Raw genomic sequence first — 282,290 nt, forward strand, 5'->3', positions numbered from 1 at the left:
GTCACAGTTTTCTCCTTGTCACAGATTTTTTTTTTTAAATTATATTTTTATTGCAGAGTTATAAACAGCAGGAAAAAAGTAAACAGCCAGTGCACTTGTGGGCCCCCCCCGTCCAATAACAGTTCATAGTTGTACACAGCCATTCAGCCCGCATCCCGGAGGCCGGGCGGCATATCAGATCGCTCTAGAGGAGCACAACACAGTGTACGTCCCATTGGGACCCTGGCGTAAGATCGTTTTACGTATCTGCTTTCACCCCCCCACCCGCAACAACAGTCCCGTCAGCCATCCCCAAGGTATCAACGTAATTGCCCCCGTTGAGGCCTGCTTTAGGCTATTCGGGCCTCCGTGCCAGGCCGTCCCACCCAATCAGTCCGCCCGCCACTCAATACCCCCTGTCCCAGTGGGTCTAGGCCTCCAACAGCAACCCTCCAATGGCTTCCGGCCCCCCCCAGCCCCCCTACAACTAACCCCCCAACGCCCCCCCCCCCTGGCAACTGCTAAGGTGTGTACTTCGCTCTACCGAACTGGATGGTTCCATTACAGTGCGTAATGACATGACATACTTCTGTGTTCGCCCCGCGGTGTCCAGCGGCTTAGTCCTCGCCGTCCTCGTCCTCAACCAAAGCATCACGCAGAGCCTGTACCACTAACTCCCATGCACGCGCCGCATCCAGAGCCTTCTCATTCCCCAACTTCACTGCTAGCTTCATCCGGAGCACGCTCTCGCAGTCAGACCATCGCAGCAACTCACTCTTCCATCTACGCAATGAGGGACCCCCCCTGGCCTTCCAGTGCCACGATATTTCCCTTTGAGCCAATATCAGACCCAGATCTATGAATTTACTGGTCACCTTGGTGTGCTTAGTATGCGGGAACCAGAGCAATAGACACGTCGCCATGTCGAATTCTACCTCCCTGTCAGTCACTTCATTCAGGAGTTCCCCTACCTCCGCCCAATAAGTTCCCAGTTGTGGACACCCCCAAAACAAGTGGTCCATGTCCGCCCCTAGGGACGAGCACCGGGGGCAACAGGCATCCGGCACCCGAAAGTGCCGCTGTAGTTTCTCCGGAGTTAGATAGGCCCTATGGAGCACATAAAAATGGACCTGCTGAAAGCGCGCGTTCCTGGTGCCCTTCCACGTGCGGCGCAGGATATGGCCCCATGCCGTGTCCGGTATGGGCCGGCCAACGCTCCCCTCCCATTTAGCTTTGAGCCCATGGAGTGGTTCTAGCCCGTCGTTCAGCATCCTATTATGGAGGCACGTCACAGCTTTAAATGTACCAGCCGCCATTACCACATATTGGCATGCCATAGTCGTCGCAGGTTCCAGGAGCCCCTCTTTCCAGTGCTTTTGTATGGCAGCCACTACAGCCGCGTGTAGTAGGAAGCCCCCCTCAGGCAGTCCGAACTGGTCCCGGAGCACGTCGAACGGTGCCAACGCCCCATCAATATACAAGTCACCCACCACCTGCAACCCCGCGTCCTCCCAATCCATCAACGGGGACCAATCCCCTCCGTGCGGCAAAGCCGTCAACATCCCGATCGGAATCTCCGGGGCATAAGGCCGTGATGCCCTCGCTCTCCGGAGGCTCCTCTGCCAGCACAGCCGGAGCGTCCGCTCCTCCATGGTGAGGGCCCGTAATTCGAGCCGTTGCTGCATAATGATGTACGACAGCACGTGGCGCTGTATCCCCCGACCCCGGTCTTCCTCCGGCCCCCGGAACACCCTGGCTACGTTCTGCGTAAGGACCTGCAACTGCGCCGCTAAATAATACAGCTCCAGGTCGGGTACGGCCATGCCCCCCTCCAGCTTGGGGCGAAGTAGCGTGCTCAAGGCTATCCTGCGACGGCCATGCCCCCACAGGAAGCCAATAATCATTGACCGCAGTTCCTTAAACACCCCCTGGGGAATCCAGACAGGTAGCGTTCGGAAATAATAAAGGAAGCGGGGGAGCGCCACCATTTTCAACAACGCTATCCTGCCCAGAACTGTCAGCGGGAGGGTCGACCAGAAAGACAAGCTACCCCGCAGTGACCGGACACAACGGCCAATGTTACCCTCCAAAAGGTCAGTAGCCGAGTGGTAGATGCGGACACCCAAGTAGGTGACGCAAGAGGGTTCCCACACCACACCCAGGTCGCTGCTAGGGGCTGGCGACCCCGCTCTCAGCGGAAACACGCAGGTCTTCGCCCAATTAACCTTAAGGCCCGACAGTCGGCCGAACTCGGACAGCAGATCCATCGCTCCAACCAGTGCCCCCGAAGTGTCAGCTAGGTACAGGAGCAGGTCATCCGCATAGAGCGATATATAATGCCATTGCCCATCACTCACCATTCCCGCGTATCGTTCGCCTGACCTCGCATGGACCGCCAAGGGTTCCATCGCCAGGGCAAACAGCAGAGGGGAGAGAGAGCATCCCTGTCGTGTTCCCCTGCCCACCGGATACGCGGCAGATACCAGACCGCCCAGCCGAACTCTCGCCGTCGCCGAATTATACAAGACCCTCGTCCACCTCCGAAACCCATCGCCCATGCCAAACCGCTCCAGCACCCCATCCAAGAAAGGCCATTCCAAACTATCGAAGGCCTTCTCGATATCCACGGACAGAACCGCCGGCGACCCCTCTCCATCCAAGATGGCGTCCATTATTCCCACCAGGCGGCGGATATTCATCGCCGTGCTCCTCGTGGGTATAAACCCGGCCTGATCCCTGTGCACCAGGCCCGTCATGTGCGGGGCTAGTCTAGAGGCTAGAATGCGACTCAGGATCTTATAGTCCACCGTTAGCATGGACAGCGGGCGATAAGATCTCACGTCCGCGGCATCCCGGCCGGGCTTGAGGAGTGGCACTATCAAGGCCTCCCGCATGGAGGCAGGCAACGCCCCCTTCTCGAAGGCCTCCGTATACACCACCAGCAGCCTGGGCGCCAGAGCGTCTACATAGTGCTGATAAAACTCGATTGGGAGTCCGTCCACCCCGGGCGTCTTATTACGGGCCATCTGTTTGATAGCCACTCGAATTTCCGTTAGCGTGATCGGGCTACCCAGGTCCTTCGCGTCGTCCTCGTCCAAGACCGGAAGCGGCCTCTCCCCCAGGTACTCCACGATGTCCTGGACCCCCACTCCCAGCTGGCTCCGGTACAATTCCTCATAGTAACCCCTAAAGCGGTCCAATACAGCTGCCTGGGAGTACACCATCTCTCCCCGCGCGTCAATAATGCTGAGGATCGGGCAACCCCTAAGTTCCGGGCTAGCTAATCTGGCTAAGAGGGTACCCACCTTGTCCCTTTCTGCGTGTGCCCTGATAATGTACTGCCTATAATCATAGCATCGCAAACGTTCCGTCTCCGCGGCTACCGCTTCCTTCGCTTCCAATAACTGGGCCTGTAGATCTGGCCTAGTGGGCCTGCGGCACTCCAGGTCCCTCAAAGCTTCCTCCGCTTTCATTAAGTCATTCAGCACAGTCGTTCGAGCATTCGAGAACCTGCCCAAGCACACCCCTCTCACCACCACTTTCATTGCATCCCATTCAACAGACCTGCTCGTCGCCGTTCCTTCGTTCACACCGAAATAACTATCAATGCCCTGCCGGACCGCATCGTCGAACACAGAATCCTCTAGCGTCTCCGGACGAAGCCGCCATGTTGGTATTGCTGAGCGCTCCCTCTGCCATTGGATATGTACCAACAGGGGGTTATGATCGGATATCGTCCTAGCAAGGTACTCAGCATGGGTAATCAATGGGGCTAGGGAGCTCCCGCAAAGCACCGAATCAATCCTGACATGTAAATCATGCAGAGCGGAATAAAAGGAGTAATCCCTGGTTCCCCTGTGCCTCTCCCTCCAGACATCCAGCAACCCCCATCGTTCTTGCCAGTCCTTCCTGTGCGCGGCCAGCCTGCGCACAGGAGAGTCCACTAGGGGGGGATGGGACCTATCCAGAGCCACATCCGTAATCGAATTGAAGTCCCCCCCTAGCACTATCGGGCCCGCCAGGAAAGAGGCCAAGGACCCCGAGAGGCTATCAAAGTATCGGCCCTGGTCAGAGTTCGGTGCATAAACACAACATAAAACCACATCCCGTCCATACAATCTCCCTTCCACCGCTACAAACCTGCCATCCGAATCTATAACCTGATTCAGCACCTGAAAGGGTATCCCCGCCCTCACCCAGATCAAGACCCCCCTGGCATACGCTGAATAAGTGGTGCCAAAAACCTGGCCCCGCCACCTTTTCTGCAAGGCAGCGCACTCTTTTTTGGTGAGGTGAGTCTCCTGGAGCATAGCTATCTGAACCCCCCTGCGTACCAGGTATGCATGTACTTTGTGGCGTTTCACCATAGTCCGCAGCCCCCGGACATTCCACGTCAGGCATTTCAAATTAGGTAATGTCCCCATACCAAGTCCGTACAGTCCGAATTAAACTCCAACGGTCCATGACCCCCCCAATGCAGTTGCCCCCCCCCAAACAACCCCAAAACTGAAACATTCCCCAAACCCCACTCCCCAGGACAGAGCACACGAACCCAATGGCCGCCCCCATCCAAACCTTGATGCAACTTCTCGCACATTTACCCTGTGGTCTCCACCACAGTCGGCCTTAAGGGCCTAGGGGGGGTGAGTCGCCGCCGACCCCAGCTAGCGGAGCCCGCGTCCCGCCCTTCATCCCTCTGATACCCTCAGCTCCCCCACCCGGCAACCCGCCCTCCAGCAACAGGATATCACCCTACCATGAAGTCCCGGTCTAGGCCAAAGTCTATCTTAGCCGCAGCAAATATTATCCGAGGTCTGTGGGGTCACTGTCGGCCCCTTCTGGCTCTCTGCCTCCGAAAGTTCCTCTCCTGTTCTGCTGCCTTCTCCTCCCGAGTCCGTTTCGGCCCGTTCACTGTTCTGTTGCGACCCTGTAATGGCCGCCGTCGCTGCGAGTGCATCCCTCTTCTCCGCCGCCATTTGAGCCTCCCGCTTCTCCCGCTGGCGCCTGTTGCGGGACCTGATGCGTTGTGACTGCCGCACCCGGGGCTGCTTGGGCTGGTCTCGCCTACTTTGGTGTGTCCTGTCCGTCCCCGCTCTGTACGATTCAAGCCAGTGCCAAACTTCGTCCGGAGTGAGGAAAAAGTGTGTGGTGCCATCCATGATAATCCGCAGCTTGGCCGGGTAGAGCAAGGAGTACTGAATGCCTTCCTCCCTGAGCTCCTTCTTCACAGCCAGGAACGATGCCCTGTCCTTCTGGACCGCCTGCGTATAGTCCGGAAAGATCGTTACCTTGCTGTTCTCCACCCCATAAGGGCCCGACATCCTGGCCCGCTGGATGAGGAGGTCTCGGTCTTTGTAGTGGAGGAGCCGCACCACCATTGGTCGGGGGGGGCGGCCCAGCCCCGGCGGGCGAGCGGGCACCCGGTGAGCTCGCTCCAGAGTGAAGAAAGGAGTAAGCCCCTCCGGCGCCACCACAGTGCGGAACCAGTTCTCCATGTAGGCCACCGCATCCTCCCCCTCAATCCGTTCCGGCAGGCCTACGACCCGCACGTTGTTCCGCCTATTGCGGCCTTCGGCATCCTCCGCCCTCCGCTCTAGAGTGTCCAGTCGGGCCAAAATGTCTGTAATCCTGTGCTCCGCGGTCACCACCGAGGGCTTCAGGTCCAGCAACAGTTGGTCATGATCCTTGACCCGATCCGCCAGCTTCGCGTGGTCCGCGCGTAGTAGCCCCAGGCCCGTGGCCACTTGGGCAATGTCGTTGTGCAACGCCTCCTTGGTGGAAGTGATCGCCTCAAGGATGGCATCCAAGCGCCGGTTCAGCCGCTGTTCCTGGTCAAGCTCCGGGGAGGGACTCTCACCCAGCCGGGTCGATGTCGCCGAGTCCCCCTCGCGGCTCCCGGGCATCGGCCCTCCGATCGCCGCCATGTCAGGGCGCTGCGTCACAAGTCCGGCCACCCGTACTGTGGGTACTCCCGTGGGTCCGTGCCGATTACCGGGCACCGGGCAATGCAACGCCACCGCCAATGGTCTCAGGAGCAATGATCAGGCGGATGAGCTCCGTTCCGTCACCCCCACTGGACCTGTGGGGGGAGGATGAGCCGTGGGACGGTGGCCAACTAGAACCCCCGATCTCCTGGGTGAATCGGGCAGCGTCCCCCGGTCTCAGGGCTTCGCGCCGCCAATCCCAGTGCGTCGGGCAGCCGGGTGCAAGGTCCCTCTCTGCTTGGCGACAGTCGGACTCAGGGCTGAAGTTCGGGACCGTCCGACCTCCACGCCGCCATTTTCTTCACACCCCGGTCTACACCTCGGCCGCCTCTTCCTCGATCTCCTCGGGGCCAGCAGTCCCCCAGCGATTCACCGATTACGTCCAGCTGTCCCCTCGCCCTTCAGAGGGCAGGAACGTTGTCTCCGGGTCGCCTAGGGTTCCGAAAAACAGGAGAATTAGCGGGATTCCGCGCGGAGCTGCGAGCTCACGCCGCCATCCCGATCGGCGTCCAAGCCACGCCCCTCCTCCTTGTCACAGATAACAATTATGCAAGTAAATCGCATTGAAAAATAAACTATCTTATTTTTTTATTACATGTTCTCCAGTCTCTGAAGAGACTGTCAAAAATTGTCATTTCAACTATATTTCAAGTCTCCATGACGGGGTATTGGGTAAAGTTTTCAATAAGCAATAATCGCCCCTCGGTTAAACCTCATTGGCTACGATACTGCCACTGCGCAAAGCTAACCAATTATAGTGTGAATTTCATGCCCACTCGCCCTAGTACCTCATGTTACAAAGAACATGAACCCTTTTCAAAAGATTTTATCTATTTATGCATAACTACACCTCCACTGCTTCTGACAGGCAATGTAAGACATATGTTGGCGTTGTTTTACTAATTTCCATCAGCTCTCTGCCCCAAACCGTCGCTAGCCACACGCAGAGAATTCTGGGAAATTGTATGCTAAATAGCTCTTCAGGTAAGCAGCACCCTCCCTAGGTATGGATTTGATGCTCAGACAGATATCCCTTCACACAAAGATGAGATCTAGGCTGCTAGCCATGGGTTGTGGAAAATATAAGAAGCACAAATTCATAATAGCATCCTCATAGGGCCCACTGTCTTCAAATGTTTACTAGAGGAGGAACAGCAATAATTTAAAGGAAAATAAATCATAGCTACATTTTTCCATTTTCCATACTGCAAGTCTGCCATTTCATTGCACTACATAGTTGCATTTGCTGCATTTCATTTTTAGCTTTAGGGGGTACAATATACTGGTTTCCTGGTTTTCAAAACATTCTAGGGGAAGATTCACAAGGATCTGACGCATCTGCATAGATGCATATTTTTCCTTGCGTCAGTGCTGAATGTCCTTGTGCCACTATGGATGTGCTGTATTTACAATACAGTGCTCCATGGTGCAAGGATTAACAGATGCATCAGAAATTCTGACACATGTGTTGGCACAAAAGTGACGCATTGCTGAAGTTGATCATGAAAGTGAAGCAAAAAGCCATGAGTCATTCCAAACGCTTGGTCTGTGCAGGCGTAGGGATTTTGCCGCAGTGAAGGCGTAAAGTGACGCAGTGAAATCTTGTAGATTTCAGTGCGTGAGTTCTACAAGGCTTTTTTTCGTGGAAACGCCCACTCTGCATACATTATGCCTGACGCAGGTATAATGTGATGCAGGGCTTTATAATGTGACGCATCTCCCTAGATGTGTCACATTGTAAAAGGGCCGCAACATTTACGCCGCAGCTGCGCCACAATACAGATTTTTATATGTGCCCTGTAAATGGCTGTGTGTACGTTGTGTGTCTCCGTCGGCATGCAGCATACAAATTTTCCCGGATCATGTAGCCCAGTTGGGCTGATGCAGCCACGCAAGAGCTCTTTGCGTGACCTCATTGTCACCGATTCAAATCAGGGAGGATCCACGCAGCCTTTCATGGCTCTCAGGTGAAAAAACTGGGCCCTAGGGCAAGGAAGGAAATAGGACCCCTTATTCATGTTTGAAATATAAAATACCGCAATAATCGGGGTTCAGTGGGTCCCGCAGGTCTGTGGGCGCCAGTGCCACTGCACCTGCTGCAACAATGGAAGCTACGCCCCTGTCATACAGCTGGGTAACATCAATTACTCAGTGACAAAAAGAGCATTAAAAATACACTTTACATAATGTTAAATGACAAAAACAACAGCTTTGTCAGTTCTTGTTCTGTTTCAAGCACTCCATACAATCTGTATGAACCCTCTCCGCATTTTCCTACTGATAACAAACGCCTTTGCTCCCAGAAATAAACTTTCTAGGTGGTTTGTGTACATTTGAATGGGAGATGAGACCTCGAAAGAGCCCAGCTCTGCAACGGACTGCGAGTCAACTGAGAGAGCGGAAACAAAGCCCGTACTCTGGCCATCAACTACCCGAGCGAATCCGGGGATCGAAGGTGAGAACAAAGAGGAAGAAATACAAGAATTATGAAAACTGATCAAGGAGTAAAAATCCCTACGTTACTGCCGTATTTAAAAAGCTGAGAAAACAAAAAGAACGTAAAGAGTAAACTGAAGCCAAATAAAGTCACAGTTTTCTCCTTGTCACAGATAACAATTATGCAAGTAAATCGCATTGAAAAATAAACTATCTTATTTTTTTATTACATATTCTCCAGTCTCCGAAGAGACTGTCAAAAATTGTCATTTCAACTATATTTCAAGTCTCCATGACGGGGTATTGGGTAAAGTTTACAATAAGCAATAATCGCGCCTCAGTTAAACCTCATTGGCTACGATACTGCCACTGCGCAAAGATAACAAAGTATAGTGTGAATTTCATGCCCACTCGCCCTAGTACCTCATGTTACAAAGAACATGAACCCTTTTCAAAAGATTTTATCTATTTATGCATAACTACACCTCCACTGCTTCTGACAGGCAATGTAAGACATATGTTGGCGTTGTTTTACTAATTTCCATCAGCTCTCTGCCCCAAACCGTCGCTAGCCACACGCAGAGAATTCTGGGAAATTGTATGCTAAATAGCTCTTCAGGTAAGCAGCACCCTCCCTAGGTATGGATTTGATGCTCAGACAGATATCCCTTCACACAAATATGAGATCTAGGCTGCTAGCCATGGGTTGTGGAAAATATAAGAAGCACAAATTCATAATAGCATCCTCATAGGGCCCACTGTCTTCAAATGTTTACTAGAGGAGGAACAGCAATAATTTAAAGGAAAATAAATCATAGCTACATTTTTCCATTTTCCATACTGAAAGTCTGCCATTTCATTGCACTACATAGTTGCATTTGCTGCATTTCATTTTTAGCTTTAGGGGGTACAATATACTGGTTTCCTGGTTTTCAAAACATTCTAGGGGAAGATTCACAAGGATCTGACGCATCTGCATAGATGCATATTTTTCCTTGCCTCAGTGCTGAATGTCCTTGTGCCACTATGGATGTGCTGTATTTACAATACAGTGCTCCATGGTGCAAGGATTAACAGATGCATCAAAAATTCTGACACATGTGTTGGCACAAAAGTGACGCATTGCTGAAGTTGATCATGAAAGTGAAGCAAAAAGCCATGAGTCATTCCAAACGCTTGGTCTGTGCAGGCGTAGGGATTTTGCCGCAGTGAAGGCGTAAAGTGACGCAGTGAAATCTTGTAGATTTCAGTGCGTGAGTTCTACAAGGCTTTTTTTCGTGGAAACGCCCACCCTGCATACATTATGCCTGACGCAGGTATAATGTGATGTAGGGCTTTATAATGTGACGCATCTCCCTAGATGCGTCACATTGTAAAAGGGCCGCAACATTTACGCCGCAGCTGCGCCACAATACAGATTTTTATATGTGCCCTGTAAATGGCTGTGTGTACGTTGTGTGTCTCCGTCGGCATGCAGCATACAAATTTTCCCGGATCATGTAGCCCAGTTGGGCAGATGCAGCCACGCAAGAGCTCTTTGCGTGACCTCATTGTCACCGATTCAAATCAGGGAGGATCCACGCAGCCTTTCATGGCTCTCAGGTGAAAAAATGGGCCCTAGGGCACGGAAGGAAATAGGACCCCTTATTCATGTTTGAAATATAAAATACCGCAATAATCGGGGTTCAGTGGGTCCCACAGGTCTGTGGGCGCCAGTGCCACTGCACCTGCTGCAACAATGGAAGCTACGCCCCTGTCATACAGCTGGGTAACATCAATTACTCAGTGACACAAAGAACATTAAAAAATACACTTTACATAATGTTAAATGACAAAAACAACAGCTTTGTCAGTTCTTGTTCTGTTTCAAGCACTCCATACAATCTGTATGAACCCTCTCCGCATTTTCCTACTGATAACAAACGCCTTTGCTCCCAGAAATAACCTTTCTAGGTGGTTTGTGTACATTTGAATGGGAGATGAGACCTCGAAAGAGCCCAGCCCTGCAACGGACTGCGAGTCAACTCAGAGAGCGGAAACAAAGCCCGTACTCTGGCCATCAACTACCCGAGCGAATCCGGGGATCGAAGGTGAGAATAAAGAGGAAGAAATACAAGAATTATGAAAACTGATCAAGGAGAAAAAAACCATAAGTTACTGCCGTATTTAAAAAGCCGAGAAAACAAAAAGAACGTAAAGGGTAAACTGAAGCCAAATAAAGTCACAGTTTTCTCCTTGTCACAGATAACAATTATGCAAGTAAATCGCATTGAAAAATAAACTATCTTATTTTTTTATTACATATTCTCCAGTCTCCGAAGAGACTGTCAAAAATTGTCATTTCAACTATATTTCAAGTCTCCATGACGGGGTATTGGGTAAAGTTTTCAATAAGCAATAATCGCGCCTCGGTTAAACCTCATTGGCTACGATACTGCCTCTGCGCAAAGCTAACCAATTATAGTGTGAATTTCATGCCCACTCGCCCTAGTACCTCATGTTACAAAGAACATGAACCCTTTTCAAAAGATTTTATCTATTTCTGCATAACTACACCTCCACTGCTTCTGACAGGCAATGTAAGACATATGTTGGCGTTGTTTTACTAATTTCCATCAGCTCTCTGCCCCAAACCGTCGCTAGCCACACGCAGAGAATTCTGGGAAATTGTATGCTAAATAGCTCTTCAGGTAAGCAGCACCCTCCCTAGGTATGGATTTGATGCTCAGACAGATATCCCTTCACACAAATATGAGATCTAGGCTGCTAGCCATGGGTTGTGGAAAATATAAGAAGCACAAATTCATAATAGCATCCTCATAGGGCCCACTGTCTTCAAATGTTTACTAGAGGAGGAACAGCAATAATTTAAAGGAAAATAAATCATAGCTACATTTTTCCATTTTCCATACTGCAAGTCTGCCATTTCATTGCACTACATAGTTGCATTTGCTGCATTTCATTTTTAGCTTTAGGGGGTACAATATACTGGTTTCCTGGTTTTCAAAACATTCTAGGGGAAGATTCACAAGGATCTGACGCATCTGCATAGATGCATACTTTTCCTTGCGTCAGTGCTGAATGTCCTTGTGCCACTATGGATGTGCTGTATTTACAATACAGTGCTCCATGGTGCAAGGATTAACAGATGCATCCAAAATTCTGACACATGTGTTGGCACGAAATTGACGCATTGCTGAAGTTGATCACGAAAGTGAAGCAAAAAGCCATGAGTCATTCCAAACGCTTGGTCTGTGCAGGCGTAGGGATTTTGCCGCAGTGAAGGCGTAAAGTGACGCAGTGAAATCTTGTAGATTTCAGTGCGTGAGTTCTACAAGGCTTTTTTTCGTGGAAACGCCCACCCTGCATACAATATGCCTGACGCAGGTATAATGTGATGCAGGGCTTTATAATGTGACGCATCTCCCTAGATGCGTCACATTGTAAAAGGGCCGCAACATTTACGCCGCAGCTGCGCCACAATACAGATTTTTATATGTGCCCTGTAAATGGCTGTGTGTACGTTGTGTGTCTCCGTCGGCATGCAGCATACAAATTTTCCCGGATCATGTAGCCCAGTTGGGCTGATGCAGCCACGCAAGAGCTCTTTGCGTGACCTCATTGTCACCGATTCAAATCAGGGAGGATCCACGCAGCCTTTCATGGCTCTCAGGTGAAAAAATGGGCCCTAGGGCAAGGAAGGAAATAGGACCCCTTATTCATGTTTGAAATATAAAATACCGCAATAATCGGGGTTCAGTGGGTCCCGCAGGTCTGTGGGCGCCAGTGCCACTGCACCTGCTGCAACAATGGAAGCTACGCCCCTGTCATACAGCTGGGTAACATCAATTACTCAGTGACAAAAAGAGCATTAAAAATACACTTTACATAATGTTAAATGACAAAAACAACAGCTTTGTCAGTTCTTGTTCTGTTTCAAGCACTCCATACAATCTGTATGAACCCTCTCCGCATTTTCCTACTGATAACAAACGCCTTTGCTCCCAGAAATAAACTTTCTAGGTGGTTTGTGTACATTTGAATGGGAGATGAGACCTCGGAAGAGCCCAGCTCTGCAACGGACTGCGATTCAACTCAGAGAGCGGAAACAAAGCCCGTACTCTGGCCATCAACTACCCGCGCGAATCCGGGGATAGAAGGTAAGAACAAAGAGGAAGAAATACAAGAATTATGAAAACTGATCAAGGAGAAAAAATCCCTAAGTTACTGCCGTATTTAAAAAGCTGAGAAAACAAAAAGAACGTAAAGAGTAAACTGAAGCCAAATAAAGTCACAGTTTTCTCCTTGTCACAGATAACAAGTATGCAAGTAAATCGCATTGAAAAATAAACTATCTTATGTTTTTATTACATATTCTCCAGTCTCCGAAGAGACTGTCTAAAATTGTCATTTCAACTATATTTCAAGTCTCCATGACAGGGTATTGGGTAAAGATTTCAATAAGCAATAATCACGCCTCGTTTAAACCTCATTGGCTACGATACTGCCACTGCGCAAAGCTAACCAATTATAGTGTGAATTTCATGCCCACTCGCCCTAGTACCTCATGTTACAAAGAACATGAACCCTTTTCAAAAGATTTTATCTATTTATGCATAACTACACCTCCACTGCTTCTGACAGGCAATGTAAGACATATGTTGGCGTTGTTTTACTAATTTCCATCAGCTCTCTGCCCCAAACCGTCGCTAGCCACACGCAGAGAATTCTGGGAAATTGTATGCTAAATAGCTCTTCAGGTAAGCAGCACCCTCCCTAGGTATGGATTTGATGCTCAGACAGATATCCCTTCACACAAAGATGAGATCTAGGCTGCTAGCCATGGGTTGTGGAAAATATAGGAAGCACAAATTCATAGTAGCATCCTCATAGGGCCCACTGTCTTCAAATGTATACTAGAGGAGGAACAGCAATAATTTAAAGGAAAATAAATCATAGCTACATTTTTCCATTTTCCATACTGCAAGTCTGCCATTTCATTGCACTACATAGTTGCATTTGCTGCATTTCATTTTTAGCTTTAGGGGGTACAATATACTGGTTTCCTGGTTTTCAAAACATCCTAGGGGAAGATTCACAAGGATCTGACGCATCTGCATTGATGCATATTTTTCCTTGCGTCAGTGCTGAATGTCCTTGTGCCACTATGGATGTGCTGTATTTACAATACAGTGCTCCATGGTGCAAGGATTAACAGATGCATCAGAAATTCTGACACATGTGTTGGCACAAAAGTGACGCATTGCTGAAGTTGATCATGAAAGTGAAGCAAAAAGCCATGAGTCATTCCAAACGCTTGGTCTGTGCAGGCGTAGGGATTTTGCCGCAGTGAAGGCGTAAAGTGACGCAGTGAAATCTTGTAGATTTCAGTGCGTGAGTTCTACAAGGCTTTTTTTCGTGGAAACGCCCACCCTGCATACATTATGCCTGACGCAGGTATAATGTGATGCAGGGCTTTATAATGTGACGCATCTCCCTAGATGCGTCACATTGTAAAAGGGCCGCAACATTTACGCCGCAGCTGCGCCACAATACAGATTTTTATATGTGCCCTGTAAATGGCTGTGTGTACGTTGTGTGTCTCCGTCGGCATGCAGCATACAAATTTTCCCGGATCATGTAGCCCAGTTGGGCTGATGCAGCCACGCAAGAGCTCTTTGCGTGACCTCATTGTCACCGATTCAAATCAGTGAGGATCCACGCAGCCTTTCATGGCTCTCAGGTGAAAAAATGGGCCCTAGGGCAAGGAAGGAAATAGGACCCCTTATTCATGTTTGAAATATAAAATACCGCAATAATCGGGGTTCAGTGGGTCCCGCAGGTCTGTGGGCGCCAGTGCCACTGCACCTGCTGCAACAATGGAAGCTACGCCCCTGTCATACAGCTGGGTAACATCAATTACTCAGTGACAAAAAGAGCATTAAAAATACACTTTACATAATGTTAAATGACAAAAACAACAGCTTTGTCAGTTCTTGTTCTGTTTCAAGCACTCCATACAATCTGTATGAACCCTCTCCGCATTTTCCTACTGATAACAAACGCCTTTGCTCCCAGAAATAAACTTTCTAGGTGGTTTGTGTACATTTGAATGGGAGATGAGACCTCGAAAGAGCCCAGCTTTGCAACGGACTGCGAGTCAACTCAGAGAGCGGAAACAAAGCCCGTACTCTGGCCATCAACTACCCGAGCGAATCCGGGGATCGAAGGTGAGAACAAAGAGGAAGAAATACAAGAATTATGAAAACTGATCAAGGAGAAAAAATCCCTAAGTTACTGCCGTATTTAAAAAGCTGAGAAAACAAAAAGAACGTAAAGAGTAAACTGAAGCCAAATAAAGTCACAGTTTTCTCCTTGTCACAAATAACAATTATGCAAGTAAATCGCATTGAAAAATAAACTATCTTATTTTTTTATTACATATTCTCCAGTCTCCGAAGAGACTGTCAAAAATCGTCATTTCAACTATATTTCAAGTCTCCATGACGGGGTATTGGGTAAAGTTTTCAATAAGCAATAATCGCGCCTCGGTTAAACCTCATTGGCTACGATACTGCCACTGCGCAAAGCTAACCAAGTATAGTGTGAATTTCATGCCCACTCGCCCTAGTACCTCATGTTACAAAGAACATGAACCCTTTTCAAAAGATTTTATCTATTTATGCATAACTATACCTCCACTGCTTCTGACAGGCAATGTAAGACATATGTTGGCGTTGTTTTACTAATTTCCATCAGCTCTCTGCCCCAAACCGTCGCTAGCCACACGCAGAGAATTCAGGGAAATTGTATGCTAAATAGCTCTTCAGGTAAGCAGCACCCTCCCTAGGTATGGATTTGATGCTCAGACAGATATCCCTTCACACAAAGATGAGATCTAGGCTGCTAGCCATGGGTTGTGGAAAATATAAGAAGCACAAATTCATAATAGCATCCTCATAGGGCCCACTGTCTTCAAATGTTTACTAGAGGAGGAACAGCAATAATTTAAAGGAAAATAAATCATAGCTACATTTTTCCATTTTCCATACTGCAAGTCTGCCATTTAATTGCACTACATAGTTGCATTTGCTGCATTTCATTTTTAGCTTTAGGGGGTACAATATACTGGTTTCCTGGTTTTCAAAACATTCTAGGGGAAGATTCACAAGGATCTGACGCATCTGCATAGATGCATATTTTTCCTTGCGTCAGTGCTGAATGTCCTTGTGCCACTATGGATGTGCTGTATTTACAATACAGTGCTCCATGGTGCAAGGATTAACAGATGCATCAAAAATTCTGACACATGTGTTGGCACAAAAGTGACGCATTGCTGAAGTTGATCATGAAAGTGAAGCAAAAAGCCATGAGTCATTCCAAACGCTTGGTCTGTGCAGGCGTACGGATTTTGCCGCAGTGAAGGCGTAAAGTGACGCAGTGAAATCTTGTAGATTTCAGTGCGTGAGTTCTACAAGGCTTTTTTTCGTGGAAACGCCCACCCTGCATACATTATGCCTGACGCAGGTATAATGTGATGCAGGGCTTTATAATGTGACGCATCTCCCTAGATGCGTCACATTGTAAAAGGGCCGCAACATTTACGCCGCAGCTGCGCCACAATACAGATTTTTATATGTGCCCTGTAAATGGCTGTGTGTACGTTGTGTGTCTCCGTCGGCATGCAGCATACAAATTTTCCCGGATCATGTAGCCCAGTTGGGCAGATGCAGCCACGCAAGAGCTCTTTGCGTGACCTCATTGTCACCGATTCAAATCAGGGAGGATCCACGCAGCCTTTCATGGCTCTCAGGTGAAAAAATGGGCCCTAGGGCATGGAAGGAAATAGGACCCCTTATTCATGTTTGAAATATAAAATACCGCAATAATCGGGGTTCAGTGGGTCCCACAGGTCTGTGGGCGCCAGTGCCACTGCACCTGCTGCAACAATGGAAGCTACGCCCCTGTCATACAGCTGGGTAACATCAATTACTCAGTGACACAAAGAGCATTAAAAAATACACTTTACATAATGTTAAATGACAAAAACAACAGCTTTGTCAGTTCTTGTTCTGTTTCAAGCACTCCATACAATCTGTATGAACCCTCTCCGCATTTTCCTACTGATAACAAACGCCTTTGCTCCCAGAAATAAACTTTCTAGGTGGTTTGTGTACATTTGAATGGGAGATGAGACCTCGAAAGAGCCCAGCCCTGCAACGGACTGCGAGTCAACTCAGAGAGCGGAAACAAAGCCCGCACTCTGGCCATCAACTACCCGAGCGAATCCGGGGATCGAAGGTGAGAACAAAGAGGAAGAAATACAAGAATTATGAAAACTGATCAAGGAGAAAAAATCCATAAGTTACTGCCGTATTTAAAAAGCCGAGAAAACAAAAATAACGTAAAGGGTAAACTGAAGCCAAATAAAGTCACAGTTTTCTCCTTGTCACAGATAACAATTATGCAAGTAAATCGCATTGAAAAATAAACTATCTTATTTTTTTAATACATATTCTCCAGTCGCCGAAGAGACTGTCAAAAATTGTCATTTCAACTATATTTCAAGTCTCCATGACGGGGTATTGGGTAAAGTTTTCAATAAGCAATAATCGCGCCTCGGTTAAACCTCATTGGCTACGATACTGCCACTGCGCAAAGCTAACCAATTATAGTGTGAATTTCATGCCCACTCGCCCTAGTACCTCATGTTACAAAGAACATGAACCCTTTTCAAAAGATTTTATCTATTTATGCATAACTACACCTCCACTGCTTCTGACAGGCAATGTAAGACATATGTTGGCGTTGTTTTACTAATTTCCATCAGCTCTCTGCCTCAAACCGTCGCTAGCCACACGCAGAGAATTCTGGGAAATTGTATGCTAAATAGCTCTTCAGGTAAGCAGCACCCTCCCTAGGTATGGATTTGATGCTCAGACAGATATCCCTTCACACAAAGATGAGATCTAGGCTGCTAGCCATGGGTTGTGGAAAATATAAGAAGCACAAATTCATAATAGCATCCTCATAGGGCCCACTGTCTTCAAATGTTTACTAGAGGAGGAACAGCAATAATTTAAAGGAAAATAAATCATAGCTACATTTTTCCATTTTCCATACTGCAAGTCTGCCATTTCATTGCACTACATAGTTGCATTTGCTGCATTTCATTTTTAGCTTTAGGGGGTACAATATACTGGTTTCCTGGTTTTCAAAACATTCTAGGGGAAGATTCACAAGGATCTGACGCATCTGCATAGATGCATATTTTTCCTTGCGTCAGTGCTGAATGTCCTTGTGCCACTATGGATGTGCTGTATTTACAATACAGTGCTCCATGGTGCAAGGATTAACAGATGCATCAGAAATTCTGACACATGTGTTGGCACAAAAGTGACGCATTGCTGAAGTTGATCATGAAAGTGAAGCAAAAAGCCATGAGTCATTCCAAACGCTTGGTCTGTGCAGGCGTAGGGATTTTGCCGCAGTGAAGGCGTAAAGTGACGCAGTGAAATCTTGTAGATTTCAGTGCGTGATTTCTACAAGGCTTTTTTTCGTGGAAACGCCCACCCTGCATACATTATGCCTGACGCAGGTATAATGTGATGCAGTGCTTCATAATGTGATGCATCTCCCTAGATGCGTCACATTGTAAAAGGGCCGCAACATTTACGCCGCAGCTGCGCCACAATACAGATTTTTATATGTGCCCTGTAAATGGCTGTGTGTACGTTGTGTGTCTCCGTCGGCATGCAGCATACAAATTTTCCCGGATCATGTAGCCCAGTTGGGCTGATGCAGCCACGCAAGAGCTCTTTGCGTGACCTCATTGTCACCGATTCAAATCAGGGAGGATCCACGCAGCCTTTCATGGCTCTCAGGTGAAAAAATGGGCCCTAGGGCAAGGAAGGAAATAGGACCCCTTATTCATGTTTGAAATATAAAATACCGCAATAATCGGGGTTCAGTGGGTCCCGCAGGTCTGTGGGCACCAGTGCCACTGCACCTGCTGCAACAATGGAAGCTACGCCCCTGTCATACAGCTGGGTAACATCAATTACTCAGTGACAAAAAGAGCATTAAAAATACACTTTACATAATGTTAAATGACAGAAACAACAGCTTTGTCAGTTCTTGTTCTGTTTCAAGTACTCCATACAATCTGTATGAACCCTCTCCGCATTTTCCTACTGATAACAAACGCCTTTGCTCCCAGAAATAAACTTTCTAGGTGGTTTGTGTACATTTGAATGGGAGATGAGACCACGAAAGAGCCCAGCTCTGCAACGGACTGCGAGTCAACTCAGAGAGCGGAAACAAAGCCCGTACTCTGGCCATCAACTACCCGAGCGAATCCGGGGATCGAAGGTGAGAACAAAGAGGAAGAAATACAAGAATTATGAAAACTGATCAAGGAGAAAAAATCCCTAAGTTACTGCCGTATTTAAAAAGCTGAGAAAACAAAAAGAACGTAAAGAGTAAACTGAAGCCAAATAAAGTCACAGTTTTCTCCTTGTCACAGATAACAATTATGCAAGTAAATCGCATTGAAAAATAAACTATCTTATTTTTTTATTACATATTCTCCAGTCTCCGAAGAGACTGTCAAAAATTGTCATTTCAACTATATTTCAAGTCTCCATGACGGGGTATTGGGTAAAGTTTTCAATAAGCAATAATCGCGCCATGGTTAAACCTCATTGGCTACGATACTGCCACTGCGCAAAGCTAACCAATTATAGTGTGAATTTCATGCCCACTCGCCCTAGTACCTCATGTTACAAAGAACGTGAACCCTTTTCAAAAGATTCTATCTGTTTATGCATAACTACACCTCCACTGCTTCTGACAGGCAATGTAAGACATATGTTGGCGTTGTTTTACTAATTTCCATCAGCTCTCTGCCCCACACCGTCGCTAGCCGCACGCAGAGAATTCTGGTAAATTGTATGCTGAATAGCTCTTCAGGTAAGCAGCACCCTCCCTAGGTATGGATTTGATGCTCAGACAGATATCCCTTCACACAAAGATGAGATCTAGGCTGCTAGCCATGGGTTGTGGAAAATATAAGAAGCACAAATTCATAATAGCATCCTCATAGGGCCCACTGTCTTCAAATGTTTACTAGAGGAGGAACAGCAATAATTTAAAGGAAAATAAATCATAGCTACATTTTTCCATTTTCCATACTGCAAGTCTGCCATTTCATTGCACTACATAGTTGCATTTGCTGCATTTCATTTTTAGCTTTAGGGGGTACAATATACTGGTTTCCTGGTTTTCAAAACATTCTAGGGGAAGATTCACAAGGATCTGACGCATCTGCATAGATGCATATTTTTCCTTGCGTCAGTGCTGAATGTCCTTGTGCCACTATGGATGTGCTGTATTTACAATACAGTGCTCCATGGTGCAAGGATTAACAGATGCATCAGAAATTCTGACACATGTGTTGGCACAAAAGTGACGCATTGCTGAAGTTGATCATGAAAGTGAAGCAAAAAGCCATGAGTCATTCCAAACGCTTGGTCTGTGCAGGCGTAGGGATTTTGCCGCAGTGAAGGCGTAAAGTGACGCAGTGAAATCTTGTAGATTTCAGTGCGTGAGTTCTACAAGGCTTTTTTTCGTGGAAACGCCCACCCTGCATACATTATGCCTGACGCAGGTCTAATGTGATGCAGGGCTTTATAATGTGACGCATCTCCCTAGATGCGTCACATTGTAAAAGGGCCGCAACATTTACGCCGCAGCTGCGCCACAATACAGATTTTTATATGTGCCCTGTAAATGGCTGTGTGTACGTTGTGTGTCTCCGTCGGCATGCAGCATACAAATTTTCCCGGATCATGTAGCCCAGTTGGGCTGATGCAGCCACGCAAGAGCTCTTTGCGTGACCTCATTGTCACCGATTCAAATCAGGGAGGATCCACGCAGCCTTTCATGGCTCTCAGGTGAAAAAACTGGGCCCTAGGGCAAGGAAGGAAATAGGACCCCTTATTCATGTTTGAAATATAAAATACCGCAATAATCGGGGTTCAGTGGGTCCCGCAGGTCTGTGGGCGCCAGTGCCACTGCACCTGCTGCAACAATGGAAGCTACGCCCCTGTCATACAGCTGGGTAACATCAATTACTCAGTGACAAAAAGAGCATTAAAAATACACTTTACATAATGTTAAATGACAAAAACAACAGCTTTGTCAGTTCTTGTTCTGTTTCAAGCACTCCATACAATCTGTATGAACCCTCTCCGCATTTTCCTACTGATAACAAACGCCTTTGCTCCCAGAAATAAACTTTCTAGGTGGTTTGTGTACATTTGAATGGGAGATGAGACCTCGAAAGAGCCCAGCTCTGCAACGGACTGCGAGTCAACTCAGAGAGCGGAAACAAAGCCCGTACTCTGGCCATCAACTACCCGAGCGAATCCGGGGATCGAAGGTGAGAACAAAGAGGAAGGAATACAAGAATTATGAAAACTGATCAAGGAGAAAAAATCCCTACGTTACTGCCGTATTTAAAAAGCTGAGAAAACAAAAAGAACGTAAAGAGTAAACTGAAGCCAAATAAAGTCACAGTTTTCTCCTTGTCACAGATAACAATTATGCAAGTAAATCGCATTGAAAAATAAACTATCTTATTTTTTTATTACATATTCTCCAGTCTCCGAAGAGACTGTCAAAAATTGTCATTTCAACTATATTTCAAGTCTCCATGACGGGGTATTGGGTAAAGTTTTCAATAAACAATAATCGCGCCTCGGTTAAACCTCATTGGCTACAATACTGCCACTGCGCAAAGCTAACCAATTATAGTGTGAATTTCATGCCCACTCGCCCTAGTACCTCATGTTACAAAGAACATGAACCCTTTTCAAAAGATTTTATCTATTTATGCATAACTACACCTCCACTGCTTCTGACAGGCAATGTAAGACATATGTTGGCGTTGTTTTACTAATTTCCATCAGCTCTCTGCCCCAAACCGTCGCTAGCCACACGCAGAGAATTCTGGGAAATTGTATGCTAAATAGCTCTTCAGGTAAGCAGCACCCTCCCTAGGTATGGATTTGATGCTCAGACAGATATCCCTTCACACAAATATAAGATCTAGGCTGCTAGCCATGGGTTGTGGAAAATATAAGAAGCACAAATTCATAATAGCATCCTCATAGGGCCCACTGTCTTCAAATGTTTACTAGAGGAGGAACAGCAATAATTTAAAGGAAAATAAATCATAGCTACATTTTTCCATTTTCCATACTGCAAGTCTGCCATTTCATTGCACTACATAGTTGCATTTGCTGCATTTCATTTTTAGCTTTAGGGGGTACAATATACTGGTTTCCTGGTTTTCAAAACATTCTAGGGGAAGATTCACAAGGATCTGACGCATCTGCATGGATGCATATTTTTCCTTGCGTCAGTGCTGAATGTCCTTGTGCCACTATGGATGTGCTGTATTTACAATACAGTGCTCCATGGTGCAAGGATTAACAGATGCATCAAAAATTCTGACACATGTGTTGGCACAAAAGTGACGCATTGCTGAAGTTGATCATGAAAGTGAAGCAAAAAGCCATGAGTCATTCTAAACGCTTGGTCTGTGCAGGCGTAGGGATTTTGCCGCAGTGAAGGCGTAAAGTGACGCAGTGAAATCTTGTAGATTTCAGTGCGTGATTTCTACAAGGCTTTTTTTCGTGGAAACGCCCACCCTGCATACATTATGCCTGACGCAGGTATAATGTGATGCAGGGCTTTATAATGTGACGCATCTCCCTAGATGCGTCACATTGTAAAAGGGCCGCAACATTTACGCCGCAGCTGCGCCACAATACAGATTTTTATATGTGCCCTGTAAATGGCTGTGTGTACGTTGTGTGTCTCCGTCGGCATGCAGCATACAAATTTTCCCGGATCATGTAGCCCAGTTGGGCTGATGCAGCCACGCAAGAGCTCTTTGCGTGACCTCATTGTCACCGATTCAAATCAGGGAGGATCCACGCAGCCTTTCATGGCTCTCAGGTGAAAAAATGGGCCCTAGGGCAAGGAAGGAAATAGGACCCCTTATTCATGTTTGAAATATAAAATACCGCAATAATCGGGGTTCAGTGGGTCCCGCAGGTCTGTGGGCGCCAGTGCCACTGCACCTGCTGCAACAATGGAAGCTACGCCCCTGTCATACAGCTGGGTAACATCAATTACTCAGTGACAAAAAGAGCATTAAAAATACACTTTACATAATGTTAAATGACAAAAACAACAGCTTTGTCAGTTCTTGTTCTGTTTCAAGCACTCCATACAATCTGTATGAACCCTCTCCGCATTTTCCTACTGATAACAAACGCCTTTGCTCCCAGAAATAAACTTTCTAGGTGGTTTGTGTACATTTGAATGGGAGATGAGACCTCGAAAGAGCCCAGCTCTGTAACGGACTGCGAGTCAACTCAGAGAGCGGAAACAAAGCCTGTACTCTGGCCATCAACTACCCGAGCGAATCCGGGGATCGAAGGTGAGAACAAAGAGGAAGAAATACAAGAATTATGAAAACTGATCAAGGAGAAAAAATCCATAAGTTACTGCCGTATTTAAAAAGCTGAGAAAACAAAAAGAACGTAAAGAGTAAACTGAAGCCAAATAAAGTCACAGTTTTCTCCTTGTCACAGATAACAATTATGCAAGTAAATCGCATTGAAAAATAAACTATCTTATTTTTTTATTACATATTCTCCAGTCTCCGAAGAGACTGTCAAAAATTGTCATTTCAACTATATTTCAAGTCTCCATGACGGGGTATTGGGTAAAGTTTTCAATAAGCAATAATCGCGCCTCGGTTAAACCTCATTGGCTACAATACTGCCACTGCGCAAAGCTAACCAATTATAGTGTGAATTTCATGCCCACTCGCCCTAGTACCTCATGTTACAAAGAACATGAACCCTTTTCAAAAGATTTTATCTATTTATGCATAACTACACCTCCACTGCTTCTGACAGGCAATGTAAGACATATGTTGGCGTTGTTTTACTAATTTCCATCAGCTCTCTGCCCCAAACCGTCGCTAGCCACACGCAGAGAATTCTGGGAAATTGTATGCTAAATAGCTCTTCAGGTAAGCAGCACCCTCCCTAGGTATGGATTTGATGCTCAGACAGATATCCCTTCACACAAAGATGAGATCTAGGCTGCTAGCCATGGGTTGTGGAAAATATAAGAAGCACAAATTCATAATAGCATCCTCATAGGGCCCACTGTCTTCAAATGTTTACTAGAGGAGGAACAGCAATAATTTAAAGGAAAATAAATCATAGCTACATTTTTCCATTTTCCATACTGCAAGTCTGCCATTTCATTGCACTACATAGTTGCATTTGCTGCATTTCATTTTTAGCTTTAGGGGGTACAATATACTGGTTTCCTGGTTTTCAAAACATTCTAGGGGAAGATTCACAAGGATCTGACGCATCTGCATAGATGCATATTTTTCCTTGCGTCAGTGCTGAATGTCCTTGTGCCACTATGGATGTGCTGTATTTACAATACAGTGCTCCATGGTGCAAGGATTAACAGATGCATCAGAAATTCTGACACATGTGTTGGCACAAAAGTGACGCATTGCTGAAGTTGATCATGAAAGTGAAGCAAAAAGCCATGAGTCATTCCAAATGCTTGGTCTGTGCAGGCGTAGGGATTTTGCCGCAGTGGAGGCGTAAAGTGACGCAGTGAAATCTTGTAGATTTCAGTGCGTGATTTCTACAAGGCTTTTTTTCGTGGAAACGCCCACCCTGCATACATTATGCCTGACGCAGGTATAATGTGATGCAGGGCTTTATAATGTGACGCATCTCCCTAGATGCGTCACATTGTAAAAGGGCCGCAACATTTACGCCGCAGCTGCGCCACAATACAGATTTTTATATGTGCCCTGTAAATGGCTGTGTGTACGTTGTGTGTCTCCGTCGGCATGCAGCATACAAATTTTCCCGGATCATGTAGCCCAGTTGGGCTGATGCAGCCACGCAAGAGCTCTTTGCGTGACCTCATTGTCACCGATTCAAATCAGGGAGGATCCACGCAGCCTTTCATGGCTCTCAGGTGAAAAAATGGGCCCTAGGGCAAGGAAGGAAATAGGACCCCTTATTCATGTTTGAAATATAAAATACCGCAATAATCGGGGTTCAGTGGGTCCCGCAGGTCTGTGGGCGCCAGTGCCACTGCACCTGCTGCAACAATGGAAGCTACGCCCCTGTCATACAGCTGGGTAACATCAATTACTCAGTGACAAAAAGAGCATTAAAAATACACTTTACATAATGTTAAATGACAAAAACAACAGCTTTGTCAGTTCTTGTTCTGTTTCAAGCACTCCATACAATCTGTATGAACCCTCTCCGCATTTTCCTACTGATAACAAACGCCTTTGCTCCCAGAAATAAACTTTCTAGGTGGTTTGTGTACATTTGAATGGGAGATGAGACCTCGAAAGAGCCCAGCTCTGCAACGGACTGCGAGTCAACTCAGAGAGCGGAAACAAAGCCCGTACTCTGGCCATCAACTACCCGAGCGAATCCGGGGATCGAAGGTGAGAACAAAGAGGAAGAAATACAAGAATTATGAAAACTGATCAAGGAGAAAAAATCCCTAAGTTACTGCCGTATTTAAAAAGCTGAGAAAACAAAAAGAACGTAAAGAGTAAACTGAAGCCAAATAAAGTCACAGTTTTCTCCTTGTCACAGATAACAATTATGCAAGTAAATCACATTGAAAAATAAACTATCTTATTTTTTTATTACATATTCTCCAGTCTCCGAAGAGACTGTCAAAAATTGTCATTTCAACTATATTTCAAGTCTCCATGACGGGGTATTGCGTAAAGTTTTCAATAAGCAATAATCGCGCCTCGGTTAAACTTCATTGGCTACGATACTGCCACTGCGCAAAGCTAACCAAGTATAGTGTGAATTTCATGCCCACTCGCCCTAGTACCTCATGTTACAAAGAACATGAACCCTTTTCAAAAGATTTTATCTGTTTATGCATAACTACACCTCCACTGCTTCTGACAGGCAATGTAAGACATATGTTGGCGTTGTTTTACTAATTTCCATCAGCTCTCTGCCCCAAACTGTCGCTAGCCACACGCAGAGAATTCTGGGAAATTGTATGCTAAATAGCTCTTCAGGTAAGCAGCACCCTCCCTAGTTATGGATTTGATGCTCAGACAGATATCCCTTCACACAAAGATGAGATCTAGGCTGCTAGCCATGGGTTGTGGAAAATATAAGAAGCACAAATTCATAATAGCATCCTCATAGGGCCCACTGTCTTCAATTGTATACTAGAGGAGGAACAGCAATAATTTAAAGGAAAATAAATCATAGCTACATTTTTCCATTTTCTATACTGCAAGTCTGCCATTTCATTGCACTATATAGTTGCATTTGCTGCATTTCATTTTTAGCTTTAGGGGGTACAATATACTGGTTCCCTGGTTTTCAAAACATTCTAGGGGAAGATTCACAAGGATCTAACGCATCTGCATAGATGCATACTTTTCCTTGCGTCAGTGCTGAATGTCCTTGTGCCACTATGGATGTGCTGTATTTACAATACAGTGCTCCATGGTGCAAGGATTAACAGATGCATCCAAAATTCTGACACATGTGTTGGCACAAAAGTGACGCATTGCTGAAGTTGATCATAAAAGTGAAGCAAAAAGCCATGAGTCATTCCAAACGCTTGGTCTGTGCAGGCGTAGGGATTTTGCCGCAGTGAAGGCGTAAAGTGACGCTGTGAAATCTTGTAGATTTCAGTGCGTGAGTTCTACAAGGCTTTTTTTCGTGGAAACGCCCACCCTGCATACATTATGCCTGACGCAGGTATAATGTGATGCAGGGCTTTATAATGTGACGCATCTCCCTAGATGCGTCACATTGTAAAAGGGCCGCAACATTTACGCCGCAGCTGCGCCACAATACAGATTTTTATATGTGCCCTGTAAATGGCTGTGTGTACGTTGTGTGTCTCCGTCGGCATGCAGCATACAAATTTTCCCGGATCATGTAGCCCAGTTGGGCTGATGCAGCCACGCAAGAGCTCTTTGCGTGACCTCATTGTCACCGATTCAAATCAGGGAGGATCCACGCAGCCTTTCATGGCTCTCAGGTGAAAAAATGGGCCCTAGGGCAAGGAAGGAAATAGGACCCCTTATTCATGTTTGAAATATAAAATACCGCAATAATCGGGGTTCAGTGGGTCCGGCAGGTCTGTGGGCGCCAGTGCCACTGCACCTGCTGCAACAATGGAAGCTACGCCCCTGTCATACAGCTGGGTAACATCAATTACTCAGTGACACAAAGAGCATTAAAAAATACACTTTACATAATGTTAAATGACAAAAACAACAGCTTTGTCAGTTCTTGTTCTGTTTCAAGCACTCCATACAATCTGTATGAACCCTCTCCGCATTTTCCTACTGATAACAAACGCCTTTGCTCCCAGAAATAAACTTTCTAGGTGGTTTGTGTACATTTGAATGGGAGATGAGACCTCGAAAGAGCCCAGCCCTGCAACGGACTGCGAGTCAACTCAGAGAGCGGAAACAAAGCCCGTACTCTGGCCATCAACTACCCGAGCGAATCCGGGGATCGAAGGTGAGAATAAAGAGGAAGAAATACAAGAATTATGAAAACTGATCAAGGAGAAAAAATCCATAAGTTACTGCCGTATTTAAAAAGCCGAGAAAACAAAAAGAACGTAAAGAGTAAACTGAAGCCAAATAAAGTCACAGTTTTCTCCTTGTCACAGATAACAATTATGCAAGTAAATCGCATTGAAAAATAAACTATCTTATTTTTTTATTACATATTCTCCAGTCTCTGAAGAGACTGTCAAAAATTGTCATTTCAACTATATTTCAAGTCTCCATGACGGGGTATTGGGTAAAGTTTTCAATAAGCAATAATCGCGCCTCGGTTAAACCTCATTGGCTACGATACTGTCACTGCGCAAAGCTAACCAATTATAGTGTGAATTTCATGCCCACTCGCCCTAGTACCTCATGTTACAAAGAACATGAACCCTTTTCAAAAGATTTTATCTATTTATGCATAACTACACCTCCACTGCTTCTGACAGGCAATGTAAGACATATGTTGGCGTTGTTTTACTAATTTCCATCAGCTCTCTGCCCCAAACCGTCGCTAGCCACACGCAGAGAATTCTGGGAAATTGTATGCTAAATAGCTCTTCAGGTAAGCGGCACCCTCCCTAGGTATGGATTTGATGCTCAGACAGATATCCCTTCACACAAAGATGAGATCTAAGCTGCTAGCCATGGGTTGTGGAAAATATAAGAAGTACAAATTCATAATAGCATCCTCATAGGGCCCACTGTCTTCAAATGTTTACTAGAGGAGGAACAGCAATAATTTAAAGGAAAATAAATCATAGCTACATTTTTCCATTTTCCATACTGGAAGTCTGCCATTTCATTGCACAACATAGTTGCATTTGCTGCATTTCATTTTTAGCTTTAGGGGGTACAATATACTGGTTTCCTGGTTTTCAAAACATTCTAGGGGAAGATTCACAAGGATCTGACACATCTGCATAGATGCATACTTTTCCTTGCGTCAGTGCTGAATGTCCTTGTGCCACTATGGATGTGCTGTATTTACAATACAGTGCTCCATGGTGCAAGGATTAACAGATGCATCAGAAATTCTGACACATGTGTTGGCACAAAAGTGACGCATTGCTGAAGTTGATCATGAAAGTGAAGCAAAAAGCCATGAGTCATTCCAAACGCTTGGTCTGTGCAGGCGTAGGGATTTTGCCGCAGTGAAGGCGTAAAGTGACGCAGTGAAATCTTGTAGATTTCAGTGCGGGAGTTCTACAAGGCTTTTTTTCGTGGAAACGCCCACCCTGCATACATTATGCCTGACGCAGGTATAATGTGATGCAGGGCTTTATAATGTGACGCATCTCCCTAGATGCGTCACATTGTAAAAGGGCCGTAACATTTACGCCGCAGCTGCGCCACAATACAGATTTTTATATGTGCCCTGTAAATGGCTGTGTGTACGTTGTGTGTCTCAGTCGGCATGCAGCATACAAATTTTCCCGGATCATGTAGCCCAGTTGGGCTGATGCAGCCACGCAAGAGCTCTTTGCGTGACCTCATTGTCACCGATTCAAATCAGGGAGGATCCACGCAGCCTTTCATGGCTCTCAGGTGAAAAAATGGGCCCTAGGGCAAGCAAGGAAATAGGACCCCTTATTCATGTTTGAAATATAAAATACCGCAATAATCGGGGTTCAGTGGGTCCCGCAGGTCTGTGGGCGCCAGTGCCACTGCACCTGCTGCAACAATGGAAGCTACGCCCCTGTCATACAGCTGGGTAACATCAATTACTCAGTGACACAAAGAGCATTAAAAAATACACTTTACATAATGTTAAATGACAAAAACAACAGCTTTGTCAGTTCTTGTTCTGTTTCAAGTACTCCATACAATCTGTATGAACCCTCTCCGCATTTTCCTACTGATAACAAACGCCTTTGCTCCCAGAAATAAACTTTCTAGGTGGTTTGTGTACATTTGAATGGGAGATGAGACCTCGAAAGAGCCCAGCCCTGCAACGGACTGCTAGTCAACTCAGAGAGCGGAAGCAAAGCCCGTGCTCTGGCCATCAACTACCCGAGCGAATCCGGGGATCGAAGGTGAGAACAAAGAGGAAGAAATACAAGAATTATGAAAACTGATCAAGGAGAAAAAATCCCTAAGTTACTGCCGTATTTAAAAAGCTGAGAAAACAAAAAGAACGTAAAGAGTAAACTGAAGCCAAATAAAGTCACAGTTTTCTCCTTGTCACAGATAACAATTATGCAAGTAAATCGCATTGAAAAATAAACTATCTTATTTTTTTATTACATGTTCTCCAGTCTCTGAAGAGACTGTCAAAAATTGTCATTTCAACTATATTTCAAGTCTCCATGACGGGGTATTGGGTAAAGTTTTCAATAAGCAATAATCGCCCCTCGGTTAAACCTCATTGGCTACGATACTGCCACTGCGCAAAGCTAACCAATTATAGTGTGAATTTCATGCCCACTCGCCCTAGTACCTCATGTTACAAAGAACATGAACCCTTTTCAAAAGATTTTATCTATTTATGCATAACTACACCTCCACTGCTTCTGACAGGCAATGTAAGACATATGTTGGCGTTGTTTTACTAATTTCCATCAGCTCTCTGCCCCAAACCGTCGCTAGCCACACGCAGAGAATTCTGGGAAATTGTATGCTAAATAGCTCTTCAGGTAAGCAGCACCCTCCCTAGGTATGGATTTGATGCTCAGACAGATATCCCTTCACACAAAGATGAGATCTAGGCTGCTAGCCATGGGTTGTGGAAAATATAAGAAGCACAAATTCATAATAGCATCCTCATAGGGCCCACTGTCTTCAAATGTTTACTAGAGGAGGAACAGCAATAATTTAAAGGAAAATAAATCATAGCTACATTTTTCCATTTTCCATACTGGAAGTCTGCCATTTCATTGCACAACATAGTTGCATTTGCTGCATTTCATTTTTAGCTTTAGGGGGTACAATATACTGGTTTCCTGGTTTTCAAAACATTCTAGGGGAAGATTCACAAGGATCTGACACATCTGCATAGATGCATACTTTTCCTTGCGTCAGTGCTGAATGTCCTTGTGCCACTATGGATGTGCTGTATTTACAATACAGTGCTCCATGGTGCAAGGATTAACAGATGCATCAGAAATTCTGACACATGTGTTGGCACAAAAGTGACGCATTGCTGAAGTTGATCATGAAAGTGAAGCAAAAAGCCATGAGTCATTCCAAACGCTTGGTCTGTGCAGGCGTAGGGATTTTGCCGCAGTGAAGGCGTAAAGTGACGCAGTGAAATCTTGTAGATTTCAGTGCGGGAGTTCTACAAGGCTTTTTTTCGTGGAAACGCCCACCCTGCATACATTATGCCTGACGCAGGTATAATGTGATGCAGGGCTTTATAATGTGACGCATCTCCCTAGATGCGTCACATTGTAAAAGGGCCGTAACATTTACGCCGCAGCTGCGCCACAATACAGATTTTTATATGTGCCCTGTAAATGGCTGTGTGTACGTTGTGTGTCTCAGTCGGCATGCAGCATACAAATTTTCCCGGATCATGTAGCCCAGTTGGGCTGATGCAGCCACGCAAGAGCTCTTTGCGTGACCTCATTGTCACCGATTCAAATCAGGGAGGATCCACGCAGCCTTTCATGGCTCTCAGGTGAAAAAATGGGCCCTAGGGCAAGCAAGGAAATAGGACCCCTTATTCATGTTTGAAATATAAAATACCGCAATAATCGGGGTTCAGTGGGTCCCGCAGGTCTGTGGGCGCCAGTGCCACTGCACCTGCTGCAACAATGGAAGCTACGCCCCTGTCATACAGCTGGGTAACATCAATTACTCAGTGACACAAAGAGCATTAAAAAATACACTTTACATAATGTTAAATGACAAAAACAACAGCTTTGTCAGTTCTTGTTCTGTTTCAAGTACTCCATACAATCTGTATGAACCCTCTCCGCATTTTCCTACTGATAACAAACGCCTTTGCTCCCAGAAATAAACTTTCTAGGTGGTTTGTGTACATTTGAATGGGAGATGAGACCTCGAAAGAGCCCAGCCCTGCAACGGACTGCTAGTCAACTCAGAGAGCGGAAGCAAAGCCCGTGCTCTGGCCATCAACTACCCGAGCGAATCCGGGGATCGAAGGTGAGAACAAAGAGGAAGAAATACAAGAATTATGAAAACTGATCAAGGAGAAAAAATCCCTAAGTTACTGCCGTATTTAAAAAGCTGAGAAAACAAAAAGAACGTAAAGAGTAAACTGAAGCCAAATAAAGTCACAGTTTTCTCCTTGTCACAGATAACAATTATGCAAGTAAATCGCATTGAAAAATAAACTATCTTATTTTTTTATTACATGTTCTCCAGTCTCTGAAGAGACTGTCAAAAATTGTCATTTCAACTATATTTCAAGTCTCCATGACGGGGTATTGGGTAAAGTTTTCAATAAGCAATAATCGCCCCTCGGTTAAACCTCATTGGCTACGATACTGCCACTGCGCAAAGCTAACCAATTATAGTGTGAATTTCATGCCCACTCGCCCTAGTACCTCATGTTACAAAGAACATGAACCCTTTTCAAAAGATTTTATCTATTTATGCATAACTACACCTCCACTGCTTCTGACAGGCAATGTAAGACATATGTTGGCGTTGTTTTACTAATTTCCATCAGCTCTCTGCCCCAAACCGTCGCTAGCCACACGCAGAGAATTCTGGGAAATTGTATGCTAAATAGCTCTTCAGGTAAGCAGCACCCTCCCTAGGTATGGATTTGATGCTCAGACAGATATCCCTTCACACAAAGATGAGATCTAGGCTGCTAGCCATGGGTTGTGGAAAATATAAGAAGCACAAATTCATAATAGCATCCTCATAGGGCCCACTGTCTTCAAATGTTTACTAGAGGAGGAACAGCAATAATTTAAAGGAAAATAAATCATAGCTACATTTTTCCATTTTCCATACTGCAAGTCTGCCATTTCATTGCACTACATAGTTGCATTTGCTGCATTTCATTTTTAGCTTTAGGGGGTACAATATACTAGTTTCCTGGTTTTCAAAACATTCTAGGGGAAGATTCACAAGGATCTGACGCATCTGCATAGATGCATATTTTTCCTTGCGTCAGTGCTGAATGTCCTTGTGCCACTATGGATGTGCTGTATTTACAATACAGTGCTCCATGGTGCAAGGATTAACAGATGCATCAGAAATTCTGACACATGTGTTGGCACAAACGTGACGCATTGCTGAAGTTGATCATGAAAGTGAAGCAAAAAGCCATGAGTCATTCCAAACGCTTGGTCTGTGCAGGCGTATGGATTTTGCCGCAGTGAAGGCATAAAGTGACGCAGTGAAATCTTGTAGATTTTAGTGCGTGAGTTCTACAAGGCTTTTTTTCGTGGAAACGCCCACCCTGCATACATTATGCCTGACGCAGGTATAATGTGATGCAGGGCTTTATAATGTGACGCATCTCCCTAGATGCGTCACATTGTAAAAGGGCCGCAACATTTACGCCGCAGCTGCGCCACAATACAGATTTTTATATGTGCCCTGTAAATGGCTGTGTGTACGTTGTGTGTCTCCGTCGGCATGCAGCATACAAATTTTCCCGGATCATGTAGCCCAGTTGGGCTGATGCAGCCACGCAAGAGATCTTTGCGTGACCTCATTGTCACCGATTCAAATCATGGAGGATCCACGCAGCCTTTCATGGCTCTCAGGTGAAAAAATTGGCCCTAGGGCAAGGAAGGAAATAGGACCCCTTGTTCATGTTTGAAATATAAAATACCGCAATAATCGGGGTTCAGTGAGTCCCGCAGGTCTGTGGGCGCCAGTGCCACTGCACCTGCTGCAACAATGGAAGCTACGCCCCTGTCATACAGCTGGGTAACATCAATTACTCAGTGACACAAAGAGCATTAAAAATACACTTTACATAATGTTAAATGACAAAAACAACAGCTTTGTCAGTTCTTGTTCTGTTTCAAGCACTCCATACAATCTGTATGAACCCTCTCCGCATTTTCCTACTGATAACAAACACCTTTGCTCCCAGAAATAAACTTTCTAGGTGGTTTGTGTACATTTGAATGGGAGATGGTACCTCGAAAGAGCCCAGCCCTGCAACAGACTGCGAGTCAACTCAGAGAGCAGAAACAAAGCCCGTACTCTGGCCATCAACTACCCGAGCGAATCCGGGGATCGAAGGTGAGAACAAAGAGGAAGAAATACAAGAATTATGATAACTGATCAAGGAGAAAAAATCCATAAGTTACTGCCGTATTTAAAAAGCCAAGAAACCAAAAAGAACGTAAAGAGTAAACTGAAGCCAAATAAAGTCACAGTTTTCTCCTTGTCACAGTTAACAATTAAGCAAATAAATCGCATTGAAAAATAAACTATCTTATTTTTTTATTACATATTCTCCAGTCTCCGAAGAGACTGTCAAAAATTGTCATTTCAACTATATTTCAAGTCTCCATGACGGGGTATTGGGTAAAGTTTTCAATAAGCAATAATCGCGCCTCGGTTAAACCTCATTGGCTACGATACTGCCACTGCGCAAAGCTAACCAATTATAGTGTGAATTTCATGCCCACTCGCCCTAGTACCTCATGTTACGAAGAACATGAACCCTTTTCAAAAGATTTTATCTATTTATGAATAACTACACCCCCACTGCTTCTGACAGGCAATGTAAGACATATGTTGGCGTTGTTTTACTAATTTCCATCAGCTCTCTGCCCCAAACCGTCGCTAGCCACACGCAGAGAATTCTGGGAAATTGTATGCTAAATAGCTCTTCAGGTAAGCAGCCCCCTCCCTAGGCATGGATTTGATGCTCAGACAGATATCCCTTCACACAAAGATAAGATCTAGGCTGCTAGCCATGGGTTGTGGAAAATATAAGAAGCACAAATTCATAATAGCATCCTCATAGGGCCCACTGTCTTCAAATGTTTACTAGAGGAGGAACAGCAATAATTTAAAGGAAAATAAATCATAGCTACATTTTTCCATTTTCCATAATGCAAGTCTGCCATTTCATTGCACTACATAGTTGCATTTGCTGCATTTCATTTTTAGCTTTAGGGGGTACAATATACTGGTTTCCTGGTTTTCAAAACATTCTAGGGGAAGATTCACAAGGATCTGACGCATCTGCATAGATGCATATTTTTCCTTGCGTCAGTGCTGAATGTCCTTGTGCCACTATGGATGTGCTGTATTTACAATACAGTGCTCCATGGTGCAAGGATTAACAGATGCATCAGAAATTCTGACACATGTGTTGGCACAAAAGTGACGCATTGCTGAAGTTGATCATGAAAGTGAAGCAAAAAGCCATGAATCATTCCAAACGCTTGGTCTGTGCAGGCGTAGGGATTTTGCCGCAGTGAAGGCGTAAAGTGACGCAGTGAAATCTTGCAGATTTCAGTGCATGAGTTCTACAAGGCTTTTTTTCGTGGAAACGCCCACCCTGCATACATTATGCCTGACGCAGGTATAATGTGATGCAGGGCTTTATAATGTGACGCATCTCCCTAGATGCGTCACATTGTAAAAGGGCCGCAACATTTACGCCGCAGCTGTGCCACAATACAGATTTTTATATGTGCCCTGTAAATGGATGTGTGTACGTTGTGTGTCTCCGTCGGCATGCAGCATACAAATTTTCCCGGATCATGTAGCCCAGTTGGGCTGATGCAGCCACGCAAGAGCTCTTTGGTGACCTCATTGTCACCGATTCAAATCAGGGAGGATCCACGCAGCCTTTCATGGCTCTCAGGTGAAAAAATGGGCCCTAGGGCAAGGAAGGAAATAGGACCCCTTATTCATGTTTGAAATATAAAATACCGCAATAATCGGGGTTCAGTGAGTCCCGCAGGTCTGTGGGCGCCAGTGCCACTGCACCTGCTGCAACAATGGAAGCTACGCCCCTGTCATACAGCTGGGTAACATCAATTACTCAGTGACACAAAGAGCATTAAAAATACACTTTACATAATGTTAAATGACAAAAACAACAGCTTTGTCAGTTCTTGTTCTGTTTCAAGCACTCCATACAATCTGTATGAACCCTCTCCGCATTTTCCTACTGATAACAAACGCCTTTGCTCCCAGAAATAAACTTTCTAGGTGGTTTGTGTACATTTGAATGGGAGATGAGACCTCGAAAGAGCCCAGCCCTGCAACGGACTGCGAGTCAACTCAGAGAGCAGAAACAAAGCCCGTACTCTGGCCATCAACTACCCGAGCGAATCCGGGGATCGAAGGTGAGAACAAAGAGGAAGAAATACAAGAATTATGAAAACTGATCAAGGAGAAAAAATGCATAAGTTACTGCCGTATTTAAAAAGCAGAGAAAACAAAAAGAACGTAAAGAGTAAACTGAAGCCAAATAAAGTCACAGTTTTCTCCTTGTCACAGATAACAATTATGCAAGTAAATCGCATTGAAAAATAAACTATCTTATTTTTTTATTACATATTCTCCAGTCTCTGAAGAGACTGTCAAAAATTGTCATTTCAACTATATTTCAAGTCTCCATGACAGGGTATTGGGTAAAGTTTTCAATAAGCAATAATCGCGCCTCGGTTAAACCTCATTGGCTACGATACTGCCACTGCGCAAAGCTAACCAATTATAGTGTGAATTTCATGCCCACTCGCCCTAGAACCTCATGTTACAAAGAACATGAACCCTTTTCAAAAGATTTTATCTATTTATGCATAACTACACCTCCACTGCTTCTGACAGGCAATGTAAGACATATGTTGGCGTTGTTTTACTAATTTCCATCAGCTCTCTGCCCCAAACCGTCGCTAGCCACACGCAGAGAATTCTGGGAAATTGTATGCTAAATTGCTCTTCAGGTAAGCTGCACCCTCCCTAGGTATGGATTTGATGCTCAGACAGATATCCCTTCACACAAAGATGAGATCTAGGCTGCTAGCCATGGGTTGTGGAAAATATAAGAAGCACAAATTCATAATAGCATCCTCATAGGGCCCACTGTCTTCAAATGTTTACTAGAGGAGGAACAGCAATAATTTAAAGGAAAATAAATCATAGCTACATTTTTCCATTTTCCATACTGCAAGTCTGCCATTTCATTGCACTACATAGTTGCATTTGCTGCATTTCATTTTTAGCTTTAGGGGGTACAATATACTGGTTTCCTGGTTTTCAAAACATTCTAGGGGAAGATTCACAAGGATATGACACATCTGCATAGATGCATACTTTTCCTTGCGTCAGTGCTGAATGTCCTTGTGCCACTATGGATGTGCTGTATTTACAATACAGTGCTCCATGGTGCAAGGATTAACAGATGCATCAGAAATTCTGACACATGTGTTGGCACAAAAGTGACGCATTGCTGAAGTTGATCATGAAAGTGAAGCAAAAAGCCATGAGTCATTCCAAACGCTTGGTCTGTGCAGGCGTAGGGATTTTGCCGCAGTGAAGGCGTAAAGTGACGCAGTGAAATCTTGTAGATTTCAGTGCGGGAGTTCTACAAGGCTTTTTTTCGTGGAAACGCCCACCCTGCATACATTATGCCTGACGCAGGTATAATGTGATGCAGGGCTTTATAATGTGACGCATCTCCCTAGATGCGTCATATTGTAAAAGGGCCGCAACATTTACGCCGCAGCTGCGCCACAATACAGATTTTTATATGTGCCCTGTAAATGGCTGTGTGTACGTTGTGTGTCTCAGTCGGCATGCAGCATACAAATTTTCCCGGATCATGTAGCCCAGTTGGGCTGATGCAGCCACGCAAGAGCTCTTTGCGTGACCTCATTGTCACCGATTCAAATCAGGGAGGATCCACGCAGCCTTTCATGGCTCTCAGGTGAAAAAATGGGCCCTAGGGCATGGAAGGAAATAGGACCCCTTATTCATGTTTGAAATATAAAATACCGCAATAATCGGGGTTCAGTGGGTCCCGCAGGTCTGTGGGCGCCAGTGCCACTGCACCTGCTACAACAATGGAAGCTACGCCCCTGTCATACAGCTGGGTAACATCAATTACTCAGTGACACAAAGAGCATTAAAAAATACACTTTACATAATGTTAAATGACAAAAACAACAGCTTTGTCAGTTCTTGTTCTGTTTCAAGCACTCCATACAATCTGTATGAACCCTCTCCGCATTTTCCTACTGATAACAAACGCCTTTGCTCCCAGAAATAAACTTTCTAGGTGGTTTGTGTACATTTGAATGGGAGATGAGACCTCGAAAGAGCCCAGCCCTGCAACGGACTGCTAGTCAACTCAGAGAGCGGAAACAAAGCCCGTACTCTGGCCATCAACTACCCGAGCGAATCCGGGGATCGAAGGTGAGAACAAAGAGGAAGAAATACAAGAATTATGAAAACTGATCAAGGAGAAAAAATCCCTAACTTACTGCCGTATTTAAAAAGCTGAGAAAACAAAAAGAACGTAAAGTGTAAACTGAAGCCAAATAAAGTCACAGTTTTCTCCTTGTCACAGATAACAATTATGCAAGTAAATCGCATTGAAAAATAAACTATCTTATTTTTTTATTACATATTCTCCAGTCTCCGAAGAGACTATCAAAAATTGTCATTTCAACTATATTTCAAGTCTCCATGTCGGGGTATTGGGTAAAGTTTTCAATAAGCAATAATCGTGCCTCGGTCAAACCTCATTGGCTACGATACTGCCACTGCGCAAAGCTAACCAATTATAGTGTGAATTTCATGCCCACTCACCCTAGTACCTCATGTTACAAAGAACATGAACCCTTTTCAAAAGATTTTATCTATTTATGCATAACTACACCTCCACTGCTTCTGACAGGCAATGTAAGACATATGTTGGCGTTGTTTTACTAATTTCCATCAGCTCTCTGCCCCAAACCGTCGCTAGCCACACGCAGAGAATTCTGGGAAATTTTATGCTAAATAGCTCTTCAGGTAAGCAGCACCCTCCCTAGGTATGGATATACAGCCTGATTCATGTAGGCAATAGCGCTCGCAAAAGGGCCAGATTCTGAGAATCTGGCCCTTTGCGAGTGCGATTTTTGCATTTGGTATTCATGATACCAAATGCAAAAATCGCTATTTAAGAAGTCGCAAATATGCGAGGAATAGCATTTAAGGAATCTCTATTAGAGATTCCTCAAATGCTATTCATGACACATCCTGAAATTGCGATTTAGCACTTTTGGGGCCGCTATTTACCGAGAGGTCAGACCTGTCGGTAAATAGCAGAAACTCAGAAAAATGCTTTTAAAAGCATTTTTCTAAGTTGCATGTTGCACACACACATGTCCTTTGGACATGTGTGTGCGCAACACCTGTCCAAATGTGCATTTTAGGGGTGCTACAGGGCGTCCTTTGGACACCCCTGGCACCCTTTCTGTCGCTATCTCATTTGCGAGTAGCAAATTGCTACTCGCAAATAAGGGATACTCCCCATTCATTCCTATGGGCCTCTTGGCCCATAGGAATGAATGGGGAGTATTTGCGAGTAGCAAATTGCTACTCGCAAATAATGAACATGTAGGAATCGCTATTTTATTAGCAATTCCTACATGAATGCCGTTTTGCGTGTCCTCAATAGCGAGTCGCTATGATTCGCTATTAGGGACACGCAAAACGGATTGTACATGAATCAGGCTGTTGATGCTCAGACAGATATCCCTTCACACAAAGATGAGATCTAGGCTGCTAGCCATGGGTTGTGGAAAATATAAGAAGCACGAATTCATAATAGCATCCTCATAGGGCCCACTGTCTTCAAATGTTTACTAGAGGAGGAACAGCAATAATTTAAAGGAAAATAAATCATAGCTACATTTTTCCATTTTCCATACTGCAAGTCTGCCATTTCATTGCACTACATAGTTGCATTTGCTGCATTTCATTTTTAGCTTTAGGGGGTACAATATACTGGTTTCCTGGTTTTCAAAACATTCTAGGGGAAGATTCACAAGGATCTGACACATCTGCATAGATGCATACTTTTCCTTGCGTCAGTGCTGAATGTCCTTATGCCACTATGGATGTGCTGTATTTACAATACAGTGCTCCATGGTGCAAGGATTAACAGATGCATCAGAAATTCTGACACATGTGTTGGCACAAAAGTGACGCATTGCTGAAGTTGATCATGAAAGTGAAGCAAAAAGCCATGAGTCATTCCAAACGCTTGGTCTGTGCAGGCGTAGGGATTTTGCCGCAGTGAAGGCGTAAAGTGACGCAGTGAAATCTTGTAGATTTCAGTGCATGAGTTCTACAAGGCTTTTTTTCGTGGAAACGCCTACCCTGCATACATTATGCCTGACGCAGGTATAATGTGATGCAGGGCTTTATAATGTGACGCATCTCCCTAGATGCGTCACATTGTAAAAGGGCCGCAACATTTACGCCGCATCTGTGCCACAATACAGATTTTTATATGTGCCCTGTAAATGGATGTGTGTACGTTGTGTGTCTCCGTCGGCATGCAGCATACAAATTTTCCCGGATCATGTAGCCCAGTTGGGCTGATGCAGCCACGCAAGAGCTCTTTGGTGACCTCATTGTCACCGATTCAAATCAGGGAGGATCCACGCAGCCTTTCATGGCTCTCAGGTGAAAAAATGGGCCCTAGGGCAAGGAAGGAAATAGGACCCCTTATTCATGTTTGAAATATAAAATACCGCAATAATCGGGGTTCAGTGGGTCCCGCAGGTCTGTGGGCGCCAGTGCCACTGCACCTGCTGCAACAATGGAAGCTACGCCCCTGTCATACAGCTGGGTAACATCAATTACTCAGTGACACAAAGAGCATTAAAAATACACTTTACATAATGTTAAATGACAAAAACAACAGCTTTGTCAGTTCTTGTTCTGTTTCAAGCACTCCATACAATCTGTATGAACCCTCTCCGCATTTTCCTACTGATAACAAACGCCTTTGCTCCCAGAAATAAACTTTCTAGGTGGTTTGTGTACATTTGAATGGGAGATGAGACCTCGAAAGAGCCCAGCCCTGCAACGGACTGCGAGTCAACTCAGAGAGCAGAAACAAAGCCCGTACTCTGGCCATCAACTACCCGAGCGAATCCGGGGATCGAAGGTGAGAACAAAGAGGAAGAAATACAAGAATTATGAAAACTGATCAAGGAGAAAAAATCCCTCAGTTACTGCCGTATTTAAAAAGCTGAGAAAACAAAAAGAACGTAAAGAGTAAACTGAAGCCAAATAAAATCACAGTTTTCTCCTTGTCACAGATAACAATTATGCAAGTAAATCGCATTGAAAAATAAACTATCTTATTTTTTTATTACATATTCTCCAGTCTCCGAAGAGACTGTCAAAAATTGTCATTTCAACTATATTTCAAGTCTCCATGACGGGGTATTGGGTAAAGTTTTCAATAAGCAATAATCGCGCCTCGGTTAAACCTCATTGGCTACCATACTGCCACTGCGCAAAGCTAACCAATTATAGTGTGAATTTCATGCCCACTCGCCCTAGTACCTCATGTTACAAAGAACATGAACCCTTTTCAAAAGATTTTATCTATTTATGCATAACTACACCTCCACTGCTTCTGACAGGCAATGTAAGACATATGTTGGCGTTGTTTTACTAATTTCCATCAGCTCTCTGCCCTAAACCGTCGCTAGCCACACGCAGAGAATTCTGGGAAATTGTATGCTAAATAGCTCTTCAGGTAAGCAGCACCCTCCCTAGGTATGGATTTGATGCTCAGACAGATATCCCTTCACACAAAGATGAGATCTAGGCTGCTAGCCATGGGTTGTAGAAAATATAAGAAGCACAAATTCATAATAGCATCCTCATAGGGCCCACTGTCTTCAAATGTTTACTAGAGGAGGAACAGCAATAATTTAAAGGAAAATAAATCATAGCTACATTTTTCCATTTTCCATACTGCAAGTCTGCCATTTCATTGCACTACATAGTTGCATTTGCTGCATTTCATTTTTAGCTTTAGGGGGTACAATATACTGGTTTCCTGGTTTTCAAAACATTCTAGGGGAAGATTCACAAGGATCTGACACATCTGCATAGATGCATACTTTTCCTTGCGTCAGTGCTGAATGTCCTTGTGCCACTATGGATGTGCTGTATTTACAATACAGTGCTCCATGGTGCAAGGATTAACAGATGCATCAAAAATTCTGACACATGTGTTGGCACAAAAGTGACGCATTGCTGAAGTTGATCATGAAAGTGAAGCAAAAAGCCATGAGTCATTCCAAACGCTTGGTCTGTGCAGGCGTAGGGATTTTGCCGCAGTGAAGGCGTAAAGTGACGCAGTGAAATCTTGTAGATTTCAGTGCGTGAGTTCTACAAGGCTTTTTTTCGTGGAAACGCCCACCCTGCATACATTATGCCTGACGCAGGTATAATGTGATGCAGGGCTTTATAATGTGACGCATCTCCCTAGATGCGTCACATTGTAAAAGGGCCGCAACATTTACGCCGCAGCTGCGCCACAATACAGACTTTTATATGTCCCCTGTAAATGGCTGTGTGTACATTGTGTGTCTCAGTCGGCATGCAGCATACAAATTTTCCCGGATCATGTAGCCCAGTTGGGCTGATGCAGCCACGCAAGAGCTCTTTGCGTGACCTCATTGTCACCGATTCAAATCAGGGAGGATCCACGCAGCCTTTCATGGCTCTCAGGTGAAAAAATGGGCCCTAGGGCATGGAAGGAAATAGGACCCCTTATTCATGTTTGAAATATAAAATACCGCAATAATCGGGGTTCAGTGGGTCCCGCAGGTCTGTGGGCGCCAGTGCCACTGCACCTGCTGCAACAATGGAAGCTACGCCCCTGTCATACAGCTGGGTAACATCAATTACTCAGTGACACAAAGAGCATTAAAAAATACACTTTACATAATGTTAAATGACAAAAACAACAGCTTTGTCAGTTCTTGTTCTGTTTCAAGCACTCCATACAATCTGTATGAACCCTCTCCGCATTTTCCTACTGATAACAAATGCCTTTGCTCCCAGAAATAAACTTTCTAGGTGGTTTGTGTACATTTGAATGGGAGATGAGACCTCTAAAGAGCCCAGCCCTGCAACGGACTGCTAGTCAACTCAGAGAGCGGAAACAAAGCCCGTACTCTGGCCATCAACTACCCGAGCGAATCCGGGGATCGAAGGTGAGAACAAAGAGGAAGAAATACAAGAATTATGAAAACTGACCAAGGAGAAAAAATCCCTAAGTTACTGCCGTATTTAAAAAGCTGAGAAAACAAAAAGAACGTAAAGTGTAAACTGAAGCCAAATAAAGTCACAGTTTTCTCCTTGTCACAGATAACAATTATGCAAGTAAATCGCATTGAAAAATAAACTATCTTATTTTTTTATTACATATTCTCCAGTCTCCGAAGAGACTATCAAAAATTGTCATTTCAACTATATTTCAAGTCTCCATGACGGGGTATTGGGTAAAGTTTTCAATAAGCAATAATCGCGCCTCGGTTAAACCTCATTGGCTACGATACTGCCACTGCGCAAAGCTAACCAATTATAGTGTGAATGTCATGCCCACTCGCCCTAGTAACTCATGTTACAAAGAACATGAACCCTTTTCAAAAGATTTTATCTATTTATGCATAACTACACCTCCACTGCTTCTGACAGGCAATGTAAGACATATGTTGGCGTTGTTTTACTAATTTCCATCAGCTCTCTGCCCCAAACCGTCGCTAGCCACACGCAGAGAATTCTGGGAAATTGTATGCTAAATAGCTCTTCAGGTAAGCAGCACCCTCCCTAGGTATGGATTTGATGCTCAGACAGATATCCCTTCACACAAAGATGAGATCTAGGCTGCTAGCCATGGGTTGTGGAAAATATAAGAAGCACAAATTCATAATAGCATCCTCATAGGGCCCACTGTCTTCAAATGTTTACTAGAGGAGGAACAGCAATAATTTAAAGGAAAATAAATCATAGCTACATTTTTCCATTTTCCATACTGCAAGTCTGCCATTTCATTGCACTACATAGTTGCATTTGCTGCATTTCATTTTTAGCTTTAGGGGGTACAATATACTGGTTTCCTGGTTTTCAAAACATTCTAGGGGAAGATTCACAAGGATCTGACGCATCTGCATAGATGCATATTTTTCCTTGCGTCAGTGCTGAATGTCCTTGTGCCACTATGGATGTGCTGTATTTACAATACAGTGCTCCATGGTGCAAGGATTAACAGATGCATCAGAAATTCTGACACATGTGTTGGCACAAAAGTGACGCATTGCTGAAGTTGATCATGAAAGTGAAGCAAAAAGCCATGAGTCATTCCAAACGCTTGGTCTGTGCAGGCGTATGGATTTTGCCGCAGTGAAGGCGTAAAGTGACGCAGTGAAATCTTGTAGATTTTAGTGCGTGAGTTCTACAAGGCTTTTTTTCGTGGAAACGCCCACCCTGCATACATTATGCCTGACGCAGGTATAATGTGATGCAGGGCTTTATAATGTGACGCATCTCCATAGATGCGTCACATTGTAAAAGGGCCGCAACATGTTATGTTATGTTATGTTATTGAGCTTTTGTATAGCGTGCAGCTACTCACAGGGAGTGTCCCGACGCTTTCCACCCTCAACTCATAATGAAATAACACAACACAGCTAAAAACAGGCAACAAAATGGAACAAAAAAAGACAATGGGCAGTAAAAACAGACTAGGAGTTAAAAAGCCAGGTCTTCAGGCCCCTCCTAAACTGGAGCAAATTAACAGTACTCCGCAGAGAAAATGGAAGCAGATTCCAAAGCTGAGGGGCTCTGTAGCCAAAAGACCGCCCTCCCGCACGGGCCTTCCTCACCCGTGGAACCACCGCTCTGCAAAGAGCTTCCGAACGGAGGGAACGAGCTGGACGATAAAAAGTCAGTCTCCTCTGCAGATATCCCGCTCCTGAACCATGCAGAGCTTTGTGCATCAGGGTCAAGGATTTTAACTGGATCCTCTTCCTAATGGGGAGCCAATGGAGCGACTGGAGCAACCCAGACGCTCGAGCTCGTCTCCCTAGACCAAACATCGCCCGGGCAGCAGAGTTCTGCACCACCTGAAGCCGCTGGACCAGATAATCAGGGAGGCCAAGAAAAAGAGCATTGGCATAATCTAGCCTCGAACCGACTAGAGCCTGCACTGTAATCCTCCTATGCTCCTCAGATAGCAAAGGCAAAAATTTGCGGAGCATTTTCAATAATCCGTAGCAGGTGCCGGCCAGGCCAAGGATGTGAGTGCGGAGCGACAGCTGATTGTCTAGCTTGACGCCCAGGTTTTTGGCCACCACTGAGGACTGTACAGGAGGACTCATGTCGGACGGCCACCAATGCTGCCACTCAGGATCGGCAACGCAACCAAAAAATAAAATCTCAGACTTTCCTGAGTTGGCCCTCAGACCGTTCCGCTGGAACCAGTCGAAGACCAGCGCAAGGCAGTCCCGGATTCTCTCTCCCACAAACTCTTGATCTTTCCCGCATGTGAAGAGGAGTTGCGTGTCGTCGGCATAGGAGACGATCTGGGCCCCATACGCCTCTACCAAGGCCGCCAGAGGGGACATAAAGATGTTAAATAATGTGGGGCTCAACACAGAACCCTGTGGAACCCCAACTCCCAATGGCGGCATCTCGGCGGAGCTCTGGGAAACCCAGACCGTCTGGCGGCGGCCTTCCAGGAAAGAAGTAAACCACCTCAGCACCGTCCCCCTCAGGCCGATGTCATAAAGCCTGGTTAGAAGCGTCTTGTGGGGGACGGTGTCGAAAGCCGCCGAGAGATCTAACATGACCAGCATGGCCCTGCCGCCGGCATCAAGAGTCTCCCTGATAATCTCAGTCACCTCTATCAGAGCTGTTTCCGTACTAAAATTAGGTCGGAAGCCCGATTGAGATGGATGGAGCAGATTATTGGCTTCCAAAAAACTAGAAAGAGCGCCATGAGCATGTTTTTCCGTAAGCTTCGCTAGTGCTGGTAACAACGAGATAGGCCTGTAATTCGCCAGGACTTCGGTGTCAAGGCCCGGTTTTTTTAGGAGGGGGATCACCATTGCTCTTTTCCAAGAGCTAGGGACCCGCCCCTCCCTCAGGGAGGCATTGAGGATAGGGTTGACTAAAGGGTTCACCACTGCCGCCATCCCAGCCAAAAATTTGGTGGGGCAGGGGTCGAGTGGCGAGCCAGATTTGAGGTTGGCCAACAGCATAAGAGAGGCCTCGCTGGTAACAGTGGGGAAGTCGGACAGCACTGCCACCGAAGTCTGCGGCAGTCCAAAGTCCAGCCTCACACCACTCCCTCCATCCGGTTCCTCCACGAAGGTGGCCTGAATGGCCTTGATCTTATTTGTGAAGAAACCAGCGAGATCGCAGGCCCAAGCATCCGCCGAAGCTGGAGGGGGCGGATGGGAGCTGGGGATCGTAAACTCCTTCACAATATTAAAGATCTCCTTACAGGAGTTCGCAGATGCCTCTATCCTCCTAGCCAGATAAACCCTCTTGGCACCGAGAATGTCCCGATGGTAAGCCTTCAACACCGCCTTGTAGGCAAGTTTAGCCTCCCCATCGTACGCAAGGCGCCAGGCCCTCTCGGCCACCTTGCACTGCCTACGAGCCACACGGAGCGCCTCCGTAAACCACGGGGCAGAATGCCGAGCCACCGTGGACCGAGGGACAACCTTGGGAGCGAGATCTTCCAACCGATCGGTAAGCCAACACTGCAGGGTCTCTGTGTCACTATCCAGGTCACCCGAGAGAGGACAGGGGTGTTTCAGCAGTGCCTGCTCGAGCAAGTCAGGAGTTACTCTATGAAGCGCTCTCGAGGCCGGTTTAAGCAAGGTAGGCGCTCTGTAATCCGGACGCGCGCATTCCAGCACCACAAAGCTGATCAACCAGTGATCGGTCCAGAGCATCTGCAGGGTAGCAACCTCCACGAGCGGAACAGATGAAAACACCTGATCCAGGGTATGCCCCTTCTCATGTGTTGGCCCTGATACGTAGGGAATGAGACCAAGCGGAGAAGTAACATCCATCAATTTGGCCGCATCAGGGTCATCCGCCAAATCCAGATGGTAATTGAAGTCGCCGGCCACAATGCAGTGCTGAGTGGTTTACGCCGCAGCTGCGCCACAATACAGATTTTTATATGTGCCCTGTAAATGGCTGTGTGTACGTTGTGTGTCTCCGTCGGCATGCAGCATACAAATTTTCCCGGATCATGTAGCCCAGTTGGGCTGATGCAGCCACGCAAGAGCTCTTTGCGTGACCTCATTGTCACCGATTCAAATCAGGGAGGATCCACGCAGCCTTTCATGGCTCTCAGGTGAAAAAATGGGCCCTAGGGCAAGGAAGGAAATAGGACCCCTTATTCATGTTTGAAATATAAAATACCGCAATAATCGGGGTTCAGTGGGTCCCGCAGGTCTGTGGGCGCCAGTGCCACTGCACCTGCTGCAACAATGGAAGCTACGCCCCTGTCATACAGCTGGGTAACATCAATTACTCAGTGACACAAAGAGCATTAAAAATACACTTTACATAATGTTAAATGACAAAAACAACAGCTTTGTCAGTTCTTGTTCTGTTTCAAGCACTCCATACATTCTGTATGAACCCTCTCCGCATTTTCCTACTGATAACAAACGCCTTTGCTCCCAGAAATAAACTTTCTAGGTGGTTTGTGTACATTTGAATGGGAGATGGTACCTCGAAAGAGCCCAGCCCTGCAACGGACTGCGACTCAGAGAGCAGAAACAAAGCCCGTACTCTGGCCATCAACTACCCGAGCGAATCCGGGGATCGAAGGTGAGAACAAAGAGGAAGAAATACAAGAATTATGATAACTGATCAAGGAGAAAAAATCCATAAGTTACTGCCGTATTTAAAAAGCCGAGAAACCAAAAAGAACGTAAGAGTAAACTGAAGCCAAATAAAGTCACAGTTTTCCTACGCTGACGGCCTCGCTGAGGTGATGCACTCCGACGGATGGCACAGAATCAAATGGCTGAAGAACATCAAACACCTTCTAGGGGATCTAGGCTTGGACTTTTGTTGGGATAGCCACTCCGCTCCCCCGAAGGAGACCCTAAAAAGACTGTTCTGGGAGTGGGTCCGCATGAAGCGCAACAGTAATCAGCACCACTGCAAAGCCACCGCAGCTTTTCTGATGATAAAAGATGTTGTTGCCTACGAGCCATACATGGACCTAATAACAATTGCCATGGATCGGTCCCTGTATATCAAATTTCGGCTGGGGCTGCTACCCTTGGCTGATCTCTGTTCCAGGTGGAATAACTCCCAGCCCTCTTCACGATACTGTGCTCTCTGTCCTGACAAACCAGAGACTGTGCCACATTTTCTCTTTGAATGCCCTGATTACGGCCGACCAAGAACACGCTGGCTCGGCCCTATCTGCAGAGAATTGGGTACTCGCCAGCACTCTGTTGCCCTTCGGATTCTTTTAACTGACACAGCCCCCCCGATTGTTTGTGCCGTTGCCAAGTTTTTAAAATGGGCCTGGTTGATTAGACTTAGAAGACTGTCCGTATCAATTTAATCTTCTTTTAACTAATTTATGATGGTCTAACGTGTTTTAATGTTTTTACTTATTGTACAGTCATACTCTTTTCGACATGCTGTTTTAACTTTTTTGTATCGCTTTTATGATATATGCATATCGAAATAAAGCAATCAACCAACCAACCAATTTCATGCCCACTCGCCCTAGTACCTCATGTTACAAAGAACATGAACCCTTTTCAAAAGATTTTATCTATTTATGCATAACTACACCTCCACTGCTTCTGACAGGCAATGTAAGACATATGTTGGCGTTGTTTTACTAATTTCCATCAGCTCTCTGCCCCAAACCGTCGCTAGCCACACGCAGAGAATTCTGGGAAATTGTATGCTAAATAGCTCTTCAGGTAAGCAGCACCCTCCCTAGGTATGGATTTGATGCTCAGACAGATATCCCTTCACACAAAGATGAGATCTAGGCTGCTAGCCATGGGTTGTGGAAAATATAAGAAGCACAAATTCATAATAGCATCCTCATAGGGCCCACTGTCTTCAAATGTTTACTAGAGGAGGAACAGCAATAATTTAAAGGAAAATAAATCATAGCTACATTTTTCCATTTTCCATACTGCAAGTCTGCCATTTCATTGCACTACATAGTTGCATTTGCTGCATTTCATTTTTAGCTTTAGGGGGTACAATATACTGGTTTCCTGGTTTTCAAAACATTCTAGGGGAAGATTCACAAGGATCTGACGCATCTGCATAGATGCATATTTTTCCTTGCGTCAGTGCTGAATGTCCTTGTGCCACTATGGATGTGCTGTATTTACAATACAGTGCTCCATGGTGCAAGGATTAACAGATGCATCAGAAATTCTGACACATGTGTTGGCACAAAAGTGACGCATTGCTGAAGTTGATCATGAAAGTGAAGCAAAAAGCCATGAGTCATTCCAAACGCTTGGTCTGTGCAGGCGTATGGATTTTGCCGCAGTGAAGGCGTAAAGTGACGCAGTGAAATCTTGTAGATTTTAGTGCGTGAGTTCTACAAGGCTTTTTTTCGTGGAAACGCCCACCCTGCATACATTATGCCTGACGCAGGTATAATGTGATGCAGGGCTTTATAATGTGACGCATCTCCATAGATGCGTCACATTGTAAAAGGGCCGCAACATGTTATGTTATGTTATGTTATTGAGCTTTTGTATAGCGTGCAGCTACTCACAGGGAGTGTCCCGACGCTTTCCACCCTCAACTCATAATGAAATAACACAACACAGCTAAAAACAGGCAACAAAATGGAACAAAAAAAGACAATGGGCAGTAAAAACAGACTAGGAGTTAAAAAGCCAGGTCTTCAGGCCCCTCCTAAACTGGAGCAAATTAACAGTACTCCGCAGAGAAAATGGAAGCAGATTCCAAAGCTGAGGGGCTCTGTAGCCAAAAGACCGCCCTCCCGCACGGGCCTTCCTCACCCGTGGAACCACCGCTCTGCAAAGAGCTTCCGAACGGAGGGAACGAGCTGGACGATAAAAAGTCAGTCTCCTCTGCAGATATCCCGCTCCTGAACCATGCAGAGCTTTGTGCATCAGGGTCAAGGATTTAAACTGGATCCTCTTCCTAATGGGGAGCCAATGGAGCGACTGGAGCAACCCAGACGCTCGAGCTCGTCTCCCTAGACCAAACATCGCCCGGGCAGCAGAGTTCTGCACCACCTGAAGGCGCTGGACCAGATAATCAGGGAGGCCAAGAAAAAGAGCATTGGCATAATCTAGCCTCGAACCGACTAGAGCCTGCACTGTAATCCTCCTATGCTCCTCAGATAGCAAAGGCAAAAATTTGCGGAGCATTTTCAATAATCCGTAGCAGGTGCCGGCCAGGCCAAGGATGTGAGTGCGGAGCGACAGCTGATTGTCTAGCTTGACGCCCAGGTTTTTGGCCACCACTGAGGACTGTACAGGAGGACTCATGTCGGACGGCCACCAATGCTGCCACTCAGGATCGGCAACGCAACCAAAAAATAAAATCTCAGACTTTCCTGAGTTGGCCCTCAGACCGTTCCACTGGAACCAGTCGAAGACCAGCGCAAGGCAGTCCCGGATTCTCTCTCCCACAAACTCTTGATCTTTCCCGCATGTGAAGAGGAGTTGCGTGTCGTCGGCATAGGAGACGATCTGGGCCCCATACGCCTCTACCAAGGCCGCCAGAGGGGACATAAAGATGTTAAATAATGTGGGGCTCAACACAGAACCCTGTGGAACCCCAACTCCCAATGGCGGCATCTCGGCGGAGCTCTGGGAAACCCAGACCGTCTGGCGGCGGCCTTCCAGGAAAGAAGTAAACCACCTCAGCACCGTCCCCCTCAGGCCGATGTCATAAAGCCTGGTTAGAAGCGTCTTGTGGGGGACGGTGTCGAAAGCCGCCGAGAGATCTAACATGACCAGCATGGCCCTGCCGCCGGCATCAAGAGTCTCCCTGATAATCTCAGTCACCTCTATCAGAGCTGTTTCCGTACTAAAATTAGGTCGGAAGCCCGATTGAGATGGATGGAGCAGATTATTGGCTTCCAAAAAACTAGAAAGAGCGCCATGAGCATGTTTTTCCGTAAGCTTCGCTAGTGCTGGTAACAACGAGATAGGCCTGTAATTCGCCAGGACTTCGGTGTCAAGGCCCGGTTTTTTTAGGAGGGGGATCACCATCGCTCTTTTCCAAGAGCTAGGGACCCGCCCCTCCCTCAGGGAGGCATTGAGGATAGGGTTGACTAAAGGGTTCACCACTGCCGCCATCCCAGCCAAAAATTTGGTGGGGCAGGGGTCGAGTGGCGAGCCAGATTTGAGGTTGGCCAACAGCATAAGAGAGGCCTCGCTGGTAACAGTGGGGAAGTCGGACAGCACTGCCACCGAAGTCTGCGGCAGTCCAAAGTCCAGCCTCACACCACTCCCTCCATCCGGTTCCTCCACGAAGGTGGCCTGAATGGCCTTGATCTTATTTGTGAAGAAACCAGCGAGATCGCAGGCCCAAGCATCCGCCGAAGCTGGAGGGGGCGGATGGGAGCTGGGGATCGTAAACTCCTTCACAATATTAAAGATCTCCTTACAGGAGTTCGCAGATGCCTCTATCCTCCTAGCCAGATAAACCCTCTTGGCACCGAGAATGTCCCGATGGTAAGCCTTCAACACCGCCTTGTAGGCAAGTTTAGCCTCCCCATCGTACGCAAGGCGCCAGGCCCTCTCGGCCACCTTGCACTGCCTACGAGCCACACGGAGCGCCTCCGTAAACCACGGGGCAGAATGCCGAGCCACCGTGGACCGAGGGACAACCTTGGGAGCGAGATCTTCCAACCGATCGGTAAGCCAACACTGCAGGGTCTCTGTGTCACTATCCAGGTCACCCGAGAGAGGACAGGGGTGTTTCAGCAGTGCCTGCTCGAGCAAGTCAGGAGTTACTCTATGAAGCGCTCTCGAGGCCGGTTTAAGCAAGGTAGGCGCTCTGTAATCCGGACGCGCGCATTCCAGCACCACAAAGCTGATCAACCAGTGATCGGTCCAGAGCATCTGCAGGGTAGCAACCTCCACGAGCGGAACAGATGAAAACACCTGATCCAGGGTATGCCCCTTCTCATGTGTTGGCCCTGATACGTAGGGAATGAGACCAAGCGGAGAAGTAACATCCATCAATTTGGCCGCATCAGGGTCATCCGCCACATCCAGATGGTAATTGAAGTCGCCGGCCACAATGCAGTGCTGAGTGGTTTACGCCGCAGCTGCGCCACAATACAGATTTTTATATGTGCCCTGTAAATGGCTGTGTGTACGTTGTGTGTCTCCGTCGGCATGCAGCATACAAATTTTCCCGGATCATGTAGCCCAGTTGGGCTGATGCAGCCACGCAAGAGCTCTTTGCGTGACCTCATTGTCACCGATTCAAATCAGGGAGGATCCACGCAGCCTTTCATGGCTCTCAGGTGAAAAAATGGGCCCTAGGGCAAGGAAGGAAATAGGACCCCTTATTCATGTTTGAAATATAAAATACCGCAATAATCGGGGTTCAGTGGGTCCCGCAGGTCTGTGGGCGCCAGTGCCACTGCACCTGCTGCAACAATGGAAGCTACGCCCCTGTCATACAGCTGGGTAACATCAATTACTCAGTGACACAAAGAGCATTAAAAATACACTTTACATAATGTTAAATGACAAAAACAACAGCTTTGTCAGTTCTTGTTCTGTTTCAAGCACTCCATACATTCTGTATGAACCCTCTCCGCATTTTCCTACTGATAACAAACGCCTTTGCTCCCAGAAATAAACTTTCTAGGTGGTTTGTGTACATTTGAATGGGAGATGGTACCTCGAAAGAGCCCAGCCCTGCAACGGACTGCGAGTCAACTCAGAGAGCAGAAACAAAGCCCGTACTCTGGCCATCAACTACCCGAGCGAATCCGGGGATCGAAGGTGAGAACAAAGAGGAAGAAATACAAGAATTATGATAACTGATCAAGGAGAAAAAATCCATAAGTTACTGCCGTATTTAAAAAGCCGAGAAACCAAAAAGAACGTAAGAGTAAACTGAAGCCAAATAAAGTCACAGTTTTCCTACGCTGACGGCCTCGCTGAGGTGATGCACTCCGACGGATGGCACAGAATCAAATGGCTGAAGAACATCAAACACCTTCTAGGGGATCTAGGCTTGGACTTTTGTTGGGATAGCCACTCCGCTCCCCCGAAGGAGACCCTAAAAAGACTGTTCTGGGAGTGGGTCCGCATGAAGCGCAACAGTAATCAGCACCACTGCAAAGCCACCGCAGCTTTTCTGATGATAAAAGATGTTGTTGCCTACGAGCCATACATGGACCTAATAACAATTGCCATGGATCGGTCCCTGTATATCAAATTTCGGCTGGGGCTGCTACCCTTGGCTGATCTCTGTTCCAGGTGGAATAACTCCCAGCCCTCTTCACGATACTGTGCTCTCTGTCCTGACAAACCAGAGACTGTGCCACATTTTCTCTTTGAATGCCCTGATTACGGCCGACCAAGAACACGCTGGCTCGGCCCTATCTGCAGAGAATTGGGTACTCGCCAGCACTCTGTTGCCCTTCGGATTCTTTTAACTGACACAGCCCCCCCGATTGTTTGTGCCGTTGCCAAGTTTTTGAAATGGGCCTGGTTGATTAGACTTAGAAGACTGTCCGTATCAATTTAATCTTCTTTTAACTAATTTATGATGGTCTAACGTGTTTTAATGTTTTTACTTATTGTACAGTCATACTCTTTTCGACATGCTGTTTTACCTTTTTTGTATCGCTTTTATGATATATGCATATCGAAATAAAGCAATCAACCAACCAACCAATTTCATGCCCACTCGCCCTAGTACCTCATGTTACAAAGAACATGAACCCTTTTCAAAAGATTTTATCTATTTATGCATAACTACACCTCCACTGCTTCTGACAGGCAATGTAAGACATATGTTGGCGTTGTTTTACTAATTTCCATCAGCTCTCTGCCCCAAACCGTCGCTAGCCACATGCAGAGAATTCTGGGATATTGTATGCTAAATAGCTCTTCAGGTAAGCAGCACCCTCCCTAGGTATGGATTTGATGCTCAGACAGATATCCCTTCACACAAAGATGAGATCTAGGCTGCTAGCCATGGGTTGTGGAAAATATAAGAAGCACAAATTCATAATAGCATCCTCATAGGGCCCACTGTCTTCAAATGTTTACTAGAGGAGGAACAGCAATAATTTAAAGGAAAATAAATCATAGCTACATTTTTCCATTTTCCATACTGCAAGTCTGCCATTTCATTGCACTACATAGTTGCATTTGCTGCATTTCATTTTTAGCTTTAGGGGGTACAATATACTGGTTTCCTGGTTTTCAAAACATTCTAGGGGAAGATTCACAAGGATCTGACGCATCTGCATAGATGCATACTTTTCCTTGCGTCAGTGCTGAATGTCCTTATGCCACTATGGATGTGCTGTATTTACAATACAGTGCTCCATGGTGCAAGGATTAACAGATGCATCAGAAATTCTGACACATGTATTGGCACAAAAGTGACGCATTGCTGAAGTTGATCATGAAAGTGAAGCAAAAAGCCATGAGTCATTCCAAACGCTTGGTCTGTGCAGGCGTAGGGATTTTGCCGCAGTGAAGGCGTAAAGTGACGCAGTGAAATCTTGTAGATTTCAGTGCATGAGTTCTACAAGGCTTTTTTTCGTGGAAACGCCCACCCTGCATACATTATGCCTGACGCAGGTATAATGTGATGCAGGGCTTTATAATGTGACGCATCTCCCTAGATGCGTCACATTGTAAAAGGGCCGCAACATTTACGCCGCAGCTGTGCCACAATACAGATTTTTATATGTGCCCTGTAAATGGCTGTGTGTACGTTGTGTGTCTCCGTCGGCATGCAGCATACAAATTTTCCCGGATCATGTAGCCCAGTTGGGCTGATGCAGCCACGCAAGAGCTCTTTGCGTGACCTCATTGTCACCGATTCAAATCAGGGAGGATCCACGCAGCCTTTCATGGCTCTCAGGTGAAAAAATGGGCCCTAGGGCAAGGAAGGAAATAGGACCCCTTATTCATGTTTGAAATATAAAATACCGCAATAATCGGGGTTCAGTGGGTCCCGCAGGTCTGTGGGCGCCAGTGCCACTGCACCTGCTGCAACAATGGAAGCTACGCCCCTGTCATACAGCTGGGTAACATCAATTACTCAGTGACACAAAGAGCATTAAAAATACACTTTACATAATGTTAAATGACAAAAACAACAGCTTTGTCAGTTCTTGTTCTGTTTCAAGCACTCCATACAATCTGTATGAACCCTCTCCGCATTTTCCTACTGATAACAAACGCCTTTGCTCCCAGAAATAAACTTTCTAGGTGGTTTGTGTACATTTGAATGGGAGATGAGACCTCGAAAGAGCCCAGCCCTGCAACGGACTGCGAGTCAACTCAGAGAGCAGAAACAAAGCCCGTACTCTGGCCATCAACTACCCGAGCGAATCCGGGGATCGAAGGTGAGAACAAAGAGGAAGGAATACAAGAATTATGGAAAGGGGCGACCATTCGGTCCCCCCGAACGTATGGTGGAGGACCCCGATCCCCCCGGGAGGCCATCTTGGGCGGGAGGCGAGTCTCGGCTGGTATGCCCAAAGCGGCGTAGCCGGGGCGCGCCTTTTTCCCGCCCTGGAGTGGGTTGTCCTAGGCACTGACGCGGACAGCCACGCCCTCGGAGGCAGGCGGAGGCGGGTTTACGCCCGCCCGAAGACGGATAAAAGGAGCAGCAAGTCAAGAAAGCATCCTCTTGTTCCTGTGCTCTGAAGCTGCACCTCCCCGCTGCACGTGAGCTCGAGACGGAACGAAGAGCCAATTTTGAGCGTTGTAATCTTTCTCTTTGTTTTACAGATATCTTCGCTTGAGAATGCCGGGCAAGAAGGTCGGAAAGCGGGTCGGGACCGATCAGATGCTCCGCATGCTCATAAAGGAGGTAGCCGATTTGAAGAAGCAGATGGCGGCTAAGAATGGGGAGGGAGGACCGAAGTGAGTCATCGGACCAGCTTTGCCAGGAGTAGTCCCTGGCGGGAGAGGCAAGAGGTCCAAAAGGGGGGCACTTGGGGGGGAAACCCCGGTTCCCGATACTCCACTTGAGGAGACAACCCCGGTTCCGAAGGAGGGGCATCCGATCCCCGTGGTGGTCACCTCCGTGAACGGGGAAGATATGCCTCCCGAGTTGGCGGCGCAATTAGCAGCGTGGTTGGGAAAAGATAGTGAGGGCACCACGGCTGACGACGCCCGGGCAGTATTGAGACAACTGCGGGAATCTAGAGAGGCTGTGAAGGCACCATCTTCTGTTCCCCCGCAGGTTCCGGCGGCTGAAGATGCAGCAGGCCCAAGCTCGGCAGCAAATGCAGCATCTAGTTCAGGTAAGCGGCCATTGCCGATTGCGGGGGAGGGGTCTGTACCTTCACGAAGGGAGAAAGTGGCCCAGCATGTTCCACTGGAAATTAAGGAAAAGATTTGAGCGAATAAGTATGTGAACATATTTTCTTTGCTTACCGACCATTACGAGATGGAGCATGTGAAGAGCCAAAAGGAGCTCATGCATCCGAGTGTTTGGCGCGCAAAAATGGCCGCCTTTAAGGTTGACGAAAGCATAGGTACTTGGGGCAGAGCGTGGGGCATTTTTACCTCCATCATGGGTGAGCGCAGGCCCGAATTGTTGACCGAGTTGCCTATTTACCAGTCACGTATCATGGAGTATTCTCTGACGTACGAGGGCAATCAGTGGTTCTGTTATGACAATATTTTTAGAAAAGCTAAAGAGCATGACACAGCTCTAACATGGGATTGTTTCGACTCCATCTCGTGGCAGAAAATGGAGAGTTCAGGAATGTTAAAAGTGCCTTTGTCAGGGAGTAACGGGGGTGAATCGTCCCGCCAATCCTCTGGGACACCCTTTCGGACGGGTGCAGGTAACGAGCACCACTCGAAGTCGAGTGGCAACACAGGTAAAAAGGGGATTTGTTGGAATTTTAACAGGGGAAAATGTACGAGGCCCCAGGGGTCATGCAAGTTCAGACATGAATGTGGAGGGTGTGGGCAGTCTTCCCATCCTGAGTCCATGTGCAGAGCCAAGACGGGTGATAACGGTGGTAGGGGAAGCGCCAAACAGGTCTGAAATAGTCCGAGGGGCGCCTCTACCTACCCCGATTGATACCATGGCAATGATTCCTTGGCTCAACGAATACCCGGATCATGCTTCCGCTGGGGTGTTGCGGGACGGGTTTTCATATGGTTTCCGCATCCCAGTGGGGGATTTTCAGGGTGTAGCACACTGTAACAACCAACTGTCGGTCTTTCAGCATACGGCGGTGGTACAGGTAAAGATTGGGAAAGAGGTGACTCGGGGTCGTGTCGGCCGTCCATTTGATTTGCCACCGGTTGCTAACTTTGTTTGTTCCCCTCTAGGGGTGGTCCCCAAGAAGGACCCGGGTGAGTTTAGGCTAATACATAACTTGTCAGCCCCACGTGGTCTTTCCGTGAATGATGCGATAGACCCGGAAGTGTGTTCGGTGCGGTACGCATCTTTCGATGAGGCCGTCGCCATGCTGAATCGCCTGGGGCCCGGGGCGCTGATGGCAAAATCAGACATCGAGTCAGCGTTCCGGTTGCTCCCGGTGCACCCAGACGATCAGCGTCTCCTTGGTTTTATGTTTCAGGGTCGTTATTACATGGGTAGATGTATGCCGATGGGGTGCTCTATATCCTGTGCCTATTTTGAAAAATTCAGTTGTTTTCTGCAATGGGTATTCACAAGGAAGACGGGTTTTCAGCATGTTATGCATTATCTCGATGACTTTCTGTTCTTGGGGGCAGCCGGGGATCCCGAATGTGGACAGTCCTTACATGAATTCTGTGTCTTAATGAACCATTTTGGTGTGCCATTGGCGCCAGGTAAGACTGTGGGTCCCTCAACTTTGCTCGAGTTTCTCGGGATCGAGCTCGACTCGGAAGAAGGTTGTTTTAGATTACCCAGAGAAAAAGTGTTAAAATTCAGGACATCCCTTGAAACATGTATTCGTGCGACGAAAGTAAATTTACATCAATTGCAACAAGTGGTGGGCCAGTTGAATTTTGCCCTGAGAGTAATGCCAATGGCCCGCCCCTTTTCCCGCTCGATTGCACAAGCCATGGTCGGCCTGAAGGAAGGACATCACCGCACGAGGCTCTCGGCAGAGGTTCGCCAGGACATGCGCATTTGGTTGGCATTTCTGGCGGATTTCAATGGTCGAATTGTCTGGAACAAACCGGCGGTGTCCTCCGAGGAGCTGGGGCTTTGGACAGATTCGGCGGGGAGTATAGGTTTTGGTGCCATATTTGGTACACAATGGTCGGCTCAAAAGTGGCCGTCATGGTGGCACGAGTGCGGGCTGACGAGTAACATTGCTTTTCTTGAACTCTTCCCTATTTTGTTGGCCTTGAAAACATGGCCGGAGGGGTTTCGGGATCACTCTGTGGTGTTCTGGTCTGATAACATGACTGTGGTTGAGTGTATCAATAGTCAGGCAGCACGTTGCAAATGGATTCTGAGACTGCTCAAAGAAATTGTGTTATGGTGTATGCAGTTGAATGTGCTCTTTAGGGCAAGACATGTCCCGGGGGTACTGAACCAGGCGGCTGATGCGCTTTCTCGTTTCTGTATGCAGGCCTTCTGGGGTTTTCTGCCCACAGCGGACCCGGTGGCGGCACCCTTTCCCGAAGCTCTCTGGTCTCTCGGTGCCCCGAACTACAAAACCTCGTGGGAGAGAGTTTAGCACCCAGGACAAGGAAGGCATATGAAGGGGCGTTCCGTTCCTATTGGTCCTTTTTGGGTTCTGCTGGGGGGGAGCTTTGGGGACAGGAAGAGCCTGTCGTAAAAATTTTTTGCTGTCGTTACATCAGGCAGGCAAATCAGTAGCTACGGCCCAGAGGCATCGGGCCGCCATTTCCTTTATGGCAAAGGCTCATGGGATCCAGGACCCGACAGCGTCTTTCGTGGTGCAGAAAGCGCTACGTGGGTGGCAACGCCTTGAGGGTCGCAGAGTAGATGAGAGGCACCCGATAGGTTTGGATAGGCTGGCCCTGTTATTGTCCGTACTCCCTGCAACGTGTTCATCCCAGTATGAAACAGTGTTATTCCGAGCCGCATTTGCGCTGGCATTCCATGGGGCTATGCGGATAAGCAAACTAGTGGCGAAGAACAAGCAGGATACGATGGGGGGACTGTGCCGGGAGCACGTTCAGGTCAAGGTGGAGACGATGACTGTCTCGTTTGTCAGGTCCAAAACCGATCAGGGCGCGGTTGGGGACTGCATAATCATTCAGGGGATTCCCGGGTCTTCCATGTGCCCTGTTGTTTGCGTAGAGGAATATTTAGCGCAGAGGGTGGCATCATGGGGGGGGACCTTGTTGAGACACGCTGACGCCACCCCACTGACAAGGTTTCAGTTCCAGCGGGTGCTTGCGATGTCAATTTCGGCCGCGGGCTTGAACCCCAGCGAGTTCGGGACCCATTCCTTTCGGATAGGGGCTGCTACTGAGGCTACAGCCAGGGGTCTGAGTGTTGAGAAAGTAAAACGTTTGGGGCGTTGGTCCTCGAACTGTTACAAAAGGTATGTGCGGTTGCACATGTTGTGAAGCTGTAATGATGTACTCACGCTTCCTGTTTTTGTTTGGTTTTCAGTTGCGCAAGCTTACGAGGCGGGGCGGACTGTGCAGTCGACCCGACACCTGGGGACCAGCGGTCAGACATCACCGGCTGCGAAAAAGGAGGTGTGGGTCGTGGGCCACTCATACGTGAGGCGGGCCGCGGACGTATTCAAAGCAGGTGACATGATTCACATGGCTGGGGAATACGGGTACAGGGTGACCTTCTACGGAAGGGGCGGGCTTTGTATTGACCAGTTTCAATCCTTTTTCGAGGGTTTGTTAGGGCGGACAAGCTCACCGCCGTCTATAATCATAGTCCATCTTGGGGGCAACGATTTGGTGGCCACTGGTAGACGACTTCTTCTCGAGGCAGTGCTCTCCACAGTAAGTTGGTTGGCAAGAAGAGTTCCAGGGTGCACAATTGCATGGTCCCATATGATTCCACGGAAAGTGTGGCGGGGGGCTATTTCGGTTTCTGCTCTGAATCATTCAGTAAAGAAAGTAAATAACAAATTGAGTAGATTGTTTCGTTCAAGTACACTGCATTCTGTTCCGCATGGTTGTATCAAAGGGGACAGTATGTATTTGGGGGATGGGGTTAATTTGTCCCGGGTGGGCAATGAGTTACTCATAGGTGACCTCATAGCTTGGCTAAAGAGTTTAAACCATGACCTTTAGGCAGGATTTGTTGTGGGGGGTCCGGATAGCCGGTCAACTATCTGGCCTGTGGCGGTAAGGTCATGATCGGTGAGCAGTAATTGGAAGATCCCTATGGGGGGGCGTCACCCATTACGGATGGGAGCGCTCGGGGAGGTGGCCATTGGCCCCTCAACGGGGAGGCGGTCCCTTCTAAGGATGGGCCGCCGGAAGGAAAGGAAAGGCGGTCAAGGCCCCTTCCTGGATAGGAGGGGCTACGGGCCCTCCTGGGGAATTTCCCGGGGCCAGGACATCTGCGACGGCAGATGGGGTAAGTTGTGTGGGGTTTGGGAGGGGGTTTACGCTACCTTTTAGACACCTCACACGAGTCCTCGGACGACCGTTAAATGGCGTCGAGTTCATTGGGGCCCCCGTCAAGTCAAAGGGAAATTGGTAGATGCACTTGAGGTACGCCTCTGTGCGGTCGCTCCCCTCACAAGTGAGGGGGGTATTTCTGGTTTAGGGATCTGACACCGGTTACGACCTTGCCGTTGGCCCTTAACGTTAGGATGTACAATTTCAAGTCAAATGTTTTGTAGGATGTTAGTTCGGCTAGGAGAACCTTTGTATTAGAGATCTGTTAAGGTTAGCCAAACATCGTAATGTGGAAATGAAATTGTACATAATATGAAACTGTTATTTTAATGTTTTAATTTTGTTTCATATTTTAATAAATACGGCCGGGAGGGTCACTCCCTCCCGCCTTCCAAAAGTTCAGAACCGTTTCCGGTTTCCCATCCTTGGGGTTTGTGTCGAGAGGGGGTGGCGGGTATCTCAGCCATATGGAAAGGGGCGACCATTCGGTCCCCCCGAACGTATGGTGGAGGACCCCGATCCCCCCGGGAGGCCATCTTGGGCGGGAGGCGAGTCTCGGCTGGTATGCCCAAAGCGGCGTAGCCGGGGCGCGCCTTTTTCCCGCCCTGGAGTGGGTTGTCCTAGGCACTGACGCGGACGGCCACGCCCTCGGAGGCAGGCGGAGGCGGGTTTACGCCCGCCCGAAGACGGATAAAAGGAGCAGCAAGTCAAGAAAGCATCCTCTTGTTCCTGTGCTCTGAAGCTGCACCTCCCCGCTGCACGTGAGCTCGAGACGGAACGAAGAGCCAATTTTGACCCACCCACCAGCCCCTGAAGACAGCAAGTTGTTTCTAAATAAAGTTTGAACGTGTTAACCGTATTTCTTACAGGTTGGGATGAGTGTTGTGTTATTTCGAGTATACAATAAAGGAGAATGCTCAATTTACAGTATGTTTGTTTTAAATAAAGTAATGTTGCACTAGTGTTGATCAGTAATCATACGTAACTAGTTATGATCGCCTTCTTTGTTTTTCATTAGTAATTTTAGCCATTTGTCGTATTTATTTTGGTCGGGCGGTAAGGTCATGATCGGTGAGCAGTAATTGGAAGATCCCTATGGGGGGGCGTCACCCATTACGGATGGGAGCGCTCGGGGGAGGTGGCCATTGGCCCCTCAACGGGGAGGCGGTCCCTTCTAAGGATGGGCCGCCGGAAGGAAAGGAAAGGCGGTCAAGGCCCCTTCCTGGATAGGAGGGGCTACGGGCCCTCCTGGGGAATTTCCCGGGGCCAGGACATCTGCGACGGCAGATGGGGTAAGTTGTGTGGGGTTTGGGAGGGGGTTTACGCTACCTTTTAGACACCTCACACGAGTCCTCGGACGACCGTTAAATGGCGTCGAGTTCATTGGGGCCCCCGTCAAGTCAAAGGGAAATTGGTAGATGCACTTGAGGTACGCCTCTGTGCGGTCGCTCCCCTCACAAGTGAGGGGGGTATTTCTGGTTTAGGGATCTGACACCGGTTACGACCTTGCCGTTGGCCCTTAACGTTAGGATGTACAATTTCAAGTCAAATGTTTTGTAGGATGTTAGTTCGGCTAGGAGAACCTTTGTATTAGAGATCTGTTAAGGTTAGCCAAACATCGTAATGTGGAAATGAAATTGTACATAATATGAAACTGTTATTTTAATGTTTTAATTTTGTTTAATATTTTAATAAATACGGCCGGGAGGGTCACTCCCTCCCGCCTTCCAAAAGTTCAGAACCGTTTCCGGTTTCCCATCCTTGGGGTTTGTGTCGAGAGGGGGTGGCGGGTATCTCAGCCATATGAAAACTGATCAAGGAGAAAAAATCCCTAAGTTACTGCCGTATTTAAAAAGCTGAGAAAACAAAAAGAACGTAAAGAGTAAACTGAAGCCAAATAAAATTACAGTTTTCTCCTTGTCACAGATAACAATTATGCAAGTAAATCGCATTGAAAAATAAACTATCTTATTTTTTTATTACATATTCTCCAGTCTCCGAAGAGACTGTCAAAAATTGTCACTTCAACTATATTTCAAGTCTCCATGACGGGGTATTGGGTAAAGTTTTCAATAAGCAATAATCGCGCCTCGGTTAAACCTCATTGGCTACGATACTGTCACTGCGCAAAGCTAACCAATTATAGTGTGAATTTCATGCCCACTGGCCCTAGTACCTCATGTTACAAAGAACATGAACCCTTTTCAAAAGATTTTATCTATTTATGCATAACTACACCTCCACTGCTTCTGACAGGCAATGTAAGACATATGTTGGCGTTGTTTTACTAATTTCCATCAGCTCTCTGCCCCAAACCGTCGCTAGCCACACGCAGAGAATTCTGGGAAATTGTATGCTAAATAGCTCTTCAGGTAAGCAGCACCCTCCCTAGGTATGGATGTGATGCTCAGACAGATATCCCTTCACACAAAGATGAGATCTAGGCTGCTAGCCATGGGTTGTGGAAAATATAAGAAGCACAAATTCATAATAGCATCCTCATAGGGCCCACTGTCTTCAAATGTTTACTAGAGGAGGAACAGCAATAATTTAAAGGAAAATAAATCATAGCTACATTTTTCCATTTTCCATACTGCAAGTCTGCCATTTCATTGCACTACATAGTTGCATTTGCTGCATTTCATTTTTAGCTTTAGGGGGTACAATATACTGGTTTCCTGGTTTTCAAAACATTCTAGGGGAAGATTCACAAGGATCTGACGCATCTGCATAGATGCATATTTTTCCTTGCGTCAGTGCTGAATGTCCTTGTGCCACTATGGATGTGCTGTATTTACAATACAGTGCTCCATGGTGCAAGGATTAACAGATGCATCAGAAATTCTGACACATGTGTTGGCACAAAAGTGACGCATTGCTGAAGTTGATCATGAAAGTGAAGCAAAAAGCCATGAGTCATTCCAAACGCTTGGTCTGTGCAGGCGTAGGGATTTTGCCGCAGTGAAGGCGTAAAGTGACGCAGTGAAATCTTGTAGATTTCAGTGCGGGAGTTCTACAAGGCTTTTTTTCGTGGAAACGCCCACCCTGCATACATTATGCCTGACGCAGGTATAATGTGATGCAGGGCTTTATAATGTGACGCATCTCCCTAGATGCGTCACATTGTAAAAGGGCCGCAACATTTACGCCGCAGCTGCGCCACAATACAGATTTTTATATGTGCCCTGTAAATGGCTGTGTGTACGTTGTGTGTCTCCGTCGGCATGCAGCATACAAATTTTCCCGGATCATGTAGCCCAGTTGGGCTGATGCAGCCACGCAAGAGCTCTTTGCGTGACCTCATTGTCACCGATTCAAATCAGGGAGCATCCACGCAGCCTTTCATGGCTCTCAGGTGAAAAAATTGGCCCTAGGGCAAGGAAGGAAATAGGACCCCTTGTTCATGTTTGAAATATAAAATACCGCAATAATCGGGGTTCAGTGGGTCCCGCAGGTCTGTGGGCGCCAGTGCCACTGCACCTGCTGCAACAATGGAAGCTACGCCCCTGTCATACAGCTGGGTAACATCAATTACTCAGTGACACAAAGAGCATTAAAAATACACTTTACATAATGTTAAATGACAAAAACAACAGCTTTGTCAGTTCTTGTTCTGTTTCAAGCACTCCATACAATCTGTATGAACCCTCTCCGCATTTTCCTACTGATAACAAACACCTTTGCTCCCAGAAATAAACTTTCTAGGTGGTTTGTGTACATTTGAATGGGAGATGGTACCTCGAAAGAGCTAAGCCCTGCAACGGACTGCGAGTCAACTCAGAGAGCAGAAACAAAGCCCGTACTCTGGCCATCAACTACCCGAGCGAATCCGGGGATCGAAGGTGAGAACAAAGAGGAAGAAATACAAGAATTATGATAACTGATCAAGGAGAAAAAATCCATAAGTTACTGCCGTATTTAAAAAGCCGAGAAACCAAAAAGAACGTAAAGAGTAAACTGAAGCCAAATAAAGTCACAGTTTTCTCCTTGTCACAGTTAACAATTAAGCAAGTAAATCGCATTGAAAAATAAACTATCTTATTTTTTTATTACATATTCTCCAGTCTCCGAAGAGACTGTCAAAAATTGTCATTTCAACTATATTTCAAGTCTCCATGACGGGGTATTGGGTAAAGTTTTCAATAAGCAATAATCGCGCCTCGGTTAAACCTCATTGGCTACGATACTGCCACTGTGCAAAGCTAACCAATTTTAGTGTGAATTTCATGCCCACTCGCCCTAGTACCTCATGTTACGAAGAACATGAACCCTTTTCAAAAGATTTTATCTATTTATGGGTAGTAACCTTACCACTGCGGTATCATCCTTCAATGAATGGATGGCGGCAGGGATTTCAGTCTCGACCAAAGGGAGGGGAGGCAGACTGCGTTCTTCCCCCTCGCAACCGTGGTTCTCTCCGGAGCTACGTTCCCTTAAATTGGTCTGTAAAAAACTTGAGCGGGTTTGGCGGCGATCTTATTGCCCTTTGGCCAAGGAAACCTTGCGAAAAGAACAGAGAACCTATTACGCCAGTATTAAAAAGGCAAAGGGCATCTACTACGCCAAACGGATCGCCAAGGCCAATAATAACAGCCGAGAGATCTTCTCAATTGTTAACAGCTTTCTGTCCCCTTGCGCGGAGGAGCGGACAGTACCAGCTTCCAGGGATTGGTGTGAGAGTTTGTCCGGGTTTTTTGAGGATAAGATCGCGGCTATTCAGTCCAACTTCGCCGCTATTATTCCCTCAAATGCCTTAATACACCTGATTCCTCCGAGGGCCCCAGCGGCTAGGTTGACGGAGTTTGCCCCTCCTTCAACTACCGACACTCTTGCTGTGATTAAATCTTTGAAATCCGGGTCACCATCGGACCCTTGTCCAGCAAGAGTGTTAGCGGCGGTCGCCGACGTTGTTGTTCAGGAGGTATCTCACTTGGTCGGCCTTTCATTTAAATCTGCCAGCCTGCCCTCGGAGTGGAAACAAGCCAAACTTCTGCCCCTCCTTAAAAAGGCTGGTGCTGATCCGGCGGTTCTGACTAACTACCGTCCGATATCGCTGCTCCCTGCTTTGGCAAAAATCGGTGAGAAACTGGCCTTCCAGCAGCTTAACAAGTTTGTGGAAAGCTCCGGAGCTCTGCATGAGGCACAGTCCGGGTTCCGTGCTGCTTACAGCACTGAATCGGCTCTTGTGGAAATCTCGGAGGCGGTCAGAGAGTGTTTGGATGGTGGCGGCAGGGCGGCTCTAATTTTATTGGACCTCTCTGCCGCGTTTGACACGGTTCCCCACCAACGCCTCCTGACCAGGCTTGCCGACATTGGCATTGGAGGTCTTGCATTAGATTGGCTGAGCTCATTTCTGTCGGCCAGATCCCAACAGATTTGGCTCCCCCCTTACTCCTCTTCAGCGAGACCTCTCGTGACAGGAGTCCCACAGGGCTCGACTTTGAGCCCTTTGCTCTTTAATATATATTTGACACCTCTGATTGAACTAGCAGAACATCTGGGTGCCAAAGTTATAGCCTACGCGGACGACACGCAGCTGTTGTTTACCTGGCCTGGAGAGGCGCTTGACACTGAGCAGATTCAGAACTGTCTGTCCTCAGTCTTCAATTGGTTAGCGTCTGCTCATTTGAAGTGTAATGAGGACAAGACCGAAATTCTGCTCTACGGCCAGTTCCCTCCTGATTTTCGATCCCTACTGTGGCCGGTTGGCTTTCCTGCACCATGTGCCTCTAACACCTTGGCTAAAAACCTTGGGGTCTGGTTTGGGGAAGACCTCCGCTTCGAGGGGCACATCAAGAGGCTCACTGGTGGCTGCTTTGGGACTCTGAAGTCTCTTAGAAAATTTTTCCCTTATCTGCCTGCCCCGGCCTGCGAGTCAGTCGCGAGAGCTTTAATTCTCTCGCGTCTGGACTACGCCAATGCCCTGTTCTGTGGTTCACCGGCCTATCTGATCGGGCGGCTCCAGATTATTCAAAACGCCACCGCCAGACTTTTGGGGAATATCTCCAGGCGGATCAGTGTTAGAAGTTATCTGGAGAGCCTGCATTGGCTGCCGGTTCAGCATCGTATTACCTTCAAAATTCTGACTCTGGCCCATAAAGCCATCAATGGGTGTGGCCCTGCCTATCTGATGAAACGTTTCACGCGGTACTTCCCTAACAGAGATTTACGCTCAGCAGCTCAACATCTGCTGCTGGTCCCGCGCTTCCAGCGTGTTCGGCTGGGAGGCCACTCTGTGACTGTAAAGGCCGCACGTGCATGGAACGCCCTCCCTGCGGCTCTTCGCTGCATTGACGAATTCACTGCTTTCAAAAAAGCGCTGAAGACTCACCTGTTTAGAATAGCTGTCTAGAATGTTTACTGATCTATGTTCTGTGTCTACTGTTCCCCTCTTTCCGCGCCAGGATACTCCGGAGTAATTGTGCGCGCTATAAAACAGCTTAATAATAATAATAATAATAATAATAATAATAACTACACCCCCACTGCTTCTGACAGGCAATGTAAGACATATGTTGGCGTTGTTTTACTAATTTCCATCAGCTCTCTGCCCCAAACCGTCGCTAGCCACACGCAGAGAATTCTGGGAAATTGTATGCTAAATAGCTCTTCAGGTAAGCAGCCCCCTCCCTAGGCATGGATTTGATGCTCAGACAGATATCCCTTCACACAAAGATAAGATCTAGGCTGCTAGCCATGGGTTGTGGAAAATATAAGAAGCACAAATTCATAATAGCATCCTCATAGGGCCCACTGTCTTCAAATGTTTACTAGAGGAGGAACAGCAATAATTTAAAGGAAAATAAATCATAGCTACATTTTTCCATTTTCCATAATGCAAGTCTGCCATTTCATTGCACTACATAGTTGCATTTGCTGCATTTCATTTTTAGCTTTAGGGGGTACAATATACTGGTTTCCTGGTTTTCAAAACATTCTAGGGGAAGATTCACAAGGATCTGACGCATCTGCATAGATGCATATTTTTCCTTGCGTCAGTGCTGAATGTCCTTGTGCCACTATGGATGTGCTGTATTTACAATACAGTGCTCCATGGTGCAAGGATTAACAGATGCATCAGAAATTCTGACACATGTGTTGGCACAAAAGTGACGCATTGCTGAAGTTGATCATGAAAGTGAAGCAAAAAGCCATGAGTCATTCCAAACGCTTGGTCTGTGCAGGCGTAGGGATTTTGCCGCAGTGAAGGCGTAAAGTGACGCAGTGAAATCTTGTAGATTTCAGTGCATGAGTTCTACAAGGCTTTTTTTCGTGGAAACGCCCACCCTGCATACATTATGCCTGACGCAGGTATAATGTGATGCAGGGCTTTATAATGTGACGCATCTCCCTAGATGCGTCACATTGTAAAAGGGCCGCAACATTTACGCCGCAGCTGTGCCACAATACAGATTTTTATATGTGCCCTGTAAATGGATGTGTGTACGTTGTGTGTCTCCGTCGGCATGCAGCATACAAATTTTCCCGGATCATGTAGCCCAGTTGGGCTGATGCAGCCACGCAAGAGCTCTTTGGTGACCTCATTGTCACCGATTCAAATCAGGGAGGATCCACGCAGCCTTTCATGGCTCTCAGGTGAAAAAATGGGCCCTAGGGCAAGGAAGGAAATAGGACCCCTTATTCATGTTTGAAATATAAAATACCGCAATAATCGGGGTTCAGTGGGTCCCGCAGGTCTGTGGGCGCCAGTGCCACTGCACCTGCTGCAACAATGGAAGCTACGCCCCTGTCATACAGCTGGGTAACATCAATTACTCAGTGACACAAAGAGCATTAAAAATACACTTTACATAATGTTAAATGACAAAAACAACAGCTTTGTCAGTTCTTGTTCTGTTTCAAGCACTCCATACAATCTGTATGAACCCTCTCCGCATTTTCCTACTGATAACAAACGCCTTTGCTCCCAGAAATAAACTTTCTAGGTGGTTTGTGTACATTTGAATGGGAGATGAGACCTCGAAAGAGCCCAGCCCTGCAACGGACTGCGAGTCAACTCAGAGAGCAGAAACAAAGCCCGTACTCTGGCCATCAACTACCCGAGCGAATCCGGGGATCGAAGGTGAGAACAAAGAGGAAGAAATACAAGAATTATGAAAACTGATCAAGGAGAAAAAATCCATAAGTTACTGCCGTATTTAAAAAGCAGAGAAAACAAAAAGAACGTAAAGAGTAAACTGAAGCCAAATAAAGTCACAGTTTTCTCCTTGTCACAGATAACAATTATGCAAGTAAATCGCATTGAAAAATAAACTATCTTATTTTTTTATTACATATTCTCCAGTCTCTGAAGAGACTGTCAAAAATTGTCATTTCAACTATATTTCAAGTCTCCATGACGGGGTATTGGGTAAAGTTTTCAATAAGCAATAATCGCGCCTAGGTTAAACCTCATTGGCTACGATACTGCCACTGCGCAAAGCTAACCAATTATAGTGTGAATTTCATGCCCACTCGCCCTAGTACCTCATGTTACAAAGAACATGAACCCTTTTCAAAAGATTTTATCTATTTATGCATAACTACACCTCCACTGCTTCTGACAGGCAATGTAAGACATATGTTGGCGTTGTTTTACTAATTTCCATCAGCTCTCTGCCCCAAACCGTCGCTAGCCACACGCAGAGAATTCTGGGAAATTGTATGCTAAATTGCTCTTCAGGTAAGCTGCACCCTCCCTAGGTATGGATTTGATGCTCAGACAGATATCCCTTCACACAAAGATGAGATCTAGGCTGCTAGCCATGGGTTGTGGAAAATATAAGAAGCACAAATTCATAATAGCATCCTCATAGGGCCCACTGTCTTCAAATGTTTACTAGAGGAGGAACAGCAATAATTTAAAGGAAAATAAATCATAGCTACATTTTTCCATTTTCCATACTGCAAGTCTGCCATTTCATTGCACTACATAGTTGCATTTGCTGCATTTCATTTTTAGCTTTAGGGGGTACAATATACTGGTTTCCTGGTTTTCAAAACATTCTAGGGGAAGATTCACAAGGATCTGACACATCTGCATAGATGCATACTTTTCCTTGCGTCAGTGCTGAATGTCCTTGTGCCACTATGGATGTGCTGTATTTACAATACAGTGCTCCATGGTGCAAGGATTAACAGATGCATCAGAAATTCTGACACATGTGTTGGCACAAAAGTGACGCATTGCTGAAGTTGATCATGAAAGTGAAGCAAAAAGCCATGAGTCATTCCAAACGCTTGGTCTGTGCAGGCGTAGGGATTTTGCCGCAGTGAAGGCGTAAAGTGACGCAGTGAAATCTTGTAGATTTCAGTGCGGGAGTTCTACAAGGCTTTTTTTCGTGGAAACGCCCACCCTGCATACATTATGCCTGACGCAGGTATAATGTGATGCAGGGCTTTATAATGTGACGCATCTCCCTAGATGCGTCACATTGTAAAAGGGCCGCAACATTTACGCCGCAGCTGCGCCACAATACAGATTTTTATATGTGCCCTGTAAATGGCTGTGTGTACGTTGTGTGTCTCAGTCGGCATGCAGCATACAAATTTTCCCGGATCATGTAGCCCAGTTGGGCTGATGCAGCCACGCAAGAGCTCTTTGCGTGACCTCATTGTCACCGATTCAAATCAGGGAGGATCCACGCAGCCTTTCATGGCTCTCAGGTGAAAAAATGGGCCCTAGGGCATGGAAGGAAATAGGACCCCTTATTCATGTTTAAAATATAAAATACCGCAATAATCGGGGTTCAGTGGGTCCCGCAGGTCTGTGGGCGCCAGTGCCACTGCACCTGCTGCAACAATGGAAGCTACGCCCCTGTCATACAGCTGGGTAACATCAATTACTCAGTGACACAAAGAGCATTAAAAATACACTTTACATAATGTTAAATGACAAAAACAACAGCTTTGTCAGTTCTTGTTCTGTTTCAAGCACTCCATACAATCTGTATGAACCCTCTCCGCATTTTCCTACTGATAACAAACGCCTTTGCTCCCAGAAATAAACTTTCTAGGTGGTTTGTGTACATTTGAATGGGAGATGAGACCTCGAAAGAGCCCAGCCCTGCAACGGACTGCGAGTCAACTCAGAGAGCAGAAACAAAGCCCGTACTCTGGCCATCAACTACCCGAGCGAATCCGGGGATCGAAGGTGAGAACAAAGAGGAAGAAATACAAGAATTATGAAAACTGATCAAGGAGAAAAAATCCCTAAGTTACTGCCGTATTTAAAAAGCTGAGAAAACAAAAAGAACGTAAAGAGTAAACTGAAGCCAAATAAAATCACAGTTTTCTCCTTGTCACAGATAACAATTATGCAAGTAAATCGCATTGAAAAATAAACTATCTTATTTTTTTATTACATATTCTCCAGTCTCCGAAGAGACTGTCAAAAATTGTAATTTCAACTATATTTCAAGTCTCCATGACGGGGTATTGGGTAAAGTTTTCAATAAGCAATAATCGCGCCTCGGTTAAACCTCATTGGCTACCATACTGCCACTGCGCAAAGCTAACCAATTATAGTGTGAATTTCATGCCCACTCGCCCTAGTACCTCATGTTACAAAGAACATGAACCCTTTTCAAAAGATTTTATCTATTTATGCATAACTACACCTCCACTGCTTCTGACAGGCAATGTAAGACATATGTTGGCGTTGTTTTACTAATTTCCATCAGCTCTCTGCCCTAAACCGTCGCTAGCCACACGCAGAGAATTCTGGGAAATTGTATGCTAAATAGCTCTTCAGGTAAGCATCACCCTCCCTAGGTATGGATTTGATGCTCAGACAGATATCCCTTCACACAAAGATGAGATCTAGGCTGCTAGCCATGGGTTGTAGAAAATATAAGAAGCACAAATTCATAATAGCATCCTCATAGGGCCCACTGTCTTCAAATGTTTACTAGAGGAGGAACAGCAATAATTTAAAGGAAAATAAATCATAGCTACATTTTTCCATTTTCCATACTGCAAGTCTGCCATTTCATTGCACTACATAGTTGCATTTGCTGCATTTCATTTTTAGCTTTAGGGGGTACAATATACTGGTTTCCTGGTTTTCAAAACATTCTAGGGGAAGATTCACAAGGATCTGACACATCTGCATAGATGCATACTTTTCCTTGCGTCAGTGCTGAATGTCCTTGTGCCACTATGGATGTGCTGTATTTACAATACAGTGCTCCATGGTGCAAGGATTAACAGATGCATCAGAAATTCTGACACATGTGTTGGCACAAAAGTGACGCATTGCTGAAGTTGATCATGAAAGTGAAGCAAAAAGCCATGAGTCATTCCAAACGCTTGGTCTGTGCAGGCGTAGGGATTTTGCCGCAGTGAAGGCGTAAAGTGACGCAGTGAAATCTTGTAGATTTCAGTGCGGGAGTTCTACAAGGCTTTTTTTCGTGGAAACGCCCACCCTGCATACATTATGCCTGACGCAGGTATAATGTGATGCAGGGCTTTATAATGTGACGCATCTCCCTAGATGCGTCACATTGTAAAAGGGCCGCAACATTTACGCCGCAGCTGCGCCACAATACAGATTTTTATATGTGCCCTGTAAATGGCTGTGTGTACGTTGTGTGTCTCAGTCGGCATGCAGCATACAAATTTTCCCGGATCATGTAGCCCAGTTGGGCTGATGCAGCCACGCAAGAGCTCTTTGCGTGACCTCATTGTCACCGATTCAAATCAGGGAGGATCCACGCAGCCTTTCATGGCTCTCAGGTGAAAAAATGGGCCCTAGGGCATGGAAGGAAATAGGACCCCTTATTCATGTTTGAAATATAAAATACCGCAATAATCGGGGTTCAGTGGGTCCCGCAGGTCTGTGGGCGCCAGTGCCACTGCACCTGCTGCAACAATGGAAGCTACGCCCCTGTCATACAGCTGGGTAACATCAATTACTCAGTGACACAAAGAGCATTAAAAAATACACTTTACATAATGTTAAATGACAAAAACAACAGCTTTGTCAGTTCTTGTTCTGTTTCAAGCACTCCATACAATCTGTATGAACCCTCTCCGCATTTTCCTACTGATAACAAACGCCTTTGCTCCAAGAAATAAACTTTCTAGGTGGTTTGTGTACATTTGAATGGGAGATGAGACCTCGAAAGAGCCCAGCCCTGCAACGGACTGCTAGTCAACTCAGAGAGCGGAAACAAAGCCCGTACTCTGGCCATCAACTACCCGAGCGAATCCGGGGATCGAAGGTGAGAACAAAGAGGAAGAAATACAAGAATTATGAAAACTGATCAAGGAGAAAAAATCCCTAAGTTACTGCCGTATTTAAAAAGCTGAGAAAACAAAAAGAACGTAAAGAGTAAACTGAAGCCAAATAAAATCACAGTTTTCTCCTTGTCACAGATAACAATTATGCAAGTAAATCGCATTGAAAAATAAACTATCTTATTTTTTTATTACATATTCTCCAGTCTCCGAAGAGACTGTCAAAAATTGTCATTTCAACTATATTTCAAGTCTCCATGTCGGGGTATTGGGTAAAGTTTTCAATAAGCAATAATCGCGCCTCGGTCAAACCTCATTGGCTACGATACTGCCACTGCGCAAAGCTAACCAATTATAGTGTGAATTTCATGCCCACTCACCCTAGTACCTCATGTTACAAAGAACATGAACCCTTTTCAAAAGATTTTATCTATTTATGCATAACTACACCTCCACTGCTTCTGACAGGCAATGTAAGACATATGTTGGCGTTGTTTTACTAATTTCCATCAGCTCTCTGCCCCAAACCGTCGCTAGCCACACGCAGAGAATTCTGGGAAATTTTATGCTAAATAGCTCTTCAGGTAAGCAGCACCCTCCCTAGGTATGGATTTGATGCTCAGACAGATATCCCTTCACACAAAGATGAGATCTAGGCTGCTAGCCATGGGTTGTGGAAAATATAAGAAGCACAAATTCATAATAGCATCCTCATAGGGCCCACTGTCTTCAAATGTTTACTAGAGGAGGAACAGCAATAATTTAAAGGAAAATAAATCATAGCTACATTTTTCCATTTTCCATACTGCAAGTCTGCCATTTCATTGCACTACATAGTTGCATTTGCTGCATTTCATTTTTAGCTTTAGGGGGTACAATATACTGGTTTCCTGGTTTTCAAAACATTCTAGGGGAAGATTCACAAGGATCTGACACATCTGCATAGATGCATACTTTTCCTTGCGTCAGTGCTGAATGTCCTTATGCCACTATGGATGTGCTGTATTTACAATACAGTGCTCCATGGTGCAAGGATTAACAGATGCATCAGAAATTCTGACACATGTGTTGGCACAAAAGTGACGCATTGCTGAAGTTGATCATGAAAGTGAAGCAAAAAGCCATGAGTCATTCCAAACGCTTGGTCTGTGCAGGCGTAGGGATTTTGCCGCAGTGAAGGCGTAAAGTGACGCAGTGAAATCTTGTAGATTTCAGTGCATGAGTTCTACAAGGCTTTTTTTCGTGGAAACGCCCACCCTGCATACATTATGCCTGACGCAGGTATAATGTGATGCAGGGCTTTATAATGTGACGCATCTCCCTAGATGCGTCACATTGTGAAAGGGCCGCCACATTTACGCCGCAGCTGTGCCACAATACAGATTTTTATATGTGCCCTGTAAATGGATGTGTGTACGTTGTGTGTCTCCGTCGGCATGCAGCATACAAATTTTCCCGGATCATGTAGCCCAGTTGGGCTGATGCAGCCACGCAAGAGCTCTTTGGTGACCTCATTGTCACCGATTCAAATCAGGGAGGATCCACGCAGCCTTTCATGGCTCTCAGGTGAAAAAATGGGCCCTAGGGCAAGGAAGGAAATAGGACCCCTTATTCATGTTTGAAATATAAAATACCGCAATAATCGGGGTTCAGTGGGTCCCGCAGGTCTGTGGGCGCCAGTGCCACTGCACCTGCTGCAACAATGGAAGCTACGCCCCTGTCATACAGCTGGGTAACATCAATTACTCAGTGACACAAAGAGCATTAAAAATACACTTTACATAATGTTAAATGACAAAAACAACAGCTTTGTCAGTTCTTGTTCTGTTTCAAGCACTCCATACAATCTGTATGAACCCTCTCCGCATTTTCCTACTGATAACAAACGCCTTTGCTCCCAGAAATAAACTTTCTAGGTGGTTTGTGTACATTTGAATGGGAGATGAGACCTCGAAAGAGCCCAGCCCTGCAACGGACTGCGAGTCAACTCAGAGAGCAGAAACAAAGCCCGTACTCTGGCCATCAACTACCCGAGCGAATCCGGGGATCGAAGGTGAGAACAAAGAGGAAGAAATACAAGAATTATGAAAACTGATCAAGGAGAAAAAATCCCTAAGTTACTGCCGTATTTAAAAAGCTGAGAAAACAAAAAGAACGTAAAGAGTAAACTGAAGCCAAATAAAATCACAGTTTTCTCCTTGTCACAGATAACAATTATGCAAGTAAATCGCATTGAAAAATAAACTATCTTATTTTTTTATTACATATTCTCCAGTCTCCGAAGAGACTGTCAAAAATTGTCATTTCAACTATATTTCAAGTCTCCATGACGGGGTATTGGGTAAAGTTTTCAATAAGCAATAATCGCGCCTCGGTTAAACCTCATTGGCTACCATACTGCCACTGCGCAAAGCTAACCAATTATAGTGTGAATTTCATGCCCACTCGCCCTAGTACCTCATGTTACAAAGAACATGAACCCTTTTCAAAAGATTTTATCTATTTATGCATAACTACACCTCCACTGCTTCTGACAGGCAATGTAAGACATATGTTGGCGTTGTTTTACTAATTTCTATCAGCTCTCTGCCCTAAACCGTCGCTAGCCACACGCAGAGAATTCTGGGAAATTGTATGCTAAATAGCTCTTCAGGTAAGCAGCACCCTCCCTAGGTATGGATTTGATGCTCAGACAGATATCCCTTCACACAAAGATGAGATCTAGGCTGCTAGCCATGGGTTGTAGAAAATATAAGAAGCACAAATTCATAATAGCATCCTCATAGGGCCCACTGTCTTCAAATGTTTACTAGAGGAGGAACAGCAATAATTTAAAGGAAAATAAATCATAGCTACATTTTTCCATTTTCCATACTGCAAGTCTGCCATTTCATTGCACTACATAGTTGCATTTGCTGCATTTCATTTTTAGCTTTAGGGGGTACAATATACTGGTTTCCTGGTTTTCAAAACATTCTAGGGGAAGATTCACAAGGATCTGACACATCTGCATAGATGCATACTTTTCCTTGCGTCAGTGCTGAATGTCCTTGTGCCACTATGGATGTGCTGTATTTACAATACAGTGCTCCATGGTGCAAGGATTAACAGATGCATCAGAAATTCTGACACATGTGTTGGCACAAAAGTGACGCATTGCTGAAGTTGATCATGAAAGTGAAGCAAAAAGCCATGAGTCATTCCAAACGCTTGGTCTGTGCAGGCGTAGGGATTTTGCCGCAGTGAAGGCGTAAAGTGACGCAGTGAAATCTTGTAGATTTCAGTGCGGGAGTTCTACAAGGCTTTTTTTCGTGGAAACGCCCACCCTGCATACATTATGCCTGACGCAGGTATAATGTGATGCAGGGCTTTATAATGTGACGCATCTCCCTAGATGCGTCACATTGTAAAAGGGCCGCAACATTTACGCCGCAGCTGCGCCACAATACAGATTTTTATATGTGCCCTGTAAATGGCTGTGTGTACGTTGTGTGTCTCAGTCGGCATGCAGCATACAAATTTTCCCGGATCATGTAGCCCAGTTGGGCTGATGCAGCCACGCAAGAGCTCTTTGCGTGACCTCATTGTCACCGATTCAAATCAGGGAGGATCCACGCAGCCTTTCATGGCTCTCAGGTGAAAAAATGGGCCCTAGGGCATGGAAGGAAATAGGACCCCTTATTCATGTTTGAAATATAAAATACCGCAATAATCGGGGTTCAGTGGGTCCCGCAGGTCTGTGGGCGCCAGTGCCACTGCACCTGCTGCAACAATGGAAGCTACGCCCCTGTCATACAGCTGGGTAACATCAATTACTCAGTGACACAAAGAGCATTAAAAAATACACTTTACATAATGTTAAATGACAAAAACAACAGCTTTGTCAGTTCTTGTTCTGTTTCAAGCACTCCATACAATCTGTATGAACCCTCTCCGCATTTTCCTACTGATAACAAACGCCTTTGCTCCAAGAAATAAACTTTCTAGGTGGTTTGTGTACATTTGAATGGGAGATGAGACCTCGAAAGAGCCCAGCCCTGCAACGGACTGCTAGTCAACTCAGAGAGCGGAAACAAAGCCCGTACTCTGGCCATCAACTACCCGAGCGAATCCGGGGATCGAAGGTGAGAACAAAGAGGAAGAAATACAAGAATTATGAAAACTGATCAAGGAGAAAAAATCCCTAAGTTACTGCCGTATTTAAAAAGCTGAGAAAACAAAAAGAACGTAAAGAGTAAACTGAAGCCAAATAAAATCACAGTTTTCTCCTTGTCACAGATAACAATTATGCAAGTAAATCGCATTGAAAAATAAACTATCTTATTTTTTTATTACATATTCTCCAGTCTCCGAAGAGACTGTCAAAAATTGTCATTTCAACTATATTTCAAGTCTCCATGTCGGGATATTGGGTAAAGTTTTCAATAAGAATCGCGCCTCGGTTAAACCTCATTGGCTACGATACTGCCACTGCGCAAAGCTAACCAATTATAGTGTGAATTTCATGCCCACTCGCCCTAGTACCTCATGTTACAAAGAACATGAACCCTTTTCAAAAGATTTTATCTATTTATGCATAACTACACCTCCACTGCTTCTGACAGGCAATGTAAGACATATGTTGGCGTTGTTTTACTAATTTCCATCAGCTCTCTGCCCCAAACCGTCGCTAGCCACACGCAGAGAATTCTGGGAAATTGTATGCTAAATAGCTCTTCAGGTAAGCAGCACCCTCCCTAGGTATGGATTTGATGCTCAGACAGATATCCCTTCACACAAAGATGAGATCTAGGCTGCTAGCCATGGGTTGTGGAAAATATAAGAAGCACAAATTCATAATAGCATCCTCATAGGACCCACTGTCTTCAAATGTTTACTAGAGGAGGAACAACAATAATTTAAAGGAAAATAAATCATAGCTACAAATTTTCAATTTTCCATACTGCAAGTCTGCCATTTCATTGCACTACATAGTTGCATTTGCTGCATTTCATTTTTAGCTTTAGGGGGTACAATATACTGGTTTCCTGGTTTTCAAAACATTCTAGGGGAAGATTCACAAGGATCTGACGCATCTGCATAGATGCATATTTTTCCTTGCGTCAGTGCTGAATGTCCTTGTGCCACTATGGATGTGCTGTATTTACAATACAGTGCTCCATGGTGCAAGGATTAACAGATGCATCAGAAATTCTGACACATGTGTTGGCACAAAAGTGACGCATTGCTGAAGTTGATCATGAAAGTGAAGCAAAAAGCCATGAGTCATTCCAAACGCTTGGTCTGTGCAGGCGTAGGGATTTTGCCGCAGTGAAGGCATAAAGTGACGCAGTGAAATCTTGTAGATTTCAGTGCGTGAGTTCTACAAGGCTTTTTTTCGTGGAAACGCCCACCCTGCATACATTATGCCTGACGCAGGTATAATGTGATGCAGGGCTTTATAATGTGACGCATCTCCCTAGATGCGTCACATTGTAAAAGGGCCGCAACATTTACGCCGCAGCTGCGCCACAATACAGATTTTTATATGTGCCCTGTAAATGGCTGTGTGTACGTTGTGTGTCTCCGTCGGCATGCAGCATACAAATTTTCCCGGATCATGTAGCCCAGTTGGCCTGATGCAGCCACGCAAGAGCTCTTTGCGTGACCTCATTGTCACCGATTCAAATCAGGGAGGATCCACGCAGCCTTTCATGGCTCTCAGGTGAAAAAATGGGCCCTAGGGCAAGGAAGGAAATAGGACCCCTTATTCATGTTTGAAATATAAAATACTGCAATAATCGGGGTTCAGTGGGTCCCGCAGGTCTGTGGGCGCCAGTGCCACTGCACCTGCTGCAACAATGGAAGCTACGCCCCTGTCATACAGCTGGGTAACATCAATTACTCAGTGACACAAAGAGCATTAAAAATACACTTTACATAATGTTAAATGACAAAGACAACAGCTTTGTCAGTTCTTGTTCTGTTTCAAGCACTCCATACAATCTGTATGAACCCTCCCTGCATTTTCCTACTGATAACAAACGCCTTTGCTCCCAGATATAAACTTTCTAGGTGGTTTGTGTACATTTGAATGGGAGATGAGACCTCAAAAGAGCCCAGCTCTGCAACGGACTGCGAGTCAAATCAGAGAGCGGAAAAAAAGCCCGTACTCTGGCCATCAACTACCCGAGCGAATCCGGGGATCGAAGGTGAGAACAAAGAGGAAGAAATACAAGAATTATGAAAACTGATCAAGGAGAAAAAATCCCTAAGTTACTGCCGTATTTAAAAAGCTGAGAAAACAAAAAGAACGTAAAGAGTAAACTGAAGCCAAATAAAATCACAGTTTTCTCCTTGTCACAGATAACAATTATGCAAGTAAATCGCATTGAAAAATAAACTATCTTATTTTTTTATTACATATTCTCCAGTCTCCGAAGAGACTGTCAAAAATTGTCATTTCAACTATATTTCAAGTCTCCATGACGGGGTATTGGGTAAAGTTTTCAATAAGCAATAATCGCGCCTCGGTTAAACCTCATTGGCTACGATACTGCCACTGCGCAAAGCTAACCAATTATAGTGTGAATTTCATGCCCACTCGCCCTAGTACCTCATGTTACAAAGAACATGAACCCTTTTCAAAAGATTTTATCTATTTATGCATAACTACACCTCCACTGCTTCTGACAGGCAATGTAAGACATATGTTGGCGTTGTTTTACTAATTTCCATCAGCTCTCTGCCCCAAACCGTCGCTAGCCACACGCAGAGAATTCTGGGAAATTGTATGCTAAATAGCTCTTCAGGTAAGCAGCACCCTCCCTAGGTATGGATTTGATGCTCAGACAGATATCCCTTCACACAAAGATGAGATCTAGGCTGCTAGCCATGGGTTGTGGAAAATATAAGAAGCACAAATTCATAATAGCATCCTCATAGGGCCCACTGTCTTCAAATGTTTACTAGAGGAGGAACAGCAATAATTTAAAGGAAAATAAATCATAGCTACATTTTTCCATTTTCCATACTGCAAGTCTGCCATTTCATTGCACTACATAGTTGCATTTGCTGCATTTCATTTTCAGCTTTAGGGGGTACAATATACTGGTTTCCTGGTTTTCAAAACATTCTAGGGGAAGATTCACAAGGATCTGACGCATCTGCATAGATGCATATTTTTCCTTGCGTCAGTGCTGAATGTCCTTGTGCCACTATGGATGTGCTGTATTTACAATACAGTGCTCCATGGTGCAAGGATTAACAGATGCATCAGAAATTCTGACACATGTGTTGGCACAAAAGTGACGCATTGCTGAAGTTGATCATGAAAGTGAAGCAAAAAGCCATGAGTCATTCCAAACGCTTGGTCTGTGCAGGCGTAGGGATTTTGCCGCAGTGAAGGCATAAAGTGACGCAGTGAAATCTTGTAGATTTCAGTGCGTGAGTTCTACAAGGCTTTTTTTCGTGGAAACGCCCACCCTGCATACATTATGCCTGACGCAGGTATAATGTGATGCAGGGCTGTATAATGTGACGCATCTCCCTACATGCGTCACATTGTAAAAGGGCCGCAACATTTACGCCGCAGCTGCGCCACAATACAGATTTTTATATGTGCCCTGTAAATGGCTGTGTGTACGTTGTGTGTCTCCGTCGGCATGCAGCATACAAATTTTCCCGGATCATGTAGCCCAGTTGGCCTGATGCAGCCACGCAAGAGCTCTTTGCGTGACCTCATTGTCACCGATTCAAATCAGGGAGGATCCACGCAGCCTTTCATGGCTCTCAGGTGAAAAAATGGGCCCTAGGGCAAGGAAGGAAATAGGACCCCTTATTCATGTTTGAAATATAAAATACTGCAATAATCGGGGTTCAGTGGGTCCCGCAGGTCTGTGGGCGCCAGTGCCACTGCACCTGCTGCAACAATGGAAGCTACGCCCCTGTCATACAGCTGGGTAACATCAATTACTCAGTGACACAAAGAGCATTAAAAATACACTTTACATAATGTTAAATGACAAAGACAACAGCTTTGTCAGTTCTTGTTCTGTTTCAAGCACTCCATACAATCTGTATGAACCCTCCCTGCATTTTCCTACTGATAACAAACGCCTTTGCTCCCAGATATAAACTTTCTAGGTGGTTTGTGTACATTTGAATGGGAGATGAGACCTCAAAAGAGCCCAGCTCTGCAACGGACTGCGAGTCAAATCAGAGAGCGGAAAAAAAGCCCGTACTCTGGCCATCAACTACCCGAGCGAATCCGGGGATCGAAGGTGAGAACAAAGAGGAAGAAATACAAGAATTATGAAAACTGATCAAGGAGAAAAAATCCCTAAGTTACTGCCGTATTTAAAAAGCTGAGAAAACAAAAAGAACGTAAAGAGTAAACTGAAGCCAAATAAAATCACAGTTTTCTCCTTGTCACAGATAACAATTATGCAAGTAAATCGCATTGAAAAATAAACTATCTTATTTTTTTATTACATATTCTCCAGTCTCCGAAGAGACTGTCAAAAATTGTCATTTCAACTATATTTCAAGTCTCCATGACGGGGTATTGGGTAAAGTTTTCAATAAGCAATAATCGCGCCTCGGTTAAACCTCATTGGCTACGATACTGCCACTGCGCAAAGCTAACCAATTATAGTGTGAATTTCATGCCCACTCGCCCTAGTACCTCATGTTACAAAGAACATGAACCCTTTTCAAAAGATTTTATCTATTTATGCATAACTACACCTCCACTGCTTCTGACAGGCAATGTAAGACATATGTTGGCGTTGTTTTACTAATTTCCATCAGCTCTCTGCCCCAAACCGTCGCTAGCCACACGCAGAGAATTCTGGGAAATTGTATGCTAAATAGCTCTTCAGGTAAGCAGCACCCTCCCTAGGTATGGATTTGATGCTCAGACAGATATCCCTTCACACAAAGATGAGATCTAGGCTGCTAGCCATGGGTTGTGGAAAATATAAGAAGCACAAATTCATAATAGCATCCTCATAGGGCCCACTGTCTTCAAATGTTTACTAGAGGAGGAACAGCAATAATTTAAAGGAAAATAAATCATAGCTACATTTTTCCATTTTCCATACTGCAAGTCTGCCATTTCATTGCACTACATAGTTGCATTTGCTGCATTTCATTTTCAGCTTTAGGGGGTACAATATACTGGTTTCCTGGTTTTCAAAACATTCTAGGGGAAGATTCACAAGGATCTGACGCATCTGCATAGATGCATATTTTTCCTTGCGTCAGTGCTGAATGTCCTTGTGCCACTATGGATGTGCTGTATTTACAATACAGTGCTCCATGGTGCAAGGATTAACAGATGCATCAGAAATTCTGACACATGTGTTGGCACAAAAGTGACGCATTGCTGAAGTTGATCATGAAAGTGAAGCAAAAAGCCATGAGTCATTCCAAACGCTTGGTCTGTGCAGGCGTAGGGATTTTGCCGCAGTGAAGGCATAAAGTGACGCAGTGAAATCTTGTAGATTTCAGTGCGTGAGTTCTACAAGGCTTTTTTTCGTGGAAACGCCCACCCTGCATACATTATGCCTGACGCAGGTATAATGTGATGCAGGGCTGTATAATGTGACGCATCTCCCTACATGCGTCACATTGTAAAAGGGCCGCAACATTTACGCCGCAGCTGCGCCACAATACAGATTTTTATATGTGCCCTGTAAATGGCTGTGTGTACGTTGTGTGTCTCCGTCGGCATGCAGCATACAAATTTTCCCGGATCATGTAGCCCAGTTGGCCTGATGCAGCCACGCAAGAGCTCTTTGCGTGACCTCATTGTCACCGATTCAAATCAGGGAGGATCCACGCAGCCTTTCATGGCTCTCAGGTGAAAAAATGGGCCCTAGGGCAAGGAAGGAAATAGGACCCCTTATTCATGTTTGAAATATAAAATACCGCAATAATCGGGGTTCAGTGGGTCCCGCAGGTCTGTGGGCGCCAGTGCCACTGCACCTGCTGCAACAATGGAAGCTACGCCCCTGACATACAGCTGGGTAACATCAATTACTCAGTGACACAAAGAGCATTAAAAATACACTTTACATAATGTTAAATGACAAAGACAACAGCTTTGTCAGTTCTTGTTCTGTTTCAAGCACTCCATACAATCTGTATGAACCCTCTCCGCATTTTCCTACTGATAACAAACGCCTTTGCTCCCAGATATAAACTTTCTAGGTGGTTTGTGTACATTTGAATGGGAGATGAGACCTCGAAAGAGCCCAGCTCTGCAACGGACTGCGAGTCAAATCAGAGAGCGGAAAAAAAGCCCGTACTCTGGCCATCAACTACCCGAGCGAATCCGGGGATCGAAGGTGAGAACAAAGAGGAAGAAATACAAGAATTATGAAAACTGATCAAGGAGAAAAAATCCCTAAGTTACTGCCGTATTTAAAAAGCTGAGAAAACAAAAAGAACGTAAAGAGTAAACTGAAGCCAAATAAAATCACAGTTTTCTCCTTGTCACAGTTAACAATTATGCAAGTAAATCGCATTGAAAAATAAACTATCTTATTTTTTTATTACATATTCTCCAGTCTCCGAAGAGACTGTCAAAAATTGTCATTTCAACTATATTTCAAGTCTCCATGACGGGGTATTGGGTAAAGTTTTCAATAAGCAATAATCGCGCCTCGGTTAAACCTCATTGGCTACGATACTGCCACTGCGCAAAGCTAACCAATTATAGTGTGAATTTCATGCCCACTCGCCCTAGTACCTCATGTTACAAAGAACATGAACCCTTTTCAAAAGATTTTATCTATTTATGCATAACTACACCTCCACTGCTTCTGACAGGCAATGTAAGACATATGTTGGCGTTGTTTTACTAATTTCCATCAGCTCTCTGCCCCAAACCGTCGCTAGCCACACGCAGAGAATTCTGGGAAATTGTATGCTAAATAGCTCTTCAGGTAAGCAGCACCCTCCCTAGGTATGGATTTGATGCTCAGACAGATATCCCTTCACACAAAGATGAGATCTAGGCTGCTAGCCATGGGTTGTGGAAAATATAAGAAGCACAAATTCATAATAGCATCCTCATAGGGCCCACTGTCTTCAAATGTTTACTAGAGGAGGAACAGCAATAATTTAAAGGAAAATAAATCATAGCTACATTTTTCCATTTTCCATACTGCAAGTCTGCCATTTCATTGCACTACATAGTTGCATTTGCTGCATTTCATTTTCAGCTTTAGGGGGTACAATATACTGGTTTCCTGGTTTTCAAAACATTCTAGGGGAAGATTCACAAGGATCTGACGCATCTGCGTAGATGCATATTTTTCCTTGCGTCAGTGCTGAATGTCCTTGTGCCACTATGGATGTGCTGTATTTACAATACAGTGCTCCATGGTACAAGGATTAACAGATGCATCAGAAATTCTGACACATGTGTTGGCACAAAAGTGACGCATTGCTGAAGTTGATCATGAAAGTGAAGCAAAAAGCCATGAGTCATTCCAAACGCTTGGTCTGTGCAGGCGTAGGGATTTTGCCGCAGTGAAGGCGTAAAGTGACGCAGTGAAATCTTGTAGATTTCAGTGCGTGAGTTCTACAAGGCTTTTTTTCGTGGAAACGCCCACCCTGCATACATTATGCCTGACGCAGGTATAATGTGATGCAGGGCTTTATAATGTGACGCATCTCCCTAGATGCGTCACATTGTAAAAGGGCCGCAACATTTACGCCGCAGCTGCGCCGCAATACAGATTTTTATATGTGCCCTGTAAATGGCTGTGTGTACGTTGTGTGTCTCCGTCGGCATGCAGCATACAAATTTTCCCGGATCATGTAGCCCAGTTGGGCTGATGCAGCCACGCAAGAGCTCTTTGCGTGACCTCATTGTCACCGATTCAAATCAGGGAGGATCCACGCAGCCTTTCATGGCTCTCAGGTCAAAAAATGGGCCCTAGGGCAAGGAAGGAAATAGGACCCCTTATTCATGTTTGAAATATAAAATACCGCAATAATCGGGGTTCAGTGGGTCCCGCAGGTCTGTGGGCGCCAGTGCCACTGCACCTGCTGCAACAATGGAAGCTACGCCCCTGTCATACAGCTGGGTAACATCAATTACTCAGTGACACAAAGAGCATTAAAAATACACTTTACATAATGTTAAATGACAAAAACAACAGCTTTGTCAGTTCTTGTTCTGTTTCAAGCACTCCATACAATCTGTATGAACCCTCTCCGCATTTTCCTACTGATAACAAACGCCTTTGCTCCCAGAAATAAACTTTCTAGGTGGTTTGTGTACATTTGAATGGGAGATGAGACCTCGAAAGAGCCCAGCTCTGCAACGGACTGCGACTCAACTCAGAGAGCGGAAACAAAGCCCGTACTCTGGCCATCAACTACCCGAGCGAATCCGGGGATCGAAGGTGAGAACAAAGAGGAAGAAATACAAGAATTATGAAAACTGATCAAGGAGAAAAAATCCATAAGTTACTGCCGTATTTAAAAAGCTGAGAAAACAAAAAGAACGTAAAGAGTAAACTGAAGCCAAAAAAAGTCACAGTTTTCTCCTTGTCACAGATAACAATTATGCAAGTAAATCGCATTGAAAAATAAACTAACTTATTTTTTTATTAGATATTCTCCAGTCTCCGAAGAGACTGTCAAAAATTGTCATTTCAACTATATTTCAAGTCTCCATGACGGGGTATTTGGTAAAGTTTTCAATAAGCAATAATCACGCCTCGGTTAAACCTCATTGGCTACGATACTGCCACTGCGCAAAGCTAACCAATTATAGTGTGAATTTCATGCCCACTCGCCCTAGTACCTCATGTTACAAAGAACATGAACCCTTTTCAAAAGATTTTATCTATTTATGCATAACTACACCTCCACTGCTTCTGACAGGCAATGTAAGACATATGTTGGCGTTGTTTTACTAATTTCCATCAGCTCTCTGCCCCAAACCGTCGCTAGCCACACGCAGAGAATTCTGGGAAATTGTATGCTAAATAGCTCTTCAGGTAAGCAGCACCCTCCCTAGGTATGGATTTGATGCTCAGACAGATATCCCTTCACACAAAGATGAGATCTAGGCTGCTAGCCATGGGTTGTGGAAAATATAAGAAGCACAAATTCATAATAGCATCCTCATAGGGCCCACTGTCTTCAAATGTTTACTAGAGGAGGAACAGCAATAATTTAAAGGAAAATAAATCATAGCTACATTTTTCCATTTTCCATACTGCAAGTCTGCCATTTCATTGCACTACATAGTTGCATTTGCTGCATTTCATTTTCAGCTTTAGGGGGTACAATATACTGGTTTCCTGGTTTTCAAAACATTCTAGGGGAAGATTCACAAGGATCTGACGCATCTGCATAGATGCATATTTTTTCTTGCGTCAGTGCTGAATGTCCTTGTGCCACTATGGATGTGCTGTATTTACAATACAGTGCTCCATGGTGCAAGGATTAACAGATGCATCAGAAATTCTGACACATGTGTTGGCACAAAAGAGACGCATTGCTGAAGTTGATCATGAAAGTGAAGCAAAAAGCCATGAGTCATTCCAAACGCTTGGTCTGTGCAGGCGTAGGGATTTTGCCGCAGTGAAGGCGTAAAGTGACGCAGTGAAATCTTGTAGATTTCAGTGCGTGAGTTCTACAAGGCTTTTTTTCGTGGAAACGCCCACCCTGCATACATTATGCCTGACGCAGGTATAATGTGATGCAGGGCTTTATAATGTGACGCATCTCCCTAGATGCGTCACATTGTAAAAGGGCCGCAACATTTACGCCGCAGCTGCGCCACAATACAGATTTTTATATGTGCCCTGTAAATGGCTGTGTGTACGTTGTGTGTCTCCGTCGGCATGCAGCATACAAATTTTCCCGGATCATGTAGCCCAGTTGGACTGATGCAGCCACGCAAGAGCTCTTTGCGTGACCTCATTGTCACCGATTCAAATCAGGGAGGATCCACGCAGCCTTTCATGGCTCTCAGGTGAAAAAATGGGCCCTAGGGCAAGGAAGGAAATAGGACCCCTTATTCATGTTTGAAATATAAAATACCGCAATAATCGGTGTTCAGTGGGTCCCGCAGGTCTGTGGGCGCCAGTGCCACTGCACCTGCTGCAACAATGGAAGCTACGCCCCTGTCATACAGCTGGGTAACATCAATTACTCAGTGACACAAAGAGCATTAAAAATACACTTTACATAATGTTAAATGACAAAGACAACAGCTTTGTCAGTTCTTGTTCTGTTTCAAGCACTCCATACAATCTGTATGAACCCTCTCCGCATTTTCCTACTGATAACAAACGCCTTTGCTCCCAGATATAAACTTTCTAGGTGGTTTGTGTACATTTGAATGGGAGATGAGACCTCGAAAGAGCCCAGCTCTGCAACGGACTGCGAGTCAACTCAGAGAGCGGAAAAAAAGCCCGTACTCTGGCCATCAACTACCCGAGCGAATCCGGGGATCGAAGGTGAGAACAAAGAGGAAGAAATACAAGAATTATGAAAACTGATCAAGGAGAAAAAATCCCTAAGTTACTGCCGCATTTAAAAAGCTGAGAAAACAAAAAGAACGTAAAGAGTAAACTGAAGCCATATAAAATCACAGTTTTCTCCTTGTCACAGATAACAATTATGCAAGTAAATCGCATTGAAAAATAAACTATCTTATTTTTTTATTAGATATTCTCCAGTCTCCGAAGAGACTGTCAAAAATTGTCATTTCAACTATATTTCAAGTCTCCATGACGGGGTATTGGGTAAAGTTTTCAATAAGCAATAATCGCGACTCGGTTAAACCTCATTGGCTACGATACTGCCACTGCGCAAAGCTAACCAATTATAGTGTGAATTTCATGCCCACTCGCCCTAGTACCTCATGTTACAAAGAACATGAACCCTTTTCAAAAGATTTTATCTATTTATGCATAACTACACCTCCACTGCTTCTGACAGGCAATGTAAGACATATGTTGGCGTTGTTTTACTAATTTCCATCAGCTCTCTGCCCCAAACCGTCGCTAGCCACACGCAGAGAATTCTGGGAAATTGTATGCTAAATAGCTCTTCAGGTAAGCAGCACCCTCCCTAGGTATGGATTTGATGCTCAGACAGATATCCCTTTACACAAAGATGAGATCTAGGCTGCTAGCCATGGGTTGTGGAAAATATAAGAAGCACAAATTCATAATAGCATCCTCATAGGGCCCACTGTCTTCAAATGTTCACTAGAGGAGGAACAGCAATAATTTAAAGGAAAATAAATCATAGCTACATTTTTCCATTTTCCATACTGCAAGTCTGCCATTTCATTGCACTACATAGTTGCATTTGCTGCATTTCATTTTCAGCTTTAGGGGGTACAATATACTGGTTTCCTGGTTTTCAAAACATTCTAGGGGAAGATTGACAAGGATCTGACGCATCTGCATAGATGCATATTTTTCCTTGCGTCAGTGCTGAATGTCCTTGTGCCACTATGGATGTGCTGTATTTACAATACAGTGCTCCATGGTACAAGGATTAACAGATGCATCAGAAATTCTGACACATGTGTTGGCACAAAAGTGACGCATTGCTGAAGTTGATCATGAAAGTGAAGCAAAAAGCCATGAGTCATTCCAAACGCTTGGTCTGTGCAGGCGTAGGGATTTTGCCGCAGTGAAGGCGTAAAGTGACGCAGTGAAATCTTGTAGATTTCAGTGCGTGAGTTCTACAAGGCTTTTTTTCGTGGAAACGCCCACCCTGCATACATTATGCCTGACGCAGGTATAATGTGATGCAGGGCTTTATAATGTGACGCATCTCCCTAGATGCGTCACATTGTAAAAGGGCCGCAACATTTACTCCGCAGCTGCGCCACAATACAGATTTTTATATGTGCCCTGTAAATGGCTGTGTGTACGTTGTGTGTCTCCGTCGGCATGCAGCATACAAATTTTCCCGGATCATGTAGCCCAGTTGGGCTGATGCAGCCACGCAAGAGCTCTTTGCGTGACCTCATTGTCACCGATTCAAATCAGGGAGGATCCACGCAGCCTTTCATGGCTCTCAGGTCAAAAAATGGGCCCTAGGGCAAGGAAGGAAATAGGACCCCTTATTCATGTTTGAAATATAAAATACCGCAATAATCGGGGTTCAGTGGGTCCCGCAGGTCTGTGGGCGCCAGTGCCACTGCACCTGCTGCAACAATGGAAGCTACGCCCCTGTCATACAGCTGGGTAACATCAATTACTCAGTGACACAAAGAGCATTAAAAATACACTTTACATAATGTTAAATGACAAAAACAACAGCTTTGTCAGTTCTTGTTCTGTTTCAAGCACTCCATACAATCTGTATGAACCCTCTCCGCATTTTCCTACTGATAACAAACGCCTTTGCTCCCAGAAATAAACTTTCTAGGTGGTTTGTGTACATTTGAATGGGAGATGAGACCTCGAAAGAGCCCAGCTCTGCAACGGACTGCGAGTCAACTCAGAGAGCGGAAACAAAGCCCGTACTCTGGCCATCAACTACCCGAGCGAATCCGGGGATCGAAGGTGAGAACAAAGAGGAAGAAATACAAGAATTATGAAAACTGATCAAGGAGAAAAAATCCATAAGTTACTGCCGTATTTAAAAAGCTGAGAAAACAAAAAGATCGTAAAGAGTAAACTGAAGCCAAAAAAAGTCACAGTTTTCTCCTTGTCACAGATAACAATTATGCAAGTAAATCGCATTGAAAAATAAACTATCTTATTTTTTTATTAGATATTCTCCAGTCTCCGAAGAGACTGTCAAAAATTGTCATTTCAACTATATTTCAAGTCTCCATGACGGGGTATTGGGTAAAGTTTTCAATAAGCAATAATCGCGCCTCGGTTAAACCTCATTGGCTACGATACTGCCACTGCGCAAAGCAAACCAATTATAGTGTGAATTTCATGCCCACTCGCCCTAGTACCTCATGTTACAAAGAACATGAACCCTTTTCAAAAGATTTTATCTATTTATGCATAACTACACCTCCACTGCTTCTGACAGGCAATGTAAGACATATGTTGGCGTTGTTTTACTAATTTCCATCAGCTCTCTGCCCCAAACCATCGCTAGCCACACGCAGAGAATTCTGGGAAATTGTATGCTAAATAGCTCTTCAGGTAAGCAGCACCCTCCCTAGATATGGATTTGATGCTCAGACAGATATCCCTTCACACAAAGATGAGATCTAGGCTGCTAGCCATGGGTTGTGGAAAATATAAGAAGCACAAATTCATAATAGCATCCTCATAGGGCCCACTGTCTTCAAATGTTTACTAGAGGAGGAACAGCAATAATTTAAAGGAAAATAAATCATAGCTACATTTTTCCATTTTCCATACTGCAAGTCTGCCATTTCATTGCACTACATAGTTGCATTTGCTGCATTTCATTTTCAGCTTTAGGGGGTACAATATACTGGTTTCCTGGTTTTCAAAACATTCTAGGGGAAGATTCACAAGGATCTGACGCATCTGCATAGATGCATATTTTTCCTTGCGTCAGTGCTGAATGTCCTTGTGCCACTATGGATGTGCTGTATTTACAATACAGTGCTCCATGGTGCAAGGATTAACAGATGCATCAGAAATTCTGACACATGTGTTGGCACAAAAGTGACGCATTGCTGAAGTTGATCATGAAAGTGAAGCAAAAAGCCATGAGTCATTCCAAACGCCTGGTCTGTGCAGGCGTAGGGATTTTGCCGCAGTGAAGGCGTAAAGTGACGCAGTGAAATCTTGTAGATTTCAGTGCGTGAGTTCTACAAGGCTTTTTTTCGTGGAAACGCCCACCCTGCATACATTATGCCTGACGCAGGTATAATGTGATGCAGGGCTTTATAATGTGACGCATCTCCCTAGATGCGTCACATTGTAAAAGGGCCGCAACATTTACGCCGCAGCTGCGCCACAATACAGATTTTTATATGTGCCCTGTAAATGGCTGTGTGTACGTTGTGTGTCTCCGTCGGCATGCAGCATACAAATTTTCCCGGATCATGTAGCCCAGTTGGGCTGATGCAGCCACGCAAGAGCTCTTTGCGTGACCTCATTGTCACCGATTCAAATCAGGGAGGATCCACGCAGCCTTTCATGGCTCTCAGGTGAAAAAATGGGCCCTAGGGCAAGGAAGGAAATAGGACCCCTTATTCATGTTTGAAATATAAAATACCGCAATAATCGGGGTTCAGTGGGTCCCGCAGGTCTGTGGGCGCCAGTGCCACTGCACCTGCTGCAACAATGGAAGCTACGCCCCTGTCATACAGCTGGGTAACATCAATTACTCAGTGACACAAAGAGCATTAAAAATACACTTTACATAATGTTAAATGACAAAGACAACAGCTTTGTCAGTTCTTGTTCTGTTTCAAGCACTCCACACAATCTGTATGAACCCTCTCCGCATTTTCCTACTGATTACAAACGCCTTTGCTCCCAGATATAAACTTTCTAGGTGGTTTGTGTACATTTGAATGGGAGATGAGACCTCGAAAGAGCCCAGCTCTGCAACGGACTGCGAGTCAACTCAGAGAGCGGAAAAAAGCCCGTACTCTGGCCATCAACTACCCGAGCGAATCCGGGGATCGAAGGTGAGAACAAAGAGGAAGAAATACAAGAATTATGAAAACTGATCAAAGAGAAAAAATCCCTAAGTTACTGCCGTATTTAAAAAGCTGAGAAAACAAAAAGAACGTAAAGAGTAAACTGAAGCCAAATAAAGTCACAGTTTTCTCCTTGTCACAGATAACAATTATGCAAGTAAATCGCATTGAATAATAAACTATCTTATTTTTTTATTACATATTCTCCAGTCTCCGAAGAGACTGTCAAAAATTGTCATTTCAACTATATTTCAAGTCTCCATGACGGGGTATAAGGTAAAGTTTTCAATAAGCAATAATCACGCCTCGGTTAAACCTCATTGGCTACGATACTGCCACTGCGCAAAGCTAACCAAGTATAGTGTGAATTTCATGCCCACTCGCCCTAGTACCTCATGTTACAAAGAACATGAACCCTTTTCAAAAGATTTTATCTATTTATGCATAACTACACCTCCACTGCTTCTGACAGGCAATGTAAGACATATGTTGGCGTTGTTTTACTAATTTCCATCAGCTCTCTGCCCCAAACCGTCGCTAGCCACACGCAGAGAATTCTGGGAAATTGTATGCTAAATAGCTCTTTAGGTAAGCAGCACCCTCCCTAGGTATGGATTTGATGCTCAGACAGATATCCCTTCACACAAAGATGAGATCTAGGCTGCTAGCCATGGGTTGTGGAAAATATAAGAAGCACAAATTCATAATAGCATCCTCATAGGGCCCACTGTCTTCAAATGTTTACTAGAGGAGGAACAGCAATAATTTAAAGGAAAATAAATCATAGCTACATTTTTCCATTTTCCATACTGCAAGTCTGCCATTTCATTGCACTACATAGTTGCATTTGCTGCATTTCATTTTTAGCTTTAGGGGGTACAATATACTGGTTTCCTGGTTTTCAAAACATTCTAGGGGAAGATTCACAAGGATCTGACGCATCTGCATAGATGCATGCTTTTCCTTGCGTCAGTGCTGAATGTCCTTGTGCCACTATGGATGTGCTGTATTTACAATACAGTGCTCCATGGTGCAAGGATTAACAGATGCATCAAAAATTCGGACACATGTGTTGGCACAAAAGTGACGCATTGCTGAAGTTGATCATGAAAGTGAAGCAAAAAGCCATGAGTCATTCCAAACGCTTGGTCTGTGCAGGCGTAGGGATTTTGCCGCAGTGAAGGCGTAAAGTGACGCATTGAAATCTTGTAGATTTCAGTGCGTGAGTTCTACAAGGCTTTTTTTCATGGAAACGCCCACCCTGCATACATTATGCCTGACGCAGGTATAATGTGATGCAGGGCTTTATAATGTGACGCATCTCTCTAGATGCGTCACATTGTAAAAGGGCCGCAACATTTACGCCGCAGCTGCGCCACAATACAGATTTTTATATGTGCCCTGTAAATGGCTGTGTGTACGTTGTGTGTCTCCGTCGGCATGCAGCATACAAATTTTCCCGGATCATGTAGCCCAGTTGGGCTGATGCAGCCACGCATGAGCTCTTTGCGTGACCTCATTGTCACCGATTCAAATCAGGGAGGATCCACGCAGCCTTTCATGGCTCTCAGGTGAAAAAATGGGCCCTAGGGCAAGGAAGGAAATAGGACCCCTTATTCATGTTTGAAATATAAAATACCGCAATAATCGGGGTTCAGTGGGTCCCGCAGGTCTGTATGGCTGAGATACCCGCCACCCCCTCTCAACACAATCCCCAAGGATGGGACACCGGAAACGGTTCTGAACTTTTTGGAAGACGGGAGGGAGTGACCCTCCCGGCCGTATTTATTAAAATATGAAACAAAAATTAAAACATTAAAATAACAGTTTCATATTAATGTACAATTTCATTTCCACATTGCGATGTTTGGCTAACCTTAACATATTCTCTAATACAAAGGTTCTCCTAGCCGAACTAACATCCTACAAAACATTTAACTTGAAATTGTACATCCTAACGTTTAAGGGCCAACGGCAAGGTCGTAACCGGTGTCAGGATCCCTAAACCAGACATATCCCCCTCACTTGTGAGGGGCGACCGCACAGAGGTGTACCTCAAGTGCATTTACCAATTTCCCTTGACTTGACGGGGGCCCCAATAAACTCGACGCCATTTAAAGGTCGTCCGAGGACACGTGTGAGGTATCTAGAAGGTAGCGTAGACCCCCTCCCAAACCCCACACAACTTACCACATCTGCCGTCGCAGATGTCCTGGCCCCGGGAAATTCCCCAGGAGGGGGCTGTAGCCCCTCCTACCCAGGAAGGGGCCTTGACCGCCTTTCCTTTTCTTTCGGCGGCCCATCCTTAGAAGGTACCACCTCCCCGTTGAGGGGCCAATGGCCACCTCCCTTGAGCGCTCCCATCCGTAATGGGTGACGCCCACCCATAGGGATCCTCCAATTACTGCTCACCGATCATGACCTTACCGCCCGACCAAAATAAATACGACAATTCTAACTAAACTACTAAATTACTAAATTACTAAAAGACAGTAACAATTACCACTTATTAAAAGGCATGATTACTGATCAACACTAGTGCATCATTACTTTATTTGCAAAAACAAACTACAATTTGACAATTCTTTATTGCATATTCAAAGTTATCACGACAATCATCACAACCTGCAAAAAATTAGCGTTACCACATCAAACTTTATTCAAAACCACTTGCTGTCCTCAGGGGCTGGTGGGTGGGTCAAAATTGGCTCTTCGTTCCGTCTCGAGCTCACGTGCAGCAAGGAGGTGCAGCTTTAGAGCACAGGAACAAGAGGATGCTTTCTTGGCTTGTTGCTCCTTTTATCCGTCTTCAGGGCGGGCGTAAACCCGCCCCTGCCTGCCCCCAAGGGCGTGGCCGGCCGCGTCAGTGTCTAGGCCAGCCCACTCCAGGGCGGGAAAAGAGCGCGCCCCGGCTACGCCGCTTCGGGCATACCAGCCGAGACGCGCCTTCCGCCCAAGATGGCTTCCCGGGGGGATCGTGGTACTCCGCCATACGTTCGGGGGGACCGAATGGTCGCCCCTTTCCATATGGCTGAGATACCCGCCACCCCCTCTCAACACAATCCCCAAGGATGGGACACCGGAAACGGTTCTGAACTTTTTGGAAGACGGGAGGGAGTGACCCTCCCGGCCGTATTTATTAAAATATGAAACAAAAATTAAAACATTAAAATAACAGTTTCATATTAATGTACAATTTCATTTCCACATTGCGATGTTTGGCTAACCTTAACATATTCTCTAATACAAAGGTTCTCCTAGCCGAACTAACATCCTACAAAACATTTAACTTGAAATTGTACATCCTAACGTTTAAGGGCCAACGGCAAGGTCGTAACCGGTGTCAGGATCCCTAAACCAGACATATCCCCCTCACTTGTGAGGGGCGACCGCACAGACGTGTACCTCAAGTGCATTTACCAATTTCCCTTGACTTGACGGGGGCCCCAATAAACTCGACGCCATTTAAAGGTCGTCCGAGAACACGTGTGAGGTATCTTAAAGGTAGCGTAGACCCCCTCCCAAACCCCACACAACTTACCACATCTGCCGTCGCAGATGTCCTGGCCCCGGGAAATTCCCCAGGAGGGGGCTGTAGCCCCTCCTACCCAGGAAGGGGCCTTGACCGCCTTTCCTTTTCTTTCGGCGGCCCATCCTTAGAAGGTACCGCCTCCCCGTTGAGGGGCCAATGGCCACCTCCCTTGAGCGCTCCCATCCGTAATGGGTGACGCCCACCCATAGGGATCCTCCAATTACTGCTCACCGATCATGACCTTACCGCCACAGGCCGGATAGTTGACCGGCTATCCGGACCCCCCACAACACTCCTGCCTAAAGGTCATGTATTAAAGTTTTCAACCAAGCTATCAGGTCTCCTATGAGTAACTCATCCCCCATTCGAGACAAATTAACACCATCCCCCAAATACATACTGTCCCCTTTAATACAACCATGCGAAATAGAATGCAGTGTACTTGAACGGAACAGTCTACTCACTTTATTATTAATTTTCCTTACTGAATGATTCAGAGCAGAGACCGAAAGAGCCCCCCGCCACACTTTCCATGGGATCATATGGGACCATGCAATTGTGCACCCTGGAACTCTTCTCGCTAACCAACTTACCGTGGAAAGCATCGCCTCAAGAAGAAGTCGTCTACCAGTGGTCACCAAATCATTGCCCCCAAGATGTACTATGACTACAGACGGCGGTGACCTTGTCCGCCCTAACAAACCCTCGAAAAAAGATCGAAACTGGTCAATACAGAGCCCGCCCTTTCCGTAGAAGGACACACTGTACCCGTATTCCCCAGCCACGTGAATCATGTCACCTGCTTTGAATACGTCCGCGGCACGCCTCACGTATGAGTGGCCCACGACCCACACCTCCTTTTTCGCAGCCGGTGATGTCTGACCGCTGACCCGGTGTTGGGTTGACTGCACAGTCCGCCCCGCCTCGTAGGCTCGCGTAACTGAAACCAAACAAAAACAAGAAGCGTGAGTACATCATTACAGCTTCACAACATGTGCAACCGCACATACCTTTTATAACAATTCGAGGACCAACGCCCCACACGTTTTACTTGATCGACATTCAGACCCCTGGCTGTAGCCTCGGTAGCAGCCCCTATCCGAAAGGAATGGGTCCCAAACTCGCCGGGGTTCATGCCCGCGGCAGAAATCGACATCGCAAGCACCCGCTGAAACTGAAACCTCGTCAGTGGGGTGGCGTCAGCGTGTCTCAACAAGGTCCCCCCCATGATGCCACCCTTTGCGCTAAATATTCCTCAACGCAACCCACCGGGCACATGGACGACCCGGGAATCCTTCGTATCATTATGCAGTCCCCCATCGAACCCTGATCGGTCTTGGACTTGACAAATGAGACCGTCATTGTCTCCCCCCTGACTTGGACGTGCTATCGGCACAGTCCCCCTATGGTATCCTGCTTGTTCCTTGCCACTAGTTCGCTCACCCGCATAGCCCCATGGAATGCTAGCACAAAAGCGGCTCGGAATAACACTGCTTCATACCGGGATGAACAGGTTGCAGGAAGTACAGATAACAACAAAGCCAACCTATCCAGACCTATCGGGTGCCTTTCATCTACTCTGCGACCCTCAAGGCGTTGCCACCCACGTAGCGCTTTTTGCACAACGAAAGACGCAGTCGGGTCCTGGATCCCATGAGCCCTTGCCATAAAGGAAATGGCGGCCCGATGCCTCTGGGCCGTAGCCACTGATTTGCCTGCCTGATGTAAGGACAGCAGAAAATCCACTACCACTTCCTCCTGGCCCCAAAGCTCCCTCCTAGCATCCCCCACAAAGGCCCAGTAGGATCGGAACGCCCCTTGGTATGCTTTCCTCGTCCTGGGTGCTAAACTCTCTCCCACGAGGTTCTGTAATTCGGGGCACCGAGAGACCAGAGAGCTTCGGGGAAGGGTGCCGCCACCGGGTCCGCTGTGGGCAGAAAACCCCAGAAGGCCTGCATACGAAAACGAGAAAGCGCATCAGCCGCTTTATTCATTACCCCTGGCACATGTCTTGCTTTGAATAGTACATTCAACTGCATACACAATAACACAATTTCTTTGAGCAATCTCAGAATCCATTTGCATCGTGCTGCCTGGCTGTTGATACACTCCACCACGGTCATGTTATCAGACCAAAACACCACAGAGTGATCTCTGAACCCTTCGGGCCAAGTTTTCAGGGCCACTAGAATGGGAAAAAGTTCCAAAAAGGCAATGTTACTAGTCAGTCCACACTCATGCCACCATAACGGCCATTTTTGAGCCGACCATCGTGTGCCGAATATGGCACCAAAACCAGTGCTCCCTGCCGAATCTGTCCACAGCCCCAGCTCCTCGGAGGACACCTCCGGTTTGTTCCAGACAATTCGACCATTGAAATCCGCCAGAAATGCCAACCAAATGCGCATGTCCTGACGAACCTCTGCCGATAACCGTGTGCGATGATGACCCTCCTTCAGGCCGACCATGGCTTGAGCGATCGAGCGGGAAAAGGGGCGAGCCATCGGCATGACTCTCAGGGCAAAATTCAGCTGTCCCACCAATTGTTGCAACTGATGCAGCCTGACCTTGGACTCGCTAATACAAGCTTCCAGGGCAGCCCTGAATCTTATCACCTTCTCTTTAGGTAATCTAAAACAACCTTCCACAGAGTCGAGTTCGATCCCCAGGAACTCGAGGCAAGTCGAGGGACCCACAGTCTTACCTGGTGCCAATGGCACACCGAAATGCTTCATCAAAATACAAAATTCATTCAAAGCCTGTCCACATTCGGGACCCCCGGCCGCCCCCAGAAACAAGAAATCATCGAGGTAATGCATGACATGCTGTAAACCCGTCTTCCTTGTGAAGACCCATTGCAGAAAACAACTGAACTGTTCAAAATATGCACAAGAAATAGAGCAACCCATTGGCATACATCTATCCATGTAATACTGACCCTGAAACATGAAACCAAGGAGACGCTGATCGTCTGGATGTACCGGGAGCAACCGGAACGCTGACTCAATATCTGACTTTGCCATCAGCGCCCCGGGCCCTAGGCGATTCAACATGGCCACGGCCTCATCGAAAGATGCGTACCGCACCGAACATACATCCGGGTCTATTGCTTCATTTACGGACAGACCGCGTGGGGCTGATAAGTTATGTATCAGTCGGAACTCACCCGGGTCCTTCTTAGGGACCACCCCCAAAGGAGAACAAACAAAGTTAGCACATGGTGGCTCGTCAAATGGACCGGCGACTCGACCTCGAGTAACCTCTTTCCCAATCTTTTCCTGTACCACGGTCGTATGTTGCAAGACCGATATTTGATTTTTACATTTACTTACACCCCGAAACCCCCCCACTGGGATGCGGAAACCATATGAAAACCCGTTCCTCAACACCCCAGCGGAAGAGTGATCCGGGTATTCGCTGAGCCAAGGAATCATTGCCATGGTATCAACCGGAGTAGGTAAAGGCGCCCCTCGGACTATTTTAGACCTGTTTGGCGCCTCCTCTCCCCCCGTTATCACCCGTTTTGGCTCTGCACATGGACTCCGGATGGGATGGCTGCCCACACCCCCCACATTCATGACGGAATTTACATGTCCCCTGGAGCCTCGTACATTTACCTCTGTTGAAGTTCCAACAAATCCCCCTTTTACCTGTGTTGCCGTTCGGCCTCGAGTTGTACTCGTTACCTGTACCTGATCGAAAGGGGGTCCCGGCATATTGGCGGGAGGATTCACCCCCGCTACTCCCTACTAATGGTACTTTTAACATACCAGTACTCTCCATTTTTGACCATGAAACAGAATCGTAACAATCCCAAGTTAAGTTTTTATCGTGTTCCTTTGCTTTTCTAAAAATATTATCGTAACAGAACCACTGATTGCCCCCATATGATACGGAATATTCCATGATCCGTGTCTGGTATATCGGCAATTCGGACAACAACTCAGGTCTACGTTCGCCCACGATGGAGGTAAAAATTCCCCACGCCTTCCCCCAAGTGCCAATGTTTTCATCAACTTTAAAGGCGGCCATCTTTGCGCGCCAAACACTCGGATGCATGAGCTCTTTTTGGCTCTTAACATGCTCCATCTCATAATGATCGCTAAGCAACGAGAAGATGTTTACATATTCATCTGCCCATATCTTCTCCTTAATAGCCAGAGGGACATGTTGACCCAACTTTTCCCTTCGTGAAGGTGCAGACTCGTCCCTCGCAATCGGCAATGGCCGCTTACCTGAACCGGAAGCTGTATCTGCGGCTGGACCTGTTCCTGGTGGTTTTTCTACTGCTGCAGCCGGCGTGATAAATGGCGATGATGCCTTCGCCGCCTCCCTCGTTTCACGCAGTTGCTTCATCAACACCCGTGCGTCGTCAGCCGTGGCGCCCTCGCTTTCTTTTCCCAACCACGCTGCTAATTGTGCAGCCAGCTCGGGCGGCATATCCCCCCCGGACGCGGGGGTGATCACCACGGGAATCGGATTCCCCTCTGCTGGCACCGGAGTTGGCTCTTCGAGTGGGGCACAGGGAACCGGGATGTCCCCCCCAGCTGCTCCCCTTCTGGGCCTCTTGCCTTTTCCTCCCGGAGCAGTTCCTGCCAAGGGTCTTTTCGGTCCCCCTTCCCCGTCTCTATCCGCCATCCGTTTCTTCAGATCGGTCACTTCTTTCATGAGTACACGCAGCATCTGGTCGGTAGTCATTCGCTTTCCGACTTTCTTAGGCATTCTCCGACAGAGTATCTGTAAGACAAAAAGAAAGATTACCACGCTCAAAATTGGCTCTTCGTTCCGTCTCGAGCTCACGTGCAGCGAGGAGGTGCAGCTTTAGAGCACAGGAACAAGAGGATGCTTTCTTGGCTTGTTGCTCCTTTTATCCGTCTTCAGGGCGGGCGTAAACCCGCCCCTGCCTGCCCCCAAGGGCGTGGCCGGCCGCGTCAGTGTCTAGGCCAGCCCACTCCAGGGCGGGAAAAGAGCGCGCCCCGGCTACGCCGCTTCGGGCATACCAGCCGAGACGCGCCTCCCGCCCAAGATGGCTTCCCGGGGGGATCGTGGTACTCCGCCATACGTTCGGGGGGACCGAATGGTCGCCCCTTTCCATGGGCGCCAGTGCCACTGCACCTGCTGCAACAATGGAAGCTACGCCCCTGTCATACAGCTGGGTGACATTAATTACTCAGTGACACAAAGAGCATTAAAAAATACACTTTACATAATGTTAAATGACAAAAACAACAGCTTTGTCAGTTCTTGTTCTGTTTCAAGCACTCCATACAATCTGTATGAACCCTCTCCGCATTTTCCTTTTTTTCTTTTTTCTTTTTTTTTTTATTGAGATTTTACAACAGTTTTCCCCCCCCCACCCCGCACCAGACAAAAAAAAAATTCATAATTTCTCATTGCTCATTTACAGATGATGCATATTACAATAATAACATTTCTTACAAAATACGATATAAAATAACAGAATCGAAAAAGAAATCCTGATTTGAAACTACCAACTAAAACTTTAAGGGCCAGATGTAGGTAGGCGTTTACCGGGTGGTAACGGCCGAATTCGGCCGTTACCGATCCGGTAAGAGCAATTTGACATGTAGGTCCCTGTATTTTACAGACTCGGTAAATTTACCGATAAGAAAATTTACCGAGTATGTAAAATACCGAGTCGGTATCATTACGGATTCCGGTAAATTGGTATGTAGGTGGGACTCTTCTGAGTCCCACAAGCAGTACAAAATCGGTATTTTACCATCAAATACTACTTGATGGTAAAATACCGTTTCTGGTGTGCATGCACATGTGTGCATGCACACCTATGCCATATGACAGGCAGACCTGCCCTTAGGGCAGGTATGCCTGCCACATGGCACCCGAGCCTCTTTTGGGGGTGCCAGAGGGTGTCAAAGTGACACCCCCTGCACCCTTGTGACAGTCGGTATTTTCTGATGTGGTAAATACCGACCGGTAAATGCCCAATCAATCCTATGGGCTTCAAAGCCCATAGGAATGAATGGGCATTAACTGGTCGGTATTTCCCGCATCGGAAAATACCGACTGTTTCCGAATCGGTAATTGCACATCTGCATTTACCTACATCTCGGTACTTTTATTTTCCGACCTCTGAAATACCGAGTCGGTATGACTCGGTATTTAAGAGGTCGGAAAATAAAATTTACCTACATCTGGCCCTAAGTATTTAAAGTAGAAGGGAAATAAGAAAAAACTTATCATTCGCTTCTTCAGGACCTACTACCTTGTATTGCCCCCTTATACATTTAACATCCTGTCTTTCCAATCGGCAATCGGCTTCCACAACTGTAACCCAAGTGCTCTTCCTTTTTTCCCCTTTCTGGCGTAAATAGCCCTCTCAAGGTTGTGCATATACAATAGCTTAGCCAGCCACTGCTGGAAAGAGGGAGCCAATTTATCTTTCCATACAGACGCTATGCAAAGACGTAGTACGGCCATTGCCACAAATATGAAACCACCTGCACTATGTTGTTGTATATTAGGTGCCTCGAGGCCTAGTATTATTACATCAGGTGTCAATTTCACTTTGAAGGCCAATGATCTATCGCAGAACATTTCAATACTATTTATGAGTGGTGAGAGGATTGGGCACCCTGCGAACATATGAATTATGTCTGCCTCTGAGCTGTCGCATCGCGGGCACCTCACCCCCTGTGTTCCTCCCCACTGAGCGATCGTAGCTGGGGTATAGTAAAGTCTAAACAAAGTTTTGTAATGTTGTGCTTGTAGTGATGCCAGACATAATACCTCATGCCCCATGGTTAATGATTTTGTAAATATCCCTTCAGAAATTCCTAGTGCCTCCATCCATTTGGTCTCATGCTTCCCTAAGTCGTCCCCTCTATGTTCTATTAATGCTGCATACAGCCGTTTAATTGTACATGGCCGCTCTGCTTCAATCATCTGTAGTATTGGGTTCTCCTTAAATCCCGCCTGACCGCCACGTTTATTACCTAAAAAACTTCTTATCTGTAAGTACTTGAAAAAAGACCTATTACTAACCCCGAATTCCTGTTGAAGCTCTGCAAATTGCCGTATCCCTGATTCCCCCATTAAGTCTCCCATGTTGCTAATACCTTGTCTAACCCATTCTTTAAAGATTACATCCGAGAAGATATCCAAGGGTTATGTTGTATCTCCTGCTAGTCTTGTATATCCATGAAATCTACCCAGACCAAAACTCTTCTTAAATGCCTTCCAGATCTTATTGGCGGCTTCCAATGTCTTAAACCTAGTTCGCTTGAAGTAGCTTGGCTCCGTATATCTCAGGAAAGCATTATTAGCTTCATCTCCCAGAATTAAGCCATACACTTCTAAAGACCCTATATGTAATTCCTCCTCTCCTTCGATCCCTCCCAATAAACAGGTCATTTGTTGCAGAGCCGCTGCCCAATAATACATCCTGAGGTCTGGTAGAGTCAATCCTCCCTTATCATAAGGTAGTGACATGTATTTCAGTGCCCTCCTTGTCTTCCCTTGTGCCCATACAAAACGATTTATCATATTCTCTAATTTCTTAAACCATATCAAATTAAAAAACAGCGGGATTGTTCTAAACAAGTATAGCACTTTGGGTAGCAAGTTCATTTTCACATAATTAACCCTTCCAACGAGTGTCATATGCAGATTGTGAATCCTATCCAGGTCTTTTTTCGTTTTTGTAAGAATAGGAGTGATATTGATTTCCACTAATTTTCCTAAATCTGATGTGATAATAATACCCAAGTATTTACCTTCATTAACCACCCGCGAATCTGTGCAATCTGTGTGTGTGTGTTTTTAATAATTTGTGTCTTATTTTTGTTCAATGCATAACCCGCTATTCGCCCAAACTGCTCTGCCTCTGATTCTATTTCCCTTATCGCGTCCATTGGGTTAGGTGTTATAACCGCTATGTCGTCTGCATACGCAAGAACCTTTATATCTCCCCTTTTAGAAAGTAGTGGTTCAATTCTTGCGTTTTGTTCTAATTTATATATTAGAGGGTCTATATACATTGCAAACAATAAAGGTGAACAGGGGCACCCCTGTCTTGTGCCCCTGGTAATATTAAAGGGTTTCGTACGACCTGCATTTATCCTGACACATGCTGTTGGATTTGAGTAGAGTGCTTGTATTACTTTGATAAATGTTTCGCCCACTCCCCCTCTTCTCAAAACAGCCCATAAGTACTCCCATGCCACCCTGTCAAATGCTTTCTCAGCGTCGAGTAACAAAGTGGCCATTGGGTTCCCTTCCCCTTCCTGAATATCAAACAGTGTTATCATTTTCCTTACATGTGTTGTGGTATCTCTGTGAGGTATGAACCCGTGTTGATTGACACTCACCAGTTGAGTAATTACCCTGGCGAATGTAGCTGCCTGTATCTTTGAGAATATTTTGGTATCTGCATTAATTAATGTAATGGGTCGATATGATCCAGGTTCTGTCGGGTCCTTCCCTTTTTTTAGTAAGATTACAATGTCTGCTCCCGCCCAACTGCCTGGGGTTGCCTGCCCTTGCTGAATTCCTTTGAAAGTTCTCGCTAATTCTTTAAATATTGAGGGTAAGAATATTTTGTAAAATTCTCCTGGAATTAGATCGGGTCCAGCTGCTTTCCCATTTGGTAGGCCCAGTATCGCATCATTTATCTCCTCTTTGCTTATGTCGTTATCCAGATATTCTCTATCCTCTTCGCTAAGTACTTTACCCGGGATGTTCTCTAGATACTGCTCTATTTCACCCCTATCCCGGACTAACTCCTCCTTATATAGCCTGCTATAGTATGTCCTAAATACCTCAGCGATTCCCTTATCATCAGTGATTATCTGACCTGTTTCGTCTTTAATTTCTTTGATTTCGCTTTTAGCTGCTCTTTGTCTTGTTCGTGTAGCTAGCGTGCGTCCTATTCTTTCACTGAATTCGTAACTCCTCTCTCTCTGCGTGTCATACAATCTGGCGGCCTTAGTCGCCACCTCTTCAAGAGCTGCTGCCCTAGCTGCTGTTACTTCTAAAAGTCGTTCAGTGAGTCCCCGCTGTTCTATGGTAGCTAACTCAAGGCGTGCTTCTGCCAAAATCAGAGCATTGTTCAACCGATCTCTTTCTATTTTTTCCCTCTTTTGTTTAGCAATGGAATAGCTAAGTGTCTACCCTCTAATACAGGCCTTGAATGTATCCCAAGCATTCCCAACATTGGTGCTCCCTCTATTGATATCCCAGAATTGTTTAATCCATGCATGCATGTATGTGACATAATCATCGTCTTTCAACAAACCCCTTTCAAACGTCTATGATCCCACCACCTTCTTAAAACCTACTCCTTCAATTGTTAATTTTAGAGGGTTGTGATCTGACAATATACGTGGTAATCTCTCAATTGTTGCATTATTTAATAATACCCGGGATATAAAAAAATAGTCTAACCTAACTCATTTGTGGTGAGGTGCTGAATAAAATGTATATCCAGGATCTGACTGTTTCTTGACCCCCCATACATCATACATTCCATTGTTTCTTGCTAAACTCTGTATTGCTCTACAGACTCTTTTCTTTCTTCCCTTGTATTGCCCTATTGTATCTATATCTAGCCCCTTGGCCCCGTCAATATTAAAGTCTCCTGCCAAGATCACCCGTGGCGCCCAAGATGGCAACTCAGTATCCAAAAAGAGGAACAACTCTGGGTCGTCCTCGGTTGATCCGTAAACAGAGCCTATGGTAACCCACTCCTCTCCTATAAAACACTCAATCAGAGCACATCTCCCCCACTCATCCTCGAACCTCTTCCTTGTTTTAATGTCTGTATGTTTGGTTAGTATAGCCACTCCTCTAATTCTCGCCCCTTGTTTTGAATGTGCTAGTACCCTTAATCCCAGTTGTTCCAGTAAAAATAACCTGTTCCCTTCAACGTGTGTCTCTTGTAGGCATATAAAATCAGCCCCAGTGTTCTTTAACAACAGTGCCAAACGCTGTCTTTTTAGTCTATCATTCATCCCGCACACGTTCATAGTAATAATTTTAATACTCCCACTCATGGAGGGTTGTGTACGCTTTCCCTACGACCTCGTAATCCCATTGTATTTTCTTTACAAATGCTATAGTCGATATGCATTTCTGTTTGTTTCAACTCTTCCCACTTTTTATGATATGTGTTTACTCCTTCTACTCCTTCTACCTGTGCTACGTCAACTTGCAGTACTGCTTGAGCTTGCTGTACTAATTGTATCATCTGTGTTACATATTTTGTCTTTTCTTGTTTCGTCGCTATCTCTCCCTTGTTGGCGCTCCCCTTCCCCCTCCCCTCCCCCCTCCTTTGTCCACAGGCAACTAGGTCAATCCTGACCTATGTATGACTGGTTCCCGATCCCCTTGAGTGAAGCCGCCCCTCCCCTCTCTCCGCATTTTCCTACTGATAACAAACGCCTTTGCTCCCAGAAATAAACTTTCTAGGTGGTTTGTGTACATTTGAATGGGAGATGAGACCTCGAAAGAGCCCAGCCCTGCAACGGACTGCGAGTCAACTCAGAGAGCGGAAACAAAGCTCGTACTCTGGCCATCAACTACCCGAGCGAATCCGGGGATCGAAGGTGAGAACAAAGAGGAAGAAATACAAGAATTATGAAAACTGATCAAGGTTAAAAAATCCATAAGTTACTGCCGTATTTAAAAAGCCGAGAAAACAAAAAGAACGTAAAGAGTAAACTGAAGCTAAATAAAGTCACAGTTTTCGCCTTATCACAGATAACAATTATGCAAGTAAATCGCATTGAAAAATAAACTATCTTTTTTTTTTATTACATATTCTCCAGTCTCCGAAGATACTGTCAAAAATTGTCATTTCAACTATATTTCAAGTCTCCATGACGGGGTATTGGGTAAAGTTTTCAATAAGCAATAATCGCGCCTCGGTTAAACCTAATTGGCTACGATACTGCCACTGCGCAAAGCTAACCAATTATAGTGTGAATTTCATGCCCACTCGCCCTAGTACCTCATGTTACAAAGAACATGAACCCTTTTCAAAAGATTTTATCTATTTATGCATAACTACACCTCCACTGCTTCTGACAGGCAATGTAAGACATATGTTGGCTTTGTTTTACTAATTTCCATCAGCTCTCTGCCCCAAACCGTCGCTAGCCACACGCAGAGAATTCTGGGAAATTGTATGCTAAATAGCTCTTCAGGTAAGCAGCACCCTCCCTAGGTATGGATTTGATGCTCAGACAGATATCCCTTCACACAAAGATGAGATCTAGGCTGCTAGCCATGGGTTGTGGAAAATATAAGAAGCACAAATTCATAATAGCATCCTCATAGGGCCCACTGTCTTCAAATGTTTACTAGAGGAGGAACAGCAATAATTTAAAGGAAAATAAATCATAGCTACATTTTTCCATTTTCCATACTGCAAGTCTGCCATTTCATTGCACTACATAGTTGCATTTGCTGCATTTCATTTTTAGCTTTAGGGGGTACAATATACTGGTTTCCTGGTTTTCAAAACATTCTAGGGGAAGATTCACAAGGATCTGACGCATCTGCATAGATGCATATTTTTCCTTGCGTCAGTGCTGAATGTCCTTGTGCCACTATGGATGTGCTGTATTTACAATACAGTGCTCCATGGTGCAAGGATAAACAGATGCATCACAAATTCTGACACATGTGTTGGCACAAAAGTGACGCATTGCTGAAGTTGATCATGAAAGTGAAGCAAAAAGCCATGAGTCATTCCAAACGCTTGGTCTGTGCAGGCGTAGGGATTTTGCCGCAGTGAAGGCGTAAAGTGACGCAGTGAAATCTTGTAGATTTCAGTGCGTGAGTTCTACAAGGCTTTTTTCGTGGAAACGCCCACCCTGCATACATTATGCCTGACGCAGGTATAATGTGATGCAGGGCTTTATAATGTGACGCATCTCCCTAGATGCGTCACATTGTAAAAGGGCCGCAACATTTACGCCGCAGCTGCGCCACAATACAGATTTTTATATGTGCCCTGTAAATGGCTGTGTGTACGTTGTGTGTCTCCGTCGGCATGCAGCATACAAATTTTCCCGGATCATGTAGCCCAGTTGGGCTGATGCAGCCACGCAAGAGCTCTTTGCGTGACCTCATTGTCACCGATTCAAATCAGGGAGGATCCACGCAGCCTTTCATGGCTCTCAGGTGAAAAAATGGGCCCTAGGGCAAGGAAGGAAATAGGACCCCTTATTCATGTTTGAAATATAAAATACCGCAATAATCGGGGTTCAGTGGGTCCCGCAGGTCTGTGGGCGCCAGTGCCACTGCACCTGCTGCAACAATGGAAGCTACGCCCCTGTCATACAGCTGGGTAACATCAATTACTCAGTGACAAAAAGAGCATTAAAAATACACTTTACATAATGTTAAATGACAAAAACAACAGCTTTGTCAGTTCTTGTTCTGTTTCAAGCACTCCATACAATCTGTATGAACCCTCTCCGCATTTTCCTACTGATAACAAACGCCTTTGCTCCCAGAAATAAACTTTCTAGGTGGTTTGTGTACATTTGAATGGGAGATGAGACCTCGAAAGAGCCCAGCTCTGCAACGGACTGCGAGTCAACTCAGAGAGCGGAAACAAAGCCCGTACTCTGGCCATCAACTACCCGAGCGAATCCGGGGATCGAAGGTGAGAACAAAGAGGAAGAAATACAGGAATTATGAAAACTGATCACGGAGAAAAAATCCCTAAGTTACTGCCGTATTTAAAAAGCTGAGAAAACAAAAAGAACGTAAAGAGTAAACTGAAGCCAAATAAAGTCACAGTTTTCTCCTTGTCACAGATAACAATTAAGCAAGTAAATCGCATTGAAAAATAAACTATCTTATTATTTTATTACATATTCTCCAGTCTCCGAAGAGACTGTCAAAAATTGTCATTTCAACTATATTTCAAGTCTCCATGATGGGGTATTGGGTAAAGTTTTCAATAAGCAATAATCGCGCCTCAGTTAAACCTCATTGGCTACGATACTGCCACTGCGCAAAGCTAACCAAGTATAGTGTGAATTTCATGCCCACTCGCCCTAGTACCTCATGTTACAAAGAACATGAACCCTTTTCAAAAGATTTTATCTGTTTATGCATAACTACACCTCCACTGCTTCTGACAGGCAATGTAAGACATATGTTGGCGTTGTTTTACTAACTTCCATCAGCTCTCTGCCCCAAACCGTCGCTAGCCACACGCAGAGAATTCTGGGAAATTGTATGCTAAATAGCTCTTCAGGTAAGCAGCACCCTCCCTAGGTATGGATTTGATGCTCAGACAGATATCCCTTCACACAAAGATGAGATCTAGGCTGCTAGCCATGGGTTGTGGAAAATATAAGAAGCACAAATTCATAATAGCATCCTCATAGGGCCCACTGTCTTCAAATGTTTACTAGAGGAGGAACAGCAATAATTTAAAGGAAAATAAATCATAGCTACATTTTTCCATTTTCCATACTGCAAGTCTGCCATTTCATTGCACTACATAGTTGCATTTGCTGCATTTCATTTTTAGCTTTAGGGGGTACAATATACTGGTTTCCTGGTTTTCAAAACATTCTAGGGGAAGATTCACAAGGATCTGACGCATCTGCATAGATGCATATTTTTCCTTGCGTCAGTGCTGAATGTCCTTGTGCCACTATGGATGTGCTGTATTTACAATACAGTGCTCCATGGTGCAAGGATTAACAGATGCATCACAAATTCTGACACATGTGTTGGCACAAAAGTGACGCATTGCTGAAGTTGATCATGAAAGTGAAGCAAAAAGCCATGAGTCATTCCAAACGCTTGGTCTGTGCAGGCGTAGGGATTTTGCCGCAGTGAAGGCGTAAAGTGACGCAGTGAAATCTTGTAGATTTCAGTGCGTGAGTTCTACAAGGCTTTTTTCGTGGAAACGCCCACCCTGCATACATTATGCCTGACGCAGGTATAATGTGATGCAGGGCTTTATAATGTGACGCATCTCCCTAGATGCGTCACATTGTAAAAGGGCCGCAACATTTACGCCGCAGCTGCGCCACAATACAGATTTTTATATGTGCCCTGTAAATGGCTGTGTGTACGTTGTGTGTCTCCGTCGGCATGCAGCATACAAATTTTCCCGGATCATGTAGCCCAGTTGGGCTGATGCAGCCACGCAAGAGCTCTTTGCGTGACCTCATTGTCACCGATTCAAATCAGGGAGGATCCACGCAGCCTTTCATGGCTCTCAGGTGAAAAAATGGGCCCTAGGGCAAGGAAGGAAATAGGACCCCTTATTCATGTTTGAAATATAAAATACCGCAATAATCGGGGTTCAGTGGGTCCCGCAGGTCTGTGGGCGCCAGTGCCACTGCACCTGCTGCAACAATGGAAGCTACGCCCCTGTCATACAGCTGGGTAACATCAATTACTCAGTGACAAAAAGAGCATTAAAAATACACTTTACATAATGTTAAATGACAAAAACAACAGCTTTGTCAGTTCTTGTTCTGTTTCAAGCACTCCATACAATCTGTATGAACCCTCTCCGCATTTTCCTACTGATAACAAACGCCTTTGCTCCCAGAAATAAACTTTCTAGGTGGTTTGTGTACATTTGAATGGGAGATGAGACCTCGAAAGAGCCCAGCTCTGCAACGGACTGCGAGTCAACTCAGAGAGCGGAAACAAAGCCCGTACTCTGGCCATCAACTACCCGAGCGAATCCGGGGATCGAAGGTGAGAACAAAGAGGAAGAAATACAAGAATTATGAAAACTGATCACGGAGAAAAAATCCCTAAGTTACTGCCGTATTTAAAAAGCTGAGAAAACAAAAAGAACGTAAAGAGTAAACTGAAGCCAAATAAAGTCACAGTTTTCTCCTTGTCACAGATAACAATTAAGCAAGTAAATCGCATTGAAAAATAGACTATCTTATTATTTTATTACATATTCTCCAGTCTCCGAAGAGACTGTCAAAAATTGTCATTTCAACTATATTTCAAGTCTCCATGATGGGGTATTGGGTAAAGTTTTCAATAAGCGCGCCTCAGTTAAACCTCATTGGCTACGATACTGCCACTGCGCAAAGCTAACCAAGTATAGTGTGAATTTCATGCCCACTCGCCCTAGTACCTCATGTTACAAAGAACATGAACCCTTTTCAAAAGATTTTATCTGTTTATGCATAACCAAACCTCCACTGCTTCTGACAGGCAATGTAAGACATATGTTGGCGTTGTTTTACTAATTTCCATCAGCTCTCTGCCCCAAACTGTCGCTAGCCACACGCAGAGAATTCTGGGAAATTGTATGCTAAATAGCTCTTCAGGTAAGCAGCACCCTCCCTAGTTATGGATTTGATGCTCAGACAGATATCCCTTCACACAAAGATGAGATCTAGGCTGCTAGCCATGGGTTGTGAAAAATATAAGAAGCACAAATTCATAATAGCATCCTCATAGGGCCCACTGTCTTCAAATGTATACTAGAGGAGGAACAGCAATAATTTAAAGGAAAATAAATCATAGCTACATTTTTCCATTTTCTATACTGCAAGTCTGCCATTTCATTGCACTACATAGTTGCATTTGCTGCATTTCATTTTTAGCTTTAGGGGGTACAATATACTGGTTCCCTGGTTTTCAAAACATTCTAGGGGAAGATTCACAAGGATCTGACGCATCTGCATAGATGCATACTTTTCCTTGCGTCAGTGCTGAATGTCCTTGTGCCACTATGGATGTGCTGTATTTACAATACAGTGCTCCATGGTGCAAGGATTAACAGATGCATCAAAAATTCTGACACATGTGTTGGCACAAAAGTGACGCATTGCTGAAGTTGATCATGAAAGTGAAGCAAAAAGCCATGAGTCATTCCAAACGCTTGGTCTGTGCAGGCGTAGGGATTTTGCCGCAGTGAAGGCGTAAAGTGACGCAGTGAAATCTTGTAGATTTCAGTGCGTGAGTTCTACAAGGCTTTTTTTCGTGGAAACGCCCACCCTGCATACATTATGTCTGACGCAGGTATAATGTGATGCAGGGCTTTATAATGTGACGCATCTCCCTAGATGCGTCACATTGTAAAAGGGCCGCAACATTTACGCCGCAGCTGCGCCACAATACAGATTTTTATATGTGCCCTGTAAATGGTTGTGTGTACGTTGTGTGTCTCTGTCGGCATGCAGCATACAAATTTTCCCGGATCATGTAGCCCAGTTGGGCAGATGCAGCCACGCAAGAGCTCTTTGCGTGACCTCATTGTCACCGATTCAAATCAGGGAGGATCCACGCAGCCTTTCATGGCTCTCAGGTGAAAAAATGGGCCCTAGGGCAAGGAAGGAAATAGGACCCCTTATTCATGTTTGAAATATAAAATACCGCAATAATCGGGGTTCAGTGGGTCCCACAGGTCTGTGGGCGCCAGTGCCACTGCACCTGCTGCAACAATGGAAGCTACGCCCCTGTCATACAGCTGGGTAACATCAATTACTCAGTGACACAAAGAGCATTAAAAAATACACTTTACATAATGTTAAATGACAAAAACAACAGCTTTGTCAGTTCTTGTTCTGTTTCAAGCACTCCATACAATCTGTATGAACCCTCTCCGCATTTTCCTACTGATAACAAACGCCTTTGCTCCCAGAAATAAACTTTCTAGGTGGTTTGTGTACATTTGAATGGGAGATGAGACCTCGAAAGAGCCCAGCCCTGCAACGGACTGCGAGTCAACTCAGAGAGCGGAAACAAAGCCCGTACTCTGGCCATCAACTACCCGAGCGAATCCGGGGATCGAAGGTGAGAACAAAGAGGAAGAAATACAAGAATTATGAAAACTGATCAAGGAGAAAAAATCCATAAGTTACTGCCGTATTTAAAAAGCCGAGAAAACAAAAAGAACGTAAAGAGTAAACTGAAGCCAAATAAAGTCACAGTTTTCTCCTTGTCACAGATAACAATTATGCAAGTAAATCACATTGAAAAATAAACTATCTTATTTTTTTATTACATATTCTCCAGTCTCCGAAGAGACTGTCAAAAATTGTCATTTCAACTATATTTCAAGTCTCCATGACGGGGTATTGGGTAAAGTTTTCAATAAGCAATAATCGCGCCTCGGTTAAACCTCATTGGCTACGATACTGCGACTGCGCAAAGCTAACCAATTATAGTGTGAATTTCATGCCCACTCGCCCTAGTACCTCATGTTACAAAGAACATGAACCCTTTTCAAAAGATTTTATCTATTTATGCATAACTACACCTCCACTGCTTCTGACAGGCAATGTAAGACATATGTTGGCGTTGTTTTACTAATTTCCATCAGCTCTCTGCCCCAAACCGTCGCTAGCCACACGCAGAGAATTCTGGGAAATTGTATGCTAAATAGCTCTTCAGGTAAGCAGCACCCTCCCTAGGTATGGATTTGATGCTCAGACAGATATCCCTTCACACAAAGATGAGATCTAGGCTGCTAGCCATGGGTTGTGGAAAATATAAGAAGCACAAATTCATAATAGCATCCTCATAGGGCCCACTGTCTTCAAATGTATACTAGAGGAGGAACAGCAATAATTTAAAGGAAAATAAATCATAGCTACATTTTTCCATTTTCCATACTGCAAGTCTGCCATTTCATTGCACTACATAGTTGCATTTGCTGCATTTCATTTTTAGCTTTAGGGGGTACAATATACTGGTTTCCTGGTTTTCAAAACATTCTAGGGGAAGATTCACAAGGATCTGACGCATCTGCATAGATGCATATTTTTCCTTGCGTCAGTGCTGAATGTCCTTGTGCCACTATGGATGTGCTGTATTTACAATACAGTGCTCAATGGTGCAAGGATTAACAGATGCATCAGAAATTCTGACACATGTGTTGGCACAAAAGTGACGCATTGCTGAAGTTGATCATGAAAGTGAAGCAAAAAGCCATGAGTCATTCTAAACGCTTGGTCTGTGCAGGCGTAGGAATTTTGCCGCAGTGAAGGCGTAAAGTGACGCAGTGAAATCTTGTAGATTTCAGTGCGTTAGTTCTACAAGGCTTTTTTCGTGGAAACGCCCACCCTGCATACATTAAGCCTGACGCAGGTATAATGTGATGCAGGGCTTTATAATGTGACGCATCTCCCTAGATGCGTCACATTGTAAAAGGGCCGCAACATTTAAGCCGCAGCTGCGCCACAATACAGATTTTTATATGTGCCCTGTAAATGGCTGTGTGTACGTTGTGTGTCTCCGTCGGCATGCAGCATACAAATTTTCCCGGATCATGTAGCCCAGTTCGGCTGATGCAGCCACGCAAGAGCTCTTTGCGTGACCTCATTGTCACCGATTCAAATCAGGGAGGATCCACGCAGCCTTTCATGGCTCTCAGGTGAAAAAATGGGCCCTAGGGCAAGGAAGGAAATAGGACCCCTTATTCATGTTTGAAATATAAAATACCGCAATAATCGGGGTTCAGTGGGTCCCGCAGGTCTGTGGGCGCCAGTGCCACTGCACCTGCTGCAACAATGGAAGCTACGCCCCTGTCATACAGCTGGGTAACATCAATTACTCAGTGACAAAAAGAGCATTAAAAATACACTTTACATAATGTTAAATGACAAAAACAACAGCTTTGTCAGTTCTTGTTCTGTTTCAAGCACTCCATACAATCTGTATGAACCCGCTACGCATTTTACTACTGATAACAAACGCCTTTGCTCCCAGAAATAAACTTTCTAGGTGGTTTGTGTACATTTGAATGGGAGATGAGACCTCGAAAGAGCCCAGCTCTGCAACGGACTGCGAGTCAACTCAGAGAGCGGAAACAAAGCCCGTACTCTGGCCATCAACTACCCGAGCGAATCCGGGGATCGAAGGTGAGAACAAAGAGAAAGAAATACAAGAATTATGAAAACTGATCAAGGAGAAAAAATCCATAAGTTACTGCCGTATTTAAAAAGCCGAGAAAACAAAAAGAACGTAAAGAGTAAACTGAAGCCAAATAAAGTCACAGTTTTCTCCTTGTCACAGATAACAATTAAGCAAGTAAATCGCATTGAAAAATAAACTATCTTATTTTTTTATTACATATTCTCCAGTCTCCGAAGAGACTGTCAAAAATTGTCATTTCAACTATATTTCAAGTCTCCATGACGGGGTATTGGGTAAAGTTTTCAATATGCAATAATCGCGCCGCGGTTAAACCTCATTGGCTACGATACTGCCACTGCGCAAAGCTAACCAAATATAGTGTGAATTTCATGCCCACTCGCCCTAATACCTCATGTTACAAAGAACATGAACCCTTTTCAAAAGATTTTATCTATTTATGCATAACTACACCTCCACTGCTTCTGACAGGCAATGTAAGACATATGTTGGCGTTGTATTACTAACTTCCATCAGCTCTCTGCCCCAAACCGTCGCTAGCCACACGCAGAGAATTCTGGGAAATTGTATGCTAAATAGCTCTTCAGGTAAGCAGCACCCTCCCTAGGTATGGATTTGATGCTCAGACAGATATCCCTTCACACAAAGATGAGATCTAGGCTGCTAGCCATGGGTTGTGGAAAATATAAGAAGCACAAATTCATAATAGCATCCTCATAGGGCCCACTGTCTTCAAATGTTTACTAGAGGAGGAACAGCAATAATTTAAAGGAAAATAAATCATAGCTACATTTTTCCATTTTCCATACTGCAAGTCTGCCATTTCATTGCACTACATAGTTGCATTTGCTGCATTTCATTTTTAGCTTTAGGGGGTACAATATACTGGTTTCCTGGTTTTCAAAACATTCTAGGGGAAGATTCACAAGGATCTGACGCATCTGCATAGATGCATATTTTTCCTTGCGTCAGTGCTGAATGTCCTTGTGCCACTATGGATGTGCTGTATTTACAATACAGTGCTCCATGGTGCAAGGATTAACAGATGCATCAGAAATTCTGACACATGTGTTGCCACAAAAGTGACGCATTGCTGAAGTTGATCATGAAAGTGAAGCAAAAAGCCATGAGTCATTCCAAACGCTTGGTCTGTGCAGGCGTAGGGATTTTGCCGCAGTGAAGGCGTAAAGGGACGCAGTGAAATCTTGTAGATTTCAGTGCGTGAGTTCTACAAGGCTTTTTTCGTGGAAACGCCCACCCTGCATACATTATGCCTGACGCAGGTATAATGTGATGCAGGGCTTTATAATGTGACGCATCTCCCTAGATGCGTCACATTGTAAAAGGGCCGCAACATTTACGCCGCAGCTGCGCCACAATACAGATTTTTATATGTGCCCTGTAAATGGCTGTGTGTACGTAGTGTGTCTCCGTCGGCATGCAGCATACAAATTTTCCCGGATCATGTAGCCCAGTTGGGCTGATGCAGCCACGCAAGAGCTCTTTGCGTGACCTCATTGTCACCGATTCAAATCAGGAAGGATCCACGCAGCCTTTCATGGCTCTCAGGTGAAAAAATGGGCCCTAGGGCAAGGAAGGAAATAGGACCCCTTATTCATGTTTGAAATATAAAATACCGCAATAATCGGGGTTCAGTGGGTCCCGCAGGTCTGTGGGCGCCAGTGCCACTGCACCTGCTGCAACAATGGAAGCTACGCCCCTGTCATACAGCTGGGTAACATCAATTACTCAGTGACAAAAAGAGCATTAAAAATACACTTTACATAATGTTAAATGACAAAAACAACAGCTTTGTCAGTTCTTGTTATGTTTCAAGCACTCCATACAATCTGTATGAACCCTCTCCGCATTTTCCTACTGATAACAAACGCCTTTGCTCCCAGAAATAAACTTTCTAGGTGGTTTGTGTACATTTGAATGGGAGATGAGACCTCGAAAGAGCCCAGCCCTGCAACAGACTGCGAGTCAACTCAGAGAGCGGAAACAAAGCCCGTACTCTGGCCATCAACTACCCGAGCGAATCCGGGGATCGAACGTGAGAACAAAGAGGAAGAAATACAAGAATTATGAAAACTGATCAAGGAGAAAAAATCCATAAGTTACTGCCGTATTTAAAAAGCCGAGAAAACAAAAAGAACGTAAAGAGTAAACTGAAGCCAAATAAAGTCACAGTTTTCTCCTTGTCACAGATAACAATTATGCAAGTAAATCGCATTGAAAAATAAACTATCTTATTTTTTTATTACATATTCTCCAGTCTCCGAAGACACTGCCAAAAATTGTCATTTCAACTATATTTCAAGTCTTCATGACGGGGTATTGGGTAAAGTTTTCAATAAGCAATAATCGCGCCTCGGTTAAACCTCATTGGCTACGATACTGCCACTGCGCAAAGCTAACCAATTATAGTGTGAATTTCATGCCCACTCGCCCTAGTACCTCATGTTACAAAGAACATGAACCCTTTTCAAAAGATTTTATCTGTTTATGCATAACTACACCTCCACTGCTTCTGACAGGCAATGTAAGACATATGTTGGCGTTGTTTTACTAATTTCCATCAGCTCTCTGCCCCAAATCGTCGCTAGCCACACGCAGAGAATTCTGGGAAATTGTATGCTAAATAGCTCTTCAGGTGAGCAGCACCCTCCCTAGTTATGGATTTGATGCTCAGACAGATATCCCTTCACACAAAGATGAGATCTAGGCTGCTAGCCATGGGTTGTGGAAAATATAAGAAGCACAAATTCATAATAGCATCCTAATAGGGCCCACTGTCTTCAAATGTTTACTAGAGAAGGAACAGCAATAATTTAAAGGAAAATAAATCATAGCTACATTTTTCCATTTTCCATACTGCAAGTCTGCCATTTCATTGCACTACATAGTTGCATTTGCTGCATTTCATTTTTAGCTTTAGGGGGTACATTATACTGGTTTCCTGGTTTTCAAAACATTCTAGGGGAAGATTCACAAGGATCTGACGCATCTGCATAGATGCATACTTTTCCATGCGTCAGTGCTGAATGTCCTTGTGCCACTATGGATGTGCTGTATTTACAATACAGTGCTCCATGGTGCAAGGATTAAAAGATGCATCAAAAATTCTGACACATGTGTTGGCACAAAAGTGACGCATTGCTGAAGTTGATCATGAAAGTGAAGCAAAAAGCCATGAGTCATTCCAAACGCTTGGTCTGTGCAGGCGTAGGGATTTTGCCGCAGTGAAGGCATAAAGTGACGCAGTGAAATCTTGTAGATTTCAGTGCGTGAGTTCTACAAGGCTTTTTTTCGTGGAAACGCCCACCCTGCATACATTATGCCTGACGCAGGTATAATGTGATGCAGGGCTTTATAATGTGACGCATCTCCCTAGATGCGTCACATTGTAAAAGGGCCGCAACATTTACGCCGCAACTGCGCCACAATACAGATTTTTATATGTGCCCTGTAAATGGCTGTGTGTACGTTGTGTGTCTCCGTCGGCATGCAGCATACAAATTTTCCCGGATCATGTAGCCCAGTTGGGCTGATGCAGCCACGCAAGAGCTCTTTGCGTGACCTCATTGTCAACGATTCAAATCAGGGAGGATCCACGCAGCCTTTCATGGCTCTCAGGTGAAAAAATGGGCCCTAGGGCAAGGAAGGAAATAGGACCCCTTATTCATGTTTGAAATATAAAATACCGCAATAATCGGGGTTCAGTGGGTCCCGCAGGTCTGTGGGCGCCAGTGCCACTGCACCTGCTGCAACAATGGAAGCTACGCCCCTGTCATACAGCTGGGTAACATCAATTACTCAGTGACAAAAAGAGCATTAAAAATACACTTTACATAATGTTAAATGACAAAAACAACAGCTTTGTCAGTTCTTGTTCTGTTTCAAGCACTCCATACAATCTGTATGAACCCTCTCCGCATTTTCCTACTGATAACAAACGCCTTTGCTCCCAGAAATAAACTTTCTAGGTGGTTTGTGTACATTTGAATGGGAGATGAGACCTCGAAAGAGCCCAGCTCTGCAACGGACTGCGAGTCAACTCAGAGAGCGGAAACAAAGCCCGTACTCTGGCCATCAACTACCCGAGCGAATCCGGGGATCGAAGGTGAGAACAAAGAGGAAGAAATACAAGAATTATGAAAACTGATCACGGAGAAAAAATCCCTAAGTTACTGCCGTATTTAAAAAGCTGAGAAAACAAAAAGAACGTAAAGAGTAAACTGAAGCCAAATAAAGTCACAGTTTTCTCCTTGTCACAGATAACAATTAAGCAAGTAAATCGCATTGAAAAATAAACTATCTTATTATTTTATTACATATTCTCCAGTCTCCGAAGAGACTGTCAAAAATTGTCATTTCAACTATATTTCAAGTCTCCATGATGGGGTATTGGGTAAAGTTTTCAATAAGCAATAATCGCGCCTCAGTTAAACCTCATTGGCTACGATACTGCCACTGCGCAAAGCTAACCAAGTATAGTGTGAATTTCATGCCCACTCGCCCTAGTACCTCATGTTACAAAGAACATGAACCCTTTTCAAAAGATTTTATCTGTTTATGCATAACCAAACCTCCACTGCTTCTGACAGGCAATGTAAGACATATGTTGGCGTTGTTTTACTAATTTCCATCAGCTCTCTGCCCCAAACTGTCGCTAGCCACACGCAGAGAATTCTGGGAAATTGTATGCTAAATAGCTCTTCAGGTAAGCAGCACCCTCCCTAGTTATGGATTTGATGCTCAGACAGATATCCCTTCACACAAAGATGAGATCTAGGCTGCTAGCCATGGGTTGTGAAAAATATAAGAAGCACAAATTCATAATAGCATCCTCATAGGGCCCACTGTCTTCAAATGTATACTAGAGGAGGAACAGCAATAATTTAAAGGAAAATAAATCATAGCTACATTTTTCCATTTTCTATACTGCAAGTCTGCCATTTCATTGCACTACATAGTTGCATTTGCTGCATTTCATTTTTAGCTTTAGGGGGTACAATATACTGGTTCCCTGGTTTTCAAAACATTCTAGGGGAAGATTCACAAGGATCTGACGCATCTGCATAGATGCATACTTTTCCTTGCGTCAGTGCTGAATGTCCTTGTGCCACTATGGATGTGCTGTATTTACAATACAGTGCTCCATGGTGCAAGGATTAACAGATGCATCAAAAATTCTGACACATGTGTTGGCACAAAAGTGACGCATTGCTGAAGTTGATCATGAAAGTGAAGCAAAAAGCCATGAGTCATTCCAAACGCTTGGTCTGTGCAGGCGTAGGGATTTTGCCGCAGTGAAGGCGTAAAGTGACGCAGTGAAATCTTGTAGATTTCAGTGCGTGAGTTCTACAAGGCTTTTTTTCGTGGAAACGCCCACCCTGCATACATTATGTCTGACGCAGGTATAATGTGATGCAGGGCTTTATAATGTGACGCATCTCCCTAGATGCGTCACATTGTAAAAGGGCCGCAACATTTACGCCGCAGCTGCGCCACAATACAGATTTTTATATGTGCCCTGTAAATGGTTGTGTGTACGTTGTGTGTCTCTGTCGGCATGCAGCATACAAATTTTCCCGGATCATGTAGCCCAGTTGGGCAGATGCAGCCACGCAAGAGCTCTTTGCGTGACCTCATTGTCACCGATTCAAATCAGGGAGGATCCACGCAGCCTTTCATGGCTCTCAGGTGAAAAAATGGGCCCTAGGGCAAGGAAGGAAATAGGACCCCTTATTCATGTTTGAAATATAAAATACCGCAATAATCGGGGTTCAGTGGGTCCCACAGGTCTGTGGGCGCCAGTGCCACTGCACCTGCTGCAACAATGGAAGCTACGCCCCTGTCATACAGCTGGGTAACATCAATTACTCAGTGACACAAAGAGCATTAAAAAATACACTTTACATAATGTTAAATGACAAAAACAACAGCTTTGTCAGTTCTTGTTCTGTTTCAAGCACTCCATACAATCTGTATGAACCCTCTCCGCATTTTCCTACTGATAACAAACGCCTTTGCTCCCAGAAATAAACTTTCTAGGTGGTTTGTGTACATTTGAATGGGAGATGAGACCTCGAAAGAGCCCAGCCCTGCAACGGACTGCGAGTCAACTCAGAGAGCGGAAACAAAGCCCGTACTCTGGCCATCAACTACCCGAGCGAATCCGGGGATCGAAGGTGAGAACAAAGAGGAAGAAATACAAGAATTATGAAAACTGATCAAGGAGAAAAAATCCATAAGTTACTGCCGTATTTAAAAAGCCGAGAAAACAAAAAGAACGTAAAGAGTAAACTGAAGCCAAATAAAGTCACAGTTTTCTCCTTGTCACAGATAACAATTATGCAAGTAAATCACATTGAAAAATAAACTATCTTATTTTTTTATTACATATTCTCCAGTCTCCGAAGAGACTGTCAAAAATTGTCATTTCAACTATATTTCAAGTCTCCATGACGGGGTATTGGGTAAAGTTTTCAATAAGCAATAATCGCGCCTCGGTTAAACCTCATTGGCTACGATACTGCGACTGCGCAAAGCTAACCAATTATAGTGTGAATTTCATGCCCACTCGCCCTAGTACCTCATGTTACAAAGAACATGAACCCTTTTCAAAAGATTTTATCTATTTATGCATAACTACACCTCCACTGCTTCTGACAGGCAATGTAAGACATATGTTGGCGTTGTTTTACTAATTTCCATCAGCTCTCTGCCCCAAACCGTCGCTAGCCACACGCAGAGAATTCTGGGAAATTGTATGCTAAATAGCTCTTCAGGTAAGCAGCACCCTCCCTAGGTATGGATTTGATGCTCAGACAGATATCCCTTCACACAAAGATGAGATCTAGGCTGCTAGCCATGGGTTGTGGAAAATATAAGAAGCACAAATTCATAATAGCATCCTCATAGGGCCCACTGTCTTCAAATGTATACTAGAGGAGGAACAGCAATAATTTAAAGGAAAATAAATCATAGCTACATTTTTCCATTTTCCATACTGCAAGTCTGCCATTTCATTGCACTACATAGTTGCATTTGCTGCATTTCATTTTTAGCTTTAGGGGGTACAATATACTGGTTTCCTGGTTTTCAAAACATTCTAGGGGAAGATTCACAAGGATCTGACGCATCTGCATAGATGCATATTTTTCCTTGCGTCAGTGCTGAATGTCCTTGTGCCACTATGGATGTGCTGTATTTACAATACAGTGCTCCATGGTGCAAGGATTAACAGACGCATCAGAAATTCTGACACATGTGTTGGCACAAAAGTGACGCATTGCTGAAGTTGATCATGAAAGTGAAGCAAAAAGCCATGAGTCATTCCAAACGCTTGGTCTGTGCAGGCGTAGGGATTTTGCCGCAGTGAAGGCGTAAAGGGACGCAGTGAAATCTTGTAGATTTCAGTGCGTGAGTTCTACAAGGCTTTTTTCGTGGAAACGCCCACCCTGCATACATTATGCCTGACGCAGGTATAATGTGATGCAGGGCTTTATAATGTGACGCATCTCCCTAGATGCGTCACATTGTAAAAGGGCCGCAACATTTACGCCGCAGCTGCGCCACAATACAGATTTTTATATGTGCCCTGTAAATGGCTGTGTGTACGTAGTGTGTCTCCGTCGGCATGCAGCATACAAATTTTCCCGGATCATGTAGCCCAGTTGGGCTGATGCAGCCACGCAAGAGCTCTTTGCGTGACCTCATTGTCACCGATTCAAATCAGGAAGGATCCACGCAGCCTTTCATGGCTCTCAGGTGAAAAAATGGGCCCTAGGGCAAGGAAGGAAATAGGACCCCTTATTCATGTTTGAAATATAAAATACCGCAATAATCGGGGTTCAGTGGGTCCCGCAGGTCTGTGGGCGCCAGTGCCACTGCACCTGCTGCAACAATGGAAGCTACGCCCCTGTCATACAGCTGGGTAACATCAATTACTCAGTGACAAAAAGAGCATTAAAAATACACTTTACATAATGTTAAATGACAAAAACAACAGCTTTGTCAGTTCTTGTTATGTTTCAAGCACTCCATACAATCTGTATGAACCCTCTCCGCATTTTCCTACTGATAACAAACGCCTTTGCTCCCAGAAATAAACTTTCTAGGTGGTTTGTGTACATTTGAATGGGAGATGAGACCTCGAAAGAGCCCAGCCCTGCAACGGACTGCGAGTCAACTCAGAGAGCGGAAACAAAGCCCGTACTCTGGCCATCAACTACCCGAGCGAATCCGGGGATCGAACGTGAGAACAAAGAGGAAGAAATACAAGAATTATGAAAACTGATCAAGGAGAAAAAATCCATAAGTTACTGCCGTATTTAAAAAGCCGAGAAAACAAAAAGAACGTAAAGAGTAAACTGAAGCCAAATAAAGTCACAGTTTTCTCCTTGTCACAGATAACAATTATGCAAGTAAATCGCATTGAAAAATAAACTATCTTATTTTTTTATTACATATTCTCCAGTCTCCGAAGACACTGCCAAAAATTGTCATTTCAACTATATTTCAAGTCTTCATGACGGGGTATTGGGTAAAGTTTTCAATAAGCAATAATCGCGCCTCGGTTAAACCTCATTGGCTACGATACTGCCACTGCGCAAAGCTAACCAATTATAGTGTGAATTTCATGCCCACTCGCCCTAGTACCTCATGTTACAAAGAACATGAACCCTTTTCAAAAGATTTTATCTGTTTATGCATAACTACACCTCCACTGCTTCTGACAGGCAATGTAAGACATATGTTGGCGTTGTTTTACTAATTTCCATCAGCTCTCTGCCCCAAATCGTCGCTAGCCACACGCAGAGAATTCTGGGAAATTGTATGCTAAATAGCTCTTCAGGTGAGCAGCACCCTCCCTAGTTATGGATTTGATGCTCAGACAGATATCCCTTCACACAAAGATGAGATCTAGGCTGCTAGCCATGGGTTGTGGAAAATATAAGAAGCACAAATTCATAATAGCATCCTAATAGGGCCCACTGTCTTCAAATGTTTACTAGAGAAGGAACAGCAATAATTTAAAGGAAAATAAATCATAGCTACATTTTTCCATTTTCCATACTGCAAGTCTGCCATTTCATTGCACTACATAGTTGCATTTGCTGCATTTCATTTTTAGCTTTAGGGGGTACATTATACTGGTTTCCTGGTTTTCAAAACATTCTAGGGGAAGATTCACAAGGATCTGACGCATCTGCATAGATGCATACTTTTCCATGCGTCAGTGCTGAATGTCCTTGTGCCACTATGGATGTGCTGTATTTACAATACAGTGCTCCATGGTGCAAGGATTAAAAGATGCATCAAAAATTCTGACACATGTGTTGGCACAAAAGTGACGCATTGCTGAAGTTGATCATGAAAGTGAAGCAAAAAGCCATGAGTCATTCCAAACGCTTGGTCTGTGCAGGCGTAGGGATTTTGCCGCAGTGAAGGCATAAAGTGACGCAGTGAAATCTTGTAGATTTCAGTGCGTGAGTTCTACAAGGCTTTTTTTCGTGGAAACGCCCACCCTGCATACATTATGCCTGACGCAGGTATAATGTGATGCAGGGCTTTATAATGTGACGCATCTCCCTAGATGCGTCACATTGTAAAAGGGCCGCAACATTTACGCCGCAACTGCGCCACAATACAGATTTTTATATGTGCCCTGTAAATGGCTGTGTGTACGTTGTGTGTCTCCGTCGGCATGCAGCATACAAATTTTCCCGGATCATGTAGCCCAGTTGGGCTGATGCAGCCACGCAAGAGCTCTTTGCGTGACCTCATTGTCAACGATTCAAATCAGGGAGGATCCACGCAGCCTTTCATGGCTCTCAGGTGAAAAAATGGGCCCTAGGGCAAGGAAGGAAATAGGACCCCTTATTCATGTTTGAAATATAAAATACCGCAATAATCGGGGTTCAGTGGGTCCCGCAGGTCTGTGGGCGCCAGTGCCACTGCACCTGCTGCAACAATGGAAGCTACGCCCCTGTCATACAGCTGGATAACATCAATTACTCAGTGACACAAAGAGCATTAAAAATACACTTTACATAATGTTAAATGACAAAAACAACAGCTTTGTCAGTTCTTGTTCTGTTTCAAGCACTCCATACAATCTGTATGAACCCTCTCCGCATTTTCCTACTGATAACAAACGCCTTTTCTCCCAGAAATAAACTTTCTAGGTGGTTTGTGTACATTTGAATGGGAGATGAGACCTCGAAAGAGCCCAGCTCTGCAACGGACTGCGAGTCAACTCAGAGAGCGGAAACAAAGCCCGTACTCTGGCCATCAACTACCCGAGCGAATCCGGGGATCGAAGGTGAGAACAAAGAGGAAGAAATACAAGAACTATGAAAACTGATCAAGGAGAAAAAATTCCTAAGTTACTTCTGTATTTAAAAAGCTAAGAAAACAAAAAGAACGTAAAGAGTAAACTGAAGCCAAATAAAGTCACAGTTTTCTCCTTGTCACAGATAACAATTATGCAAGTAAATCGCATTGAAAAATAAACTATCCTATTTTTTTATTACATATTCTCCAGTCTCCTAAGAGACTGTCAAAAATTGTCATTTCAACTATATTTCAAGTCTCCATGACGGGGTATTGGGTAAAGTTTTCAATAAGCAATAATCGCGCCTCGGTTAAACCTCATTGGCTACGATACTGCCACTGCGCAAAGCTAATCAAGTATAGTGTGAATTTCATGCCCACTCGCCCTAGTACCTCATGTTACAAAGAACATGAACCCTTTTCAAAAGATTTTATCTGTTTATGCATAACTACACCTCCACTGCTTTTGACAGGCAATGTAAGACATATGTTGGCGTTGTTTTACTGATTTCCATCAGCTCTTTGCCCCAAACCGTCGCTAGCCACACGCAGAGATTTCTGGGAAATTGTATGCTAAATAGGTCTTCAGGTAAGCAGCACCCTCCCTAGGTATGGATTTGATGCTCAGACAGATATCCCTTCACACAAAGATGAGATCTAGGCTGCTAGCCATGGGTTGTGGAAAATATAAGAAGCACAAATTCATAATAGCATCCTCATAGGGCCCACTGTCTTCAAATGTTTACTAGAGGAGGAACAGCAATAATTTAAAGGAAAATAAATCATAGCTACATTTTTCCATTTTCCATACTGCAAGTCTGCCATTTCATTGCACTACATAGTTGCATTTGCTGCATTTCATTTTTAGCTTTAGGGGGTACAATATACTGGTTTTCTGGTTTTCAAAACATTCTAAGGGAAGATTCACAAGGATCTGACGCATCTGCATAGATGCATATTTTTCCTTGCGTCAGTGCTGAATGTCCTTGTGCCACTATGGATGTGCTGTATTTACAATACAGTGCTCCATGGTGCAAGGATTAACAGATGCATCAGAAATTCTGACACATGTGTTGGCACAAAAGTGACGCATTGCTGAAGTTGATCATGAAAGTGAAGCAAAAAGCCATGAGTCATTCCAAACGCTTGGTCTGTGCAGGCGTAGGGATTTTGCCGCAGTGAAGGCGTAAAGTGACGCAGTGAAATCTTGTAGATTTCAGTGCGTGAGTTCTACAAGGCTTTTTTCGTGGAAACGCCCACCCTGCATACATTATGCCTGACGCAGGTATAATGTGATGCAGGGCTTTATAATGTGACGCATCTCCCTAGATGCGTCACATTGTAAAAGGGCCGCAACATTTACGCCGCAGCTGCGCCACAATACAGATTTTTATATGTGCCCTGTAAATGGCTGTGTGTACGTTGTGTGTCTCCGTCCGCATGCAGCATACAAATTTTCCCGGATCATGTAGCCCAGGTGGGCTGATGCAGCCACGCAAGAGCTCTTTGCGTGACCTCATTGTCACCGATTCAAATCAGGGAGGATCCACGCAGCCTTTCATGGCTCTCAGGTGAAAAAATGGGCCCTAGGGCAAGGAAGGAAATAGGACCCCTTATTCATGTTTGAAATATAAAATACCGCAATAATCGGGGTTCAGTGGGTCCCGCAGGTCTGTGGGCGCCAGTGCCACTGCACCTGCTGCAACAATGGAAGCTACGCCCCTGTCATACAGCTGGATAACATCAATTACTCAGTGACACAAAGAGCATTAAAAATACCGTTTACATAATGTTAAATGACAAAAACAACAGCTTTGTCAGTTCTTGTTCTGTTTCAAGCACTCCATACAATCTGTATGAACCCTCTCCGCATTTTCCTACTGATAACAAACGCCTTTTCTCCCAGAAATAAACTTTCTAGGTGGTTTGTGTACATTTGAATGGGAGATGAGACCTCGAAAGAGCCCAGCTCTGCAACGGACTGCGAGTCAACTCAGAGAGCGGAAACAAAGCCCGTACTCTGGCCATCAACTACCCGAGCGAATCCGGGGATCGAAGGTGAGAACAAAGAGGAAGAAATACAAGAACTATGAAAACTGATCAAGGAGAAAAAATTCCTAAGTTACTTCTGTATTTAAAAAGCTAAGAAAACAAAAAGAACGTAAAGAGTAAACTGAAGCCAAATAAAGTCACAGTTTTCTCCTTGTCACAGATAACAATTATGCAAGTAAATCGCATTGAAAAATAAACTATCCTATTTTTTTATTACATATTCTCCAGTCTCCTAAGAGACTGTCAAAAATTGTCATTTCAACTATATTTCAAGTCTCCATGACGGGGTATTGGGTAAAGTTTTCAATAAGCAATAATCGCGCCTCGGTTAAACCTCATTGGCTACAATACTGCCACTGCGCAAAGCTAATCAAGTATAGTGTGAATTTCATGCCCACTCGCCCTAGTACCTCATGTTACAAAGAACATGAACCCTTTTCAAAAGATTTTATCTGTTTATGCATAACTACACCTCCACTGCTTTTGACAGGCAATGTAAGACATATGTTGGCGTTGTTTTACTGATTTCCATCAGCTCTTTGCCCCAAACCGTCGCTAGCCACACGCAGAGATTTCTGGGAAATTGTATGCTAAATAGGTCTTCAGGTAAGCAGCACCCTCCCTAGGTATGGATTTGATGCTCAGACAGATATCCCTTCACACAAAGATGAGATCTAGGCTGCTAGCCATGGGTTGTGGAAAATATAAGAAGCACAAATTCATAATAGCATCCTCATAGGGCCCACTGTCTTCAAATGTTTACTAGAGGAGGAACAGCAATAATTTAAAGGAAAATAAATCATAGCTACATTTTTCCATTTTCCATACTGCAAGTCTGCCATTTCATTGCACTACATAGTTGCATTTGCTGCATTTCATTTTTAGCTTTAGGGGGTACAATATACTGGTTTTCTGGTTTTCAAAACATTCTAAGGGAAGATTCACAAGGATCTGACGCATCTGCATAGATGCATATTTTTCCTTGCGTCAGTGCTGAATGTCCTTGTGCCACTATGGATGTGCTGTATTTACAATACAGTGCTCCATGGTGCAAGGATTAACAGATGCATCAGAAATTCTGACACATGTGTTGGCACAAAAGTGACGCATTGCTGAAGTTGATCATGAAAGTGAAGCAAAAAGCCATGAGTCATTCCAAACGCTTGGTCTGTGCAGGCGTAGGGATTTTGCCGCAGTGAAGGCGTAAAGTGACGCAGTGAAATCTTGTAGATTTCAGTGCGTGAGTTCTACAAGGCTTTTTTCGTGGAAACGCCCACCCTGCATACATTATGCCTGATGCAGGTATAATGTGATGCAGGGCTTTATAATGTGACGCATCTCCCTAGATGCGTCACATTGTAAAAGGGCCGCAACATTTACGCCGCAGCTGCGCCACAATACAGATTTTTATATGTGCCCTGTAAATGGCTGTGTGTACGTTGTGTGTCTCCGTCCGCATGCAGCATACAAATTTTCCCGGATCATGTAGCCCAGGTGGGCTGATGCAGCCACGCAAGAGCTCTTTGCGTGACCTCATTGTCACCGATTCAAATCAGGGAGGATCCACGCAGCCTTTCATGGCTCTCAGGTGAAAAAATGGGCCCTAGGGCAAGGAAGGAAATAGGACCCCTTATTCATGTTTGAAATATAAAATACCGCAATAATCGGGGTTCAGTGGGTCCCGCAGGTCTGTGGGCGCCAGTGCCACTGCACCTGCTGCAACAATGGAAGCTACGCCCCTGTCATACAGCTGGGTAACATCAATTACTCAGTGACAAAAAGAGCATTAAAAATACACTTTACATAATGTTAAATGACAAAAACAACAGCTTTGTCAGTTCTTGTTCTGTTTCAAGCACTCCATACAATCTGTATGAACCCTCTCCGCATTTTCCTACTGATAACAAACGCCTTTGCTCCCAGAAATAAACTTTCTAGGTGGTTTGTGTACATTTGAATGGGAGATGAGACCTCGAAAGAGCCCAGCTCTGCAACGGACTGCGAGTCAACTCAGAGAGCGGAAACAAAGCCCGTACTCTGGCCATCAACTACCCGAGCGAATCCGGGGATCGAAGGTGAGAACAAAGAGTAAGAAATACAAGAATTATGAAAACTGATCACGGAGAAAAAATCCCTAAGTTACTGCCGTATTTAAAAAGCTGAGAAAACAAAAAGAACGTAAAGAGTAAACTGAAGCCAAATAAAGTCACAGTTTTCTCCTTGTCACAGATAACAATTATGCAAGTAAATCACATTGAAAAATAAACTATCTTATTATTTTATTACATATTCTCCAGTCTCCGAAGAGACTGTCAAAAATTGTCATTTCAACTATATTTCAAGTCTCCATGATGGGGTATTGGGTAAAGTTTTCAATAAGCAATAATCGCGCCTCGGTTAAACCTCATTGGCTACGATACTGCCACTGCGCAAAGCTAACCAAGTATAGTGTGAATTTCATGCCCACTCGCCCTAGTACCTCATGTTACAAAGAACATGAACCCTTTTCAAAAGATTTTATCTGTTTATGCATAACTACACCTCCACTGCTTCTGACAGGCAATGTAAGACATATGTTGGCGTTGTTTTACTAATTTCCATCAGCTCTCTGCCCCAAACTGTCGCTAGCCACACGCAGAGAATTCTGGGAAATTGTATGCTAAATAGCTCTTCAGGTAAGCAGCACCCTCCCTAGTTATGGATTTGATGCTCAGACAGATATCCCTTCACACAAAGATGAGATCTAGGCTGCTAGCCATGGGTTGTGGAAAATATAAGAAGCACAAATTCATAATAGCATCCTCATAGGGCCCACTGTCTTCAAATGTTTACTAGAGGAGGAACAGCAATAATTTAAAGGAAAATAAATCATAGCTACATTTTTCCATTTTCTATACTGCAAGTCTGCCATTTCATTGCACTACATAGTTGCATTTGCTGCATTTCATTTTTTGCTTTAGGGGGTACAATATACTGGTTTCCTGGTTTTCAAAACATTCTAGGGGAAGATTCACAAGGATCTGACCCATCTGCATAGATGCATACTTTTCCTTGCGTCAGTGCTGAATGTCCTTGTGCCACTATGGATGTGCTGTATTTACAATACAGTGCTCCATGGTGCAAGGATTAACAGATGCATCAAAAATTCTGACACATGTGTTGGCACAAAAGTGACGCATTGCTGAAGTTGATCATGAAAGTGAAGCAAAAAGCCATGAGTCATTCCAAACGCTTGGTCTGTGCAGGCGTAGGGATTTTGCCGCAGTGAAGGCGTAAAGTGACGCAGTGAAATCTTGTAGATTTCAGTGCGTGAGTTCTACAAGGCTTTTTTTCGTGGAAACGCCCACCCTGCATACATTATGCCTGACGCAGGTATAATGTGATGCAGGGCTTTATAATGTGACGCATCTCCCTAGATGCGTCACATTGTAAAAGGGCCGCAACATTTACACCGCAGCTGCGCCACAATACAGATTTTTATATGTGCCCTGTAAATGGCTGTGTGTATGTTGTGTGTCTCCGTCGGCATGCAGCATACAAATTTTCCCGGATCATGTAGCCCAGTTGGGCAGATGCAGCCACGCAAGAGCTCTTTGCGTGACCTCATTGTCACCGATTCAAATCAGGGAGGATCCACGCAGCCTTTCATGGCTCTCAGGTGAAAAAATGGGCCCTAGGGCAAGGAAGGAAATAGGACCCCTTATTCATGTTTGAAATATAAAATACCGCAATAATCGGGGTTCAGTGGGTCCCACAGGTCTGTGGGCACCAGTGCCACTGCACCTGCTGCAACAATGGAAGCTACGCAACTGTCATACAGCTGGGTAACATCAATTACTCAGTGACACAAAGAGCATTAAAAATACACTTTACATAATGTTAAATGACAAAAACAACAGCTTTGTCAGTTCTTGTTCTGTTTCAAGCACTCCATACAATCTGTATGAACCCTCTCCGCATTTTCCTACTGATAACAAACGCCTTTGCTCCCAGAAATAAACTTTCTAGGTGGTTTGTGTACATTTGAATGGGAGATGAGACCTCGAAAGAGCCCAGCTCTGCAACGGACTGTGAGTCAACTCAGAGAGCGGAAACAAAGCCCGTACTCTGGCCATCAACTACCCGAGCGAATCCGGGGATCGAAGGTGAGAACAAAGAGGAAGAAATACAAGAATTATGAAAACTGATCAAGGAGAAAAAATCCCTAAGTTACTGCCGTATTTAAAAAGCTGAGAAAACAAAAAGAACGTAAAGAGTAAACTGAAGCCAAATAAAGTCACAGTTTTCTCCTTGTCACAGATAACAATTATGCAAGTAAATCGCATTGAAAAATAAACTATCTTATTTTTTTATTACATATTCTCCAGTCTCCGAAGAGACTGCCAAAAATTGTCATTTCAACTATATTTCAAGTCTTCATGACGGGGTATTGGGTAAAGTTTTCAATAAGCAATAATCGCGCCTCGGTTAAACCTCATTGGCTACGATACTGCCACTGCGCAAAGCTAACCAATTATAGTGTGAATTTCATGCCCACTCGCCCTAGTACCTCATGTTACAAAGAACATGAACCCTTTTCAAAAGATTTTATCTGTTTATGCATAACTACACCTCCACTGCTTCTGACAGGCAATGTAAGACATATGTTGGCGTTGTTTTACTAATTTCCATCAGCTCTCTGCCCCAAATCGTCGCTAGCCACACGCAGAGAATTCTGGGAAATTGTATGCTAAATAGCTCTTCAGGTGAGCAGCACCCTCCCTAGTTATGGATTTGATGCTCAGACAGATATCCCTTCACACAAAGATGAGATCTAGGCTGCTAGCCATGGGTTGTGGAAAATATAAGAAGCACAAATTCATAATAGCATCCTCATAGGGCCCACTGTCTTCAAATGTTTACTAGAGGAGGAACAGCAATAATTTAAAGGAAAATAAATCATAGCTACATTTTTCCATTTTCCATACTGCAAGTCTGCCATTTCATTGCACTACATAGTTGCATTTGCTGCATTTCATTTTTAGCTTTAGGGGGTACAATATACTGGTTTCCTGGTTTTCAAAACATTCTAGGGGAAGATTCACAAGGATCTGACGCATCTGCATAGATGCATATTTTTCCTTGCGTCAGTGCTGAATGTCCTTGTGCCACTATGGATGTGCTGTATTTACAATACAGTGCTCCATGGTGCAAGGATTAACAGATGCATCAGAAATTCTGACACATGTGTTGGCACAAAAGTGACGCATTGCTGAAGTTGATCATGAAAGTGAAGCAAAAAGCCATGAGTCATTCCAAACGCTTGGTCTGTGCAGGCGTAGGGATTTTGCCGCAGTGAAGGCGTAAAGTGACGCAGTGAAATCTTGTAGATTTCAGTGCGTGAGTTCTACAAGGCTTTTTTCGTGGAAACGCCCACCCTGCATACATTATGCCTGACGCAGGTATAATGTGATGCAGGGCTTTATAATGTGACGCATCTCCCTAGATGCGTCACATTGTAAAAGGGCCGCAACATTTACGCCGCAGCTGCGCCACAATACAGATTTTTATATGTGCCCTGTAAATGGCTGTGTGTACGTAGTGTGTCTCCGTCGGCATGCAGCATACAAATTTTCCCGGATCATGTAGCCCAGTTGGGCTGATGCAGCCACGCAAGAGCTCTTTGCGTGACCTCATTGTCACCGATTCAAATCAGGAAGGATCCACGCAGCCTTTCATGGCTCTCAGGTGAAAAAATGGGCCCTAGGGCAAGGAAGGAAATAGGACCCCTTATTCATGTTTGAAATATAAAATACCGCAATAATCGGGGTTCAGTGGGTCCCGCAGGTCTGTGGGCGCCAGTGCCACTGCACCTGCTGCAACAATGGAAGCTACGCCCCTGTCATACAGCTGGGTAACATCAATTACTCAGTGACAAAAAGAGCATTAAAAATACACTTTACATAATGTTAAATGACAAAAACAACAGCTTTGTCAGTTCTTGTTCTGTTTCAAGCACTCCATACAATCTGTATGAACCCTCTCCGCGTTTTCCTACTGATAACAAACGCCTTTGCTCCCAGAAATAAACTTTCTAGGTGGTTTGTGTACATTTGAATGGGAGATGAGACCTCGAAAGAGCCCAGCCCTGCAACGGACTGCGAGTCAACTCAGAGAGCGGAAACAAAGCCCGTACTCTGGCCATCAACTACCCGAGCGAATCCGGGGATCGAACGTGAGAACAAAGAGGAAGAAATACAAGAATTATGAAAACTGATCAAGGAGAAAAAATCCATAAGTTACTGCCGTATTTAAAAAGCCGAGAAAACAAAAAGAACGTAAAGAGTAAACTGAAGCCAAATAAAGTCACAGTTTTCTCCTTGTCACAGATAACAATTATGCAAGTAAATCGCATTGAAAAATAAACTATCTTATTTTTTTATTACATATTCTCCAGTCTCCGAAGACACTGCCAAAAATTGTCATTTCAACTATATTTCAAGTCTTCATGACGGGGTATTGGGTAAAGTTTTCAATAAGCAATAATCGCGCCTCGGTTAAACCTCATTGGCTACGATACTGCCACTGCGCAAAGCTAACCAATTATAGTGTGAATTTCATGCCCACTCGCCCTAGTACCTCATGTTACAAAGAACATGAACCCTTTTCAAAAGATTTTATCTGTTTATGCATAACTACACCTCCACTGCTTCTGACAGGCAATGTAAGACATATGTTGGCGTTGTTTTACTAATTTCCATCAGCTCTCTGCCCCAAATCGTCGCTAGCCACACGCAGAGAATTCTGGGAAATTGTATGCTAAATAGCTCTTCAGGTGAGCAGCACCCTCCCTAGTTATGGATTTGATGCTCAGACAGATATCCCTTCACACAAAGATGAGATCTAGGCTGCTAGCCATGGGTTGTGGAAAATATAAGAAGCACAAATTCATAATAGCATCCTAATAGGGCCCACTGTCTTCAAATGTTTACTAGAGAAGGAACAGCAATAATTTAAAGGAAAATAAATCATAGCTACATTTTTCCATTTTCCATACTGCAAGTCTGCCATTTCATTGCACTACATAGTTGCATTTGCTGCATTTCATTTTTAGCTTTAGGGGGTACATTATACTGGTTTCCTGATTTTCAAAACATTCTAGGGGAAGATCCACAAGGATCTGACGCATCTGCATAGATGCATACTTTTCCATGCGTCAGTGCTGAATGTCCTTGTGCCACTATGGATGTGCTGTATTTACAATACAGTGCTCCATGGTGCAAGGATTAAAAGATGCATCAAAAATTCTGACACATGTGTTGGCACAAAAGTGACGCATTGCTGAAGTTGATCATGAAAGTGAAGCAAAAAGCCATGAGTCATTCCAAACGCTTGGTCTGTGCAGGCGTAGGGATTTTGCCGCAGTGAAGGCATAAAGTGACGCAGTGAAATCTTGTAGATTTCAGTGCGTGAGTTCTACAAGGCTTTTTTTCGTGGAAACGCCCACCCTGCATACATTATGCCTGACGCAGGTATAATGTGATGCAGGGCTTTATAATGTGACGCATCTCCCTAGATGCGTCACATTGTAAAAGGGCCGCAACATTTACGCCGCAACTGCGCCACAATACAGATTTTTATATGTGCCCTGTAAATGGCTGTGTGTACGTTGTGTGTCTCCGTCGGCATGCAGCATACAAATTTTCCCGGATCATGTAGCCCAGTTGGGCTGATGCAGCCACGCAAGAGCTCTTTGCGTGACCTCATTGTCAACGATTCAAATCAGGGAGGATCCACGCAGCCTTTCATGGCTCTCAGGTGAAAAAATGGGCCCTAGGGCAAGGAAGGAAATAGGACCCCTTATTCATGTTTGAAATATAAAATACCGCAATATTCGGGGTTCAGTGGGTCCCGCAGGTCTGTGGGCGCCAGTGCCACTGCACCTGCTGCAACAATGGAAGCTACGCCCCTGTCATACAGCTGGATAACATCAATTACTCAGTGACACAAAGAGCATTAAAAATACACTTTACATAATGTTAAATGACAAAAACAACAGCTTTGTCAGTTCTTGTTCTGTTTCAAGCACTCCATACAATCTGTATGAACCCTCTCCGCATTTTCCTACTGATAACAAACGCCTTTTCTCCCAGAAATAAACTTTCTAGGTGGTTTGTGTACATTTGAATGGGAGATGAGACCTCGAAAGAGCCCAGCTCTGCAACGGACTGCGAGTCAACTCAGAGAGCGGAAACAAAGCCCGTACTCTGGCCATCAACTACCCGAGCGAATCCGGGGATCGAAGGTGAGAACAAAGAGGAAGAAATACAAGAACTATGAAAACTGATCAAGGAGAAAAAATTCCTAAGTTACTTCTGTATTTAAAAAGCTAAGAAAACAAAAAGAACGTAAAGAGTAAACTGAAGCCAAATAAAGTCACAGTTTTCTCCTTGTCACAGATAACAATTATGCAAGTAAATCGCATTGAAAAATAAACTATCCTATTTTTTTATTACATATTCTCCAGTCTCCGAAGAGACTGTCAAAAATTGTCATTTCAACTATATTTCAAGTCTCCATGACGGGGTATTGGGTAAAGTTTTCAATAAGCAATAATCGCGCCTCGGTTAAACCTCATTGGCTACGATACTGCCACTGCGCAAAGCTAACCAAGTATAGTGTGAATTTCATGCCCACTCGCCCTAGTACCTCATGTTACAAAGAACATGAACCCTTTTCAAAAGATTTTATCTGTTTATGCATAACTACACCTCCACTGCTTCTGACAGGCAATGTAAGACATATGTTGGCGTTGTTTTACTGATTTCCATCAGCTCTTTGCCCCAAACCGTCGCTAGCCACACGCAGAGATTTCTGGGAAATTGTATGCTAAATAGGTCTTCAGGTAAGCAGCACCCTCCCTAGGTATGGATTTGATGCTCAGACAGATATCCCTTCACACAAAGATGAGATCTAGGCTGCTAGCCATGGGTTGTGGAAAATATAAGAAGCACAAATTCATAATAGCATCCTCATAGGGCCCACTGTCTTCAAATGTTTACTAGAGGAGGAACAGCAATAATTTAAAGGAAAATAAATCATAGCTACATTTTTCCATTTTCCATACTGCAAGTCTGCCATTTCATTGCACTACATAGTTGCATTTGCTGCATTTCATTTTTAGCTTTAGGGGGTACAATATACTGGTTTTCTGGTTTTCAAAACATTCTAGGGGAAGATTCACAAGGATCTGACGCATCTGCATAGATGCATATTTTTCCTTGCGTCAGTGCTGAATGTCCTTGTGCCACTATGGATGTGCTGTATTTACAATACAGTGCTCCATGGTGCAAGGATTAACAGATGCATCAGAAATTCTGACACATGTGTTGGCACAAAAGTGACGCATTGCTGAAGTTGATCATGAAAGTGAAGCAAAAAGCCATGAGTCATTCCAAACGCTTGGTCTGTGCAGGCGTAGGGATTTTGCCGCAGTGAAGGCGTAAAGTGACGCAGTGAAATCTTGTAGATTTCAGTGCGTGAGTTCTACAAGGCTTTTTTCGTGGAAACGCCCACCCTGCATACATTATGCCTGACGCAGGTATAATGTGATGCAGGGCTTTATAATGTGACGCATCTCCCTAGATGCGTCACATTGTAAAAGGGCCGCAACATTTACGCCGCAGCTGCGCCACAATACAGATTTTTATATGTGCCCTGTAAATGGCTGTGTGTACGTTGTGTGTCTCCGTCCGCATGCAGCATACAAATTTTCCCGGATCATGTAGCCCAGGTGGGCTGATGCAGCCACGCAAGAGCTCTTTGCGTGACCTCATTGTCACCGATTCAAATCAGGGAGGATCCACGCAGCCTTTCATGGCTCTCAGGTGAAAAAATGGGCCCTAGGGCAAGGAAGGAAATAGGACCCCTTATTCATGTTTGAAATATAAAATACCGCAATAATCGGGGTTCAGTGGGTCCCGCAGGTCTGTGGGCGCCAGTGCCACTGCACCTGCTGCAACAATGGAAGCTACGCCCCTGTCATACAGCTGGGTAACATCAATTACTCAGTGACAAAAAGAGCATTAAAAATACACTTTACATAATGTTAAATGACAAAAACAACAGCTTTGTCAGTTCTTGTTCTGTTTCAAGCACTCCATACAATCTGTATGAACCCTCTCCGCATTTTCCTACTGATAACAAACGCCTTTGCTCCCAGAAATAAACTTTCTAGGTGGTTTGTGTACATTTGAATGGGAGATGAGACCTCGAAAGAGCCCAGCTCTGCAACGGACTGCGAGTCAACTCAGAGAGCGGAAACAAAGCCCGTACTCTGGCCATCAACTACCCGAGCGAATCCGGGGATCGAAGGTGAGAACAAAGAGTAAGAAATACAAGAATTATGAAAACTGATCACGGAGAAAAAATCCCTAAGTTACTGCCGTATTTAAAAAGCTGAGAAAACAAAAAGAACGTAAAGAGTAAACTGAAGCCAAATAAAGTCACAGTTTTCTCCTTGTCACAGATAACAATTATGCTAGTAAATCACATTGAAAAATAAACTATCTTATTATTTTATTACATATTCTCCAGTCTCCGAAGAGACTGTCAAAAATTGTCATTTCAACTATATTTCAAGTCTCCATGATGGGGTATTGGGTAAAGTTTTCAATAAGCAATAATCGCGCCTCGGTTAAACCTCATTGGCTACGATACTGCCACTGCGCAAAGCTAACCAAGAATAGTGTGAATTTCATGCCCACTCGCCCTAGTACCTCATGTTACAAAGAACATGAACCCTTTTCAAAAGATTTTATCTGTTTATGCATAACTACACCTCCACTGCTTCTGACAGGCAATGTAAGACATATGTTGGCGTTGTTTTACTAATTTCCATCAGCTCTCTGCCCCAAACTGTCGCTAGCCACACGCAGAGAATTCTGGGAAATTGTATGCTAAATAGCTCTTCAGGTAAGCAGCACCCTCCCTAGTTATGGATTTGATGCTCAGACAGATATCCCTTCACACAAAGATGAGATCTAGGCTGCTAGCCATGGGTTGTGGAAAATATAAGAAGCACAAATTCATAATAGCATCCTCATAGGGCCCACTGTCTTCAAATGTTTACTAGAGGAGGAACAGCAATAATTTAAAGGAAAATAAATCATAGCTACATTTTTCCATTTTCTATACTGCAAGTCTGCCATTTCATTGCACTACATAGTTGCATTTGCTGCATTTCATTTTTTGCTTTAGGGGGTACAATATACTGGTTTCCTGGTTTTCAAAACATTCTAGGGGAAGATTCACAAGGATCTGACCCATCTGCATAGATGCATACTTTTCCTTGCGTCAGTGCTGAATGTCCTTGTGCCACTATGGATGTGCTGTATTTACAATACAGTGCTCCATGGTGCAAGGATTAACAGATGCATCAAAAATTCTGACACATGTGTTGGCACAAAAGTGACGCATTGCTGAAGTTGATCATGAAAGTGAAGCAAAAAGCCATGAGTCATTCCAAACGCTTGGTCTGTGCAGGCGTAGGGATTTTGCCGCAGTGAAGGCGTAAAGTGACGCAGTGAAATCTTGTAGATTTCAGTGCGTGAGTTCTACAAGGCTTTTTTTCGTGGAAACGCCCACCCTGCATACATTATGCCTGACGCAGGTATAATGTGATGCAGGGCTTTATAATGTGACGCATCTCCCTAGATGCGTCACATTGTAAAAGGGCCGCAACATTTACACCGCAGCTGCGCCACAATACAGATTTTTATATGTGCCCTGTAAATGGCTGTGTGTATGTTGTGTGTCTCCGTCGGCATGCAGCATACAAATTTTCCCGGATCATGTAGCCCAGTTGGGCAGATGCAGCCACGCAAGAGCTCTTTGCGTGACCTCATTGTCACCGATTCAAATCAGGGAGGATCCACGCAGCCTTTCATGGCTCTCAGGTGAAAAAATGGGCCCTAGGGCAAGGAAGGAAATAGGACCCCTTATTCATGTTTGAAATATAAAATACCGCAATAATCGGGGTTCAGTGGGTCCCACAGGTCTGTGGGCACCAGTGCCACTGCACCTGCTGCAACAAAGGAAGCTACGCAACTGTCATACAGCTGGGTAACATCAATTACTCAGTGACACAAAGAGCATTAAAAATACACTTTACATAATGTTAAATGACAAAAACAACAGCTTTGTCAGTTCTTGTTCTGTTTCAAGCACTCCATACAATCTGTATGAACCCTCTCCGCATTTTCCTACTGATAACAAACGCCTTTGCTCCCAGAAATAAACTTTCTAGGTGGTTTGTGTACATTTGAATGGGAGATGAGACCTCGAAAGAGCCCAGCTCTGCAACGGACTGTGAGTCAACTCAGAGAGCGGAAACAAAGCCCGTACTCTGGCCATCAACTACCCGAGCGAATCCGGGGATCGAAGGTGAGAACAAAGAGGAAGAAATACAAGAATTGTGAAAACTGATCAAGGAGAAAAAATCCCTAAGTTACTGCCGTATTTAAAAAGCTGAGAAAACAAAAAGAACGTAAAGAGTAAACTGAAGCCAAATAAAGTCACAGTTTTCTCCTTGTCACAGATAACAATTATGCAAGTAAATCGCATTGAAAAATAAACTATCTTATTTTTTTATTACATATTCTCCAGTCTCCGAAGAGACTGTCAAAAATTGTCATTTCAACTATATTTCAAGTCTTCATGACGGGGTATTGGGTAAAGTTTTCAATAAGCAATAATCGCGCCTCGGTTAAACCTCATTGGCTACGATACTGCCACTGCGCAAAGCTAACCAATTATAGTGTGAATTTCATGCCCACTCGCCCTAGTACCTCATGTTACAAAGAACATGAACCCTTTTCAAAAGATTTTATCTGTTTATGCATAACTACACCTCCACTGCTTCTGACAGGCAATGTAAGACATATGTTGGCGTTGTTTTACTGATTTCCATCAGCTCTTTGCCCCAAACCGTCACTAGCCACACGCAGAGATTTCTGGGAAATTGTATGCTAAATAGGTCTTCAGGTAAGCAGCACCCTCCCTAGGTATGGATTTGATGCTCAGACAGATATCCCTTCACACAAAGATGAGATCTAGGCTGCTAGCCATGGGTTGTGGAAAATATAAGAAGCACAAATTCATAATAGCATCCTCATAGGGCCCACTGTCTTCAAATGTTTACTAGAGGAGGAACAGCAATAATTTAAAGGAAAATAAATCATAGCTACATTTTTCCATTTTCCATACTGCAAGTCTGCCATTTCATTGCACTACATAGTTGCATTTGCTGCATTTCATTTTTAGCTTTAGGGGGTACAATATACTGGTTTTCTGGTTTTCAAAACATTCTAGGGGAAGATTCACAAGGATCTGACGCATCTGCATAGATGCATATTTTTCCTTGCGTCAGTGCTGAATGTCCTTGTGCCACTATGGATGTGCTGTATTTACAATACAGTGCTCCATGGTGCAAGGATTAACAGATGCATCAGAAATTCTGACACATGTGTTGGCACAAAAGTGACGCATTGCTGAAGTTGATCATGAAAGTGAAGCAAAAAGCCATGAGTCATTCCAAACGCTTGGTCTGTGCAGGCGTAGGGATTTTGCCGCAGTGAAGGCGTAAAGTGACGCAGTGAAATCTTGTAGATTTCAGTGCGTGAGTTCTACAAGGCTTTTTTCGTGGAAACGCCCACCCTGCATACATTATGCCTGACGCAGGTATAATGTGATGCAGGGCTTTATAATGTGACGCATCTCCCTAGATGCGTCACATTGTAAAAGGGCCGCAACATTTACGCCGCAGCTGCGCCACAATACAGATTTTTATATGTGCCCTGTAAATGGCTGTGTGTACGTTGTGTGTCTCCGTCCGCATGCAGCATACAAATTTTCCCGGATCATGTAGCCCAGGTGGGCTGATGCAGCCACGCAAGAGCTCTTTGCGTGACCTCATTGTCACCGATTCAAATCAGGGAGGATCCACGCAGCCTTTCATGGCTCTCAGGTGAAAAAATGGGCCCTAGGGCAAGGAAGGAAATAGGACCCCTTATTCATGTTTGAAATATAAAATACCGCAATAATCGGGGTTCAGTGGGTCCCGCAGGTCTGTGGGCGCCAGTGCCACTGCACCTGCTGCAACAATGGAAGCTACGCCCCTGTCATACAGCTGGGTAACATCAATTACTCAGTGACAAAAAGAGCATTAAAAATACACTTTACATAATGTTAAATGACAAAAACAACAGCTTTGTCAGTTCTTGTTCTGTTTCAAGCACTCCATACAATCTGTATGAACCCTCTCCGCATTTTCCTACTGATAACAAACGCCTTTGCTCCCAGAAATAAACTTTCTAGGTGGTTTGTGTACATTTGAATGGGAGATGAGACCTCGAAAGAGCCCAGCTCTGCAACGGACTGCGAGTCAACTCAGAGAGCGGAAACAAAGCCCGTACTCTGGCCATCAACTACCCGAGCGAATCCGGGGATCGAAGGTGAGAACAAAGAGTAAGAAATACAAGAATTATGAAAACTGATCACGGAGAAAAAATCCCTAAGTTACTGCCGTATTTAAAAAGCTGAGAAAACAAAAAGAACGTAAAGAGTAAACTGAAGCCAAATAAAGTCACAGTTTTCTCCTTGTCACAGATAACAATTATGCTAGTAAATCACATTGAAAAATAAACTATCTTATTATTTTATTACATATTCTCCAGTCTCCGAAGAGACTGTCAAAAATTGTCATTTCAACTATATTTCAAGTCTCCATGATGGGGTATTGGGTAAAGTTTTCAATAAGCAATAATCGCGCCTCGGTTAAACCTCATTGGCTACGATACTGCCACTGCGCAAAGCTAACCAAGAATAGTGTGAATTTCATGCCCACTCGCCCTAGTACCTCATGTTACAAAGAACATGAACCCTTTTCAAAAGATTTTATCTGTTTATGCATAACTACACCTCCACTGCTTCTGACAGGCAATGTAAGACATATGTTGGCGTTGTTTTACTAATTTCCATCAGCTCTCTGCCCCAAACTGTCGCTAGCCACACGCAGAGAATTCTGGGAAATTGTATGCTAAATAGCTCTTCAGGTAAGCAGCACCCTCCCTAGTTATGGATTTGATGCTCAGACAGATATCCCTTCACACAAAGATGAGATCTAGGCTGCTAGCCATGGGTTGTGGAAAATATAAGAAGCACAAATTCATAATAGCATCCTCATAGGGCCCACTGTCTTCAAATGTTTACTAGAGGAGGAACAGCAATAATTTAAAGGAAAATAAATCATAGCTACATTTTTCCATTTTCTATACTGCAAGTCTGCCATTTCATTGCACTACATAGTTGCATTTGCTGCATTTCATTTTTTGCTTTAGGGGGTACAATATACTGGTTTCCTGGTTTTCAAAACATTCTAGGGGAAGATTCACAAGGATCTGACCCATCTGCATAGATGCATACTTTTCCTTGCGTCAGTGCTGAATGTCCTTGTGCCACTATGGATGTGCTGTATTTACAATACAGTGCTCCATGGTGCAAGGATTAACAGATGCATCAAAAATTCTGACACATGTGTTGGCACAAAAGTGACGCATTGCTGAAGTTGATCATGAAAGTGAAGCAAAAAGCCATGAGTCATTCCAAACGCTTGGTCTGTGCAGGCGTAGGGATTTTGCCGCAGTGAAGGCGTAAAGTGACGCAGTGAAATCTTGTAGATTTCAGTGCGTGAGTTCTACAAGGCTTTTTTTCGTGGAAACGCCCACCCTGCATACATTATGCCTGACGCAGGTATAATGTGATGCAGGGCTTTATAATGTGACGCATCTCCCTAGATGCGTCACATTGTAAAAGGGCCGCAACATTTACACCGCAGCTGCGCCACAATACAGATTTTTATATGTGCCCTGTAAATGGCTGTGTGTATGTTGTGTGTCTCCGTCGGCATGCAGCATACAAATTTTCCCGGATCATGTAGCCCAGTTGGGCTGATGCAGCCACGCAAGAGCTCTTTGCGTGACCTCATTGTCAACGATTCAAATCAGGGAGGATCCACGCAGCCTTTCATGGCTCTCAGGTGAATAAATGGGCCCTAGGGCAAGGAAGGAAATAGGACCCCTTATTCATGTTTGAAATATAAAATACCGCAATAATCGGGGTTCAGTGGGTCCCGCAGGTCTGTGGGCGCCAGTGCCACTGCACCTGCTGCAACAATGGAAGCTACGCCCCTGTCATACAGCTGGATAACATCAATTACTCAGTGACACAAAGAGCATTAAAAATACACTTTACATAATGTTAAATGACAAAAACAACAGCTTTGTCAGTTCTTGTTCTGTTTCAAGCACTCCATACAATCTGTATGAACCCTCTCCGCATTTTCCTACTGATAACAAACGCCTTTTCTCCCAGAAATAAACTTTCTAGGTGGTTTGTGTACATTTGAATGGGAGATGAGACCTCGAAAGAGCCCAGCTCTGCAACGGACTGCGAGTCAACTCAGAGAGCGGAAACAAAGCCCGTACTCTGGCCATCAACTACCCGAGCGAATCCGGGGATCGAAGGTGAGAACAAAGAGGAAGAAATACAAGAACTATGAAAACTGATCAAGGAGAAAAAATTCCTAAGTTACTTCTGTATTTAAAAAGCTAAGAAAACAAAAAGAACGTAAAGAGTAAACTGAAGCCAAATAAAGTCACAGTTTTCTCCTTGTCACAGATAACAATTATGCAAGTAAATCGCATTGAAAAATAAACTATCCTATTTTTTTATTACATATTCTCCAGTCTCCGAAGAGACTGTCAAAAATTGTCATTTCAACTATATTTCAAGTCTCCATGACGGGGTATTGGGTAAAGTTTTCAATAAGCAATAATCGCGCCTCGGTTAAACCTCATTGGCTACGATACTGCCACTGCGCAAAGCTAACCAAGTATAGTGTGAATTTCATGCCCACTCGCCCTAGTACCTCATGTTACAAAGAACATGAACCCTTTTCAAAAGATTTTATCTGTTTATGCATAACTACACCTCCACTGCTTTTGACAGGCAATGTAAGACATATGTTGGCGTTGTTTTACTGATTTCCATCAGCTCTTTGCCCCAAACCGTCGCTAGCCACACGCAGAGATTTCTGGGAAATTGTATGCTAAATAGGTCTTCAGGTAAGCAGCACCCTCCCTAGGTATGGATTTGATGCTCAGACAGATATCCCTTCACACAAAGATGAGATCTAGGCTGCTAGCCATGGGTTGTGGAAAATATAAGAAGCACAAATTCATAATAGCATCCTCATAGGGCCCACTGTCTTCAAATGTTTACTAGAGGAGGAACAGCAATAATTTAAAGGAAAATAAATCATAGCTACATTTTTCCATTTTCCATACTGCAAGTCTGCCATTTCATTGCACTACATAGTTGCATTTGCTGCATTTCATTTTTAGCTTTAGGGGGTACAATATACTGGTTTTCTGGTTTTCAAAACATTCTAAGGGAAGATTCACAAGGATCTGACGCATCTGCATAGATGCATATTTTTCCTTGCGTCAGTGCTGAATGTCCTTGTGCCACTATGGATGTGCTGTATTTACAATACAGTGCTCCATGGTGCAAGGATTAACAGATGCATCAGAAATTCTGACACATGTGTTGGCACAAAAGTGACGCATTGCTGAAGTTGATCATGAAAGTGAAGCAAAAAGCCATGAGTCATTCCAAACGCTTGGTCTGTGCAGGCGTAGGGATTTTGCCGCAGTGAAGGCGTAAAGTGACGCAGTGAAATCTTGTAGATTTCAGTGCGTGAGTTCTACAAGGCTTTTTTCGTGGAAACGCCCACCCTGCATACATTATGCCTGATGCAGGTATAATGTGATGCAGGGCTTTATAATGTGACGCATCTCCCTAGATGCGTCACATTGTAAAAGGGCCGCAACATTTACGCCGCAGCTGCGCCACAATACAGATTTTTATATGTGCCCTGTAAATGGCTGTGTGTACGTTGTGTGTCTCCGTCCGCATGCAGCATACAAATTTTCCCGGATCATGTAGCCCAGGTGGGCTGATGCAGCCACGCAAGAGCTCTTTGCGTGACCTCATTGTCACCGATTCAAATCAGGGAGGATCCACGCAGCCTTTCATGGCTCTCAGGTGAAAAAATGGGCCCTAGGGCAAGGAAGGAAATAGGACCCCTTATTCATGTTTGAAATATAAAATACCGCAATAATCGGGGTTCAGTGGATCCCGCAGGTCTGTGGGCGCCAGTGCCACTGCACCTGCTGCAACAATGGAAGCTACGCCCCTGTCATACAGCTGGGTAACATCAATTACTCAGTGACAAAAAGAGCATTAAAAATACACTTTACATAATGTTAAATGACAAAAACAACAGCTTTGTCAGTTCTTGTTCTGTTTCAAGCACTCCATACAATCTGTATGAACCCTCTCCGCATTTTCCTACTGATAACAAACGCCTTTGCTCCCAGAAATAAACTTTCTAGGTGGTTTGTGTACATTTGAATGGGAGATGAGACCTCGAAAGAGCCCAGCTCTGCAACGGACTGCGAGTCAACTCAGAGAGCGGAAACAAAGCCCGTACTCTGGCCATCAACTACCCGAGCGAATCCGGGGATCGAAGGTGAGAACAAAGAGTAAGAAATACAAGAATTATGAAAACTGATCACGGAGAAAAAATCCCTAAGTTACTGCCGTATTTAAAAAGCTGAGAAAACAAAAAGAACGTAAAGAGTAAACTGAAGCCAAATAAAGTCACAGTTTTCTCCTTGTCACAGATAACAATTATGCAAGTGAATCACATTGAAAAATAAACTATCTTATTATTTTATTACATATTCTCCAGTCTCCGAAGACACTGTCAAAAATTGTCATTTCAAGTCTCCATGATGGGGTATTGGGTAAAGTTTTCAATAAGCAATAATCGCGCCTCGGTTAAACCTCATTGGCTACGATACTGCCACTGCGCAAAGCTAACCAAGTATAGTGTGAATTTCATGCCCACTCGCCCTAGTACCTCATGTTACAAAGAACATGAACCCTTTTCAAAAGATTTTATCTGTTTATGCATAACTACACCTCCACTGCTTCTGACAGGCAATGTAAGACATATGTTGGCGTTGTTTTACTAATTTCCATCAGCTCTCTGCCCCAAACTGTCGCTAGCCACACGCAGAGAATTCTGGGAAATTGTATGCTAAATAGCTCTTCAGGTAAGCAGCACCCTCCCTAGTTATGGATTTGATGCTCAGACAGATATCCCTTCACACAAAGATGAGATCTAGGCTGCTAGCCATGGGTTGTGGAAAATATAAGAAGCACAAATTCATAATAGCATCCTCATAGGGCCCACTGTCTTCAAATGTTTACTAGAGGAGGAACAGCAATAATTTAAAGGAAAATAAATCATAGCTACATTTTTCCATTTTCTATACTGCAAGTCTGCCATTTCATTGCACTACATAGTTGCATTTGCTGCATTTCATTTTTTGCTTTAGGGGGTACAATATACTGGTTTCCTGGTTTTCAAAACATTCTAGGGGAAGATTCACAAGGATCTGACCCATCTGCATAGATGCATACTTTTCCTTGCGTCAGTGCTGAATGTCCTTGTGCCACTATGGATGTGCTGTATTTACAATACAGTGCTCCATGGTGCAAGGATTAACAGATGCATCAAAAATTCTGACACATGTGTTGGCACAAAAGTGACGCATTGCTGAAGTTGATCATGAAAGTGAAGCAAAAAGCCATGAGTCATTCCAAACGCTTGGTCTGTGCAGGCGTAGGGATTTTGCCGCAGTGAAGGCGTAAAGTGACGCAGTGAAATCTTGTAGATTTCAGTGCGTGAGTTCTACAAGGCTTTTTTTCGTGGAAACGCCCACCCTGCATACATTATGCCTGACGCAGGTATAATGTGATGCAGGGCTTTATAATGTGACGCATCTCCCTAGATGCGTCACATTGTAAAAGGGCCGCAACATTTACACCGCAGCTGCGCCACAATACAGATTTTTATATGTGCCCTGTAAATGGCTGTGTGTATGTTGTGTGTCTCCGTCGGCATGCAGCATACAAATTTTCCCGGATCATGTAGCCCAGTTGGGCAGATGCAGCCACGCAAGAGCTCTTTGCGTGACCTCATTGTCACCGATTCAAATCAGGGAGGATCCACGCAGCCTTTCATGGCTCTCAGGTGAAAAAATGGGCCCTAGGGCAAGGAAGGAAATAGGACCCCTTATTCATGTTTGAAATATAAAATACCGCAATAATCGGGGTTCAGTGGGTCCCACAGGTCTGTGGGCACCAGTGCCACTGCACCTGCTGCAACAATGGAAGCTACGCAACTGTCATACAGCTGGGTAACATCAATTACTCAGTGACACAAAGAGCATTAAAAATACACTTTACATAATGTTAAATGACAAAAACAACAGCTTTGTCAGTTCTTGTTCTGTTTCAAGCACTCCATACAATCTGTATGAACCCTCTCCGCATTTTCCTACTGATAACAAACGCCTTTGCTCCCAGAAATAAACTTTCTAGGTGGTTTGTGTACATTTGAATGGGAGATGAGACCTCGAAAGAGCCCAGCTCTGCAACGGACTGTGAGTCAACTCAGAGAGCGGAAACAAAGCCCGTACTCTGGCCATCAACTACCCGAGCGAATCCGGGGATCGAAGGTGAGAACAAAGAGGAAGAAATACAAGAATTATGAAAACTGATCAAGGAGAAAAAATCCCTAAGTTACTGCCGTATTTAAAAAGCTGAGAAAACAAAAAGAACGTAAAGAGTAAACTGAAGCCAAATAAAGTCACAGTTTTCTCCTTGTCACAGATAACAATTATGCAAGTAAATCGCATTGAAAAATAAACTATCTTATTTTTTTATTACATATTCTCCAGTCTCCGAAGAGACTGCCAAAAATTGTCATTTCAACTATATTTCAAGTCTTCATGACGGGGTATTGGGTAAAGTTTTCAATAAGCAATAATCGCGCCTCGGTTAAACCTCATTGGCTACGATACTGCCACTGCGCAAAGCTAACCAATTATAGTGTGAATTTCATGCCCACTCGCCCTAGTACCTCATGTTACAAAGAACATGAACCCTTTTCAAAAGATTTTATCTGTTTATGCATAACTACACCTCCACTGCTTCTGACAGGCAATGTAAGACATATGTTGGCGTTGTTTTACTAATTTCCATCAGCTCTCTGCCCCAAATCGTCGCTAGCCACACGCAGAGAATTCTGGGAAATTGTATGCTAAATAGCTCTTCAGGTGAGCAGCACCCTCCCTAGTTATGGATTTGATGCTCAGACAGATATCCCTTCACACAAAGATGAGATCTAGGCTGCTAGCCATGGGTTGTGGAAAATATAAGAAGCACAAATTCATAATAGCATCCTCATAGGGCCCACTGTCTTCAAATGTTTACTAGAGGAGGAACAGCAATAATTTAAAGGAAAATAAATCATAGCTACATTTTTCCATTTTCCATACTGCAAGTCTGCCATTTCATTGCACTACATAGTTGCATTTGCTGCATTTCATTTTTAGCTTTAGGGGGTACAATATACTGGTTTCCTGGTTTTCAAAACATTCTAGGGGAAGATTCACAAGGATCTGACGCATCTGCATAGATGCATATTTTTCCTTGCGTCAGTGCTGAATGTCCTTGTGCCACTATGGATGTGCTGTATTTACAATACAGTGCTCCATGGTGCAAGGATTAACAGATGCATCAGAAATTCTGACACATGTGTTGGCACAAAAGTGACGCATTGCTGAAGTTGATCATGAAAGTGAAGCAAAAAGCCATGAGTCATTCCAAACGCTTGGTCTGTGCAGGCGTAGGGATTTTGCCGCAGTGAAGGCGTAAAGTGACGCAGTGAAATCTTGTAGATTTCAGTGCGTGAGTTCTACAAGGCTTTTTTTGTGGAAACGCCCACCCTGCATACATTATGCCTGACGCAGGTATAATGTGATGCAGGGCTTTATAATGTGACGCATCTCCCTAGATGCGTCACATTGTAAAAGGGCCGCAACATTTACGCCGCAGCTGCGCCACAATACAGATTTTTATATGTGCCCTGTAAATGGCTGTGTGTACGTAGTGTGTCTCCGTCGGCATGCAGCATACAAATTTTCCCGGATCATGTAGCCCAGTTGGGCTGATGCAGCCACGCAAGAGCTCTTTGCGTGACCTCATTGTCACCGATTCAAATCAGGAAGGATCCACGCAGCCTTTCATGGCTCTCAGGTGAAAAAATGGGCCCTAGGGCAAGGAAGGAAATAGGACCCCTTATTCATGTTTGAAATATAAAATACCGCAATAATCGGGGTTCAGTGGGTCCCGCAGGTCTGTGGGCGCCAGTGCCACTGCACCTGCTGCAACAATGGAAGCTACGCCCCTGTCATACAGCTGGGTAACATCAATTACTCAGTGACAAAAAGAGCATTAAAAATACACTTTACATAATGTTAAATGACAAAAACAACAGCTTTGTCAGTTCTTGTTCTGTTTCAAGCACTCCATACAATCTGTATGAACCCTCTCCGCGTTTTCCTACTGATAACAAACGCCTTTGCTCCCAGAAATAAACTTTCTAGGTGGTTTGTGTACATTTGAATGGGAGATGAGACCTCGAAAGAGCCCAGCCCTGCAACGGACTGCGAGTCAACTCAGAGAGCGGAAACAAAGCCCGTACTCTGGCCATCAACTACCCGAGCGAATCCGGGGATCGAACGTGAGAACAAAGAGGAAGAAATACAAGAATTATGAAAACTGATCAAGGAGAAAAAATCCATAAGTTACTGCCGTATTTAAAAAGCCGAGAAAACAAAAAGAACGTAAAGAGTAAACTGAAGCCAAATAAAGTCACAGTTTTCTCCTTGTCACAGATAACAATTATGCAAGTAAATCGCATTGAAAAATAAACTATCTTATTTTTTTATTACATATTCTCCAGTCTCCGAAGACACTGCCAAAAATTGTCATTTCAACTATATTTCAAGTCTTCATGACGGGGTATTGGGTAAAGTTTTCAATAAGCAATAATCGCGCCTCGGTTAAACCTCATTGGCTACGATACTGCCACTGCGCAAAGCTAACCAATTATAGTGTGAATTTCATGCCCACTCGCCCTAGTACCTCATGTTACAAAGAACATGAACCCTTTTCAAAAGATTTTATCTGTTTATGCATAACTACACCTCCACTGCTTCTGACAGGCAATGTAAGACATATGTTGGCGTTGTTTTACTAATTTCCATCAGCTCTCTGCCCCAAATCGTCGCTAGCCACACGCAGAGAATTCTGGGAAATTGTATGCTAAATAGCTCTTCAGGTGAGCAGCACCCTCCCTAGTTATGGATTTGATGCTCAGACAGATATCCCTTCACACAAAGATGAGATCTAGGCTGCTAGCCATGGGTTGTGGAAAATATAAGAAGCACAAATTCATAATAGCATCCTAATAGGGCCCACTGTCTTCAAATGTTTACTAGAGAAGGAACAGCAATAATTTAAAGGAAAATAAATCATAGCTACATTTTTCCATTTTCCATACTGCAAGTCTGCCATTTCATTGCACTACATAGTTGCATTTGCTGCATTTCATTTTTAGCTTTAGGGGGTACATTATACTGGTTTCCTGGTTTTCAAAACATTCTAGGGGAAGATTCACAAGGATCTGACGCATCTGCATAGATGCATACTTTTCCATGCGTCAGTGCTGAATGTCCTTGTGCCACTATGGATGTGCTGTATTTACAATACAGTGCTCCATGGTGCAAGGATTAAAAGATGCATCAAAAATTCTGACACATGTGTTGGCACAAAAGTGACGCATTGCTGAAGTTGATCATGAAAGTGAAGCAAAAAGCCATGAGTCATTCCAAACGCTTGGTCTGTGCAGGCGTAGGGATTTTGCCGCAGTGAAGGCATAAAGTGACGCAGTGAAATCTTGTAGATTTCAGTGCGTGAGTTCTACAAGGCTTTTTTTCGTGGAAACGCCCACCCTGCATACATTATGCCTGACGCAGGTATAATGTGATGCAGGGCTTTATAATGTGACGCATCTCCCTAGATGCGTCACATTGTAAAAGGGCCGCAACATTTACGCCGCAACTGCGCCACAATACAGATTTTTATATGTGCCCTGTAAATGGCTGTGTGTACGTTGTGTGTCTCCGTCGGCATGCAGCATACAAATTTTCCCGGATCATGTAGCCCAGTTGGGCTGATGCAGCCACGCAAGAGCTCTTTGCGTGACCTCATTGTCAACGATTCAAATCAGGGAGGATCCACGCAGCCTTTCATGGCTCTCAGGTGAAAAAATGGGCCCTAGGGCAAGGAAGGAAATAGGACCCCTTATTCATGTTTGAAATATAAAATACCGCAATAATCGGGGTTCAGTGGGTCCCGCAGGTCTGTGGGCGCCAGTGCCACTGCACCTGCTGCAACAATGGAAGCTACGCCCCTGTCATACAGCTGGATAACATCAATTACTCAGTGACACAAAGAGCATTAAAAATACACTTTACATAATGTTAAATGACAAAAACAACAGCTTTGTCAGTTCTTGTTCTGTTTCAAGCACTCCATACAATCTGTATGAACCCTCTCCGCATTTTCCTACTGATAACAAACGCCTTTTCTCCCAGAAATAAACTTTCTAGGTGGTTTGTGTACATTTGAATGGGAGATGAGACCTCGAAAGAGCCCAGCTCTGCAACGGACTGCGAGTCAACTCAGAGAGCGGAAACAAAGCCCGTACTCTGGCCATCAACTACCCGAGCGAATCCGGGGATCGAAGGTGAGAACAAAGAGGAAGAAATACAAGAACTATGAAAACTGATCAAGGAGAAAAAATTCCTAAGTTACTTCTGTATTTAAAAAGCTAAGAAAACAAAAAGAACGTAAAGAGTAAACTGAAGCCAAATAAAGTCACAGTTTTCTCCTTGTCACAGATAACAATTATGCAAGTAAATCGCATTGAAAAATAAACTATCCTATTTTTTTATTACATATTCTCCAGTCTCCGAAGAGACTGTCAAAAATTGTCATTTCAACTATATTTCAAGTCTCCATGACGGGGTATTGGGTAAAGTTTTCAATAAGCAATAATCGCGCCTCGGTTAAACCTCATTGGCTACGATACTGCCACTGCGCAAAGCTAACCAAGTATAGTGTGAATTTCATGCCCACTCGCCCTAGTACCTCATGTTACAAAGAACATGAACCCTTTTCAAAAGATTTTATCTGTTTATGCATAACTACACCTCCACTGCTTCTGACAGGCAATGTAAGACATATGTTGGCGTTGTTTTACTGATTTCCATCAGCTCTTTGCCCCAAACCGTCGCTAGCCACACGCAGAGATTTCTGGGAAATTGTATGCTAAATAGGTCTTCAGGTAAGCAGCACCCTCCCTAGGTATGGATTTGATGCTCAGACAGATATCCCTTCACACAAAGATGAGATCTAGGCTGCTAGCCATGGGTTGTGGAAAATATAAGAAGCACAAATTCATAATAGCATCCTCATAGGGCCCACTGTCTTCAAATGTTTACTAGAGGAGGAACAGCAATAATTTAAAGGAAAATAAATCATAGCTACATTTTTCCATTTTCCATACTGCAAGTCTGCCATTTCATTGCACTACATAGTTGCATTTGCTGCATTTCATTTTTAGCTTTAGGGGGTACAATATACTGGTTTTCTGGTTTTCAAAACATTCTAGGGGAAGATTCACAAGGATCTGACGCATCTGCATAGATGCATATTTTTCCTTGCGTCAGTGCTGAATGTCCTTGTGCCACTATGGATGTGCTGTATTTACAATACAGTGCTCCATGGTGCAAGGATTAACAGATGCATCAGAAATTCTGACACATGTGTTGGCACAAAAGTGACGCATTGCTGAAGTTGATCATGAAAGTGAAGCAAAAAGCCATGAGTCATTCCAAACGCTTGGTCTGTGCAGGCGTAGGGATTTTGCCGCAGTGAAGGCGTAAAGTGACGCAGTGAAATCTTGTAGATTTCAGTGCGTGAGTTCTACAAGGCTTTTTTCGTGGAAACGCCCACCCTGCATACATTATGCCTGACGCAGGTATAATGTGATGCAGGGCTTTATAATGTGACGCATCTCCCTAGATGCGTCACATTGTAAAAGGGCCGCAACATTTACGCCGCAGCTGCGCCACAATACAGATTTTTATATGTGCCCTGTAAATGGCTGTGTGTACGTTGTGTGTCTCCGTCCGCATGCAGCATACAAATTTTCCCGGATCATGTAGCCCAGGTGGGCTGATGCAGCCACGCAAGAGCTCTTTGCGTGACCTCATTGTCACCGATTCAAATCAGGGAGGATCCACGCAGCCTTTCATGGCTCTCAGGTGAAAAAATGGGCCCTAGGGCAAGGAAGGAAATAGGACCCCTTATTCATGTTTGAAATATAAAATACCGCAATAATCGGGGTTCAGTGGGTCCCGCAGGTCTGTGGGCGCCAGTGCCACTGCACCTGCTGCAACAATGGAAGCTACGCCCCTGTCATACAGCTGGGTAACATCAATTACTCAGTGACAAAAAGAGCATTAAAAATACACTTTACATAATGTTAAATGACAAAAACAACAGCTTTGTCAGTTCTTGTTCTGTTTCAAGCACTCCATACAATCTGTATGAACCCTCTCCGCATTTTCCTACTGATAACAAACGCCTTTGCTCCCAGAAATAAACTTTCTAGGTGGTTTGTGTACATTTGAATGGGAGATGAGACCTCGAAAGAGCCCAGCTCTGCAACGGACTGCGAGTCAACTCAGAGAGCGGAAACAAAGCCCGTACTCTGGCCATCAACTACCCGAGCGAATCCGGGGATCGAAGGTGAGAACAAAGAGTAAGAAATACAAGAATTATGAAAACTGATCACGGAGAAAAAATCCCTAAGTTACTGCCGTATTTAAAAAGCTGAGAAAACAAAAAGAACGTAAAGAGTAAACTGAAGCCAAATAAAGTCACAGTTTTCTCCTTGTCACAGATAACAATTATGCTAGTAAATCACATTGAAAAATAAACTATCTTATTATTTTATTACATATTCTCCAGTCTCCGAAGAGACTGTCAAAAATTGTCATTTCAACTATATTTCAAGTCTCCATGATGGGGTATTGGGTAAAGTTTTCAATAAGCAATAATCGCGCCTCGGTTAAACCTCATTGGCTACGATACTGCCACTGCGCAAAGCTAACCAAGAATAGTGTGAATTTCATGCCCACTCGCCCTAGTACCTCATGTTACAAAGAACATGAACCCTTTTCAAAAGATTTTATCTGTTTATGCATAACTACACCTCCACTGCTTCTGACAGGCAATGTAAGACATATGTTGGCGTTGTTTTACTAATTTCCATCAGCTCTCTGCCCCAAACTGTCGCTAGCCACACGCAGAGAATTCTGGGAAATTGTATGCTAAATAGCTCTTCAGGTAAGCAGCACCCTCCCTAGTTATGGATTTGATGCTCAGACAGATATCCCTTCACACAAAGATGAGATCTAGGCTGCTAGCCATGGGTTGTGGAAAATATAAGAAGCACAAATTCATAATAGCATCCTCATAGGGCCCACTGTCTTCAAATGTTTACTAGAGGAGGAACAGCAATAATTTAAAGGAAAATAAATCATAGCTACATTTTTCCATTTTCTATACTGCAAGTCTGCCATTTCATTGCACTACATAGTTGCATTTGCTGCATTTCATTTTTTGCTTTAGGGGGTACAATATACTGGTTTCCTGGTTTTCAAAACATTCTAGGGGAAGATTCACAAGGATCTGACCCATCTGCATAGATGCATACTTTTCCTTGCGTCAGTGCTGAATGTCCTTGTGCCACTATGGATGTGCTGTATTTACAATACAGTGCTCCATGGTGCAAGGATTAACAGATGCATCAAAAATTCTGACACATGTGTTGGCACAAAAGTGACGCATTGCTGAAGTTGATCATGAAAGTGAAGCAAAAAGCCATGAGTCATTCCAAACGCTTGGTCTGTGCAGGCGTAGGGATTTTGCCGCAGTGAAGGCGTAAAGTGACGCAGTGAAATCTTGTAGATTTCAGTGCGTGAGTTCTACAAGGCTTTTTTTCGTGGAAACGCCCACCCTGCATACATTATGCCTGACGCAGGTATAATGTGATGCAGGGCTTTATAATGTGACGCATCTCCCTAGATGCGTCACATTGTAAAAGGGCCGCAACATTTACACCGCAGCTGCGCCACAATACAGATTTTTATATGTGCCCTGTAAATGGCTGTGTGTATGTTGTGTGTCTCCGTCGGCATGCAGCATACAAATTTTCCCGGATCATGTAGCCCAGTTGGGCAGATGCAGCCACGCAAGAGCTCTTTGCGTGACCTCATTGTCACCGATTCAAATCAGGGAGGATCCACGCAGCCTTTCATGGCTCTCAGGTGAAAAAATGGGCCCTAGGGCAAGGAAGGAAATAGGACCCCTTATTCATGTTTGAAATATAAAATACCGCAATAATCGGGGTTCAGTGGGTCCCACAGGTCTGTGGGCACCAGTGCCACTGCACCTGCTGCAACAAAGGAAGCTACGCAACTGTCATACAGCTGGGTAACATCAATTACTCAGTGACACAAAGAGCATTAAAAATACACTTTACATAATGTTAAATGACAAAAACAACAGCTTTGTCAGTTCTTGTTCTGTTTCAAGCACTCCATACAATCTGTATGAACCCTCTCCGCATTTTCCTACTGATAACAAACGCCTTTGCTCCCAGAAATAAACTTTCTAGGTGGTTTGTGTACATTTGAATGGGAGATGAGACCTCGAAAGAGCCCAGCTCTGCAACGGACTGTGAGTCAACTCAGAGAGCGGAAACAAAGCCCGTACTCTGGCCATCAACTACCCGAGCGAATCCGGGGATCGAAGGTGAGAACAAAGAGGAAGAAATACAAGAATTGTGAAAACTGATCAAGGAGAAAAAATCCCTAAGTTACTGCCGTATTTAAAAAGCTGAGAAAACAAAAAGAACGTAAAGAGTAAACTGAAGCCAAATAAAGTCACAGTTTTCTCCTTGTCACAGATAACAATTATGCAAGTAAATCGCATTGAAAAATAAACTATCTTATTTTTTTATTACATATTCTCCAGTCTCCGAAGAGACTGTCAAAAATTGTCATTTCAACTATATTTCAAGTCTTCATGACGGGGTATTGGGTAAAGTTTTCAATAAGCAATAATCGCGCCTCGGTTAAACCTCATTGGCTACGATACTGCCACTGCGCAAAGCTAACCAATTATAGTGTGAATTTCATGCCCACTCGCCCTAGTACCTCATGTTACAAAGAACATGAACCCTTTTCAAAAGATTTTATCTGTTTATGCATAACTACACCTCCACTGCTTCTGACAGGCAATGTAAGACATATGTTGGCGTTGTTTTACTGATTTCCATCAGCTCTTTGCCCCAAACCGTCACTAGCCACACGCAGAGATTTCTGGGAAATTGTATGCTAAATAGGTCTTCAGGTAAGCAGCACCCTCCCTAGGTATGGATTTGATGCTCAGACAGATATCCCTTCACACAAAGATGAGATCTAGGCTGCTAGCCATGGGTTGTGGAAAATATAAGAAGCACAAATTCATAATAGCATCCTCATAGGGCCCACTGTCTTCAAATGTTTACTAGAGGAGGAACAGCAATAATTTAAAGGAAAATAAATCATAGCTACATTTTTCCATTTTCCATACTGCAAGTCTGCCATTTCATTGCACTACATAGTTGCATTTGCTGCATTTCATTTTTAGCTTTAGGGGGTACAATATACTGGTTTTCTGGTTTTCAAAACATTCTAGGGGAAGATTCACAAGGATCTGACGCATCTGCATAGATGCATATTTTTCCTTGCGTCAGTGCTGAATGTCCTTGTGCCACTATGGATGTGCTGTATTTACAATACAGTGCTCCATGGTGCAAGGATTAACAGATGCATCAGAAATTCTGACACATGTGTTGGCACAAAAGTGACGCATTGCTGAAGTTGATCATGAAAGTGAAGCAAAAAGCCATGAGTCATTCCAAACGCTTGGTCTGTGCAGGCGTAGGGATTTTGCCGCAGTGAAGGCGTAAAGTGACGCAGTGAAATCTTGTAGATTTCAGTGCGTGAGTTCTACAAGGCTTTTTTCGTGGAAACGCCCACCCTGCATACATTATGCCTGACGCAGGTATAATGTGATGCAGGGCTTTATAATGTGACGCATCTCCCTAGATGCGTCACATTGTAAAAGGGCCGCAACATTTACGCCGCAGCTGCGCCACAATACAGATTTTTATATGTGCCCTGTAAATGGCTGTGTGTACGTTGTGTGTCTCCGTCCGCATGCAGCATACAAATTTTCCCGGATCATGTAGCCCAGGTGGGCTGATGCAGCCACGCAAGAGCTCTTTGCGTGACCTCATTGTCACCGATTCAAATCAGGGAGGATCCACGCAGCCTTTCATGGCTCTCAGGTGAAAAAATGGGCCCTAGGGCAAGGAAGGAAATAGGACCCCTTATTCATGTTTGAAATATAAAATACCGCAATAATCGGGGTTCAGTGGGTCCCGCAGGTCTGTGGGCGCCAGTGCCACTGCACCTGCTGCAACAATGGAAGCTACGCCCCTGTCATACAGCTGGGTAACATCAATTACTCAGTGACAAAAAGAGCATTAAAAATACACTTTACATAATGTTAAATGACAAAAACAACAGCTTTGTCAGTTCTTGTTCTGTTTCAAGCACTCCATACAATCTGTATGAACCCTCTCCGCATTTTCCTACTGATAACAAACGCCTTTGCTCCCAGAAATAAACTTTCTAGGTGGTTTGTGTACATTTGAATGGGAGATGAGACCTCGAAAGAGCCCAGCTCTGCAACGGACTGCGAGTCAACTCAGAGAGCGGAAACAAAGCCCGTACTCTGGCCATCAACTACCCGAGCGAATCCGGGGATCGAAGGTGAGAACAAAGAGTAAGAAATACAAGAATTATGAAAACTGATCACGGAGAAAAAATCCCTAAGTTACTGCCGTATTTAAAAAGCTGAGAAAACAAAAAGAACGTAAAGAGTAAACTGAAGCCAAATAAAGTCACAGTTTTCTCCTTGTCACAGATAACAATTATGCTAGTAAATCACATTGAAAAATAAACTATCTTATTATTTTATTACATATTCTCCAGTCTCCGAAGAGACTGTCAAAAATTGTCATTTCAACTATATTTCAAGTCTCCATGATGGGGTATTGGGTAAAGTTTTCAATAAGCAATAATCGCGCCTCGGTTAAACCTCATTGGCTACGATACTGCCACTGCGCAAAGCTAACCAAGAATAGTGTGAATTTCATGCCCACTCGCCCTAGTACCTCATGTTACAAAGAACATGAACCCTTTTCAAAAGATTTTATCTGTTTATGCATAACTACACCTCCACTGCTTCTGACAGGCAATGTAAGACATATGTTGGCGTTGTTTTACTAATTTCCATCAGCTCTCTGCCCCAAACTGTCGCTAGCCACACGCAGAGAATTCTGGGAAATTGTATGCTAAATAGCTCTTCAGGTAAGCAGCACCCTCCCTAGTTATGGATTTGATGCTCAGACAGATATCCCTTCACACAAAGATGAGATCTAGGCTGCTAGCCATGGGTTGTGGAAAATATAAGAAGCACAAATTCATAATAGCATCCTCATAGGGCCCACTGTCTTCAAATGTTTACTAGAGGAGGAACAGCAATAATTTAAAGGAAAATAAATCATAGCTACATTTTTCCATTTTCTATACTGCAAGTCTGCCATTTCATTGCACTACATAGTTGCATTTGCTGCATTTCATTTTTTGCTTTAGGGGGTACAATATACTGGTTTCCTGGTTTTCAAAACATTCTAGGGGAAGATTCACAAGGATCTGACCCATCTGCATAGATGCATACTTTTCCTTGCGTCAGTGCTGAATGTCCTTGTGCCACTATGGATGTGCTGTATTTACAATACAGTGCTCCATGGTGCAAGGATTAACAGATGCATCAAAAATTCTGACACATGTGTTGGCACAAAAGTGACGCATTGCTGAAGTTGATCATGAAAGTGAAGCAAAAAGCCATGAGTCATTCCAAACGCTTGGTCTGTGCAGGCGTAGGGATTTTGCCGCAGTGAAGGCGTAAAGTGACGCAGTGAAATCTTGTAGATTTCAGTGCGTGAGTTCTACAAGGCTTTTTTTCGTGGAAACGCCCACCCTGCATACATTATGCCTGACGCAGGTATAATGTGATGCAGGGCTTTATAATGTGACGCATCTCCCTAGATGCGTCACATTGTAAAAGGGCCGCAACATTTACACCGCAGCTGCGCCACAATACAGATTTTTATATGTGCCCTGTAAATGGCTGTGTGTATGTTGTGTGTCTCCGTCGGCATGCAGCATACAAATTTTCCCGGATCATGTAGCCCAGTTGGGCAGATGCAGCCACGCAAGAGCTCTTTGCGTGACCTCATTGTCACCGATTCAAATCAGGGAGGATCCACGCAGCCTTTCATGGCTCTCAGGTGAAAAAATGGGCCCTAGGGCAAGGAAGGAAATAGGACCCCTTATTCATGTTTGAAATATAAAATACCGCAATAATCGGGGTTCAGTGGGTCCCACAGGTCTGTGGGCACCAGTGCCACTGCACCTGCTGCAACAAAGGAAGCTACGCAACTGTCATACAGCTGGGTAACATCAATTACTCAGTGACACAAAGAGCATTAAAAATACACTTTACATAATGTTAAATGACAAAAACAACAGCTTTGTCAGTTCTTGTTCTGTTTCAAGCACTCCATACAATCTGTATGAACCCTCTCCGCATTTTCCTACTGATAACAAACGCCTTTGCTCCCAGAAATAAACTTTCTAGGTGGTTTGTGTACATTTGAATGGGAGATGAGACCTCGAAAGAGCCCAGCTCTGCAACGGACTGTGAGTCAACTCAGAGAGCGGAAACAAAGCCCGTACTCTGGCCATCAACTACCCGAGCGAATCCGGGGATCGAAGGTGAGAACAAAGAGGAAGAAATACAAGAATTGTGAAAACTGATCAAGGAGAAAAAATCCCTAAGTTACTGCCGTATTTAAAAAGCTGAGAAAACAAAAAGAACGTAAATAGTAAACTGAAGCCAAATAAAGTCACAGTTTTCTCCTTGTCACAGATAACAATTATGCAAGTAAATCGCATTGAAAAATAAACTATCTTATTTTTTTATTACATATTCTCCAGTCTCCGAAGAGACTGTCAAAAATTGTCATTTCAACTATATTTCAAGTCTTCATGACGGGGTATTGGGTAAAGTTTTCAATAAGCAATAATCGCGCCTCGGTTAAACCTCATTGGCTACGATACTGCCACTGCGCAAAGCTAACCAATTATAGCGTGAATTTCATGCCCACTCGCCCTAGTACCTCATGTTACAAAGAACATGAACCCTTTTCAAAAGATTTTATCTGTTTATGCATAACTACACCTCCACTGCTTCTGACAGGCAATGTAAGACATATGTTGGCGTTGTTTTACTGATTTCCATCAGCTCTTTGCCCCAAACCGTCACTAGCCACACGCAGAGATTTCTGGGAAATTGTATGCTAAATAGGTCTTCAGGTAAGCAGCACCCTCCCTAGGTATGGATTTGATGCTCAGACAGATATCCCTTCACACAAAGATGAGATCTAGGCTGCTAGCCATGGGTTGTGGAAAATATAAGAAGCACAAATTCATAATAGCATCCTCATAGGGCCCACTGTCTTCAAATGTTTACTAGAGGAGGAACAGCAATAATTTAAAGGAAAATAAATCATAGCTACATTTTTCCATTTTCCATACTGCAAGTCTGCCATTTCATTGCACTACATAGTTGCATTTGCTGCATTTCATTTTTAGCTTTAGGGGGTACAATATACTGGTTTTCTGGTTTTCAAAACATTCTAAGGGAAGATTCACAAGGATCTGACGCATCTGCATAGATGCATATTTTTCCTTGCGTCAGTGCTGAATGTCCTTGTGCCACTATGGATGTGCTGTATTTACAATACAGTGCTCCATGGTGCAAGGATTAACAGATGCATCAGAAATTCTGACACATGTGTTGGCACAAAAGTGACGCGTTGCTGAAGTTGATCATGAAAGTGAAGCAAAAAGCCATGAGTCATTCCAAACGCTTGGTCTGTGCAGGCGTAGGGATTTTGCCGCAGTGAAGGCGTAAAGTGACGCAGTGAAATCTTGTAGATTTCAGTGCGTGAGTTCTACAAGGCTTTTTTCGTGGAAACGCCCACCCTGCATACATTATGCCTGACGCAGGTATAATGTGATGCAGGGCTTTATAATGTGACGCATCTCCCTAGATGCGTCACATTGTAAAAGGGCCGCAACATTTACGCCGCAGCTGCGCCACAATACAGATTTTTATATGTGCCCTGTAAATGGCTGTGTGTACGTTGTGTGTCTCCGTCCGCATGCAGCATACAAATTTTCCCGGATCATGTAGCCCAGGTGGGCTGATGCAGCCACGCAAGAGCTCTTTGCGTGACCTCATTGTCACCGATTCAAATCAGGGAGGATCCACGCAGCCTTTCATGGCTCTCAGGTGAAAAAATGGGCCCTAGGGCAAGGAAGGAAATAGGACCCCTTATTCATGTTTGAAATATAAAATACCGCAATAATCGGGGTTCAGTGGGTCCCGCAGGTCTGTGGGCGCCAGTGCCACTGCACCTGCTGCAACAATGGAAGCTACGCCCCTGTCATACAGCTGGGTAACATCAATTACTCAGTGACAAAAAGAGCATTAAAAATACACTTTACATAATGTTAAATGACAAAAACAACAGCTTTGTCAGTTCTTGTTCTGTTTCAAGCACTCCATACAATCTGTATGAACCCTCTCCGCATTTTCCTACTGATAACAAACGCCTTTGCTCCCAGAAATAAACTTTCTAGGTGGTTTGTGTACATTTGAATGGGAGATGAGACCTCGAAAGAGCCCAGCTCTGCAACGGACTGCGAGTCAACTCAGAGAGCGGAAACAAAGCCCGTACTCTGGCCATCAACTACCCGAGCGAATCCGGGGATCGAAGGTGAGAACAAAGAGTAAGAAATACAAGAATTATGAAAACTGATCACGGAGAAAAAATCCCTAAGTTACTGCCGTATTTAAAAAGCTGAGAAAACAAAAAGAACGTAAAGAGTAAACTGAAGCCAAATAAAGTCACAGTTTTCTCCTTGTCACAGATAACAATTATGCAAGTAAATCACATTGAAAAATAAACTATCTTATTATTTTATTACATATTCTCCAGTCTCCGAAGACACTGTCAAAAATTGTCATTTCAACTATATTTCAAGTCTCCATGATGGGGTATTGGGTAAAGTTGTCAATAAGCAATAATCGCGCCTCGGTTAAACCTCATTGGCTACGATACTGCCACTGCGCAAAGCTAACCAAGTATAGTGTGAATTTCATGCCCACTCGCCCTAGTACCTCATGTTACAAAGAACATGAACCCTTTTCAAAAGATTTTATCTGTTTATGCATAACTACACCTCCACTGCTTCTGACAGGCAATGTAAGACATATGTTGGCGTTGTTTTACTAATTTCCATCAGCTCTCTGCCCCAAACTGTCGCTAGCCACACGCAGAGAATTCTGGGAAATTGTATGCTAAATAGCTCTTCAGGTAAGCAGCACCCTCCCTAGTTATGGATTTGATGCTCAGACAGATATCCCTTCACACAAAGATGAGATCTAGGCTGCTAGCCATGGGTTGTGGAAAATATAAGAAGCACAAATTCATAATAGCATCCTCATAGGGCCCACTGTCTTCAAATGTTTACTAGAGGAGGAACAGCAATAATTTAAAGGAAAATAAATCATAGCTACATTTTTCCATTTTCTATACTGCAAGTCTGCCATTTCATTGCACTACATAGTTGCATTTGCTGCATTTCATTTTTTGCTTTAGGGGGTACAATATACTGGTTTCCTGGTTTTCAAAACATTCTAGGGGAAGATTCACAAGGATCTGACCCATCTGCATAGATGCATACTTTTCCTTGCGTCAGTGCTGAATGTCCTTGTGCCACTATGGATGTGCTGTATTTACAATACAGTGCTCCATGGTGCAAGGATTAACAGATGCATCAAAAATTCTGACACATGTGTTGGCACAAAAGTGACGCATTGCTGAAGTTGATCATGAAAGTGAAGCAAAAAGCCATGAGTCATTCCAAACGCTTGGTCTGTGCAGGCGTAGGGATTTTGCCGCAGTGAAGGCGTAAAGTGACGCAGTGAAATCTTGTAGATTTCAGTGCGTGAGTTCTACAAGGCTTTTTTTCGTGGAAACGCCCACCCTGCATACATTATGCCTGACGCAGGTATAATGTGATGCAGGGCTTTATAATGTGACGCATCTCCCTAGATGCGTCACATTGTAAAAGGGCCGCAACATTTACACCGCAGCTGCGCCACAATACAGATTTTTATATGTGCCCTGTAAATGGCTGTGTGTATGTTGTGTGTCTCCGTCGGCATGCAGCATACAAATTTTCCCGGATCATGTAGCCCAGTTGGGCAGATGCAGCCACGCAAGAGCTCTTTGCGTGACCTCATTGTCACCGATTCAAATCAGGGAGGATCCACGCAGCCTTTCATGGCTCTCAGGTGAAAAAATGGGCCCTAGGGCAAGGAAGGAAATAGGACCCCTTATTCATGTTTGAAATATAAAATACCGCAATAATCGGGGTTCAGTGGGTCCCACAGGTCTGTGGGCACCAGTGCCACTGCACCTGCTGCAACAATGGAAGCTACGCAACTGTCATACAGCTGGGTAACATCAATTACTCAGTGACACAAAGAGCATTAAAAATACACTTTACATAATGTTAAATGACAAAAACAACAGCTTTGTCAGTTCTTGTTCTGTTTCAAGCACTCCATACAATCTGTATGAACCCTCTCCGCATTTTCCTACTGATAACAAACGCCTTTGCTCCCAGAAATAAACTTTCTAGGTGGTTTGTGTACATTTGAATGGGAGATGAGACCTCGAAAGAGCCCAGCTCTGCAACGGACTGTGAGTCAACTCAGAGAGCGGAAACAAAGCCCGTACTCTGGCCATCAACTACCCGAGCGAATCCGGGGATCGAAGGTGAGAACAAAGAGGAAGAAATACAAGAATTATGAAAACTGATCAAGGAGAAAAAATCCCTAAGTTACTGCCGTATTTAAAAAGCTGAGAAAACAAAAAGAACGTAAAGAGTAAACTGAAGCCAAATAAAGTCACAGTTTTCTCCTTGTCACAGATAACAATTATGCAAGTAAATCGCATTGAAAAATAAACTATCTTATTTTTTTATTACATATTCTCCAGTCTCCGAAGAGACTGCCAAAAATTGTCATTTCAACTATATTTCAAGTCTTCATGACGGGGTATTGGGTAAAGTTTTCAATAAGCAATAATCGTGCCTCGGTTAAACCTCATTGGCTACGATACTGCCACTGCGCAAAGCTAACCAATTATAGTGTGAATTTCATGCCCACTCGCCCTAGTACCTCATGTTACAAAGAACATGAACCCTTTTCAAAAGATTTTATCTGTTTATGCATAACTACACCTCCACTGCTTCTGACAGGCAATGTAAGACATATGTTGGCGTTGTTTTACTAATTTCCATCAGCTCTCTGCCCCAAATCGTCGCTAGCCACACGCAGAGAATTCTGGGAAATTGTATGCTAAATAGCTCTTCAGGTGAGCAGCACCCTCCCTAGTTATGGATTTGATGCTCAGACAGATATCCCTTCACACAAAGATGAGATCTAGGCTGCTAGCCATGGGTTGTGGAAAATATAAGAAGCACAAATTCATAATAGCATCCTCATAGGGCCCACTGTCTTCAAATGTTTACTAGAGGAGGAACAGCAATAATTTAAAGGAAAATAAATCATAGCTACATTTTTCCATTTTCCATACTGCAAGTCTGCCATTTCATTGCACTACTTAGTTGCATTTGCTGCATTTCATTTTTAGCTTTAGGGGGTACAATATACTGGTTTCCTGGTTTTCAAAACATTCTAGGGGAAGATTCACAAGGATCTGACGCATCTGCATAGATGCATATTTTTCCTTGCGTCAGTGCTGAATGTCCTTGTGCCACTATGGATGTGCTGTATTTACAATACAGTGCTCCATGGTGCAAGGATTAACAGATGCATCAGAAATTCTGACACATGTGTTGGCACAAAAGTGACGCATTGCTGAAGTTGATCATGAAAGTGAAGCAAAAAGCCATGAGTCATTCCAAACGCTTGGTCTGTGCAGGCGTAGGGATTTTGCCGCAGTGAAGGCGTAAAGTGACGCAGTGAAATCTTGTAGATTTCAGTGCGTGAGTTCTACAAGGCTTTTTTCGTGGAAACGCCCACCCTGCATACATTATGCCTGACGCAGGTATAATGTGATGCAGGGCTTTATAATGTGACGCATCTCCCTAGATGCGTCACATTGTAAAAGGGCCGCAACATTTACGCCGCAGCTGCGCCACAATACAGATTTTTATATGTGCCCTGTAAATGGCTGTGTGTACGTAGTGTGTCTCCGTCGGCATGCAGCATACAAATTTTCCCGGATCATGTAGCCCAGTTGGGCTGATGCAGCCACGCAAGAGCTCTTTGCGTGACCTCATTGTCACCGATTCAAATCAGGAAGGATCCACGCAGCCTTTCATGGCTCTCAGGTGAAAAAATGGGCCCTAGGGCAAGGAAGGAAATAGGACCCCTTATTCATGTTTGAAATATAAAATACCGCAATAATCGGGGTTCAGTGGGTCCCGCAGGTCTGTGGGCGCCAGTGCCACTGCACCTGCTGCAACAATGGAAGCTACGCCCCTGTCATACAGCTGGGTAACATCAATTACTCAGTGACAAAAAGAGCATTAAAAATACACTTTACATAATGTTAAATGACAAAAACAACAGCTTTGTCAGTTCTTGTTCTGTTTCAAGCACTCCATACAATCTGTATGAACCCTCTCCGCATTTTCCTACTGATAACAAACGCCTTTGCTCCCAGAAATAAACTTTCTAGGTGGTTTGTGTACATTTGAATGGGAGATGAGACCTCGAAAGAGCCCAGCCCTGCAACGGACTGCGAGTCAACTCAGAGAGCGGAAACAAAGCCCGTACTCTGGCCATCAACTACCCGAGCGAATCCGGGGATCGAACGTGAGAACAAAGAGGAAGAAATACAAGAATTATGAAAACTGATCAAGGAGAAAAAATCCATAAGTTACTGCCGTATTTAAAAAGCCGAGAAAACAAAAAGAACGTAAAGAGTAAACTGAAGCCAAATAAAGTCACAGTTTTCTCCTTGTCACAGATAACAATTATGCAAGTAAATCGCATTGAAAAATAAACTATCTTATTTTTTTATTACATATTCTCCAGTCTCCGAAGACACTGCCAAAAATTGTCATTTCAACTATATTTCAAGTCTTCATGACGGGGTATTGGGTAAAGTTTTCAATAAGCAATAATCGCGCCTCGGTTAAACCTCACTGGCTACGATACTGCCACTGCACAAAGCTAACCAATTATAGTGTGAATTTCATGCCCACTCGCCCTAGTACCTCATGTTACAAAGAACATGAACCCTTTTCAAAAGATTTTATCTGTTTATGCATAACTACACCTCCACTGCTTCTGACAGGCAATGTAAGACATATGTTGGCGTTGTTTTACTAATTTCCATCAGCTCTCTGCCCCAAATCGTCGCTAGCCACACGCAGAGAATTCTGGGAAATTGTATGCTAAATAGCTCTTCAGGTGAGCAGCACCCTCCCTAGTTATGGATTTGATGCTCAGACAGATATCCCTTCACACAAAGATGAGATCTAGGCTGCTAGCCATGGGTTGTGGAAAATATAAGAAGCACAAATTCATAATAGCATCCTAATAGGGCCCACTGTCTTCAAATGTTTACTAGAGAAGGAACAGCAATAATTTAAAGGAAAATAAATCATAGCTACATTTTTCCATTTTCCATACTGCAAGTCTGCCATTTCATTGCACTACATAGTTGCATTTGCTGCATTTCATTTTTAGCTTTAGGGGGTACATTATACTGGTTTCCTGGTTTTCAAAACATTCTAGGGGAAGATTCACAAGGATCTGACGCATCTGCATAGATGCATACTTTTCCATGCGTCAGTGCTGAATGTCCTTGTGCCACTATGGATGTGCTGTATTTACAATACAGTGCTCCATGGTGCAAGGATTAAAAGATGCATCAAAAATTCTGACACATGTGTTGGCACAAAAGTGACGCATTGCTGAAGTTGATCATGAAAGTGAAGCAAAAAGCCATGAGTCATTCCAAACGCTTGGTCTGTGCAGGCGTAGGGATTTTGCCGCAGTGAAGGCATAAAGTGACGCAGTGAAATCTTGTAGATTTCAGTGCGTGAGTTCTACAAGGCTTTTTTTCGTGGAAACGCCCACCCTGCACACATTATGCCTGACGCAGGTATAATGTGATGCAGGGCTTTATAATGTGACGCATCTCCCTAGATGCGTCACATTGTAAAAGGGCCGCAACATTTACGCCGCAACTGCGCCACAATACAGATTTTTATATGTGCCCTGTAAATGGCTGTGTGTACGTTGTGTGTCTCCGTCGGCATGCAGCATACAAATTTTCCCGGATCATGTAGCCCAGTTGGGCTGATGCAGCCACGCAAGAGCTCTTTGCGTGACCTCATTGTCAACGATTCAAATCAGGGAGGATCCACGCAGCCTTTCATGGCTCTCAGGTGAATAAATGGGCCCTAGGGCAAGGAAGGAAATAGGACCCCTTATTCATGTTTGAAATATAAAATACCGCAATAATCGGGGTTCAGTGGGTCCCGCAGGTCTGTGGGCGCCAGTGCCACTGCACCTGCTGCAACAATGGAAGCTACGCCCCTGTCATACAGCTGGATAACATCAATTACTCAGTGACACAAAGAGCATTAAAAATACACTTTACATAATGTTAAATGACAAAAACAACAGCTTTGTCAGTTCTTGTTCTGTTTCAAGCACTCCATACAATCTGTATGAACCCTCTCCGCATTTTCCTACTGATAACAAACGCCTTTTCTCCCAGAAATAAACTTTCTAGGTGGTTTGTGTACATTTGAATGGGAGATGAGACCTCGAAAGAGCCCAGCTCTGCAACGGACTGCGAGTCAACTCAGAGAGCGGAAACAAAGCCCGTACTCTGGCCATCAACTACCCGAGCGAATCCGGGGATCGAAGGTGAGAACAAAGAGGAAGAAATACAAGAACTATGAAAACTGATCAAGGAGAAAAAATTCCTAAGTTACTTCTGTATTTAAAAAGCTAAGAAAACAAAAAGAACGTAAAGAGTAAACTGAAGCCAAATAAAGTCACAGTTTTCTCCTTGTCACAGATAACAATTATGCAAGTAAATCGCATTGAAAAATAAACTATCCTATTTTTTTATTACATATTCTCCAGTCTCCGAAGAGACTGTCAAAAATTGTCATTTCAACTATATTTCAAGTCTCCATGACGGGGTATTGGGTAAAGTTTTCAATAAGCAATAATCGCGCCTCGGTTAAACCTCATTGGCTACGATACTGCCACTGCGCAAAGCTAACCAAGTATAGTGTGAATTTCATGCCCACTCGCCCTAGTACCTCATGTTACAAAGAACATGAACCCTTTTCAAAAGATTTTATCTGTTTATGCATAACTACACCTCCACTGCTTCTGACAGGCAATGTAAGACATATGTTGGCGTTGTTTTACTGATTTCCATCAGCTCTTTGCCCCAAACCGTCGCTAGCCACACGCAGAGATTTCTGGGAAATTGTATGCTAAATAGGTCTTCAGGTAAGCAGCACCCTCCCTAGGTATGGATTTGATGCTCAGACAGATATCCCTTCACACAAAGATGAGATCTAGGCTGCTAGCCATGGGTTGTGGAAAATATAAGAAGCACAAATTCATAATAGCATCCTCATAGGGCCCACTGTCTTCAAATGTTTACTAGAGGAGGAACAGCAATAATTTAAAGGAAAATAAATCATAGCTACATTTTTCCATTTTCCATACTGCAAGTCTGCCATTTCATTGCACTACATAGTTGCATTTGCTGCATTTCATTTTTAGCTTTAGGGGGTACAATATACTGGTTTTCTGGTTTTCAAAACATTCTAGGGGAAGATTCACAAGGATCTGACGCATCTGCATAGATGCATATTTTTCCTTGCGTCAGTGCTGAATGTCCTTGTGCCACTATGGATGTGCTGTATTTACAATACAGTGCTCCATGGTGCAAGGATTAACAGATGCATCAGAAATTCTGACACATGTGTTGGCACAAAAGTGACGCATTGCTGAAGTTGATCATGAAAGTGAAGCAAAAAGCCATGAGTCATTCCAAACGCTTGGTCTGTGCAGGCGTAGGGATTTTGCCGCAGTGAAGGCGTAAAGTGACGCAGTGAAATCTTGTAGATTTCAGTGCGTGAGTTCTACAAGGCTTTTTTCGTGGAAACGCCCACCCTGCATACATTATGCCTGACGCAGGTATAATGTGATGCAGGGCTTTATAATGTGACGCATCTCCCTAGATGCGTCACATTGTAAAAGGGCCGCAACATTTACGCCGCAGCCGCGCCACAATACAGATTTTTATATGTGCCCTGTAAATGGCTGTGTGTACGTTGTGTGTCTCCGTCCGCATGCAGCATACAAATTTTCCCGGATCATGTAGCCCAGGTGGGCTGATGCAGCCACGCAAGAGCTCTTTGCGTGACCTCATTGTCACCGATTCAAATCAGGGAGGATCCACGCAGCCTTTCATGGCTCTCAGGTGAAAAAATGGGCCCTAGGGCAAGGAAGGAAATAGGACCCCTTATTCATGTTTGAAATATAAAATACCGCAATAATCGGGGTTCAGTGGGTCCCGCAGGTCTGTGGGCGCCAGTGCCACTGCACCTGCTGCAACAATGGAAGCTACGCCCCTGTCATACAGCTGGGTAACATCAATTACTCAGTGACAAAAAGAGCATTAAAAATACACTTTACATAATGTTAAATGACAAAAACAACAGATTTGTCAGTTCTTGTTCTGTTTCAAGCACTCCATACAATCTGTATGAACCCTCTCCGCATTTTCCTACTGATAACAAACGCCTTTGCTCCCAGAAATAAACTTTCTAGGTGGTTTGTGTACATTTGAATGGGAGATGAGACCTCGAAAGAGCCCAGCTCTGCAACGGACTGCGAGTCAACTCAGAGAGCGGAAACAAAGCCCGTACTCTGGCCATCAACTACCCGAGCGAATCCGGGGATCGAAGGTGAGAACAAAGAGTAAGAAATACAAGAATTATGAAAACTGATCACGGAGAAAAAATCCCTAAGTTACTGCCGTATTTAAAAAGCTGAGAAAACAAAAAGAACGTAAAGAGTAAACTGAAGCCAAATAAAGTCACAGTTTTCTCCTTGTCACAGATAACAATTATGCAAGTAAATCACATTGAAAAATAAACTATCTTATTATTTTATTACATATTCTCCAGTCTCCGAAGAGACTGTCAAAAATTGTCATTTCAACTATATTTCAAGTCTCCATGATGGGGTATTGGGTAAAGTTTTCAATAAGCAATAATCGCGCCTCGGTTAAACCTCATTGGCTACGATACTGCCACTGCGCAAAGCTAACCAAGTATAGTGTGAATTTCATGCCCACTCGCCCTAGTACCTCATGTTACAAAGAACATGAACCCTTTTCAAAAGATTTTATCTGTTTATGCATAACTACACCTCCACTGCTTCTGACAGGCAATGTAAGACATATGTTGGCGTTGTTTTACTAATTTCCATCAGCTCTCTGCCCCAAACTGTCGCTAGCCACACGCAGAGAATTCTGGGAAATTGTATGCTAAATAGCTCTTCAGGTAAGCAGCACCCTCCCTAGTTATGGATTTGATGCTCAGAAAGATATCCCTTCACACAAAGATGAGATCTAGGCTGCTAGCCATGGGTTGTGGAAAATATAAGAAGCACAAATTCATAATAGCATCCTCATAGGGCCCACTGTCTTCAAATGTTTACTAGAGGAGGAACAGCAATAATTTAAAGGAAAATAAATCATAGCTACATTTTTCCATTTTCTATACTGCAAGTCTGCCATTTCATTGCACTACATAGTTGCATTTGCTGCATTTCATTTTTTGCTTTAGGGGGTACAATATACTGGTTTCCTGGTTTTCAAAACATTCTAGGGGAAGATTCACAAGGATCTGACCCATCTGCATAGATGCATACTTTTCCTTGCGTCAGTGCTGAATGTCCTTGTGCCACTATGGATGTGCTGTATTTACAATACAGTGCTCCATGGTGCAAGGATTAACAGATGCATCAAAAATTCTGACACATGTGTTGGCACAAAAGTGACGCATTGCTGAAGTTGATCATGAAAGTGAAGCAAAAAGCCATGAGTCATTCCAAACGCTTGGTCTGTGCAGGCGTAGGGATTTTGCCGCAGTGAAGGCGTAAAGTGACGCAGTGAAATCTTGTAGATTTCAGTGCGTGAGTTCTACAAGGCTTTTTTTCGTGGAAACGCCCACCCTGCATACATTATGCCTGACGCAGGTATAATGTGATGCAGGGCTTTATAATGTGACGCATCTCCCTAGATGCGTCACATTGTAAAAGGGCCGCAACATTTACACCGCAGCTGCGCCACAATACAGATTTTTATATGTGCCCTGTAAATGGCTGTGTGTATGTTGTGTGTCTCCGTCGGCATGCAGCATACAAATTTTCCCGGATCATGTAGCCCAGTTGGGCAGATGCAGCCACGCAAGAGCTCTTTGCGTGACCTCATTGTCACCGATTCAAATCAGGGAGGATCCACGCAGCCTTTCATGGCTCTCAGGTGAAAAAATGGGCCCTAGGGCAAGGAAGGAAATAGGACCCCTTATTCATGTTTGAAATATAAAATACCGCAATAATCGGGGTTCAGTGGGTCCCACAGGTCTGTGGGCACCAGTGCCACTGCACCTGCTGCAACAAAGGAAGCTACGCAACTGTCATACAGCTGGGTAACATCAATTACTCAGTGACACAAAGAGCATTAAAAATACACTTTACATAATGTTAAATGACAAAAACAACAGCTTTGTCAGTTCTTGTTCTGTTTCAAGCACTCCATACAATCTGTATGAACCCTCTCCGCATTTTCCTACTGATAACAAACGCCTTTGCTCCCAGAAATAAACTTTCTAGGTGGTTTGTGTACATTTGAATGGGAGATGAGACCTCGAAAGAGCCCAGCTCTGCAACGGACTGTGAGTCAACTCAGAGAGCGGAAACAAAGCCCGTACTCTGGCCATCAACTACCCGAGCGAATCCGGGGATCGAAGGTGAGAACAAAGAGGAAGAAATACAAGAATTGTGAAAACTGATCAAGGAGAAAAAATCCCTAAGTTACTGCCGTATTTAAAAAGCTGAGAAAACAAAAAGAACGTAAAGAGTAAACTGAAGCCAAATAAAGTCACAGTTTTCTCCTTGTCACAGATAACAATTATGCAAGTAAATCGCATTGAAAAATAAACTATCTTATTTTTTTATTACATATTCTCCAGTCTCCGAAGAGACTGCCAAAAATTGTCATTTCAACTATATTTCAAGTCTTCATGACGGGGTATTGGGTAAAGTTTTCAATAAGCAATAATCGCGCCTCGGTTAAACCTCATTGGCTACGATACTGCCACTGCGCAAAGCTAACCAATTATAGTGTGAATTTCATGCCCACTCGCCCTAGTACCTCATGTTACAAAGAACATGAACCCTTTTCAAAAGATTTTATCTGTTTATGCATAACTACACCTCCACTGCTTCTGACAGGCAATGTAAGACATATGTTGGCGTTGTTTTACTAATTTCCATCAGCTCTCTGCCCCAAATCGTCGCTAGCCACACGCAGAGAATTCTGGGAAATTGTATGCTAAATAGCTCTTCAGGTGAGCAGCACCCTCCCTAGTTATGGATTTGATGCTCAGACAGATATCCCTTCACACAAAGATGAGATCTAGGCTGCTAGCCATGGGTTGTCGAAAATATAAGAAGCACAAATTCATAATAGCATCCTAATAGGGCCCACTGTCTTCAAATGTTTACTAGAGAAGGAACAGCAATAATTTAAAGGAAAATAAATCATAGCTACATTTTTCCATTTTCCATACTGCAAGTCTGCCATTTCATTGCACTACATAGTTGCATTTGCTGCATTTCATTTTTAGCTTTAGGGGGTACATTATACTGGTTTCCTGGTTTTCAAAACATTCTAGGGGAAGATTCACAAGGATCTGACGCATCTGCATAGATGCATACTTTTCCATGCGTCAGTGCTGAATGTCCTTGTGCCACTATGGATGTGCTGTATTTACAATACAGTGCTCCATGGTGCAAGGATTAAAAGATGCATCAAAAATTCTGACACATGTGTTGGCACAAAAGTGACGCATTGCTGAAGTTGATCATGAAAGTGAAGCAAAAAGCCATGAGTCATTCCAAACGCTTGGTCTGTGCAGGCGTAGGGATTTTGCCGCAGTGAAGGCGTAAAGTGACGCAGTGAAATCTTGTAGATTTCAGTGCGTGAGTTCTACAAGGCTTTTTTTCGTGGAAACGCCCACCCTGCATACATTATGCCTGACGCAGGTATAATGTGATGCAGGGCTTTATAATGTGACGCATCTCCCTAGATGCGTCACATTGTAAAAGGGCCGCAACATTTACGCCGCAACTGCGCCACAATACAGATTTTTATATGTGCCCTGTAAATGGCTGTGTGTACATTGTGTGTCTCCGTCGGCATGCAGCATACAAATTTTCCCGGATCATGTAGCCCAGTTGGGCTGATGCAGCCACGCAAGAGCTCTTTGCGTGACCTCATTGTCAACGATTCAAATCAGGGAGGATCCACGCAGCCTTTCATGGCTCTCAGGTGAAAAAATGGGCCCTAGGGCAAGGAAGGAAATAGGACCCCTTATTCATGTTTGAAATATAAAATACCGCAATAATCGGGGTTCAGTGGGTCCCGCAGGTCTGTGGGCGCCAGTGCCACTGCACCTGCTGCAACAATGGAAGCTGCGCCCCTGTCATACAGCTGGATAACATCAATTACTCAGTGACACAAAGAGCATTAAAAATACACTTTACATAATGTTAAATGACAAAAACAACAGCTTTGTCAGTTCTTGTTCTGTTTCAAGCACTCCATACAATCTGTATGAACCCTCTCCGCATTTTCCTACTGATAACAAACGCCTTTTCTCCCAGAAATAAACTTTCTAGGTGGTTTGTGTACATTTGAATGGGAGATGAGACCTCGAAAGAGCCCAGCTCTGCAACGAACTGCGAGTCAACTCAGAGAGCGGAAACAAAGCCCGTACTCTGGCCATCAAATACCCGAGCGAATCCGGGGATCGAAGGTGAGAACAAAGAGGAAGAAATACAAGAACTATGAAAACTGATCAAGGAGAAAAAATTCCTAAGTTACTTCTGTATTTAAAAAGCTAAGAAAACAAAAAGAACGTAAAGAGTAAACTGAAGCCAAATAAAGTCACAGTTTTCTCCTTGTCACAGATAACAATTATGCAAGTAAATCGCATTGAAAAATAAACTATCTTATTTTTTTATTACATATTCTCCAGTCTCCGAAGAGACTGTCAAAAATTGTCATTTCAACTATATTTCAAGTCTCCATGACGGGGTATTGGGTAAAGTTTTCAATAAGCAATAATCGCGCCTCGGTTAAACCTCATTGGCTACGATACTGCCACTGCGCAAAGCTAACCAAGTATAGTGTGAATTTCATGCCCACTCGCCCTAGTACCTCATGTTACAAAGAACATGAACCCTTTTCAAAAGATTTTATCTGTTTATACATAACTATACCTCCACTGCTTCTGACAGGCAATGTAAGACATATGTTGGCGTTGTTTTACTGATTTCCATCAGCTCTTTGCCCCAAACCGTCGCTAGCCACACGCAGAGATTTCTGGGAAATTGTATGCTAAATAGCTCTTCAGGTAAGCAGCACCCTCCCTAGGTATGGATTTGATGCTCAGACAGATATCCCTTCACACAAAGATGAGATCTAGGCTGCTAGCCATGGGTTGTGGAAAATATAAGAAGCACAAATTCATAATAGCATCCTAATAGGGCCCACTGTCTTCAAATGTTTACTAGAGAAGGAACAGCAATAATTTAAAGGAAAATAAATCATAGCTACATTTTTCCATTTTCCATACTGCAAGTCTGCCATTTCATTGCACTACATAGTTGCATTTGCTGCATTTCATTTTTAGCTTTAGGGGGTACATTATACTGGTTTCCTGGTTTTCAAAACATTCTAGGGGAAGATTCACAAGGATCTGACGCATCTGCATAGATGCATACTTTTCCTTGCGTCAGTGCTGAATGTCCTTGTGCCACTATGGATGTGCTGTATTTACAATACAGTGCTCCATGGTGCAAGGATTAAAAGATGCATCAAAAATTCTGACACATGTGTTGGCACAAAAGTGACGCATTGCTGAAGTTGATCATGAAAGTGAAGCAAAAAGCCATGAGTCATTCCAAACGCTTGGTCTGTGCAGACGTAGGGATTTTGCCGCAGTGAAGGCGTAAAGTGACGCAGTGAAATCTGGTAGATTTCAGTGCGTGAGTTCTACAAGGCTTTTTTTCGTGGAAACGCCCACCCTGCATACATTATGCCTGACGCAGGTATAATGTGATGCAGGGCTTTATAATGTGACGCATCTCCCTAGATGCGTCACATTGTAAAAGGGCCGCAACATTTACGCCGCAACTGCGCCACAATACAGATTTTTATATGTGCCCTGTAAATGGCTGTGTGTACGTTGTGTGTCTCCGTCGGCATGCAGCATACAAATTTTCCCGGATCATGTAGCCCAGTTGGGCTGATGCAGCCACGCAAGAGCTCTTTGCGTGACCTCATTGTCACCGATTCAAATCAGGGAGGATCCACGCAGCCTTTCATGGCTCTCAGGTGAAAAAATGGGCCCTAGGGCAAGGAAGGAAATAGGACCCCTTATTCATGTTTGAAATATAAAATACCGCAATAATCGGGGTTCAGTGGGTCCCGCAGGTCTGTGGGCGCCAGTGCCACTGCACCTGCTGCAACAATGGAAGCTACGCCCCTGTCATACAGCTGGATAACATCAATTACTCAGTGACACAAAGAGCATTAAAAATACACTTTACATAATGTTAAATGACAAAAACAACAGCTTTGTCAGTTCTTGTTCTGTTTCAAGCACTCCATACAATCTGTATGAACCCTCTCCGCATTTTCCTACTGATAACAAACGCCTTTTCTCCCAGAAATAAACTTTCTAGGTGGTTTGTGTACATTTGAATGGGAGATGAGACCTCGAAAGAGCCCAGCTCTGCAACGGACTGCGAGTCAACTCAGAGAGCGGAAACAAAGCCCGTACTCTGGCCATCAACTACCCGAGCGAATCCGGGGATCGAAGGTGAGAACAAAGAGGAAGAAATACAAGAACTATGAAAACTGATCAAGGAGAAAAAATCCCTAAGTTACTGCCGTATGTAAAAAGCTGAGAAAATAAAAAGAACGTAAAGAGTAAACTGAAGCCAAATAAAGTCACAGTTTTCTCCTTGTCACAGATAACAATTATGCAAGTAAATCGCATTGAAAAATAAACTATCTTATTTTTTTATTACATATTCTCCAGTCTCCGAAGAGACTGTCAAAAATTGTCATTTCAACTATATTTCAAGTCTCCATGACGGGGTATTGGGTAAAGTTTTCAATAAGCAATAATCGCGCCTCGGTTAAACCTCATTGGCTACGATACTGCCACTGCGCAAAGCTAACCAAGTATAGTGTGAATTTCATGCCCACTCGCCCTAGTACCTCATGTTACAAAGAACATGAACCCTTTTCAAAAGATTTTATCTGTTTATGCATAACTACACCTCCACTGCTTCTGACAGGCAATGTAAGACATATGTTGGCGTTGTTTTACTGATTTCCATCAGCTCTTTGCCCCAAACCGTCGCTAGCCACACGCAGAGATTTCTGGGAAATTGTATGCTAAATAGCTCTTCAGGTAAGCAGCACCCTCCCTAGGTATGGATTTGATGCTCAGACAGATATCCCTTCACACAAAGATGAGATCTAGGCTGCTAGCCATGGGTTGTGGAAAATATAAGAAGCACAAATTCATAATAGCATCCTCATAGGGCCCACTGTCTTCAAATGTTTACTAGAGGAGGAACAGCAATAATTTAAAGGAAAATAAATCATAGCTACATTTTTCCATTTTCCATACTGCAAGTCTGCCATTTCATTGCACTATATGTGTATTACCTTGATTTTAAAACCTGCAACTTGCTCGCACTCCTTGGCACTTTCCCAAACAGCGCGCTGGCGCTGCAACGAACCACCTGATCCGGGTCGCCAGTCTCGAGGGCGAGGTGTGCCACGCGACACGCCCCCTCGGTTGGCCACGCCCCCTTTAAGACCTATAAATAGTGCGCGCGGCGCTCACAGCGCGTCACTACAACTGGACTCCTGAGGCGAAAAGCCGGGAGCTTTGAATTCTGTTTTTTAAACATTTGTGTGTATTACCTTGATTTTAAAACCTGCAACTTGCTCGCACTCCTTGGCACTTTCCCAAACAGCGCGCTGGCGCTGCAACGAACCACCTGATCCGGGTCGCCAGTCTCGAGGGCGAGGTGTGCCACGCGACACGCCCCCTCGGTTGGCCACGCCCCCTTTAAGACCTGACTATCCTGCATAAATTATGTGCCTGGGGAGGAAGCGCAGCGGACGAGCGCAGCGGGCGCGACGATTGCGCGCCGAAGGCGCGCCTAAGGCAAGCCCGTCTGCGCCCGTCCGCGCCTGGCCGGGGCTAGGGGCACGTCACTCTGCCCCGCGCATCATCTATTCCCCGGACCAACTGCGATGCCTCCAAGGACCTTGGCCCATCATGGCCTCTTCACTCTCTTGCATCTCCTCTCTTGGTCTCACCCCCACCACCCCCCTTCCTATTCCCCCTCCCATAGCACTATTCCCCCCACCCTGCTGCACTGTTCCCCAATCAACCCTTAAAGCCCTTAAAGTGTTCTATCTTAACACCCGGTCGGCTGTCGCCCATGCTCATGAGCTTTCGGTCCTGTTAGATCTTCATGCCCCAGATCTCCTTTTTTTAACGGAGACTTGGTTCTGTGACGACTCCCTCCCCGCCCTATTATCCACCCTACCGGCCACTTACTACGCCCTTAGGGCGGATCGCCCGCATGGCAAAGCCGGGGGCGGTGTAGCGGTCATCGTACGTACCGACCTACCTTTCCAAAGCTTATCCTTGCCTAACATCGCAACTTCTGAATTTTTGGTGATCCGTACCACCTCCATTTCTCCTCCTTTGACCTGTTTCCTTACCTATCGTCCTCCTCAATCCCCGCTACAGTTTCTCTCTGACTTCTTGGACGTTCTGGCCACAGTCACAATCAACAATTCTTCTATTCTGCTTCTTGGAGACTTCAATTTCTGGCCATTTGATCCTGCTGAATGTCCATCCTCCAAGGAATTTTCTGAAACCCTTCAATCCCTTAACTTCACATCCTTTGTTCAATCACCCACCCATATTAAAGGTCACACGCTCGATCAGATCTGGTCCCTGAATTGCCCTGTGGAATCTCTCTCAATTTCACCTTGTCCATGGTCTGATCATCACTTGATTTCTTTCTCCCTTCCTATCCACTCCCCCACTAAGCCCCCTTGCCCCAAAAACACCTGGGTCCGATCATGGGGTCGAGTTAACCTAGATAGTTTTTCCTCCCTTCTTAGCTCCTCCCTCCCTCCTCTGCACGGCCTCTCCACTCTTTCCCAGGTGGATGCCATAGATAAATGGCTTTCCTCCGGCCGCGACTCTGTCGCCCCGCTCAAACGCATCACCTCCAAACGGGAGAAGGACGCCAACCGTTGGTTTACCATCGAGCTTAAGACCATCAAGCTAAAAGTACGTCGCGCTGAACGGGCTTGGAGAAGAAACTATTGCCCCATTCTCAAACTGGAGTATACCAACACTCTCGCCCAATACAAAAAAGCCATCCTGGAGGCCAAAACATCATACTTCTCCTCCAAAATTCTAGCCGCGGAAAACCAGTCCAAGGAAATATTCACAATTGTCCACAGCCTAGCGTTCTCAGACAGAACAACCCTCAAGCCCGCCCCGTCTGAAGAACTCTGCCTTTCTCTAAACAATTATTTTATTAACAAAATCACCACCATCAAGGCTAACATTCCCCCCCCCTCCCTTTCCTTTGTGGATCCTCAATGTCCCCCTCCCCAGGGCGAACTCACCACCCTCCCACCCATCACTAGAGAAAGTCTGCTCGCCCTACTGCCTGTGGTCAAGTCTGGCTCTCCTCTGGACCCTTGCCCAGCCCACATCCTCCGTCATATCTTTGCTACCTGCCCGGATCCCCCCCTTCACCTCCTCAACAGTTCCCTCGCCCAAGGCGTAGTCCCCAACTCCTTGAAATCGGCGGTCATTGTGCCCATCTTAAAAAAACCTGGGGCTGATCCCTCTGTCCCGGCCAATTTCCGCCCCATCTCCCTCTTACCATTCCTGGCTAAGGTGCTCGAGCGTCACGTCACCCGCGCTCTGAGCTCCTTTGTGGAGACGCATGGAGCCCTTGCCCCCCGCCAGGCCGGCTTCCGCTCCGCTCACTCTACGGAGTCCGTCGTCATCTCGGTCCTGGACAACCTCAGGGAGGGTATGGACACCAATCAGCACCAGGCCCTTGTGCTCCTCGATCTCTCAGCCGCCTTTGACACGGTAGACCATACCATCTTGTTGTCCCGTGTCGAGGCGGCGGGGATCCGGGGGACTGCCCTGGTCTGGTTGTCCTCCTTCCTGAGTGACCGCACCCAGGCTGTTCGCCTGGGTGATTTTACGGCGGACGTCCGGAGAGTTCGGTGCGGGGTTCCCCAGGGCTCTTCCCTTTCCCCCCTCTTGTTCAATCTTTATCTTGCCCCTCTTATCTTTTCCCTTCAACAGATGGAGGTCGCCGTATTTAACTATGCGGATGACCTCCAGCTTGTTTTCAATCTATCCTCTTCCTCCTCTTCTATGCTAAACTTTCACTCTGTCATGCTCCATATCAGGGACTGGATGAACCACAACCATCTTAAACTCAACCCTGATAAGACCGAGTTGGTGTTGACGGGTGGTTCATCCAGCCCCTGGTCCTCTATCTTTTGGCCTCCCTCTCTTGGCCCCCCCCCTGCTCCCTCCTCCTCTGTTAAGACCCTAGGTATAAAAATCAACTCACAACTCACCCTTCACTCCCAGGTTAGCTCTGTGGTATCTTCCTCCTTTCTCTCTTTGCGCACTATTCGCAGAGTGTCTCGCTTCTTCACCTTTCCTGCCCTCAAGCTTATAATCCTGGCCATGGTGGTGTCCCGCCTGGATTACGGCAATGCTTTATATGCCGGCACTCCCGCTTACAGCTTGCGGCGTCTACAACAGATTCAGAACCAGGCGGCCCGCCTGGCCTTTAAACTTCCTAAATTTCACCATTCTACCCCCCTCCTGAAATCTTTACATTGGCTGCCGGTGGGTGCCAGGGTCCAATTCAAGCTTGCAACTATGACCTTTCTGGCCCGACTTGGCTTGGCTCCGGCCTTTATCTCGTCCGAGATTACCCCATACATTCCCACTCGGGCACTCCGCTCGTCTTCTCAATCCCTCCTCACTGTTCCCCGTTTCCGGAGAAAGAAGTGGGGAGGATCTAAATTCACCACCCTTGCCCCGACCCTTTGGAATTCCCTTCCCCTTGAACTTCGTTCCATTACACAGTACCCTCAATTCCGTAGGCACCTAAAGACTTACCTGTTCAAGAAGTCTTTTGATTAATCTTCCCCCCCCCCCCGCCTATTAGCTTTGGATCCAGTTAGAGTTAGCGCCAAGAAACCGCTGGTATACGTGCGCTCTAGAAATAATTTTAAATCAAAATCAAATCAAATCAAAGTGACGCAGTGAAATCTTGTAGAATTCAGTGCGTGAGTTCTACAAGGCTTTTTTTCGTGGAAACGCCCACCCTGCATACATTATGCCTGACGCAGGTATAATGTGATGCAGGGCTTTATAATGTGACGCATCTCCCTAGATGCGTCACATTGTAAAAGGGCCGCAACATTTACGCCGCAGCTGCGCCACAATACAGATTTTTATATGTGCCCTGTAAATGGCTGTGTGTACGTTGTGTGTCTCCGTCGGCATGCAGCATACAAATTTTCCCGGATCATGTAGCCCAGTTGGGCTGATGCAGCCACGCAAGAGCTCTTTGCGTGACCTCATTGTCACCGATTCAAATCAGGGAGGATCCACGCAGCCTTTCATGGCTCTCAGGTGAAAAAATGGGCCCTAGGGCAAGGAAGGAAATAGGACCCCTTATTCATGTTTGAAATATAAAATACCGCAATATTCGGGGTTCAGTGGGTCCCGCAGGTCTGTGGGCGCCAGTGCCACTGCACCTGCTGCAACAATGGAAGCTACGCCCCTGTCATACAGCTGGGTAACATCAATTACTCAGTGACACAAAGAGCATTAAAAAATACACTTTACATAATGTTAAATGACAAAAACAACAGCTTTGTCAGTTCTTGTTCTGTTTCAAGCACTCCATACAATCTGTATGAACCCTCTCCGCATTTTCCTACTGATAACAAACGCCTTTGCTCCCAGAAATAAACTTTCTAGGTGGTTTGTGGACATTTGAATGGGAGATGAGACCTCGAAAGAGCCCAGCTCTCCGACGGACTGCGAGTCAACTCAGAGAGCGGAAACAAAGCCCGTACTCTGGCCATCAACTACCCGAGCGAAACCGGGGATCGAAGGTGAGAACAAAGAGGAAGAAATACAAGAATTATGAAAACTGATCAAGAAGAAAAAATCCCTAAGTTACTGCCGTATTTAAAAAGCTGACGAAACAAAAAGAACATAAAGAGTAAACTGAAGCCAAATTAAGTCACAGTTTTCTCCTTGTCACAGATAACAATTATGCAAGTAAATCGCATTGAAAAATAAACTATCTTATTTTTTTATTACATATTCTCCAGTCTCCGAAGAGACTGTCAAAAATTGTCATTTCAACTATATTTCAAGTCTCCATGACGGGGTATTGGGTAAATTTTTCAATAAGCAATAATCGTGCCTTGGTTAAACCTCATTGGCTACGATACTGCCACTGAGCAAAGCTAACCAATTATAGTGTGAATTTCATGCCCACTCGCCCTAGTACCTCATGTTACAAAGAACATGAACCCTTTTCAAAAGATTTTATCTGTTTATGCATAACTACACCTCCACTGCTTCTGACAGGCAATGTAAGACATATGTTGGCGTTGTTTTACTAATTTCCATCAGCTCTCTGCCCCAAACCATCGCTAGCCACACGCAGAGAATTCTGGGAAATTGTATGCTAAATAGCTCTTCAGGTAAGCAGCACCCTCCCTAGTTATGGATTTGATGCTCAGACAGATATCCCTTCACACAAAGATGAGAGCTAGGCTGCTAGCCATGGGTTGTGGAAAATATAAGAAGCACAAATTCATAATAGCATCCTCATAGGGCCCACTGTCTTCAAATGTTTACTAGAGGAGGAACAGCAATAATTTAAAGGAAAATAAATCATAGCTACATTTTTCCATTTTCCATACTGCAAGTCTGCCATTTCATTGCACTACATAGTTGCATTTGCTGCATTTCATTTTTAGCTTTAGGGGGTACAATATACTGGTTTCCTGGTTTTCAAAACATTCTAGGGGAAGATTCACAAGGATCTGATGCATCTGCATAGATGCATACTTTTCCTTGCGTCAGTGCTGAATGTCCTTGTGCCACTATGAATGTGCTGTATTTACAATACAGTGCTCCATGGTGCAAGGATTAACAGATGCATCAGAAATTCTGACACATGTGTTGGCACAAAAGTGCCGCATTGCTGAAGTTGATCATGAAAGTGAAGCAAAAAGCCATGAGTCATTCCAAACGCTTGGTCTGTGCAGGCGTAGGGATTTTGCCGCAGTGAAGGCGTAAAGTGACGCAGTGAAATCTTGTAGATTTCAGTGCGTCAGTTCTACAATGCTTTTTTTCGTGGAAACGCCCACCCTGCATACATTATGCCTGACGCAGGTATAATGTGATGCAGGGCTTTATAATGTGATGCATCTCCCTAGATGTGTCACATTGTAAGAGGGCCACAACATTTAAGCCGCAGCTGCACCACAATACAGATTTTTATATGTGCCCTGTAAATGGCTGTGTGTACGTTGTGTGTCTCCGTCGGCATGCAGCATACAAATTTTCCCGGATCATGTAGCCCAGTTGGGTGGCTGATGCAGCCACGCAAGAGCTCTTTGCGTGACCTCATTGTCACCGATTCAAATCAGGGAGGATCCACGCAGCCTTTCATGGCTCTAAGGTGAAAAAATGGGCCCTAGGGCAAGGAAGGAAATAGGACCCCTTATTCATGTTTGAAATATAAAATACCGCAATAATCGGGGTTCAGTGGGTCCCGCAGGTCTGTGGGTGCCAGTGCCACTGCACCTGCTGCAACAATGGAAGCTACGCCCCTGTCATACAGCTGGGTAACATCAATTACTCAGTGACACAAAGAGCATTAAAAAATACACTTTACATAATGTTAAATGACAAAAACAACAGCTTTGTCAGTACTCGTTCTGTTTCAAGCACCCCATACAATCTGTATGAACCCTCTCCGCATTTTCCTACTGATAACAAACGCCTTTGCTCCCAGAAATAAGCTTTCTAGGTGGTTTGTGTACATTTGAATAGGAGATGAGACCTCGAAAGAGCCCAGCTCTGCGACAGACTGCGAGTCAACTCAGAGAGCGGAAACAAAGCCCGTACTCTGGCCATCAACTACCTGAGCGAATCCGGGGATCGAAGGTGAGAACAAAGAGGAAGAAATACAAGAATTATGAAAACTGATCAAGGAGAAAAAATCCCTAAGTTACTGCCGTATTTAAAAAGCTGAGAAAACAAAAAGAACGTAAAGAGTAAACTGAAGCCAAATAAAGTCACAGTTTTCTCCTTGTCACGGATAACAATTATGCAAGTAAATCACATTAAACAATAAAATATCTTAATTTTTTATTACATATTCTCCAGTCTCCGAAGAGACTGTCAAAAATAGTCATTTCAACTATATTTCAAGTCTCGATGACGGGGTATTGGGTAAAGTTTCCAATAAGCAATAATCGCACCTCGGTTAAACCTCATTGGCTACAATACTGCCACTGGGCAAAGCTAACCAATTATAGTGTGAATTTCATGCCCACTCGCCCTGGTACCTCATGTTACAAAGAACATGAACCCTTTTTAAAAAAGATTTTATCTGTTTATGCATAACTACACCTCCACTGCTTCTGACAGGCAATGTAAGACATATGTTGGCGTTGTTTTACTAATTTCCATCAGCTCTCTGCCCCACACCGTCGCTAGCCACACGCAGAGAATTCTGGGAAATTGTATGCTAAATAGCTCTCCAGGTAAGCAGCACCCTCCCTAGTTATGGATTTGATGCTCAGACAGATATCCCTTCACAAAAAGATGAGATCTAGGCTGCTAGCCATGGGTTGTGGAAAATATAAGAAGCACAAATTCATAATAGCATCCTCATAGAGCCCACTGTCTTCAAATGTTTACTAGAGGAGGAACAGCAATAATTTAAAGGAAAATAAATCATAGCTACATTTTTCCATTTTCCATACTGCAAGTCTGCCATTTCATTGCACTACATAGTTGCATTTGCTGCATTTCATTTTTAGCTTTAGGGGGTACAATATACTGGTTTCCTGGTTTTCAAAACATTCTAGGGGAAGATTCACAAGGATCTGATGCATCTGCATAGATGCATACTTTTCCTTGCGTCAGTGCTGAATGTCCTTGTGCCACTATGAATGTGCTGTATTTACAATACAGTGCTCCATGGTGCAAGGATTAACAGATGCATCAGAAATTCTGACACATGTGTTGGCACAAAAGTGCCGCATTGCTGAAGTTGATCATGAAAGTGAAGCAAAAAGCCATGAGTCATTCCAAACGCTTGGTCTGTGCAGGCGTAGGGATTTTGCCGCAGTGAAGGCGTAAAGTGACGCAGTGAAATCTTGTAGATTTCAGTGCGTCAGTTCTACAAGGCTTTTTTTCGTGGAAACGCCCACCCTGCATAAATTATGCCTGACGCAGGTATAATGTGATGCAGGAATTTATAACGTGATGCATCTCCCTAGATGCGTCACATTGTAAGAGGGCCGCAACATTTAAGCCGCAGCTGCGCCACAATACAGATTTTTATATGTGCCCTGTAAATGGCTGTGTGTACGTTGTGTGTCTCCGTCGGCATGCAGCATACAAATTTTCCCGGATCATGTAGCCCAGTTGGGTGGCTGATGCAGCCACGCAAGAGCTCTTTGCGTGACCTCATTGTCACCGATTCAAATCAGGGAGGATCCACGCAGCCTTTCATGGCTCTAAGGTGAAAAAATGGGCCCTAGGGCAAGGAAGGAAATACGACCCCTTATTCATGTTTGAAATATAAAATACCGCAATAATCGGGGTTCAGTGGGTCCCGCAGGTCTGTGGGCGCCAGTGCCACTGCACCTGCTGCAACAATGGAAGCTACGCCCCTGTCATACAGCTGGATAACATCAATTACTCAGTGACACAAAGAGCATTAAAAATACACTTTACATAATGTTAAATGACAAAAACAACAGCTTTGTCAGTTCTTGTTCTGTTTCAAGCACTCCATACAATCTGTATGAACCCTCTCCGCATTTTCCTACTGATAACAAACGCCTTTTCTCCCAGAAATAAACTTTCTAGGTGGTTTGTGTACATTTGAATGGGAGATGAGACCTTGAAAGAGCCCAGCTCTGCAACGGACTGCGAGTCAACTCAGAGAGCGGAAACAAAGCCCGTACTCTGGCCATCAACTACCCGAGCGAATCCGGGGATCGAAGGTGAGAACAAAGAGGAAGAAATACAAGAACTATGAAAACTGATCAAGGAGAAAAAATTCCTAAGTTACTTCTGTATTTAAAAAGCTAAGAAAACAAAAAGAACGTAAAGAGTAAACTGAAGCCAAATAAAGTCACAGTTTTCTCCTTGTCACAGATAACAATTATGCAAGTAAATCGCATTGAAAAATGGAAAGGGGCGACCACTCGGTCCCCCCGAACGTATGGCAGAGTGCCTCGATCCCCCCGGGAAGCCATTTTGGGCGGGAGGCGCGTCTCGGCTGGTATGCCCGAAGCGGCGTAGCCGGGGCGCGCTTTTTCCCGCCCTAGAGTGGGCTGGCCTAGACACTGACGCGGCTGGCCACGCCCTTCGGGGCAGGCAGGGGCGGGTTTACGCCCGCCCTGAAGATGGATAAAAAGGGACGCAAGACCAGAAGACATCCTCTTGTTCCTGTGCTCTGAAGCTGCACCTCCTCGCTGCACGTGAGCTCGAGACGGAACGAAGAGCCAATTTTGAGCGTTTTAATCGTTCTTGTTTGTTTTACAGTTACTTTGTTGGAGAATGCCGAAGAAGGTGGGAAAGCGCATGACTACTGACCAGATGCTGCGTGTTCTCATGAAGGAGATGTCCGAGCTAAAGAAGCGGGTGGACAAGAATGAGGAAGGGGGTCCAAAACGTCCTTTGGCGGGAGCAGCACCGGGAGGGAAAAACAAGAGGCCCAGGAGGGGGGCAGCGGGTGAAGACATCCCGGGTCCCAGTGCCCCGCTCGAGGCTCCAACTCCCGTGCCGGAGGAGGGGAATCCAATTCCCGTTGTGGTCACCCCCGTGTCCGAGGATGATATGCCGCCCGAGCTGGCACCACAATTGGCAGCGTGGTTGGGTAAAGGTGACGAGGGCGCCACGGCTGTCGATGCGCAGGCGCTGATAAAGCAATTGCGTGAGAAACGGGAAGCAGCCAAGGTGCCCGTGCCGGCTGCAGTAGGGGACAAGACACCAGGGACGATTGCGACCACAGAGGCAGCGTCAGGTGCAGGTAAGCGGCCATTGCCGATCGCGAGGGATGAATCAACACCCTCTCGGAGAGAAAAGTTGGGGCAGCATGTTCCTTTGGCAATTAAGGAAAAGATTTGGGCGGGGGAGTATGTGAACATTTTCTCACTGCTTGTTGATCATTATGAGGTAGAGCATGTAAAGAGTCAGAAGGATCTCATGCATCCGAGTGTTTGGCGCGCAAAAATGGCCGCCTTTAAAGTGAATGAGAATATCGGCAATTGGGGCAATGCTTGGGGAATCTTTACATCAATCTTGGGGGAACGTAGACCTGAGTTGCTTTCCGAGTTCCCAATCTATCAATCACGAATCATGGGGTACTCGACATCGCACCAGGGTAATCATTGGTTCTGTTACGATAATCTGTTCAGAAAGGAAAAGGAGCATAATAAAAGTTTAACCTGGGATTGTTATGATTCCTTGACTTGGGATAAAATGAAGGAGTCAGGAATGTTGAAAATGCCGTTGGTGGGAAGCAATGTTGGCGAATCCTCCCGGCAATATGCAGGGACGCCCTTTCGATCAGGTACGGGTACCGACGATTACTCGAAACCTGCCGGCAATACCGGAAAAAGGGGTCTCTGCTTTAATTACAACAGAGGTAAATGTACTAGGCCCCATGGATCGTGTAAATTCAAACATGAATGTAGTGGCTGTGGGTCGTCCCATCCTGAGTCCTCGTGCAGAGCCAGAACGGGTGATAATGGGGGGAGAGGAGGTGCCAAACAGGTCTAATATAGTCCGAGGGGCGCCTTTACCTACCCCAATTGATACCCTGGCGATGATTCCCTGGCTCAGTGAATACCCGGATCGTACTTCTGCTGGGGTGCTGCGGAACGGTTTTTCGTATGGTTTCCGCATCCCGGTAGGGGACTTTCAGGGTGTGGAAAAGTGTAAAAATCAACTTTCCGTCCTGCAGCATACGACCGTAGTACAGGATAAGATCCGGAAAGAGGTGACTCGAGGTCGGGTCGCCGGCCCGTTTAGTGTACCCCCGGTCCAGAATTTTGTTTGTTCTCCCTTAGGGGTAGTCCCCAAGAAAGACCCCGGTGAGTTCCGACTGATTCATAATTTATCAGCTCCACGAGGTCTTTCCGTAAATGATGCAATCGATCCAGAAGTGTGTTCGGTGCGGTACGCATCCTTCGATGAGGCCGTAGCCATTTTAAATCGCCTGGGGCCCGGGGCACTGATGGCGAAGTCAGATATCGAGTCAGCGTTCCGATTGCTCCCGGTACACCCAGACGACCAGCGTCTCCTAGGATTCATGTTTCAGGGTTGTTATTACATGGATAGGTGTATGCCAATGGGGTGCTCTATATCCTGTGCTTATTTCGAGAAATTCAGTAGTTTTCTACAATGGGTCTTCACAAAGAAAACGGGTTTCCAAGATGTAATGCACTACCTTGATGATTTTCTGTTTCTTGGGGCAGCCGGGGATCTTGAATGTGGCCGGGCCTTGGCCGAATTTTGTGTGTTAATGAAACAGTTTGGTGTGCCATTGGCGCCGGGTAAAACAGTGGGTCCTACGACTCGCCTCGAGTTTCTGGGGATCGAGTTGGACTCCATTGAAGGGTGTTTCCGTTTGCCAGCCGAGAAAGTGTTGAAGTTCAGGGCTGCGCTGCAAGTGTGTATAAATGCATCAAAAGTTACGCTGCAACAATTACAGCAGTTGGTGGGACAGTTGAATTTTGCCCTGAGGGTAATACCAATGGCCCGCCCCTTTTCCCGTTCAATTGCCCAAGCGATGGTCGGCCTTAAAGAGTGCCATCATCGCACGAGACTATCGGCCGAGATCCGCCAGGACATGCGTATTTGGTTAGCATTTCTGGCGGACTTCAATGGTAGAATCGTCTGGAATGAACCAGCCGTGTCTTCTGAAGAGCTGGGGCTGTGGACAGATTCAGCAGGAAGCATAGGTTTTGGCGCCATCTTCGGCACGAAATGGTCGGCACAAAGATGGCCGACATGGTGGCATGAGAATGGCCTGACGAGTAATATTGCTTTCCTGGAACTGTTTCCCATCTTGGTGGCCTTGAGAACATGGCCCGATGGGTTCAAAGATCACTCTGTCATATTTTGGTCTGACAATATGACCGTGGTCGAGTGCATCAATAGTCAGGCAGCACGTTGTAAACTAATTTTAAGACTGCTTAAGGAAATTGTTTTACTATGTATGCAATTGAACGTGCTATTCAGAGCAAAGCATGTTCCAGGGGTGATGAATCAGGCGGCTGACGCACTGTCTCGTTTTCAAATGCAGGCTTTTTCGGGTTTCCTCCCCTCAGCGGACCCAGAGCCGGCACCCTTTCCCGAAGCTCTCTGGTCTCTCGGTGCCCCGAACTTCGTCACCTCGTGGGAGAGAGTCTAGCACCAAGGACGAGGAAGGCATACGAAGGGGCGTTTCGGGCCTATTTAGCCTTTTTGGGGAGTGATAGAGAGCGACTTTGGGGTCACGAGGAATGGGTAGTGAATTTCCTGATGTCCTTACGTAGGGCTGGGAAATCGGTGGCTACGGCCCAGAGGCATCGTGCTGCCATTTCCTTTGTTGCCAGAGCACACGCTATCCAGGACCCAACAGCGTCTTTCGTTGTACAGAAAGCGCTGCGTGGGTGGCAACGCCTTGAGGGTCGCAGAGTAGATGAAAGGCGCCCGATAGGTTTGGATAGATTGTCCCAGTTGTTGGCCACACTCCCGGCCACATGTTCATCTCAGTTTGAGGCAGTGCTGTTCCGAGCCGCTTTTACGCTAGCATTTCACGGAGCAATGCGGGTAAGCGAACTAGTTGCAAGGAACAAACTGGATGTGGCGGGGGGTTTGTGCCAGGAACACGTTCAGATCAGGGGAGAAACAATGACTGTCTCCTTTGTAAAATCCAAGACTGATCAAGATGGGATGGGTGACTGCGTCATCATACGCAGGATTCCTGGGTCCTCCATATGTCCGGTAAAGTGTTTAGAGGATTACCTAGCACGAAGGGTGGCATCATGGGGGGGGACTTTGTTAAGACACGCTGACGCCACCCCACTGACGAAATTTCAGTTTCAGCGGGTGCTTGCGATGTCAATTGCCGCTGCGGGCTTGAACCCGGGCGAATTTGGGACCCATTCCTTTCGGATAGGGGCTGCTACGGAAGCTACAGCCAGGGGTCTTAATGTTGAGCAAGTGAAACGAGTGGGGCGTTGGTCCTCCAATTGTTACAAAAGATACGTGCGGTTGCACATGTTGTGAAGCTGTAATAATGTACTCACGCTTCTTGTTTTTGTTTGGTTTTCAGTTACGCAAGCCTACGAGGCGGGGCGGACTATGCAGTCGACCCTACACCGGGCCAGCGGTCAGACATCACCGGCTGTGAAAAAGGAGGTGTGGGTCGTGGGCCACTCATACGTGAGGCGTGCCGCAGACGTATTCAAAGCAGGTGACATGATTCACGTAGCTGGGGAATACGGGTACAGGATGTCCTTCTACGGAAGGGGCGGTCTCTGTATTGACCAGTTTCAAACATTTTTCGAGGGTTTGTTAGGGCGGACAAGGTCACCGCCGTCTATAGTTATAGTGCATGTTGGGGGTAATGATTTGGTCACCATCGGTAGACGACTACTCCTGGAGGCAATGCTTTCCACCGTAAGTTGGTTGGCGAGGAGAGTTCCGGGGTGCACGATTGCATGGCCCCATTTGATTCCACGAAAGGTGTGGCGGGGGGCTATCTCTATTCCTGCTTTGAACCATTCTGTTAGAAAGCTTAACAATAAAGTGAGTAGGTTGTTCCGTTCCAGGACATTGCATTCTATTTCTCATAGCTGTATTAATGATGACAGTATGTATTTGGGGGATGGTGTGCATTTGTCTTGGGTGGGGAATGAGTTACTCTTAGGAGACTTCTTAGCATGGTTAAAATCGTTGAAACATGACCTTTAGGTAGGAGTTGTGTGGGGGGTCCGGATAGCCGGTCAACTATCCGGCCTGTGGCGGTAAGGTCATGATCGGTGAGCACTAATTGGAAGATCCCTATGAGTGGGCGTCACCCTTACACGGATGGGAGCGCTCGGGGGAGGTGGCCTTTGGCCCCTCAACGGGGAGGCGGTCCCTTCTAAGGATGGGTCGCCGAAAGAAGAGGAAAGGCGGTCAAGGCCCCTTCCTGTGTAGGAGGGGTTACAGCCCCCTCCTGGGGAATTTCCCGGGGCCAGTGACATCTGCGACGGCAGATGCGGTAAGTTGTGTGGGGTTGGGGGGAGGTCTACGATACCTTCTAGATACCTCACACGAGTCTTCGAACGACCTTTAACTGGCGTCGAGTTGATAAGTGCCCCCGTCAAGTCAAGGGAAATTGGTAGTAGTTGCACTTGAGTACGCCTCAGTGCTGTCGCCCCTCCAAGTGGGGGGGGTATGTCTGGTTAGGGATCTTGACACCGGTTACGACCTTGCCGTTGGCCCTTAAACGTTAGGATGTACAATTTCAATATTTCAAGTAAATGTTTTGTAGGATGTTAGTTCGGCTAGGAGAACCTCTGTATTAGAGAATCTGTTAAGGTTAGCCAAACATCGCAATGTGGTATGAAATTGTACATTAATGTTTAAATGTTTATAATTTTTTGTTTTAATAAATACGGCCGGGAGGGTCACTCCCTCCCACTTCCAAAAACTTCAAGAACTGTTTCCGGTTTCCCTCCTTTGGGGATTGTGTTGAGAGGGGGTGGCAGGTATCTCAGCCATATAAACTATTTTATTTTTTTATTACATATTCTCCAGTCTCCGAAGAGACTGTCAAAAATTGTCATTTCAACTATATTTCAAGTCTCCATGACGGGGTATTGGGTAAAGTTTTCAATAAGCAATAATCGCGCCTCGGTTAAACCTCATTGGCTACGATACTGCCACTGCGCAAAGCTAACCAAGTATAGTGTGAATTTCATGCCCACTCACCCTAGTACCTCATGTTACAAAGAACATGAACCCTTTTCAAAAGATTTTATCTGTTTATGCATAACTACACCTCCACTGCTTCTGACAGGCAATGTAAGACATATGTTGGCGTTGTTTTACTGATTTCCATCAGCTCTTTGCCCCAAACCGTCGCTAGCCACACGCAGAGATTTCTGGGAAATTGTATGCTAAATAGCTCTTCAGGTAAGCAGCACCCTCCCTAGGTATGGATTTGATGCTCAGACAGATATCCCTTCACACAAAGATGAGATCTAGGCTGCTAGCCATGGGTTGTGGAAAATATAAGAAGCACAAATTCATAATAGCATCCTAATAGGGCCCACTGTCTTCAAATGTTTACTAGAGAAGGAACAGCAATAATTTAAAGGAAAATAAATCATAGCTACATTTTTCCATTTTCCATACTGCAAGTCTGCCATTTCATTGCACTACATAGTTGCATTTGCTGCATTTCATTTTTAGCTTTAGGGGGTACATTATACTGGTTTCCTGGTTTTCAAAACATTCTAGGGGAAGATTCACAAGGATCTGACGCATCTGCATAGATGCATACTTTTCCTTGCGTCAGTGCTGAATGTCCTTGTGCCACTATGGATGTGCTGTATTTACAATACAGTGCTCCATGGTGCAAGGATTAAAAGATGCATCAAAAATTCTGACACATGTGTTGGCACAAAAGTGACGCATTGCTGAAGTTGATCATGAAAGTGAAGCAAAAAGCCATGAGTCATTCCAAACGCTTGGTCTGTGCAGGCGTAGGGATTTTGCCGCAGTGAAGGCGTAAAGTGACGCAGTGAAATCTTGTAGATTTCAGTGCGTGAGTTCTACAAGGCTTTTTTTCGTGGAAACGCCCACCCTGCATACATTATGCCTGACGCAGGTATAATGTGATGCAGGGCTTTATAATGTGACGCATCTCCCTAGATGCGTCACATTGTAAAAGGGCCGCAACATTTACGCCGCAACTGCGCCACAATACAGATTTTTATATGTGCCCTGTAAATGGCTGTGTGTACATTGTGTGTCTCCGTCGGCATGCAGCATACAAATTTTCCCGGATCATGTAGCCCAGTTGGGCTGATGCAGCCACGCAAGAGCTCTTTGCGTGACCTCATTGTCAACGATTCAAATCAGGGAGGATCCACGCAGCCTTTCATGGCTCTCAGGTGAAAAAATGGGCCCTAGGGCAAGGAAGGAAATAGGACCCCTTATTCATGTTTGAAATATAAAATACCGCAATAATCGGGGTTCAGTGGGTCCCGCAGGTCTGTGGGCGCCAGTGCCACTGCACCTGCTGCAACAATGGAAGCTACGCCCCTGTCATACAGCTGGATAACATCAATTACTCAGTGACACAAAGAGCATTAAAAATACACTTTACATAATGTTAAATGACAAAAACAACAGCTTTGTCAGTTCTTGTTCTGTTTCAAGCACTCCATACAATCTGTATGAACCCTCTCCGCATTTTCCTACTGATAACAAACGCCTTTTCTCCCAGAAATAAACTTTCTAGGTGGTTTGTGTACATTTGAATGGGAGATGAGACCTCGAAAGAGCCCAGCTCTGCAACGGACTGCGAGTCAACTCAGAGAGCGGAAACAAAGCCCGTACTCTGGCCATCAACTACCCGAGCGAATCCGGGGATCGAAGGTGAGAACAAAGAGGAAGAAATACAAGAACTATGAAAACTGATCAAGGAGAAAAAATTCCCAAGTTACTTCTGTATTTAAAAAGCTAAGAAAACAAAAAGAACGTAAAGAGTAAACTGAAGCCAAATAAAGTCACAGTTTTCTCCTTGTCACAGATAACAATTATGCAAGTAAATCGCATTGAAAAATAAACTATCTTATTTTTTTATTACATATTCTCCAGTCTCCGAAGAGACTGTCAAAAATTGTCATTTCAACTATATTTCAAGTCTCCATGACGGGGTATTGGGTAAAGTTTTCAATAAGCAATAATCGCGCCTCGGTTAAACCTCATTGGCTACGATACTGCCACTGCGCAAAGCTAACCAAGTATAGTGTGAATTTCATGCCCACTCGCCCTAGTACCTCATGTTACAAAGAACATGTACCCTTTTCAAAAGATTTTATCTGTTTATGCATAACTACACCTCCACTGCTTCTGACAGGCAATGTAAGACATATGTTGGCGTTGTTTTACTGATTTCCATCAGCTCTTTGCCCCAAACCGTCGCTAGCCACACGCAGAGATTTCTGGGAAATTGTATGCTAAATAGCTCTTCAGGTAAGCAGCACCCTCCCTAGGTATGGATTTGATGCTCAGACAGATATCCCTTCACACAAAGATGAGATCTAGGCTGCTAGCCATGGGTTGTGGAAAATATAAGAAGCACAAATTCATGATAGCATCCTAATAGGGCCCACTGTCTTCAAATGTTTACTAGAGAAGGAACAGCAATAATTTAAAGGAAAATAAATCATAGCTACATTTTTCCATTTTCCATACTGCAAGTCTGCCATTTCATTGCACTACATAGTTGCATTTGCTGCATTTCATTTTTAGCTTTAGGGGGTACATTATACTGGTTTCCTGGTTTTCAAAACATTCTAGGGGAAGATTCACAAGGATCTGACGCATCTGCATAGATGCATACTTTTACTTGCGTCAGTGCTGAATGTCCTTGTGCCACTATGGATGTGCTGTATTTACAATACAGTGCTCCATGGTGCAAGGATTAAAAGATGCATCAAAAATTCTGACACATGTGTTGGCACAAAAGTGACGCATTGCTGAAGTTGATCATGAAAGTGAAGCAAAAAGCCATGAGTCATTCCAAACGCTTGGTCTGTGCAGGCGTAGGGATTTTGCCGCAGTGAAGGCGTAAAGTGACGCAGTGAAATCTTGTAGATTTCAGTGCGTGAGTTCTACAAGGCTTTTTTTCGTGGAAACGCCCACCCTGCATACATTATGCCTGACGCAGGTATAATGTGATGCAGGGCTTTATAATGTGACGCATCTCCCTAGATGCGTCACATTGTAAAAGGGCCGCAACATTTACGCCGCAACTGCGCCACAATACAGATTTTTATATGTGCCCTGTAAATGGCTGTGTGTACGTTGTGTGTCTCCGTCGGCATGCAGCATACAAATTTTCCCGGATCATGTAGCCCAGTTAGGCTGATGCAGCCACGCAAGAGCTCTTTGCGTGACCTCATTGTCACAGATTCAAATCAGGGAGGATCCACGCAGCCTTTCATGGCTCTCTGGTGAAAAAATGGGCCCTAGGGCAAGGAAGGAAATAGGACCCCTTATTCATGTTTGAAAGATAAAATACCGCAATAATCGGGGTTCAGTGGGTCCCGCAGGTCTGTGGGCGCCAGTGCCACTGCACCTGCTGCAACAATGGAAGCTACGCCCCTGTCATACAGCTGGATACCATCAATTACTCAGTGACACAAAGAGCATTAAAAATACACTTTACATAATGTTAAATGACAAAAACAACAGCTTTGTCAGTTCTTGTTCTGTTTCAAGCACTCCATACAATCTGTATGAACCCTCTCCGCATTTTCCTACTGATAACAAACGCCTTTTCTCCCAGAAATAAACTTTCTAGGTGGTTTGTGTACATTTGAATGGGAGATGAGACCTCGAAAGAGCCCAGCTCTGCAACGGACTGCGAGTCAACTCAGAGAGCGGAAACAAAGCCCGTACTCTGGCCATCAACTACCCGAGCGAATCCGGGGATCGAAGGTGAGAACAAAGAGGAAGAAATACAAGAACTATGAAAACTGATCAAGGAGAAAAAATCCCTAAGTTACTGCCGTATTTAAAAAGCTGACGAAACAAAAAGAACATAAAGAGTAAACTGAAGCCAAATAAAGTCACAGTTTTCTCCTTGTCACAGATAACAATTATGCAAGTAAATCACATTGAAAAATAAACTATCTTATTTTTTTATTACATATTCTCCAGTCTCCAAAGAGACTGTCAAAAATTGTCATTTCAACTATATTTCAAGTCTCCATGACGGGGTATTGGGTAAATTTTTCAATAAGCAATAATCGTGCCTTGGTTAAACCTCATTGGCTACGATACTGCCACTGAGCAAAGCTAACCAATTATAGTGTGAATTTCATGCCCACTCGCCCTAGTACCTCATGTTACAAAGAACATGAACCCTTTTCAAAAGATTTTATCTGTTTATGCATAACTACACCTCCACTGCTTCTGACAGGCAATGTAAGACATATGTTGGCGTTGTTTTACTAATTTCCATCAGCTCTCTGCCCCAAACCATCGCTAGCCACACGCAGAGAATTCTGGGAAATTGTATGCTAAATAGCTCTTCAGGTAAGCAGCACCCTCCCTAGTTATGGATTTGATGCTCAGACAGATATCCCTTCACACAAAGATGAGATCTAGGCTGCTAGCCATGGGTTGTGGAAAATATAAGAAGCACAAATTCATAATAGCATCCTCATAGGGCCCACTGTCTTCAAATGTTTACTAGAGGAGGAACAGCAATAATTTAAAGGAAAATAAATCATAGCTACATTTTTCCATTTTCCATACTGCAGGTCTGCCATATCATTGCACTACATAGTTGCATTTGCTGCATTTCATTTTTAGCTTTAGGGGGTACAATATACTGGTTTCCTGGTTTTCAAAACATTCTAGGGGAAGATTCACAAGGATCTGATGCATCTGCATAGATGCATACTTTTCCTTGCGTCAGTGCTGAATGTCCTTGTGCCACTATGAATGTGCTGTATTTACAATACAGTGCTCCATGGTGCAAGGATTAACAGATGCATCAGAAATTCTGACACATGTGTTGGCACAAAAGTGCCGCATTGCTGAAGTTGATCATGAAAGTGAAGCAAAAAGCCATGAGTCATTCCAAACGCTTGGTCTGTGCAGGCGTAGGGATTTTGCCGCAGTGAAGGCGTAAAGTGACGCAGTGAAATCTTGTAGATTTCAGTGCGTCAGTTCTACAAGGCTTTTTTTCGTGGAAACGCCCACCCTGCATAAATTATGCCTGACGCAGGTATAATGTGATGCAGGAATTTATAACGTGATGCATCTCCCTAGATGCGTCACATTGTAAGAGGGCCGCAACATTTAAGCCGCAGCTGCGCCACAATACAGATTTTTATATGTGCCCTGTAAATGGCTGTGTGTACGTTGTGTGTCTCCGTCGGCATGCAGCATACAAATTTTCCTGGATCATGTAGCCCAGTTGGGTGGCTGATGCAGCCACGCAAGAGCTCTTTGCGTGACCTCATTGTCACCGATTCAAATCAGGGAGGATCCACGCAGCCTTTCATGGCTCTAAGGTGAAAAAATGGGCCCTAGGGCAAGGAAGGAAATACGACCCCTTATTCATGTTTGAAATATAAAATACCGCAATAATCGGGGTTCAGTGGGTCCCGCAGGTCTGTGGGTGCCAGTGCCACTGCACCTGCTGCAACAATGGAAGCTACGCCCCTGTCATACAGCTGGGTAACATCAATTACTCAGTGACACAAAGAGCATTAAAAAAGACACTTTACATAATGTTAAACGACAAAAACAACAGCTTTGTCAGTACTCGTTCTGTTTCAAGCACCCCATACAATCTGTATGAACCCTCTCCGCATTTTCCTACTGATAACAAACGCCTTTGCTCCCAGAAATAAACTTTCTAGGTGGTTTGTGTACATTTGAATGGGAGATGACACCTCGAAAGAGCCCAGCTCTGCGATAGACTGCGAGTCAACTCAGAGAGCGGAAACAAAGCCCGTACTCTGGCCATCAACTACCCGAGCGAATCCGGGGATCGAAGGTGAGAACAAAGAGGAAGTAATACAAGAATTATGAAGACTGATCAAGGAGAAAAAATCCCTAAGTTACTGCTGTATTTAAAAAGCTGAGAAAACAAAAAGAACGTAAAGAGTAAACTGAAGCCAAATAAAGTCACAGTTTTCTCCTTGTCACGGATAACAATTATGCAAGTAAATCACATTGAACAATAAAATATCTTAATTTTTTATTACATATTCTCCAGTCTCCGAAGAGACTGTCAAAAATAGTCATTTCAACTATATTTCAAGTCTCGATGACGGGGTATTGGGTAAAGTTTTCAATAAGCAATAATCGCACCTCGGTTAAACCTCATTGGCTACAATACTGCCACTGGGCAAAGCTAACCAATTATAGTGTGAATTTCATGCCCACTAGCCCTGGTACCTCATGTTACAAAGAACGTGAACCCTTTTTAAAAAAGATTTTATCTGTTTATGCATAACTACACCTCCACTGCTTCTGACAGGCAATGTAAGACATATGTTGGCGTTGTTTTACTAATTTCCATCAGCTCTCTGCCCCACACCGTCGCTAGCCACACGCAGAGAATTCTGGGAAATTGTATGCTAAATAGCTCTCCAGGTAAGCAGCACCCTCCCTAGTTATGGATTTGATGCTCAGACAGATATCCCTTCACACAAAGATGAGAGCTAGGCTGCTAGCCATGGGTTCGGGAAAATATAAGAAGAACAAATTCATAATAGCATCCTCATAGGACCCACTGTCTTCAAATGTTTACTAGAGGAGGAACAGCAATAATTTAAAGGAAAATAAATCATAGCTAAATTTTTCCATTTTCCATACTGCAAGTCTGCCATTTCATTGCACTACATAGTTGCATTTGCTGCATTTTCTTTTTAGCTTTAGGGGGTACAATATACTGGTTTCCTGGTTTTCAAAACATTCTAGGGGAAGATTCACAAGGATCTGACACATCTGCATAGAGGCATACTTTTCCTTGCGTCAGTGCTGAATGTCCTTGTGCCACTCTGGATGTGCTGTATTTACAATACAGTGCTCTATGGTGCAAGGATTAACAGATGCATCAGAAATTCTGACACATGTGTTGGCACAAAAGTGACGCATTGCTGAAGTTGATCATGAAAGTGAAGCAAAAAGCCATGAGACATTCCAAGTGCTTGGTCTGTGCAGGCGTAGGGATTTTGCCGCAGTGAAGGCGTAAAGTGACGCAGTGAAATCTTGTAGATTTCAGTGCGTGAGTTCTACAAGGCTTTTTTTCGTGGAAACGCCCAACCTGCATACATTATGCCTGACGCAGGTATAATGTGATGCAGGGCTTTATAATGTGATGCATCTCCCTAGATGCGTCACATTGTAAGAGGGCCGCAACATTTAAGCCGCAGCTGCGCCACAATACAGATTTTTAAATGTGCCCTGTAAATGACTGTGTGTATGTTGTGTGTCTCCGTCGGCATGCAGCATACAAATGTTCCCGGATCATGTAGCCCAGTTGGGCGGCTGATGCAGCCACGCAAGAGCTCTTTGCGTGACCTCATTGTCACCGATTCAAATCAGGGAGGATCCACGCAGCCTTTCATGGCTCTAAGGTGAAAAAATGGGCCCTAGGGCAAGGAAGGAAATAGGACCCCTTATTCATGTTTGAAATATAAAATACCGCAATAATCGGGGTTCAGTGGGTCCCGCAGGTCTGTGGGTGCCAGTGCCACTGCACCTGCAGCAACAATGGAAGCTACGCCCCTGTCATACAGCTGGGTAACATCAATTACTCAGTGACACAAAGAGCATTAAAAAATACACTTTACATAATGTTAAATGACAAAAACAACAGCTTTGTCAGTACTCGTTCTGTTTCAAGCACCCCATACAATCTGTATGAACCCTCTCCGCATTTTCCTACTGATAACAAACGCCTTTGCTCCCAGAAATAAGCTTTCTAGGTGGTTTGTGTACATATGAATGGGAGATGAGACCTCGAAAGAGCCCAGCTCTGCGACGGACTGCGAGTCAACTCAGAGAGCGGAAACAAAGCCCGTACTCTAGCCATCAACTACCCGAGCGAATCCGGGGATCGAAGGTGAGAACAAAGAGGAAGAAATACAAGAATTATGAAAACTGATCAAGGAGAAAAAAAACCCTAAGTTACTGCCGTATTTAAAAAGCTGAGAAAACAAAAAGAACGTAAAGAGTAAACTGAAGCCAAATAAAGTCACAGTTTTCTCCTTGTCACGGATAACAATTATGCAAGTTAATCACATTGAACAATAAAATATCTTAATTTTTTATTACATATTCTCCAGTCTCCGAAGAGACTGTCAAAAATAGTCATTTCAACTATATTTCAAGTCTCGATGACGGGGTATTGGGTAAAGTTTCCAATAAGCAATAATCGCACCTCGGTTAAACCTCATTGGCTACAATACTGCCACTGCGCAAAGCTAACCAATTATAGTGTGAATTTCATGCCCACTCGCCCTGGTACCTCATGTTACAAAGAACATGAACCCTTTTTAAAAAAGATTTTATCTGTTTATGCATAACTACACCTCCACTGCTTCTGACAGGCAATGTAAGACATATGTTGGCGTTGTTTTACTAATTTCCATCAGCTCTCTGCCCCACACCGTCGCTAGCCAAACGCAGAGAATTCTGGGAAATTGTATGCTAAATAGCTCTCCAGGTAAGCAGCACCCTCCCTAGTTATGGATTTGATGCTCAGACAGATATCCCTTCACACAAAGATGAGATCTAGGCTGCTAGCCATGGGTTGTGGAAAATATAAGAAGCACAAATTCATAATAGCATCCTCATAGGGCCCACTGTCTTCAAATGTTTACTAGAGGAGGAACAGCAATAATTTAAAGGAAAATAAATCATAGCTACATTTTTCCATTTTCCATACTGCAAGTCTGCCATTTCATTGCACTACATAGTAGCATTAGCTGCATTTCATTTTTAGCTTTAGGGGGTACAATATACTGGTTTCCTGGTTTTCAAAACATTCTAGCGGAAGATTCACAAGGATCTGATGCATCTGCATAGATGCATACTTTTCCTTGCGTCAGTGCTGAATGTCCTTGTGCCACTATGAATGTGCTGTATTTACAATACAGTGCTCCATGGTGCAAGGATTAACAGATGCATCAGAAATTCTGACACATGTGTTGGCACAAAAGTGCCGCATTGCTGAAGTTGATCATGAAAGTGAAGCAAAAAGCCATGAGTCATTCCAAACGCTTGGTCTGTGCAGGCGTAGGGATTTTGCCGCAGTGAAGGCGTAAAGTGACGCAGTGAAATCTTGTAGATTTCAGTGCGTCAGTTCTACAATGCTTTTTTTCGTGGAAACGCCCACCCTGCATACATTATGCCTGACGCAGGTATAATGTGATGCAGGGCTTTATAATGTGATGCATCTCCCTAGATGTGTCACATTGTAAGAGGGCCACAACATTTAAGCCGCAGCTGCACCACAATACAGATTTTTATATGTGCCCTGTAAATGGCTGTGTGTACGTTGTGTGTCTCCGTCGGCATGCAGCATACAAATTTTCCCGGATCATGTAGCCCAGTTGGGTGGCTGATGCAGCCACGCAAGAGCTCTTTGCGTGACCTCATTGTCACCGATTCAAATCAGGGAGGATCCACGCAGCCTTTCATGGCTCTAAGGTGAAAAAATGGGCCCTAGGGCAAGGAAGGAAATAGGACCCCTTATTCATGTTTGAAATATAAAATACCGCAATAATCGGGGTTCAGTGGGTCCCGCAAGTCTGTGGGTGCCAGTGCCACTGCACCTGCTGCAACAATGGAAGCTACGCCCCTGTCATACAGCTGGGTAACATCAATTACTCAGTGACACAAAGAGCATTAAAAAAGACACTTTACATAATGTTAAACGACAAAAACAACAGCTTTGTCAGTACTCGTTCTGTTTCAAGCACCCCATACAATCTGTATGAACCCTCTCCGCATTTTCCTACTGATAACAAACGCCTTTGCTCCCAGAAATAAACTTTCTAGGTGGTTTGTGTACATTTGAATGGGAGATGACACCTCGAAAGAGCCCAGCTCTGCGATAGACTGCGAGTCAACTCAGAGAGCGGAAACAAAGCCCGTACTCTGGCCATCAACTACCCGAGCGAATCCGGGGATCGAAGGTGAGAACAAAGAGGAAGTAATACAAGAATTATGAAGACTGATCAAGGAGAAAAAATCCCTAAGTTACTGCTGTATTTAAAAAGCTGAGAAAACAAAAAGAACGTAAAGAGTAAACTGAAGCCAAATAAAGTCACAGTTTTCTCCTTGTCACGGATAACAATTATGCAAGTAAATCACATTGAACAATAAAATATCTTAATTTTTTATTACATATTCTCCAGTCTCCGAAGAGACTGTCAAAAATAGTCATTTCAACTATATTTCAAGTCTCGATGACGGGGTATTGGGTAAAGTTTTCAATAAGCAATAATCGCACCTCGGTTAAACCTCATTGGCTACAATACTGCCACTGGGCAAAGCTAACCAATTATAGTGTGAATTTCATGCCCACTAGCCCTGGTACCTCATGTTACAAAGAACGTGAACCCTTTTTAAAAAAGATTTTATCTGTTTATGCATAACTACACCTCCACTGCTTCTGACAGGCAATGTAAGACATATGTTGGCGTTGTTTTACTAATTTCCATCAGCTCTCTGCCCCACACCGTCGCTAGCCACACGCAGAGAATTCTGGGAAATTGTATGCTAAATAGCTCTCCAGGTAAGCAGCACCCTCCCTAGTTATGGATTTGATGCTCAGACAGATATCCCTTCACACAAAGATGAGAGCTAGGCTGCTAGCCATGGGTTCGGGAAAATATAAGAAGAACAAATTCATAATAGCATCCTCATAGGACCCACTGTCTTCAAATGTTTACTAGAGGAGGAACAGCAATAATTTAAAGGAAAATAAATCATAGCTAAATTTTTCCATTTTCCATACTGCAAGTCTGCCATTTCATTGCACTACATAGTTGCATTTGCTGCATTTTCTTTTTAGCTTTAGGGGGTACAATATACTGGTTTCCTGGTTTTCAAAACATTCTAGGGGAAGATTCACAAGGATCTGACACATCTGCATAGAGGCATACTTTTCCTTGCGTCAGTGCTGAATGTCCTTGTGCCACTCTGGATGTGCTGTATTTACAATACAGTGCTCTATGGTGCAAGGATTAACAGATGCATCAGAAATTCTGACACATGTGTTGGCACAAAAGTGACGCATTGCTGAAGTTGATCATGAAAGTGAAGCAAAAAGCCATGAGACATTCCAAGTGCTTGGTCTGTGCAGGCGTAGGGATTTTGCCGCAGTGAAGGCGTAAAGTGACGCAGTGAAATCTTGTAGATTTCAGTGCGTGAGTTCTACAAGGCTTTTTTTCGTGGAAACGCCCAACCTGCATACATTATGCCTGACGCAGGTATAATGTGATGCAGGGCTTTATAATGTGATGCATCTCCCTAGATGCGTCACATTGTAAGAGGGCCGCAACATTTAAGCCGCAGCTGCGCCACAATACAGATTTTTATATGTGCCCTGTAAATGGCTGTGTGTATGTTGTGTGTCTCCGTCGGCATGCAGCATACAAATGTTCCCGGATCATGTAGCCCAGTTGGGCGGCTGATGCAGCCACGCAAGAGCTCTTTGCGTGACCTCATTGTCACCGATTCAAATCAGGGAGGATCCACGCAGCCTTTCATGGCTCTAAGGTGAAAAAATGGGCCCTAGGGCAAGGAAGGAAATAGGACCCCTTATTCATGTTTGAAATATAAAATACCGCAATAATCGGGGTTCAGTGGGTCCCGCAGGTCTGTGGGTGCCAGTGCCACTGCACCTGCAGCAACAATGGAAGCTACGCCCCTGTCATACAGCTGGGTAACATCAATTACTCAGTGACACAAAGAGCATTAAAAAATACACTTTACATAATGTTAAATGACAAAAACAACAGCTTTGTCAGTACTCGTTCTGTTTCAAGCACCCCATACAATCTGTATGAACCCTCTCCGCATTTTCCTACTGATAACAAACGCCTTTGCTCCCAGAAATAAGCTTTCTAGGTGGTTTGTGTACATATGAATGGGAGATGAGACCTCGAAAGAGCCCAGCTCTGCGACGGACTGCGAGTCAACTCAGAGAGCGGAAACAAAGCCCGTACTCTAGCCATCAACTACCCGAGCGAATCCGGGGATCGAAGGTGAGAACAAAGAGGAAGAAATACAAGAATTATGAAAACTGATCAAGGAGAAAAAAAACCCTAAGTTACTGCCGTATTTAAAAAGCTGAGAAAACAAAAAGAACGTAAAGAGTAAACTGAAGCCAAATAAAGTCACAGTTTTCTCCTTGTCACGGATAACAATTATGCAAGTTAATCACATTGAACAATAAAATATCTTAATTTTTTATTACATATTCTCCAGTCTCCGAAGAGACTGTCAAAAATAGTCATTTCAACTATATTTCAAGTCTCGATGACGGGGTATTGGGTAAAGTTTCCAATAAGCAATAATCGCACCTCGGTTAAACCTCATTGGCTACAATACTGCCACTGCGCAAAGCTAACCAATTATAGTGTGAATTTCATGCCCACTCGCCCTGGTACCTCATGTTACAAAGAACATGAACCCTTTTTAAAAAAGATTTTATCTGTTTATGCATAACTACACCTCCACTGCTTCTGACAGGCAATGTAAGACATATGTTGGCGTTGTTTTACTAATTTCCATCAGCTCTCTGCCCCACACCGTCGCTAGCCAAACGCAGAGAATTCTGGGAAATTGTATGCTAAATAGCTCTCCAGGTAAGCAGCACCCTCCCTAGTTATGGATTTGATGCTCAGACAGATATCCCTTCACACAAAGATGAGATCTAGGCTGCTAGCCATGGGTTGTGGAAAATATAAGAAGCACAAATTCATAATAGCATCCTCATAGGGCCCACTGTCTTCAAATGTTTACTAGAGGAGGAACAGCAATAATTTAAAGGAAAATAAATCATAGCTACATTTTTCCATTTTCCATACTGCAAGTCTGCCATTTCATTGCACTACATAGTAGCATTAGCTGCATTTCATTTTTAGCTTTAGGGGGTACAATATACTGGTTTCCTGGTTTTCAAAACATTCTAGCGGAAGATTCACAAGGATCTGATGCATCTGCATAGATGCATACTTTTCCTTGCGTCAGTGCTGAATGTCCTTGTGCCACTATGAATGTGCTGTATTTACAATACAGTGCTCCATGGTGCAAGGATTAACAGATGCATCAGAAATTCTGACACATGTGTTGGCACAAAAGTGCCGCATTGCTGAAGTTGATCATGAAAGTGAAGCAAAAAGCCATGAGTCATTCCAAACGCTTGGTCTGTGCAGGCGTAGGGATTTTGCCGCAGTGAAGGCGTAAAGTGACGCAGTGAAATCTTGTAGATTTCAGTGCGTCAGTTCTACAATGCTTTTTTTCGTGGAAACGCCCACCCTGCATACATTATGCCTGACGCAGGTATAATGTGATGCAGGGCTTTATAATGTGATGCATCTCCCTAGATGTGTCACATTGTAAGAGGGCCACAACATTTAAGCCGCAGCTGCACCACAATACAGATTTTTATATGTGCCCTGTAAATGGCTGTGTGTACGTTGTGTGTCTCCGTCGGCATGCAGCATACAAATTTTCCCGGATCATGTAGCCCAGTTGGGTGGCTGATGCAGCCACGCAAGAGCTCTTTGCGTGACCTCATTGTCACCGATTCAAATCAGGGAGGATCCACGCAGCCTTTCATGGCTCTAAGGTGAAAAAATGGGCCCTAGGGCAAGGAAGGAAATAGGACCCCTTATTCATGTTTGAAATATAAAATACCGCAATAATCGGGGTTCAGTGGGTCCCGCAGGTCTGTGGGTGCCAGTGCCACTGCACCTGCTGCAACAATGGAAGCTACGCCCCTGTCATACAGCTGGGTAACATCAATTACTCAGTGACACAAAGAGCATTAAAAAATACACTTTACATAATGTTAAATGACAAAAACAACAGCTTTGTCAGTACTCGTTCTGTTTCAAGCACCCCATACAATCTGTATGAACCCTCTCCGCATTTTCCTACTGATAACAAACGCCTTTGCTCCCAGAAATAAGCTTTCTAGGTGGTTTGTGTACATTTGAATGGGAGATGAGACCTCGAAAGAGCCCAGCTCTGCGACAGACTGCGAGTCAACTCAGAGAGCGGAAACAAAGCCCGTACTCTGGCCATCAACTACCCGAGCGAATCCGGGGATCGAAGGTGAGAACAAAGAGGAAGAAATACAAGAATTATGAAAACTGATCAAGGAGAAAAAATCCCTAAGTTACTGCCGTATTTAAAAAGCTGAGAAAACAAAAAGAACGTAAAGAGTAAACTGAAGCCAAATAAAGTCACAGTTTTCTCCTTGTCACGGATAACAATTATGCAAGTAAATCACATTGAACAATAAAATATCTTAATTTTTTATTACATATTCTCCAGTCTCCGAAGAGACTGTCAAAAATAGTCATTTCAACTATATTTCAAGTCTCGATGACGGGGTATTGGGTAAAGTTTTCAATAAGCAATAATCGCACCTCGGTTAAACCTCATTGGCTACAATACTGCCACTGGGCAAAGCTAACCAATTATAGTGTGAATTTCATGCCCACTCGCCCTGGTACCTCATGTTACAAAGAACATGAACCCTTTTTAAAAAAGATTTTATCTGTTTATGCATAACTACACCTCCACTGCTTCTGACAGGCAATGTAAGACATATGTTGGCGTTGTTTTACTAATTTCCATCAGCTCTCTGCCCCACACCGTCGCTAGCCACACGCAGAGAATTCTGGGAAATTGTATGCTAAATAGCTCTCCAGGTAAGCAGCACCCTCCCTAGTTATGGATTTGATGCTCAGACAGATTTCCCTTCACACAAAGATGAGATCTAGGCTGCTAGCCATGGGTTGTGGAAAATATAAGAAGCACAAATTCATAATAGCATCCTCATAGGGCCCACTGTCTTCAAATGTTTACTAGAGGAGGAACAGCAATAATTTAAAGGAAAATAAATCATAGCTACATTTTTCCATTTTCCATACTGCAAGTCTGCCATATCATTGCACTACATAGTTGCATTTGCTGCATTTCATTTTTAGCTTTAGGGGGTACAATATACTGGTTTCCTGGTTTTCAAAACATTCTAGGGGAAGATTCACAAGGATCTGATGCATCTGCATAGATGCATACTTTTCCTTGCGTCAGTGCTGAATGTCCTTGTGCCACTATGAATGTGCTGTATTTACAATACAGTGCTCCATGGTGCAAGGATTAACAGATGCATCAGAAATTCTGACACATGTGTTGGCACAAAAGTGCCGCATTGCTGAAGTTGATCATGAAAGTGAAGCAAAAAGCCATGAGTCATTCCAAACGCTTGGTCTGTGCAGGCGTAGGGATTTTGCCGCAGTGAAGGCGTAAAGTGACGCAGTGAAATCTTGTAGATTTCAGTGCGTCAGTTCTACAATGCTTTTTTTCGTGGAAACGCCCACCCTGCATAAATTATGCCTGACGCAGGTATAATGTGATGCAGGAATTTATAACGTGATGCATCTCCCTAGATGCGTCACATTGTAAGAGGGCCGCAACATTTAAGCCGCAGCTGCGCCACAATACAGATTTTTATATGTGCCCTGTAAATGGCTGTGTGTACGTTGTGTGTCTCCGTCGGCATGCAGCATACAAATTTTCCTGGATCATGTAGCCCAGTTGGGTGGCTGATGCAGCCACGCAAGAGCTCTTTGCGTGACCTCATTGTCACCGATTCAAATCAGGGAGGATCCACGCAGCCTTTCATGGCTCTAAGGTGAAAAAATGGGCCCTAGGGCAAGGAAGGAAATACGACCCCTTATTCATGTTTGAAATATAAAATACCGCAATAATCGGGGTTCAGTGGGTCCCGCAAGTCTGTGGGTGCCAGTGCCACTGCACCTGCTGCAACAATGGAAGCTACGCCCCTGTCATACAGCTGGGTAACATCAATTACTCAGTGACACAAAGAGCATTAAAAAAGACACTTTACATAATGTTAAACGACAAAAACAACAGCTTTGTCAGTACTCGTTCTGTTTCAAGCACCCCATACAATCTGTATGAACCCTCTCCGCATTTTCCTACTGATAACAAACGCCTTTGCTCCCAGAAATAAACTTTCTAGGTGGTTTGTGTACATTTGAATGGGAGATGAGACCTCGAAAGAGCCCAGCCCTGCAACGGACTGCGAGTCAACTCAGAGAGCGGAAACAAAGCCCGTACTCTGGCCATCAACTACCCGAGCGAATCCGGGGATCGAAGGTGAGAACAAAGAGGAAGAAATACAAGAATTATGAAAACTGATCAAGGAGAAAAAATCCCTAAGTTACTGCCGTATTTAAAAAGCTGAGAAAACAAAAAGAACGTAAAGAGTAAACTGAAGCCAAATAAAGTCACAGTTTTCTCCTTGTCACGGATAACAATTATGCAAGTAAATCACATTGAACAATAAAATATCTTAATTTTTTATTACATATTCTCCAGTCTCCGAAGAGACTGTCAAAAATAGTCATTTCAACTATATTTCAAGTCTCGATGACGGGGTATTGGGTAAAGTTTTCAATAAGCAATAATCGCACCTCGGTTAAACCTCATTGGCTACAATACTGCCACTAGGCAAAGCTAACCAATTATAGTGTGAATTTCATGCCCACTAGCCCTGGTACCTCATGTTACAAAGAACATGAACCCTTTTTAAAAAAGATTTTATCTGTTTATGCATAACTACACCTCCACTGCTTCTGACAGGCAATGTAAGACATATGTTGGCGTTGTTTTACTAATTTCCATCAGCTCTCTGCCCCACACCGTCGCTAGCCACACGCAGAGAATTCTGGGAAATTGTATGCTAAATAGCTCTCCAGGTAAGCAGCACCCTCCCTAGTTATGGATTTGATGCTCAGACAGATATCCCTTCACACAAAGATGAGAGCTAGGCTGCTAGCCATGGGTTCGGGAAAATATAAGAAGAACAAATTCATAATAGCATCCTCATAGGACCCACTGTCTTCAAATGTTTACTAGAGGAGGAACAGCAATAATTTAAAGGAAAATAAATCATAGCTAAATTTTTCCATTTTCCATACTGCAAGTCTGCCATTTCATTGCACTACATAGTTGCATTTGCTGCATTTTCTTTTTAGCTTTAGGGGGTACAATATACTGGTTTCCTGGTTTTCAAAACATTCTAGGGGAAGATTCACAAGGATCTGACACATCTGCATAGAGGCATACTTTTCCTTGCGTCAGTGCTGAATGTCCTTGTGCCACTCTGGATGTGCTGTATTTACAATACAGTGCTCTATGGTGCAAGGATTAACAGATGCATCAGAAATTCTGACACATGTGTTGGCACAAAAGTGACGCATTGCTGAAGTTGATCATGAAAGTGAAGCAAAAAGCCATGAGACATTCCAAGTGCTTGGTCTGTGCAGGCGTAGGGATTTTGCCACAGTGAAGGCGTAAAGTGACGCAGTGAAATCTTGTAGATTTCAGGGCGTGAGTTCTACAAGGCTTTTTTTCGTGGAAACGCCCAACCTGCATACATTATGCCTGACGCAGGTATAATGTGATGCAGGGCTTTATAATGTGATGCATCTCCCTAGATGCGTCACATTGTAAGAGGGCCGCAACATTTAAGCCGCAGCTGCGCCACAATACAGATTTTTATATGTGCCCTGTAAATGGCTGTGTGTATGTTGTGTGTCTCCGTCGGCATGCAGCATACAAATGTTCCCGGATCATGTAGCCCAGTTGGGCGGCTGATGCAGCCACGCAAGAGCTCTTTGCGTGACCTCATTGTCACCGATTCAAATCAGGGAGGATCCACCCAGCCTTTCATGGCTCTAAGGTGAAAAAATGGGCCCTAGGGCAAGGAAGGAAATAGGACCCCTTATTCATGTTTGAAATATAAAATACCGCAATAATTGGGGTTCAGTGGGTCCCGCAGGTCTGTGGGTGCCAGTGCCACTGCACCTGCAGCAACAATGGAAGCTACGCCCCTGTCATACAGCTGGGTAACATCAATTACTCAGTGACACAAAGAGCATTAAAAAATACACTTTACATAATGTTAAATGACAAAAACAACAGCTTTGTCAGTACTCGTTCTGTTTCAAGCACCCCATACAATCTGTATGAACCCTCTCCGCATTTTCCTACTGATAACAAACGCCTTTGCTCCCAGAAATAAGCTTTCTAGGTGGTTTGTGTACATTTGAATGGGAGATGAGACCTCGAAAGAGCCCAGCTCTGCGACGGACTGCGAGTCAACTCAGAGAGCGGAAACAAAGCCCGTACTCTGGCCATCAACTACCCGAGCGAATCCGGGGATCGAAGGTGAGAACAAAGAGGAAGAAATACAAGAATTATGAAAACTGATCAAGGAGAAAAAATCCCTAAGTTACTGCCGTATTTAAAAAGCTGAGAAAACAAAAAGAACGTAAAGAGTAAACTGAAGCCAAATAAAGTCACAGTTTTCTCCTTGTCACGGATAACAATTATGCAAGTTAATCACATTGAACAATAAAATATCTTAATTTTTTATTACATATTCTCCAGTCTCCGAAGAGACTGTCAAAAATAGTCATTTCAACTATATTTCAAGTCTCGATGACGGGGTATTGGGTAAAGTTTCCAATAAGCAATAATCGCACCTCGGTTAAACCTCATTGGCTACAATACTGCCACTGCGCAAAGCTAACCAATTATAGTGTGAATTTCATGCCCACTCGCCCTGGTACCTCATGTTACAAAGAACATGAACCCTTTTTAAAAAAGATTTTATCTGTTTATGCATAACTACACCTCCACTGCTTCTGACAGGCAATGTAAGACATATGTTGGCGTTGTTTTACTAATTTCCATCAGCTCTCTGCCCCACACCGTCGCTAGCCAAACGCAGAGAATTCTGGGAAATTGTATGCTAAATAGCTCTCCAGGTAAGCAGCACCCTCCCTAGTTATGGATTTGATGCTCAGACAGATATCCCTTCACACAAAGATGAGATCTAGGCTGCTAGCCATGGGTTGTGGAAAATATAAGAAGCACAAATTCATAATAGCATCCTCATAGGGCCCACTGTCTTCAAATGTTTACTAGAGGAGGAACAGCAATAATTTAAAGGAAAGTAAATCATAGCTACATTTTTCCATTTTCCATACTGCAAGTCTGCCATTTCATTGCACTACATAGTTGCATTTGCTGCATTTCATTTTTAGCTTTAGGGGGTACAATATACTGGTTTCCTGGTTTTCAAAACATTCTAGGGGAAGATTCACAAGGATCTGATGCATCTGCATAGATGCATACTTTTCCTTGCGTCAGTGCTGAATGTCCTTGTGCCACTATGAATGTGCTGTATTTACAATACAGTGCTCCATGGTGCAAGGATTAACAGATGCATCAGAAATTCTGACACATGTGTTGGCACAAAAGTGCCGCATTGCTGAAGTTGATCATGAAAGTGAAGCAAAAAGCCATGAGTCATTCCAAACGCTTGGTCTGTGCAGGCGTAGGGATTTTGCCGCAGTGAAGGCGTAAAGTGACGCCGTGAAATCTTGTAGATTTCAGTGCGTCAGTTCTACAATGCTTTTTTTCGTGGAAACGCCCACCCTGCATACATTATGCCTGACGCAGGTATAATGTGATGCAGGGCTTTATAATGTGATGCATCTCCCTAGATGTGTCACATTGTAAGAGGGCCACAACATTTAAGCCGCAGCTGCACCACAATACAGATTTTTATATGTGCCCTGTAAATGGCTGTGTGTACGTTGTGTGTCTCCGTCGGCATGCAGCATACAAATTTTCCCGGATCATGTAGCCCAGTTGGGTGGCTGATGCAGCCACGCAAGAGCTCTTTGCGTGACCTCATTGTCACCGATTCAAATCAGGGAGGATCCACGCAGCCTTTCATGGCTCTAAGGTGAAAAAATGGGCCCTAGGGCAAGGAAGGAAATAGGACCCCTTATTCATGTTTGAAATATAAAATACCGCAATAATCGGGGTTAAGTGGGTCCCGCAGGTCTGTGGGTGCCAGTGCCACTGCACCTGCTGCAACAATGGAAGCTACGCCCCTGTCATACAGCTGGGTAACATCAATTACTCAGTGACACAAAGAGCATTAAAAAATACACTTTACATAATGTTAAATGACAAAAACAACAGCTTTGTCAGTACTCGTTCTGTTTCAAGCACCCCATACAATCTGTATGAACCCTCTCCGCATTTTCCTACTGATAACAAATGCCTTTGCTCCCAGAAATAAGCTTTCTAGGTGGTTTGTGTACATTTGAATGGGAGATGAGACCTCGAAAGAGCCCAGCTCTGCGACAGACTGCGAGTCAACTCAGAGAGCGGAAACAAAGCCCGTACTCTGGCCATCAACTACCCGAGCGAATCCGGGGATCGAAGGTGAGAACAAAGAGGAAGAAATACAAGAATTATGAAAACTGATCAAGGAGAAAAAATCCCTAAGTTACTGCCGTATTTAAAAAGCTGAGAAAACAAAAAGAACGTAAAGAGTAAACTGAAGCCAAATAAAGTCATAGTTTTCTCCTTGTCACGGATAACAATTATGCAAGTAAATCACATTGAACAATAAAATATCTTAATTTTTTATTACATATTCTTCAGTCTCCGAAGAGACTGTCAAAAATAGTCATTTCAACTATATTTCAAGTCTCGATGACGGGGTATTGGGTAAAGTTTTCAATAAGCAATAATCGCACCTCGGTTAAACCTCATTGGCTACAATACTGCTACTGGGCAAAGCTAACCAATTATAGTGTGAATTTCATGCCCACTAGCCCTGGTACCTCATGTTACAAAGAACATGAACCCTTTTTAAAAAAGATTTTATCTGTTTATGCATAACTACACCTCCACTGCTTCTGACAGGCAATGTAAGACATATGTTGGCGTTGTTTTACTAATTTCCATCAGCTCTCTGCCCCACACCGTCGCTAGCCACACGCAGAGAATTCTGGGAAATTGTATGCTAAATAGCTCTCCAGGTAAGCAGCACCCTCCCTAGTTATGGATTTGATGCTCAGACAGATATCCCTTCACACAAAGATGAGAGCTAGGCTGCTAGCCATGGGTTCGGGAAAATATAAGAAGAACAAATTCATAATAGCATCCTCATAGGACCCACTGTCTTCAAATGTTTACTAGAGGAGGAACAGCAATAATTTAAAGGAAAATAAATCATAGCTACATTTTTCCATTTTCCATACTGCAAGTCTGCCATTTCATTGCACTACATAGTTGCATTTGCTGCATTTTCTTTTTAGCTTTAGGGGGTACAATATACTGGTTTCCTGGTTTTCAAAACATTCTAGGGGAAGATTCACAAGGATCTGACACATCTGCATAGAGGCATACTTTTCCTTGCGTCAGTGCTGAATGTCCTTGTGCCACTCTGGATGTGCTGTATTTACAATACAGTGCTCTATGGTGCAAGGATTAACAGATGCATCAGAAATTCTGACACATGTGTTGGCACAAAAGTGACGCATTGCTGAAGTTGATCATGAAAGTGAAGCAAAAAGCCATGAGACATTCCAAGTGCTTGGTCTGTGCAGGCGTAGGGATTTTGCCGCAGTGAAGGCGTAAAGTGACGCAGTGAAATCTTGTAGATTTCAGGGCGTGAGTTCTACAAGGCTTTTTTTCGTGGAAACGCCCAACCTGCATACATTATGCCTGACGCAGGTATAATGTGATGCAGGGCTTTATAATGTGATGCATCTCCCTAGATGCGTCACATTGTAAGAGGGCCGCAACATTTTAGCCGCAGCTGCGCCACAATACAGATTTTTATATGTGCCCTGTAAATGGCTGTGTGTATGTTGTGTGTCTCCGTCGGCATGCAGCATACAAATGTTCCCGGATCATGTAGCCCAGTTGGGCGGCTGATGCAGCCACGCAAGAGCTCTTTGCGTGACCTCATTGTCACCGATTCAAATCAGGGAGGATCCACGCAGCCTTTCATGGCTCTAAGGTGAAAAAATGGGCCCTAGGGCAAGGAAGGAAATAGGACCCCTTATTCATGTTTGAAATATAAAATACCGCAATAATTGGGGTTCAGTGGGTCCCGCAGGTCTGTGGGTGCCAGTGCCACTGCACCTGCAGCAACAATGGAAGCTACGCCCCTGTCATACAGCTGGGTAACATCAATTACTCAGTGACACAAAGAGCATTATAAAATACACTTTACATAATGTTAAATGACAAAAACAACAGCTTTGTCAGTACTCGTTCTGTTTCAAGCACCCCATACAATCTGTATGAACCCTCTCCGCATTTTCCTACTGATAACAAACGCCTTTGCTCCCAGAAATAAGCTTTCTAGGTGGTTTGTGTACATTTGAATGGGAGATGAGACCTCGAAAGAGCCCAGCTCTGCGACGGACTGCGAGTCAACTCAGAGAGCGGAAACAAAGCCCGTACTCTGGCCATCAACTACCCGAGCGAATCCGGGGATCGAAGGTGAGAACAAAGAGGAAGAAATACAAGAATTATGAAAACTGATCAAGGAGAAAAAATCCCTAAGTTACTGCCGTATTTAAAAAGCTGAGAAAACAAAAAGAACGTAAAGAGTAAACTGAAGCCAAATAAAGTCACAGTTTTCTCCTTGTCACGGATAACAATTATGCAAGTTAATCACATTGAACAATAAAATATCTTAATTTTTTATTACATATTCTCCAGTCTCCGAAGAGACTGTCAAAAATAGTCATTTCAACTATATTTCAAGTCTCGATGACGGGGTATTGGGTAAAGTTTCCAATAAGCAATAATCGCACCTCGGTTAAACCTCATTGGCTACAATACTGCCACTGCGCAAAGCTAACCAATTATAGTGTGAATTTCATGCCCACTCGCCCTGGTACCTCATGTTCCAAAGAACATGAACCCTTTTTAAAAAAGATTTTATCTGTTTATGCATAACTACACCTCCACTGCTTCTGACAGGCAATGTAAGACATATGTTGGCGTTGTTTTACTAATTTCCATCAGCTCTCTGCCCCACACCGTCGCTAGCCAAACGCAGAGAATTCTGGGAAATTGTATGCTAAATAGCTCTCCAGGTAAGCAGCACCCTCCCTAGTTATGGATTTGATGCTCAGACAGATATCCCTTCACACAAAGATGAGATCTAGGCTGCTAGCCATGGGTTGTGGAAAATATAAGAAGCACAAATTCATAATAGCATCCTCATAGGGCCCACTGTCTTCAAATGTTTACTAGAGGAGGAACAGCAATAATTTAAAGGAAAATAAATCATAGCTACATTTTTCCATTTTCCATACTGAAAGTCTGCCATTTCATTGCACTACATAGTTGCATTTGCTGCATTTCATTTTTAGCTTTAGGGGGTACAATATACTGGTTTCCTGGTTTTCAAAACATTCTAGGGGAAGATTCACAAGGATCTGATGCATCTGCATAGATGCATACTTTTCCTTGCGTCAGTGCTGAATGTCCTTGTGCCACTATGAATGTGCTGTATTTACAATACAGTGCTCCATGGTGCAAGGATTAACAGATGCATCAGAAATTCTGACACATGTGTTGGCACAAAAGTGCCGCATTGCTGAAGTTGATCATGAAAGTGAAGCAAAAAGCCATGAGTCATTCCAAACGCTTGGTCTGTGCAGGCGTAGGGATTTTGCCGCAGTGAAGGCGTAAAGTGACGCAGTGAAATCTTGTAGATTTCAGTGCGTCAGTTCTACAATGCTTTTTTTCGTGGAAACGCCCACCCTGCATACATTATGCCTGACGCAGGTATAATGTGATGCAGGGCTTTATAATGTGATGCATCTCCCTAGATGTGTCACATTGTAAGAGGGCCACAACATTTAAGCCGCAGCTGCACCACAATACAGATTTTTATATGTGCCCTGTAAATGGCTGTGTGTATGTTGTGTGTCTCCGTCGGCATGCAGTATACAAATTTTCCCGGATCATGTAGCCCAGTTGGGTGGCTGATGCAGCCACGCAAGAGCTCTTTGCGTGACCTCATTGTCACCGATTCAAATCAGGGAGGATCCACGCAGCCTTTCATGGCTCTAAGGTGAAAAAATGGGCCCTAGGGCAAGGAAGGAAATAGGACCCCTTATTCATGTTTGAAATATAAAATACCGCAATAATCGGGGTTCAGTGGGTCCCGCAGGTCTGTGGGTGCCAGTGCCACTGCACCTGCTGCAACAATGGAAGCTACGCCCCTGTCATACAGCTGGGTAACATCAATTACTCAGTGACACAAAGAGCATTAAAAAATACACTTTACATAATGTTAAATGACAAAAACAACAGCTTTGTCAGTACTCGTTCTGTTTCAAGCACCCCATACAATCTGTATGAACCCTCTCCGCATTTTCCTACTGATAACAAACGCCTTTGCTCCCAGAAATAAGCTTTCTAGGTGGTTTGTGTACATTTGAATGGGAGATGAGACCTCGAAAGAGCCCAGCTCTGCGACAGACTGCGAGTCAACTCAGAGAGCGGAAACAAAGCCCGTACTCTGGCCATCAACTACCCGAGCGAATCCGGGGATCGAAGGTGAGAACAAAGAGGAAGAAATACAAGAATTATGAAAACTGATCAAGGAGAAAAAATCCCTAAGTTACTGCCGTATTTAAAAAGCTGAGAAAACAAAAAGAACGTAAAGAGTAAACTGAAGCCAAATAAAGTCACAGTTTTCTCCTTGTCACGGATAACAATTATGCAAGTAAATCACATTAAACAATAAAATATCTTAATTTTTTATTACATATTCTCCAGTCTCCGAAGAGACTGTCAAAAATAGTCATTTCAACTATATTTCAAGTCTCGATGACGGGGTATTGGGTAAAGTTTTCAATAAGCAATAATCGCACATCGGTTAAACCTCATTGGCTACAATACTGCCACTGGGCAAAGCTAACCAATTATAGTGTGAATTTCATGCCCACTCGCCCTGGTACCTCATGTTACAAAGAACATGAACCCTTTTTAAAAAAGATTTTATCTGTTTATGCATAACTACACCTCCACTGCTTCTGACAGGCAATGTAAGACATATGTTGGCGTTGTTTTACTAATTTCCATCAGCTCTCTGCCCCAAACCGTCGCTAGCCACACGCAGAGAATTCTGGGAAATTGTATGCTAAATAGCTCTCCAGGTAAGCAGCACCCTCCCTAGTTATGGATTTGATGCTCAGACAGATATCCCTTCACACAAAGATGAGATCTAGGCTGCTAGCCATGGGTTGTGGAAAATATAAGAAGCACAAATTCATAATAGCATCCTCATAGGGCCCACTGTCTTCAAATGTTTACTAGAGGAGGAACAGCAATAATTTAAAGGAAAATAAATCATAGCTACATTTTTCCATTTTCCATACTGCAAGTCTGCCATTTCATTGCACTACATAGTTGCATTTGCTGCATTTCATTTTTAGCTTTAGGGGGTACAATATACTGCTTTCCTGGTTTTCAAAACATTCTAGGGGAAGATTCACAAGGATCTGATGCATCTGCATAGATGCATACTTTTCCTTGCGTCAGTGCTGAATGTCCTTGTGCCACTATGAATGTGCTGTATTTACAATACAGTGCTCCATGGTGCAAGGATTAACAGATGCATCAGAAATTCTGACACATGTGTTGGCACAAAAGTGCCGCATTGCTGAAGTTGATCATGAAAGTGAAGCAAAAAGCCATGAGTCATTCCAAACGCTTGGTCTGTGCAGGCGTAGGGATTTTGCCGCAGTGAAGGCGTAAAGTGACGCAGTGAAATCTTGTAGATTTCAGTGCGTCAGTTCTACAAGGCTTTTTTTCGTGGAAACGCCCACCCTGCATAAATTATGCCTGACGCAGGTATAATGTGATGCAGGAATTTATAACGTGATGCATCTCCCTAGATGCGTCACATTGTAAGAGGGCCGCAACATTTAAGCCGCAGCTGCGCCACAATACAGATTTTTATATGTGCCCTGTAAATGGCTGTGTGTACGTTGTGTGTCTCCGTCGGCATGCAGCATACAAATTTTCCTGGATCATGTAGCCCAGTTGGGTGGCTGATGCAGCCACGCAAGAGCTCTTTGCGTGACCTCATTGTCACCGATTCAAATCAGGGAGGATCCACGCAGCCTTTCATGGCTCTAAGGTGAAAAAATGGGCCCTAGGGCAAGGAAGGAAATACGACCCCTTATTCATGTTTGAAATATAAAATACCGCAATAATCGGGGTTCAGTGGGTCCCGCAAGTCTGTGGGTGCCAGTGCCACTGCACCTGCTGCAACAATGGAAGCTACGCCCCTGTCATACAGCTGGGTAACATCAATTACTCAGTGACACAAAGAGCATTAAAAAAGACACTTTACATAATGTTAAACGACAAAAACAACAGCTTTCTCAGTACTCGTTCTGTTTCAAGCACCCCATACAATCTGTATGAACCCTCTCCGCATTTTCCTACTGATAACAAACGCCTTTGCTCCCAGAAATAAGCTTTCTAGGTGGTTTGTTACATTTGAATGGGAGATGAGACCTCGAAAGAGCCCAGCTCTGCGACAGACTGCGAGTCAACTCAGAGAGCGGAAACAAAGCCCGTACTCTGGCCATCAACTACCCGAGCGAATCCGGGGATCGAAGGTGAGAACAAAGAGGAAGAAATACAAGAATTATGAAAACTGATCAAGGAGAAAAAATCCCTAAGTTACTGCCGTATTTAAAAAGCTGAGAAAACAAAAAGAACGTAAAGAGTAAACTGAAGCCAAATAAAGTCATAGTTTTCTCCTTGTCACGGATAACAATTATGCAAGTAAATCACATTGAACAATAAAATATCTTAATTTTTTATTACATATTCTTCAGTCTCCGAAGAGACTGTCAAAAATAGTCATTTCAACTATATTTCAAGTCTCGATGACGGGGTATTGGGTAAAGTTTTCAATAAGCAATAATCGCACCTCGGTTAAACCTCATTGGCTACAATACTGCCACTGGGCAAAGCTAACCAATTATAGTGTGAATTTCATGCCCACTCGCCCTGGTACCTCATGTTACAAAGAACATGAACCCTTTTTAAAAAAGATTTTATCTGTTTATGCATAACTACACCTCCACTGCTTCTGACAGGCAATGTAAGACATATGTTGGCGTTGTTTTACTAATTTCCATCAGCTCTCTGCCCCACACCGTCGCTAGCCACACGCAGAGAATTCTGGGAAATTGTATGCTAAATAGCTCTCCAGGTAAGCAGCACCCTCCCTAGTTATGGATTTGATGCTCAGACAGATATCCCTTCACACAAAGATGAGAGCTAGGCTGCTAGCCATGGGTTCGGGAAAATATAAGAAGAACAAATTCATAATAGCATCCTCATAGGACCCACTGTCTTCAAATGTTTACTAGAGGAGGAACAGCAATAATTTAAAGGAAAATAAATCATAGCTACATTTTTCCATTTTCCATACTGCAAGTCTGCCATTTCATTGCACTACATAGTTGCATTTGCTGCATTTTCTTTTTAGCTTTAGGGGGTACAATATACTGGTTTCCTGGTTTTCAAAACATTCTAGGGGAAGATTCACAAGGATCTGACACATTTGCATAGAGGCATACTTTTCCTTGCGTCAGTGCTGAATGTCCTTGTGCCACTATGGAGGTGCTGTATTTACAATACAGTGCTCTATGGTGCAAGGATTAACAGATGCATCAGAAATTCTGACACATGTGTTGGCACAAAAGTGACGCATTGCTGAAGTTGATCATGAAAGTGAAGCAAAAAGCCATGAGACATTCCAAGTGCTTGGTCTGTGCAGGCGTAGGGATTTTGCCGCAGTGAAGGCGTAAAGTGATGCAGTGAAATCTTGTAGATTTCAGTGCGTGAGTTCTACAAGGCTTTTTTTCGTGGAAACGCCCAACCTGCATACATTATGCCTGACGCAGGTATAATGTGATGCAGGGCTTTATAATGTGATGCATCTCCCTAGATGCATCACATTGTAAGAGGGCCGCAACATTTAAGCCGCAGCTGCGCCACAATACAGATTTTTATATGTGCCCTGTAAATGGCTGTGTGTATGTTGTGTGTCTCCGTCGGCATGCAGCATACAAATTTTCCCGGATCATGTAGCCCAGTTGGGCGGCTGATGCAGACACGCAAGAGCTCTTTGCGTGACCTCATTGTCACCGATTCAAATCAGGGAGGATCCATGCAGCCTTTCATGGCTCTAAGGTGAAAGAATGGGCCCTAGGGCAAGGAAGGAAATAGGACCCCTTATTCATGTTTGAAATATAAAATACCGCAATAATCGGGGTTCAGTGGGTCCCGCAGGTCTGTGGGCGCCAGTGCCACTGCACCTGCTGCAACAATGGAAGCTACGCCCCTGTCATACAGCTGTGTAACATCAATTACTCAGTGACACAAAGAGCATTAAAAAATACACTTTACATAATGTTAAATGACAAAAACAACAGCTTTGTCAGTACTCGTTCTGTTTCAAGCACCCCATACAATCTGTATGAACCCTCTCCGCATTTTCCTACTGATAACAAACGCCTTTGCTCCCAGAAATAAGCTTTCTAGGTGGTTTGTGTACATTTGAATGGGAGATGAGACCTCGAAAGAGCTCAGCTCTGCGACGGACTGCGAGTCAACTCAGAGAGCGGAAACAAAGCCCGTACTCTGGCCATCAACTACCCGATCGAATCCGGGGATCGAAGGTGAGAACAAAGAGGAAGAAATACTAGAATTATGAAAACTGATCAAGGAGAAAAAATCCCTAAGTTACTGCCGTATTTAAAAAGCTAAGAAAACAAAAAGAACGTAAAGAGTAAACTGAAGCCAAATAAAGTCACAGTTTTCTCCTTGTCACGTATAACAATTATGCAAGTAAATCACATTGAACAATAAAATATCTTAATTTTTTATTACATATTCTCCAGTCTCCGAAGAGACTGTCAAAAATAGTCATTTCAACTATATTTCAAGTCTCGATGACGGGGTATTGGGTAAAGTTTTCAATAAGCAATAATCGCACCTCGGTTAAACCTCATTGGCTACAATACTGCCACTGCGCAAAGCTAACCAATTATAGTGTGAATTTCATGCCCACTCGCCCTGGTACCTCATGTTACAAAGAACATGAACCCTTTTTAAAAAAGATTTTATCTGTTTATGCATAACTACACCTCCACTGCTTCTGACAGGCAATGTAAGACATATGTTGGCGTTGTTTTACTAATTTCCATCAGCTCTCTGCCCCACACCGTCGCTAGCCACACGCAGAGAATTCTGGGAAATTGTATGCTAAATAGCTCTCCAGGTAAGCAGCACCCTCCCTAGTTATGGATTTGATGCTCAGACAGATATCCCTTCACACAAAGATGAGAGCTAGGCTGCTAGCCATGGGTTCGGGAAAATATAAGAAGAACAAATTCATAATAGCATCCTCATAGGACCCACTGTCTTCAAATGTTTACTAGAGGAGGAACAGCAATAATTTAAAGGAAAATAAATAATAGCTACATTTTTCCATTTTCCATACTGCAAGTCTGCCATTTCATTGCACTACATAGTTGCATTTGCTGCATTTTCTTTTTAGCTTTAGGTGGTACAATATACTGGTTTCCTGGTTTTCAAAACATTCTAGGGGAAGATTCACAAGGATCTGACACATCTGCATAGAGGCATACTTTTCCTTGCGTCTGTGCTGAATGTCCTTGTGCCACTATGGATGTGCTGTATTTACAATACAGTGCTCCATGGTGCAAGGATTAACAGATGCATCAGAAATTCTGACACATGTGTTGGCACAAAAGTGACGCATTGCTGAAGTTGATCATGAAAGTGAAGCAAAAAGCCATGAGACATTCCAAGTGCTTGGTCTGTGCAGGCGTAGGGATTTTGCCGCAGTGAAGGCGTAAAGTGACGCAGTGAAATCTTGTAGATTTCAGTGCGTGAGTTCTACAAGGCTTTTTTTCGTGGAAACGCCCAACCTGCATACATTATGCCTGACGCAGGTATAATGTGATGCAGGGCTTTATAATGTGACGCATCTCCCTAGATGCGTCACATTGTAAAAGGGCCGCAACATTTACGCCGCAGCTGCGCCACAATACAAATTTTTATATGTGCCCTGTAAATGGCTGTGTGTACGTTGTGTGTCTCCGTCGGCATGCAGCATACAAATTTTCCCGGATCATGTAGCCCAGTTGGGCTGATGCAGCCATGCAAGAGCTCTTTGCGTGACCTCATTGTCACCGGTTCAAATCAGGGAGGATCCACGCAGCCTTTCATGGCTCTCAGGTGAAAAAATGGGCCCTAGGGCAAGGAAGGAAATAGGACCCCTTATTCATGTTTGAAATATAAAATACCGCAATAATCGGGGTTCAGTAGGTCCCGCAGGTCTGTGGGCGCCAGTGCCACTGCACCTGCTGCAACAATGGAAGCTACTCCCCTGTCATACAGCTGGGTAACATCAATTACTCAGTGACACAAAGAGCATTAAAAAATACACTTTACATATTGTTAAATGACAAAAACAACAGCTTTGTCAGTTCTTGTTCTGTTTCAAGCACTCCATACAATCTGTATGAACCCTCTCCGCATTTTCCTACTGATAACAAACGCCTTTGCTCCCAGAAATAAACTTTCTAGGTGGTTTGTGTACATTTGAATGGGAGATGAGACCTCGAAAGAGCCCAGCTCTGCGACGGATTGCGAGTCAACTCAGAGAGCGGAAACAAAGCCCGTACTCTGGCCATCAACTACCAGAGCGAATCCGGGGATCGAAGGTGAGAACAAAGAGGAAGAAATACAAGAATTATGAAAACTGATCAAGGAGAAAAAATCCCTAAGTTACTGCCGTATTTAAAAAGCTGAGAAAACAAAAAGAACGTAAAGAGTAAACTGAAGCCAAATAAAGTCACAGTTTTCTCCTTGTCACAGATAACAATTATGCAAGTAAATCACATTGAAAAATAAACTATCTTATTTTTTTATTACATATTCTCCAGTCTCCGAAGAGACTCTCAAAAATTGTCATTTCAACTATATTTCAAGTCTCCATGACGGGGTATTGGGTAAAGTTTTCAATAAGCAATAATCGCGCCTCGGTTAAACCTCATTGACTACAATACTGCCACTGAGCAAAGCTAACCAATTATAGTGTGAATTTCATGCCCACTCGCCCTAGTACCTCATGTTACAAAGAACATGAACCCTTTTCAAAAGATTCTATCTGTTTATTCATAACTACACCTCCACTGCTTCTGACAGGCAATGTAAGACATATGTTGGCGTTGTTTTACTAATTTCCATCAGCTCTCTGCCCCAAACCGTCGCTAGCCACACGCAGAGAATTCTGGGAAATTGTATGCTAAATAGCTTTTCAGGTAAGCAACACCCTCCCTAGTTATGGATTTGATGCTCAGACAGATATCCCTTCACACAAAGATGAGATCTAGGCTGCTAGCCATGGGTTGTGGAAATATAAGAAGCACAAATTCATAATAGCATCCTCATAGGGCCCACTGTCTTCAAATGTTTAATAGAGGAGGAACAGCAATAATTTAAAGGAAAATAAATCATAGCTACATTTTTCCATTTTCCATACTGCAAGTCTGCCATTTCATGGCACTACATAGTTGCATTTGCTGCATTTCAGTTTTAGCTTTAGGGGGTACAATATACTGGTTTCCTGGTTTTCAAAACATTCTAGGGGAAGATTCACAGGGATCTGCCGTATCTGCATAGATGCATACTTTTCCTTGCGTCAGTGCTGAATGTCCTTGTGCCACTATGGATGTGCTGTATTTACAATACAGTGCTCCATGGTGCAAGGATTAACAGATGCATCAGAAATTCTGACACATCTGTTGGCACAAAAGTGACGCATTGCTGGAGTTGCTCATGAAAGTGAAGCAAAAAGCCATGAGTCATTCCAAACGCTTGGTCTTTGCAGGCGTAGGGATTTTGCCGCAGTGAAGGCGTAAAGTGACGCAGTGAAATCTTGCATATTTCGGTGCGTGAGTTCTACAAGGCTTTTTTTCGTGGAATCGCCCAACCTGCATACATTATGCCTGATGCAGGTATAATGTGATGCAGGGCTTTGTAATGTGACGCATCTCCCTAGATGCGCCACATTGTAAAAGGGGCGCAACATTTACGCCGCAGCTGCGTCACAATACAGATTTTTATATGTGCCCTGTAAATGGCTGTGTGTACGTTGTGTGTCTCCGTCGGCATGCAGCATACAAATTTTCCCGGATTATGTAGCCCAGTTGGGCTGATGCAGCCACGCAAGAGCTCTTTGCTTGACCTCATTGTCACCGATTCAAATCAGGGAGGATCCACGCAGCCTTTCATGGCTCTCAGGTGAAACAATGGGCCCTAGGACAAGGAAGAAAATAGGCCCCTTATTCATGTTTGAAATATAAAATACCGCAATAATCGGGGTTCAGAGGGTCCCGCAGTTCTGTGGACGCCAGTGCCACTGCACCTGCTGCAACAATGGAAGCTACGCCCCTGTCATACAGCTGGGTAACATCAATTACTCAGTGACACAAAGAGCATTACAAAATACACTTTACATAATGTTAAATGACAAAAACAACAGCTTTGTCAGTTCTTGTTCTGTTTCAAGCACTCCATACAATCTGTATGAACCCTCTCCGCATTTTCCTACTGATAACAAACGCCTTTGCGCCCAGAAATAAACTTTCTAGGTGGTTTGTGTACATTTGAATGGGAGATGAGACCTTGAAAGAGCCCAACCCTGCGCCGGACTGCGAGTCAACTCAGAGAGCGGAAACAAAGCCCGTACTCTGGCCATCAACTACCAGAGCAAATCCGGGGATCGAAGGTGAGAACAAAGAGGAAGAAATACAAGAAATATGAAAACTGATCAAGGAGAAAAAATCCCTAAGGTACTGCCGCATGTAAAAAGCTGAGAAAACAAAAAGAACGTAAAGAGTAAACTGAAGCCAAATAAAGTCACAGTTTTCTCCTTGTCACAGATAACAATTATGCAAGTAAATCGCATTGAAAAGTAAACTATCTTATTTTTTTATTACATATTCTCCAGTCTCCGAAGAGACTGTCAAAAATTGTCATTTTAACTATATTTCACGTCTCCATGTCGGGGTATTGGGTAAAGTTTTCAATAAGCAATAATCACGCCTCGGTTAAACCTCATTGGCTACGATACTGCCACTGCACAAAGCTAACCAAGTATAGTGTGAATTTCATGCCCACTCGCCCTAGTACCTCATGTTACAAAGAACCTGAACCCTTTTCAAAAGATTTTATCTGTTTATGCATAACTACACCTCCACTGCTTCTGACAGGCAATGTAAGACATATGTTGGCGTTGTTTTACTAATTTCCATCAGCTCTCTGCCCCAAACCGTCGCTAGCCACACGCAGAGAATTCTGGGAAATTGTATGCTAAATAGCTCTTCAGGTAAGCAGCACCCTCCCTAGTTTTGGATTTGATGCTCAGACAGATATCCCTTCACACAAAGATGAGATCTAGGCTGCTAGCCATGGGTTGTGGAAAATATAAGAAGCACAAATTCATAATAGCATCCTCATAGTGCCACTGTCTTCAAATGTTTACTAGAGGAGGAACAGCAATAATTTAAAGGAAAATAAATTATAGCTAAATTTTTCAATATTCCATACTGCAAGTCTGCCATTTTATGGCACTACATAGTTGCATTTGCTGCATTTCAGTTTTAGCTTTAGGGGGTACAATATACTGGTTTCCTGGTTTTCAAAACATTCTAGGGGAAGATTCACAAGGATCTGACGCATCTGCATAGATGCATATTTTTCCTTGCGTCAGTGCTGAATGTCCTTGTGCCACTATGGATGTGCTGTATTTACAATACAGTGCTCCATGGTGCAAGGATTAACAGATGCATCAGAAATTCTGACACATGTGTTGGCACAAAAGTGACGCATTGCTGAAGTTGATCATGAAAGTGAAGCAAAAAGCCATGAGTCATTCCAAACGCTTGGTCTGTTCAGGCGTAGGGATTTTGCCGCAGTGAAGGCTTAAAGTGATGCATTGAAATCTTGTAGATTTCAGTGCGTGAGTTCTACAAGGCTTTTTTTCGTGGAAACGCCCACCCTACATACATTATGCCTGACGCAGGTATAATGTGATGCAGGGCTTTGTAATGTGACGCATCTCCCTAGATGCGTCACATTGTAAAAGGGGCGCAACATTTACGCCGCAGCTGCGTCACAATACAGATTTTTATATGTGCCCTGTAAATGGCTGTGTGTACGTTGTGTGTCTCCGTCGGCATGCAGCATACAAATTTTCCCGGATCATGTAGACCAGTTGGGCTGATGCAGCCAAGCAAGAGCTCTTTGCGTGACCTCATTGTCACCGATTCAAATCAGGGAGGATCCACGCGGCCTTTCATGGCTCTCAGGTGAAACAATGAGCCCTAGGGCAAGGAAGGAAATAGGACCCCTTATTCATGTTTGAAATGTAAAATACCGCAATAATCGGGGTTCAGTGGGTCCCGCAGGTCTGTGGGTGCCAGTGCCACTGCACCTGCTGCAACAATGGAAGCAAAGCCCCTGTCATACAGCTGGGTAACATCAATTACTCAGTGACACAAAGAGCATTAAAAAATACACTTTACATAATGTTAAATGACAAAAACAACAGCTTTGTCAGTTCTTGTTCTGTTTCAAGCACTCCATACAATCTGTATGAACCCTCTCCGCATTTTCCTACTGATAACAAATGCCTTTGCTCCCAGAAATAAACTTTCTAGTTGGTTTGTATACATTTGAATGGGAGATGAGACCTTGAAAGAGCCCAGCCCTGCGCCGGACTGCGAGTCACCTCAGAGAGCGGAAACAAAGCCCGTACTCTGGCCATCACCTACCCGAGCGAATCCGGTGATCGAAGATGAGAACAAAGAGGAAGAAATACAAGAATTATGAAAACTGATCAAGGAGAAAAAATCCCTAAGTTACTGCCGTATGTAAAAAGCTGAGAAAATAAAAAGAACGTAAAGAGTAAACTGAAGCCAAATAAAGTCACAGTTTTCTCCTTGTCACAGATAACAATTATGCAAGTAAATCGCATTGAAAAATAAACTATCTTATTTTTTTATTACATATTCTCCAGTCTCTTATGAGACTGTCAAAAATTGTCATTTCAACTATATTTCAAGCCTCCATGACGGGGTATTGGGTAAAGTTTTCAATAAGCAATAATCACGCCTCGGTTAAACCTCATTGGCTACGATACTGCCACTGCGCAAAGCTAAACCATTTAGTGTGAATTTCATGCCCACTCGCCCTACTACCTCATGTTACAAAGAACATGAACCCTTTTTAAAAGATTTTATCTGTTTATGCATAACTACACCTCCACTGCTTCTGACAGGCAATGTAAGACATATGTTGGCGTTGTTTTACTAATTTCCATCAGCTCTCTGCCCCAAACCGTCGCTAGCCACACGCAGAGAATTCTGGGAAATTGTATGCTAAATAGCTCTCCAGGTAAGCAGCACCCTCCCTAGTTATGGATTTGATGCTCAGACAGATATCCCTTCACACAAAGATGAGATCTAGGCTGCTAGCCATGGGTTGTGGAAAATATAAGAAACACAAATTCATAATAGCATGCTCATAGGGCCCACTGTCTTCAAATGTTTACTAGAGGAGGAACAGCAATAATTTAAAGGAAAATAAATCATAGCTAAATTTTTCCATTTTCCATACTGCAAGTCTGCCATTTCATGGCACTACATAGTAGCATTAGCTGCATTTCATTTTTATGTTTAAAGTATTTTATTGAAAGGGTACACAGAACAAAAGGAATAACATTCAAGCAATGGCAGTGTGCTGCATTGCCGGGAGCCCATCTTCAAGTAAATGCTACATGTCCCGCAAGAGCAGTATAGGCTATGTGGGCTCCTCTCCCATCAACATTACATACAGTAACACCCTGAGGTAGAGAAAAATTGTCTGTGCCCTCCCTTTTGAAAGAAAACAGTTCCCCCCCAACTTCCCCCACCCCCTTCTCGTTCCCCAACACCCTCCCAACACCCCCGTCCAGTGTCCCGTCTTTCGCCAAACCCACGGCGTTTAGCCCCCCCCCACTACCCCCAAACCTTATCCAACCCACGATTATTGTGCAGTGAACTCTAGCGGTGGTGTCAATCTCAAGAGCCTCAAGTACCTCGGACAGGTCAGTTCCCTGAATTCGGTAGCCAACAATGCGTGGAAGGGCTGCCACAACTCCCCAAATTGCTCCACCTCCCCGGCTATCATCAGTGACAGTTTTTCCATACCCAGAACGTGCCACAGCCTATGCAACCAGCCCGTGATAGATGGAACGGTGGTGGTCCGCCAAAGGATTAGGATATTCTGAACGGCGGAGCCCAATGCTATAGCAATTTGTCTGCCCCTACGGGATTTCAATGGATACATCAGCCCATTGGGCAAGCCCAACAGGACATATGCCGGGAAGCGGGGTAACTCTATTTCAAACCGAGCGTCAACCTCATCTAGCACCTCCTTCCAATAAAGGCTCAGTACTGGGCACTCCCACAGGATGTGTGTCAATGTGCCCGGGTGCCCACATCCTCGCCAGCATGTATGATCAATATGCCTGTCCATCTCATGCAATCGCTCCGGGGTGTAGTACCAATATGAAGACACTTTAGTGAAAGTTTCAGTAAGCCCTACATGATATGCAGAATTCCGTGCGCGATACGAGATCTGGTCCCATTCTTTGTAGCTCAACGTTCTACCCAGCTCTCTGTTCCAGCGTTCCCTACCTGGATTATGAAAGTGTAAGGGGGAGGGCTGCAATAATTTATATAGATCTGTGATGAGCTTAGCATCCGAAGCACGCGTCACTAGCCACCTCTCGTACGGCAATAATTTCCTATCTGCCAGCTCGCGTACCTGCGGCTGCAAAGCCCAGTGTCGCACCTGCCAGTAACGCATCCTGTCTGTCTCAGCCAGACCATACTCCTCCTTAAGCGCTTGGAAAGGGAGAACTCCATCCGGCCCGTACACGTGGAAAAGTGCCCTACATCCAGCGGCCCGCCAGTGCGCGAAAGCTCCCTGAGCAACCCCTGGTGTAAAGTTCGGGTTGTCCGCAATAGGAGTAAACGGGGAAGGGAATGTGGTAAGCTCGTACGCCGTGCTAGTAGCGCCCCACACCCTCAGCGGGACCCTTGTTACAAAAGACGCATAAAGATTCGGAGGGCGATGAGCCCTGCGCAAAAAAGGCACCTCCTGTAAAGGGCGACCCGCTACCGCCTGATCTTGAAATAACCAGTGCTTGTCCGACTCCCATCGGCTCCATTCAACCAGATATCGAAGCTGCGCCACCTGAAAATACTTGCGCAGGTCCGGGATTCCCAGCCCCCCAGACTCCGGCGCCAACATGGAGAGAACTCGCCTCATCCGTGGCTTGCGGCCTTGCCAAATAAAACGGGATAGGATTGATTGTGTCTGTTGAAACCATCCCTTAGGAGGATGGAGCGGCAGGGCCCAAAATAGGTACAGTATCTGAGGGAGGACAGTCATTTTAACCGCCGCCACTCTCCCTAGCCATGATATCAACCCTTTGCCCCATCTCCCCAATTCCTCCTTAATCTTCCTAGTCAAGGCCGTATAATTGGCTGTTACCATGGCCGGCAACGTGGGTGCCAACAGTATGCCTAAGTACTGGACCTGGTGAGCTGACCAATGCCTGGGGAAAAGGTCCTGCAACTCTCGCCGTATTGCGGGAGTCAAGGAGATATCCAGTGCTGTTGATTTGCCCATGTTCATCTTGAAACCAGCCACCCGCGAGAAAGCCTCCAACTCACCGATACATGCGGGCAATGCGCGTCTCGGTTCCTCCAAGGTCAAGATAACATCATCCGCATAGAGGCTGACTGTGTGGACATATCCCCCCATCTTCACTCCGGTGGCGTCCGCGTTCTGTCGGAGCCTCTGAGCGAGTGGCTCCATATATAAGGCGAAAAGGAGCGGGGACAGGGGGCAACCCTGTCTAGTACCACGCTCTATGCCAAACCTCCGAGAGCCATAGCCATTCACCCGCACTACCGCCGACGGGAACCTGTAACAATTAAAGACCAGGGTCCGAAATTTTTCACCTATCCCCATTCTCGTCATAACCCGCTCCAGATAAGGCCAGTGCACACAGTCAAACGGCTTTTCGACATCCACCAAAAGGAGCATCCTTTCTCCCGGAATCCGGGAGGCCTTCTCCAGAACGTGCACCACTCTCTTTGTGTTATCCACCGTCTGCCTTCCGGGGACAAAGCCAGCTTGATCCGGTTCCACCAGACCCGGCAAGTGGGGAGCCAAGCGTGCCACCAGGATACCCGTGTACAGTTTCAAGTCCACGTTCAAGAGGGAGGTCGGGCGGTACGAGCCGCATTGTGTCCGATCCTTCCCTGGCTTAGGGATAACCGAGATCGAAGCCTGTAGGAGGTCCGGAGGGATCGCCCCCGGCTCAGAGAATGAATTAAACAATTTAGTTAGTATGGGGGCCAACTTATCACTGAACGTCCTGTAGAAGAGCGCCGTATAGCCGTCCGGGCCTGGGGCCTTCCCATGTTTAAGCCTGGAAATGGCAGCGACCACTTCATCGACCCGTATCTCCCTCTCGAGATATTCCGTCTGCGACGGTTCTAGGGATGTAAGTGTGACCGAGTCCAGGTAGTCCTCCGACTCCTGATCCCCCAAATCCTCCCCAGCGTACAAATCCGCCTAGAAGCGGCGGAAAGCCTCGGCAATCTGTTCGTTCCCCGTGACTAGTCCGCCAGTCTCAGTCGCAATTTCCTTTACCCGATGACGTTCATTGGCCACCCTGAGCTTATTCGCCAATAGGCGACCACACCTGTCTCCCCCCGTGTAATACGCGTGTTTCAATCGAAGTGCAGCGTATTCAGCTCTGTCCATGTCTAAGGACGACAGGAGCTTTCTCGCCGCCTTCAGCTGTTTCCAAATCCTAGGGGCCCCCGTACGGCGGTGCACTTCCTCCAATTCCTTTACCTTTTCGGTGAGCTTGTCCCGCTTCTGCCTCCGGTCCCTGTTTTCCTTCCGAGGAGATCGCAATAAATTCCCCTCTGACCACTGCTTTAAGAGCTGCCCATTGCGTCGCCGCCGAGGTATCTGCGTTATCGTTATGCGTCTGGAAGTCCCTGATCACCTCCATAATCCTATCCACCACAGACTTCCTGTGTAACAGAGCGTCTCAAAGGCGCCAGACCCCCCGGGGGGCCCGGTCAACCGGCAGAGAGAAGCTCCCTGAGACTGGTGCGTGATCCGATAGAGATAAGACTCCCACCTCCGACGCCGTAGCTAAATCACGTACCGGACCGGTAACTATGAGGTGATCCAGCCTCGCGTATGTTTTGTGTGCATGAAAGTAAAAGGAGTAATCTCGGTCTGCAGGATGCAGGTGGCGCCAAAGGTCATGAAGATCTAGGTCCACAAGTTGGGATTTAATTGCTTGTGACATTTCTCCTGTCTGTGGAAAGCGCTGTGCCGATCTATCTATAGTGGAGTCTGCCACCATATTTAAATCCCCACCCAAAATGATGTGCCTGTCTGGAGATGCTGTTATGTCCACCAAGGCCGATTGAAAAAAGCTATTCTGACGCTCATTCGGGCAGTAAATTGTACCAATGGTAAATGTCAAGGCCCCCAGCTTGAATCTATGTGCTAATAGTCTCCCTTTATGTTCCGCAAACTTGTGAAGGACCTCCCCTCTAAAGGAGCTCGACACTAGGATCGCCACCCCCGCCGTCTTAGTGTTAGATGAAGAAAAAAGCTGAGTGGGAAATTTGCGGGATCTCAACCTGTGGCAGTCTCGTGCAAGCAAATGAGTCTCCTGTAGAAGACAAATGCCCGCTTGTGTGTTCTCTAGCATGGATAGAATCGCCCTCCTTTTAACAGGGTTATTAAGTCCCTTAACATTAAGGGTTACCACCTTAAGAGTTGCCATCTAGAGTCAAGACAGAATGTGACATGCAGTAGTTCCTGAGTGTAGGGGGGAACCCATGAGCTTGAACCACCTGTGTCTCCCCAGTAGACCATCGTGTTAAGATCAAGAACACTGAACAGATTGCACTCCCCCCTCCCCTGCCTAACTCCCGACCCACCGTTCCCTCAACTCCCCAACTCCCCTTCCTCCCGTACCCTGTTCGAACCCCCAACTCCCTCCCCTCCCTTCCCTCCCCCAACCCCCAAAACTCCCCAACTTCTTCAAACAAATTGTCCCAGCCATGTCCTGTCCGGACAAGTCCATGGAAACCTATTGTAGTGGACGTCCAGCCACAACCTTCCCCCCTCTGCCCCCCCCCCACCCATCAAGGCACTAAGCCGGCAAAAACAGAAATGCAAAGTCGTTCTCCCCCGGAGCAGTCTTACGCTGTTAGTGTGACTCCATCGTGCACCACTGTGTCTCTGGAAGCTTCTTGAATAGCACTCGCCATTTCAGCCCTGATGGTAGGCGAACTCGGACGTTGGGATGCCGCTGATGTTCTGAGTCTCGAAACCCTGTGCCAGCCGTCTCCAGAGGTGCGTCTCCTGCGGGGTGTGGCGGAGGCCTCCTCTTCCGCAGTGATCCCCAACACCTCGCACGTGTCCTGTAGGGACCTCAATTGATGCAGCACACCGTTCCAACGGAAAATAAGCCTGAAAGGGTGACCCCAGGAGTACGGCGTTTCATGTTGTTTCAAGAAGTCCGTTGTGATTTTAAAAGCTTTCCTCTTCTGGAGGGTGATGACGGATAGATCTTGATACAAGGCTACAGGGTGTCCTCTAAACGTCAACAAGGGTTTTTTCCTGGCCTCCGCCATGATTCTTTCTTTCAGGGGAAAGTCAGGGAGAAACGTAAGGATATCCGGCGGTGGGCCCGAGGCACGCCTACGAGGCCCCACTCGATGAGCTCTGTCAATCCGCACTGGAAAGTCCGCTGCTTCGCCCAAGATGTCTCTGAAGAGTTCTCTTAGATATTCCGCCACATCCGTCCCCTCTTCCGTGGATGGTACTCCCCGGACCCTGATGTTATTCCGTCTATAACGGTTCTCCAAGTCTTCGTTGTGGGCCTGGAGGTCCAACTGTTGGTCCCTCAAACGCAGCACCTCCTGTTGTAGTTGCGTGATCTCCTCGTCCTGCCTCTGAGCAGAGCCTTCCACCGTGACCACTCTCTCACCAAGGCCGTCAACTTCTCTCCGGATCTCGCGAACCTCCCCGGCCACCTCTTGCTTCAACGCCTGGAAGTCGTCTCTCAGTGTCCCAAAAAGCGACTCCAGAAAGGACCGAGTGACCGGGGGTTCACTGCCGCCCGTAGCATTGGAACCACACGCTGCGTTTGGGGATGGTTGGCTCCGGTTGCCCCTGGTTTGAGACCTTCCAAGCATCTCGGGGAGCGTGCGGTCGCCTCGTTTATTGCCCTTCTGACTCGTCATTCTGTCGTCCAGGCCACCTTGCCAAGAACTGGCACCTCGTCGGCTGGGCACCGGGGCTCCAGAGCAGCGACTCCGCCCGCCTCGTCCGGCCAGAAGGGCTCCGCCTCGTGTCGGTGGTCCGAGACCCTCCTCGTCTAAGGGACGACTACAACGACTGGGCGCTGTCGCTTCCGGTTTCGCTACAACCAGGGGCAAAAGGTCGGTCCCAGCCGTGCAAGCCGGGTCTTCTGGCCCGTTTCTTCCTCGGTCACTGCCTAGTGAGCTACGGTGAAGCGATCATCCCAGGCGCAACTCTACGCCGTCCGGTGCTTCATCATCACCGAGAGCCAAAATGGCACCTCCGGGTGATCCTGTAGGCCATTGTTCCCCCTCCAGCGAGGGTATCAGCTATGGGCGTCACTCAGCCCGTCTCAAAGTCAGTCACTAGCCGGCCAGATGCGGGCTCCTTCACAGCTGCAAGAGGGTCCCGATTCCCATCTCGTCGCTGCAACACCGTCGCTGCTTATGCGTCCAGCGACCCCGCCCTTCCGGCTCGAGGGCCTCCGATCAGCTAGGCCGAAGCCACGGCCTCAATTTGATAGGGGTCAGCAGCTAGGGGCGCGTCGTCTCCGTCAGCAGCTCGTCCCCTTTCCAGGTCGCAGGTCTCGTCACGGCGCTCAGAGTGGCGCCCTCCGCCGTACCACCCCCAGCTTCTGCGTGCTTCAGGGAAGGAGCTCAGGACAGCCGCAGCCAGGACGCCATTTCTTCTTCGCGTCCGGTCTCTACGTTGTTCAGTGTTCCGGGCCGATTCCTGAGCCCTCCGAGGCTAGACCACGGCTCTGGTACAGCCCGAGCCGTTCCCGCACCTTTCCCCACCCGGTTTCTCACTGATGGGGAGGAGAACAAGTTATATTAAAGGTTCAGGGCCCGGGCCGGGTCGGGAGCTCCGGGAGAAAGCGTCTCCTCACTCTGCCATCTTGGCCACGCCCCTGCATTTCATTTTTAGCTTTAGGAGGTACAATGTACTGGTTTCCTGGTTTTCAAAACATTTTAGAGGAAGATTCACAAGGATCTGACGTATCTGCATAGATGCATACTTTTCCTTGCGTCAGTGCTGAATGCCCTTGTGCCACTATGGATGTGCTGTATTTACAATACAGTGCTCCATGGTGCAAGGATTAACAGATGCATCAGAAATTCTGACACATGTGTTGGCACAAAAGTGACGCTTTGCTGGAGTTGCTCATGAAAGTGAAGCAAAAAGCCATGAGTCATTCCAAACGCTTGGTCTGTGCAGGCGTAGGGATTTTGCCGCAGTGAAGGCGTAAAGTGACGCAGTGAAATCTTGCAGATTTCGGTGCGTGAGTTCTACAAGGCTTTTTTTCGTTGAATCGCCCACCCTGCATACATTATGCCTGACGCAGGTATAATGTGATGCAGGGGCGCAACATTTACGCCGCAGCTGCGTCACAATACAGATTTGTATATGTGCCCTGTAAATTGCTGTGTGTACGTTGTGTGTCTCCGTCGGCATGCAGCATACAAATTTTCCCGGATCATGTAGACCAGTTGGGCTGATGCAGCCACGCAAGAGCTCTTTGCGTGACCTCATTGTCACCGATTCAAATCAGGGAGGATCCACGCGGCCTTTCATGGATCTCAGGTGAAACAATGGGCCTTAGGGCAAGGAAGGAAATAGGCCCCCTTATTCATGTTTGAAATATAAAATACCGCAATAATCGGGGTTCAGTGGGTCCCGCAGGACTGTGGGCGCCAGTGCCACTGCACCTGCTGCAACAATGGAAGCTACGCCCCTGTCATACAGCTGGGTAACATCAATTACTGAGTGACACAAAGAGCATTAAAAAATACACTTTACATAATGTTAAATGACAAAAACAACAGCTTTGTCAGTTCTTGTTCTGTTTCAAGCACTCCATACAATCTGTATGAACCCTATCCGCATTTTCCTACTGATAACAAACGCCTTTGCTCCCAGAAATAAACTTTCTAGGTGGTTTGTGTACATTTGAATGGGAGATGAGACCTTGAAAGAGCCCAGCCCTGCGCCGGACTGCGAGTCACCTCAGAGAGCGGAAACAAAGCCCGTACTCTGGCCATCACCTACCCGAGCGAATACGGGGAGCGAAGGTGAGAACAAAGAGGAAGAAATACAAGAATTATGAAAACTGATCAAGGAGAAAAAATCCCTAAGGTACTGCTGTATGTAAAAAGCTGAGAAAACAAAAAGAACGTAAAGAGTAAACTGAAGCCAAATAAAGTCACAGTTTTCTCCTTGTCACAGACTACAATTATGCAAGTAAATCGCATTGAAAAATAAACTATCTTATTTTTTTATTACATATTCTCCAGTCTCCGAAGAGACTGTCAAAAATTGTCATTTCAACTATATTTCAAGTCTCCATGACGGGGTATTGGGTAAAGTTTTCAATAAGCAATAATCGCGCCTCGGTTAAACCTCATTGGCTACAATACTGCCACTGCGCAAAGCTAACCAATTATAGTGTGAATTTCATGCCCACTCCCCCTAGTACCTCATGTTACAAAGAACATGAACCCTTTTCAAAAGATTTTATCTGTTTATGCATAACTACACCTCCACTGCTTCTGACAGGCAATGTCAGACATACGTTGGCGTTGTTTTTTACTAATTTCCATCAGCTCTCTGCCCCAAACCGTCGCTAGCCACACGCAGAGAATTCTGGGAAATTGTAAGCTAAATAGCTCTCCAGGTAAGCAGCACCCTCCCTAGTTATGGATTTGATGCTCAGACAGATATCCCTTCACACAAACATGAGATCTAGGCTGCTAGCCATGGGTTGTGGAAAATATAGGAAGCACAAATTCATAATAGCATCCTCATAGGGCCCACTGTCTTCAAATGTTTACTAGAGGAGGAACAGCAATAATTTAAAGGAAAATAAATCATAGCTAAATTTTTCCATTTTCCATACTGCAAGTCTGCCATTTCATTGCACTACATAGTTGCATTTGATGCATTTCATTTTTAGCTTTAGGGGGTACAATATACTGGTTTCCTGGTTTTCAAAACATTCTAGGGGAAGATTCACAAGGATCTGACGAATCTGCATAGCTGCATACTGTTCCTTGCGTCAGTGCTGAATGTCCTTGTGCCACTATGGATGTACAGTATTTACAATACAGTGCTCCATGGTGCAAGGATTAACAGATGCATCAGAAATTCTGACACATGTGTTGGCACAAAAGTGACCCATTGCTGGAGTTGATCATGAAAGTGAAGCAAAAAGCCATGCGTCATTCCAAACGCTTGGTCTGTGCAGGCGTAGGGATTTTGCCGCAGTGAAGGCGTAAAGTGACGCAGTGAAATCTTGTAGATTTCAGTGCGTGAGTTCTACAAGGCTTTTTTTCGTGGAAACGCCCACCCTGCATACATTATGCCTGACGCAGGTATAATGTGATGCAGGGCTTTGTAATGTGACGCATCTCCCTAAATGCGTCACATTGTAAAAGGGGCGCAACATTTACCCCGCAGCTGCGTCACAATACAGATTTGGATATGTGCCCTGTAAATGGCTGTGTGTACCTTGTGTGTCTCCGTCGGCATGCAGCATACAAATTTTCCCGGATCATGTAGCCCAGTTGGGCTGATGCAGCCACGCAAGAGCTCTTTGCGTGACCTCATTGTCACCGATTCAAATCAGGGGGGATCCACGCAGCCTTTCATGGCTCTCAGGTGAAAAAATGGGCCCTAGGGCAAGGAAGGAAATAGGACCCCTTATTCATGTTTGAAATATAAAATACCGCAATAATCAGGGTTCAGTGGGTCCCGCAGGTCTGTGGGCGCCAGTGCCACTGCACCTGCTGCAACAATGGAAGCTACGCCCCTGTCATACAGCTGGGTAACATCAATTACTCAGTGACACAAAGAGCATTAAAAAACACACTTTACATAATGTTAAATGACAAAAACAACAGCTTTGTCAGTTCTTGTTCTGTTTCAAGCACTCCATACAATCTGTATGAACCCTCTCCGCATATTCCTACTGATAACAAACTTCTTTGCTCCCAGAAATAAACTTTCTAGGTGGTTTGTGTACATTTGAATGGGAGATGAGACCTCGAAAGAGCCCAGCCCTGCAACGGACTGCGAGTCAACTCAGAGAGCGGAAACAAAGCCCGTACTCTGGCCATCAACTACCCGAGCGAATCTGGGGATCGAAGGTGAGAACAAAGAGGAAGAAATACAAGAATTATGAAAACTGATCAAGGAGAAAAAATCCCTAAGTTACTGCCTTATGTAAAAACTTGAGAAAACAAAAAGAACGTTAAGAGTAAACTGAAGCCAAATAAAGTCACAGTTTTCTCCTTGTCACAGTCAATAATTATGCAAGTAAATCGCATTGAAAATTAAACTATCTTATGTTTTTTTATTACATATTCACCAGTCTCCGAAGAGACTGTCAAAAATTGTCATTTCAACTATATTTCAAGTCTCCATGATGGGGTACTGGGTAAAGTTTTCAATAAGCAATAATCACGCCTCGGTTGATCCTCATTGGCTACGATACTGCCTCTGCGCAAAGCTAACCAATTATAGTGTGAATTTCATGCCCACTCCCCCTAGTACCTCATGTTACAAAGGACATGAACCCTTTTCAAAAGATTTTATCTGTTTATGCATAACTGCGCCTCCACTGCTTCTGACAGGCAATGTAAGACATATGTTGGCGTTGTTTTACTAATTTCCATCAGCTCTCTGCCCCGAACCGTCGCTAGCCACAAGCAGAGAATTCTGGGAAATTGTATGCTAAATAGCTCTCCAGGTAAGCAGCACCCTCCCTAGTTATGGATTTGATGCTCAGACAGATATCCCTTCACACAAACATGAGATCTAGGCTGCTAGCCATGGGTTGTGGAAAATATAGGAAGCACAAATTCATAATAGCATCCTCATAGCGCCCACTGTCTTCAAATGTTTACTAGAGTAGGAACAGCAATAATTTAAAGGAAAATAAATCATAGCTACATTTTTCCATTTTCCATACTGCATGTCTGCCATTTCATGGCACTACATAGTTGCATTTGCTGCATTTCATTTTTAGCTTTAGGAGGTACAATATACTGGTTTCCTGGTTTTCAAAACATTCTAGGGGAAGATTCACAAGGATCTGACGCATCTGCATAGCTGCATACTGTTCCTTGCGTCAGTGCTGAATGTCCTTGTGCCACTATGGATGTACAGTATTTACAATATAGTGCTCCATGGTGCAAGGATTAACAGATGCATCAGAAATTCTGACACATGTGTTGGCACAAAAGTGACGCAATGCTGGAGTTGATCATGAAAGTGAAGCAAAAAGCCATGAGTCATTCCAAACGCTTGGTCTGTGCAGGCGTAGGGATTTTGCCGCAGTGAAGGCGTAAAGTGACGCAGTGAAATCTTGTAGATTTCAGTGCGTGAGTTCTACAAGGCTTTTTTTCGTGGAAACGCCCACCCTGCATACATTATGCCTGACGCAGGTATAATGTGATGCAGGGCTTTATAATGTGACGCATCTCCCTAGATGCGTCACATTGTAAAATGGCCACAACATTTACGCCGCAGCTGCGCCACAATACAGATTTTTATATGTGCCCTGTAAATGGCTGTGTGTACGTTGTGTGTCTCCGTCGGCATGCAGCATACAAATTTTCCTGGATCATGTAGCCCAGTTGGGCTGATGCAGCCACGCAAGAGCTCTTTGCGTGACCTCATTGTCACCAATTCAAATCAGGGAGGATCCACGCAGCCTTTCATGGCTCTCAGGTGAAACAATGGGCCCTAGGGCAAGGAAGGAAATAGGCCCCCTTATTCATGTTTGAAATATAAAATACCGCAATAATCGGGGTTCAGTGGGTCCCGCAGGTCTGTGGGCGCCAGTGCCACTGCACCTGCTGCAACAATGGAAGCTACGCCGCCGGCATACAGCTGGGTAACATCAATTACTCAGTGACACAAAGAGCATTAAAAAATACACTTTACATAATGTTAAATGACAAAAACAACAGCTTTGTCAGTTCTTGTTCTGTTTCAAGCACTCCATACAATCTGTATGAACCCTCTCTGCATTTTCCTACTGATAACAAACGCCTTTGCTCCCAGAAATAAACTTTCTAGGTGGTTTGTGTACATTTGAATGGGAGATGAGACCTCGAAAGAGCCCAGCCCTGCGCCGGACTGCGAGTCACCTCAGAGAGCGGAAACAAAGCCCGTACTCTGGCCATCATCTACCCGAGCGAATCCGGGAGCGAAGGTGAGAACAAAGAGGAAGAAATACAAGAATTATGAAAACTGATCAAGGAGAAAATATCCCTAAGTTACTGCCGCATGTAAAAAGCTGAGAAAACAAAAAGAACGTAAAGAGTAAACTGAAGCCAAATAAAGTCACAGTTTTCTCCTTGTCACAGATAACAATTATGCAAGTAAATCACATTGAAAAATTCATTCATTTCAATCTTTATTTCGACCATTCGGTCATAAAAGATACGCAGTACAAATAAAAATCACATGTGACTCTGTCATAAACAGATAGAACATTGAATACATATGTTAAAAGGATCCTGTACAGACTTAAAACATCTTAAAAGAGAGAAGAATTTCTAAGTACTACCCAACATCTTCAAGAAGCGATTGCGCGTATACCAGACATTAGTAAAGAATTTGGAAAGTGCAAAAACAGTTCGGCCGGAGACATCAGATTTTAAAATCCTGTACATTGGTGCATATTCCCTGCCACCCATATTCCTTATCAGAGGGAGGAGCCAGTATTTTCTAGCTGCCTTGTAGGCTGGGCAGAAGAAGACCACGTGCAAGTCGTTTTCCTCCTTGTCAGCACAGACGGGACATTGCTTTGTGGAGGAAGCCGATGACCAGGAGCTTGTAAAGGACCGAAAGGGCAATGTGCCGTATCTCCATTGGAGGAACAGCTTTCTAGCAAGTATGGGGTAGATAGGATCCAATGCCCTCTCAAACCTATACAGATCCTTGGTTTGCAAGAACACAGAAGATAGGGACCCATCTGGCTGAGTAGCTTGGGCCCCTGCCCATTTGTGTTCGTGGTACAAATTCGCCAGGGACCTCTTGGAGATGTTTGATGCTACAATCGCCGGCTCAGTCCATAAATCAGGGAGCCCTAATTCCATACAGGTATCTTGAATGTTTTTGACCCAGGGAATACTGAGCGCCTTGGGGTGATTCAGTAATTCGACCAGTTCCGCCCTATAGTCTGCGAGATCGTTGCTGCTCCATAGCCTACGCCAGAAGGCTATGGGTCTCAAGCTTATCTCGTCAGCTAGTGGTCGTAACCCTAAATCAAGCCTCAAGGGGAGGAGCGGAGTACTAGGGGGGAGTGCGGCTATCTGTCTTATGAACTTATTTTCTGTTAGTGACAGGCTCCGGCAGGGCGTATGGCCCCACAATTCAGCCCCGTACATAATCGCTCCCCTAGCCTGGGCCTTGTATATCTGGATTAAAGCCCCCAATGGGCGGTATGACGAGCCGGTCATCATACGGGAGATACTCCCAGTAGTTTGAATAAGTTTAAGGTTTGCCCTACTCTGGTGGGATCCCCAGGTCATGGTTTCGTTGAGGGTCACACCCAGATATTCAAAGGTGGCTACTCTCTCGAGCCGCACGGCTCCCAGTTGTGGATTCGGGCGCAGTTTCTGGCTCGGGTTCAAAACCATGAATTTTGTTTTTGTAGCATTAATTTCTAGCCCTCTATCAAGGCAGAAAGCCACGAAGGAATCAAGTATCCTTTGTATACCCATAGGGGTTTTAGATAGCAACAGGGTGTCGTCCGCAAACATAATTGCGGGCACCCTGCTGCCATTTAGTTTAGGGGCGTCAATATAGTCGGTGGCATTGAGATGGGCGATTACCCCGTTGACAAAGAGGCAAAACAGGGTCGGCGCCAACACACAGCCCTGTCTTACCCCTCGGCCAACGGGGAACCTATCAGTCAGTTCCCCCAACCTCCCACACCTCACGCGGGCGTAATTATTGTTGTGCAGCCTCTGTAAAATCAACAGGATATCTGGGGGGACACCCATCTCTGCCAGGACGCTCCAGAGTTTCCCCCTGGGCACCAAGTCGAAGGCAGCCCGTAAGTCCACAAAAATTGTGTACAAACTGCCGCCCTCGAACTTTGCTGTCCTCCAATAGATTAAATTCAATCTAAAAACCTGGTCCACTGTGGATACCCCCTTCCTAAATCCCGCCTGGTAGGGACTGAGGGCACCCACCTCCTCCATCCAATCCTGAAGCCTGTTCAACAAAACCCTACCGAACAGCTTCTGTGCTACGTCTATCAGACTAATCGGTCTGTAGTTGGCTGGGAGGAGGGGTGAGCCCTTTTTAAAGATGGGGACCACCTCTGCCCCCAGCCAAGTACTGGGGATTTCCATCCCACCGAGAACACTGTTGAAAAGGGCGACAAGGTAAGGCGCCCAGACAGTGGGCTCCTGTTTAAACAAGTCCCCCGGTAAGCCGTCCAGTCCCGGCGCCTTCCCAGAAGCCAGACCTGAGATGGCAGTAGTGACCTCACCCAGAGTTATTGGCTCCCCTTGGCAGCCCGGCCGGTCCACCTCAATAGCAGCAGGGAATTCTCCCGGCTCAGAGCTGTATAAGGACTGGAAATGAGCCTGCCACACCCCAGGTGCTATGTTAGGCTCCAGTGCAGATTGTAAACTCCCTGACCCCCCATTCACTGTCCTCCAGAACAGGCGTTGATTTTGAATCGCTAGGACCTTGGTGAGTTCTTCCCACTGTTTTTCCTCCCATTCTGCTTTAGCCTGGGCAAGAAGCTTCTTGTAGGCTCGCCTGCTTTGTTTAAGGCGTTCCCCTCCTGTACCCTCCTTAATTACTCCAAGGAGTTCTGTTTTGGCCCGTCTACATGCTAGATTGTACCACAGTGTTTTGCCTTGGCGCCTCTCCCTTGACTTTCGTGAACTACAAGTGAAATGGGGTGCCGCAGCTTTTATAAGGTCCTCGTGGGCCTTATACAATTTGGTCTGGGAGTCTCTATTGTTTGCCTCGATGTCATAGCTCCCCACGATTTCCAAGATGGGAGTAATCTCAGCATAGAGCAAAGGGAGTTTATCCTTGCTTGTAACCAGGTGCTCCCACCTGATTCTTCTCCTGCTGTTATCCAGGAGGAGCACGGGGTTGTTCCCTTCCACTTTAGACACTGGAGCTTTGGGGCCTGGATGAACAAGGTCAAGCTCAAGGGCGTTGTGGTCGCTATCGGTCCTTTCCATCACCCTAAAATCCTGAATTGTCGGCCACCTCACTAGTTGGACCAGGACATAGTCCAAGCGGGACTCTCTCCCCAGTCTATTGTAGGTAGTTTTACTGGGTATGTCGGATTTCATTCGCCCGTTACAGGCTCTGATTCCGAACCTTAGGGTGAGAGCAGTGATTTGTAGTGCTAGTGGGGTCCAGGCTTTCGGGGGTGGAGTTTCCACCGAGGGTACTGCCCACCTAGCCTCTTCTTCCGATGAAAACCCTCAAAGTGAGAATTAGGATCCCCACCCACCACATAGTATGAATCATTCGGCAGTTCAGATAAGAAGTTCGAAAGTTCATCAATGGTTGGTGATTTCTTTGCCATTCCCATCGGCCTGGAATAGATGTTAACCAGCACAAGTTTAGCTTTGTTTGGCCATAGTAGTGAGACCACAAGGATATCTTCGGAATTAAACGGCCACCGTGAAAAATAAACTATCTTATTTTTTATTACATATTCTCCAGTCTCCGAAGAGACTCTCAAAAATTGTCATTTCGACTATATTTCAAGTCTCAATGACGGGGTATTGGGTAAAGTTTTCAATAAGCAATAATCGCGCCTCGGTTAGAACTAATTTGCTACGATACTGCCACTGCGCAAAGTTAAACAATCTTTTGTGAATTTCATGCCCCCTCGCTCTGGTCTCTCCTTATCTCCCGTTAATGTGTCTCATATATTTGATGTAACGTGTAATTGTTATTATTGTTGTAACTTTGCTGACCTAATGTGAAGCTCCTGATACCTATGGGTCTTGCCTGCGCTATATAAAACTCTTTAAATAAAAATAAAAAGTTGTAACAACAACTTGCGGAGGGGGGAGAAGGTGTTGGATTTAAATTCCAACACCTTCTCTACTGTCCACACAGACTGGAGGTGGAATAGTAAATTATACTATTCCAACATCCAGCGCCCCCTCCGCAGGTTGTTGTTACTGCTTGCAGGGTAATGGTATGTGTTGTAATTACGCGGTCGTTGTAACCACCCCGTTGTAACAACATGCGGGGTAATGGGATGCGGGGTCAAGAGGCATATTACACTCTCACAGCTCAGCCCTATACAGTGCAGCCCCTAGAGCTTTGGCTTTATAGATTTTCAGAGCAGGAGCAATAAGCCTAATATAACTGGCATGCAGTTCTTTTTAAATTACTCCGGCCGTTTGTTTATGTTTTAACATAGCAACGTCAATCTGATGACCCTAGGATATGTTGGGTGTAGGTTTAATCCCCAAATATGTGAAAGAGTCTACTTGTTCCAAAAAGTCACTTCCTAGAGTTAGATTTCCCGTACATTTTTTACAATGACTAAAAGTCATAACTTTAGTCTTGTCAACATTAATCTGCAAGACACTATCCACACAAAAATTGTTAAAACTGACCAAGAGTTTTTGGATGCCGCTCTGTGTTTTTGAGATTCACAGAATTTCAACTGCAAACAACAGCAATGGAACTTTACCATTTACCAAGCTTGGGGTGTCGGCCTCGACATTTAAAAGATGATGTATCAACCCATTCACATATTAGCAAATTAGGTAGGCGCTAGTACACAATCCTGGTGAAGACCCTTCAGAACTGGAATCTTTTCAGTCAGTTGTCCCTGAGAGCCCCACCGTACCCTGGCAAAAAAAATTTCATGTAGTCTGACCAGCATCAGAGGACATACCCATTTCTCCTGATGTCGCCCACACCTGGCCTCGTGGTACAAGATCAAAAGCAGATTTTAGATCGACAAAGGCTACATAAAGGTCACCATTGCTGATCAGGACCGTCTTCCAATAGAAGACAGCAAAACGGAAGACCTGATCAATCGTTGAAATCTTAGGTTCAAACCATGCCTGCAGAGGGCTTATTATATCATTACTTTCCACCCAATGCAGAACCTTGGTCAGAAACATCTGTCAAAAAACCTTCTATAAGCAGTCAATTAGACAAATTGGCCTGTAAATAGCAGGCTGGCTCTTGTTCCCTTTTTTATACACAGGGACCACCTCCGCACCTGGCCACAATGGCGGTCGGTGTAGGGGCTCCCAGTGCTATTTCATTTGCTATAATCATAATATATAGGGCCCATACCCAATAGCATGCAAAAAGCATCTACAGTCACACTGTCAGGGCCAGCCGCTGTCCTACAAGAAAAAGTTGCCAGCAAATTTAAAACATCCTGCATGCAGAAAGGTGGTGACATGAAACTAACTATGGTAGGTACCAATAGTGCCTTATCCAAAATTAGGGCCTCTTCTTGATATAAGACTGAGAAATGGATAAACCATTCTCCCGATGGGACAAAGTTCTGGGGCTTCATCCCAGCAGTTGCTCACCTCTGGTCACTAGCCTCCAGTACAGAGAATCATCTTTGATGCACAAGACTCCAACAAGTCCTGCTACCTTGCATCCTCCCACTCTGTTTTGGCTTTTGCCAACAACAGCTTGTACAGTTTCCTAGAGGAATTATCAAGGAGGGGTTTTTCGGTTTAATTGCCACTACCTATGATCTCCTTGCCTTTCTACAATCTCTATCAAACCAACTCCCACCTCCAATCCTGGCCAATTTTGTACCTGTATGCGGGACTATGAAATAGGCGTCAGTAGCCTTAACCTCTTCGCTGTTATTCCTTTCCCACCCTGTGCTAAGCCTTTTGGGGCTATTTGGGGTAGTTCACGCTTAGGCCTCTGTAACTTTTTGTCCACATAAGGTATCCATGCCAAATCTTCGTCCTTTTCGTCCAACATTATTGGGATTTTAAAGGTATCTAGGGTTTGTTGAATCCCCTGGAGGGGACCCAGAAATTAGCCAAAATACAGCTATCTTTTTTTTGGGGGGGGGAGTGCTGCAGAAGAAAGCACCAGTTTTTTTCCCTGCAAATTATATCAACAAAATGTTTGTGGTGCTAAAATCACTACATTTCCAGCGTTCAGGGACAGACAGACTTTTGTTAGAATACCAACATTTTTTTACACAGTTTTGGAATTTTACTGGGACATAGCCTATTTTTGATATTGTTTGTGCTTTCAATCTCCTTCCAGTTAGTGGTAGAAAAGGGTAAGAGAACAATAATGGATCTGGAAAGCTATACATTTAAGAGAAGTAGACAAACGTCTGAATTCAGCAAGGGTACATTTGTATAGATACCTCAAGGTGTTTATATGGAAACTAACTGTTTAAAATAAGAAACATTTTAAAAGAGTTGAAAAAAAAACAATTAGTGCCAACGTTTTCACCTGTAACTTCTTCTAAGTATGACAGGGATATATAGGACTTGTAGGTTTACCAAGAACCAGAGGAACCCAGAGCCAAAAACTGAGCTGGGTCTTTCAATGGTTTTTCATTGTGGACCGGGTATATAGCAATTAATTTGGTAAAATATAAAGAGTGAAAAATAGTTATCAAGGACACCTATGTATTTCCAAAATGGGAACAAAATATAGAGTTTAGAAGCAGTAGCTATTTGCACATCTCCAAAATTGTAGGCACCCATACTAGCATGTGAATTATAGGACATTTTTCAAAGTGACTTCTTTTTTACACATTGTCCTACATTTGGAAGGCAGAAATGCATAGAGAGTCAATAGGTAATAACAGTTGGTTTACAATTCTGTGTTTCTCTAAGTCTCCATATAAAAATGGTACCTCAGTTGTGTGGGTAAGCCTAGTGCCTGGGACAGGAAACGGCCCAAACCACAATGTGGACACACCACATTTTTGCAGTGAAAGCAGACCCTTTTTTGCAAAGTGCCTAGCAATGAATTTTGAACCATAGCTCAGCCGACACCTAGGGAAACCTAGGAAACCTATACTTTTTTTAAAGCTATACCCCTAGAGGAATCCAAGAAAGGGTGACTTGAGTGGCTCTCACCAGGTTCTGTTACCCAGAATCTCTTGCAAACCCCGAACTTTGAAAAAAAAACACATTTTCCAAACATTGCTCTGATGGAAAGTTCTGGAAACTGCGTGGATCCACAAAATTCCATCCTTCCCGCATTCCACAAAGTCCTCCAATAAAAATGATAACTCACTTGTGCGGGTAGTCCTATTGCCCCCGATAGGAAACAGGCCAAAACTCAACGTGGACACACCACATTTTTACAGTGAAAACTGACCCTATTTTTAAGTGCATAGCTGTGGATTTTGAACCCTAGCTCTGCCGGCACCTAAGGAAACCTTGCAAACTTATACATTTTCAAAAACTATAAACTCAGGGAAATCCATGAGGGGGTGACTTGTGTGGCTCTCACGGGGTACTGTTACCCAGAATTCCTTACAAACCTCAAACTTGGTCATAAAAAACAAATTTTTCTCACATTTCTGTGATGGAAAGTTCTGTAACCTGCGTTGATCTACAAACTTCCACCCACCCAGCAATCCCCAAAGTCTTCCAATAAAAAATGTACCTCTCTAGTGTGGGTAGGCCTAGTGCCAGCAACAGGAAACAGGCCAAAATGCAACGGGGACGCACCACATTTTTACAGTGAAAACTGACCCTTTTTTTCAAAGTGCCTAGCTGTGGATTTTTAACCGTAGCTCTGCCGGTACCTGGTAAAACCTAGCAAACCAATACATTTTTTAAAACTAGACACCCAGGGGAATCCAGGAGGGGGTGACTTGTATGGCTCACACCAGGTTCTGTTACCTAGAATTCCTTCTAAATCTTCAACTTTGTAAAAAAAAGAAAACAAAACAAAATTTCCCCAACTTTATGTGATGGAAAGTTTTGAAATCTGCGTGGATCCACAAACTTCCACCCACCCCGAATTCCCCAAAGTGTCTCTATAAAAATGGTACCTCACTTCTGTGGGTAGACCTAGTGCCCGTGAGAGGAAACGGCCCAAAACACAATGCGGACACACCACATTTTTACCGTGAACACTGACCCTTTTTTAGCAAAGTGCCTAGCTTTGGATTTTGAACCCTAGCGCTGCCGGCATCTTAGGAAACCTAGCAAACCTATACATTTTTGAAAACTATACACCCAGGGGAATCCAGGAGGGGGTGACTTGTATGGCTCACACCAGGTTCTGTTACCTAGAATCCCTTGCAAACCTCAAACTTTGTAAAGAAAAATCCACATTTTCCCCATATTTCTATGATGGAAAGTTCTGGAATCTGCGTGGGTCCACAAACTTCCACCCCCGCATTCTCCAAAGTCTCCGAATTAAAATGACACCTCCTTTGTGTGGGTGGGCCAAGTGCCTGCAGCAGGGAAGAGCCCAAAACATATTGTAGCAACATCAATATTACCTATCACAAAACGATCTGGTTTTGTAAAGGGGCACATCTAGGTTTTTGGCCCCGCACTCGAAAGATCATCAACAGCTCCTTCGAAACTGCCATCTTCTCAGAGAGCTGGAAACATGCCGAAATCAACACCCCACTTAACAAAGCGCCAAGCAGACCCAAAGGACCTCAAGAACTTTCGCCCCATCTCCCTGCTCCCGTTCCCGGAGAAAGTCATTGGGAAGACCGCAAACCGACAACTGACCAACTTCCTGGAGGAGAACAACATCCGGGACTCCTCCCAATCGGGCTTCCGCAACAATCACAGCACCGAAACCGCTCTCATTGCCACCACCGACGACATCAGGACCCTGCTGGACAACGGCGAAACAGGTGCCCTCATCCTCTTAGAACTTTCTCCCTCTTTCGACACCGTCTACCACCACACCCTCGGGACACGTCTCCGTGATGCAGGGATCCGGGACAAAACCCTGAACTGGATCACCTCCTTCCTCACAGGCAGAACCCAGAGGGTCCGCCACCCGCCTTCCAATTCGAAGCCTCTATGATCATCTGCAGCGTACCCCAAGGATCATCCCTCAGCCCGACCCTTTTCAACATCTGCATGGCACCGCATGCCGACATCGTCCGAGCGCACCACCTCAACATCATGTCATACGCCAACTACACCCAGCTGAACCTCTCCCACACCAAGGACCCAGCCTCCGCCAAATCCAACCTGCACAAGGGAATGTCGCAGAGTGGATGAAGACCAGCCGTCTGAAACTGAACTCTGACAAAACGGAGGTCCTCATTCTCGGCTCCAACCCCTGCCCGTGGGACGACTCCTGGTGGCTGACCAGGCTGGGAGCTGCCCGGACACCCACCAACCATGCACGCAATCTGGGGTTCATTCTGGACTCAACTCTCTCCATGACCCAGCAAGTCAACGCTGTCACCTCCTCCTGCTTCAATACCATCCGCATGCTCTGCAAAATCTACAGATGGATCCCCACCGAAACAGAAAGACGGTCACCCAAGCCTTCGTCAGCACCTGACTGGATTACGGCAACACCCTCTATGCGGGAACCACGGCCAAACTCTAGAAACGACTCCAACGAATACAGAACGCCTCTGCGCGCCTTTTCCTCAGACTCCCTCACTACTGCCACATCACCGCCCACCTGAGAGACCTGCACTGGCTCCCGGTCAACAAGAGGATCACCTTCAAACTCCTCACCCACGCTCACAAGACTCTCCACAACGCCGGACCAACCTACCTCAAAGAACGACTCTCCTTCTACGCCCGAACCTCCAGCTTCGCTCCACTGACCTCGCCCTCGTCACCGTCCCACGCATCCGCCGAACGACCACCGGCAGCAGATCATTCTCCCACCTCGCCGCCAAGACATGGAACACCCTCCCCATCCACTTGCGGCAGACCCAAGACCTGCTGACCTTCAGGAGACTCCTCAAACCCTGGCTGTTCGATCAGTCTTCCCCTCTCCCTCCAGTGCCTTGAGACCCTCAGGGGTGGCTAGTGCGCTTTACAAATGTCTGATTGATTGGTTAATTGAAATTCAACCTCCTCAGTTTCACTTGAGACTTCACATTTCCTCCCGAACATAACTAATGGGAATGATACAAATTTACTTAAAGTTTGGGATCAGATTACTTACTTCAGCAGACTGTGACAGGATTCCACCTGGAATTTTACGCTGCCCTGCATGAAACCTCTCTCTCTAATCCACCTCATTTTTCACAAAAGAAAGAAGAGTTCATACTCTAAGAGATACTCTCCTTTGTTTAAAAAGACAGACATTTTGCTTACTATCCCTCAATCCAATGACTTGTGTTTTTGTCAGCTTATACAGAATGCGGCATGAGCTTTGGGGTCTCTAGGACATCTGGCAGAACAGATCTAGTCAACAATGCCAAATAGAGGTAGATAGCCCAGTGGAATGTAACCCACGAACCACCTGGTTATTATATAAGGATGGTGCATTCTGGACAACCATAAGTCCTCTGAGGCTCACAGAAGTTCTTATTATTAGTAGGTTCCAAACCTCTTTTCACCATGAATAAACACACCCAAGAATATACACTAAGAATATGATTTTAGGACTTTTTATTAAAATCAAAATCAAATTCTAGTGCATATTATGAGTATAGTTGCAACTATAAAAACAAACAAAATCGTGGCACTGTTAGCAGCTAATAAACAGATCTGAAAAGATTGCAACATTATAACATGAATTTAGAGTTTTCCTGTATATGTTCTCCAACCCCTCCCATCTTGCCTCTAACTAAACTATCTCAGCACCAAAAGGAGCCTGTATGAGTTTCATAGATGGCCTTGCCTTTCTCCCGCATACCATGACGGATCAGCGGAGGCACTGTTCCATACGAAGAGAGCAAGTGTTGCAACAATCAACATACATCTTAGCTTTCTTCTGATATTCACTTCCTAAGATATTTGTTGAGAGAAGGGGACTTCGTGGTGCATCTAGAATGCACAACTAGCAATGATGTGTCTGGTATTAACAATTCTGTTTATTCATAGGTTTATTTTAACATGGAATTTGAAGAACTACGAAAGCTTCAGAACTGGTGAATCACACACGGCACAAACAATTGCAATGAAAAAATATGGCATAAACATCATGAGTGCCTTTACATGTTTATGATTTTTTACCACTGCTATCAGTTTAAATGATCAACCCCGCCAGCCTTACTCCCTTGTATGTCACACCACTTCTTTTCCTGCAGCATGAGCCAATTGTATTATCTTGCACTGACACACTACTCAAACATGAGTCTTCCTCACTTTTGGTAGTGCACTCCTAATGGCAGATATAAAGGTTATTAATTTCTCCAGTACACTCGTGATCTATACAAGGCTTCTTGTCAAATCACCTTTTTGACTTATCAACTCATCCTGAAGATTTTCTGATTACCTACACCTGGTAGGGGTTGTTGCTGCTAGTCACTTAACAGAACAACCAAATGCCTTAAGGAGAAAGCAGAGAGGGGGTTGCATTGCGTGTCTGCTCTTTCCCTCAACCACTGTAGCGTTTCCACTTCCTTGACATGTCCATGACATTGAATCAAATCCATTTAACCCCTTCAGTGCTGCGAACGTCCAACGGTCGTCGCGTGCACTACCTCCCCAGTGCTGCGCACAACCATTGGACGTCCATTCAGCACTAGTTCCAATGGACAGCGCAGCACTGGGGAGGGATATTTGCGCCGCATCAGAGGGGTTAATACAGTTTTATGTCAGTTCATAACACCCACCATTGCATTATCCACTGTCCTGATAGGCAATGCTGATGCTTCATCTCTTTGACTTTATAACAAAGCATGGGGTTCTTAAAGTATCACATTTAACCTAGTGTGAGCTGGTAAGACTAAAGATGTAATTACTACCTTGCAATCATTGTGGCTGGTTTACTTTAGTATATTTAATCAATATGCCTTTTTTATTGATTTTGTTTTCCGTTAACACACTCAACTCTCCATTGGTCTGGTATTCATTAATACATCATTTATTTATAGGTAATCAAAATTTTAAAAGATCACATCTGGATCATTGGCATTTTATCATTGTACTAGCAGCCCGTCCCGACGTTGTCCGAGTATGAATTGCTGCCGGCCAGTAGTATATTGTTTTGTAGGATTTCGTTTTGATAGCATTTCTTACTCCGCAACTTTCTTTCCGCATACCATCACTCCGCATACTTTCATTACGAAAGTACCATGACTCCGCAATGCCATTATATCGCATGGCATTACATTTTATATGCTTTTACCACGCATACATTTAAAACGAAATCCGTTGTAAATGCATGAATGGTAAAAGCATGTTTTTTTTAATGTTTGGATATGGTAAATATGGGTATAGGGGTATATGTTTTGGGGTACTGAGGTATATTTTTGGGGGTCTTTGGGTATTTTAAGGGTTCAGATATCGTTTTGGTTTATGGGGTACAGGGGTAGTTTTAGGGTTTAGGGATAGTTATGGCTTTTGGGGTACAGGGGTATTTTTAGGGTTCAGGGCTAGGTTTGGGTTTTGGGGTATAGGGATATTTTTAGGGTTCAGAGGTCGGTTTGGGTTTTGGGGTACAGGGGTATTTTAAGGGTTCAGGGCTAGGTTTGGGTTTTGGGGTACAGGGGTATTTTTAGGGTTCAGGGCTAGGTTTGGGTTTTAGGGTACAGGGATATTTTAGGGTTCAGGGGTAGGTTTGGGTTTTGGGGTACAGGGGTATTTTAAGGGTTCAGGGCTAGGTTTGGGTTTTGGGGTACAGGGGGATTTTAGGGTTCAGGGGTAGGTTTTGGGTTTTGGGGTACAGTGGTATTTTTAGGGTTCAGGGCTAGGTTTGGGTTTTGGGGTACAGGGGTATTTTTAGGGTCCAGGGGTAGGTTTGGGTTTTGAGGTACAGGGGTATTTATAGGGTTCAGGGCTAGGTTTGGGTTTTGGGGCACAGGGGTATTTTTAGGGTTTAGGGATAGGTTTGGGTTTTGGGGTACAGGGTATATGTATAGGGTTAAGATGGGTTAGTGTTTAAGGTGTTGGGGGATTTTAAGGAGTAAGGGTGGGTTATGATTATGGGGTGCAGGGGTATTTAAAGGGAACAGGGTGGGATTAGCACACAATATGAGACATGGCATGAAGGGCGGCACATACCACACGCCCCCAGCGTTTGTCACGCCCACAGCACAACGCAGACACGCCCACAAGGGACTACTTTGCTGGCACAGTTCTTTTACCTTTTAAATGTATATGGAGGGCGTATGCATAGCCTATGTCCTTCTGCTGCAACTGCCCTTTCCAGCGCTGTATTGGGTGTTGTGATTTGTGCTGTGGTTCCTGAGATTACCCGCCTCAAAGGTTTGGGCTCTCTCTTTATTATATTAGTATGGATTATTTACAAATCAATTGTCCTTGTATAATCCTTTAAATGCACAAACCATTGTTTAGTGCTTGTCCAAGCGAACTGCAAGGAGTGCAATGAAAAGACGTATAATGTCCTTCACTTTGGGTATTCAATAAATTGTAACTTCTAATTTCATCAGTTTTAATTAATCCTTGAAAGGATTATAGTGAATGCGTTTCAATGGTAAAAGTCTTGATCAGGACTTGTTCAAGGACTCACTAAAGATTACATTTTAAAAAAACAATAAAATTACATATTGCAGAGGAGTAGTAATCAATGTATCAAATTATAGTTGAATGGTATATAGCATACAGTGTTCATTGCTGAGTACAGATCCTTCTTATTTAGTGTTGGTCGAAACCTTCACTTTTTTTACTTTCTCATTACTACAGAATTTCTAGAGAGATATCATTCACATTGTTTCTTCAAGCATTTACATACATGTGTTATATTAATATCGGTGTAATCGCATTCCACAATCAGTGTTGCGTATACTTTTCCATCAGTCATTTGTAAGGGAGGGAATTCAATTATTATTGTAATGTTATGTAATGTAATATATCTAGTTCCATTATTATCAATAGCCATTTTATTCAAGCTTGTATTCCTAGAACATAATATCTTTATGGCTGCAGCAGTTGTGCAGTCATCGAGGCATATTTACAGGCCCCTATCACCACAGGAACGTTGCTGTGGCGATAATCCCTTTGCCTTAACTTAACGTGGCCAGGGCCGGACTGGCTACCGGGCAGTTGTGTGTCCTGCCGAGCAGGGGGATGATTTCGTTGATGGGGACCTGTGTGTGCAAAACGAAATTCGTTTTGCTTTTTATATTTCAAAGCGCATGCACGTCCCCATCAATGAAATGAGCCCACACCACAGAAAAATTAGCCCCCAGCTCGGCAGCACACACAACTGCCCGGTAGCCAGTCCGGCCCTGAACGTGGCTTAATGCCGCCTTGTAAATAGGCCCCATTTCATGCTTTCATTTTTCTTTTTCTTTTTCGTCTTGTTTTGTTTCATTTGTGTATGTTTCTCTCAATGGTGTACATTTTTGTAAAGTGTTTGTACTTTCTGTATATATTGCTGATTGGTATGACTGATGATGGTTTGTATGGGTGTGATTGGTGGTTACTTTGAAGGTGTGAGAGGGTATGTGCTGCATATATTTTGATATGTAAATAGAATTGTATATATATTTGTACCTCTATTATTGTATGATATATAAATGAAAACTTCAGAAAATAATAATAAATAGATATATGTTTTTCTAATAAATACTCTCGGTGTGGGACTACTATTATGTCTGTTACGGATTAGAGTGTTTGCCATTTAATAGATTTAGTCTTTAGGGGGGGTCCTCTTGTTTTTGATTACAGTGATTTCCCTGCCTCCTCCCCCTAATACTGATTTTCAGGGACCCTCGTGTGTTTTTGCCCATTTCATGCTAGACTTAGCGTGGAAGGAGTGGTCAGTGGGTGTTGTGGTGGGCGTTCTGCCTAACGCTGGCACGCTTGAGCAAGGGTGCCCGCATTGGCGCTAGGCAGCTAGATTTAGCTCTAACGCTAGGAGAAACGCTGGTGTGCACCACATTCTTGTGAATGCAGTGCAACCTGCATTTTCAGAATAGCACAGCGTGGTGTTAGCAATGTTTGCTTAATGCTATGCTTCGCCATTTTGTTGTAAATATGCCCCATCATTTTTAGAGTTATCATATCTATTAATGTGTGTGGTTGGGGGCTTCCTCCCTCTGAACACCTGCATCCTAATTAATAATTAGTCAGTTAGGAATTCTGATAATGCTTACCAGTGTGCCTGTTATTGATTTTATAACTAAAGTCTTCTCTCAGAGATTGGCAGTAAAACAAATGTTGTGTACCACAAAAGTTGTGAACCATCTCACCTCTCAGCAATATTAAGGCTACTTGTACCAGGCTTACAATTTAAAGAAAAATGCAGTTTACCTCGAAGTTATGCGAATTAACAACAATGGATTGCACAGTCTGTGGCCTGAAAGGCTGCATGTGTCTGCAAAATTAAGAACATTTGGTGGAAAGATCAGCCTTATAACTCCTCGCTAATGCCTGAAAAAATGTATAATATTGTTGTTTACAAACTGATAAAGCAGTCATTCAAAATTGTTCTCTACCAATTAGGATTAATGGCTGCCAATTACAATCAGCCGCTTACCTCTGTTCTTTGGAATGAACATTACACTCCTTTTGTTACATTCCTCGTAGTTCACATGAAGAAGCACTGACAAATGTGCTGTGCGTTTAAAGGGTAATGCCTGGACTATTACTCTGTAAATAAGATAATGTTAAAATGACTATAACCCGGATGTAATATTTCTTAATTATGATTAACAGTAAATAATTGAAGTTTTAATGAATACCAGATCGAGAGTTTAGCATGTTAACCTACAACAAAACCAAGGAAAAAAAGTGTATCAATTAAATAACACACTACAGTACACCAGCCACAGTGAGGGAAGGTAGTAATTGAAGGATTAGTCTTAGTACCTGAGACTAGGTTAAAGGTGATACTTTTAGATCCCCCTTGTTTTGTTATTTTCTCGAGCCCAGGTTATTGAGGCATTTGGGCTATATTTTGAATACTATATTTATCTTGATATGCCAGTCATAGTTAGTCAACTCTACAACGTGGTCTTGCTGTGGTTGGGTCTGGCTGCAACATGGCGCGTCAAGCTGTGGCACTGCCTCTTGCAGAAGTGGGTGTGGTTGTTGCAAAATAGCTTGCAGTTGTCCTTCTTTATCTTTGCCACTCCCACCTTTGCCTGTGTCTGCAATGCCATGCTAGGATGGGTTACTGAGTGTGGAATACTTGCTTCCTTTTTGTCACACAGCGGACTATGGGCTGTTCCCAGCTGCTATTCCTGGGTCTCAGTTGAGACACTTTGGGGAAGTTCATCTCTGATGAGTTGGAGTACTGTAAGTTGATTATTAACTTTTGAGCAATGCAGTGTGACTAAGTAAGAGTGAGGTTATAGGTTTATAGTTCATCTGATCAGATGACAGAAAATGAGAGGCATTTTGATCATTTCTGTAATGAAATTCTATTAAATTAGAAATATAGGAGCATATTATCAATGCAGGCGATAGGAGATTATCGCCGCTATTGCGGCCATTTTCGACCGAAAAGCGGCAATGATTTTATCGTCCTATTAGCAAGCTGTCGCTAACAGCAGTTGGTGACAGCTTGTAGGCGATATCGACCGGTTTGGGGCCCGCTTTGCACCCGCTCGGTCCACAGACACGCCATTGAACTATGGAACCTACTAGACAACACTACGCCGGACGTCGCCATTCTTAAAGAAACCTGGATGAACGCCTCATCAGCTCCAGACATCGCCATAGCCATCCCGGACGGCTACAAGATCATCCGAAAGGACCGCATCAACCAGACAGGAGGAGGCCTCGCCATCGTCCACAAGAACACCATCCGCATCACGACCAGCTCCGACTACACCCTCACAGCCACCGAACACCTCCACTTCCAGATTCACACCGACCCCAAGACCACACTTAGAGGCACCCTCATCTACAGACCACCAGGACCCCGCACACAATTCAGCGAAGACATCACTGACTTCATCAGCCCACACGCCCTCCCCTCCGAAGACTACATTCTACTAGGGGACCTCAACTTCCACCTGGAAAAGAACAACGACAGCAACACCACCACCCTTCTGGACAACCTCACCAATCTCGGACTCAAACAACTGGTAAACACCCCCACCCACTACGCCGGACACACGCTCGACCCAATTTTCTCCTCCAGCAAGCATGTCTCCTTCAATCACGTCACAGGACTCCACTGGACGGACCACAGCTGCGTTCACTTCAGCTTCAGAAAGGCCACAACCCACCACCACCCACAACAAGTCCCCCGCAGAAACTGGAACAAACTTACCACCGACCAGCTCACCACAATGCTAAGCCAAAATCCTCCCGCCAAATCATCGGACCCAAATCAAGCAGCCATCAATCTCGCACAATGGATCACCCACTGCGCTGACGAATTAGCACCCTTGAAAAAGCAACACAACAAGCCAGGTAGCAAAAAAGCCTCCTGGTTCAATGATGACCTCAAGAACTCCAAAAAGAACTGCCGCACCCTCGAGAAAGCCTGGCGAAAAAACCCAACCACAGACAACATGACCGCCCTCAAGGACGCCACCCGCAAACACCACCAGCTAATCCGATCCACCAAGAAATCAGCATTCAAGGATCGACTCGACAACAACGCCCACAACAGCAAGGAACTCTTCAGCATCGTCAAAGAGCTTACCAATCCCAGCGCCGTCACCAACGACATCACTCCCTCTCTAGGCCTCTGCGACTCTCTAGCCTCGTTCTTCCACAGAAAAATCGCTGACATACATAACAGCTTCGGCGACCAGTCCACTCCCCTTACCACCGAACTGAAGCACCCCACCACCATCCTTTGCGCCTGGAACCCGATCAGCACCGAAGACACCATCCGCTTGATGAACTCCATTCACTCCGGATCACCAACCAACCCATGCCCCCACCACATCTTCAACAAGGCCGACTCCATCATTGCACCCCAACTCCGGGATATCATCAACTGCTCCCTCAACACCGCTACCTTCCCGGAAAGCTGGAAACATGCCGAACTCAGTGCCCTCCTGAAGAAACTTACAGCAGACCCCACTGAACTTAAGAACTACCGCCCCATCTCGCTCCTCCCTTTCCCTGCCAAAGTCATAGAGAAGGCCGTCAACAGTCAGCTCGCCACCTTCCTCGAGTCCAACGGCTCCCTCAACCCCTCACAGTCCGGCTTCCGAGCCAAACACAGCACTGAGACCGCCCTCATCGCAGCCACAGACGACATCTGAACACTACTCGACAACGGGGAAACAGCTGCCCTTATCCTCCTGGACCTCTCCGCAGCGTTTGACACGGTCTGTCATAGCACCCTTGTACAACGCCTCAGCAACGTCGGGTTACAAGGAAAAGCATTGGATTTGATCAGATCGTTCCTCGCCGGAAGAACCCAGAGAGTCCGCCTCCCCCTTTCAGATCAGAGGCCACCGAAGTCATCTGCGGCGTACCTCAAGGATCATCGCTCAGCCCCACCCTCTTCAACATCTACATGAGCCCCCTTGCATCCATCGCACGCCAACACAACCTCAACATCATCTCCTACGCTGACGACACACAGCTGATCCTCTCCCTCACCAAAGACCCAAACACCGCCAAAACCAACCTACACGAAGGGATGAAAGACGTAGCCGAATGGATGAAGAACAGCCGTTTAAAACTGAACTCAGACAAGACGGAAGTCCTCATCCTAGGATCATCCCCCTCTGCATGGGACGACTCATGGTGGCCACCGGCCCTAGGAAGCGCGCCCAAACCAACGAACCATGCTCGCAACCTGGGATTCATTCTTGACTCCTCCCTCTCGATGACCAGACAAGTCAACGCCATCTCATCATCATGCTTTAACATCTTACGTATGCTCAAAAAGATCTTCCGATGGATCCCCACCGAAACAAGAAAGACGGTCACCCAACCACTTGTCACAAGCCGACTGGACTACGGAAACACCCTCCATGCCGGAACCACAGCCAAATTACAGAAAAAACTCCAACGCATTCAGAACGCCTCCGCCAGACTCATCCTAGACTTACCCCGCCACAATCACATATCCGGTCACCTGAGAGACCTTCATTGGCTCCCCGTCAACAAGAGAATAACGTTCCGTCTCCTCACCCACGCGCACAAAGCCCTCTACAACCTAGGACCCAAATACCTCAACGCGCGCATAACATTTTACATCCCTACCCGCCAACTACGATCGTCCATCGTACGGTATACGACCTTGCCTCATCTAATAGAGCTACGGCTTCGATCCCCCCTTCCCAACCGCTCTGCGACTCGCTCAACGATTTTTTCGTTGACAAGGTCGCAAAGATCAAGGCCAACATCCACCTCCCTTCCCCCACATTCACCAACCCTTCCCCACCTGCTGTCACTTCTAAACTCACTTCCATCCCCCCCCTGACCAAAGCCACGCTCCTCCCTCTGCTTCAAAAGGTGAAGTCAGGTTCCCCCCTGGACTTTGCCCCTGCTCACATTTTGAGAGAAATCTTCCTAGCTTGTCCAACTCCTCCCCTCACACTTCTGAATGACTCACTCAGTAATGGAGTGGTTCCCACTGCCCACAAATTTGCGGCTGTTATTCCTATCTTAAAAAAGCCCGGTGCTGACCCCTCACCCCCTTCCAACTACCGTCCCATCTCCCTCCTGCCTTACCTGGGTAAGGTCTTAGAAACCCATGTAACCAGCACCCTGAGCACCTACGTGGAAACTAATCACTGCCTCTCCCCTCGGCAGGCGGGCTTCCGCCCCCTCCATTCCACGGAGAAGGTGGTGATCTCAGTGATGGACAGCCTACGCGAGGGCATCGACATCAACCTCCCGCAGGCCCTCATTCTTTTAGACCTGTCTGCCGCTTTTGACACGGTGGACCACTCCATCCTCCTCACCCGTGTCAGGGCGGCGGGCATAGAGGGCCTGGCCCTCGCCTGGCTCGAGTCCTTCCTGAGTGATAGGGCCCAGGCGGTCCACCTAGCTGGTTTCGCTGCTGCCTCTCGTAAGGTTGTATGCGGGATCCCCCAAGGTTCCTCACTTTCCCCTCTTTTGTTTAATTTATACATCTACCCCCTTATTTTTATGTTACAGCAGCTTGAGGTCACGGTGTTCAATTACGCCGATGACCTCCAGCTAATTTTTAACCTTTCCCATTCCCCCTCATCTTCCCAGAACGTTCAATCTGTCATGTTGTTCATCCAAGATTGGATGATATGCAACCACCTCAAACTCAATCCGGACAAGACGGAGCTAGTCTTGACCGGAGGTGGTTGCAGTCCCTGGTCCCCTTCTCACTGGCCACTCTCACTTGGTGTTCCCCCGCTCCCCGTCCCCAAGGTCAAAACCCTTGGTATCTTCCTTAATCCTTCACTCTCCGTTCACTCACAGGTCAATTCGGTTGTTTCCTCCTGCTTCTTTTCCCTCAGAACCATTAGGAAGATCTCTCGCTTTTTTTCCCTACCTGCCCTAAAGATCATAGTGATGGCTATGGTGCTCTCGCGCCTTGATTATGGTAACATCATTGTAGGAGAGTAGGGTCTGCAATCCTATGATCACCCGGACTTTTTGCTTTTGTTTCACTGGTTTACGACTTTCTCGGGCTGTGGGCCTGCCAATCAGACCCACAGCCTAGCTGTTCTCTCGCTAAATTGCTGTGTGTACCCTAGGTACATTACCCAATTGGAACTGGGCCACCCTGTCAGACCCTGTAACTCAGAGCATCGGTGTACCCAGGGCCTACCAGGGGCTGAAGCATGTATTATGCCACCCCTGGATGGCCATCTAAATCTGACACAACTGGCTGCACGACAGCTGGGGCAACGTGGCGTACTCGCCCGTTGCTGTAGGTATAGTATCCCTATACCTAACCTTAAAATGGACACCCGAGTTCCTATCAGTCACTCCTATAGCAGGCCTTGACAATCCTGAAGGCAGAGTGCATGGAACCGTGTGAATTGGGCTCTGGCACGAGCCGAGCCCAGTTGCAGCTTGCGGAACCAAGACCCAATGGCTGTTCCATGATAACGCGTATCATATCGGTAACTTCAGTATCGCGTTATCAAGACATGTCGAGTAAGGTGTCATACGAATCGGGATGCTGCCCCCTCCCCAATTCTGGCGACGAGGTTAGCATTCCGCCCTTCTAGAGGGACACGACATGTACGTAACTGTGAACCCCGGTTAAAGTTAACTGAAGCCTCAGCTCCACAAAATGGACCCTGCCACCACAGACACGAGTCTGACCTCCTGCTGCTGGGAGTCCTTCCAGCGAGGAGAGCTTGGACAAAGGGTTTCCTGTCAAGGGCGGTGTTCGCACCGTCCCAGACAGGGTTTGTGTATTCTGGGTAGGTAGGGCTTTGCAAGAAGGTGATTGCGGAGTGGCACCCCGGTGCTCACTACGCATCTGCCGGCTAGAACCAGTTCCAGGGGCGCGCAGCCCCTGACCTGGGGAAAGTCCAGCAGGGGGAGAGGGGTGTAACTACCCCCCTTCCTGGTCCCACCCCTAGGGCAGGACCTAGTCATGTACCCACCCCTTTCTTTAGGATAAAGGCCGGAGCGGGGACCCTTCCAAATCAGATCATCTTTGAATCAAGAACTACTTTCTACGAAAGGGCATTCGAGACTCTTCTCAAGATTTCTCCCTTGTGGCTAAGGAGTAGTCACCCTGCATCCGCAGGCACCATCTAAGAACTCTGCGGTTTGCTGCAAGTCCTTCCTCAGGAATCCGACGACCCAGCTCGACGAGAACCGGCTTCCCTGGCACCTCTGACCTCTACCCACATCGTCAGCTCAGCTGAGATCTGTGGGTGCGACGAGACCTCGAGGGACCGGCCATCATCAAAACCTGCACGCTTTCTTAATCCAGCACGACCACCGAAGGAATCCTCTGGTGAGTGCTCTGGGGTCCGAGAAGCCCCGATCCTGAGCAGCTCCAGCACCGAAGTGCAGCCTCCCAGCATCTCCACGATCTGCGTGGGGCCCTTCTGCTCGCCGCTCAGCACGTTGTTCGATCACTAGCCGCTGGCTTGTGATCTCCTTGACGACATCCGACAACCAACGCTGCTGGTCTGGTTGCTCCAGACCGGCCCCTGCTCCCTTTTCCGAGAGGAGCACCCCGGACCCTCCTGGTCCACTCAAGACGCCATTTTAGGCCCACCACGTGGCCCTGAAATCTGCCAAGGCTTGTTGCCCCAATCCTGGGCCCAGCGACGCCGACAGCATCAACCTTCGTGGGACAGCTCGCACCCCCATCCTGGTCGCCGATAACGCCTCCTGGTCCGTGACACTGCAGAGCCTAGCATCGCCCACTCACCTAGTCGAGGTGACGGCCATCCGGTGCCTTCCTGGTACCCTCTGACTACTGGCTAGTAGTACGAACTTGGTCCCCTCTGCTTTCAGGTATCATCGATCTCTGATCCAGGCTTGGATCTCTACGAACTATTCTTCACTGGTCGCCGGCCAGCAACTCCTTCCTTCCGGCTCCTGGCTCGTCAGCGAAGACCCCCGACGCCTGTAAGACTTGTGCAGCCGCAGCCCTTGTGGCTAGGTAACTTCGGCATTTCGGTGCCCGCATAGCCTCCTTACTTAAGGGTCCTGAGTCCCTCGCTTCCGACTTGCCTTATCGGGTCCGCCCGAGACCACTAAACTTTCCGTGCCCTCGGGCACTTGTATTGATTGTGCACTTGAAGTATTTTCCTAAGAGTTTTGTTCTGTGCTTAGTACCCTGTCCTCATAAAGAGTCCAGGGCTGTTGTGATTCTAATAAATACACTGTTTATTTTCATAACACTTGTGTGGTGTCCTTTCACTTGGTGTTCAAGGGGTATGTGATGGTATAACAGCTGGCTTAACACGCCCTCTAGAGTTTAGCCCGAAGACTGCTCGTATCCACGCTACTAGGATAGCTGGTCTAAGGTTGACTTACAACCAATCACCATAAGGGTCGTTTGGACCGATGCATAGTGGTCACTAGAATAGTGAACACTGCATATCGGGCCACCTTCTCACATTGGTGAGCATCGGTTGGGATTTGAGCTTGCTGTTGTTTTACCACGCGTATCCTAAGAATATCTTGTGAAAGATCGCATAAGTACTCCAGGTACATATAACTTAGCTTAGAATACTCTGAGTTCTACTGAACCAGCTGTTGTAGCTCCACAAGGCTTAGCACACCTTGGCTACAACTCTTAGCAAGGGATCAGTAGGTAAACATATAGTGTAGGTAGGTGCATCACTTACACCACACTAGAAGCAGCATGTCAGACAAAGGAGGAAACTCTGAGTCGCCCCTTGTGTCAGTCGACCTTCCACAGGTCACCTCCAGATATGCTGCACTTAGCTTCCAAGAGATGCGACAGATCTGTACATCTCGGAAGTTAAAACAGGGTGCAAACCCTACCATCCCGTTTCTGATTGGTCTCTTGTAGACTTATGATGCAAGGCGGGCGGGTAACACCGACCCTTCTCATCCAGAAGTGGATATGCCCCCCCTCGAGGGAACCGTAGGTGACCCTGACCTTATCCATCTCTCCGCAGAAGGTGAAGAGGAGGACGAGGAGCCAGAGACATCTGGGGACGAGGCAGACAAAGGTCCAGTCATAGTTAGTCAGCTAACCCAGGACAACTTAAGCCGGCACGAGAATGGTACTAGGAGACCCCTGGGGCCTCTCTCGGGCCAGCTTAACATTGGGAACGGACGAGTTAGGTCTCTGTCGAGAGGCTCTAATAGATCCGTTCGAACCAATGGCTCTCGAGGCTCTGCTCGAAGAGGGATGACATCCCCTCAGAGGAGAGTGTACGAAGCGAAGGAGCGGGAAGTCAATCTGCGGATCGAGAGGGAAGAACTTGCCCTAGCCAAAGAAAGACTCGCCTTTGCTCGAGAGCAAGAATTGAGTGGGACAATTCCCACTGGTGGCAGCATTCCCCCACGGGAACCCAGGAGTTTAGACACTAAGCACCTGAATAAGATAGTGCCCCCCTTTAAGCAAGGGGACGACATCCACAAATGGATTACTGCTTTGGAGCGGGCCTGCACTGTACAGTGCATCCCCCAGAGTCAGTGGGCAGCTATCTTGTGGCTCTCCTTTGAAGGTAAAGGTAGAGATAAGCTCCTCACTACTAGAGTAGAGGACGCTAACAATTACCAGGTCCTGAAGAACACACTGATTGATGGGTTCGGCCTAACCACTGAGCAGTACAGGTTGCTGTTCAGGGATACCCAGAAAACTCAGTCTCAGGACTGGTCTGATTTCGTTGATTGTGCCACTAAGGCTTTGGAGGGCTGGTTGCTGGGCAGTAAGGTTACTGATTACACAGGATTGTATAATTTGATCATGCAAGAACAGATTTTAAACAATTGTCAGAACCAGTTGTTGCATCAGCACCTTGTCGACTCGGATCTGACCTCTCCCCAAGAATTGGGAAAGAAGGCAGACAGATGGGTCAGAACAAGGGTTAAGCAAAACCAGGGCCAGAACCAGGGTGGTCAGAAGAAAGCAGACCAGAAGGGTAAAGATTCGAAAGGGGAACAAAATGACCAGAAGTCTTCGACAGGTCCCCAACAACCCAAAGAGGGGGGGGGGGTCAGGCTTCCCAGAAAAAGAAGAATCAAGAAGGCCAATCGAAAAGGTGGTGCCAATACTGTAAAAGTAAAACTCACTGGTTTAGTGAGTGCACCAAGAAAGGAGGGCAGACTCCTGCTACTGCAGCCCCTAAGGCACCTGTGCCCCCTAGTACAGCCAGCAGTAGTAGTGCGCCTCCCAAGGGACTAGTTGGGTTAACCTTGGGTTCTGAGGGGTGTGACAACTTAGTTGGTACACTCACTCAGGCTGTCCTTGTCTGTACAGGGGATGTGGATATATCCCCTGATGTCAGTCCCAATACTTTGGGCAAATACCGACAGACGCCTTTAATAAATGGAAGAATGGCTCAGGCCTACAGGGACACTTGTGCCAGCGTCACCATGGTGACGCCTAACTTTGTGGACCCTGGACAGATCATGCCAGGTACAGATTTCCTGGTGACCAATGCCAGCAACGTCACTACCAGTCATAGTATGGCGATTGTTGCTTTCTCCTGGGGAGGGGTAAATGGCCAGAAAAAGATTGTTGTTAGTTCAGACCTCCCAGTGGATTGTTTGTTGGGCAATGATTTGGAGTCATCGCAATGGTCAGAAGTGGAGCAACGGACTCACATGGAGATGTTAGGCTTGCCAGCACACGTGTTTGCTGTGACCAGGTCACAGGTCAGACGATGCCCCACTGAACAGGTGCTGGATCCTGGAACAACGGACCAGACACCTCCCAAGAAGAAGAGCAGTCGGGTTAAGGCCTCGCCTTCCCCGTTGCCCCAGGTCGAGGATCAAGTCTCAGAGGAGGCTGACCTCCAGGAATTGCGGGAAACTGAACCTAAAGAACTCGAACTTGATCAAGTTGAGTTTCTGGGCTCAGGGGGAACCCCACACGAGAAGACCTGGGGAAGGACCAGTTAGACTGCCCTTCCCTTGAACCCCTCAGACAGCAGGCTGCTGCTGAGGCTGCTGGGAACGCCACAGGTACCCACAAGGTATACTGGGAAGATGGACTCCTGTACACTGAGGCAAGAGACCCCAAGCCTGGCATGACCAGGAGGCTGGTTATCCCCTTGTCTCAGCGTGGTTTCCTCCTTACCTTGGCCCACGAGATTCCCTTAGCAGGACACTTAGGCCAGACGAAGACGTGGGACAGGCTTGTCTCGCACTTTCACTGGCCTCACATGAACGAAGATACCAAGGAGTTTTGCCGCTCCTGTGTCACTTGCCAAGCCAGTGGTAAGTCAGGTGGCACGACAAAGGCCCCCCTTATACCAATGCCTGTGGTGGGGGTGCCCTTTGAACGGGTGGGGATTGACATCGTCGGTCCCATGGAACCACCAACAGCATCAGGGCACAAGTTTATACTGGTGGTAGTGGATCATGCCACCAGGTATCCTGAAGCTATTCCCCTTAGGACCACTACAGCCCCTGTGGTGGCAAGAGCCCTAGTTGGAGTATTCTCCAGAGTGGGCTTCCCTAAGGAGGTCGTCTTCGACAGAGGTGCAAACTTCATGTCGAGCGACTTAACTGCTATGTGGAAGGAATGTGGTGTTAACTACAAGTTCACTACACCCTATCACCCACAATGCAATGGGCTTGTTGAGAGATTCAACAGGATCCTAAAAGGGATGATTCATGGACTACCTGAAAAGCTTCGGCGTAGATGGGACGTCCTGATCCCCTGCCTTTTATTCGCTTACAGAGAAGTCCCACAGAAGGGGGTTGGCTACAGCCCTTTTGAACTTTTGTACGGGCATCCTGTAAGAGGACCCCTGTGTTTGGTGAAGGAAGGATGGGAGAGACCTCTCAAAAAGCCTGCAACCAGCATAGTGGACTATGTGCTTGGCCTCCGCTCGCAGATGGCTGAATACATGGAGAAGGCATCCGAAAACCTTAAGGCCAGCCAAGAACTCCAAAAAGCTTGGCATGACCAAAAGGCTGTCTTGACTGTTTACCAGCCCGGACAGAAGGTGTGGGTGTTGGAGCCAGTGGCCCCAGCAGCACTCAAGGACAAATGGTCCGGGCCCTACACCATCCTGGAGAAAAAGGGAGAGGTCACCTACCTGGTAGACCTTGGAACTCCCCGGAGCCCCCGCAGGGTGCTCCATGTCAACAGGCTCAAAGCATATGTCGGCAGGAAGGACATGAGTTTGCTCATGGCGATAGATGAGGGACAGGAGGAGGAGAGTGACCCTCTCCCCGACCTGCTCACTCAGAATCCTGACGATGGATCGGTAGACGGTGTTGTCTTTTGTGGCAGCCTCTCCGAACATCAACAGGAGGATTGTAAACAAGTTCTTCAATCCTTCCGGCATATGTTCTCTCTAACACCCAGTCAGACCAATTGGTGCACCCATGAGGTTGACACTGGTGACAGCTTGCCCGTCAAGAGTAAAATCTACAGGCAGCCCGATCACGTTAGAGACTGCATCAAGAGTGAAGTGCAGAAAATGTTGGAGCTGGGAGTCATTGAACCCTCGGATAGCCCTTGGGCTAGTCCCGTAGTTCTAGTGCCGAAACCTCACACCCCGGGCGGTAAGAAAGAGATGAGGTTCTGCGTAGACTACAGGGGTCTCAATGCAGTCACTAAGACTGATGCCCACCCAATACCAAGGGCAGACGAGCTTATCGATAGATTGGCTTTGGCCAACTACTTAAGTACGTTTGACCTGACAGCTGGGTATTGGCAAATCAGGTTAGCTGAGGACGCCAAGCCTAAGACCGCATTTTCTACCCCTGGTGGGCATTATCAGTTCGTGGTGATGCCCTTTGGTTTAAAAAATGCACCTGCCACCTTCCAACGGTTGGTGAATCACGTTCTCACTGGGCTGAATGACTTCTGTGCGGCGTATCTTGACGATATCGCTGTCTTTAGCTCCACCTGGGAGGATCACCTGGTCCACCTGCGGAAAGTGTTAGAGGCTCTGCAAGCAGCAGGTCTCACTATCAAGGCTACCAAGTGCCAGATAGGGCAGACACAGGTTGTATACTTGGGCCACCTTGTCGGTGGAGGCCAAGTTCAACCACTGGAGAGCAAGATACAGTCAATCAGGGACTGGGCTCCTCCAACCACCCAGACTCAGGTTCGAGCTTTCTTGGGCCTGACTGGTTACTACCGGAAGTTCGTCAGGAATTACGGATCGATTGTGACTCCGCTCAATGAACTGACGAGTAAGAAAATGCCAAAAAAGGTTCAGTGGACAGCGAGCTGTCAAAAAGCATTCGATGACCTAAAACAGGCCATGTGCACGGCACCTATCCTCAAGAGTCCAGACTACTCCAAACCATTCATTGTCCAAACAGATGCTTCTGGGTTGGGTGTGGGAGCTGTTCTATCTCAACTGAATTTTGATGGTAATGACCAGCCCATTGCTTTTATAAGCAGACGGCTGACCCCCAGAGAGAAAAATTGGTCAGCTATAGAGAGGGAGGCCTTCGCTGTGGTGTGGGCCCTGAAGAAACTGAGGCCATACTTGTTTGGCACTCATTTCAAGATTCAGACCGACCATAGGCCCCTCCTATGGCTAAATCAGATGAAGGGTGAAAACCCCAAACTGCTTAGGTGGTCCATTTCCCTACAGGGGATGGACTTCACAGTGGAGCATAGACCTGGCACTGATCATGGCAATGCAGATGGGCTCTCCAGGTATTTCCACTTAGGACAAGAAGACTCACCTGGTCAAGGTTAGCTTATTGTCCCAACGTTTGGGGGGGGGGGGTCATGTAGGAGAGTAGGGTCTGCAATCCTATGATCACCCGGACTTTTTGCTTTTGTTTCACTGGTTTACGACTTTCTCGGGCTGTGGGCCTGCCAATCAGACCCACAGCCTAGCTGTTCTCTCGCTAAATTGCTGTGTGTACCCTAGGTGCATTACCCAATTGGAACTGGGCCACCCTGTCAGACCCTGTAACTCAGGGCATCGGTGTACCCAGGGCCTACCAGGGGCTGAAGCATGTATTATGCCACCCCTGGATGGCCATCTAAATCTGACACAACTGGCTGCACGACAGCTGGGGCAACGTGGCGTACTCGCCCGTTGCTGTAGGTATAGTATCCCTATACCTAACCTTAAAATGGACACCCGAGTTCCTTTCAGTCACTCCTATAGCAGGCCTTGACAATCCTGAAGGCAGAGTGCATGGAACCGTGTGAATTGGGCTCTGGCACGAGCCGAGCCCGGTTGCAGCTTGCGGAACCAAGACCCAATGGATGTTCCATGATAACGCGTATCATATCGGTAACTTCGGTATCGCGTTATCAAGACATGTCGAGTAAGGTATCATACGAATCGGGATGCTGCCCCCTCACCAATTCTGGCGACGAGGTTAGCATTCCGCCCTTCTAGAGGGACATGACATGTATGTAACTGTGAACCCCGGTTAAAGTTAACTGAAGCCTCAGCTCCACAAAATGGACGCTGCCACCACAGACACGAGTCTGACCTCCTGCTGCTGGGAGTCCTTCCAGCGAGGAGAGCTTGGACAAAGGGTTTCCTATCAAGGGCGGTGTTCGCACCGTCCCAGACAGGGTTTGTGTATTCTGGGTAGGTAGGGCTTTGCAAGAAGGTGACTGCGGAGTGGCACCCCGGTGCTCACTACGCATCTGCCGGCTAGAACCAGTTCCAGGGGCGCGCAGCCCCTGACCTGGGGAAAGTCCAGCAGGGGGAGAGGGGTGTAACTACCCCCCTTCCTGGTCCCACCCCTAGGGCAGGACCTAGTCATGTACCCACCCCTTTCTTTAGGATAAAGGCCGGAGCGGGGACCCTTCCAAATCAGATCATCTTTGAATCAAGAACTACTTTCTACGAAAGGACATTCGAAACTCTTCTCAAGATTTCTCCCTTGTGGCTAAGGAGTAGTCACCCTGCATCCGCAGGCACCATCTAAGAACTCTGCGGTTTGCTGCAAGTCCTTCCTCAGGAATCCGACGACCCAGCTCGACGAGAACCGGCTTCCCTGGCACCTCTGACCTCTACCCACATCGTCAGCTCAGCTGAGATCTGTGGGTGCGACGAGACCTCGAGGGACCGGCCATCATCAAAACCTGCACGCTTTCTTAATCCAGCACGACCACCGAAGGAATCCTCTGGTGAGTGCTCTGGGGTCCGAGAAGCCCCGATCCTGAGCAGCTCCAGCACCGAAGTGCAGCCTCCCAGCATCTCCACGATCTGCGTGGGGCCCTTCTGCTCGCCGCTCAGCACGTTGTCCGATCACTAGCCGCTGGCTTGTGATCTCCTTGACGACATCCGACAACCAACGCTGCTGGTCTGGTTGCTCCAGACCGGCCCTTGCTCCCTTTTCCGAGAGGAGCACCCCGGACCCTCCTGGTCCACTCAAGACGCCATTTTAGGCCCACCACGTGGCCCTGAAATCTGCCAAGGCTTGTTGCCCCAATCCTGGGCCCAGCGACGCCGACAGCATCAACCTTCGTGGGACAGCTCGCACCCCCATCCTGGTCACCGATAACGCCTCCTGGTCCGTGAGACTGCAGAGCCTAGCGTCGCCCACTCACCTAGTCGAGGTGACGGCCATCCGGTGCCTTCCTGGTACCCTCTGACTACTGGCTAGTAGTACGAACTTGGTCCCCTCTGCTTTCAGGTATCATCAATCTCTGATCCAGGCTTGGATCTCTACGAACTATTCTTCACTGGTCGCCGGCCAGCAACTCCTTCCTTCCGGCTCCTGGCTCGTCAGCGAAGACCCCCGACGCCTGTAAGACTTGTGCAGCCGCAGCCCTTGTGGCTAGGTAACTTCGGCATTTCGGTGCCCGCATAGCCTCCTTACTTAAGGGTCCTGAGTCCCTCGCTTCCGACTTGCCTTATCGGGTCCGCCCGAGACCACTAAACTTTCCGTGCCCTCGGGCACTTGTATTGATTGTGCACTTGAAGTATTTTCCTAAGAGTTTTGTTCTGTGCTTAGTACCCTGTCCTCATAAAGAGTCCAGGGCTGTTGTGATTCTAATAAATACACTGTTTATTTTCATAACACTTGTGTGGTGTCCTTTCACTTGGTGTTCAAGGGGTATGTGATGGTATAACAGCTGGCTTAACACGCCCTCTAGAGTTTAGCCCAAAGACCCTGGGGCATCTCGGCGCTTGCCTTGGGAACCCGTCCTGACTTTTTCCTGTGAGGTAACCTGTACTGGGCATCCCCAAGGTGGCAGCATTCCCCCAGGGGAACCCAGGAGTTTAGACACTAAGCACCTGAATAAGATAGTGCCCCCCTTTAAGCAAGGGGACGACATCCACAAATGGATTACTGCTTTGGAGCGGGCCTGCACTGTACAGTGCATCCCCCAGAGTCAGTGGGCAGCTATCTTGTGGCTCTCCTTTGAAGGTAAAGGTAGAGATAAGCTCCTCACTACTAGAGTAGAGGACGCTAACAATTACCAGGTCCTGAAGAACACACTGATTGATGGGTTCGGCCTAACCACTGAGCAGTACAGGTTGCTGTTCAGGGATACCCAGAAAACTCAGTCTCAGGACGAGCTTATCGATAGATTGGCTTCGGCCAACTACTTAAGTACGTTTGACCTGACAGCTGGGTATTGGCAAATCAGGTTAGCTGAGGACGCCAAGCCTAAGACCGCATTTTCTACCCCTGGTGGGCATTATCAGTTCGTGGTGATGCCCTTTGGTTTGAAAAATGCACCTGCCACCTTCCAACGGTTGGTGAATCACGTTCTCACTGGGCTGGATGACTTCTGTGCGGCGTATCTTGACGATATCGCTGTCTTTAGCTCCACCTGGGAGGATCACCTGGTCCACCTGCGGAAAGTGTTAGAGGCTCTGCAAGCAGCAGGTCTCACTATCAAGGCTACCAAGTGCCAGATAGGGCAGACACAGGTTGTATACTTGGGCCACCTTGTCGGTGGAGGCCAAGTTCAACCACTGGAGAGCAAGATACAGTCAATCAGGGACTGGGCTCCTCCAACCACCCAGACTCAGGTTCGAGCTTTCTTGGGCCTGACTGGTTACTACCGGAAGTTCGTCAGGAATTACGGATCGATTGTGACTCCGCTCAATGAACTGACGAGTAAGAAAATGCCAAAAAAGGTTCAGTGGACAGCGAGCTGTCAAAAAGCATTCGATGACCTAAAACAGGCCATGTGCACGGCACCTATCCTCAAGAGTCCAGACTACTCCAAACCATTCATTGTCCAAACAGATGCTTCTGGGTTGGGTGTGGGAGCTGTTCTATCTCAACTGAATTTTGATGGAAATGACCAGCCCATTGCTTTTATAAGCAGACGGCTGACCCCCAGGGAGAAAAATTGGTCAGCTATAGAGAGGGAGGCCTTCGCTGTGGTGTGGGCCCTGAAGAAACTGAGGCCATACTTGTTTGGCACTCATTTCAAGATTCAGACCGACCATAAGCCCCTCCTATGGCTAAATCAGATGAAGGGTGAAAACCCCAAACTGCTTAGGTGGTCCATTTCCCTACAGGGGATGGACTTCACAGTGGAGCATAGACCTGGCACTGATCATGGCAATGCAGATGGGCTCTCCAGGTAATTCCACTTAGGACAAGAAGACTCACCTGGTCAAGGTTAGCTTATTGTCCCAACGTTTGGGGGGGGGGTCATGTAGGAGAGTAGGGTCTGCAATCCTATGATCACCCGGACTTTTTGCTTTTGTTTCACTGGTTTACGACTTTCTCGGGCTGTGGGCCTGCCAATCAGACCCACAGCCTAGCTGTTCTCTCGCTAAATTGCTTTGTGTACCCTAGGTGCATTACCCAATTGGAACTGGGCCACCCTGTCAGACCCTGTAACTCAGGGCATCGGTGTACCCAGGGCCTTCCAGGGGCTGAAGCATGTATTATGCCACCCCTGGATGGCCATCTAAATCTGACACAACTGGCTGCACGACAGCTGGGGCAACGTGGCGTACTCGCCCGTTGCTGTAGGTATAGTATCCCTATACCTAACCTTAAAATGGACACCCGAGTTCCTTTCAGTCACTCCTATAGCAGGCCTTGACAATCCTGAAGGCAGAGTGCATGGAACCGTGTGAATTGGGCTCTGGCACGAGCCGAGCCCGGTTGCAGCTTGCGGAACCAAGACCCAATGGCTGTTCCATGATAACGCGTATCATATCGGTAACTTCGGTATCTCGTTATCAAGACATGTCGAGTAAGGTATCATACGAATCGGGATGCTGCCCCCTCACCAATTCTGGCGACGAGGTTAGCATTCCGCCCTTCTAGAGGGACACGACATGTACGTAACTGTGAACCCCGGTTAAAGTTAACTGAAGCCTCAGCTCCACAAAATGGACGCTGCCACCACAGACACGAGTCTGACCTCCTGCTGCTGGGAGTCCTTCCAGCGAGGAGAGCTTGGACAAAGGGTTTCCTGTCAAGGGCGGTGTTCGCACCGTCCCAGACAGGGTTTGTGTATTCTGGGTAGGTAGGGCTTTGCAAGAAGGTGACTGCGGAGTGGCACCCCGGTGCTCACTACGCATCTGCCGGCTAGAACCAGTTCCAGGGGCGCGCAGCCCCTGACCTGGGGAAAGTCCAGCAGGGGGAGAGGGGTGTAACTACCCCCCTTCCTGGTCCCACCCCTAGGGCAGGACCTAGTCATGTACCCACCCCTTTCTTTAGGATAAAGGCCGGAGCGGGGACCCTTCCAAATCAGATCATCTTTGAATCAAGAACTACTTTCTACGAAAGGACATTCGAGACTCTTCTCAAGATTTCTCCCTTGTGGCTAAGGAGTAGTCACCCTGCATCCGCAGGCACCATCTAAGAACTCTGCGGTTTGCTGCAAGTCCTTCCTCAGGAATCCGACGACCCAGAGAACCGGCTTCCCTGGCACCTCTGACCTCTACCCACATCGTCAGCTCAGCTGAGATCTGTGGGTGCGACGAGACCTCGAGGGAACGGCCATCATCAAAACCTGCACGCTTTCTTAATCCAGCACGACCACCGAAGGAATCCTCTGGTGAGTGCTCTGGGGTCCGAGAAGCCCCGATCCTGAGCAGCTCCAGCACCGAAGTGCAGCCTCCCAGCATCTCCACGATCTGCGTGGGGCCCTTCTGCTCGCCGCTCAGCACGTTGTCCGATCACTAGCCGCTGGCTTGTGATCTCCTTGACGACATCCGACAACCAACGCTGCTGGTCTGGTTGCTCCAGACCGGCCCTTGCTCCCTTTTCCGAGAGGAGCACCCCGGACCCTCCTGGTCCACTCAAGACGCCATTTTAGGCCCACCACGTGGCCCTGAAATCTGCCAAGGCTTGTTGCCCCAATCCTGGGCCCAGCGACGCCGACAGCATCAACCTTCGTGGGACAGCTCGCACCCCCATCCTGGTCACCGATAACGCCTCCTGGTCCGTGAGACTGCAGAGCCTAGCGTCGCCCACTCACCTAGTCGAGGTGACGGCCATCCGGTGCCTTCCTGGTACCCTCTGACTACTGGCTAGTAGTACGAACTTGGTCCCCTCTGCTTTCAGGTATCATCGATCTCTGATCCAGGCTTGGATCTCTACGAACTATTCTTCACTGGTCGCCGGCCAGCAACTCCTTCCTTCCGGCTCCTGGTTCGTCAGCGAAGACCCCCGACGCCTGTAAGACTTGTGCAGCCGCAGCCCTTGTGGCTAGGTAACTTCGGCATTTCGGTGCCCGCATAGCCTCCTTACTTAAGGGTCCTGAGTCCCTCGCTTCCGACTTGCCTTATCGGGTCCGCCCGAGACCACTAAACTTTCCGTGCCCTCGGGCACTTGTATTGATTGTGCACTTGAAGTATTTTCCTAAGAGTTTTGTTCTGTGCTTAGTACCCTGTCCTCATAAAGAGTCCAGGGCTGTTGTGATTCTAATAAATACACTGTTTATTTTCATAACACTTGTGTGGTGTCCTTTCACTTGGTGTTCAAGGGGTATGTGATGGTATAACAGCTGGCTTAACACGCCCTCTAGAGTTTAGCCCAAAGACTGCTCGTATCCACGCTACTAGGATAGCTGGTCTAAGGTTGACTTACAACCTATCACCATAAGGGTCGTTTGGACCGATGCATAGTGGTCACTAGAATAGTGAACACTGCATATCGGGCTACCTTCTCACAATCATTTACAACGGCGCTCCGGCCTACGTCATTCACCGTCTGCAACTAGTGCAGAACCAGGCCACCCGCCTGATCCACGGCCTGCCCAAATTCCACAGTGCCACTCCCCTACTGCAGGCACTACACTGGCTGCCGGTGAAAGAGCGAGCCTTGTTCAACTTGGCTGTACCACCTTTCAGGCCAAAATGGGCACCGCCCCGGAGTTCATTTGCTCCGTTATTAAGCCTTACACACCGGGCAGAGAGCTTCGGTCCACCCACCAGGCACTTTTAACCACCCACCGATTCAGAAAGAAAAAGGCGGGCGGAACAAAATTTTCAGTTCTCGCTCCTGTGTTCTGGAACTCCCTTCTCGCGGAACTCCGCACGACATCTTCTTACACTGAGTTCCGGAAAGGTCTTAAAACCCTGCTCTTCTCCCGAGCTTACAATGTCTAAACTCCCTCCGCTCCTGTTGTCTCCTCGTAATCCAAAAGCGCCAAGAAACCGCGTGGTAGAAGCGCGCTATACAAATGTTTTTAAATTCAAAAATTAAATTCAAATTCAATCAAGCCCTCGCCGCGATTCCACGCATCCGAAGAACCACCATGGGAGGAAGATCTTTCTTCTACTTAGCGGCCAAAACCTGGAACTCTCTCCCCACCCACCTCCGCCTTACACAGAACCACCTCTCCTTCAGAAAACAACTAAAAATTTGGCTATTTGATAAGTAACGAACCCCACCCCTCAAGCACCTTGAGACCCTCCGGGTGAGTAGTGCGCTATACAAATCTTGACTTGACTTGACATGCAAATTGGGCGTACCCAACCTATTAGTGGAGAAGTGTGGCTCACTGGTTAGAGGAGGCAGACCCTGAAGCAAAGGTCAGACCCGGGACCAGGGTTCAATTCCCGACGCGGCAGGGTCTTGAGCCCAAATGTCCACGGACTCGATAATTCTCGCTTCGGTGCCCACTCGAATCATGGGTTCACACTCTGCAACTCTGGGCATTAGCTTGCTTAATCTCCACAACGGCCCCACGGCGGCGGGATGCCTGGCTTTCACCTTGGGGATGCCCAGTTCAGGTTACCTCACAGGAAAAAGTCAGGACGGGTTCCCAAGGCAAGCGCCGAGATGCCCCAGGGTGATTCGAGCGCTATATAAGAACATACAAAAAAAAAAAAAAAAAGCAGTCGCTAACATTGCTATCGCCTATTATCAACGCAGGCGTAGCGATAAAAAAATTTGCTCTAAGAGCGAATATCGCCAAGACCTAACGCCTGCTCTGACCACTTCTTAACCTGTATATCCAATGGGAGGTGGATATTCAGGTTGAGACCCTATTGGCGTTAATGCCTGAATATCGCTGGATTCCCAGCGATACTCACGCATTTCGTCGCTATCGCCGGATATTTTATCGCTTTAGAGAGAAACGTTGCTAATAGCACGTTATCTCTGCGATAAAATCCGCCGATCCGCGGCGGTAAAAAAATATCGCTAAACTCATTTAGCGATAAATATCGCTAGTTGTTGATAATATGCCCCATAGTCTGAAGCTAATGGGGACTTGAGAGGTATACATGCACCCATTTATCTAATATTGGTACAACATTAACTCTTACTTTGACTTTTTGTTGTTGTCTCACTGTGGACATGCGCTACAATCCCACGACTCATTATTTTTGGAAGTTGTGAGACTTAACATGAACTCTTTGTTGAATGTGCTTTCTTCTTGAGATATTAGTATGGCTGCGTGTGCAGACACAAGTGTGTTTTTCTCCTGTATCACTGGCCTTCTAGTTACATTTTTTCCTGACATTCTGCAATGCTCGCTTACCTGTTATGCTGGCCACCAGGGCCTAAATGTTGATAATCCTGACAGCTCTGATTGCCTTTTGGTGGAATGTTAAGCCAATCGTCTCCTCAACTGGTGTGGGAGGAAGGGGATTTAGTTCTTGGTTCACTACTGGGGTGGGCTAGGACAGGGCCTGCCACGTGGACTCTCGGCAGCCAACAGATGACATCGGGACACCAGGTTAGTACGGTGCCGGAAAGACCCCGAGCGGTCTTCCGTCTTTTTTATTTATACCCCGGAGCGAGCCCGCCCCGGGGGTGTGGGGATGCGTGTGTTGAATGGCAACAAAGTATAGAGGAGCCTGAGTGGCTCTCTACATCCCTCCTTCAATTAAGTCTGCTCCTTCTGGCACTGATGCCATCAGGGTGAGGTCCATGCAAAGTCTCTCAGTCTCTGGCTCGGACCCGGATTGGGTCGCAGGTTGTATCGCCGACTTCGGACAGCCGGGGATGCCGCAACCCCAGCCGGGGTTGCCTCCACACTCTCGACACTCGAAGCAGGGCACAGTCGGCTGGTGCTGATCCCGGTGTTTTGACTTGCTACCCCGAGTGAGCTTCCTCCGTCTTGTCCAGCCGGTGGTGAGCTTGAGAATGACTCTCCAAAGTCCCGACCATAATCCTCCGCATTCTCCTGATCGTCAACTATTGCTGGGGGGGGAGGAGCCAAGATGGCGATCGGGACGGCAGCGTAGGCTCCCGGCTCCGTGAACCTCCACATTACGAGCAGATATCCTGCACGAGATCCAGAGCCTGCGCTACATGCCCGTGTTGGTGGTTGAGAGCGGCAACCGATCGTGTGATCCTGATGTTTCTGGCGGCGGTACCGCCGGAGAAATGTTCATTTGAAGTTTGCGGCCTGTGCAACCCTGGAACCGGGACCTCGGGTGGACAACATGGCCGGGTATTAGTTCAATAACAGCGGCCATTGGTGACTGGGTGGAGTCGGACTACCGGAGCGGTGCTAATATTGGCCTGAATTTCGCTGTGGTCACTCCTACCACTGAGCGGAGCGGATCGAGTGCAGGCCCGAGGTGGCAATTCCAAGATGCTTCTGTAATTGCCTGAGCCCTCGCCAGTGAGCTGCTCGGACGCTGCTTGTAACTCGTCCTGATTTTCGCGGGCTACTCCCGGGTTTTCGCTAGTACTGACCCAGGGTGAGGATGGCTGTTACCTGTGACCGCACACTGGGCACATATTTTGCCCGCCTCCGGAATCCTGTTTGCAGTAACATGGAACTTGATGCGCCTGTGCCTGAGTCCCGGTCCCGATCTAAGGTGGAACTGTCCTACGGCCATCTTGATGGGATGGAGTCTATCATCCTGTATACTGAGTCTCAGCAAGATTGGGAGTGTGTGGCTAAGAGGAGCATAGCGGAGCGGCGCAAAGAGCTGCGCTGGGGTATGGTGACCTTCTCGAAGCCCTCGGTGCCCTTCATTCCACCCTGGATCACGGCGCCTGAGTGTTGGGGAGAAAGCTTGATGATATTGCGTCAGCGTCGGCACAGTTGAGATCGGCCTGTCCCCAGATACACAAGGATTTGCTTCCCTTCACACAGGAGGAGAGTGTCGTGGCCGCCCCTGCGTATAGGGGAAAGCTGGAAATTTCGGACAATGTGGCAACGTGGGGTCGACTGGCTGTAGGTTTGGACAGTTCTGAAGGTTTTAGATTTGAGCAGAAGATGGTGACTTTCTCCCACGCGCAGCCTCCGGCGACCCAGGCAATATTCCAGCAATGGTTGGCTGCTCTGGCTGTTTCCTCCTTCCTAGACCTTGTGTGCTTGGTGTGGAACACATGTCCGGGGGCAGTACCGGGAAAGATGATCCTCCATGATGATGACTGTGTTGGTATTCAGCGACGTCCAAATTACATGTGTGTGTCCCTTTTTGGCCTTTTTTGGACGCTCCTCTTCCTCGTAACATCAGACATGGCAATGGGTCGATGGGTATGCATTTGTGGATTCGCAAAGAGAGGCCAAGGATAAGGCTGATCCTTCAGAGGTAGTCATTTAATAGGCGGGCGGGTACGGTGGATGCGTGCTCTCACGGCATAACTAATAGTGTAGTAGGTGAATAATGCTCCCCATTTCTCTCTGGCATGCTCAATTTTTGTTGTTTACTGTTTACCTTGGGGAGGAATATATTGTGCGGGAGGGAGAAGCCGGGGGCATGTTTGAAGGCCCTCCTCCAGTTTATTAGTAATATCTCCATTTCCCCGTTAGGTGGGGTTTCCTTTCTTTCTCCTTTTTCTCTGTTTCTTCTATATTTCGGGTCTGGTTCTCGGGCGACAGGCACACTGCTGGGGGGGGCCGTAGTCATCTGCAGGGGTGCAGGGTGGGGGGTTGGGGGAGGGGATTTTTTAGTTTTTACTTTGTTTCTAGGGCCTCTTTTTTCTTCTCTTATCCTTCTTTGTCTTTTCTTTTCTGGGGTCAGTACAGTGGGTTTCCTTTGGTGTCAATCACTGCTTTTTCATCTGTGTCTCAATTTCCGTGGTGTTTTCTGGGTCTTAGGGCAGGGGACTGCAGGCGCAAATTGACTGTGATATTCCTCCACATCCTGAACCTCCTGTTTTAGCGCCATTGACTTGATTGATTGCTGTTTATTGTAGACACGTTTACTACTCTGCCTGCCATTTTTCGCTGCTGGGAAATTGTTTGGCACCTGATCCTTCCATCCTCTATTATAAAATGAAAACCTTTTATATCCTGGTTTCCTAATCGTGCTGTTCAGTGGCCAAGAGTATACTAGCATGGAGAATCTGCCCCCCGAAGTGCTGCATGTGATTCAAATTTGCTTTCTGTTACTCTAATTGCTTAGCGGCCGGCCCCGGGGGTTGTAGGCCCATACTTGTCTTTGGTTGAAATGTCAATAAAGGTTTTAAAAAAAAAAAAAACGATTGCTGGGGGGACGGCCGTTCCCCCCGCTTTCTTGAAACATGACACGTTGGGGGTCACCACCTGACTGCCTCACCGGACTGTGACCATGGTCCCTTGAACCTTGTCTACTGTCCACACCTCCGGCTCATAGGGTGTTCGAAACTTCCATCCTGGGTGTCGATCTCGGACCACCACCGTGTCTCCTTCCTGTAGCCTAGGCTGTTGGGCATGCCGTGCTTCGCTCGCTTTCTGATTGGTGTTCTGTCTCCGAGCTTGGATAGCCTCTCTGTCTCTTGTCTCAGGGGTCCATGTGCGGTCGGTCGGGATGCTGTTCCCGAGGCGCCCTCTGGAACAACACATGCTCGGGGGCACATTTGGTGGTGCTATGTGGCGTCTGACGATAGGCACCCAGAAACTGGTCCAGGGCTGCTTCAGGGTCTTCCCCGCCGTCCACGGCGATCCTCAGAGCTCTGTTGAGTGTCCTCATTAGTCTTTCTACTTCCCCATTCGCTTGGGGCCACAGCGGAGTGATTTTCCGGTGTGTGATCCGGAGGTTCTCAAGCCATCCCTTGATGACCGGTATGTGCTATCGCCAGCATCTAACGCTGAAGACTCTCCGGCACTATGATCAAGTGTCCTCTGAGGATGACCCCTTCGTCACCCACACTCAGCTCGCTCCTGACTTGCCATACTTGCTGCCGCGAATAGCTGACTTCCGATCGGAGGCTCTGGGCCCCATCCAGAAAGTGAGCCCAGCGATTCCCTTCTAGAGCGTGCCTGACACGGGATAGTGTTTCATCCTTGGCTGTGGCCTCTCCTATCTCCTTCAGCATCATTGTGTCGGGGCACGCAGCTTGCGAGACCATGTGAACGAATTCTTCAACTCCCGGCCCGTGGTCTAGGGGGTGGGCCGGCTTTGTCACATCCGGGTGCCAGGACAGGTAGTCGGCGGGGTTGTGCGCCCCCGGTCTGAATAGGATCTTGAAGTTGTACCCTTGTAACTGGATGGCCCAGCTTTCTATCCGTGGGGGTGCTAGTCTAGATGATCCCGTGAACAGAAGCAGCAGAGGTTTGTGGTCCGTCACCACGCTGAACTCTTGACCACATAAGTAGAGGTGGAAGTGTTTGCACGCCCACTTTATCGCCAGTGCCTCGCGTTCAATCTGGGCGTATCGGGTTTCGGTGTCGGTCAGGGCCTTGCTCACGTAGGCAACTGGCTTCCATTCCTCTATGTCGTATTCCTGTAGGAGTACCGCCCCGAGGCCCACCGGGCTGGCATCCACGATTAGTTCTGTTTTACGGCGCGGTTGGAAGTAGGCCATCACTGTTTTGTCGAGAAGGCTTGCTTTAATGTCTTGGAACGCCTTGTTGACTGCCGCAGTCCACTCCCACTTGTGGTCTTGCCGAGTGAGTGCCCTCAGGGGTTCCACCAGAGCTGCCAGGTTGGGGATGAAACGACCGCAATAAGTGGCCATTCCTAGGAAACTCCGCACCTCAGTGGGAGTCCGCGGCGTGCTTGCAGTCCGGATTGCTTCTGCTTTCTTGGGGTCAACTTTCAGCCCATATCGGGTGAAGGTATACCCAAAAAAGTCAATGGATTCTTGGTAGAACGAACATTTAGACCGATGCAGGGTCAATCCATTTTCCACCAGCCTCTGTAACGTCGCTCTCAAATGGGCATGATGCTCCTCGAGGCTGTTAGAGTAGACGAGGATATCGTCACTGAGGTTGATCACCCCGCTCAGTCCTGACAATACCTTGCGTATGGCGTTTTGGAACACCTCCGCCGCTGAGGACATGCCAAAACTCAACCGCCGGTACCTTCGTACCCCCACGTGGGTCGAGAATGTTGTTATATAGCGGCTCTCTGGCTCCAGTTCGAGTTGATGGTACCCCGAGTTGAGGTCCAGCTTCGAAACCCATTTCGCCCCGTTTAGGTCGGCCACGATGTCGTCCATGGTTGGGGTAATGTGCCTCTCTCTCTTCACGGCTGAGTTGGGGAGTCTCATGTCAACGCACAGCCTGATTGTCCCTGGTTGCTTCGGTTTGTGTGCCACGACCAGTAGGGATACCCAGGTGGTCGGACCTGACACCTTTACTATTACTCCGAGATCTTCTAGCTTTTTAAGTTCTTCCTCTACTTGTGGCCGGAGGTTGAACAGCACTCACCGGTGCCTGAGAGCTACGGGGCGCACTGAGGTGTCTATGTGTAGACGAAATTTCTTTCCTTTTAGTTTCCCCAGGCCTTTGAAGAGTGCAGGGAACTCCTGCAGCAGATTGTCCGCATGTGACTGGTGTACTTGATTCACAAAAAATACGAGCCCCAGGTCCTCCGCCGTGTGGCAGCTTAGAAGAGTGCCCTTCTTTCCTTCTGTGATGTGAAAATGAGCTTCCGTTGAGTATTCTCCATTTACGACGGTGGTGCTGATCACTCCACGCAGTGGTAATGGGTCTGTGCCTCCATAAGTGTAGATACGTGCGCTGGAAGGTGCAAGAGCGGGCTTAGGCGACATTTGCTCGTTTGCTCTGAGTCCATAACATTGACGGACGCCCCTGTGTCTATGAGGGCTCTCACTTCCGTGCCCTCAATGGAGACAGAGCACATGGGCGGCGGTCTCCTCTTTGTGGATACTCTGCTGACGTATGAGATGACGTACACCTCTTCATCGTTGTCGTCCTCATACCGTGGCCGCCTTTCCTGGGCTTGACTGTCGGGGGCGGCAGTTCTTGTTCTAGTGACAATTGTCGGACGCGCTGTGACAGTTGTCTGGGTCCGTAAGCTGCGCGGGACCTGGGGGCATTCGGTCTGTATCTTCCGCCCTGGCACACAGCTGCAAAGTGGTTCAGCCGGCCACATTTTAGGCACGTTTTCCCTTTTGCCCCGCATGTCGCCGTCGCCGGGTGATCTTCTCCGCAATAGGCACACTGTGTACCACGGGTTGGCACATGTCGTTGACGACCGGACTGGGGCCTCCTTTGGATCGCATCAACCCTTTCTTCCTTGGTCGGTGTTGTCTTAGCCGCTATAGGCGAGGCCATTGGTGAGCGCAAGGCAATCTCCATTTCCTCCGCCCGTGCGTCAGACAGTTTGTGCGAGCGGGCCAGAATCAGGATTTCGTCTAGCGATATTCCAGGTTGTCGGAGAATGAGTTTTCTCAGTAGTTTAGATCTACACCCCACTATGATCTGATCTCTAATCTCCTCTCTTGGGTTGAGGAAAGGGCATGTGCTGGCCAGCCGGCACAGTCTTGTATAGTACATGTCTACAGATTCGGACTCTGTCTGCCACGCCCTTTTAAACTTGAACTTCTCGAAGTCATTGTTGAGTTGGGGGTCGAAATGGGTGTTAAGCGCGGTGACCGCTGCATCGTAGTCGATGTCCGGCCCAGTGTTGGGGAGCATTTCGAAGGGGTCGTAGATTTCTGGACCTCCGTACAGGATTAGGAGGGACCTCTTGACCGTCCCGTCGGTCTCACGAGTGCCTTTGAAGTAGAGGTTGAGCCTCCCGAGCCTGGCTTTCCACCTCGGCGCCGCCATCACAGGGTCAGCCGATTCGCTAAACGGGGGAAGGGGCGCTACGCCCGTGTGCGCGTGGCTGGGCGATTGGGGGGCCGGCGCCGCAGCTTGATTCTGGGCTCCTCCTGCAGGGCCTGGCGGCTGTGGTGCGATCGCTGCACCCTGGTTCTGGCCACCTGGCTGGCCTGACCCCATCACAGGGTTTGACATGTCTCAGCCCTTTCTGGTGCTTTTCCGAGGTCCACCGGAGTGATGGGGGTGGCAATGTATGGACTCCTTCCTCCCACGTGGTCGTGGGCGTGCTTTACTTGACGCCGCTGTGCACCGACACGGTCCACATCTAGGCCGTAGACGCAGCGGGCCAGCTCTGGCCACTCTTCTGCACTGCGTCGCAGTGTGTGTGGGCTAGAGCGTGATGGCAGGGCGGGGCAGGGTAGCTGCCGACTGTGTTCCACTTTCACTCGCCCCAGTTATGCCGCCACGTTGATCAGGGAGGTTCCTTGGGCCTGGTACCTCTGTCCAGCCTCTAGGGCTTGCCAGTGCTTGTTTCTAGGCGGGGTGAATGGGCCTTTTCCCCCTTCTGCAGGGCTTCACCGCTCCTCGCATTTGCCGGAGCGTGGCGTGGGCCTCTCCCCTGTCTTCGCAGGGTCTGTCCTGTACATCGCTCCACTTCGCCCCTCCCCCTCAGGGCCTCAGACGTGCGGTGCTTGCACGGATTGTTCTACGCGCCACAGGAGGCGCACGCAGGGCCGGGCATACCACGGGATGACGCGCAGGCGGGGGGGGGCAGAAGAATGATGACTCACCCACGATGTCGCGTTCGGCGAGTCCCGCCAGCCGAAAGCGCTTCTAGCGAGGAGAGCCTGGGCGGGCCTCAAGCCAGAGTGCGTGCAGGGGATACAGTGCAGCCAGACACCGGAGCAACGCGGGTGGGCTCCGTGCTTTCCTCCACTAGGCGCCGGCAGCGCACTGACGCTCCGTGGGCAGAAGACGAGCGGGCACGCGTGTGTCCAGACCGGCCTCGTCGCCAATGTAGCGGGCCAGGACAGGGCCTGCCACGTGGACTCTCGGTTGCCAACAGATGACACAGGGACACTAGGTTAGTACGGTGCCAGAAAGACCCCGAGCGGTCTTCCGCCTTTTTTATTTATACCCCGGAGCGAGCCCGCTCCCGGGGTGTGGGGATGCATGTGTTGAATGGCAACAAAGTATAGAGGAGCCCGGGTGGCTCTCTACAACTACCAGTGCTAGCAGCCTTCACTCTTCAGGCCTCCACT

The 282,290-nt window shown here is 45.5% G+C and overlaps 89 non-coding genes and 1 pseudogene across 89 annotated transcripts; all 90 read right to left on the reverse strand.

Moving 5' to 3' along the window:
* Positions 1–6,569: 6,569 nt before the first annotated feature.
* LOC147679261 (U4 spliceosomal RNA) lies at positions 6,570–6,709 on the reverse strand. Its single transcript, XR_015301772.1, has one exon. It is a non-coding gene; the product is annotated as a U4 spliceosomal RNA (small nuclear RNA).
* Positions 6,710–8,640: 1,931 nt separating this feature from the next.
* On the reverse strand, positions 8,641–8,780 carry LOC147679262 (U4 spliceosomal RNA). The gene has a single exon (XR_015301765.1). It is a non-coding gene; the product is annotated as a U4 spliceosomal RNA (small nuclear RNA).
* Positions 8,781–10,711: 1,931 nt separating this feature from the next.
* LOC147679263 (U4 spliceosomal RNA) lies at positions 10,712–10,851 on the reverse strand. The gene has a single exon (XR_015301687.1). It is a non-coding gene; the product is annotated as a U4 spliceosomal RNA (small nuclear RNA).
* Positions 10,852–12,781: 1,930 nt separating this feature from the next.
* On the reverse strand, positions 12,782–12,921 carry LOC147679264 (U4 spliceosomal RNA). The gene has a single exon (XR_015301879.1). It is a non-coding gene; the product is annotated as a U4 spliceosomal RNA (small nuclear RNA).
* Positions 12,922–14,851: 1,930 nt separating this feature from the next.
* On the reverse strand, positions 14,852–14,991 carry LOC147679265 (U4 spliceosomal RNA). The gene has a single exon (XR_015301748.1). It is a non-coding gene; the product is annotated as a U4 spliceosomal RNA (small nuclear RNA).
* Positions 14,992–16,922: 1,931 nt separating this feature from the next.
* LOC147679266 (U4 spliceosomal RNA) lies at positions 16,923–17,062 on the reverse strand. Its single transcript, XR_015301766.1, has one exon. It is a non-coding gene; the product is annotated as a U4 spliceosomal RNA (small nuclear RNA).
* Positions 17,063–18,992: 1,930 nt separating this feature from the next.
* LOC147679267 (U4 spliceosomal RNA) lies at positions 18,993–19,132 on the reverse strand. Its single transcript, XR_015301822.1, has one exon. It is a non-coding gene; the product is annotated as a U4 spliceosomal RNA (small nuclear RNA).
* Positions 19,133–21,063: 1,931 nt separating this feature from the next.
* On the reverse strand, positions 21,064–21,203 carry LOC147679268 (U4 spliceosomal RNA). The gene has a single exon (XR_015301789.1). It is a non-coding gene; the product is annotated as a U4 spliceosomal RNA (small nuclear RNA).
* A 1,930-nt stretch (positions 21,204–23,133) lies between these two features.
* On the reverse strand, positions 23,134–23,273 carry LOC147679269 (U4 spliceosomal RNA). The gene has a single exon (XR_015301712.1). It is a non-coding gene; the product is annotated as a U4 spliceosomal RNA (small nuclear RNA).
* Positions 23,274–25,203: 1,930 nt separating this feature from the next.
* Positions 25,204–25,343, reverse strand: LOC147679270 (U4 spliceosomal RNA). The gene has a single exon (XR_015301812.1). It is a non-coding gene; the product is annotated as a U4 spliceosomal RNA (small nuclear RNA).
* Positions 25,344–27,274: 1,931 nt separating this feature from the next.
* LOC147679271 (U4 spliceosomal RNA) lies at positions 27,275–27,414 on the reverse strand. The gene has a single exon (XR_015301733.1). It is a non-coding gene; the product is annotated as a U4 spliceosomal RNA (small nuclear RNA).
* Positions 27,415–29,345: 1,931 nt separating this feature from the next.
* On the reverse strand, positions 29,346–29,485 carry LOC147679272 (U4 spliceosomal RNA). Its single transcript, XR_015301774.1, has one exon. It is a non-coding gene; the product is annotated as a U4 spliceosomal RNA (small nuclear RNA).
* A 1,931-nt stretch (positions 29,486–31,416) lies between these two features.
* Positions 31,417–31,556, reverse strand: LOC147679273 (U4 spliceosomal RNA). Its single transcript, XR_015301775.1, has one exon. It is a non-coding gene; the product is annotated as a U4 spliceosomal RNA (small nuclear RNA).
* Positions 31,557–33,486: 1,930 nt separating this feature from the next.
* Positions 33,487–33,626, reverse strand: LOC147679274 (U4 spliceosomal RNA). Its single transcript, XR_015301665.1, has one exon. It is a non-coding gene; the product is annotated as a U4 spliceosomal RNA (small nuclear RNA).
* Positions 33,627–35,555: 1,929 nt separating this feature from the next.
* On the reverse strand, positions 35,556–35,695 carry LOC147679275 (U4 spliceosomal RNA). Its single transcript, XR_015301708.1, has one exon. It is a non-coding gene; the product is annotated as a U4 spliceosomal RNA (small nuclear RNA).
* A 1,931-nt stretch (positions 35,696–37,626) lies between these two features.
* Positions 37,627–37,766, reverse strand: LOC147679276 (U4 spliceosomal RNA). Its single transcript, XR_015301778.1, has one exon. It is a non-coding gene; the product is annotated as a U4 spliceosomal RNA (small nuclear RNA).
* Positions 37,767–40,375: 2,609 nt separating this feature from the next.
* LOC147679277 (U4 spliceosomal RNA) lies at positions 40,376–40,515 on the reverse strand. Its single transcript, XR_015301783.1, has one exon. It is a non-coding gene; the product is annotated as a U4 spliceosomal RNA (small nuclear RNA).
* A 1,931-nt stretch (positions 40,516–42,446) lies between these two features.
* LOC147679278 (U4 spliceosomal RNA) lies at positions 42,447–42,586 on the reverse strand. Its single transcript, XR_015301683.1, has one exon. It is a non-coding gene; the product is annotated as a U4 spliceosomal RNA (small nuclear RNA).
* A 19,215-nt stretch (positions 42,587–61,801) lies between these two features.
* On the reverse strand, positions 61,802–61,941 carry LOC147679279 (U4 spliceosomal RNA). The gene has a single exon (XR_015301767.1). It is a non-coding gene; the product is annotated as a U4 spliceosomal RNA (small nuclear RNA).
* Positions 61,942–63,871: 1,930 nt separating this feature from the next.
* LOC147679280 (U4 spliceosomal RNA) lies at positions 63,872–64,011 on the reverse strand. The gene has a single exon (XR_015301742.1). It is a non-coding gene; the product is annotated as a U4 spliceosomal RNA (small nuclear RNA).
* A 4,101-nt stretch (positions 64,012–68,112) lies between these two features.
* LOC147679281 (U4 spliceosomal RNA) lies at positions 68,113–68,252 on the reverse strand. Its single transcript, XR_015301761.1, has one exon. It is a non-coding gene; the product is annotated as a U4 spliceosomal RNA (small nuclear RNA).
* A 1,930-nt stretch (positions 68,253–70,182) lies between these two features.
* LOC147679282 (U4 spliceosomal RNA) lies at positions 70,183–70,322 on the reverse strand. Its single transcript, XR_015301842.1, has one exon. It is a non-coding gene; the product is annotated as a U4 spliceosomal RNA (small nuclear RNA).
* A 1,931-nt stretch (positions 70,323–72,253) lies between these two features.
* On the reverse strand, positions 72,254–72,393 carry LOC147679283 (U4 spliceosomal RNA). The gene has a single exon (XR_015301786.1). It is a non-coding gene; the product is annotated as a U4 spliceosomal RNA (small nuclear RNA).
* A 1,929-nt stretch (positions 72,394–74,322) lies between these two features.
* On the reverse strand, positions 74,323–74,462 carry LOC147679284 (U4 spliceosomal RNA). The gene has a single exon (XR_015301785.1). It is a non-coding gene; the product is annotated as a U4 spliceosomal RNA (small nuclear RNA).
* Positions 74,463–76,393: 1,931 nt separating this feature from the next.
* Positions 76,394–76,529, reverse strand: LOC147679285 (U4 spliceosomal RNA). Its single transcript, XR_015301881.1, has one exon. It is a non-coding gene; the product is annotated as a U4 spliceosomal RNA (small nuclear RNA).
* A 1,931-nt stretch (positions 76,530–78,460) lies between these two features.
* Positions 78,461–78,600, reverse strand: LOC147679286 (U4 spliceosomal RNA). The gene has a single exon (XR_015301666.1). It is a non-coding gene; the product is annotated as a U4 spliceosomal RNA (small nuclear RNA).
* Positions 78,601–80,530: 1,930 nt separating this feature from the next.
* LOC147679287 (U4 spliceosomal RNA) lies at positions 80,531–80,670 on the reverse strand. Its single transcript, XR_015301667.1, has one exon. It is a non-coding gene; the product is annotated as a U4 spliceosomal RNA (small nuclear RNA).
* Positions 80,671–82,600: 1,930 nt separating this feature from the next.
* On the reverse strand, positions 82,601–82,740 carry LOC147679288 (U4 spliceosomal RNA). The gene has a single exon (XR_015301668.1). It is a non-coding gene; the product is annotated as a U4 spliceosomal RNA (small nuclear RNA).
* A 1,930-nt stretch (positions 82,741–84,670) lies between these two features.
* On the reverse strand, positions 84,671–84,810 carry LOC147679289 (U4 spliceosomal RNA). Its single transcript, XR_015301747.1, has one exon. It is a non-coding gene; the product is annotated as a U4 spliceosomal RNA (small nuclear RNA).
* A 1,930-nt stretch (positions 84,811–86,740) lies between these two features.
* On the reverse strand, positions 86,741–86,880 carry LOC147679290 (U4 spliceosomal RNA). The gene has a single exon (XR_015301771.1). It is a non-coding gene; the product is annotated as a U4 spliceosomal RNA (small nuclear RNA).
* A 1,930-nt stretch (positions 86,881–88,810) lies between these two features.
* On the reverse strand, positions 88,811–88,950 carry LOC147679291 (U4 spliceosomal RNA). The gene has a single exon (XR_015301730.1). It is a non-coding gene; the product is annotated as a U4 spliceosomal RNA (small nuclear RNA).
* Positions 88,951–90,879: 1,929 nt separating this feature from the next.
* On the reverse strand, positions 90,880–91,019 carry LOC147679292 (U4 spliceosomal RNA). Its single transcript, XR_015301760.1, has one exon. It is a non-coding gene; the product is annotated as a U4 spliceosomal RNA (small nuclear RNA).
* A 13,990-nt stretch (positions 91,020–105,009) lies between these two features.
* On the reverse strand, positions 105,010–105,149 carry LOC147679293 (U4 spliceosomal RNA). The gene has a single exon (XR_015301836.1). It is a non-coding gene; the product is annotated as a U4 spliceosomal RNA (small nuclear RNA).
* Positions 105,150–107,078: 1,929 nt separating this feature from the next.
* On the reverse strand, positions 107,079–107,218 carry LOC147679294 (U4 spliceosomal RNA). The gene has a single exon (XR_015301797.1). It is a non-coding gene; the product is annotated as a U4 spliceosomal RNA (small nuclear RNA).
* A 1,929-nt stretch (positions 107,219–109,147) lies between these two features.
* On the reverse strand, positions 109,148–109,280 carry LOC147679295 (U4 spliceosomal RNA). Its single transcript, XR_015301886.1, has one exon. It is a non-coding gene; the product is annotated as a U4 spliceosomal RNA (small nuclear RNA).
* A 1,931-nt stretch (positions 109,281–111,211) lies between these two features.
* On the reverse strand, positions 111,212–111,351 carry LOC147679296 (U4 spliceosomal RNA). Its single transcript, XR_015301768.1, has one exon. It is a non-coding gene; the product is annotated as a U4 spliceosomal RNA (small nuclear RNA).
* A 1,929-nt stretch (positions 111,352–113,280) lies between these two features.
* LOC147679297 (U4 spliceosomal RNA) lies at positions 113,281–113,420 on the reverse strand. Its single transcript, XR_015301824.1, has one exon. It is a non-coding gene; the product is annotated as a U4 spliceosomal RNA (small nuclear RNA).
* A 1,929-nt stretch (positions 113,421–115,349) lies between these two features.
* Positions 115,350–115,489, reverse strand: LOC147679298 (U4 spliceosomal RNA). The gene has a single exon (XR_015301779.1). It is a non-coding gene; the product is annotated as a U4 spliceosomal RNA (small nuclear RNA).
* A 1,930-nt stretch (positions 115,490–117,419) lies between these two features.
* On the reverse strand, positions 117,420–117,559 carry LOC147679299 (U4 spliceosomal RNA). Its single transcript, XR_015301798.1, has one exon. It is a non-coding gene; the product is annotated as a U4 spliceosomal RNA (small nuclear RNA).
* A 1,931-nt stretch (positions 117,560–119,490) lies between these two features.
* Positions 119,491–119,630, reverse strand: LOC147679300 (U4 spliceosomal RNA). Its single transcript, XR_015301769.1, has one exon. It is a non-coding gene; the product is annotated as a U4 spliceosomal RNA (small nuclear RNA).
* Positions 119,631–121,559: 1,929 nt separating this feature from the next.
* On the reverse strand, positions 121,560–121,699 carry LOC147679301 (U4 spliceosomal RNA). The gene has a single exon (XR_015301780.1). It is a non-coding gene; the product is annotated as a U4 spliceosomal RNA (small nuclear RNA).
* A 1,930-nt stretch (positions 121,700–123,629) lies between these two features.
* On the reverse strand, positions 123,630–123,769 carry LOC147679302 (U4 spliceosomal RNA). Its single transcript, XR_015301624.1, has one exon. It is a non-coding gene; the product is annotated as a U4 spliceosomal RNA (small nuclear RNA).
* Positions 123,770–125,698: 1,929 nt separating this feature from the next.
* On the reverse strand, positions 125,699–125,838 carry LOC147679303 (U4 spliceosomal RNA). Its single transcript, XR_015301706.1, has one exon. It is a non-coding gene; the product is annotated as a U4 spliceosomal RNA (small nuclear RNA).
* A 1,929-nt stretch (positions 125,839–127,767) lies between these two features.
* LOC147679304 (U4 spliceosomal RNA) lies at positions 127,768–127,907 on the reverse strand. Its single transcript, XR_015301751.1, has one exon. It is a non-coding gene; the product is annotated as a U4 spliceosomal RNA (small nuclear RNA).
* A 1,930-nt stretch (positions 127,908–129,837) lies between these two features.
* Positions 129,838–129,977, reverse strand: LOC147679305 (U4 spliceosomal RNA). The gene has a single exon (XR_015301632.1). It is a non-coding gene; the product is annotated as a U4 spliceosomal RNA (small nuclear RNA).
* A 1,929-nt stretch (positions 129,978–131,906) lies between these two features.
* Positions 131,907–132,046, reverse strand: LOC147679306 (U4 spliceosomal RNA). The gene has a single exon (XR_015301781.1). It is a non-coding gene; the product is annotated as a U4 spliceosomal RNA (small nuclear RNA).
* Positions 132,047–133,976: 1,930 nt separating this feature from the next.
* Positions 133,977–134,116, reverse strand: LOC147679307 (U4 spliceosomal RNA). The gene has a single exon (XR_015301669.1). It is a non-coding gene; the product is annotated as a U4 spliceosomal RNA (small nuclear RNA).
* Positions 134,117–136,045: 1,929 nt separating this feature from the next.
* On the reverse strand, positions 136,046–136,185 carry LOC147679308 (U4 spliceosomal RNA). Its single transcript, XR_015301753.1, has one exon. It is a non-coding gene; the product is annotated as a U4 spliceosomal RNA (small nuclear RNA).
* Positions 136,186–138,115: 1,930 nt separating this feature from the next.
* On the reverse strand, positions 138,116–138,255 carry LOC147679309 (U4 spliceosomal RNA). The gene has a single exon (XR_015301679.1). It is a non-coding gene; the product is annotated as a U4 spliceosomal RNA (small nuclear RNA).
* A 1,929-nt stretch (positions 138,256–140,184) lies between these two features.
* Positions 140,185–140,324, reverse strand: LOC147679310 (U4 spliceosomal RNA). Its single transcript, XR_015301754.1, has one exon. It is a non-coding gene; the product is annotated as a U4 spliceosomal RNA (small nuclear RNA).
* Positions 140,325–142,254: 1,930 nt separating this feature from the next.
* LOC147679311 (U4 spliceosomal RNA) lies at positions 142,255–142,394 on the reverse strand. The gene has a single exon (XR_015301670.1). It is a non-coding gene; the product is annotated as a U4 spliceosomal RNA (small nuclear RNA).
* A 1,929-nt stretch (positions 142,395–144,323) lies between these two features.
* LOC147679312 (U4 spliceosomal RNA) lies at positions 144,324–144,452 on the reverse strand (annotated as a pseudogene).
* Positions 144,453–146,382: 1,930 nt separating this feature from the next.
* Positions 146,383–146,522, reverse strand: LOC147679313 (U4 spliceosomal RNA). Its single transcript, XR_015301633.1, has one exon. It is a non-coding gene; the product is annotated as a U4 spliceosomal RNA (small nuclear RNA).
* Positions 146,523–148,451: 1,929 nt separating this feature from the next.
* Positions 148,452–148,591, reverse strand: LOC147679314 (U4 spliceosomal RNA). Its single transcript, XR_015301782.1, has one exon. It is a non-coding gene; the product is annotated as a U4 spliceosomal RNA (small nuclear RNA).
* A 1,930-nt stretch (positions 148,592–150,521) lies between these two features.
* On the reverse strand, positions 150,522–150,661 carry LOC147679315 (U4 spliceosomal RNA). The gene has a single exon (XR_015301671.1). It is a non-coding gene; the product is annotated as a U4 spliceosomal RNA (small nuclear RNA).
* Positions 150,662–152,590: 1,929 nt separating this feature from the next.
* On the reverse strand, positions 152,591–152,730 carry LOC147679316 (U4 spliceosomal RNA). The gene has a single exon (XR_015301755.1). It is a non-coding gene; the product is annotated as a U4 spliceosomal RNA (small nuclear RNA).
* Positions 152,731–154,660: 1,930 nt separating this feature from the next.
* Positions 154,661–154,800, reverse strand: LOC147679317 (U4 spliceosomal RNA). Its single transcript, XR_015301680.1, has one exon. It is a non-coding gene; the product is annotated as a U4 spliceosomal RNA (small nuclear RNA).
* A 1,929-nt stretch (positions 154,801–156,729) lies between these two features.
* On the reverse strand, positions 156,730–156,869 carry LOC147679318 (U4 spliceosomal RNA). The gene has a single exon (XR_015301756.1). It is a non-coding gene; the product is annotated as a U4 spliceosomal RNA (small nuclear RNA).
* A 1,930-nt stretch (positions 156,870–158,799) lies between these two features.
* Positions 158,800–158,939, reverse strand: LOC147679319 (U4 spliceosomal RNA). Its single transcript, XR_015301681.1, has one exon. It is a non-coding gene; the product is annotated as a U4 spliceosomal RNA (small nuclear RNA).
* Positions 158,940–160,868: 1,929 nt separating this feature from the next.
* Positions 160,869–161,008, reverse strand: LOC147679320 (U4 spliceosomal RNA). Its single transcript, XR_015301870.1, has one exon. It is a non-coding gene; the product is annotated as a U4 spliceosomal RNA (small nuclear RNA).
* Positions 161,009–162,938: 1,930 nt separating this feature from the next.
* On the reverse strand, positions 162,939–163,078 carry LOC147679321 (U4 spliceosomal RNA). Its single transcript, XR_015301625.1, has one exon. It is a non-coding gene; the product is annotated as a U4 spliceosomal RNA (small nuclear RNA).
* Positions 163,079–165,007: 1,929 nt separating this feature from the next.
* On the reverse strand, positions 165,008–165,147 carry LOC147679322 (U4 spliceosomal RNA). Its single transcript, XR_015301770.1, has one exon. It is a non-coding gene; the product is annotated as a U4 spliceosomal RNA (small nuclear RNA).
* A 1,930-nt stretch (positions 165,148–167,077) lies between these two features.
* On the reverse strand, positions 167,078–167,217 carry LOC147679323 (U4 spliceosomal RNA). Its single transcript, XR_015301672.1, has one exon. It is a non-coding gene; the product is annotated as a U4 spliceosomal RNA (small nuclear RNA).
* Positions 167,218–169,146: 1,929 nt separating this feature from the next.
* Positions 169,147–169,286, reverse strand: LOC147679324 (U4 spliceosomal RNA). The gene has a single exon (XR_015301757.1). It is a non-coding gene; the product is annotated as a U4 spliceosomal RNA (small nuclear RNA).
* Positions 169,287–171,216: 1,930 nt separating this feature from the next.
* LOC147679325 (U4 spliceosomal RNA) lies at positions 171,217–171,356 on the reverse strand. Its single transcript, XR_015301634.1, has one exon. It is a non-coding gene; the product is annotated as a U4 spliceosomal RNA (small nuclear RNA).
* A 1,930-nt stretch (positions 171,357–173,286) lies between these two features.
* On the reverse strand, positions 173,287–173,426 carry LOC147679326 (U4 spliceosomal RNA). Its single transcript, XR_015301673.1, has one exon. It is a non-coding gene; the product is annotated as a U4 spliceosomal RNA (small nuclear RNA).
* A 1,930-nt stretch (positions 173,427–175,356) lies between these two features.
* On the reverse strand, positions 175,357–175,496 carry LOC147679327 (U4 spliceosomal RNA). Its single transcript, XR_015301675.1, has one exon. It is a non-coding gene; the product is annotated as a U4 spliceosomal RNA (small nuclear RNA).
* A 5,259-nt stretch (positions 175,497–180,755) lies between these two features.
* LOC147679328 (U4 spliceosomal RNA) lies at positions 180,756–180,895 on the reverse strand. The gene has a single exon (XR_015301835.1). It is a non-coding gene; the product is annotated as a U4 spliceosomal RNA (small nuclear RNA).
* A 1,934-nt stretch (positions 180,896–182,829) lies between these two features.
* LOC147679329 (U4 spliceosomal RNA) lies at positions 182,830–182,969 on the reverse strand. The gene has a single exon (XR_015301875.1). It is a non-coding gene; the product is annotated as a U4 spliceosomal RNA (small nuclear RNA).
* A 7,510-nt stretch (positions 182,970–190,479) lies between these two features.
* LOC147679330 (U4 spliceosomal RNA) lies at positions 190,480–190,619 on the reverse strand. Its single transcript, XR_015301676.1, has one exon. It is a non-coding gene; the product is annotated as a U4 spliceosomal RNA (small nuclear RNA).
* A 1,930-nt stretch (positions 190,620–192,549) lies between these two features.
* Positions 192,550–192,689, reverse strand: LOC147679331 (U4 spliceosomal RNA). The gene has a single exon (XR_015301677.1). It is a non-coding gene; the product is annotated as a U4 spliceosomal RNA (small nuclear RNA).
* A 1,930-nt stretch (positions 192,690–194,619) lies between these two features.
* LOC147679332 (U4 spliceosomal RNA) lies at positions 194,620–194,759 on the reverse strand. Its single transcript, XR_015301831.1, has one exon. It is a non-coding gene; the product is annotated as a U4 spliceosomal RNA (small nuclear RNA).
* A 1,934-nt stretch (positions 194,760–196,693) lies between these two features.
* On the reverse strand, positions 196,694–196,833 carry LOC147679333 (U4 spliceosomal RNA). Its single transcript, XR_015301861.1, has one exon. It is a non-coding gene; the product is annotated as a U4 spliceosomal RNA (small nuclear RNA).
* Positions 196,834–198,770: 1,937 nt separating this feature from the next.
* LOC147679334 (U4 spliceosomal RNA) lies at positions 198,771–198,910 on the reverse strand. Its single transcript, XR_015301854.1, has one exon. It is a non-coding gene; the product is annotated as a U4 spliceosomal RNA (small nuclear RNA).
* A 1,936-nt stretch (positions 198,911–200,846) lies between these two features.
* On the reverse strand, positions 200,847–200,986 carry LOC147679335 (U4 spliceosomal RNA). The gene has a single exon (XR_015301863.1). It is a non-coding gene; the product is annotated as a U4 spliceosomal RNA (small nuclear RNA).
* Positions 200,987–202,923: 1,937 nt separating this feature from the next.
* LOC147679336 (U4 spliceosomal RNA) lies at positions 202,924–203,063 on the reverse strand. The gene has a single exon (XR_015301855.1). It is a non-coding gene; the product is annotated as a U4 spliceosomal RNA (small nuclear RNA).
* Positions 203,064–204,999: 1,936 nt separating this feature from the next.
* Positions 205,000–205,139, reverse strand: LOC147679337 (U4 spliceosomal RNA). The gene has a single exon (XR_015301864.1). It is a non-coding gene; the product is annotated as a U4 spliceosomal RNA (small nuclear RNA).
* Positions 205,140–207,075: 1,936 nt separating this feature from the next.
* On the reverse strand, positions 207,076–207,215 carry LOC147679338 (U4 spliceosomal RNA). Its single transcript, XR_015301873.1, has one exon. It is a non-coding gene; the product is annotated as a U4 spliceosomal RNA (small nuclear RNA).
* A 1,936-nt stretch (positions 207,216–209,151) lies between these two features.
* LOC147679339 (U4 spliceosomal RNA) lies at positions 209,152–209,291 on the reverse strand. Its single transcript, XR_015301857.1, has one exon. It is a non-coding gene; the product is annotated as a U4 spliceosomal RNA (small nuclear RNA).
* Positions 209,292–211,227: 1,936 nt separating this feature from the next.
* On the reverse strand, positions 211,228–211,367 carry LOC147679340 (U4 spliceosomal RNA). The gene has a single exon (XR_015301877.1). It is a non-coding gene; the product is annotated as a U4 spliceosomal RNA (small nuclear RNA).
* A 1,936-nt stretch (positions 211,368–213,303) lies between these two features.
* Positions 213,304–213,443, reverse strand: LOC147679341 (U4 spliceosomal RNA). Its single transcript, XR_015301858.1, has one exon. It is a non-coding gene; the product is annotated as a U4 spliceosomal RNA (small nuclear RNA).
* Positions 213,444–215,379: 1,936 nt separating this feature from the next.
* On the reverse strand, positions 215,380–215,519 carry LOC147679342 (U4 spliceosomal RNA). Its single transcript, XR_015301878.1, has one exon. It is a non-coding gene; the product is annotated as a U4 spliceosomal RNA (small nuclear RNA).
* A 1,935-nt stretch (positions 215,520–217,454) lies between these two features.
* Positions 217,455–217,594, reverse strand: LOC147679343 (U4 spliceosomal RNA). The gene has a single exon (XR_015301865.1). It is a non-coding gene; the product is annotated as a U4 spliceosomal RNA (small nuclear RNA).
* A 1,936-nt stretch (positions 217,595–219,530) lies between these two features.
* LOC147679344 (U4 spliceosomal RNA) lies at positions 219,531–219,670 on the reverse strand. The gene has a single exon (XR_015301816.1). It is a non-coding gene; the product is annotated as a U4 spliceosomal RNA (small nuclear RNA).
* A 1,933-nt stretch (positions 219,671–221,603) lies between these two features.
* Positions 221,604–221,743, reverse strand: LOC147679345 (U4 spliceosomal RNA). The gene has a single exon (XR_015301830.1). It is a non-coding gene; the product is annotated as a U4 spliceosomal RNA (small nuclear RNA).
* Positions 221,744–223,672: 1,929 nt separating this feature from the next.
* LOC147679346 (U4 spliceosomal RNA) lies at positions 223,673–223,812 on the reverse strand. Its single transcript, XR_015301833.1, has one exon. It is a non-coding gene; the product is annotated as a U4 spliceosomal RNA (small nuclear RNA).
* Positions 223,813–225,742: 1,930 nt separating this feature from the next.
* On the reverse strand, positions 225,743–225,882 carry LOC147679347 (U4 spliceosomal RNA). The gene has a single exon (XR_015301745.1). It is a non-coding gene; the product is annotated as a U4 spliceosomal RNA (small nuclear RNA).
* Positions 225,883–234,416: 8,534 nt separating this feature from the next.
* LOC147679348 (U4 spliceosomal RNA) lies at positions 234,417–234,556 on the reverse strand. The gene has a single exon (XR_015301713.1). It is a non-coding gene; the product is annotated as a U4 spliceosomal RNA (small nuclear RNA).
* Positions 234,557–236,491: 1,935 nt separating this feature from the next.
* LOC147679349 (U4 spliceosomal RNA) lies at positions 236,492–236,631 on the reverse strand. The gene has a single exon (XR_015301866.1). It is a non-coding gene; the product is annotated as a U4 spliceosomal RNA (small nuclear RNA).
* A 5,205-nt stretch (positions 236,632–241,836) lies between these two features.
* LOC147679350 (U4 spliceosomal RNA) lies at positions 241,837–241,976 on the reverse strand. Its single transcript, XR_015301876.1, has one exon. It is a non-coding gene; the product is annotated as a U4 spliceosomal RNA (small nuclear RNA).
* Between the last annotated feature and the right edge of the window lie 40,314 nt (positions 241,977–282,290).

Source organism: Lissotriton vulgaris, chromosome 11 (assembly GCF_964263255.1).
Source record: "Lissotriton vulgaris chromosome 11, aLisVul1.2, whole genome shotgun sequence".
NCBI classification, from domain to species: Eukaryota; Metazoa; Chordata; class Amphibia; order Caudata; family Salamandridae; genus Lissotriton; species Lissotriton vulgaris.